The following is a 243,405-nucleotide window of genomic DNA, read 5'->3' on the forward strand; positions in this document are numbered from 1 at the left end:
CCTCCAGTATTGGAATATGAGACAAAAATCTGCTGTTTCTCAAGTGTCTGCTTGAAGTACTGAAAGTCACATACACACCAAGCCAAAAAAAAAAAAAGCTGTTTTCAAAGCAGAAATTACCCTATTTGCAGCCTGGTTCACAAAACGTCTCCTGTCTGAATTGTTAAGTTTGCAATCAGCACACACTGTACTAGGGATAATTTTTTCCTAACAAGGCCGTAGAGAAGATATTAAGATCGTGAGCTCACCCAATCAGAGGCACAGTTCAGGTCAAGCGATTGCAGGTGCCCTATAGCTGTATGCAAAGCCCTTGCCACTTCCAATATGGCCACGATTCCTGATTTGTTTCATTTTACGTTTCAGAATCAGACGGGTGACGTTGACTATTTCCATGTTTTATATAGTCTATGGACAGAACACTAGATACTCCACGTATATCCCTATAATTCATTATTTTTGTACTAAAGAGTTATGGATTTCATATACTGAATAATGTCCAGCAGATTACTTTAAATATGTGTATCTAAAAATTGTACAGCTTATGGACAGGCTTTAGTTGTGATTTCACTGTATGCGTAGATGCTGCAACGGTGATCACATTAAAACATACACTTAAATCTACGGGAACGAGATTGGCTGAAAAGGAGGGAGACATCTGATTGGCTACAGACTTTCCCTGATGGAAAAATGCATTTGTGGACCAAAGCACGTCCGGGAGTCTCAAAAATCCACACACAAATGCAGCAAGGTTCACAAATGACAAATTTTTTTTTTTTTTTTTTTTACATTTGTGAATCCTTCCGTGTGCATTTGTGGATTTGTGAATGGATTTGTCAATACTTTACACATTTGCAAATCTGTTTACACATTTGTGGATTGACTCATACATCTGTGGATCAGCTCATGTATTTGTGGATCTTTTACACAAACGAATTTTGCATTTGTAAATTTTGAGACTGATCTGACTCCATAATAATCAGTCAAAGCTAGGAAACAACACCAAGAAAGTACAGAAACAGTTCATAAAGAGAACAAAAAAAACCTGTACATGTTTGGAAACAAGGTGTAAGGTTTTGTCAGTCTCATGTAGAGCTTAAACTGTCCAACCAAACTGCGTATTTCACCGGAACAATGCCCACAAGTAACAGTGAAAGAGGTTTAACAGAGGTTTAAGTGAAGTTAGTCTGTCATTAAGTCTTTTTCCGCATTTTTGACTGTCCATTACTTTTCCTCTAAACAGACCAAAAGCGACACTGTAATTGTTTTCCAGAAGATTCTGTCTGAAAGTATGAACCATTAATAACCCATTAGAGTTCCTGTGTCTCTCCTCCAGAATGAGTGCAGTCTTTTAGAACAGCGTTTGTCTTTTGATGGTGGCGATAAAAAAACAAAAAGTGGTTGTTTTTTAAGCAAGATAAGCACGGTTTTGTTTTATTTAGCGAGCCTTTATTAACCATGAGGCTACACCCTTGGGTCAGGAGAATTGTTCCAAATGAATAACTGGACGCACCGTCCCACCTCGTATAAGTGGTGTGCACCCACTCATTCTCTTTCTATTCTCCCAGTCAGGAACAGCACTTACCAAATATTTTGATATGACATTTCCCTTCATCCTCATAGTGTTTTGCTAAGTGGCCTAGCACTGGTACTCTTAAAGGGTGCCATGATGTGGCTGTAAATGACGGTGTATTGGTACATGGTAAGTTAGAATTTGACTTGATCATTTTGTCCTGTAGAATAGAATAGAATAGAATAGAATAGAATAGAAAATACTTTATTTATCCCCCAGGGGAAATTCAGGAGTCACAGCAGCAATCAAGAAAACAAAAGTAAGAAAGTGTATAGAAAGTGCAAAAAGGTCCACAAGAAAATAGATGATGGTATCCCGTCCACCACTCTCCAGCCCAGCCAGTCTCCACCTCCACAGGGTCCAGGACTGAGCCTACCCAGCAGTCTGTTCAGTCTGTGTCTCCCGGATCCTGTCTGCTAACACCAGGCGAAGCTCCTCCAATGTGGCACCGGCGTCCAATGTCAGCCACGTCCATGAACAGCACGATGCCACTCTGCCCTCTGGCAGCCCCTCTGCCGCTGGGCTAGCACGGCTAGCTCATCCATCCCACCAAAGACAGATCCCATGTTCCCAACAACGATGGATGGAAGGACAGGTCCACGTCGTTACCTCTCAGCTCACACCCGAGAACCAGCACGTCGTCCTCACCTCCTCCTCCTCACCTCGAGGGAAATCATCAAGCCCTACACTAGTTAGCATTGACATGCTTCAGGCTGCTAACAGCTAATTTCACATGTAAACAATGCAGCCATGGTTACATGTAGGATCTCCAGACAAACACAGGAGAAAAGTAGTAAAAATATCACTGAAGCCTCAGAAAGTTTTGTGTCCATGACCAACAATAATTCATACAAAGTGATGATCCACTCCAAATACAAAGATGACAAAAAAGAGACAAAAAAAATTACAAGAAGGAAAGAAGAGAGAGCTACTGCAACAGGCAGCTACTTGGGCAGCGCCTAGCGTAGTGTAGGCGCCACACTCCATGATACGAGTCTGTTTATACGCGCAATATAGTGACTGTAAGCACAGAAGAATGCAATTTGATAATAGAATTGATGTGAAGGGATTGGTATAAATGTGTAAAGCCATAGTGAACATGGCTGCGGCACATCAAAACATTTCAGATCTGCTTCAACAGCTCTGAATAGACAGCCACATCCTGGCACTGTATCACCTGCTGCCTCAGGTTATTTTGGTAAGTCTGACAGCTCCAGCTGTGGGTCTTCTCAGCAATTAAAGCCCCATGATGATAAAATGGATGAGGCTTGCACTGAGTTCTGAATAGGCTCAGTTCCTGCAGAGCCTGGGGATTTCTCTGTGGAATCCCTGCTGTCACGTGTGGCAGCAGCTGCTGCCGACAAACCATCCCCATCGTCTCCACTAGGAGACTCCTCACTCAATGGCAGACCTGAAAGCTGGAGACAGACCCCTCTGCCGGTGTAACTGGATTTTATAAAGTAATAAAAAGAGCTTAGGGCAAAACAAAGCGGGACTGGTGCTCCCCATGCTTCTCCCAGTGTCCACCACAGTGCCGCAGAGTAGGCCTACATGGTGTGACCAAGGTGGATCCTCTTTTTGCCCTACTGGCTGATGCTCAATCCACATGTGGTGGGTCTGCCACAAAACTAAAAAAAAAGCTGCACCTTTGAGAGTTCGGTCATCAAGACTTATCAGTCCACTGCTGTGCATTCTGTACTGGCCAGCACTTGGTGTACCAGGAAGGGCTGATCCAGGACCTGGTCAGGACTTGGACTCAGGGAGAACAAAAGGGCTCCTAAAAGTGCTTCCCTTTCCTGTCCCAAGCAATAAGGGCAGGCACTGGTTTACAAGAGAGGATCTTTGAAATACCTACTTTCTCATTCCTATAAATCCCAGTCACAGAAAAATCTCCAGGATTGATGGCCTGAGAAAAAAGCCTCCAAATACACAGTTTGTTCTCTGTAGTCCTCAAGAGATTTGAGATTTGACATTCACTTGCCCCAGATAAAGAGGTGGTGGACACTTTGCAAGTGTTGCAGGTCCTTACACTCACCTACAGTATTTAAGTGTGTGGGGAATGTTTTTTGTGTCCCCAAGCTTGCTGTACTTCTTCAGTTATCCTGTCCTTTTAGGAAATACAGGAAGCATCCGACTCAGGAGCCTCTACTGTTTGTCATGAGACTTTTGTCCGGTTTTCAGGTAGTCCACATATATGCTTTCAAGAAAGTAACCCCTCTTGATCTTCCCTCATGATCAATGCAAGATTTGTCTCTTCTGTGGAGGCGCTCCCATCAATTCTCATTGTCGTTTTGCAATCAAATTCAGCTTTCAGGTATCCGATGTCTTATTATTTCATTCCCCTTCAGAGTAGCATCACTATTTCAGCTCTTAATACAGCTCCATTCTTGTCATGTAGGATGTGGGATGGATGGTAGCAGAGGCAGCACATGGAAAAGGCATTTTCATGTTGGCAGCAGTGAATTATCACTCCTGAAGGCTTTAAAAACATTAGATGTTGGCTGGTGGGCTAAAATATTGTTTTTTTTCCTTTATTATTTTGTAGTGGTCTTCTTTTCTGGGTGTTGTAGCAGTGCTTGTTTATCTTTCTGTCAATAATAGAGAGCTTTTTTTAAACATGAGGAGAGGGATAGCGGCGCTCACCAAGAAGAAGCAACAGGCAGTTTCTTAAAGCAACTGGTAAGTCCTACTCACTCCGCCTTTAAACACCTGTGGGATATTGCTTTTCCCTTTTTTATGCTTCACCATGCGTGTCCTACATCTACTGTACCTCTCTGATGTTTCCTCCCCTTACGACCTGTGAACACCATGGTATCTGGATCTGTGTCAGCCACACTCCATCTCTCATTACCCTCTTTGTGGGAGGGGAAGAAAGCTTCTACTATAACACATTATCACCCTCCTCCCCTCTGGCTTTTCTCATTACCTCTCATCTCCTTTCACTTTATGACTTAGTACTTGGGTCTCTTGGTACGTCTGTCCTCCATCGTCCTCTTTCCATTTTCAGTCGTTCTGCTCTAGTCTCATTACAGCTTATTTCTCGTCTCCCGTGGCTGCGGGATGAAAAGAGGAATCAACGCAGGCTTTTCATGAACACTAATTTCTACCTCTGCAAGAGAGCAGCAGCAGCAGTCAAGAGGGGCATTCACTGCACCTGGTGGGGTCGTCTAGGTCACAGCACATACATCTCTGTGGTTGGAAATTATCTTTCTCTGTGTTAAAAATAGGCACATATCTTTTTTTCAATGAATGAGAAGAGTGAAGCTGCTGTGGTAAAAGCTCTCTTTCCCCAACCAGATTATACAGCTTTATTTTCAATGTTGTGAGGAAGCTGAAGGGCTCAGATGTAACCTTTTTTTTTCAGATACTTCTCTGGAGGGCATTTTTGAGGTATGTGTGCTTCCTCTTAAATCAAATTTTCAGGCCTTTTTATACTTTCCACTTCACATCAAGGGGAAAAACTGCCTGTTCTATCAGCCATAACATTATGAACATCTCCCAAATTGTGTAAATCTTCTTAGCTAAGTGTTAGAACAGCCCTGCCTTAGAAAGACATGGACTGTACGTGTGCTCTGGAGGGATATTAAGACATCTGGGATCAAGGTACCATTACAGACAAGTCCTGTAAGTGGTGTAGTGTGGCATTCATGAATTGGTTTTGGTTGACGACCTGCAGATGCTCAGTTGATTAGTTGATTAGGATCGGGGGAGTTTAGAGAGTAGGTAAGCTTGAGCTAGTTGTTGGCTCTCCTTCTCTCATTGCTCGGTGGTCCAGTTTTGATGCCCACGGGTCCGTTGAAGGCACTTTGAGCAGTGAACAGGAGTCACCATGGGCACCCTGGCCAAGTCTGCAGCAATGCTTTTCCGTAAGCAACAAGCTGCGATGCATTGTGTTTTGGTACCTTCAGATCAGAAGCAGCTTAATGTCTTCAGCAATTAGAGCTCCTGTTACTTTTTTTTTGGATCAGTCCACAGTGACCAGCTTTGGTTCTTGTGTGCATCAGTGCAGCTTGGCTGCCCATGACCCTATTACTGCAGGGCTTTTCATTATAACTGCCCCACTAGCTCAGATGCATGACTGACAGACTCCAGGCCAGCTGGTTGCAGGTTCCCCTTGCCTGCTTTGGCCAGTTAAAACACCATCATGTTGCCTGTGAGATCACATCACCTACCTACCCCCCCTTTTTCTTCTTCTTCTTCTTCTTCTTCTTTTTGTGTGTGTCACCAGGGATTTGTCTGAGATTCCTGTTTTGTCATTAATTACAGCTACAGCGTTTCAGAAGCTCCTGTGCATGTGTGTCATGGATGAATGGAGCTGCCACTGACAGGTTCACTCCTGTGGATGTTCTCATACTTACACTTGACATGCTCTCAGATACTGACTATAGTGCACGTTTTTACTCTCAAGCTAGTATGATTTAATGCCAAGACAACTTTTTTGATGCTAAGGCGGATATCATATGGAGGATATCAGAGCCAACATAGAGATAAGGAAAGAACTAAGCAAAAGAGAATTTATACTGGGAATATCCCGCAAGAGCTACAGGTCTGGAGATGTTCTGACCCAGTTGTCCAACCAACGCAATTTTGATAGATAGATAGATAGATAGATAGATAGATAGATAGATAGATAGATAGATAGATAGATAGATAGATTGATAGATAGATAGATAGATAGATAGATAGATAGATAGATAGATAGATAGATAGATAGATAGATAGATGTGCATACATACATACATACATACATACATACATACATACATACAGAGACATTTATTAGTCCCACAGGGGAAATTCCACATCTACAGCAGCAGCAGGACACAAGAGAAGTAACAGTAATTAATTGAAATAAAAATAGAATTAGCATAAATAATTTGGCCAAAATGGCCATCATCAGAGTTTAAGTTAAGTTAAGTTGAGTAAAGTTCAGTTCAGTTCAGTTCAGTTCAGTTCAGTTCAGTTCAGTTACACTCTTGTAACATTATTAAGCCTACTTAAAGGTTAACTCACTATTTGAAGGTTAACTTGCTTTTGGTTTTAGTTGCAGCCTGTGATATGTGACAGATTGTTTACCCCGGGCTCTTTGTCAAGGAGAAAACTGTCCATATGAAACATTTCTTTTTTTTTCCCAAAGTGTACCAAGATATTTATCAGTAAATTCATGTTTGACCTCCACTCTGCATCTCAGTGGAGCACTTGTGCTTTTGTGTTTCACTCTGATATTGAAACAGAAACAGTTTATTTCCAATTATAATGCACAATGAATTCACCACATGCAGAGTCACATACGGTATACAGGTTTTAAGAAAGTGTACACACTAATATTGAAAATAAATAAATAAAATACTGGATAAGATTTTAAACACATTAAAGGTTTGATGATTCAAGAAACTGTGCTGTTATGATTTTGCTGTTTTACAAAGTGGATATTCAAACTCACATGAGGGATCGCACTTTTTCTCATGGAGTGATCACAGCGTCAGCAAGCAGCCTTATTGTTTAAAAGAGAGATCCAGGTGGTCACACTAAAGCCATATTTCACCAAGCAGACCGGTTCGGTTCGTCTCGGTACGCCGCACATTTTGTGGCCTTTCCACTGACTTATCCCGGTACAGATCCCCAAATAACTGAGATGAGCTGTCCCACTTTTTAGGACCCTTTGGTATGGGTGTCGGACTGAACCGATCCGCTCTCGGAAGGTGGAGCTACAACACTGTAGTCCGTTGATTGGTCAAAAGAATCGTCACTTACCCCGCAGCAGCAGCTGCATTTCTCCAGGTGGCACACAGACTTCTCTGAAAGTCACGTCTGTACAACAGTGTGCATAAGACTCCAGGCCAGAAGGTGGCGAGGCAGTCCAACTAAAACAGATCCTCCTCGTAGCACCTTTAATATTAAATCATTAATTTACCTGAAGTAATCCCAAACACCACTCTGAAAAGTAACCTTTGTATCATGTTTGAAAAGTATTCATCCCAGTGTGAGGGCTGAGGAGAGACTGACCTTAAATCAAAGCAACAGGCAGCTGAGGTTTTTAAATTCATGAGGCTGAAGTGCATTTTACTGTCTGACTGATTCATTCTAAAATATTTTTATTTACATAAAAAATGACAAGTGGGACCCTGGTCCAATATGCCAAAGTTTTATCATCAGAGGTTTAACATCTACAGTCTCACTTTGGAAAATGATATTTCTCAGTTCGGAAAAAGATATTTTTCAGTTCAGACTGAAAGACACCACCTGATTGACAGGTGATGATAATCTCCAGGGTTTGGCGGCTCTTCTTTCTTTGTATCATTTCACATCAAGACATGTCTGCACATTCCTGCAGTGATTGAGGAACAAAGCTGCTGCCACAAGATTAGCTACTTCTGGGATCTGGACCTCTTCCTGTTTGCTCCCTGTCAGCCATTTAAAACCTCAGCAAAGAAGAGATAGTAATGGAGAACAGTTAATGGATCGCAGTCTCTGGAATCTCAGCAATGTGGGACAAAATACACACAAATAACACACTCAATTATAACTTTTTCAGGTTTCTTGTAAAAAGTGTTCCATCGTGTCTCTTGGTTTCCTGCAGAAGTCAGGGTAGACTTTCCTTGTCCTGTAATCTGTTTACACTGTGATACTTAATGTTTTTGTACTGTGGAAAAAAAACTTCAGATTGCTGGAGGTTCTGGTTGAAACCTCTCTTGGCTTGCTTTGTTGTGTGATCAGCTGCTGTCTGACATCTGAAACAAACACACTGATGAAACCAAAGTGTGTTACCTTCCCTCAGGGAGAAAACACACCACACACGTCTGTTTAAACATTAATGATTTGGTGAGCAGCTACACTACATTCACTATATTCAATTAGCATTAAAGCCATGGGTGAAGTGTTCTTAATCATGAACAATTGTTTTTAAATAAATGTAGTACTTCAAAAATGCTTTGGAGTTAAACTACTTCAGTTGTTGCCTTCAGAGTGCTATTAATTAAAACAGATAAACACTTTCACTTTTGTCACTTTTCTATAACTAACCAATCAAAATCAAGAAAGGCTGGGACCCTTTTTTTTTTTTTTTTTTTTTTTTCTTTTAAATCAAAATCTTTTTATTGAAATTTTCACAGAACAAAATAATTGCACAGTCCAAAAGTATTAGAGAGAGAGGTAGCACAGAAATACTTAAATCGTGCATTTTACTGTATAACAAAGAAGAAAAACAAAACAAAAACAAACAAACAAACACACACACCCCCCACCCACCCCCCCACCACCACTGCCAGTGAGCCTAATAGAAAAACATTGACATAAGTCTGTCAAGCATACCTGAGTAGATAGATGGAGAACTGCAGATTACATTAAGCAGGGTTAGAAAAGGGAAAGAAAAATTAATAAGTACGCAATCACAAAAATTGCATCAAATGGAATGAAATGTGTTTAAAAAAGGGTCCCACATATCATAAAAGCTTCTTGTTGAGAGTTTAAGAACACACCTGATTCTTTCTAGCTTAAGGCAGGACATCACATCCGCCATCCACTGTGAATGAGTGGGTGGGCCAGGGTCCCTCCACTTCAGTAGGATAGCCCGTCGAGCAAGAAGTAAAGCAAAGGATATTGAGTGACGTCTGTGAGCGGGTAGATGGAGACCTGAATCAATAAAGCCAAATAAAGCAGCCAGGGGGTCAGCCTCCAGGTTGATGTTGATTATCTGAGACAGTGTGTTAAAAACTTCTGTCCAGTATTTATTAATAAGGGGGCAGAGCCAGAACATATGAATGAGGGATGCCTCAGTGTAGTGGCATCTATCACAAAGAGGGCTAACGTCTGGATAGATACGCGACAGTCTGGCCTTGGAGAGATGAGTTCTATGTACAACTTTAAATTGAATAAGGCAATGGCGAGCACAAAGAGAGGTTGAATTTACTAATTTAAGGATTGAAGACCAAGTATCCACCGACAAAGATAAATTTAGATCTTCCTCCCAAGCGTCCTTCAGTTTATTGGTGGAAGTGAGCTTCAAATCCTGCATCTTATCATAGAGAATCGAAATAAGTTTTTTCCTAAAAGGGTTAGAAGATAGGACAGTGTCAAGGAAGTTTTCTTCAGGTAGTCGAAGTAGGTTAGGAGATTGAGAAAGAATAAAATGTCGAACTTGTAAGTATCTGTAAAAATGTGATTTAGGGAGGTCAAATTTTCCACTTAATTTGTCGAATGAAGCCAAGTTGTTGTCAATGAAAAGGTCTTTAAAGCGACCAATCCCCTTTTGGTGCCAAACTTTGAATGTAGGGTCAAAGATAGAGGGCAAAAATGAGTGATTTGGAATTAGAGGGCTGAGGAGAGAGAAGTCAGTCAGGTCAAAATGTTTCCTAAATTGAACCCAAATTCTTATTGAATGTCTGACCACGGGATTCCTAATAGAGTCGGGTGTTAGGAGCGGCAGTTTGGAACCAAGAAGTGAAAGGGTGGAAACGTTGTTGTCTGAATGTGATTCCATGGTCACCCAGTCTGGAGGGTCTGGCCTGCCATGGAAGTAAGACCAGAATGCCAAGCATCTCATATTTGCAGCCCAATAATAATAACAAAAGTTGGGGAGCGCCAAGCCACCATCTGTTTTGTTTTTTTGAAGATGGGCTTTGTTGAGTCGGGGGCGTTTACCACGCCAGATGTAGGAGGATATAAGAGAGTCAAGTTGGTTAAAAAAGGACTTAGGAATAAAGAGCGGGAGAGCCTGAAAAAGATACAAAAATTTGGGTAGAATCATCATTTTAATTGAATTGATGCGCCCAACAAGAGAAGTTGACAGAGGTGACCACTTAGTCAGTGCTTGTTTTACCTGGTTAAGCATTGCCCCCAAATTTTCTTTAAATAGGTGTTTAAAATTACGAGTAATTGTGATCCCCAAATATGAAAATTTGTAACTCTTAATTGTAAAAGGAAAACTGGTGAGAGTAGTTGTTTGTAATTTACTGTTAATTGGAAAAATCTCACTCTTGTCGAGGTTTAATTTATATCCTGAAAGTTGACCAAACCGGTTGAGCAGGGATAAAACCGGGGGTAGAGAAGTAGTCGGATTTGACACAAAAAGTAAAAGGTCATCAGCATAAATCGCAGTCTTGTGTTCCTGTCCGGCTCTAACAATCCCTGAAAAGTTCCCACATTCACGTAAAGCAATAGCGAGGGGTTCAATTGCTAAATCAAAAAGGATGGGGCTGAGGGGGCATCCCTGACGAGTGCCACGGTATAAACTGAATGACTCTGACATGACTCTGAAAGGCTGGGACCCTTGATATCAACTTTGTCAACAACAGTGAAGGACTACGTCTTTAATCCTTAGTGTCCAGGTCTGGATGCTGCTGCCTATGGTAAGTCCGAAGAGCACTCTTGTGGGCATCAAGTCAAGCTTGGCCCACTGAACAGCAGCGACTCTTAACACCAGCCCCTATCAGCTGTCAGCTCAGCTGATAACATCAATGCATCCTTTTTATTTTTACTGATACTGGCTCTGTGCTTCACCTCTGAGAGGTCTCTGCTGCTGCTCTCCCTGCCTTGGCTTTTCACGTATGCACATGAAAGAGAGGAGAGGTGTGCTCTTTCAACCTCAGGCTCTGGGGTTCCACATACGCACATGGAAAGGCGGGGAGCTCCTAGAAAGAAAATCGTTTTGATTAGAGCCGACAAAAAACAGTCAGTTTCAGTTTCTTCTGAGCCCATTGCTCAAAAGAATCCAATTTAAGTATGCTGCTGGCACTTGTCTTCAATGGTTTACTGTTACATTTTGACTCTTTTTCTTCTTTTATCTATCCTTAAAGTCCAATAAGATCAAATTCTTCCTCTGGGCCATGGCAAGACACACAACTGATCAGCTCTGGTTGTAATCTTATTTTGGTTATTTACACAGAGAGACCAAGATAAAGAGCTTTAATCAAATTAAACACTAAACTGTAACAGTGACAGTAAATTAAAATGTAACGATGCCTTCAACTATTGACTTCTAACCAGGTTACTCCCCAGATATGCCTGAAGATGTGGAAATGTGTTAGGATCCAAAACCACATCAGATGTTTTTAAAGTTAAATCTTACAAGCACACACACACACACACACACACACACACACACACACACACACACACACACACACACACACACACACACACACACACACACACACACACACACACATAGAAGAATAGAGAGAGAAAGGGAAAGGCACTTTACATGAGCAAAGAGAAGCCATCTTTATTCCTCATCTTATCTTCATCCCTCAGACTGATACGTCTCTGGACTTCCAGAGACTGAATATCCTTCGTCATCCTCGTCAGTCTACCTACAAATGCGGTGCCTCTGGCCCTGAGCATGTGAACAGCGAGTGTGCTAAGTGTGTTTGTAAAAGTATGAGCTTGATGAATTAGTCTCTTTTTATAATTAGACACACATTTTCATATAAATCAACACAATGGTACACATAAACATTGAGACAGTGTTAAAAAAAGAAGAAGTGGACAATAGGAAAAAAGGAAAAGACCAAACATAGGCCTGAGTTTGACAAAATGTAGAGTGAGCAAATGCTTATGTGAATCAGAATCCTGACACAGCAAGAATCTACCTGGAAGTAATGAGGTCTCTCATCTTATCAGTGTCCTTAAGCAAATTGATATTTAACTCAAAATTTCATTTACAGTCAAGTTTAGGACCCTTTGAGGACTTTCTAACTGATCTTGAAAGAATATCAATCTCAAGTCTCGATAGAGCCCTGTGAGTAGAGTTAAATAAAGCCTGATACTAAACTTTGCTATCAGGTTGACAAAGTTTGCTTGTTGTCACTTTTTAAACAACAGTGCTACATGACTGTTAACGGATGCATTAGCTTGTATCCGGTAAAAAGTTGTCTTGAACAGTGTTGGAAACAAGCTGCAACCTCCAGTCTAAGAATATAAGACAATGCAGAAGCGCTAAAATCTGCTTAAGTGTCCACTTGAGGCTGGCTCCGGAAGTACCAGAAGTCACATACACACCAAGCCAAAAAAAGCTAAGTTTTTGAAGCAGAAATTAACTTATTTACAGCCTGGTTCAAAAAATGTCTCCTGTCTGAATTGCTGACTTTACTATCGGCACACACTGTACGGGGAGTGAATTTTTCTCTAACTCGGCCGTTTACAGGATATTAAGATCCCCAGCTCACCCAATCAGGGCACAGCTCAGGTCACATGACCAACAGGCCCTTGGCACTTCCAATATGGCCGCAATGGCCAATGTGCTTCATTATCCATTTCAGAAAAGGATGGGTGACATTGGGGAGACTACATCCATGTTTTATACAGTCTATGGATGGAAAAAAGATCTAATCGATATTCATTCGCTGTAAAACAAACACGCCTTGGTAAGAGTCACGTCCTCACAACTGTGGGTGTGAGTGCTCATGGGAAATAGATTCTTTGTCCTGGAAAAACACTAGCTTTTCCATGTAGACCACACAGCCCCATCAAGAGTAAAATGGGTAATAAACTCACAATTTGATGGCTGAGGGTAAATTAATGTATTCAAAGCTAAACTGTACATTTTGTAGATCTTTTACCAAGGGGTCTGATCAGGTGTGTACCTTCGGTGCTGCTATCAGCTCATTATTCGCAGCTGATTACAGTCTGCCGGTGTCTCTGGTGTAACATTAGTCCTGACAGCAGCAAGACACTCAGCTCTGACGTCAGTGAAAGACTGACAATGTGATGTGTTCAGGGTTATGAATGAAGAGTGCTGCTGAAGCACAGAGTGCTACATGTTGTCAAGGATTCCTCATGAATGCTTCAGCTGCCAAAAAAAATATTTGTCATTTCTATAATTATATCTTGTCACAATTTTATTTTGCCTCAGGTGCATAAATATTTGTACTAAATTTAAGTCTAATGTGTTGTCATGGAGGGAACCAGGTGTTCTGGGTATTTGTTCCAGCTCATTTTAGGAGCGCACCTTTTTTGGTCCCTCACTAATATCCTCATTAATAGACACAGCCAGCGAGGCATGTGTTTTATGTATGTTTTCTGCGTATCCTTATACGTGATGTGAATTATGTATTTATTGTCTTCTCATCTTTGTTATTCTAAGTTTGATGGTGGACGCTGGTGTAAGCAGAAGACGAAGAAAGCAAATAAAGCCACCTGTATTAACAACCCAGCTTAGTCTAATTTCTGGAGAGAGTGATAGATGCAGTGACGCTGGAGCAGAATAACAATGTGACAGAGATACAGAAACTGTTGAAGAGGAGGAGGGGAGTGTATTACATTCAGTCTGTGCTCTTTTATGGCCTAATGCCTCTTCAGCAGCAAAACCTCTCTCCTCGCCACCCAGCTGGTCCCTAAGTGTGTCTGTCAGCCAACTCTACATGAGCACATAGTGTTCAGGGGGCTTTAAATGCAAAACAGTCAAATGTAAGATGCAAATCCAAAACAGTTAACTGAATGATGCTGAAATGCTCTCTGGAACAAGAACTGACCCAAAACAGTTACTTTGTTCACTTCAGTCACCACCTGTCTCACCACTCAGTTGTGCTTCTGTAAACTGGTTTATAAAATGAGTTGCAAAAACTACTCCACTGCGGAAAACAAGTCTTTTGTTTATTGTGTTTTCTTTTAGAAAACCTATGTGTAAAATGTTTAACATTCATATTTCTCTTCTAAGTGAAAGTAAAATGGTTTGGTTCATAAGGTGTAAAGATTCACCAATAGTAAGTTTTTAATCCCAACACTGAAGATCCAGGTGTATGGTCACACACTGTTAATATACTACTTAATAAAAAATACACTGATCAAAAAAGGAAGGGAACACTAAAATGACACATCCTAGATCTGAATGATTGAAATATTCTTTTGAAATATTCTTTTGAAGTACTTTGTTCTTTACATAGTTAAATGTGCTGACAACAGAATCACGCAAATACTATCAATGGAAATCAAATTTGTTAACCCATGGAGGTCTAGATTTGGAGTCGCACTCAAAATTAAAGTGGAAAAACACACTATAGGCTGATCCAACTTTGATGTAATATCCTTGAAACAAGTCAAAATGAGGCTCAGTAGTGTGTGTGGCCTCCACGAGCCTGTTTGACCTCCCTACAACACCTGGGTGTGCTTCTGATGAGGTGGCGGATGGTCTCCTGAGCAAACTCCTCCCAGACTTGGACTAAAGCATCCGCCAACTCCTGGACAGTCTGTGGTGCAATGTGGCGTTGGTGGAGCGAGACATGATGTCCCAGATGTGCTCAGTTGGATTCAGGTCTGGGGAACAGGCAGGCCAGTCCATAGCATCAATGCCTTTGTCTCGCAGAAACTGCTAACACACTCCAGCCACATGGACTCTAGCATTGTCTTGCATCAGGAGGAACCCAGGGCCAACCACACCAGCATATGGTCTCACAAGGCATCTGAGGATCTCATCTCGGTACCTAATATCAGTCAGGCTACCTCTGGAGAGCACATAGAGGGCTGTGCGGGCCCCCAAAGAAATGCCACCCCACACCATTGCTGACCCACTGGGGTGTCTTGCTAATTGCCTATCATTTTCACCTGTTGTCTTTTCCATTTGCACAACAGCATATGAAATTGACTGTCAATCAGCGTTGCTTCCTAAGTGGACAGTTTGATTTCACAGAAGTGTGATTGACTTAGAGTTACACTGTGTTGTTTAAGTGTTCCCTTCATTGTTTTGAGCAGTGTATATTCTAGTCACATTCCACCTTGAGTAGCTAACTGGGTATCATCAACTAGCTAATAGGCAGAAAAAAACAGTATCCAGCAGGTTTTCAAGGAGTTTAAAGAATCTTCTTTGAAGGTCAGTGCATGTAGACTAAAAATATAGAAAGGAAAACTGTAAAAATGCGCTCATCTGTGTGCTCAGTAAAAAAGAAATTATACCGTACACTGTTTGCAAGAACAATTTCCTCTAAGACCCTTGAGTGAAACCTGTTCAGAGGAGTGTGCTTCAGACTTACAATAACAAAGATGCTTAAAACACAAGCACATGCATATGTACACCTTGAGTGCATGGAGCAACGCACTCTATGTTCTCTGCTGTGCGGACTCTGATGCCACTTGTAAACAGTCGCCTTACAGTGATATAGGTGGGCCAAACCTGTATCTTAAGTCTGGTTTGTATTGGAGTAGTGTGACCATGGGCTGTATTAGGCAGCAGGAGAACAGTGCTGGGTGTAGGGGGGCAATCATGCTTGAATGCGGTTCATATAGCCAGTGTGGCCACGCCCCAAAAAACAAGCAGCTACCTTTATTCAACACTTTTTCCAGCCACAATTTAGCATCATCTATTGTTATCCTGACATCTATGGCCTGGTTTGTTTCTAAAGTGTCTGACGTTATTGTGTTGAGTGGTGAGATGTCTTAGTGACATGATTTATGCAGTAAAATTGAGTCACCAGATACCAAGCAGGTAGCATTTTAATTTAAGCATGGAAGGAATGTTTGATTAATTAAGATTAAAATCAAACAAAATTTGAGTGAAATTACCAGCTTAGAATTTGAACACAGAGTTCAGAATATATAGAGACATTGTTGAATTGAGGTTGTATATATATATATATATATATATATATATATATATATATATATATATGTGTGTGTGTGTGTGTGTGTGTGTGTGTGTGTGTGTGTGTGTGTGTGTGTGTGTGTGTGTGTGTGTTTGTGTGTGTGATTGTGTGTGTGTGTGTGTGTGTCCAAAGATGGGTTGGGCAGTTGGCATATATTCATAAAACGTTATTTCTCTCTAAAGCTCCAGACTATCTCTGAATCTTTCTGAATTTATTCTTGTCCTCACACTTCTCACTTTGTTTTATTGCTGTTCACACTGTGACATCAGTTATACTGTTTTGACAAAACAGAATTCTCTCAATGATAAATCGCACACCCACACACAGACACCTGGAGGCCTTAGAGAAATCTCCGTGATGCGGTGTACAAGCAAACAGAGAGCATCCATAAATAAACCTGCACCCTCTCTGCCGTTTACCTCTTGCTGCAGCAGAGCCAGACTCCTCAGTCTGCCCCAGGGGGCAGATAAAAGAGAAATACTGATTAAGAGGGAGCAGCTGATGGACAGAAGAGAGCAGAGAGACAGGCAGACAGACAGACAGGGGGATGGCCGGAAATTTGCGTTGAAGTCAAGGCCAGTGAAAGGTCAGCTGAGAGAGAAGAGCCGTGCATCCCTAATCGAGCACAGCAAGAGAGCGCCGTCATCTTTCAACCTGCTCACAGTGCAGTCCACATCACCAAATGAGTGATCTTAAATTTATGAGCTTTAATACCATTGTTACATCAAACACTGCTTTATCATCTCCCAGGAGCTGAAAAGTCACACCAGAATATCACACTCTGGAAGTAGTTTTGATACATTTTGTCGTGAGATGGTTTTTAAAAGACAGTTTAAGATTAAATGAGCTTGAAGCTTCATTTTATGTTTTGGATAAAATTAAAGTCAACATCACTTGCCAATCAAAAAAAAAAAAAAAAAGAATCTATATGTAAAGTGAGTACAAAGGTAGACTATGTGATAAGAAATAAAAAGAAAAAAAAAATCCCTCCCTCAGGACAGATAAAAGAGAGTAGATAAGAGATGAAGGAGAAGATGTCCATGTATGACCAAACAGAGAACAGTCTCATGCACACATACATTATTTACAAAAGACAGAATAATAGCTAAAAGCACTGATAGGGAAGACAATTCTGAGCTGGGTTAACTATTTCCCAACAGACGAGCAAAAGAGAAGCTCATTAAGAGCCTCCATCAATGCTCCCTTCACTGCCCTGCCAGGTGGTCTCATACCAGTTCACACATTGATTCTGGTGACCCTGACAGCACACATATGAAACCCTTGTGACACATCATGGTGTGAACGATGCCAAAAGTCTTCACTGGTGATGCCTTATGAAATAGACCAAACAATAAAAAATGGATGCCGTTCTGGGACTGACTCTTAGAAATCCCTCAATGGTGATAATCTATTAGGAGGAGTTCAACAGTTTATAAAAAGTGATTGAAAAACACTGTGGAGGAGAATACCAGCATAAATACTGGGAAACCACTTTACATGTGAAAATGTAAAATGTACTGTTGTGAAAAGAACGCCAAACACCAATGATCCCAAACTACTGAGATAGAGACAGAAAACAAAAGTGCCTGAAGGAGGCTGGAGGCTGGCTTCATTTCTAACTGCATAGATTTTTGAGACTAAAATACACAAAAAAGTTCTTGAAAAATCCAGTGAGGGACAGAATTCTTCCAAAAAACCTCAGATTAAAAATAAAGAAAGGCATCGTTAGCTTGACATTAGCCTCTTACAAGGGCCAGACATTCATCCTGGGAGGGATTGGAGAAACTGCTTAACATCATAACCAGACACTGGGGTGACATCAAAACACAATGTTAGGTAAACATCTGAATGTACTTAATCATATCATCGTATTAGTCTAACATTAGATTAACGCTGAAACATTACGTCATTTTGACGTCTAAATTTTGGGTCAGTTACAGATACAATTGAGTGTTTTAGAGATGTAACTTTAAAAATAAAAACCCACTGTTATGTTAACATTTCAACCCAACATCTGTCTGACATCTGAGTATGACTGTAGACAGAAACTGAAGCCTTTACATAAATGTTGGCTGATGTAAACCTACATTTGAGTTCACTTGAAAATAGCTTAAATTTGGGTAGTAAATGGAAAGACAGGTAGACAAAAAATCTTTACTTTTAATATCCAAAGCTGACTGAACATCCCAGCCTAAAACATTGTTAGCATCAACATTAAACACTTGAAATGAAAACCTAAAGATGGGATGGAATCAACCCAAATATTGGCATGGTGCTGAATGAAATTTTAGGCATATGATATAAGACAGATTAGAAAAGAAGAAAAAGAAACAAAACAAAAAAAAAGATGACAGATTGATGCTGAGACTGATCCAAAACATCAGAAAGATATTAAACCACAGCTAAAAGTAAAAACTGACCTAATAAAAAACAATGTAGGATCAGTGTCATCCAAAAAAAACAGGAAAGACTAATCATTTTAGTTGAATATAACATTAAAAATGATGTGAGACAGCTTGTTGAGGTCAATCAAAATCTTGTCGGGTAGGTATTCATCCAGTAAAGGTGGGACCTTTGTTTATGTCATCTGGTCCACAAGTGTGTATAAGTTGGTAAAAAAAATTTAAATTCCTCAGTAATAGCTCTTAAAATAGTTAAAAATGAAATGACAAATGGCCTGACAAAGAAATCTGGCCTTTGTTGAGTGTTTTTTAGGAAAGAGGAGATATGATCACCCAGCATTGTACTAAAACCATTGATTGATTCAAACTTGTATTAATAAACTCAATCACACATTGCAGAGATAAGACATGCTGCCACTGCTATTGGGTTTGTTTTTATTGATGTGTGTTAGAGACAGTGACAAATATGGGTTGGTATCAAAAATATGCTTTGAACTCTGTACAAAAAAAACATTTCAGATGTTTGTTTAAATGTGTAGTTTCCATTTCTGTTGGTGCCATAGTATACCAATTAAAGAATCAGTCCCAGTAAATTGTCCAATGGTTTTACCACAAAAGCATCCATCCATCCATTTTCTTAACCGCTTATCCTGTTCAGGGTCGTGGGTGGCTGGAGCCTATCCCAGCTGTCATTGGGCGAGAGGCTGGGTACACCCTGGACTGGTCACCAGCCAATCACAGGGCTGACACAGAAACAGAAAACCATTCACACACACACTCACACCTAGGGACAATTTAGAGTGACCGATTAACCTGGTGAGCATGTTTTTTGGACTGTGGGAGGAAGCAGGAGGACCCAGAGAGAACCCACGCATACACGGGGAGAACATGCAAACTCCACACAGAAAGGCCCACCGGCCAAGCTGGGAATCGATCCGGTGACCTTCTTGCTGTGAGGCTGCAGCGCTAACTGTTGCGTCACTGTGCAGCCCACCACAAACACATAAAAAGTATTAAGTAATTCAATTCCCTGGAAATCATCTAAATGTACCAACAAAACAAATTATTTGCTCTGAAATATAACTCCAAAGTATATTTAAAACATTTCTTTTTTAAACTTGATTATATGTGTTTTTGTTGTACTAAGCAAGTCAGTGTAAAACATCAATGTATCTGTCTATTTTTAGGTCAGTTGGTTTAAAATAATTTTACACTTCGTTTTTACAGTGTAGTAGACCACTAAATCTATATTCTTTTTTCTTTTTTTCTTTTTGCAAGATCGGATATTTATGAGTAACACTGGTTATGCCAATTGGCATTTATGAGCTGCAGGTCTTACGCCCATTATCAGATAAGAACATATATGTTCCTGTAGTTTAATGCAATTTTTCTGTTGGAAGTCATTCAGTGTTGTTGTTACACAGCCCATATCTGTTGATTATGGCCCCTGTGTTTGCAGTATGGTGGCCATCTGTTTGTGACGCCTGTAAAGGTTCTCTGTTGCCCAGGTCATGGTCCTCTGATCTGGAAAAGCCTTTTAGATGAGAGGCAGGCAGTGTTCAAAGAGCTACAGCTGAGTTCATCAGCTTGAAGTTAGAGCCTAACGTCTGGTTGGCATCATTTCTCAAACTGAGAAGATTAAACATCTGTCTAATATCAAATGCTTGACTGTGGAGTCCAAGCGTGTTAAAAGAGCAGAATACAACAATCAGGAGCTGCCAGATGGAGGTTACCCAGCAGGCTGCAGCTTGTCAGACACAAAAAATGGCACCAAACAAGCAACTAAAGACTAAACATTCCAATACAGCACCTCTGACTCTGAAATATGCTTTGCAGACGCCACCATCTAAGGAGTCTTTCTCATAGCTTTCAAACCATAAGTCACTTTGTAATATTGTGAATTTTAATCACTCAGAACAATTGGGATGAAGAGCCAGTTTCATCCAGACAAAACCTTAAATGTTCAGCAGACAGCCACTGAAGATTTACAATATTAGAGGACTTCTCTTAACTCCTGGAAGCTTTTTACATAAACCCGGTATGCTAGCAAATTATCAGTCAGCTGAAAAACTGGTCTAAATATTAGCTAGGCTGAAAAAATTACTTTGAGAACTGGAGAAATAGCTCAGATGTATTCCTCAGCATTGATCAGCAGAGGGTCAAACATACAGACCTTGAGGAGGTCGACTGATCCTGGTCTGAAACTCTGATTGATTTATTGGTCCCAGGTAACAACAGGTCATAATGCTGCTGAAGAAACATCAGTCCCTGCTCGATGCTGCAAACTAAAAACAAATCAGTCAATCTGTGGAGCCGCAGAGGTGAGATGTGGTGTGTAGCCATGATATTGACCTCACTGCTGTTTTTATGTGTATTTCAGGATTTCTCTCTGCAGCCAGAGATCAATGAGACAATGTGTTATATGTGATCAGGGCCTGTGAACCATGACTCCCTGTAGTTAGTTTGGAATGAGCTACTGATTTTCATAAATGCTCAGCACAGTGAAAAAAAGCCCGTCATGCTTTTCAGCATCCACAGGTACCTGATCTTCTTCCCTTCTGTAAACAGCCAGCTGGAGCCCAGCATTGATGGCATTGATTTAAAATCCAGTAAAGCTCACTCCATCATTTAGAGCGTATCGTTTGGCTGGTGGCACATTAATCTCGCTTGTTTTTGAAGCCTCTGGGTTTCATTCGGAGTAACAGCTGATTAGATACTCAGAGCACACTTCAAGCTTTATGATGAGGTCTTTTAGAAAATAGATGAATTATTTTATGCTTTTGATTTCACCACATGGTCAGCTTTGTGTGTTCTTCATCATGTTGCTCAGTATTTTTATATTAAAGTTCACATTTTTCTTGTAACCTGTAACCAGCCATTTTCAATTTGAAATGAGATTATCAGCACCAAATTTGTTTACGGGTTAAAGGCTGAAACACAGATTAGATTATCAGTAAAGTGGAGAGTGAGGTTGCGGTTGCTCTGCTTGGTGAGGTTGTGGTTGGTAAATGAGGACCGGAAGGACATAACTCCAAACAACAGCAGTATTAATTCCTCTTTGTAGTTTTGTTCACATGGTTTGAAATAAAAAAAAAATGATTGAAAATCCATTTTCAATTCTTTGTTGCTTCCCCTGAGCTGGGGTCATAACAAGCATCACAAATCTTTCAGGATTAAATCTCAGTGGCAATTTTCTGGTTGGGTTTTTTTTTTTTTTATCTGCCAGGACTTATTGTGCCAGTGTGATGTTTTGGAAACTAACGTGATTGTTGTGCTATTTTTATTTTATTTATTCAAAAAAACTCAGGTAAGTGTCTTTGATCTGTCTAATGACAGGGTCATGTTTAAAGGTAGGATCTGCAGGAATTTCCGTGACTTGTTTGTAAACACAACATTAAAACTGGGCTCCTCCTTGGCTCAGTGCTAGCAGCAATTAGCATGTATTCACTAGCCTAATCTAACCACCTATCATGTTTCTACATGGGATAGACTTAAGATCCATGCACCTGACTTGGTATGTCAGCACAAGCTAATCACAAGTATTTTTACACATACCTGGTTAGCATGAAGCCAACTTCGTCCCATGCTGCTCTCCAAGAGCCCAAAGTTGGTGAAAATTAAGCCAAGCTTCACCTTCACCCTTGACTTTTTATATTTTTTGGAAAATCCTGCAGACTCCACCTTTAACAAAAGAGATAATAAAATAAAATCCATGTCACAGTTGGCAGTTCACTTCTATAGACGAATTAGATTGATATATACTTTTGTGCTTTTCAAAAATAATGGAATTGGACCCAAGAATTAGTAATCAATAAGAACTCAACTCTACCTTCTAAATCTAAATCAATATAAGAATAGCAAATGAAAGCTGCCTTAAATGTAAAAATATTGGAGGGATTGGAAAAAACTTTTACTTCCAAACCCCAGCAAAGAGACAGACATGGTTAAAGAAAAAGTAATTCAGGCTATCCTGCAATCTCTGCTTTCTAACATTCATTCTAAACATTTCTGGATCTGTCTAGGATTTGTGAATCTATGCATTCTTTGATCTAGTAACACATTTTCAAGTTATTTCAAACTATAATAGTTTCCTGCCTGACAGCAGAAATATTTACCATGGAAAGATAAAGGAGTGCTACCTCTCATACTTTGAGCTTTTGTAAAGCTCCAAGCAAATGCAGCAACCAACTATTTCATCATTTCAGTGGAAACCCACACATAATGATGCGCAATGTCTGGACGTATTTCCAAGTTACAGAGTGCACTGTCCTTAAAAATCTAATATAAGAAAGATTTTGATTTGCCTGCAGCCTGAGCAAAGCTGCTAATGAAGGGCACCATAATAGAAATTGAAAACACTCCAGACAATGTAAGGGTCATTCCCAGGGAGTACTCATAAGACATGAAGCTCACTTTACTGATATGGAGAGGAGTTTGGCACAGATACTGAGTGCATGGCATCATCAGTGTCTTCATCACAGTTAACCACTCCTTAAATCAGCTTAATCAGGGTTAAGTTTCTTTGAACCTCATTTCATTAAATTCCACCCTTGCATTCTTGATGCAGCATCTATATCTGGTGGTCTTAAAAATGAGAAGATGAAAAGTTCACAAAATTCACTGAAATTTAGAAATAAGTGTGTTTGACGGTCATGCACTGGAAAACTGGGCTCATGTCCTTGTACTTGCCCTATTACTAAAGAATGTGTGTTCCTGTATTTCACAAGAGGGCTGTGCCACTCCCCACACACACATACACACACACACACACACACACACACACACACACACACACACACACACACACACACACACACACACACACACACACACACACACACACACACACACACACACACACACAGAGGAAAACAATGTCAAAGTCAATGTTAAAGTCAGTGTGAATAACTGAGAATGCAGCCTTAAAAGGTTTATCAAATGTCAACTAAGCAGGAGTTATTACAAGACAAACTATAAACCAGTGGTGGCTGCTAGTTAGTGAAGCAGGGGAAGCTCATTTTTTTCCAGCCTACATCATAAATTTGTTTATTTATAATAACGTAAATTCTATCCTCCGTCCAGGCCCGCCCACTGCCTCATAGACCACAGAGACACTGAGCGACCGATGGGCGGGACAAAGCCCAGCGTTTATCCAATGACCGTCCAGTTTCCACAGTGGAACAACCCACTCTACGCTTCTCCGCTGAAGTCAGAAGACGCCCAGAGTCTGACTGTGTTAAAGAGCTGAGATGCTGCGCGGATGAATGAGAAGTTTGAGCCAGTCACCTGTGATAGGTAGCTGATTCTGAACAAAATATGAAGGAATTCTAGTGAATATTTTGTCAATAAAATGTACACACAGCAGTACATATCACCACTTTTTTGGGGACATTTTAGGGGAAGCTGAGCGTCCCCTGCAGTCTTAGAGCAATTGCCACTGCTACAAACCATATTCATAAGTTAAGAGTCCATCAACCCTATTCCTAAGGTAGGGATCTACCTTTGTAGTCAACTTAAGACTTATTAGAAATACTTTTAGGTTAAACAAGTTATTAGTGATTTTATCATTTATACCATTGTCTCAGCTGGAGCACTACCAGTCACCACAAGGAGGAGCTTTAGCTCCAGTTAGAGGTGATGATCACTATGCCACAATGCTATACTACCCAGATGTAAACAAGGACAGATGATAGATATCACATTTTAATTTTGTTTTTTTTGGAGGGGGGTGTTACCAAAAATCTGGTATTGTTTGTCTGACTTGGGACGTGGTCACACCGGCAAGTGCACGATTCACTTCTCTGCCTTGGCACACTTCAGAGAGGTGGGCTTCAGTACAGCACAAGCACACGCCCTGTCCGCGCTTGAAATCCATGATGTATGATCACCGCGAGCGCACCTCTCAACAATCATTTTAAATAAAGCGGGGGTGTTAGAGGGCTGTGCCAGGCCAAAATGACTTACCATCAGTCAAAAAGTCCCTAAAAGTTGTAGCAGTATTGTCCGTGTCTCATTGTGCTGACCTTGATTAGATCAAGCTTCACGTAAACAGACGCTTTATGATGACGGTTTGAATGAACAGTGTGACTGCACCCTTAAGGAAATGAAATCAAGGGTTCGGCATCTATAAGCTCTGCTACAGCCAGCTTTTCTATGCCTATTTTATTTTTCTTTGTTAATGATTGAGATTATGAAGATTTCTGCTGCTGCTTGTTGAACTAAGATGACTCATTCATTCATTCATTCATTCATTTACTTTAAAGTGCTTGCAAAAATCCTGTGGGATGCTGGGGCTCAAATTGAAAGGAAACATAGGAACACAAGACCTAATTTTAAAAATGTCCCAGAAATGTGGGAACATAGGGCTGACCCCAGCTTCTTTTCATACCTCGCCAATCTTTGACACACTCAGACAACAGGTTTCAAACTTTTATCCTGTGTGAAGGCATGTTTAATAAATTGTGCTTCATTTGGCTCTTTTTCTGCCTTTTGTCTGAACAGAATTTACATTTTTGTTAAAATGTCGGGGCAATGAGTCACTCTGGAAGTACCTTATCATTCTTTTGCTCCTTTCTTGGCTGCTTTCCTTACAGGCTTCTTTTCTGGGTGTCATGTTGAGCGTGGTGCCATCATTGCTGCAATTTTCCCCACTTTGTTTCCTCTCCCAGCTGACTCTGAAATGTTCTCCATTTTCTGTCTTCTGCCAGTTCTGGATGTTTTTATTTTTTCTCACTATGATCATTCCAGTACTTGTTCCTGATTGGAAATGTGACTGGCAGACAAAATGGTTCATTTACATGATTCCAGCTCATCCATTAGGTGAACGGTGCAACGGCCACTTGACCAACTCATCCCCCACATGCATGGATGAATGAAAAGGGAGTCGCTTCGAAAGCACAGTGTTGAAGTAACTAATGACAAAATGCCTGCAGCCTTTGCGTGCAGCCACATTCATGAGGTGATTCCCTGTGGTTTATGATGCAGCTGAAGGTTAGTGGTCTCTAGACTAACAATTTATTACAGCAGGGATTAGATTTTACTCCATGCAAGCTTTCAAACGCTCCAACAGAGACACACTAACACTGTCACACACTGCAGAGGAGTGAAGTCATTTCACAGTGTAGACATTTAAATCGGCAGTAATTGTGTCTTATTTATGTTCAGTGGAGTGCTCTCCTCCCTCAGTCTGCAACACCACATGAATACATCAATCATTAGTTTATGCAAAGGAATAAAATGTTTCTACTTCATCTGCTTTTTCACTTTGCAGTTATTCCTCTGTCCCCCACATTCATGATCATTCGTTGTGTTTTTGACAAACCTTCAGTAAAACCATAGAGATGGCAGTAATAGTCAGTCTGCCTGCAACTTTGGTAAACATAAATCTCACAAAGTGATTGTTCCTGATACAGAAATGAACATCAAAATCAGGTTTCCATTCAAATCAATGACTACGTTTACATGCACACCGTATTCCTATTAAGGTCCACATTCTGGTTAAGGCAATAATGCTCCACAGACTGCTGAGCTACTGGATTATTCCTGTTAACATGTTAATCAACATATTCTGAATTCACCGTAGTAGTAGTTGTAGTGGCAGCATGACAGGATGTCATAGGGGCATTCTCTTGCACACAATGACGTGGACATTTCCACTGAATAGTCCAAGATGCTCGCTTTTGCATTATACTGGGTATTATTCATATCCCTTCTCCATCGAAGTGTGACTAGAACTCTTGTTTTCATCTATCTCTTCAACCACAGTTGTTTCACAGTATTTTAAAAATATCCCAATTGCAGTGCTTCTGCCCATCTATGTAGTCCATGATATTCAACTCTGTCATTATTTTGAATGAGTTTGTCTCCTCCTCACCCCACAAGTGTAAGGTCTTTTGCTTTCTTACCATGTTGAACATCTCAGACCTAAAACCAAAAAGGTAACTCACTCAGGAGCATATACTGGCCAACGTGCTTACCAGTGGTGACTGCTCTAAGACTGCAAGGGAAGCTCAGCTTCCCCTAAAATGTCACTGTGTGTACACTTTATTGGCAAAATATGCGCTAGAATTCCTTCATCTTTTGTTCAGAATCAGCTATCTATCACAGGTAACTGGCTCAACCTCCTTCTCATTAATCCCCCGCAGCATCTCAGCTCTTTAATAAAGTATTTATCCATCCATTTAACACAGTCGGATGCTGAGCGTCTTCTGACTTCGGCGGGGAAGCGTAGAGTGGGTTGTTCCACAGTGGAAACTGGACGGTCATTGGAATAACGCTTGGCTTTGTCCCGCCCATCGGATGCTCAGCGTCTCTGGGGGTCTATGAGACAGTGGGCTGGCCTGGACGCTGGGCTTCTGCATGATGATTGGATGATCTGTCTGAGGCCAAATCCCTTTTTGATTGACAGTGAAATGAGCCAGCCAGCCAGCGATCTTGAAGTATAATCCTCCACCCGAGCATCTTCTGAGTTCTACATTTACTTGTTCTTGACTGATCTGGAGGCTTTATGGATCCCCAGCTAGTTTACTTTTTAAAAAACGACGAGTGTTGAGTTTAAAGATTTTCTCTCTTTTCACCAATAAGCAGCTACAGCTACAGCTGCAGAGCTTCTTCCCCTGTCACTCACTCTTACAGCCTGTCGTAGTCTCACGTTGCAGCTCCAGCTGCTAGCAAGCTGACACGGAGGGTAGAATTTATGTTTAAATAAACAAATTTATGATGTAGGCTGGAAAAAATTAGCTTCCCCTCCTTGACTGACCAGCAGACGCCACTGGCGCTTACATGACCTAATATTCAGGTTGATACATACATATGCCAGGGGTCTTATTCGGGTTATAATAATCAGAAAATAAATGTAATCGGGTTATGACGATTAGAATAAGGTGTTTACATGCCTCCTACGCTATCTGAATATTTTGATTATTCTGATTTTTACAGGAATATAGTGGGCATGTAAATGTAGTCAATGTGTGTGCGCTCCATTGCGGTCCACCTACGTCCCTGCTCAGTCAGGTTGCAGCATATCAATCCTATTTTTCCTGGATGCCGGAGCTGTGACGCATCAATTCCCCAAAGGGCAGATCGAGCGGGACAGGAAGTTGTGCATAAAAACTGCCTGAAAACACCCAGTGACTTTCTTAAATAATACAAACCGTGGCAAATCCAAATTCTATTTAGCTTGAATACAACAACAAACCATCATATTAAGGCCAGGAGTCAGCAGGTTTGAGGTTTTACAGCCCAACATGAATGAAGAGAGGCTTATCAATTGAGTGAGAAGTTACAATTGTGTAACAGTACATTTCCAGTTGCTGCATGTCTGGTCAGTCTCTTCTCTTTCACAGCAGCAAAGCTGATAGGTTTTAGTTCTAGACAATGCACTAACATACACAGGCTCCACTGTGACAAAGATGACTGCAAACCTGCCACCTGTGATGGTTTTAACACAATATTTTGGTATTTTTATACAAAGGTTTAGCCTTGTTTCCTCTACAGTTCATTTTTAAATTATCAACAAATTTTGTTTTTCTATAAACCGTGTAAAAGACTGCAAAGCCAAGAATGTATTTTAATTTTTTTTCCATATTAATCAGCGATAAAATGATGCTGAGGATGTACTCTTGTGTAACACGGCTCTGAATGTCTCATGCATGTATTGCATGAGGGTCCCAGCCTTCCGCATGAAGTCAAAAACTTAAATCTGATTAAATCATTGGACCATCTACTCATAACAAGAAAAACAAAAAACATTTTAGCGCGGATGTGTAGATGTGCAGATGTGCGTGCAATATGAAGATAAAAGTGCCTTTGCCAAAATCTTCTTCATGGGAAATTCCAGTGTTCCGTCTGACACTGAGGGCTGGTGATACCACAGGCCTATACACGCACCGGACTGCAGATGATAAGGTGATGGCAGGAAGGAAAGACTCTTTCCTCATTTCCTTTCCTCTGAGTCAGTCCCTATAATCAATACCTTTAAGTGATGTTTAAAATATGTTTCTCTTCTTTTTACGAGAGACTATTTTTGGATCAAAGCTGTTCCATGACAGTTTTCTTTGCCACCAAGGTTAAAGCTCAGATGTTCACTCTGCTTGTTGATGATAGAGACATTCAGTCTTTAAGGCTAGTAGGTTGCTGCTTAATTCATGTCCTGTGTGGTCAACGTAATTGCAACCCTGAGCTGCTGTGATAACAAACACTGTTAATTTGTGCAGCACAGTCCAAGAGCTGACAGTGCATTAATCTGGAAATTAATCAGCAGGACTTCAGGAGCAAAGCTCATCAACATGATGTTGATAAAATGGCTTTTGAATGGCACATCTCTCTGCTTTTTGCACAACTGAACAACTAGACCAAGATCATTTTTCAGTGGGAAGAATAAATTACTGGTAGTTTGTTAATAATGTATGTCTTCATGCTGCATGCACAGTATGGACTTATGATACTGCTTACACAGTCTTTTGTGGATTAATCAAGTAAGGAGAATTAGCTCATGGGCACACACAGACACAGACACACAGACACACACACACACAAGCTGGGATTTTACAGCGGGAAATGATATCTCACTTCTTGCACATGCAATAATATAAATTAAAAAATAGTAATCAGTGTGAGTAAAACAACCAGGGCTTCAAAGTATCCTGGAGGGAGTTATGATCGGACTTCTATAGAACAATGCGAATGGATTAAGAAACAACAGGAAGCCTACTTTTAAGCTAGTGCTGTGAATAGTTAAATAGTGAAAAACCATGCTAAAACACTAAACTGAGTCCAGTTCAGTGAGAAATATCTGTGTTTACTCACACAGTCTGGCTGCAGTAAAATCCACTTTGCGCTTTGTCTTCTCAATATAGACCCCTGTATCTCCTGCTGAGGGACAGAAGTCTACGCTTTACAACCCTTTTAGGCTTCTTTGCTCGCCTTCAACGGCCATTCAAACAGTTTTGCCCCAGTACTTATTAAGCTGTATTCTTTGTTAGCTTACATCCTCATAATTTTACAGCAGCACATTAGGGAAACTATGAAAGCTTGAAAAAACAGAATTTGTACATTGTTTGGAAATTTTTGAGTGAATAAAGCCGTAAATCTAAGAGAAATCAAACTCAAAATTTCAAAGTTATAAAGTTATAAAATTTTTAGAAAGGACTTTAAAATTTTGAGTTTTTAAAGTCATTTATGTGTGAGAGAACTTCAGGTTAATAGATTGTTCACATGCTGTCCTTTGCCCATTTCACTGCAACATGAACCCTCTTTGTCAGGAGTCCGGAGGGAAAAATCAAAAAGGTGGAGGACCCAAATGCAGATTTAAATAAAACTTTATTTTAATTGAACTCAAAAATCAAACTTAACCAAAAACTCAAACAAAAGAAACAAAACCAAAAAACACAAGGAAACTCACTTGAGGCACAGGAGACACGTGTGGCACGAAGTCACAGCAACCCCACAGCAAACAGCAGACAGCAACAACGACAGCATACAATGAACCCACACAAAGCACACTGAACACAGAGACTACATAGACAGGGTGATTATCCACAGGTGCAGAACAAGACACAGGTGAAACACATGAGGGGCAATCAACCACAAGAGAAACACAAGGAGAACCAAACCAAATACAGAGAAACTCAAGGCAGAGACTAAGTACACTAAAGACACTGAAACACTAGAAATAATCACAAAAAGACATACACATGACAAGAACCGAATCAAAACCACAAGAAGTACTAACTAAAGACAACAAGAGACGAAGACAACAATCCACAAGAATAATTAAGATTAACACAGGTGCCACAGAAACACAGGACAAGAACAGAATTACAAGGAAACACAAGAGGGCAGAAACACAAGAAAACCCAGAAACCAAAAACCCAAACCATGACACTCTTGACAGCCTGATCAAATTGTACTTTCTACTTGGGTTCAGCATTTAGGAGATACTTCTGATTTTAGCCCAGAACCATCACATTATTATACACAACCAGACTTTGAAAAAACATTGCCAGCTATTGAGGCTGTTTAGAAGAAAGCAGCACACTGATCTGGGGGAAGTGATTGCATTTATCCAACAAGAAATTCACCACAGCCGGCAGATACAAGGATATAGATGGTTAGATCTCCAGGCTATTCACATGGGGTATGTTGTACAAAATGACACAGTTTAAAAAATGTATTTACTTGAAAAATTGTAAAATTCTGTTTTTTTTTCATGTTATTTTTTTTTATTTTTTAATTTTTTTTATTTCTTAACTGGCCCTAATACTCTGTTGTATAATTCAAACCCTTCTTTGTATGGTTAAAAGATTTGTTATCTTAGTTACAAATCTAATCTGGTTATTTTGTTACAACTGGAATCACTTAAAGTTGAAGCAGGCCCTAGTTAGGATCAAAAATACATAGACAAAATGTCCCTGACATCACCCATTTGTTTCTGATACAAAGTTTCAAAGTTGACCGTCAACTGAGTCATATTGTAAATGCTGAAATCAAGCTTCAGATTTGATAGTTTTGGTGAGGCGATCCTTCAGCCTCTTTAACAAATTATGCCAAAAGTCACTGCCCCGTCAGGGCTTCGATTGTATGCTGGAAAACTGTGCAAAACACAAATAAGGTAACACACTGGCTTTGAAGCAGTCCTGGAAGTAAATGGTGATCTAGTTCACAGAGAAACTGCAGCTTTGAGAGAATCAAAGTAAACAACAAAATATCTGCAGACAGGATATTTGCCTACGTGATCAGACTGAAGTCCTGGATCAGGATGTCTACTGATGGGTGATATCAGTGTGGTATGAAAGCAAACATGGATTTTATCATGCATCAAAAGCCAGTATAAAAATAATTCACCCTGGAAACCACCACCTGTCTCTGCCTCATTATTCCACCGTTATCACCACGCACCATTATCCACTAAGACACTCATGAGGAGGGATTTAAGCTCTGTGAAATGGTTGCTGTTTCATTACATGTGAAGTTATAGACGTTTAACAAATAGTCTCCATCTATTGAGAGTTTTAACAATATCTTTATCTGACGACACAGCAACAGAAATATGAGAACATACACTGGACTACAATGTCTTCATGTGAATAGCTTCTACTTGATCCATGTTCTGCTTGAGGTAAGTGGCAGCTGTGGTTTTAACTGTAATCCTGTAAAGTGGAAAGGGGGAATGTTTTTGCTGACTGCTGCTTGATCCCTATGAGTGTCTTGCCTTGTTCCTTGTTTCTAAGCTGTTTGAGAAGGCCCCCTGAGAAAATGCTGATCAGATCAGATTCCCATGTTTAATTCTTACGGTACCACTTAATGAAAAGGGGGTGAATTGCAATCAACAGCTGGCATATCTGCTGCTCTGCCAATGAGTACAATCCAGTAAGAAGTGTCTATGCTTTTTTTCTCTCCTGGCTCAGCAGCTGTGGGAGGAGGAGGAGGAGGAGAATTTAGAAAGTGAAGCACTGAAAGCTGTGTTAGTTCTCTGAGGGTGAAAGAAGGAACCGCATCGTGCAGGTGAATGTTACCTGGTCTGAGAGTTCTTTGAACGCGTGCGCAGGAAAAGTTCGGAACACCTGTACAGCGGCAGCAGCAGCAGCAGCCTTCAATCCGACATATATCGACTCTCTGTAACAGTGATCGGCACAATGGAGACCAGTAAAGAAAAACCAGGCCTTCTTGGTTTCCTCTACCTGAGCTTTTTCTGATCTGGATGTTGTTTTGATGCAGCTGAGAAAGGATGAAGTCAATTTTATTGCGCGTTGTTATTTTGTGGGCGATCCTACGGCGGAGCAGCACGCAACCATCTGTACCTGCAACAGGTGAGATAACACATGTACAGTACATACATTAAAACAATACAGGTATGCTGCCTCAAAACATGAGCAGTAAGGACTAAATTCACAAAGCAGAAGCTATCAAGTTGCAATGCCCTTCTTTCTTGGCGACAAACTTTCTAAACCAGATATTCTGAGTGGAGTCTGGGCTGAAAGTTAAAATTTTCTGGGATACCTGTATCAACATGTATGATAATTAACATTTCTGCTCATATGGTTGAAATATTTCTCTTCGCGGGAAAAGAAAAGTTGAATGATGTTCGGTAAGATAAAGCAGCTGGGTGGCACAGGGCTGACGATCAGACTGGTTAAGACAAGTTGTCACACGGACAGTGTTTCCCTGGGGAGCTATTGTGGACATTGCACAACACTGTTTCATTACTTTTAATTCAGGGCACGGGTGTGTCTTTTTTATTGGCAATGTGTTTAACCTAATCAGGATAATAATCTGTAATAAACATAATGACTGTGATGAATTACTGTCAGGCCACACAGTCAGTGGGTAATATTTCTCTTTATTGGATCCCACATGAAGTGGGGCCTTCTGCATAGCTAATGGTACACCTACTTGAATAGCTAACTCAAGTTAAACCCATGATGACTATTAAAATGTGGTATTATAGCCTATAATTCACAGTATGAACAGCCCTCACCACTAAAGTATACTTTAAGCATCAATAATTCATAAAAAGATGAGTAATAGATGTCTTTAAAGCACAACACTAACATTTAATAGTAACTTTTTTTATTGCTCACTCCTCTCACTGCTCCTTTTTTCTTGATTCAAGTTTTAATTGAACTTTTCAAAGGCTTGGTACATGTCAAACTTAACATGTTTTCCATACATGTAATTAACAATTAACTCTGGCAACATTCTTAGCACGTTGAAAAATAAAAAAATAAAAAGGTTGGCAGCAAATACAAAGAAGGTGTATACTATGAACATGTATAGTATCTGCATGTATGCACACCTGTACTACACATGTACCTAACCTGCTTCCACATGCATCATCAAGACATGCTGCTGAGGTATACAGTATTGCAGGATCCCACTTGGGGGAAACAAGAACAAAAAAATAATAAAATTAGAAAAAAGAAATCATTATCTGTCCTTTTGCAGTCACAAAACCTATCCCAAGTCCCCCCGTCATCACTTAATCTACTAAGCATTTTTTCATGGATTGTATTGCACAGAACTGTTTTTCAGTGATGTTGATTTGTAGGCTAACTGTGTTTTTTTGAATGTTTAGAGGCTGAAGCAGGTGCTTGGACATCACATGACATCATCTTGGTTTGACATTAAACTGCATGCTGTACAGTTCTCTAAAGATATGATGTCCTTTAAATGTTAAGATGTATCTGCATTATTTGTTCAGCTCGAGCTTTCCTTTATCAATAACATTTCTTTGAGTTTCAATGTGGCTTTATCAAAAGACTGATCAGCATGAGCACTTCTCTGCTTTGTATCCTCAGTGTGGCAGAGAGAGGCAGGTTGTTTTAATCTGTCAGCGTATCTGGGTTTCAGTGTGCACATACTGTAAAACAATTTCACAGGTTTATAGGATTAGATGGTAAAAGATCAATAGCACTCTTATGTCTATAAGGCACATGAAGGGGTGCAGATGACCTTGCAGTCTATGTTGCACCCCATGAGGATCACATAATAAGCAGGTGGAGTTCAAATTCAGCCCACAATTTATTTCTTGCTTGTTGTTCTCCACTCTTGCCCTGTTTCCTGCTCTATCTACTGTGATCTCTTATCTGAGTAAAGGCATTAAGGTATATGACGCATCAGCCAGCTCCTGTTGAAGCTTCAAAATGAAAACATGGGGTATCACAAACCCTGTTCACAAGGCTTCAATCAAATCAATCAAATTTACCCGTTCTCATTCATATTCCTCAACTGTAAAAATGTCAAATTGATTTTTAAGGTGATGTGGACAGTAACAAGCCTAACCATGCCGGTGTTCTTTTCAGTTTTGCTGTTCTGTCGAAACGTGCTTACATAGCCTGATTCATCATTCAATGATGATCTTTTGTTTTATCCAAATCCTCAGAAAACAAATGGAAGGAGGGCATTGAATCGTCAATAAAATCCATCGCTTAAAACAATGAGAGCAGGTGTGATAGTTTAAGCCTTGGAGCAAAGAAAGACTATTAAAATCAATACGATCAGTAGCAGAAGCAGCTAATTCACATGTATTGTGTATGCTTGCTGCTTTCACCCCCTCATTACTTACTCACTCCATTTTCATTAACAGAGTAAAGTGGCACATTTTAAATTATTACAACATTCTTTAAAACTACAAGAGAAGAAAATCTCTGTGACAACAACTTCTCTTTAATAATGCTCAAAAGTGGTGAACGCATGGAGCCACTCAGCAGCACATCTTGACAAAGGGATAATTTGGAGAGAACACACCTTCTGGCAGTCTTCTTTAAACGCTAAGTGAAACAAATCTAGCGTGAATGTTTTAATCTCGGTAAAGAAGTTTAGCCTTTTTTTCTAACTCAGCAAGAAATCAATAACATGTATTTACAGTAACACAGACCTTCTTTTTTACATGGGTGGCAGCAAAAGATGGTAAAACAGTGAGGCTCAAACAACCTGCTGCTGAGGTTTTCAGGACAATTGAAGCTTTGTTCCCACTGCTGCCTCTGAGAAAAAGAAGGTACTGTTAGGTATTCACAGTTTCCCAAAGTTAATTAAAGAAAACATTTTTTCGCTACTATTAGATGTCCTAAAAAAATATTATGGAATGTGAGGAATTCTTCATTAATTGTGGAGACCTTTGCTTAAAACCAGATCTGGTTAAATAGAAGTTAATGTTCAACCTGTTTCAGAGCATCAGCAGCCTGCATTGAGTTTTAGACCCTGTAGTCTACCAGCTGTCTTTTTTATGACAGTGCATGATGATGGTATGTGAGATAGACTCCACAGGAGGTATTAACATATTTTTCAATCATCTGTACAGCTCTGCGATGTGGCGTACAGACTTGGCTCAGCCTGAAACCACTTACACGACAAATCCCTTCTCAAACACATGCATGTATTCATATGTGCTTTTCATTCAAAGAATACAGAGCTGTAGCAGCTACTCCTCCTCCAAGTCTCCATCACCATCTCCACCATCTCTTCTTGCAGCCAGATTATTGTAGTTTGTCTCATTTTCCTTAGAAGTTTCCCTCTTTTACCACTTTGAGAAACATAAGTAAAGCTTAGTACATGGAGATGTTTTGTATCCATGAAGCGTTTGCTTTTCTCCTGAAATATCTGGCTGAAACATCACCCTCTAAATTTCCTCAGTGCCAAAGATTTTTATTTTCTGCCTCCCATAAAATTGTAATGATTATAAGCCATTGCTGCAATGTGTTCAATAGAGGAGCTGTTAAAACAAAAGACAGATATGTGTGAACAGTATGAGGGTGAAATAAAAAGGGTGATGGAGTGGAAATGCAAATGATGTAGAAGCTATTCAGAACTGCTTCATATAAAGCAGTGAATATATTCATTTCTATTACACGTTTTGGACTAAAATAATACAGGACTGTGGTTTCTAATAGGGTGCAGAATGGTGCTTCAAGGTGAACTCTACTGAATTTTATTTCTTCCACTTTTACCACTTTTGGATGATGAACTGGAGCTTCTGGGAAATGATGGTGAAGATAACAAACCCGCATGCCTGTATTTTAGAGATGTGGTCCCATTCATGCTGGCTGGACTGGTTTTCATCTTTCTTCCCTGCTTTTTGTTGGTAACATTTTCATCCACACTGTGAATTCCACCCAAGTGAACAAATAATATGTGTAGTTAGGATGATACATTACCTGCAGTGGCCAATCCTCTAGAGTCCTCACTATCATAAATCTTTTGCTATGGCTCTGTTTAAAATATTCTCTGTGCAGCATTTTCCTGATCGGTTGTGATACAGTGTGCGCAGTGCACTGCTCAACTGATCAACGTTTTTTAAACAGTAATTTTCCTGTTTAACACCTTTAACTAGTATCTACAACTTTACTGCCATCCATGCTTTCAAATTATCCTTCAACCACTCATTAGTCATTTTTATGGTGTGCAGATGAGGTGATTTTTCATCCTCTTTCCATAATAGTCTTGGATGCATTGTATGAAAATTGCTGTTTGACGTTGACTGAAGCCTTGCCTTGCTTCAGTGCATTAAAAGAAGGGAAAAAAAGCCATGCTAGGATGCTGTCTTTAGCTCTATGTTAACATCAGTCTACATTAAATATATACTTTCACCTGCAGGGAAAAGCCCATGGAGAACAGTCACCTACCTCAGAGTTAATCTATCTTTTTTTGGCACCTTTCTGCTCCTTTAATTGTTTTATTTAGATTATATTCAATTGATCTGCTATAATCTGTATAAACTCATGACGTACACAACAGCTCCCCCAAAGCAAAGCCAAAATGTTTGGAGCAATCTCGGTGACTGGCTGCATCAAAAGTCCAAAGACACAGCTCCTCCATTCAACAGACGACACATGGCTCTAACAAGAAAAGTAGAATATATCATCTATTATCAAAGAGGCTCCTGTTTAGATATTTATGTTCAAAGTCCATCGGATCTTTGCTTTTTTGAGCTGATGCCAGAGCATGAACAGATCAAAAGCCCAAAGTCTTAACTGAAATACAGTCAATGATTTATTCCTCTCATCAGCACCGTTTTCACTTCTGACAGCCCTGAACTCTAGCTATGGCTACAGAGCAGATGTGACAAATGTGGCACATTGTTGATTATAGGGAGTGAGTATTGCGCTGTGCCTCGTGTCTTGGAAAATGAATCTGAGCCATTTTTGCTTGTCATGTAAGGTTTTCATAACATTGTACATTCAACCTAAGTTTGAATGCTTTGATATTTTAATTAAAGGTCGAGCGGTTTGTTAAATGAAAAAAATTGCACACAAGACTGAATTAATTTCCTGGGGGTTTTTTTTCAGCGATTAACTGCTGCGAAGGAGACATTCTCCTCCTGCTGGACTCATCAGGAAGTGTTGCAAACTACGAGTTCTCACGCTTCTTACTGTTTGCTGCTGAACTGCTTCGCCCCTTCTCCCTGGGCCGTGACCATGTCCGAGTGGGTCTGCTGCAGGTGGGCACTAAACCTAACCTGGAGTTTGGCCTGGATGTCCACACCAACCAGGAGAGCCTGCAGAGGGCTCTGCAGAGAGTCATCCAGCTGCAGGGAGACACCAACACAGATGTGGCTCTCAGAGTGGCCCAGCAGCTTCTAAGGAAGGATACCCAGGGTGATGTACCAAAGATCCTGCTGTGGCTGACTGATGGTGCGCAGCCTGGAGATGTGGATGAGTTGATGTCAGCGCTGAAAGAGCAGGGAGTTTATGTGCTGGCTGTTTCGACAGTACATGGCAACTATCAGGTGTTACAGCGTGTGGTCACACCACCTCTGGAGTCTCATCTCTACTCTGTGGACATAGAAAATATTGAAATCATCACAGAGGACCTAAGGGAGGCCATCATCGGTAAGTGTGTGCGTTTGAAATATGAAGCAGAACCATTTATATTCTGACAAAAAGTGATTACACTCAAACATTTAATCTCACCTTGCCTCTTTATCTCTCTCTTTTTTCTTCTCTTGTCTTGTCTGTAGAAATAATTCGTGCAGAGCGACTGCGTGTAGTTAACTTGACTTCCCGTAGTGCAGTGCTTCAATGGCGTCCTGTTCTGAGCTCAGACAGCGGTTACTATGTACTGAATTATAGGTCTGCTTTGGGCACAGACCTGGGGATGAAACACATTCTCTCTGGTGACTCCAGCTGGACAGAGCTCATCAACCTGGAGCCGGAAACCCCATACACAGCCTCTCTCAGCCCAGAGTCCAATCAGAGGCTGTTTAACACACTGTCCGTCAGCTTCACCACACTTCCTGGTGAGATGGAGTTAATTTTGTTTGTACAAATCTTAATAGCCATGATTATTTTTTGCCTCTCCACAATTGAAGAAACATGATTGACAGCAGAAAACAGCAAAAACTGAAGGTAATTATTTCCTCCGCCAAGGAGGTTATGTTTTTGGGAGAGTTTGTCTGTTTGTTTGTCTGTGAACAACATAACTCAAAAACTAACCAACGGATCTTGATGAAATTTTCAGGAGATGTTCAAAATGAGATAAGAAAGAAGTAATTACATTTTAAAGGTGATCTAGATCACCGTCTCGATCCTGGATTTTTTTTAAAGGATTCTTTATTATTGTGCGATAGGGCCGTTTTCACCATATGTGTATACAACTCATATGTGTATGTATTTAACTCCATGATAAATGCTTTGATTGCTTTGCAAAAGACTACAAGACAAGGTCACCATAATTTCTGACAGATGTAAAAGTACAATCTAGATCCTGGCAATATTCTAGATACTAAGATCCAGAATATGAAATATGAACTGGGTCATCATAATTTTCAACACTGTCAGGTAACAAATTGTCGTACAAACCTGCAACTAACACCAAATTGTAGCAGACAGTCTGCTGAAAGGGAGTATAACATTAAAGAGGACGAAAGTGTTGCGTGACAATCAAAATATGCTTGATGGAGGTCTGCGCTCTCTAAGTGCTTTTCTAGTCCTATTAAACAGGAAAAAATCATATTCTCAGCCTGCACCTTAGGCATATCAGCCTCTCCTGCCTTGAACCCTTGTTTCTCTCCCTCTGTGTGTCAGCTCTTGTAAATATAATCATTCTTAGAGCATTCTAAGATGTCATGATAAAAAATATTTTTTTTTAAGTTTCACTCACTGACCTATTATGACAAGTTGTGAGCTGCACTAGATGAGTTTTGATGTAGTGTTTTCTAACAGTACAAAGCTAAAGATGCACAAAACACCAGATTGAGAGCAAGAGAATAAAACCAGTCAGTAACAGAGAGGGACCAAGTGAGCACAGGGAACAAAGCATAAACAGGTGTCAGCTAAAGTAACAAGTAACAGGTAAAGTATACACTGTTTGGGTCAGTGAAAGCTAATAACTGTCTTGTCACACACTGTACAGGGATTGGATTTTTTTCTTTCTTACTCAGCAGTTTAGAAGATATTAGGATTGCATATTTGGCCTATCAGAAGCACAGTTCAGTTGATTAAATGGTGGGTGTCCTATAGCTGTTAGTGAGGAGGCTCCAAGCCCAGCCCATTTCCAGTTTTGCCCCTGTTGATAATTTGCTTCAAAACTACGTTTCAGACTCGGACAGTCTGCGGTTTTGACCAATCAAAATCAAATATCTTACCCAACTAGAAGATCAGTGAGACAGCTGGGTAATAACAAGTGTTGATAAGTGTTAACATATGTTACCAGTGAAGACTGTTGATGAGCTAATGATTGGGATGAAACAGTGGGAGTGAGACAAAGGTTCTTGTCATAATAAGAAATAAACACTTAGTCATAAACATAATCCTTTTGAATATAAAACTAAATGATTCATTGGTCAAATTAATGAACAATTCAAGATAAGCTATCTGTTAATATTAAACTATGAAAATTCTCAGTTTGAACTATTTAAACAAACATTAAATGATGAAAGAATAATCACCGTTAAAAAAAAAAGTTGTGATTCATAGTTTTAAAATTAATGTTGGTCGTCATAGGCAGCTCTGAGTTTTTAGAACCTCTTGGGCAAAATGAGCTTTCTCAGTTGTCGTTGTAGACATTTGAATATCTTTATTTTTTATTCAGCACATATTTAAAAAACTGAGGCCTTGTGGGAAAAGTGTTAATGTTTTTTTTCTCTCAACAAAAACCCATGCCCTCAAGTAGACTGCAACTCTATTTGGTCTGTTTCATGTCTGCACTTTGAAGTTCAAAGCAAATGCATTCTTATTTCATCTCTGAAAAATACATTAACAGTCTCTTCTTGCTCAGATGATACTGCACTGCTATCTGTGAGGGAGACGCAATGCTTTGACCTTAACCTGCTGTTATTAACCTTAATTAGGATTGGATATGAACATCCCTCCGCCGTCTCATGTCCCCTCTCTGCTAATGCTCCCCTCAGATGTTTTAAGCCCGGCAGAGGTCTCCCTGTCAGACTCTGGCCCACATCAGATCCGTGTTAGCTGGGGTCCCCTGCAGCCAGCTCAAGTCCAGAGGTATACAGTTGAATATGGAGCTATTCCAAGTGGATCTGTCCACACCTTGATGTTCAACAGTCAGCAAAACTCCACCTTACTGACCAGTTTAGAGCCAAGCACTGACTACCTGGTAACAGTCAGCGCTCTGCATGCCAGTGGAAAAGAAATAGTCATGTCTGTGAAGGCATGCACCCAAGAGGGTAAGCTTTGAAATGAACGCTTTAGTTTCTGTATCTCTCACTGAGTATGTGTTAGCTGTTCTCCTTTTGAAGAGGATTTTGTTGTCTCTTTCATGAGCATCTGTCCCCAGTTTTATCTCCCTTCATTAAAAGCTGACCTCAACATTTTTTTTAATCATTCATGTGATGCTCGACCAGATCATTTATTTTTTTGCTGTCTTCCAGCAGCAGCTCTACCAGCCTTGGCCGACCTTCAGCTGAGGTCTGTGGATCTTCAGGGGGTGGAGGTGGCCTGGCGGGCTAATCACGAAGGCTTGAAAGGCTTCTGGCTGAGCTGGGAGAGAGAAAAACGCCACAGCATTTACGCAAAGCCCTCAATCTCCTCAGTTTACCTGCCACCTACCTCTCGAGGGATGCACCTCACACACCTCGCCCCGAGCAGCCGGGTGTGTGTCTCTCCTGTCTATAGCTCAGGCAGAGGAGATGGAATATGCTGCAGTGCACACACCCATGCAGGTTGGCTTTGTTTGGTATTACTGTGCATTTTTGTGTCAATTTTTGGAATTATGTTCACACAAAGCAGATTTGGTCCATGGAGGAAGTGTAATTTCCTGTTTCTCTGTCCCTCTTCTCTGATAGATTCCAGACAGTCGGGTTAATATCAAGGAGCCAGAGCAACACATTGACAAAATCATGCATTCCAGAGGATAACTACAGGAAATATTGTCTCTTTGGTTAACATTTCCATCTTTAAATAAAGTGTTTTGAATGAAAAGGCTTTATCATACGCATGCTCTCTATCAGCTCATGACTAAGCAGAATTTTTAGAATAATAATTCATTTTTATCTTCTCTTAATAGAAATTTTATCAACTTTGCAAAAAGTTTCTGCACCATAGCACAAGTTTTTCATTTCAAGTCATCTGTGAGGCAGGGACACACATCCATGAAACACAGGAGCAGCATCATAGACTGTATATAGAGTGGACAGCGTGGCTCCGCCATTTATCATTGTACGGCCTTGAAGCCAAAATACCTCCGTCGCAGCCATTGGCAGCAATTGCAGCCAGAGTCTGCACAGTAGAGACGATGAGGGATTCTGGGAGAATCTAAGTGGAGCCCGTGACAAAAATAATGATTTTTTTTTCTTTCGAGAGTCTAGTCACTTCTTGACTCTACCTCCCGACATATTTGACCAACCCAAAAAAAAAATACACGAGAACAGCAGCTATCAATCATCGTTAAACGTTACGTAAAGCCTCGTTTTTAACCTCGTATAACTAATGAAAATGAAACTTTTCAGAAAAAAGAGGACTTGAATACAAGACAGCTAAATGATTTCTTCAAATCACCACAACAATCAGACGTGAGAAACATTTCTACGAGGAGTATCAATTTTTTAAAGTTTGACCACAGCCCATCTGGAATGACTGGAAAGCCGGATTTTTTAACCTATACTGCAGCCAGCCACCAGGGGGAACAGTTTTTGTGGAGACCTCACTTAGAGCCAAGCAAGCAGACGTCCAATTTTTTTTACTGTCTAAGAGCAGCATTCACAGCTTATGTTTTGACCAACTGTTGACAGTTGTTATTGATTGGTATAAAGCGCATACATCCTTGTTAACTGTGCTGTTAAAGTGTGAAATGTTTATTTGCTTTTAATGACATGCATCTTTTGACTTCCTGTAAAGCACAACCACAGTTTTAAACAAGCATTATATCAGAGGTGTTTTCCTGTATACTGATTTGACCCAATGGTTTGGATACCATTCAACCAACCTGGTTGTCAGTCATATTTTAAGTGTCACTGCTGAGGAGGAACTATAGTTTGTAAATCTAGACCAGAGATACGATTGTAAGCAAGAGAAGCTCCTTCATGTTATTGCTGAGATATTGTTATTTGTACCAAGAGATGAAGCCAGCTCAAGCAGTTAAGTTATTCAAAAACATGGTTGAAAACCCAGGCATTCATACAACACTCTTTCGACTGATTGAAAATAAAAGAAATAGACACAGGCTTAGCTCAGCAGTTAAGGTGCACCCCATGTACAGAGGCGGAACGCACCCTCCCAGCCTCATACACTTGTGCACACCTGTAAAAACCCAATGCTAATTAAGTTTGCTAGGGTTCAGGGTTTGAGCTTTGAAGTGGGCCATGCATTAAGCATGGATCCCTACTTTTCCCCGTCATAAGAACAACAGCCACTAGAGGTCAGCGCCTGACAACATAAATGTCCATGATGAGCTGCTTGACCAGGCAATGAAGGCAAGTTTTTATGAGCAAGAGAAGGCACATTTTGTCAGACCCTTTTTTTTTTTTTTTAATCATTTTTGAAAAAGGCTCCACCATCCAAAAGTTCAGCGTTTCTAACAGGAGGAGTGGTTGATTCTTTTCAACAAGTTAAACGGTACTTTTGTCACCATGAATCATTAGCATTTGCCCGCAAATAGTTTTTTTTAACACATCCAACAGACAAACACCAACATTTACATTCAGTCTGAGTTCTTTATAATCAAAGGTATTGATTGTTGTCACAGCACTCATTCCCCTCAGCTGCATTTTTGTCTATCAAGCATCCAAGTGATATATCTGTTGTGTTGCTGTGTTTACTAGCTAGTTCCTTACTTTGCCCGCCTGCCTGGGGTCACATACTAAAGATCAAGATCAAAATTGCCTTTATTGTCTCAGAAAAGAAAATATGTTGGGCCTTCCGCCTCTGCTGCAACCACGTACAACAGAACCGTGACCATAAGATAAGGATAAAAACAAGACAATAACACACAGTAAAACAGAAAATATAAAAATAGATAAGAACAAGCAAGTGCTGATCTGTGCAAAAACACCGTGCTAACTGGTGCAAATATGCTGATCATCCAAGCTCATCCATAGGTATTAAAGACTTTTTAGATCTGTTCAGTTTGCACCTAGGCACTCTGAACCTTCTGCCCGATGGTGGCAACTCAAACTCACTAAGAACATTGTTACAGACTGATAGAAGTAGTGACTAACTCTAGACTATCACCAAGAAGAGAACAGCTCATGTCCAGTTAGAAACCAGAAGTCAGGTGTCACTGCAGATGTGATGATGATAAGAAGTGACTGAACTTTCTAATCAACTGGAAGGTGTGGCTAGTCTCACCTGAAATTCTCTTATTCCTGCAGCATTCATACAGAATTTATAATAATTAGTTTGAAAAGAAATGAGAACAAACCAGGTCCTCTGGCATGATAACATGAGATCAAAGCATAGAGAAAAGTGTTTGTTCAAGTTTTGTTCACTAATAGCCCAACCACAACAACATACATGTACAAAGAGAAAAAAGGCCTCCCCTTCCCAAAGGATTTTAGCACAAGGATGTTGCAAAGGAAGCAAATTTTACTCAGGGAAGCTGATTAATCTCTTGTGTTTCATTAACATGCATCCCAAGCCCCCAAAGGCCGACAGCTTGGAGCTGCTTTTTGGTTTTCTGAGTGCCTGACAGGGATGTGTATCCAGAACGAAGCACAAAAGCATCTCTGCTGTGGTTTTGACAGGATGACTGAGCTAGGATCACCTTCTTCGGCTGGCTCAGAATTAGGAGTTTTGATCTGACCGAGGAATTGGAGGGTGAAATCTGAATCAAGCATAATGAATGCTTTTTGGTGTTAAATAGCTTCAAGGACAACAGTGTTGAGAAGATGGCTGGACTGAGCCCTCCAGTGGTGGAGAATGAAGACACGGAGCTCGTGGGGATGGGGCTCCGTGTCTCTGTGTCTCCTGCACAAACTGCTTTTTACATCCTCCTGGTGTTGCTGGGCATTGTGGGTAATGCCACAGTGGTCGTGGTTATTGGTAAAAATGTGATAATGGACCGTGGTGGTGGACGCAACTCAGACATCATCATCATCAACATGGCACTGTCCAACCTGCTGGTGTCCGTGATGAGGAACACTCTGCTGGTCATCTCAGACATGGGATTCCAGGTTTGTGAGACATGAAGCAGTTTTTTGTTTTGTGATTTAGTGGGTCACTCTTGTGTGTTTGAAAATATGCTGACACTAGTTTTGACTGGAGTGTTTTTCCTTGGATATCACCGCCTGTTACCACAAACCTACCTGAAATATTAAGGTGAGATGTCTGTTAAAAAACTCCTCTGTCTGGTCACTGTGTCTCTCAGCTCTACTCATCCAAAGAGTGGTGTCAGTTCCTCATGGGTGTTTGGGTGTGGCTGCGATCTGTCAACGTGTGGTCAACACTCTTCCTCAGTGCGTTCCACCTTCAGACATTGAGGCGTGTGGCTCCCACTATAGCGACCCTCCATGGGCACCGTGGTCCTCCGAAGACTCTGTTGCTGAGTCTGGGCCTCATCTGGCTTCTCAACTTATTTTACTCTATTCCTGCTCATATCTTTTCAACTAATGGGAACGAGAACAGCACAGAGGTGAGAAGCTTCAGATGGCATCACATTATTGGGATGAGGCTTTAGTGCAGACTTTTAAACAATGTGGAATTTAAATGATGTTGGTGTAAGTTTACACAGGTGAAGCAAATGTCATGGGTCTCATAAGTGAACATCTTAATAAACACATAAAGCAACAGTCTAAACAGTTGAAAAAATAACACAAGGGAATTAAAATAAAAAAGCTGCTTTGAGAAACTGAAGCACAAAAACTTCAGATTTTATGTGGTAAGTTAAAAAAAAAACACTGGTATCACACACTGAAGCGTTTTAAACAGATGAAATACAGTTTCAATTCAGAAAACTTGTGTGGAGAAAACGAATTATCCTAAAAAAAAGTGCTGAAGATATCGTTTAGCATTAAAAGCAGGAAATGTGTTAAAAGAGGGTTTTTCAGTTTATCGCACAAAGCATTTGAACTCCCCCTCCCTCCTCAACTTTCTCTGTCCTCAGACCTTGATGCTGGTAAGCAGCACAACACGCCCCCTGCTGGGCTGCGTGTGGAACTTCCCCTCCAGCTACAGCGGCCTGGCCTACGCCACCACATCTATGGTGATCCATGAAACTATCCCCATCATCCTAATGGCCTTCACCAACCTGGGCTCCCTCTACACGCTGTACACCCATGGAAGGATGAGGAGTGCAGTGCAAAATGCCCCAGTCATAAAACGAGTGCCTGCTGAGAGACGAGCAGCCAAGGTGAGTCAGTGAAGGAGGTTTTCAGATCTGAGGAGTTCACCCTGTAAACAAGAAGACTGGATCAGACTTTGAGCAGCAGATTTATTTTATGAACCAACTTATTATATAATCAGCAGTTTCATTCATCTGAATATCTAATTTATGTCTACTCACCTGGTTCTTTTAATGTGTTTTTCTCCAGGTGATCCTTGCTCTAATCATGCTCTTTATCGCATCCTGGGGAACGAGTATCATTTCTGTCAACTATTTCAACTACAACCGTGGATCCTCAGCAGAGTTTCTCCTCATCATTGCTCGATTTGCCAACATAATCTTCATTGCCTTGTCACCTGCTGTTTTAGCAGTCGGTCACCGTGGGCTGCGTTCCTTTATCAAGTCAACGCTCTCCCACTGACCGGGCCCTACAGGCCTGCCAGCAAGGACATGTCTTTTCTTTTCTTTGTTTTTAATACTTCAGGGGAGGTTTAAAGATTTTACCTTCAGGTATGATTGTACAATGTTGCTCTCTATGAACTTCTGATTATGCATGAGCTGGTCAAAAGTATTCAGAGCAAGAGGACGGTGAAAACACAATGATAGAATGCTGACATTTTAATTCATTACACAGACAATCCTTAAAGATGGTGACAAGTCCAAACAGTTGTTCCAAATAAAAGGTAGATTTTACAACTGATCTACAAGCCTCTCACAACCAGTTCACAACCAAGTTGAACCAACACATTTGAACATTTTCTATTATATTCAAGTTGGAGATTTTGCTTCTCAGTGTAAAATGAAATGAAATGCTTTGACATAAATTAAAAAAAAAAATTGAAGTAATGACACTTTTGTCTTTCAAAAAGGTGGTTTATAGACTTATATGAGGAACTTGGATCTACTGACAAAACTCTCAGGTAAAAGTAGTTAAGAGGTTCATGTTTTTTGCTCATTGCCCCAAAAAAGGGACACCAGATCATTTTGAAAGTAAGACCAGTAAAAAAACATAAAAAAGATTATAACTGGTCTAAAAATTCTTGGGAAATAGTCAAAGACTCAGAACTCTGATACTCAAGTCAAATTTAATAAGATAAATTTTATTCATTTTATTATTATTATTGTTATTTTTCAATTTTTTTTCTGAAAATGTGGATTTGAAAAAGTAAAACATTCTTTTTCCTAAGTTTCCCACTTAACACTAAAATTTAAATACAAAAAAAAATCAGGATTCTAACGAAATAGTAGAAATTGAACCAAATATAATCATCAGATAAAAGTTAAAATTCTCACTTTTCTTTTTTAGAATTTTGAGTAAAAATAAAAAAGGTCAGAATTCTGATTTGAGAGATCTCTAAGAATGAATTCAGAATTTTGCCTTTTTCTCAGACTTTGGACTCTAGTGTTTTCAGTCTGAGAAAGATGACAGAATTTTGAGAATAAAGACAGAGCTCTGAGAAAAAAAAGTTCTGTCACTGGATTTTCTTTTTAAAATTCTGACTTTGGATAAAAAAAATCTAAGAATAAAGTCAGTATTCTGGGACCCATGTTTTATCTTTGATATTGAAGACCTCCATCTCAGACTTCAGACTTTTATTTCCATGAATATTAAGACACATTAATATCTTAACTTTAGTAAGTTAAGGAAGCTTTGAAGCATCATTCGAAAGCATTTCAGCTCCATGGGAAGCTGTAGGAGCTATGACACTCTGGATGAGAAAAAGCAATTACAACTATTATCTTCTAGTTTCTTCTCAAATGTTTGCTCGAAGTCGAAATTAAATGTTTTAGTTTACACGCATTAAATAGATTGAAAAATACAAAAATGAGACTGTTAGAACTTGACAGTTTTGTCACAGACAGCCCCCCTGAATTCTAACAGAGGATATTTTTGCTTGTATGAGCTTTAACCTTTGTATTTATTTGATAGTTTGGTATAAATGCACTCCTGTTTGGCTGCTGTTACTTCAAAGTTTTCACCTTTTCTTCCACTTTTATCACCTTCTTCTCTTGATGAACAACAGAAATGCTTTGATTTTCTTTACTTTTTGTGGATTTCGCCCTCTTGTCTGTTTCCACATTGTGACATTTAAAAAGTTTAGACCAGCCCAGTATCATGCTCACGATTCTCCTCCTCAGCTTGCTGTGTCCCAGGGCCACCACCATGGGACTGAAACCTACAAACAGTGATGCAGAAAAGTGCGCTACAGTCAGCAGCCCTTCAGCATGGTGTCCCCCATCATGGTTATAGTACGTGACCGCAGCAACCTGCAGCACCCAGCAGACCACGAAGAGTGACACAAGAGACATGATGACATGAGCCGCTTTACGCTCGGTGGCCACATGTTTTTCCAGCTCACCATGAGTCCCCCCTGCCTCTACTCCTGAGGTGACAGCTCGGATGTGTTTTGCCAGAGCATGAAGGGTGGCCAGGTTGGTGCAAACCATCAGCACCAGTGGCAGCACTTCGTTGAAAGCCAGAGAAGTGGAGGCAAAGGCTGAGCCCTGCTGGATGCTGGGAAACTCCCAGACGCAGCCCAGCAGAGGCCTGGTAGTGCAACTGATCACCATCAGCTCCACCGTGGCGTTGCCGTGAACATGAGTACTGTATACAAGAGCTGGAACTGAAAAGGCCAGGTTGGCCCCCCACACCAGCGACAGAACGATCCACACCCGCCGCCTCTCCCTCTGCTGTGCCAGGGGTCCAAAGTTTATCTGCTGTCGCCTAAGGGTGGTGCAGTGAAAGACGCTAAGTGCCAGAGTCACCCAACAGCCCACAGCTCGCCACCACACCCAGAGCAGCATGAAGACTCTGCACCAACCAGGGGACAGAGACACATCCAGGCCCAGGTCTGAGACAAAGATGGGCACGGTGCGGAAGAGAGAGGTCAGCAGGTTGGCCAGTGAGAGATGCACCAAAATGGTGTCAGAGGGAGGAAGTCTACGAGATGGGCTCTCGACAGCTGACTGAAGCACCTGAGGAAAAAAAGCATGTCAGACTTAGACCACAACACCCAAAACATTCAGCTCAGTTCACAAACAAATGGATGCCTCATCTCACCGCATGAATGACCAAGATGTTCCCCAGAATGCCAGAAAAGACCAAGAGCCCAAATAAAAAAGCTTCCACTGTGAGGTCTTCTGACATGGCATCACCTTCTGCATGGCGACATAGTTTGCTTTCTGACCAGCATGTGTGCCATAATGAAACATGGAGGCTTCACATAACCCACTAATGCTGCTCATGGCCCTCAACATTTTATATAGGTGTGCACACTCCAGCTAAAAAAAGGTTTGTCAAGTGGAAGGATTCATCTCTGCTGAGCAGGCTCATGGTCAGTTTAATTCATTATGTTGATGCTTTAAATGCAGAGGTGGGCATTTTCCACATTTTCTTTCCACATCAGCAACAAACTGTGACTGCACAGCTGTCTGCTGACCTGAGCAATCACATCAACAGATGTATGTCCATGTGTATTTTACTCATATTCATATTTATCACAGCCTAAGATTGCTACAGTAACCACGACGACATCAAAGAACCCTGCTAGTCCAAAAGGCATGTTCATTTTTCAGTGCTTGGTAGCAGATCAGTAAGGATTAACAGCACATTATACAGATTTTTACCAATTATCTTCTGTGACCTCTGTGGGACAGGAAGAGCTGATGCTGCATTTCCCCTCCTGTTAGTCAGCCATTCATCTGCTCTCTGGGTACTAATTGTTTACTGGGTTGCCACTCTTGTCCCACCTGGGACATGGCTGCTTCAAGCAATGTCACACAAACACTGCTTAATTAAATGTTTTTTCAAGATGCATTTCCATTCTACTTTCTTTCACCACATCATCAGATTTTAGTGTTTTTCAAGCAATTGCAGTCATTTTGTCTTTATTTCCATTTGCGTGGATTATCCTTTTTTATTATCATTATTTAACCTTCATTAAACCAGATAGAAACCCACTGAGATCTAGATCTCTTTTGCAAGGGTGACCTAGCCAAGAGGTCAGCAATACATAGCACCCCTTGTGGACAAAGATGAAAGTCCTCCATCTTTGCTGAGCATGCATAGCAAAGTCATTTTCTGAAAGCATCATCTCGTCTGCATTTAACAATAGATAGAAAAATATAAAGAAAGACTTTATATCTATCATGTAGTCAACAGAGACTCCTTTAAACCATAGCACTGGGAGCTCACAGAAAGGCATTCCTGTTATCAGGGTCAAAAAAAGATAAGTGTTTCGGAGTTCAGTCATCCAAGTGAATCCTAGCTGTCTGTGATGTTATTGCTGACAGCAGATGAAATAAGAATTATTTGAGTACTTCACCACTCAGAAGTAATCATCGTAGGCACTGACCATCATAGTTCCTGGACCTCTAGGACCTACAACTCTCAAGGCAGAATTTTTCAACCCATTTCATACTAAATGTTTTCCAGAAAAAAAAGTGCATGCAAAGGTTGTTGCCAGTGGGACTGAACAGGTTAAGTTTTCCCCAAACTAAATTCTGTCCTTTGTTTCTGTGGTCAAAAAGTACATAGTTCCTTAAACCACCCCCCTCAACGCAGAATATTCAACACAAACGCTGCTAATGTTGTTACTGGTATTCATGTTTGCTTTTCTGGATCAATATTTCTCAGTGTTCAACAACAAGAAGAAAACTCCTCACAGAGACCTTAACAGCAATACAACAACTTTTCATATCCATATTTCAAGCATAATATTGACCTGATCAATTTGAACTTAATTGGTGCTTCAGTTGGACTCCAAGCCATGGTCATAGAAATATAGTGCAAAACTAATTTTGGAAGCGTTGAGGACAAGTTTCTGTGCATTTAGTGGCTCTGCAGTAAAAAAAAAAAAACCATAGAATGTAGGATGTTTTTTCCTCTATTTCTGGTTTTCCACTTTTACACTGAATATACAGTTGCTTTATCTGCTGTAACCTCTGACAATCAATAAACAAGTTTTACATAACTGTTCATTTTCCTCTGCAAAGGAGATATAGGACACGATCACCTATAAGGTCCATTGGTCTATTTTGTACTAACTGGATGGATCTGAAATAAGGCCAGTATGGCCTAAAGAATAAATATTTTTGTATTCCATTTTTCTAATTTGTGGCAATTAAAAGCTATTAATTACATGTAGATTAATAGAACTTCTTATCATCCGTACACTTTGGACTGTATAGGCCTACTGAAAATAGCGATGATCAAAGCATAAGATCGGTACCTATTCAACAGTTTTATGTGATCGCCTCTTCTTTCTTAAAAATGAGCATTTCTTTTACCGTTCACAGCATAGGCATGCTTGAAGGAACCTATGATCTCACGTGGACTGCGTGGATGTGGGGGACCTGCAGGTGAGCAGCACAGGTGGGACGCAGGTTTGTGATAAGCCCAGGACTCCGGTTGTTGACTGTTATTGACAGACACCTGAAGCTCTGCGTGGGATGATGACTCACAAACCGACTGATGATGACTACAAATATTTTGTGCACGCACCCACGCTCCCATGCACTCCGCGGCGCGCGCTCCCCCACGTGCACTCTCACACAGCGGGCATCAAAGCCTTTACGTCAAGCCAGACAGGAAGAAGAAAGCAAGATCTGATGGCACGATAGCTGGGTCCCCTCGTACCCCACGCAAAAAGTACGTGATTTTTGGAAACGCTTCCGTGTCAACGTCTACGTGGTTACTTTTTCGAGAAATATTCATGAACTTCATCCTGATAGCTTATCCTCGACAAGGTCGTACTCGTATCCCCTGACTGGATGATTCTGATTCTACTTCTTCTTCCCTGTCGCAGATGCATGCCTGCTCCTTTCGCCTATGGATGCGCTTTCCTGTTTCACACGGATTTCGTCTGTGTGCACTGAGGCAGAGCTGATCTTATGGCAGACATCACCCCGCCATGTACCATCGCTCATCTGATCCACTGTGAGAGAGAATAAATCGACGAGAGGAGGTGAGATGAAAACCCAACAATCCCTGCTCGCCTTGTCGGCACTCCTGCTCTGTACATTACACCAGACAGCTGGCTCCAACAGATCTCATCGCAGCAGCTCAACATCATCAGCATCATTATCAACATCATCTCCATCAGAGGTGAGAGGCAGGATTCATTCGGGGGCGCCCCCAAGCTGGTTGAAACAGACTGGCTCCAACTATGGCAATCACAGCCACAAAAGTAGGCCATCACCAAAGCTTAAAGAGGTAACAGGCCAAATGAATAGCTTTTCTTTCAACACCAGCAGAGGCAATGTTACCACTGTGTTATCTGAGAGTTCTGGCAGGCTACCAAGCTGGATCCCAGAGGAAGGGGAGTCACCACTGTGTGCCTATCGAGTGATCGAGGGAGGCATTGGGGGGCAGCTGTGTTTTCGGAACACTCTGTCTTGGTACAAGTGCCATAAAGCAGACTGCAGGACAGTGGTGTCTCATGGGAATCTAGTGGCAAATATTCTCATCAATGGCAGCGTACTGTTACAGTGGGCCCATAGAGCAGAATTGGAGGTAACTGGTCAGGATGCAAAGACAAAAGGGACTGCAGCTGGTCAGAAAAACAGTGTGGATGCTGGGACAGATCTAACAAAAGAGGGAACTGTAAGGTCAAGCTCTGTTTTCAGTGGACGTCGACACAGAAGAGGAGGCTATGAGCTCAGCTGCTGGTGGAACGGAAGTTACACCCAGTTTGAGTGTGCCGGTGTTCATCTTGGATCAGGCTGTAGGGACTTTCTTCTGACTGAGCTGCATGAGAATATTCCCTACCGCATCTGCCTGCGCTCCCTGGCCCGCTCATATCCAGTTTTTAAAGCAGCTCATCAGCAGGACTGTGTGGAGTTCACCCTGCCACCATCCGGGATGCAGGACATTGTGATCGCAATGACAACAGTCGGAGGAGCTATCTGTGTGATGCTGGTCATCATCTGTTTGCTGGTGGCATACATCACAGAAAACATCATGAGCCCCACAACACAGCACACATACTCCTACCGCACTCACTCACGTCACTGAGATTACACTGGGTTCAGGATGAAATAATCTACACTAACGTCCATGATGAGCATATCTAATCTCACAATCACAGCCACTCATGGTTAGTTACTTTTCAGTTAACTGCATAATATAATTTACAGGTCTTGTTATGACTGCACTGAAGCACAATCAACTGTGACTTTGCAAAAAAAACACTTGCCTTGTCAGCCTCTGCGAGGATGCACTGAACCAAAAGTCCTGAAAAACCTACATTTACTGACACACATTAGTTTACTGTGTTCTGTTTTTGTTTTAGGTGGCCTGTGATTGAGTCTGTCAACCAATATGCTGGCAGCATTTAATGAGCAATACAAATACCAGGAAGGCTTTGACTACACCAGATACAGTCGTCTTAGCGACATGTGAAGCCTGTCAAAACATCCAGACAGAAGACAGGTCCTCCATGCCCCAGTTTTCTTGCTGGGACATGGAAAAATAGATCAAAACTGAATTATATTTTCAACATAGCCAAACAATGTTAACTTTTAGTTTTGCTTTGAGGTCTGCAGACAGTATATCTGTACCATGTTGTGAAGAGAAATCCAGTCCAGTGTACAATATGCCAGCCATCTTGAATTCTAATGCCTTCATATCATGCTGAGATAATAAAGTACCATAAGATCATTTGTAATACCTAATAGCTGTCAGTAGTATTCTTTTTGTGTGTGTGAGAGAAATTGTGTGAGACATGTTTTATCTCAAAGACAGGGGAGAAAAAGTTAAAATGGTTCTAGGGCCCCTTAATGAAAGAAACCCTAAAAACACATCCACTTGTTTGTTTTTTTTCTTTTCATTTGTTTCAAGTTTCAAGCTTACTTTAAAACATAAACCCCTGCCAGGTGTCTAATGCAGATCAATTAAAACAGATTCTTTTGACTCAAGCCTGTTACTTAGCTTTAGCTTTTTTTTTTCGAACTTCTGGGATGCCTAAACTTGATCTAATATCCTAAAAGATGCAGTGTGTGATAAAGCTGCAAAGATACTGCCACCCGTTACATATCAAGCAAGCGGTTCCATGAAATGCACCAGTTAAAGGATAAAGAACAAGGGAGGGGCTGTTTTCCAAAAACAGCTCAGTACAGATCTTTTTCATAAAAATCTCTTGAAAAATTGAGAACTTACTTATCCTTCAACACAAGAAGATGCACCTCCTTGAAAATCACTGACACTCAAGCGAACAATGAGCAAACAGGCTAGCTTTTATGTCCAAAATCTGAACAGTAGCCATGGCTAAATATGCCCATATCTATTCACCATGTCTATAAAGCCAAACTTTGAGTGGGGCAGAGTTATTGTCGGTTAAAATGCAGCTTGCTACACAAGTCAAAACCCTTTTGTGTGAACAGGAATTTAATGAGCTACTTCTGATATCAGGGGGACAACATGTGATTAAAGGGAATGGGGAATGAACCAAAAAAGGTCATTGCTGCTGTTTCACACTCTTGAAAAATTACACCCTACACAAACAAGGAGGAATAACAGAAAGGGAAGAGGATTGTGCATTGTTTTACATTTCAGGCACTTATGGCAAGTCGCTTTAACATTTGAAATCTGGACGCGGTATGCAATGCAGATATCTGTAATTCAATTTCACTCAGGCACAAAAAAAAATCAGATACCTGTAAATACATTCTACCTATCCACAACTGTAATTTGAGATATCTACAACTGTCATTTTGACAAGGCTAAATGACATCACTTTTTGCCATTCATGTGTATGGGTTTTATCATTCAAGATATGTACTACGTCATTTCAAAGATCCAAAATATGAATCATGGATACCTGCAAATGAATTTTAGATATCTGTTATCCTAATTCAAGATATCTCTAAAAAAACATTTTGGCTAGACAGAATTAAAATTACAAGTAACTTTAATTCACTTCAATTCAAGATATATACTTTTTTTTTCAGATATCCAAAATAAAATTTTGTATAGGTGAAATGAATTGTAGAAATCTGTAGGCCTAAATAGAATTTTGACTTGTAAAAATGTAAATAGATATCTGAAATAGGAATAAGAGATGGTCATAATTCAATTGTAGATATCTACAATCAAATTATAGATATCTTAAAATAAATTTTGATAACAGATATTTGATATTCGAGATATCTGTACTTAAATTTCGCCTGGTCAAAACTGAATCACAAACATCTCTATTACAGTTTCCCAATTCCAAATTAAAGTACAGATTTCTTGGGATAAAATTTAAACTATCCAAAATATATCTACAACTAGTCAGAAATACGTTGTCGGTATCTACAATGTTAGTTTCGGATATTCAAACTTAGCCTTTAAATGTGAAAACGGCTTGCCATAGGAGCTGAAAGATTTTTTGTTGTTTTGTTTACTTTTATTGTAGAGCAAAGTAAAGTTTCGTGCAAGAGATTATTGTCAACTTGCGTCACGTTACGTCACTGTTTTCCCAGCCTATCGAGTAACAAACTCCTCCCCCAATTGACATCATTAAACAAAGCCATACCCGTCGAGGTTCCGCCATTTTAACTTCCTGCTTCCAGAGAAGAACAAACACCAGCGTAGTTGTTATTGAGGAAAGCTGTAGTTATTTTAAAAGATAGGCGTTTATTTTCTTAACCTTTTTGTTTCTGGTGATAAAATTAAAACCTGTGTTAGTTTTAAGCAGCTGGTGTCGGTTAGTTTCAGCCGGGGAGACGAAATGCCGAGCCACCCGCTGCGTGTAGCGGTTGTGTGCTCGAGCAACCAGAACCGCAGTATGGAAGCGCATAATATCCTCAGGTAATGATGAACCACCTGGATGGGAAGACTATGGAGGACCACGAAGGAATCGTGTGTGCGTCGTCGAGTCGATTTACTTAACCGATTACAGGCCATGCCAACACAGCGACTTGGCCCGTTGGGCCTCACCGTAAAAACAAAGGACTGACTACTCCCGAGTGTAAAACCAGTCGGCAGACTTTGAACGCGGAATTGTGCGTGGTTTCACCCCTGTGTCTGCTCCCAAGCGCAATCTCAGAAGAAGGCTTAAAACAGATTTAGGGTTTAAATACCGGTTAAAGTTAAGGTACTTTCCACTCTACAACTTGACAACGGCGCCCCCTCTTGCGGGGTGAATACCGGAAGGGAATTGCAGCTGTCCAACTTCGCCGTCACCAGCCCCCGCATCCACTCACTTTACCGAAAACTTGTTTCGTCTTACCCCCTTTTTAAAAAATGAGTGTTTTTGAATTGACTGATTCTTTGCCCCCTGTCTCATTTCCTAGTTGTGCGTTTTTTTCCACTGGAAAGCAGTGATCCATATCTTGTAGGAAAAAAAGTACAATGTGACAGCCTGTTTTTGACACCCAAGTCATTTGTATATTTGCGGTTAAACGTCTTTTTCTTTGACAAGTATCTACAAAGTATGCAATGAAATGAGTAATTTACGTTTGATATACCCAGAAAACGGTACAAAAGAAACCTATAAATAGGTCTGGTGTCTGATTTTATGTTGCCGTAACTGCACCTCAGCTAAGATTATCTTCTTATTATATTTTTTAAGTGCATATGGTGGAAAATGGGATGAAAATGCCGATTTAGGCAGTGTAGCTGTATTTATTTAATTATTTTAGTATCTTGGACTGTTGACAGAAACTGTATTTAATTGACTGTCATGTGTTTCATCTTTGCAGTAAACGTGGATTTGATGTGCGCTCATTTGGTACGGGGTCTCATGTGAAGCTACCTGGTCCTGCCCCGGATAAGCCAAATGTGTATGACTTCAAAACAACTTATGTACAGATGTACAACGACTTGGTCCGAAAGGACAAGGAACTGTATCCCCTTCTTACTCTTTTACACAGACACACACATGCTCAAACAGCATACTTGAACACAGATGTGTAAACATGTCCAGGTAAAATGTGCAGACGTTGAGCTGTGGTGGAGCTCATGGAAATGCGAGCTGTACAGCAAGTGGGTAAGCAATAATGGAATAAGTTCATGAAGGTATTTAAAATGTATTGCAGATATATAAATATTTTGTTTTTTATACTGTACAACACACAAGAAAAAAAAACTTTTCCCCATCCGCTATGGAGCAGCAAGTGCCTTTTGGTGAATATAATGTTTAGTTTTGTGCTGAGACCATTAAAATTGAGACTGTAAATGCTTCTGAAAGCCTAGTTTATATTTTTTGATTATCAGTATTCTTCAAGGTCTTCATGTTCCTGTTATTCCTTGCAAGCATAGCTTTCCTGTTTTTTTAACACTTATTCATTTTACATAAAGCAACGAAAGTGCATTAGATTTTTTCTTTAAATTGATTAAATCGCTGTACTCCTCTGGATTTTCAGGAGTGAATGCTGAAACACTGTTTAACAGGAAGTGGGTGTTTAAAGGGAAAAAAAAAACTAACTGCACTGGCAAAGAAAAACAGGCGTCATATGCAGGGAGGAGACAAAAAATAAGCATTTTGTGGAAGATAGTTTGGCTAACAAAATACATCAAGTCCCCAGTCAAGATTCCAATTAAGCAGGAAAAGAAGCTTATCTTCCTGAAATTGTCATCCTGGGATACTCCTTTGTTTCCTTGTTGACCGCAGTGCATTTGAGGAAGTTACAACAATCAGTTTTGATTAATTGTTGATGAGTCACATCCTTATTATTTTTACGCAGCATTATGTCATTTGAGGAATTGACTCCTCAAGAAAAGAAAAATAAGTATACTGTGAAGTTTGAATAGACCTTGGAAGTCCTAGCTGTCTTTGACACTTTGTTTTCGGAAGAATTACAGCATAACTAATTTTGACTGGTGGGTTATAAGAAAAAAAAGTAGAATATTAGTATCACTTCATTCTAAACCTGCCTTATTGTTTATACATGTGTTAATGTTTGTAAATAGTTTATATGAATCAACTGTTTTATAAAGATTAGGCACAGTGTAGAGGTTTACCTGTAAGTTCAGACCTAAATCTCTTCACATCCATTTTTTAAGAGTAGAAAGGTGTGTGCTGCATATTTTGTGGTGCCTGGTGTAATTGTTTATGCAGTCATAACTTAAAAGATCAGAAAATGACTGTTGACATAACAGGCAGTTTTTAAACCAGATAAACACAAACAAAGCTGTCAATGTGAGAAAAGCAGTCATCATGGCTTGTCTTTACAACAAAGATATTTGTTGCTAATTTCACAGTTCACAGTTGAGACCTCTGTTGTTCCTCTAATTTGAGATAGCTCGCCTCAAAATGTCTGTGAGATTACCTTTTTCGATTGGTCAGTGTCATTGATGCCACTAGAGGGTGCTACAGTTTATCTTATGCAAAGACACACTGACCTCATTCATGTGTGTCCCCTAAGGGTAAAACAAATACACAGTCTCATTAAGGCCAATGAAAATCGTTCACCTTTTGGGAAGTGTTTGCTCATCTGTGTTGTTTCTGATAAAATCTGGCTTCAGGATAGTGTGATGGTTGATTCGTTTTCGTACTTCGCAATATTTTGCTCCCTCCTGTTTTGCCTTGACCCCACAACTCTTCAGATACACACAGAACGGCATCCTGCACATGCTGGACCGCAACAAGCGCATCAAATCAAAGCCAGAGCGCTTCCAGAGCTGCAAGGACAAGTTTGACCTGGTCATCACTTGTGAAGAGAGAGTCTACGACCAAGTGCTGGAAGGTAAGAATCCTCATAAGAATTTCTATTGAATGATAGCAAATAATTATTAATTTTATTACTGTCCATTATGAAACATGTTCCTATCACTTTCAATGTCACATTTTTTTCTTTTTTCCATTGTTGTGCCCTAGATCTGAATTCAAGAGAGCAAGAGACGCTGCAGCCAGTGCACGTCATCAATGTAGACATTCAGGACAACCACGAGGAAGCCACGCTGGGCGCCTTCCTTATCTGTGAGCTATGTCAATGTGTAAGTATTTCCTATCAGGGTTTTATAATGGTTTTATAATGGTATCTAGCAGGCACTCTGAGGGGCAGCGTGAAACAATAGGTCTCCTTTGTCATTTGGTGAAGTGTTGGCCAATGAAAATATTGTCATTTATTTACTTGATTTTAAGAACAAATTGTTTTGAACTGTCAAATATGTGTTTGAAAAAAGATGCCCAGGACTGCCATGAAAATACAGCCAGTCTATGAAATAAAAATATGAGTGGTGTGTAGAGGATAATGTTATTTATTGCTAATAAGCAATGCCAGAAGTGTTTAATGCTTCTCTTCTTCCACCTTGCAGATCCAGCACACTGACGACATGGAGAATGAAATTGATGAGCTCCTCCAAGAGTTTGAGGAGAAGAGCAACAGGCCTTTTCTCCACACTGTCTGTTTCTACTGATACACAATAGACATTTGCAATAAACACAGACCCAAATCAAAAGCAATCAAACAATAGCAGAAAGAAACACACACAGATACACACATACACTTTTCAATAATCCAGGACAAGCAAATTGTGTGCTTGCAGAGACACAGACATTCTCACACACAAAGTTTTGGGTCAGGACCTAACAAACAGCTGCTGTCAGACAAATGGTGATGATGGGTTTTTCCTCTGTGCAGAGGACCAACTCGCTGCTCTTGCTCTGCCTTTATTTCTCTGGAACAAGGTCAGGCCAAGCTCCTCTCTCCAGCCCAGTCCAGTGAAATCACTCCTCCATGTCTCCTCAGGGAGAGCCATAGCACCCATACCCCAACAACTTATAAATTCTTATAAATTTTTTCTGATTTTGTTTAGTAAAGCATATTATGGCTGACTTCTTTTTCCTCAGATGATATAAAATTGTAATTCATGAAAGCTTATATGTCAGATTTTTAATCCTGACCTGGAAGAGTCTAAATGTGTTTATTTGGTTTGACAGGGAGAAGAATTAAGTAAATGGAATGCGTTTTCTGTGCTTCTGTGATGTAGTTTAGTTAGACTTAAGTTAAAATGGATGGGCTAACATTGAATAACCAAACTTGGACCACTCTGGGTTCTGAGATTTTCCAATGTGTCCCCCAAATATGTTGATTCTTATTTAAACTTGGATATGCTACTTTCAGGGCATAGTATTTTTTCTTTTGTAAATGTTGGACAAAAAAATTATTGTAATTCTTTGCGAACTGCAAGCTCAGCTCAGAGTGCCTGATATTTCTGTATGTACATATGAATTCACTAAAAGAAAATCATCTTCAAACAGCATGTCTCTGTACTTTATTTGCACTTGGATCCTTGATTGATGTCTGTATCCTGCAAAAGGTTCAATGTGCATATCTCAGTGCACTTGTCAACACCTAGATTGTCATTCACAGTGAGACATCATTAACTGGGGTGTACTCATATTTGCCGTCTGCTGGTATGCTTACTACAGTGGCCTAATAACATTCATGTGTGCATGATAGCGCTGGTGTAAAGTTTTACTTCTTTCAATTATCTTCTTTTTTGTTTTTTGTTTTTTTCCAAATTTCATTTCAATTTTAAATCCAGTCGAGAGCCAGCAGAAAAACAGTTAAAAATGTATAACCTGGATGAGGATAATCCTTAAGTCATTGAGTCTAGCCTTACTTGGCCATTACACCAGAAACATATATTATGTGTCATTGTGTTGTTATATGAAAAAAAACTTTAGTTAACCAAAACTGCCCACAACGAACTACGTGGCTGAATTAGGTGAGTTGCTCAGAAAAAGAGTGCATCATTTTCTAGGTTTTCACATTCATTCTTCCTTAAAATCTTAATTTATATCAACAAATTTGTAAAATGGGCCTACCCCTGACAAAAATTGACACAAAAAAATTTGGTCATTCATTAATTTTACATTTTTTGTGGGGAATAAAAATATTAATATCATTTTTTTTTATCCTTCACAGAAGTTGGCTTTAAACTTAAGATTATACACAAATAATAAAGTTATTGAGTAATTCAATACCGCCCAGGGGTGTTATGTCAGTCCTGTCTCAACACAAAATTGTAGATTAAGAGTGATGCACATGCTTTTACTACTCAGGGGAAGTGACATTATTTTGTTGAGATGTAAGTGACACTGATCTAGGTGAGTTCTGCCTTTGATATATGTGGATTTTAACTCTGTTTTTATGTTTATTTATTTTTAGCTGTTCAGCTATAGCACCAGGCCCTGTCACGCTAAAGTGCTCTTAAAGGACAAAGGATTATCACAAAATCAAATGTGTTTGAAAAGTTCTTTACAATTCCTTTCTTTCATGCTAATTTTGCTATAATGCATAGTGTGTACAGAGTAATGTTTTATAAAAGGGCTGACAGTCAGGTCCTTGATGGACCTGACAGTCAGACAGGTTTATGATGGGGTCCAACAATAATCTGACATTTACTCTTTAATATGTGTTTCAATCATGCTTTTATTAAGATAACGTCATAAAAATAAAATATACTTCTAAATTTTCTTACATCCTTTGTAATCATGAATGTTTTGAACCTTAGCCTTTGATACGTTAAAACTTCTGAGTAGGACAACTGAGTAGCGTTTATTAAAAAGAAGGTTACTGTTACCAAAACACGTTACCATTGGTAACGTAGTTAATTTTGTGTCAAAACTATCCCAATATGAGATTAACAACCGCACTTTTACCTGAGTGCTAGGGTGGTGCTGACAGCCAGGGGGAGAAGTCAGGAAAGATGGATTTTGAAGCCATCCCTCTTTCCTGATAAGCGTTAAAACAGCGTGGTGTAGCTTATTTTACATGCTCACAACGGAAAGGTTTTCACCAGCTACCTGATATTTGGTGAGTCATTAATGCACTACCACCGACAGAGAATGGGCCTAACTGGGCTACTTTATCCACCTTTAAACGAACCTTACGAAGACATACGTGTTTTTTTTTAAACTCTTTTGACTTAATATGTTTTGTTTTCAGATTTTACCATGAATGCCTTCTGTAGCGATATTTACAACTTCGTCTCATCTTTAGTGCTGGGAAAGGACTCCACCTGCACCTGCCAATGCGGGAGGTAAAATGCATAAGGGAACCTTACTGTCAGCAATATTCAACTATTCAATGCACAGTGGTTTTTTGCTCTAGTTCAGTATTTAGAGATCAGGATGGTCACCATTATGGAAGTTGAAGTGGTAGCTAGAAGGGTTTCTGTTTTAGTCCTGGGCCCTGTTACTCCATCTATTTTTTAGCCAGGTCACAATGACATTTTGCATTTGTGGGTTTCCTCATAAGCCCAGAGTGACCACTTTTTCCATCATGGAAGTCATCTGACAGATGATACTCACATTGTTTTTGTTTTTTTGTTTTTGTATTTTTGTACTTAAACATTTCACTGTTTCTCTTGTAGAGATGAAGTATCCCTCGTGGTGCCTTACACTGGGGCTCAGTTCACAGTGAATTCTCATACTAACTGGTCAGGTGGTATATTGGCCCAGCAGGATGCAGATGTATTGTTTGGACTATGCCTTGGCTTCTGCATTTTCTGGTTTCTCCTGTGGCTGGATAAGGCCCGACATTCAGGTAACAATAAACACATACATGACCAAGAGAACAGTAAGAAAGAAGGCAGCTAAAACTGAAAAATTTTTGAGAGGAGCTTTGAAGACAACAAGAGACCATACCCTTAACTTTCAGAAAAAAATAACACGACCCTTTACCTGTAGTTATAAGCAGTTTTTAAGTAAATATACTTGAACAAGTAGTATGATTCACAGTTGAACTTTTTAAGCCTCATATGATACTCTAAGAAGTTCAGAGAAACAATATAGACATTTATAATAATTAAATATCGAGGAATTACAGAGGAATAATACACTTTTTTTGTGAATGAATGCCAAGATGCCTTTTTTCCACTCACAATGATCTCTGTTGGTCTGTATTATAATATGAACCACTTCACTTGACATATCATATAACCTCATCACAACTCAGGATGCACTCAACCCTTCAGGTCAGGTCTTACATGTGTGGTTGGGTTTTTTCCCCTTGCCATTAAAGCTGATTTTTCCCATACAGATGTTATTATATCTCCTGAATCACGTGTTTCACAGACCCATGTGATTTACCCGTCACTCTAACACAGACACACTCACCACTACAGACACAGAATGTCTGTAAGAGCTCTTCATCCGAGTTGTCTTTCTTTCCAGGTTGTGATTTCTATTCGTGGTTGCCCAAATTCACCAGTATTAGGAGCTTTCTAGGGCGTCTGTATCCAAAAACCATGCAGGACTCCAGAGGGGGCACCACCCCAGATGGGGACGAATATTTTCTTGCAAGAGATGTATTTGACCAGTAAAGATTTGAGTTGAATTCAGGTCTCTGTGTGTTATAGAAATACAGCATAACCCCTGAGTCCAAATCTGCTCCACCAGCCAAGTGTGTGTACTTATTATAAAAATTGTACCCCATTTTCAGTTTCTACAGAAACAAATTGCAGTGTCGCTTCAGGTTTTTTGTTCTTCCTCAAAGTTTCCAAGTTGGATATGAGGTCAAAAACAAATGGTCATGCTTCATTTTTTTTATTTTAAAAAGAGAAACAGGATTTTTAAGTATTGCAACAGCTAAGGAGGGTTAGAGAGTGTCTTGAAAAGACAGTAGCTGAAGTTAAACACTTCAAAGGCTACAATGAGTTCTAATAAACACTGATCTGAGGTACAGTTTATGAGCTGTGAGTCATGTTAAAGCTACTACTAACCCTTACAGATAACGTCAAGCCTTAAATTAGCTAAAAACCCACTTTGAGTGTCTGCATCTTGCATCTAAGTTTCTGATGTTGAGACACTAAGACTTTTGCCTCAGAAATGTAAAAAAAAAGTTTTCAGGTGTGAGTTTTCTTAAAAAAACATCCATTTAATCATTCCAGTGGGCACCCCACTGTGTACAACACTTACATACGGTTATTACAGACAGTCTGGTTTCCATGTTTAGAACATTTTATGACCCATACATTATATATTAGAATGATAGAGTCTTAGGTGCTCTGCTTTGAAAAGTTATTCAATTATCCAACAAGCTGGCTTTCATCTTCTGTCACAGACAGTCCAGCAGACTTTGAAACAATGTGACAAACATGTTAGAGGGGCTGTAAACTAATCTTTTTTTTTTCACCTAAACAATCTTTCAATCAAACTGGGGTTCCATCCTTTGGAGGAGAAGATGCAGTTTTGTCTCCCTTTTCCTCTTTAGTAGGAACAGCAGGCTTGTCTAAACTCTCTGCAGCTGTTTCTTCTTTTAAAGCTTCTGTAAGGTCCTTTTCACTGTTTACTTCTCCTGAAGGGTTGACATCTAAAGGAGGAGGAGGTTCACTTTCACCTCCTTCTTTTGTGGTAATCTCCAGTACCGGAGCAATCACCTCCTCAGCCTGGGGTGCCTCACTGAGGGGCAGAGTGAAGCCTATTTTACCCCCACTGGTTGTTGCCCCAGGTGAGGGAGGAGTAAGGCTCCTACCAAGGGCCTCCTCTTCCCCATGCAGCCAGTCCATCTTCTGAAGATGCTGCTTGACGGCATCATCCACCCGAGCATCAATCATCGCCTCTGTCAGAACACCATCTTCTGACGAATATGCTGCCGCCTACAAGAGAACATGGGCCAACACATTCAGTTTCCACAAAAATGAAAATATTTAAGATGATAACCTTGTTGACATCAATTTTGTGAAATTACGATGAACACAAACAGGTAACATACCTGCCAGGCCACACCAAGCTTAGAGATTTCTCGTCCTGACATGCCGTCTGTCCGCTTGGCTATCTCAGAGCACTTTTTACCGTAGTCAAACTGTGCCAGCTTCATTCTTCTGCTCAAAGAAACACAAATGCACACATACAACAGGCAGATTAGAGGAGAAGAAATGCAAAATGGATTCAGACTGAATCTTTGCCTTCCTTAATCTAAGAGTGGTCAAATACAGAATTATCATAGTCCTGGTGAGGCCAGGTTAAACAGTTTAACAGATTTCCAACATCTGTACGTGTCTAACCAGACCAAACTTAATCATTTGTGTAAGTGTGCACCCCTCATATATGTGGTGTCTTGGCTTGATGACCCTTTTAACAGTGTGGGGATTGTACTCACTGCCTCCCTCCAGTGGCCGGTTCCAGGACATATTTGTCAAAGTACAACCGCACCAGCCTCTCTCTCTCCTCAGGGCCCGGCAGAGCAAAATTGACTATTTCATCTATACGGTCGTTAATGGCCCAGTCAAATTGCTCTGGTTGGTTACTGGCTAAGACCATCATGAACCTGCAGGAGCGACACATAAGTAAAGCAGCTGTGAAACGTGCTGGGGAGCAAAATAAGAACAAAGCATGACATGAAAAGTTAAGGTAAGAGTTCTTTACTTGTTGCTCTGTTCTCCAGTGCGATACAAGAATGCGTTCAAAGTAGCTCTGAGGTCTTCACTGATCTTCTCCTGTAAACAATGAGCAAAGGTTTTTTGTTTTGTAAGGCTATACAAAGATAAAAAAAAAAAATAACAAAAACTTCCAAGAATTGTGTAAAGTAAGAACGTATGCAGACTTACAGTGGATCTCTTGCGAAGGAATGCATCAGCTTCATCAACAAACAGCAGAAGTCTGTAACAGGATAAAATAGTTATTTCATGTGTTGATTTTTCATGTGTTGTGGACACTACCATTTTTGTTACATAAAGTAACACACCCGCGTCGACTTGTGTTGGCCCAGTCAAACACTTTGTGCATGGCAGTCACACCATCACGGCCCATGGGTGCCACGTCTCCACCAGTCATGATTGCATAGTCCATCCCAGAATGCACTGCCAGCTTCTACTCGGTAAAACAGGAAAAACTCACAGTTAGGAAAAGTCATCGCTTCTTGTATTTGTTTCATGTAGCCTGCAGCTTTACCTTAGCAAAGAGAGTTTTGCCCGTGCCTGGGGGACCATACATGAGGATGTTTCTGTACAGGCCGTTGTTCTGCCTTGTGTTTCTGGTTGCAATAGCAATGTCTCGCACACGCTCTTCCAGGGTGGGCTATAAAATAGAAAACATGCATTTATACTGACAAAACTTAACCAGGAAAACAGCTTGCATGCATTTGTAAAGACCTCCACTTACACTGAGCACAACTCCCTCGAGGGCATCCTGAGGTTTGCTCTTCAGCCGTTTAACTGTCTGCGTGGTTAAGAGGAGGGACCAGAATGGTTTGATTAGCATAAAGAGATCTGTAGTTAACAGAGCAGAGATAGTTCAGCTGAAACCCAGCTACCTTGATAGGATGCTTTATTGCCTCTCCCACAGTGAATCGGGATGTTTCCCGCACCAGTGACGGCTTCCCGAGCCTGGCCTCAATGTAACGTCCTGCCACTCCTGTTGCATTTCGGGCTGAATAAACTCCCACAGCTAACAGGGTCAGCCCTGCCACCTGGTGAAGTATTACAGCGATTACACTACATTCTGATACAGTGACAAAATATACAAGAAAATTTGAAGAAATGAAAAAGAAAAGATTGGAATTTTTTCACTTATTACGAGTGAATATTACTACTTAAATTCCAAGAATTAAGTCAGAATTATACTTGTATCTTAAAATTTGGATTTTTTTCTGAAAAAAGTTTGACAATGATGTAAAATCTCACTTCAAAGCAAGTGAAATGTGAGATTTTTTTTCTTTCTTCCCCTCTCTACTGGCCTTACCGCCCATATAATTTTATTGGCCCTGTTCTCTCCCATGAAAATCAAATAGCAAAATTCCTTGTAAAACAACATGTTTTAAAAACAGGAAGCAGCATTATACTGAAAAAAAGACAAAAGAAACATGTGTCTTACCGTGGCTGTGACTTTGTCCCAGTCTGACACAAAGGCTCTGAATCCTTCTCCAAACACAGCACCTGCAGTCCTTAAAGCAAACACCAGTCAGTTGTTAAGGTCACTTTTAAGCTTAATTTAGTCACAGAACATACAAAACAGAACAGCAGTGTGATAAATAATGACACAGCTTCATTTGTTTGTGGTACTTATTGATTAACTAAACACACTGACACCTCACTATTCTATCTGCTGTAGTGAGGAATCAGTGAGCTGGTGTCTTACTTTATGGACTCCAGGACCGTCTGTCTGTGTTCTGCAGCCTTCAGACGGATCTGCTCGCGGATTATATCGGCGTTCTCTCTCTCCACACGGGCTCGAGCTTTAGACTCTGCTTCTATACGCAGCAGCTCATTCTTGTGCCTCAGCTCCATCTCATGCTCTATTGTGGCTGTAACAACCAAGGATAAGACAAACACATGAGCAAACATCTTTATCTTCTGTTAGTGATCCTGTCATCAGTGGAACAGAAGTGGAGTTATTACCTTTCCTCATGGCTTCCTGTTTCTGTACAGACTCCTCCTGTCTGCGCAGGTTTTCCTCATTTAAGGCTTGCTGTTGAAAAACATAATGGTCACCATTTGCTGTTCCATCTCATCTTAGGCATTCAGCATCCAATATGTAAAAAATGACTCCACCTGTTGCCGTAGTTGGTCCTCATATCTCTGTCTGGCAAGCTTGTCTTGATACTGGGCTCTCTGTGAGGGGACCAAAAAACTGTCACTCAGTGACTCAAGTCATTCCATGTCACTTTAGCAACATTTTTTTTATTCTCCACATTTAAAACCCCAAAATAAAGAACTCACAGCTTGATGCTGCTTGGTCTCCTCATTCAGTGTTTTCCTCCTCTCTTCTCCCTGGATTCGTATCTGATCACCTTTGAGCTGCTCAAGTGCTGCTTCATACTCCTGTTGCACAAGAAGATGCCAAAAATGACACATCTTTTAAATAATGGTAGTCTAGACACAGATGCTGAGCATACACAGCACACAGAGATGCCAAGTATACCACCTTTGAGTAACATTTACCAGCCAAGAGATCAAATGATCATTATCGTATGGTTTAATCATTATATATTGGTAGTACTGAAGGGATCCTGAAGCAGTCTTACCTTCATTTTGCTCTGATGCTCCATCTGAGTACTTTGCTCCTGCATCCGGGCCAATTCCAGAGCTTCTTTTGCATGCCCTGGGTTGAGGTGAAGAGTATGAATAGCACAAACAAGGAAAAGGAGAAAGAAAAAATATGTCAGCTTCAAACACTAAACTAACAATACAGCATGAAGCCATTGAAATGACATGTATGGTACTTGTCTTGTCTCATTCAACCTCTCATTGTTTGTTTGTTTTTTAAATTTTAGGTGATGAAGACCCGGAATAATAACATAATAAAGCTTAATAGTGAACCATAGCAGATATGCTGAACAGTAGGTAACTGCATGCTGTGACCTGAAATAACCCTTGAACCCTGTCCCACGGGTTTGAATGGAGGTTAGATCAGGACAGTGTCAGTCATGTAGTCAATCAGTATAATCTTAAAGATTAAAATAAACCTATAAGTGAAGTTGCTGGCTGTGAGTGTGGACCTCGTTATTTAAGCTGCTGCATCACTGAGAGACCTCCACCACCATGAACCAGAGAGGAGATGGACGCTGTAGTATCTGTGTGCAGTACTGTCTCAACGTGAATCCTGAGGGATCTTCCCATTGTGCTATCCTGCTCCCTCACACACTTACGGGACTTGTCGAGCTCCTTGGCCGCCTGAGCAGCCCGCTCCAGCCCGGTGGGATCGAAGTTGCTCCATTTGTCCTTGGGTTTATCTCCACCGCCGCTGGAGCCTCCGGCGGGCGGCGGAGGAGGTGGAGGCTGAACCGGGAGACCGGGAGGCACTTCGGGTTGCCCCTTGTTCAGGCCGAACAGCCACGACATTTCAAAAAGAATAAATAAAGTTCAGTTTTGCCGGTTCTGTGTGGCTCAAGAGGCTGCAGCTGCTACTGAACTGTCATTTCACTTCCTCCACACGCGTGTCATGCCGTAATCTACTGCGCATGTGCAATAGAAAAGTCGAACAACAGCATTGTTGATTTGTTGGTAGTAAGTATTCATTCTCCCCATTGGCTACTCGACACTGCGCTTCAATAGAGGTCATTCTCGCAGTCCCACCCAAAATTGATACGGCAGCCCAGAGGGTCATGAAAGAGATGGAATTCACTAGGAAGGGCATGAATGTCTTGAGGTTGCATCAGACCATTCCTGGTTGTCAAAGTCATTTGCCATTGACATTGCTGTCATTCGTTTCACGTCTTGTTGTTAAATAATGTATTCACAAACTACAGGGCACTGACACAAAAAATAACAAATCTTGAGCAGCTAAGTTTTTCAATGTGATCTGACTTATCTGTTTCTTTGTTTGCAGTGAGCTGTCTGTTTAATGTTTTAATTTTGCTCTGTTAGCAACTTCTATTTGTTGTTGTTATTTTCTTTACATTATTTTTTAAATCATTTTTTGTTATTATTGTTATTATTTCCCAGTATTCTTTTTGTCAGTGTCAAGCACATCGAGCTAACCTTTAACAAATTTAAAATAAAATGGCTATTTAAATTATACAGGCATGGAGCATATTCAGAGAAAACATGATGGCAGCACAGTTATTATCACCATTATTATCTTAAACATTATCATTGAAGTAGTGGGAGTATTAGTAGTGATATTGAATTTATTTTCAGCTTTATGAGCCAGGACCTTTTTTGGGATAATGTTTTAAAATACTCTCAAGTTTCTTTGAACTTAAGTTTTTCATGATTTCAATAGCCTTCATGTCAAATTAAAGCTTCTTATAAATGCACAGAATTTACTTTTATGTACCTCACACAGAAGATCATCGTCTTTCTCTCTGATAAAGCCTTAATGGACATGCTGATGAAGATCCAGCACTACCATTCTGAGAATGACTAATGTGGCCACAGACGAAAATGTCCTTTTAGACCATGATAAGTCAAAAGAAAAGGTTATTCTTTTGAGACATTTGTAATTTGTTGTATAATTTCATGTTCCGAAGCATTCAAAATGCGCAAGTGAGACCACAAGACTGTTGAGATGTGTAGTAATTAAAGGCTCCTAATTACTATTCTTTGACATTAGATACTGATGTTCTGCATTATTGTAATAAAGTCTATATTGTGCATTACTGTGGTTATGAAATCGCAAAGAAAAAAAAAATAAGAAAGCAAAAAAAGCCTTGTGAAAGTGTCTATGCATAATGACATATCAGTGAAAGTCATACCATAAATTATAAATGTTTTTTTTAGAAGCTGACAGCGTTACATGTATCAAAATGTTTAATGAAATAAACATTCAAAGGAAAAACACAACAATTGTTCAAATATATATACAGAGACAAAATCATTACATGATGAAGGTTGAGGTTCCTCTCCTTACATACATTTACAAAAATGCAGTCTCAATCCAACTCCCTCAAACATGCCTGCTGGATTCTGCGGGAGGTGACTGAGGAGAACTGATAACAAATGAAAAAACACAATAGTCTGTAATCAGGAGGGCATATGTGGATTATGTTGTTGTCGGATTGAAATCAAAAGAAACTGCAGAAGCATCCATAAGCAAGATGAATGTGATACCCCTTCATTCCTCAGGCACAGTACTCTGTTTGAATTCCTCCCCCCAACAGTAAAAACACAAACTGCCTTTACAAAAGCCAGTTAAGGTGTGGGGCAAAATTATGCAAATGTGGAGCAAAGGAAGTGAGTGATTGTCACTGACACCTTTAGGAACATTTCCACAATCCAAGACCGATGCCCTCAACATCACAAAAAAAATTGAAAATATGCTGCTGTTTAAGTTCCTTTACTGTAGCAGAACAACACGAGATAAGACACCAGGAGGCTCTTTGCCATCACCCAACGCTGCACGGAACCCCTCCTGTTGCCGAGCTCGTGCCAGCTTTGCAAGGGACAGGAATGACCGTGGTTCTGTGATGGCGAGATCGCAGATAACACGCCGGTTGAGCTGAACGCTGCTCTGCATGGAGGAAAGGAGAAAAAGTATGTCAAACAGATGAAGTGAACATTTCCTGCAATAAGCACAGAGAGTGAGTGTACCTCTTGAAAACTAACCTTAGTGAGGTTGTGCATGAGCGCGGGATACTTCATGCCATGCTCTCGTGATGCTGCTGCAATACGTGTCATCCACAGCTAAAACAATAAGAGCACACACTGAATATAATACATGATGCCAAGTTCCACATATGCAGGGAGTCGCTTTGCTATCATAACAGACATTTCCTCTGTCTCTCTGATCAAAGATTTGATTGAAAGCAAAAGTTAATGGTAAACATATTGTTTTAGTGACTAATATTTTTTATGATCTGGGAACTCATATTTATTTCTAATATCTGACACAGATAATCATAGGAATTTATGGAAATGACCTCAGCAGTAAGTGATTAATTCATTGTGGGTCAATCAAGTTTGAAGCACTTTAGGATTTAGAAGCTGCAAATTATGGGTTAGTGCAAATAACCCATACAAGCTTAAGATAAATGAAACCCTCATAGTATGTCTCAAACATTTTTGGTTTGGTGTGATTTTATCATTCTTAGTACACCCTGCTCTTTGATTTTATTTCAGCTTAATTATTGTACAGCAGCCATATGGTTGGAAGTGTATAATCAATTCTTCAGTTCAGTATTAATGACCCCTTCCTTGATCACAAACGATGACATATTTGTGTCTCACCGATCTCATGTTCCGTTTCTTGAGCTTTCGGCTTTTGGTTGCGTACACGAAAGCTCTTCTGACTGCCCGCACAGCCAGACTGTAACACCGGTTCTTTCTGCCTCTGAAGTGCTGCAAGAGGAACAGACAGGACAGATAACTTTAACAGTGTGGCCATTACTGCAGTTAGAGTAAGATTATGATGATGGAGCATGTCCTCGCAAAGTGTATGTCAATAGAAAAAAAGACAAAAGAAAACAACTACCAAGCATGCTACATTGTTACAAATATTAAATCATAGCCTATTCTCTTCCAGGTAATAGTCGTGACCATTTACCCGTGCATGTTTGAGAACTTCTTGGACTTTCCAGTATCTGTCAGGTCCACGACTTCGAATCCAACAAGACAGCGACAGGAACACCATACCTACTTCCTGGCAAATTACTGCAAAAGCGGTGTCGTTCGTAACAGACTCTCAAAACTGATATAAGTGACCTTAAGCCGGCTCCACCTGTACAGATTTACTGTCATGCGAGCTCAACACCACACGCTTTACCTCAACGGACAGAAGCGCATGGGATTCGTTCGATTTGAACACTTGCGTATCTCGTGTCGACCTCTCTCTTGTTCCGCCTTGGCTCGATGCAATAAATAGGCCAATTAACGTTCGGTGTCATGACAGATACATTAACATATAAGCTCAGATTATTCTAAATGAAGAATTTAGGGGGTGTAATTAGGTAAATCAAACATAATAACTCCCTTTTGCGAGCGCACTATCAGAGCCGGCAGACAACGTCCAACAAAACGTTCGCCTTCAAGCAGAGCTGTGACGCAGTTACTGTGGTGGATGCTGGGATAGCAAGCGGTGGAGGTCAGAGATACTCCAAAATGTCGGTTGCTGGGCTGACGTCCTTGAGCCGTTGTGGTGTTTCGGCTTTCCGCTCGTCCGCTGGACCGGTGGTACGTTAACAGGCATTAGAAATGGTAGAGCATTTGATCCGGCAGTATATGTCGGTCAAAGTTTCTGTCAGGTTGTTTGACTCATAACAGTAGAACAACACAGCATACTGCTGTTTGACAGTGGAGGGCTACGTCTATACTCTGAAGTCCCTAAAACGTAGTGCCGCTACCAGCTAGCCATATAACATTTAAACAGTTTGCATTATTTGACAAACACTTGATCCAGACGTGAACGTATTGTTGAATGTTTGTTGAATCCAAAATGTGGGTGGGGAAAACACAAATTTAACTCAATGTGGCACTAAAGGGTGTTCGAAAATTGTAAACATTGCTCTATTATTAGAGCTTAACATGGTAATGCGATACTATTTATTGTTTTACAAGTCAAAACAACCCGGCAAAATGATGACTTGGTTATGCGAACATTTGCAAAAGTCAATCCGTGTTCATATAAATTATGACACCGCAATTATCCGCTGGGGTCATTTGAGGTATGCGATGCAATGCTTCTTCTCAATCTGCCCTGATTTACCTAACACAGAACCTTTAGGGTTGCTGTTGGAGCACTGATTTGTGGTCTATAATTTAATAATTAGAATAAATAATGTCAGAAAATTCAGTGATATACAGAAGGATAATACTTAAGTTATTAAGATGATCAAAGTAAGGAAAAATAAACTGATTAGGCATTTCCTCTTATGATTTCAAAGTGATCTCAAAAGCATTATGTTTACTTGATTATGTCTAATACGTCTATTGATTGGGACATAAAGACTTGGGAATAAAATTTGATTATTGCATCAAAGAATTAAAAAAATGTGTCCTCATGTCTCTCCCAACAGTTGGTGCGGTATGCCCAAACATCAGCAGCTCCCGCAGCACAACCAAGAATAAAGAAGTTCCAAGTGTACAGATGGGACCCAGACACTCCAGGGGACAAACCCCGCATGCAGACCTACGAGATTGACCTCAATACGTAGGTGTCACTGCTTTCTCCTCTCCTTTGTGGTATGGGCCAGTCTTAGGTTTTGTCATTTATGATAGAACAGCTCAAGGAGAGATGAGGGATTATGAGGGAAGAGAGTGGGTCTTGTATATTGGATGCCTGTCCCAACTGAGCTACACCTGTACTCTGCAGTGCCACTTTTTAAATGGCAGACAGGTTGAGTTTAAAATAAATTAAAAAAAACTATATTTTATTTATATCTTCACATTCTTGACTCACCAGCATATTTTATTTGTTTTTTCATAGGTGTGGCCCAATGGTTCTTGATGCCCTGATCAAGATTAAAAATGAAATGGACTCCACTCTGACCTTCCGCCGCTCCTGCAGAGAAGGTCAGTAATATAAAAGGTGGCTTTTGATACTGGAACAGGTCTGTATTCTGACAAAGTTCCTTTTTCTAACCATTTTTTTTCAATAATTAAAGGTTGAAAATCCAAACTCTGTGAACTTAGTGGGGTTATGCTTGAAATTTCTGCTGGCCCAGCTACATTTTCAATACAGTATGATATTGGTTTTCTCCTAAGAAGTAAAATGAAACATCAGCTTTGTTGAATGAAGAGGAAAAAACAATGTGGTTTTTATATAAGTTCATATTGAGTCCAAAAAAGAAAGATTAAGCTACACAGTTGGTATTGAGTACATTCTTGACATGCTTTTTGTCTATTCTGAGCCTGTATTTTCTCTCATACAGGTATTTGTGGGTCCTGCGCAATGAACATCAACGGAGGGAACACACTTGCATGCCTCAACAAGATCGACACCAACATTAGCAAGCCAACTAAGATTTACCCTCTGCCACATATGTATGTTGTCAAGGACCTTGTACCTGTGAGTGAATATTCATCACACTCTCCTCTCCCGTCTCCAGATATTTACATGTTAAACATGGATGTCTAAAGCTGCGTTTCCACCAAGCAGTCCGAGTCGGTTCAGTACGGTTTGGGACGGTTTGGGACAGTTAAGTCTGATCCCGTTTGCGTTTCCACAGCAAACTGTGCCCTCTCGTGGTGGGCGTCGTGTAAGCCGGATGCAGAAAGCCACAGCTGGTAAACAATAGCGTGACACCGTAGCAGCTTACCCCGCTATGAAATCCAACAAAGAAGAAAACGCGACACAGTAAACAAAGAGCACAGATGGAAGACATGCAGCATTTCGTCCTCTCTGTGATTTTCATGTAACTCTCTCTTACAAAGTGCAATCAAGCTTCGTTTCAGAGAAGTCTGTGTGCTGCCAGGAGAAATGCAGCCGCTGTCGGGGTAAGTGACGATTCTTTTGACCAATCAGCCGTCTGCAGTGTGTTGCTCCACCTCCCGAGAGCGGATCGGTTCAGTCTGGCACCCATACTAAAGGGTCCCAAAAAAGTGGGACAGCTAGTCTCGGTTTTTAGGGATCCGTCCCGGACTGCTTGGTGGAAACGCGGCTTAACATGCCTCCATGACGTGCCCCCTTGTTATTGTTTTTGCAAAACCCTCAAAGCACCAAGTGTATAGTCCGTGGTTGTTGCAGTTATATCTACTGGAAATATGTTTATGTTATCTTTTTCTAATATATTCTGACTTGATCCAACTTTATTTATAGGACATGAGTAACTTCTATGCCCAGTACAAGTCTATTGAACCTTACCTGAAGAAGAAGGATGAATCAAATGAGGGAAAGGAGCAATACCTGCAGACTGTGGAGGACAGACAAAAACTGGTAAATCACCGCCTTTATTTTCTAACACTGGAGTTTTCCAACACCCAAAGTCTCACAGTCTCCCTTCTTCCTGTGTAGGATGGACTTTATGAATGCATCCTGTGTGCGTGCTGTAGCACGAGCTGTCCGAGCTACTGGTGGAATGGAGACAAATACCTGGGGCCTGCTGTGCTGATGCAGGTGTGTAGGGGGACATCATCATGAAGGAATCACAGATTAAATCTGCACAAAAACAATAGTTTATTGGACAATTTCTGTTTACTCTCAGGCATACCGCTGGATGATTGACTCAAGAGACGAATTCACAGAGGAACGTCTGTCCAAGCTGCAAGATCCTTTCTCACTCTACCGCTGCCACACTATCATGAACTGCACCAAGACCTGTCCCAAGGTAACATCTGTAGCCACACAAACACCAAAGTGTCTTTATTTTCTAACATTTCATAACAGTTGTCACAATTTTTTCCTTACCCGTTTCTTAGGGTCTGAACCCAGGCAAAGCAATAGCTGAGATCAAGAAGATGATGGCCACTTATAAGGAGAAGAAGGCCGCTGCCATCTGAATCCCTGTTGTCCTTTCGTACAACTTTCCCTCCATGATAAATTATATATTGATTAAATATTGCTTATTGTGGTCTGAAGGGCCAGTACACCTTACAGCTCCACCACTGACACACAAGTCAACTGTGACTTTAATATGTGTGTGGTTGGAGTATGTGGTGTTACACAAACGCACATGTAAAGTATGAATGCAGGAGAGTGTGTGTCTGAGTCTTACATGTACCATAGCAGAGATATTTATCTCCAGATCTACTTCATGTATGTTTGTGCACTACAGGAGACATGATGCTGCACATTACAGTAAAAACAAGGTGTTCACTTGTGTTAAGATTTCTGTTAACTTGTTGCTTTTCAAAGCAGCAGCTGAGTCATGGACATAGTGTATATTTTTCCTCAGATCTTTCAACAAACCAACTGCAGAATTTGTTTCGGTGCAAATTAAAGAGTTGAAATGCCAGCCACTGTCTTCATGGGTACTTGTTTGTGTCATGTTGATTTTATTTCACACTTGCTTTCAAATAGACCTATACTAGCAATATTTTAAATGTCCTCTAGATGTCAGTAGTGTGCAGAGCCTGATCTGGAAACAATTTAAACTGGGTGAAGTTTCAGCACTGTCAAAGTTAATTTTACAGCTTAAAGATTACAGTAGTAAGACTTAACATTTTCACATGCCATCAATTTGAACGCATCAACATAATAGCCTATGTCTTTTTTTAATGCCTGGTTAGAGTTATAGAAGACATAGTTGATAAAATTGTGTATGAATAAGTCAGAACCTGTGAATGAGCGTCTGTCTTACATGTTTTACATTGAGTCTTTGTTGGAGTAGCAGCTTTAATAGAACAATTGTAAAGAGCTTTATGGAATGAGATTGGAAAAAATATGAATTGTAAATGACAAAACTAAGTTGACCAATAATGATTCTGAAGTGGCAAAAGAATCATAAACAATACCAAAATTTACATTTTACTGTGCATTAATTTGAAGTTTGCTGCATACGGACTTGGTAATTGCCAAATATGAAGCCACAAAATGAAAAGCATAAAAGTAAAATAAATTGAAGATACAAGTTACATATCCAAAAGGCAACTGTCATGAGGTGTAGATTGCTAAATGTTTGGCACTCAGTGTAAAAATAACTGAATTAATCAGAGAAAATCTATTTAATATCACAGAATGGTTGAAGCAACCACCTGCCACTGAGTGTTGGTTAGTTCTTTCATGTTTCAGGGTCACACAGGCTTTGACTGTAAAGGGGTGTTCTCGTGGCGGGTCGGAGCTGGGGCCAGGGGCTGGCTGGGACTGGATGGGGAGGAGACTACAGATGTGGGGTGGTACAATGTGGCGTTGTGAGGTCCTACAGCACTCAGAGGACGCATGAAAGCTGAGCATAGTCGGAGCAAGCTGAGTCAAAGTTAGGTAAGAAACCTGTGTCTTTATCATACATTTTTACGTTCCTAGTTCCTGCATGTGTTTACTTAATGTATGTGTAAGTTGAGGAGGGTTAGTATTTGTGCCGACAACTGAGAGAAAAACAACCAGGGGATGTGTGGTGATTGAGCACAGATTGCATGCTGCATTGTCCATGTTTCTGATCCTTAAAAACATCTCAAAAGTTCATAAGTTTGCTAAATGTAGACTAAATAGTTGGAAATCATTTTCTTGCATGTTAATGGCTGTTGAGAGCTGACATGTGGTCTTGTGTTTTCACTGGGGAAAAGAAGGAGGGACCTCATAGCTCAGCCAGCAGTAATGACACTACAATGGGGAGAGGGTGCCAAGAGGAAAAACCACACACACACACACACACACACACACACACACACACACACACACACACACACACACACACACACACCACACACACACACACACACACACACACACACACAGTCCTTGCTTCCAGAGACTGGGGGTCGATGAGGGCACATGGAAAGATAGTGTTAAATCATTTATGTACTTGTCACAGCTGCATAAAAACAAAAAGCAAAAAAATAGATTTTACAGCAGCAGCAGTACATCTCTTCTTGTTGTCCTCAGAAACTCCTACGTGTGTGTGTGTGTGTGTGTGTGTGTGTGTGTGTGTGTGTGTGTGTGTGTGTGTGTGTGTGTGTGTGTGTGTGTGTGTGTGTGTGTGTGTTTTGGGGGGTGGCTGGGGCGAGATGGGGTCTCTTGCTGGGAAGGGAAGGACTCGATTGGGTAGAGGGGGGCTAATCGCTCCCAGATGTGTGCTGTGAAAACATATGGTTTCCGATAGCCACTGTGATGCAAGAAAGAATGTGTGTGTTTGTGCATTTGTTTGAATGCTCATATGTGAGTGTTGTGCAGGTACAAAACTTTAAGACACACAGTTGCACACTCAGAATTGCACACATCTACAGAGTTATTGATGCACACGCAATACTTGTGTGAATTTAGCTTAAATCACAGTTTCATACAGTAAAGTCTCACACACACACACTCAAACCTTCTTGGCAAAAGTCATTAAACGCTTCAGAAGAGTTTCGACTTGAGCATGATTTGGAGCATGTCCCACAGAGGACCTCATAAATGTCCCCAGTTTACCCAGAGAGTCCTCTGTTGCAGAGCATTTGATTTGAGTAAAGTCCTCTGTTTGATAGGAATGTAAGTTTACACACACACACACAGCTCCACAGTGTAGGATGTGAAAAAAGCCCAAATTAACTGCTCCATGTTGAGTGTTTGAAGAAGCCTGCAGTGTAGTTGTGGTGGAGGAGGAGCATTCATATTTTCCATGAAGTAGAAAAGTAGTTCATGCAGTGTGACAGGAAGATAATGTACGGGATTTTACTGCAAGAAGCAGTGGTCTGCTCCGCTCATCAGCTAAATCTTGACGCTGTCGGTGGTCACATTTTATGTCTACATGTCATGTCAACCTGAGAGGCTCTTTAGCTCCGTGGAGTGAAGAAGAAAGAAAACGGGTGAAAGAGGGGGAGGGGGTGGGGTGTGAGGAAATGACCAGTGCAGGCGACAGAAGGGAAATGAAGGATGTGAAGACAGACAGACAGAGGGAGGGAGGGACGAAGAAAACTTCAGAGAAGAGAGGTGGGGTCCAGGGGTCTTCTGTTTCCTTTCCTGGAATGCAGCCGCAAGACTGTCTGCTGTCTGCGTGGAAAAGTAGGAAAACAGCTTTTAGGGCGACAGACATGCCACATTCTTGCTGTCAAAAGCCCCCCTCGCCCTGCCCCCGCCTCTTCTTCCTTTTGCCCTGGCTGTTTTGGGGCCAGTGGGAGGGATAAAGGGGGAGACAAGGGGGCAGAGATGGGAGAGCAGTAGGGGGGCAGGAGGGGTGACAGAGGGCAGGAGCAGAAAGAGGAGAAGAGAGTTCAGGAGAGCAAAAGGAACATCCAGCACTAAGCTCTTTATTCTCCTAACGCTGCTCTGTTTTTACAGTTAATGCTCTCTTTGTCCCCCCTTCAGTGTTCCAGTAAGTCTACCTCCCATCGTGACCATGAGAGTCCTCCTACTAATCTGCATGCCAGGTAAACCCACCCTATTCCTTTATGAGAGGGACTCACAAAAGCTTTTCTAACAACATTGAAGTCATAATAAGTAACAACCTCACCTTAAAGCCCCTGTGAGGTTTTGTTCCAAATGTTTTTGGAAAAAAGCACACAGCCCCATCTGTAAGATTTGTATTTTCACAGGTTTGTATTGTGCCAGATGAGGAAATCATAGCATGTTGCAAAAAAGAAGCTTTGTTTGCTACAGTTATTGATGAGTTTTAAAGAGACAGCTGGATGATATTCTTTTAGCAAGAAAGCACTACTTTTGCATATAAAGGATGAGATCAGCCAAGAGGTAAAAATGTACTGCTTTGACAACAGGGGCGCCAGCATCCCCGCAAACCAGAACTCCCCCGTTGAAGCTTCAACATGTTTCTAATCAATAAGTTAATAAAAAAATAATTGCTAACCTTTCATGCTTCTTTCAAAAACACATTTTGAAAAAAAAATCTTCAATGTTCTGAAATGTTTTTAGTTCTGCTGCTTGCCCAGCCCCAGTACCAGGAACCGTTCCCTTTGGGTGAGTTCATCAAGAGAATAATGACCCAGATTTTATGTCTACATCTGTGTCCGATCACTCTTCTTATGTGTCATCTAGCCTCCAGTCGTTCTCTCACCTCTGATTATTTACCACCTGCAAAGTGATTGTGATTGTGGTGTGAAAACACTTAAAACACTTTGCATGTTGATATTTTTAGACATCTTGTACATGAAGTCATGAATTGTATTCTCCTCCTCGGCTTATTTGTTCAGTTAATGCATGCAGGTGGTTCATTTTATATGAGATCTGGCTTTTGTGGGCATCTTTCTGACTGTAATTGGTTTTACAGTGTTGATCTCATGACTCATTTCTCTCTCTTTATCTTTTTATGGCTTCTCAGAGGACTATGGGCCTGATTATTTTCCAGGTAAAATATTTTCAAGTTGACATAATGTTGTTGTCCTTGTTTGTGTTTTTAATAAGTTGTGTGGGTTTTTTTTGACTCTCTTCTTTGAGTCCAGAGTCTGAAAACCCAGAATCTCTGCCTGGAACCTACCAGCAGCAGGTTCGACTTCAGCCAGTGGTGCGTCCGGAAAAAACAGGTGATCGGTGCCAGCTGATCAGCACTTAATCTGAGTTTTATGCTCTATGAGATTGTTTTGTATCGTGTAGAAGTAATTTACGAATCATTTCTTGGTATTGATTTCAGATGGAGAGACAGAGCCGACTGAGCCTGGCCCTCTTGGTGAGAACAGGTGGAGATTGCACGGATTGAACAGTTGTTAAGTTGGAGAGTAAAATGTATTTTGCTGTGTGTTTGATTCCCAGATTGCAGAGAGGAGCAGTATCCATGCACCAGACTCTACTCTGTTCACCAGCCATGCAAGCAGTGCCTGAACAGCCTGTGTTTCTACAGGTAGGCACTGGGTGACTTGGAATGCACTCCACATGTGTTGTGGGCAACTTGGACAAACAGTGGCGCTAACAGAAATGATCATAGGATATTTTTTGTTCTTAGGGCTAGTATGTTTTTGTGGCAATCTGTGGGGGAGGCTAATTCATTGTTCAGTTGTCCTGCAAACTTAGAGTAAGAGTTAAGGAACCTGACACTCCTTGTTTTGAATCCTTCTCATCATGAAATAAAGCTTAAATACACAGAAAGTTCCTAGAGAAAATGAAGCAAGCTAGCTACATGAACAAACTTTAAACAAAACTGGTTCCTCACTTTTTTCACCTCTTTCTTTTCACTTGCACTGAGCAAACTGTTCACTTTTCAAGCTAGCATAGTTAACGACGTCAGTCTTAGCTAGCAAGACATTAACATTAGCTCAAGAGCTGATTATTTTTCACATTGCTTCGAGAAATGTTTTTGAAAATTTTAGCTTTTGTGGTTGTATGGGCATTGCTTGATTGATTCCAGTGCTGAGTCCCTGAAAAGCAAGCTACCAACTTGCTGGTTACCAACCGTGCTAGTTAACGCACTCGTTCATTTTAGATTTTCAATTTTAAGCAGCAGATGATTGTATATTTGATAAATTTACATTTCTAGCAGCAGGGCAATGGACATGGGATTGACACTGAACAGAAATGAACCATTGTACCTGCTTTTAGATATATATGCTTCATGTGCAGAACAGTGCAACAGGTGGCTTCACTGATGTGTTATTAGAGCTCTGTGGTGCAAAGTTATGAGCTGTAACTACTTTTAGCAACCGGGAACACGGATCAGTTCCTTGTTGATTTGGTTGTTTTTAGTGGTATAATTGAGTTGTTGTATGCCATGAAGATCCTTATTCATTTCTCTGTTGGTAAAGAACCCCAAAAACCTTTGAATTCAGTGCCCTGGCCTCACTTGCAACGTTTCCATTTTAAAAAAAATTTTAGCTTGCGACGGGTCTACGTCATCAACAAGGAGATCTGTGTGAGGACTGTGTGTGCACATGAAGAACTGCTGCGAGGTGAGTTCAGTTTACTCTGTGTTTGATGTCTTTTTGTGGTTTTATGTTGGGACCTGTAATTTGAATTCCTGTTTGTGTTGGTGTGTTTAGCGGACCTGTGTCGTGACCAGTTCTCTCGTTGTGGTGTGGCAGCGCTGAGTGGTCAGTGCGCATCTCTAGGAGGGAGCTGCGCACAGAGCTGTGGTGGCTGTTGATTGAGTTCAGAGATCAGGGACACAACCTGCCCAGATACTGCCGCTCCCCTTCAACTCATTCATGTCCTCCTTCTTCCTGACTTTGATCTCTTACTCCTCCTGCAATATTTCTGTGCCAAAAGCACTTCTGTATTTGTATTTTTGTCCCTTGAATCTTTGTCTTTGTCCTATGTGTACGCCTGCTCAGTAGATCCTGTGTGTATAGCTCAATATAATCCAAAGAACATTGATGATTGTATAAATCACTGGTGCTATAAAATCTTCACACTGGTGCTATTACAGATGCACATAAAATGTCTTATTTTCCTTTTTTTTGGCATATTGCACCGTATTATTCTCATGCTTTGTGTGTGTGTTTTTTTTTAATGATGCGTTACTGTAGTTGTGTTGAAAAGCAGTTATGATTAAGGTCTCATCAGGCAAACTTTGTCAATACCCAGCAGCCAAAAAGATCATGAGTTGTGTGAGAAACAGGTGGTGAATGACCTCAGTTTTTGTACTACTGCTACCTGGATCTGTGCTTCACAATCAACCAGCACTCTTAGAGAAACATACCCAGAGTGAAAACATGTGCTTTGAAAAGGCATCCCTGACACACAACCTCTGTACTACTGCTTTGTAAAACTGTCATTATAAAGACTGAGAAAAAAAATAAACTTTTTTTTAACTACAGCTGTTCAGTGTGTGATTCATTGCTGTAACATAACCGTGGCTGCTGCTCAGTGTGGTGAAAGGTATCCATGAAGGACATAAGTTATGGTGCACACAGGGAGTTTAATCTTCTGCAAACATGTGGCTTCCATGTGTTTTGTCCATACAAGTCATCTTGCTGTTATTAATTGTCAGTCTGTCAGTTTGTATCACAAATATAAAGTATATACATGCCTAGGAATAACAACTATCAAAAGACATACTAAAATGTATATGCATACCATTACACTTCAGTGCTTGTATGCCACAAAAAACAGTGCAGCTCCTTCATTGTACTCAGTCTAGTGTTTGCTAGCACCAACAGACAGAGAAGACCTTCTTTCCTCTTCTAGTGTCATCAAAAGTTAGAACAAGGTTCAGACAAATTAAAGCCAAACTACACTATCAGCAGGTTTTTGTTCCTGCCTGTGTCCAGGTTCTGTCTTCATGGGAAATCCCGTGGTTATTAGGGTCCTCGCACTAAGGTACAGGACTTTTAGCAAGCTAGTTTGGGTTTGTTCTTGAGTGCGAGCAGAAAGTCTGAGGAGATGTTGGGCAAGGATCAAGTGCAGCTGGCTGCCAGTAATCAACAGGCAGCTAAGTACAGCTGCTGAATCACATCATCCAGCTTTTCTGCCTTGACTCTAAGGTACCGGGTGAGAATTTCTTAATTTTACAAAACATCAATTAAATGCCTTTAGGATAACTGTGGGGTCCATTTCAAAACAGTAAACCACATCTGACACAGCAGAGTTATGAGTATGGATGGTTAGGAATGTTTCTATTAGTAAATATTGCTTTCAGACATTCACAATAAGAGGTTTTCCCTGGATAAGACGTGCATTTAGTGCTGGTGCTCCTAGTTGCAACTTGCTTCTCAGTTGTTTCCTGTTGACAGCAACGTGGACGGAAGAGAAGGTTGCCTCCGTTTTATCTCTTGTTGCAGCTGCTCCTTCAGCGTGGACACCTGCACTCATACATGGAGGAAACCAAAGCAGAGTTTGATAGTTCAATAATTTGATTAGGTGTTTAAATCCATGCATCAAATGGGTAAATAGCAAAATGAGCATCCAAATTAATCTGCTTTAGCTTTCCCACTACTTTTTTCAACCCAGCTTCTCCTTTTGTTTGTGTCTTTTACTTCCGTCAGATGTGTTGTTGTTGGTGCCTGCTCTGTTCTTTACCTGGGGGAGGGAGGAGGGGGTTGTCTTTGCTGTTGCTCTCCGTTCTTTGGCTTATCATGTATGCAGCAGATCAAAGAGAGTGCAGATGTACTCTCCCCACGTTAAGCTTTGGTATTTCACATGGGCGTGTGGAAGGGCAGGGAGCTTCATGAACTGGGCCATTCCCCAAAACTTAAGTTAACTGGTGTAAATAATCTATTCTTCTGATGATAGTCCAACTTAATTTAACTTACTGAATATGGTAGAGCAAATATATATAGCTCACTAAATCAATCCACATTGAAAAAAATCAGTGTCTATTTGACTTTAAAAAGCATATAGGAAAATTTGGTTTTGTGTCTACTTTGGTGCCGCCCTGTGGAAAAACTGGTACATTTGCCCTTTTTGATGATCTTGTCCTGTGCATTCAGACAGTGTTCCTGACAGAAATTTTTAACAGCAGTTACATCACACATTATCAAAAAAAGTTGCTTAGGCAGATTATTTCCGAATCCCTGCCAGGCATTTTCAGGCATTGAAATTAAATAAAACTAATCAAACTTGTGTTTGATGGCTTCTTTTGCTTTGCCTTGTCATATAAAGACATCAGTTTCGGTCTCTTTAGTAGCCAGCTGAAAACTCCTTGAGGAGCTTTATGGATGCAGACTTTTGTATTATTTTTATATGGTAAAGATATCTCCTTGAAATCTCTACTTGATTTCTCTGCAGTTTTAAATATTTAAAAATCTTCACATGCAACTCAAACAAGCTTATTTATTGTAGCAAACATTAAAAAATACACTGTTAACCAAAGGAAAAACTTTTGCTGAACCTTCACAACCCTCTGTATATACCTGTTCCTCCAGGCCTTTGACCCTATGTCGGTGAGCACGCTCTCTGGTGCCCAGTGTTCGCTCCATGTCCCTGTAGCTGCTCCTCAGTCTCTCTGACTCCCGCTGGGCCTCATCGCGCTGCTTCACCAAACTCTCACAAAGACTGTGGGACTGCTCCATGTCAGCCAGCTGAGTCTGCTCAACACACACAAACACACACACACGCAAATGAGGCATGTTTGGGAAGTCAGCCCAAAAGTTAAAGATTTGTCGGAAGCAGACTGCTGAAGACTGAACAGCTCTGTTGGAGGCCTCGTGGTTCTCTGAATGAAGACAGTTTTGAGCTCATCCTCAGAATATCAGAGTATCTATTGATAAACAGTTGAGCTGTTATGATGAACTGTTGTCTCAGATCTAAAACATTAACAAAAATCAAAGCTTTAACTGACATATACAAAAAAAAAAAAAGGTTTTTCACATTCCACACTGACAAACATCCAACCAAATGGTCGTCATTACAACATTTACAGACAAGTTAAGATCACAAAGCTGTTGTTGTTTACATTAATGACACGGCTAACAGCTGTGGTTTTTATAGGTCTGGAGAAGGCCCTCTGACAAATGGTTGATGGCCCTTGGAGGAGAAACCACCAGCATGCCAATAGGTTCCCCTTTTCTGGGTCAGTCCACACATTGTGCACATTGTTGAGACGTGGTAACTAAAGTTAGAGTGGTCAGAGTTACTGCTTTAGTAGATGAACTCTTCTTGAGCTCAGAGATGTTTTTTTGTAGTGAGTATAGCTGAGCAGTGGGAGGTCAGAAATGTCTGAAATAAACAACCTTAATGACTCCTTCAGAATTCTCATAAAACTCACCGTAATTTTGTGTGTTGATGTTTACTGCATTTCTGTGGTTTATACAAAAATACGGATGATGAGGATTAAGTTTCCCCAAAGTTATGCAAATGGTTTTTGGTTAAGTTTTTGGCCTTACGGTGTCATCGATGGTGAGATTTCAGAGAGGGGCTGTCACATGAATGTTGAGTGATGAACTGTGGCAGAGAAACATCTGAATGCTGATTTCAGGGTTTTTTCATGCACAAAAACCAAGTCTTGAAATGCATTACTTTAAATTCAACACTAAGGTGCAACAAGCTGAAGAAAATGTCGGGGGCTTGTATCTGAGTCACACTCTCTGTCTAACAAAACCCAAAATTACTCAAGGTTGAACATACACAGCTGTAACTAGAAAATAATTTCAGCGCTTTAGAATCCAAAACTACAGATTTCCCTCATGATCTGAGTCCACAGCATCACTTTAATGCAGCCCATGATCACATACTATATACTGAAGGTGTTACAGAGGAGTAACTATTTCACCTTTTACTGGCTACATGAAAAAGCCAGTCTAACAGGATGGACTTTCCAGCTAAGGTGTGAGGCAGCTTAAAAAACGAATTTTGTGTTTTCAGCATTCATTCTTCTGATAGTGTCATCAGCTTCTAGGGGCTCTATCTTTTTCTTTGGCTTGAAAAACATATTTAAAAGGTTCTTTGTTTCCTGATGAAAGTCTGGATGAAGTTGGATCAGCTGCTGCTTCTCACCTGCAGCATCAGTATCTGTTGCTGTGCTTCCTGCAGCTCCTGCTCGGTGGTGTTCAGGGAGCGATCCAGGCGGCTTTTTTCTGCAGACAGCCTCATGCTGCCCTCTTCAGTCTTCAGCTTCTGTCGTTCAACCTAAAGACAGATGTCACAATGGAAAGATGACTACCAGGAAAGTCAAATGTGAAAACCTGGTGATGATATTGAAGCACAGTGTGACGGACATTCAAGGAGTTTGTTTAAGTAGATTGTGAGCTTCGGGTGATTTCAACAAACTAACAGGTTTTTTTTGTGTTGATGAGAACATGAAACCCTTCAAAATGTTTCCTACATGCAGCATGTTGAACACTATGAAAACGGGGGAGTACAAGCTCAGATATGGAAAGTGGATTATTCTCATTTGTCAAAGTTTTGCCAGAAAAATATCCACACAGCTCATGAACTTCAGATTCACAAACGTCTCTTTGTGAGAAAACGACTGGACCATCCAAGTTTCACATTAAAGTGCACGGGACACAGTGCTGACCTTATCCAGTGTATTCCTCAGTGCATTCTTGTCCTTTTCCAGTCTCACTGCCTGTCTTTCTGCATCTTTCTTCTCCGCCTCCAGCATGGCAACAGCTCGTTGCAGCCCACGCAGTCGCTCCTCCACAGCAGTCCGCTCCGTCTGAGCAGACTGAGCACTGCGCTGAGCCTCTGTGAGACTTGCCGAGCGCTGACGCAGGGCCTGACAGCAGGAAGGCAGAGAGAAACAGTGATGTGACTGTAGAGACTTTTTAAATATGTCACATGTAAACCAGCAGAGATGCTGACCCCTCTCACCTCCTGACAATTGTGTAGCTCAGTCTCTAGCTCTTCTCTTCTCAGCTCACTCTGGCTCAGCTCACTCTGCAGTCTCTCCACCTGCTCAGTGAGAGAGGTGATGTTCCTCCTCCCCTCCGTAGCAGAAGACCGAGCCTCTTCACTTTTTTCCTTTCAGGCAAAGAGTAAAAACCACATCATTGTCCGTTCTAAAAACAGCCGCCACAGTTTTTGTCCCTCTGTGCCACTCACCTGTAGAAGCCGCTTGTCCTGTTCAGCCACACTCAGTGTCTTCTGCAGAGCAGCCAGACGACTCTGGGTGCAGCTGTGAGAAGCCGATGCTTCCTGGAGGCTCTTCTTCAGGGAAGTCGTCTTCTCTTTGAGGGAATTTTCCCCTTCCTGAGCTTTGAGCAGAGCCTGACTTAGCCTCTCCACCTCTCTCTGCAGCAGAGACACACGAGCGTCTCCTTCTGCCACCTGCAGTTAATCCAAATCAAATTAATGTGTAATCCAATCAGCAGACCAATAAAGAGAAAAAGGTATGTTCTTCATTTCCTGGAAGGTTTGTGTTTTTGTCTGCGAAATACATCAGGTCATATAATTCCTTTACAAAAGACCACTGTAGACCTTTACCTCGCCTTGTGTGAGCATAACCAGTCTCAAAATGAGTTGATTTTCATAGTTTCTGTCTCCTTCCAGGCATCCATGTATTACTGGATCCTTAACTTCTCTTCTGTACCATCTCAATGTTTTACTGCTGTTTTTTTAAGTCTGTGACCAAGAACTGGATAAACTGCCATGAACTCTGGCACTATCGTCCAGTAAAATAGCTTTATTTGCCCTAAGTTGTACAGCCACAATTTTAAGACTGGTATGTATTCATTACATACAAAGTAATCATATTTTAATGCATAAGATCCCTTAAAAATGCTACAATTAAACTAACTAATGCAACTAACATGCAGGTCAGTTAGTGACAAATAAAATCACCTCATTTACTAAAATGTTCTTCATTTAAATAAAAAGTGTTGCTTAAGCTCTTCCTGATATAAACATATGATACACACCTGATCACAATGTTAAGACTGGCTGAAAAACTGCACAAATTTACATTTTACACTGTTGGATCTTAAAAAGTTTTTAAGTGGGTTTTTCAACAGGACAACACTGCAGTTCATAATGCGTCTTCCAATGGCATGACCTCACTCTCTTGGACCATCCTGCGTGTTGATCTAAACCACATTGAGAGCATTTGGGGATGGATGGCGAGGAAAGTTCACAAAAATGGACACCAGTTGAGACAGTGTATGCTCTCAATGAAGCCAGCTTCAACACTTGGAGCAACATTCCCACTAGCGTCTAGAGACGGGTACTGAATGAGGTACTTTTATAGGTACCTACCAAATTCTGTCAGAAGTATTGGGTACATGTAAAACCAAAAGGCACCATGTTCCGGTACCTAAATGCATCTTTGTGACTGTGAGGAAGTGGAAGAGTATGATTTTCCATGCTGGACATAAACACAGCATTGCAGGGTAATATATTGAAGAATAAATATGTTAAAAAAATGTTTATTTCATCACAAAAAAATGATATTTGAAATGACATAAACACAAAAAAGTACAGAAAAGAGTAACTTTGAGTACCAGTACCAATTGCCAGGTACCAGGCATCACTACTGTATCACATCAAATGTGAAACGTACCCATTCCTACTAGTGTCCTGGCAACACTTGCATCAAGTATGCTGAAAATCATGTAATCAACAAGAACGGTGGAGCTACTCATTACTGAGTCCTTTTTTAAATTTTTATTTCTGTTTTCGGGGTTTTCAGGGTTTTCACCTTTTGTAACTTTTGATCTGCTGATGAAAAGCCTGTTTAGGTTAAATTTTTGTCTGCAGTAAATTCCTTACTCATTTTTCCCTCTCACTCACATTTCTTCTTTGTGCATTTTGAAATTTAACGGAGTACCTTTTTTACCATCCAACAGAGCAAAATGTAAAAATTTGCAGTTTTTCAACTGGTCTTGAGATTTTGATCAGGAGCATTACTGTGTTTCCTGCCGTACCTTTTTCAGCAGAGAGTCATGGCGCTCCTGGGAGGTCTGGCTCTCAGCCTCCCTGTCTCCAAGACTCAGTTTGAGCCTCTGCAGCTCCCCCTCCAGGCTGCGCCTTCCCAGCTCCACCCTGGTGGCCCGGGCTTCAGCTGCCTCCAGTGCCTCCCGCAGACGCTTCCTCTCCGCCTCCAGACGCATCTCTGCAGCACGTTGTTTATTTAACTGCTCCTGCAGAGACGGAGGAACAAAAAAAATCATGTTTAAAAGTTTAGAGAGCAGAAATTTTTGTTTTTGTGAAGAAAAACTCTACATTTGAGATTGCTGCAGAGGCATGCAGTCCAACACCGGTGACACAGCTCCAACAAGACCCAGATTTTTATTTATTAAACCACAGCAGTGCCTCTATTGTTGCCCATAAGGTGAATTATATACACAATAAAAGTGACATATGGAGAGCTGACATGAGACACCGCAGGACCCTTAACACTCAGTGTTTGGCATCTGTTGTTATTACATCCTGTGACAGCTCATGACTCCAGATAATGCTCCGTCATTGTGTGCTGCCATATGGTGATCATGGCAGATCGCTGATCACTGCTGTGAAAGTCACAACACAAACACAGGCTGTGTGTCAGTATGTATGAGAAAAAACTCTGTGTGTGTGTGTATACCTGTGTGTGTTTTTTATCCATCTCAGCGGTCTGCAGCGCCCGCTCTAAATCCTTCACCCTGTCCGTGAGAGTTCTCCTCTCTCTGTCTCCTCTCCTCACCGCCTCCTCCTGCTGCTGGAGCAGAATCAGGGTGGTGTTCAGACGCTCGTCCAGCCCACGCTTCCCTACAGTCACAACCATGAGAAAAAAAAATTATGCTTCAAATACTTAAGTGTATCTGACACTACACAGAAACTTCACTTAAATAACATACCTTCTTGGTTTTCCAGTAAGGCGTTTTGAAGCTGAGCCAGGCGACTCTGAGCAGAGTCTTGATCCTCTGACAGCTCCTCAAGCTCCCTCTGCAAGCCCCCCAGCTGCCGTCGAGCATCATCCTTCATAATCAGCAATAAGAAAAGACTTCAGCGGTGTGCACACAACAGACCCCTGAACTACAACAAATATCCACTTTGTGTTGTCTTTGTCTTTACCCGATCCCTCTGCGCCTCACGCAGCTCCTGCAGGAAGTCCCTCAGGTCATTGCGCAGTGTGTCAGGGTCCAGCTCTGGCTGGGGGAGAGGCAGCGGTGTGTCTCCTCTCTCAGGAGACACTGAGCCCAGAGTGATGTCAGGGGTGCTCACTCTTAACTCTGGAGAGAGAAGGAGTGATGCCATGAGAAAGAAAAAAGGTGGTTGATAAAGGTTTAGCTCAACTCAGCTATTGTTTAGAGCAGTGCGCAATTGTTTCACCTGCAATATATTTTTGTAAGCTTATACAAAGAACAAAATGTTGCTTTTAACATTGTGAAGTAAAGATCTTTGGTTTAATTCTTATCCTTGTAGTTTTGAAGGTCATCAAGATGCATTTAACTCTCTACTTCTTTGTGGCTGAGTATTTCTTCCTCACCTTTTGGGGGTGACAGTGAGTTGCGTAGAGGTGAGATGCTCTGGTGGCGTGAAACAGTGAATGGTGATGCAGTGCTCCCTCCAGGGCTCCTCCCCCGGGCTCCTCTCCCCCCTGCTCCGATGCCCAGCGTTCGCGTCAGCGCAGACTGAATGCTGCCAAGGCGAAACTCCAGGTCCCTCCTCCCGGCTTCAGACCGGGTGAGCTCAGCCTCCGTAGCAGCCAGGCGGCCCTGAGCCTCGCTCAGCTGCAGGCTGGACTGAGCCACTGAGTCCTGAGCCGCCTGAGTGCGCAGGGCCAGATTCTTAGCCTCATCCTGCAGCTTCTTCTCACAGCCGCGCGCCTCCTGCAGCTGAGCGCTCAGTTCTTTTTCACAGCAACGCCAGCCCAACTCAGACTCCTCAAGCCGCTTCACTGCCATGGAGAGCTAGAGAAGAGTTAAAAATTGTGATGCAGTGACAGAGTACAAGTAAAATCAGATGAGTTTTTTCATTTTTAGACACTGTTATTCAAGCTTACCTCTCTCTTGAGGGATTCTCGAGCTGTTTCAGCCTCGTTTAACTTTTGTTTGAGATTGATTAAATCTTTCCCTCTCTCCTCCTCCTTCTGCTCCTCCAGAGTCAGGCGAGCCAGCAGTTCTGCAGCTTCCAGCTCTTTCTGATCCTTCTCTCCATCCAGAACCTTCAGCTGCAGCCAGGAAACACCAAACACAGTCACCACGGAGCAAATACTAAATGTGAAGTCTGGACCAAAAACAAAATTACTTTCTTTCCAAACAGCACAGAAGTGTGGAGGACTGACCTGTCTGCGGAGTTCCTGGAGTTCACGTCGAGCCTCAAGTCTTGACCTCTCGACTTCCCTCAAGCAGCTTCGCAGCTCCATTGTCTCCTTCTGTGCAGACGAGAAATTTTCCTCCAACACAACCAGCCTCTGCTCCTTCTCCTCACAGTGTCGTTTCAAACTGAAAACACACGCGGGCCGTGAAAACACACAACAAAACTTAATGAACAGATTTCTTCCCATTTGTTGAGATGTTTACCTGATTCTCTCTGACTCTGCACTTCGCAGACTGTCTCTCAGCTGGCTGTTTGATTGGTTGAAAGCATCTCTCTCTTTGGTGATGTCACCCAAGCTGCGTCTCAGGTCCACCCCTTCTCTCCTGAACTTCTCTGCTGCCTCCTGACCTTGGTTCAGACGTCTTTCCATGTCCAGCGCATCTCGCTTAAGTTGGTCTCGAATTTCCTCATTAGCAGAGAGAGAAGCTCTGCATTGGTCCAGCTTCAGGGCCAAACGAGGGTGGTACAAGGTCATGCAAACAAACAGAACACAAACATTGTAAATACTCACCCACAAGCAATGTCTGCTTTCAATTTGCTGGTTTAAAGATCGTTTCAACATATTTTTTCACAAGGTGGGAGGGTCATGTTATTTTGGGGCCAGTAATAAATGTGCAGAACTAGGAACTCATTTGTTTCTTTTAAGCATGAATCCTTTTTTTCAAAGACACAAGGATTGTTCATAAATCTTAATCTCTGACACTTTCAGTATTTTCAGTTTTTGTACCTCAAACAATTCAAATGAAATGTGTGTTCAGAGTAACAACAGATGAGTATATGACTTTACTACATATATGCTGAGGTAATTCTGGACATACTTTTTCAAACAAGTGCAGTCTCAGTAGTGATTAATGCTCTCTGATGAGCTCATCATTATTTACCTCTTTTAGAGCGACATCAGCTCGTGACTGAAGATCAACACAGCTCTGCTGAGAAGTCTGAAGTTCACGCTCATGTACAGAAGCTGCATCCTCCAGCTGAGAGCGGAGCTCCTGTAACTCGCTGGTTAGAGAATCGACTTGGATCTAAAGAAGAGAAAATAAATCCATCTGTATAATCAGCCTTAAAATCAACCTATCTATGATGCATTAGAGGAGAATCAGAAGAAGAAGAAGTCAGACAGAGGGTGCCATCACCTGCTCCTGCTCTTTGCAATGTGCTGCTTCTCTTAACGTCCGTTCAGCCTCCAGGACTGCAGCTGATAGTTCAGCCTGCAGAGACGACACTCTGTCACTCAACACTGCTTTCTCTGCCTCCCTCAGAGAGAGGGCCTGTGAGGAGAGGAGAAGTCTGGGTTATAAAGAGTCAGATCCAACAAGAGATAATCAGAGCTGAGCCACACTTCTTGTTTTTTCTTAGGTCTGATAATTTACAGTTTATCATCCTTTGGTAAAATCAAAATAAATAAGCATTGGGCCATTTTCTAAAACAAAATAAGTTTCTATTTAACAAAACCTTCCCCAGAATCTTGACCTGTTGCTTTTCGGTCTCAGCCTGCAGAAGACTCTGATCTCTGTCATGCTGGAGGCTCCGTAGTTCATCCTGCAGGTCCTCTCTTTCTCTCTCCGCTCTGTGAAGCTGGTCCTCCGCCTCCTGCCTGAGCTTCTTCAGAGTTGCCTCATGCTCCATCAGCAGACTGCGCTGCAAGGCATCCTGTGAAGAGACGGAGCAGCTTACAGCACAGTGTCAAGAGACTTCACTGAGAAAAGAGAATCAGCTGTAACGGACTCTGAACCACTGCGTCTACCTTTTCTGAGACCAGCCTCTCAACCTCCTCCTGATGTTCGGAGATGGCCTTGCGTACAGCCTGCTGGGCCTCCAGCTGTGCAGCATTTAGACTCTGAGCCAGAGCCTGTTTCTCCCTCTCACCCTGGGCCAAGAGACTCTCCTCATCTGAACGAACTCGCCGCAGTTCAGCTGGAAATCCCATCCAGGAAAACATCAACACGAGAGAAACATTGATCAGACTTTAGGTCCTTATTCTGTCAAGTTAATATCTTTGCCATGATGATCTTCAATTGAGTCTGCAGATGTTTCTTCGCTCTGCTTTTTCAACATCCTCTCTACAAATCCTGCTCTTCCTACTTTACTTTTATGTTTTTCTTTACAAACTTCTTTTTTTAACCTCACATTTTATTGATGATTACTTAAAGTGTATGTTTTTTTTTTTTTTATCACCTGCTGAAGTTTCACAGCGGACTCTCAGATTCTGGTTTTCTATCTCCAGCTGCTCTCTGCGAGACTCCACCTGAATGAGCTGCTGCTGCACCTCAAACAAGCTGGTCTCCAAGGACTCCCTCTCTGACCTGCAGGAGCACAAACACAACTTATACACACACACACACACACACTCATGGAAAAAGGTAAGTTTCGCTGAGAAGGCACACTACATACCTAAAGGCTGCGAGCTCCTCTGACAGGGCAGTGTTCTCTCTTTCTGACGCCGTCAGCTGGACCACCAGCGCTGCTTTGTCTCGAGCCAGTTCTGCACGACTGCGGCCAGCTTCCTCCAAGGCCACCTCGCTCCGCTGGCCCTCTCCCCGGGCAACATTCAACTCTGATCCCAGAGCAGACACCTCGGCACAAAGCTGTCAATAGAAGCAAAGAGAACAGCCTTAGTGAAAAAAAAACTGAAGTCAAAATAGAAAAAACATGATGACCTCACAGAGCCCGTCATGTACCTGTGTGACTTGCTCCTGCATCTTCATTCTGTCGGCCCTAAGACTCAGCAGCTCTTCCTCCATCCCAGTCCTGCTCTGCTCAGAGTCCTGCAGTGTGTTGTGCAATGAGATGCGGGTTGAGTCCAGCTCCAGACGTTCCTGCTCCAAACGAACCAGCTCGTCCCTGATGGTCAACTTCTCCTGCTCTGCTTCTCGTCTTTGGATTTGCAGAAGGGCCTTCTCCTCCTCCAACTTGGACATTTTAAAGAGTTAAAAATCCAAAGTAATAAGACCTTCATGCATTTTATTAGGATAAATGACATATTTGCTTACATTTTGTGACATATAATGACATATTATTATGTCATACTGTGATGTTGGTCTTCTTATGAATATCTATAGCTGCATTTCCATTACACCTTCTCACAAAATAAAAGTGATTTTTCTGAAGTTTCGATTAAGTATAATTGTGCCTTGCTGGTGTTTCCATTATGACTTCAATTGTGCACAACTTGAGTAAAGTAAAACATAATGTCCATCTGGACGCTGCACTCATGATGATGCCGATTCATGGACACTAATGTTTTTATTCACTGGTCAGACTGTTGGCAGTGATCACACCAACTGAAAACAAACAGGAACAAAACACTGAAAGAAAATCATCATCACCAGCTCGTCTGCTGCTTCTTTCCAAATTAAAACACTGTTGTATACACATCTATTTGTGTTCCTTTAAAAAACACATTGTCTCATATTTTATTAAAAACTGTAATATCTAAATGTTGTTTGGCTGTATAGCATTAAAGTAGGTATTCACTGAGTTTTGCAGCTCAAACGAGGTGAAAGCATTTGAGATGTGGAGTGCTGTTGAAGAGGACAGTTGTGCTAATTTGCTGATTTTAACCCTTTACCTGGTGGATGTAGGTGTTCAGATCTGCTTTGTCTTGGACCAGGCCTTCATTCAAGCTCCCCATCTTAGCCAAAGAGTCCCTGAGCGCTGCATCCTCAGAGTGCAGCTTGTTCAGCAACAGGGAGAGCTCTGCGTTACTGCTTTCAGCCTGCAAGGAAAGTTATAATTGTATAAAATTCTGATAAAAACACTTCAGGAAAAGGTTACGAGGTGGTTTTCTTACTCGGGATAGAGCTTCAGAGAGTTGGGCTTTCTCTGTCTCCAGCAGCTGCCTCTCCACCTCCCCCTGCTGGTGAGTCTCTTTCACTGCAGACAGCTCTCCACGCTGAGCTGAGGCTCGGCTCTCACTCTGATCCCACTGCTTCTGTCTGTAAAACAACAAATGTGGGTAAATAATTATGAAGTAATGGCAACTAATGAGCGTGTTATTCACCTTCTAGTTAGAATTACTGCTGTGTGGGACCTTGCAGTGTCTTAATGAGGTATAATGGAGCTAACGTTAATGCCATTAAACCTATTGAGTTTATAAGCACATACAAGCAGTGCTGCTAATTGTGTAATCTCTGTTTTCTTCTTTTACTTCCTCAGTAACTCATTAAGTTTAAATGATATAATATGAAATCAATTATTAACCTTTTTAATTCTCCACTCATTTATGTTTATTTAAAATTTATCATTTTAACTTAGCTACTCTTTGGACCTATACCTGTGTACTTTTTTTTTGCTTGCTCCAGCCTTCTTGTCCTTTTATCAATGGGACTTTTGCTGATTTAGTTTAGCAAATGTCTGCATGATTTTTTTTTGTTCTGCCCCTTTGTTTTGTTCTTTTTTTTCTTCTCCTTGCTGAAAACATGTATAATTTTTGTACTGAATAAAACATAAAATTAAAAAATGATAACCTCAGAGTCCAAAGAAGTCCACAAAAGCCTCAATTTGTCATCTTTGCCAAAACCTGGTCAGCTGTCTGTCTGAGCCATGGTATAAAATTGTCATTGTGTGAGGGTGTCATCTCTTCTACAGTGCTTTGGATAACAGGTTTATGTGCGATCCGTTCACCGGTGTCTGGGGTCATGTCAGTTAAGGAGGTCATGTGCACTGAGTGTCTGCTGCACAAAGACTGTGAGGATTATCATCCACATCACGTTCACTTAATCACCATCAATTAGATTACTTACATCCTATGAGTCTCTGCCTTGGCCCGGTCTCTCTCCTGAATGGCTGCTTCCTTCTCCTCCCTCTCGTGATCTCGCTCTCGCTGTGTGAACGCCACGGTCAGCTGAAGCTTCTCACAGTCCATCTGAAGGGCCCGACAGCTGCTCTGAGCAGCCTGCGCACCCTTCTCCAAGCTTGCCTTTTCACTGAAATGATAAAAATCTTTTAACTACATACATAAAAGCATTCAGAGATTTGAACCAGCGTGTAAAAGTAGATAAATCGGTGTGTGAACCTGGCCAGTGTGTCTCTCTCCAGCTTCAGGCGTTCCTTCTCTCTCTGTATGGTCTCCCTCTCCCTCTGAGCTGCGTCCCTTTCCCTCTGCAGAGCTTGGTTTCGCTGTTCTGCGTCTTTTCTGGTAGATTCAGTCTCTGAAAGCTGCTTACGCAACTGTTGCACTGAAGACTGGTTGGAGAGCAGACGGCTACGAATGTCCTGCAATCATAAGTGGCGTCACATCAAAACAAGTCAAAATAAATATTTCCTAAAAAACAAAATTTTAGGAAATATTTCATCACTATGCATGTATGAATATGTTAGAGACATTTCAAGATGTCTATGTAACTCCTAACCCTGCACAGGTTAGAACAAAGTCAGGGCATAGAGCACAATGACTAATATTATGTTTCTCTTTAGCTCATGTATCATTTCCTTTTCTCTCTTTTATTTTTCAAGGGGTGTAAGCTTGAATATCTGATTTGCACGCCTCTTCCACATAAACTGGCATGTTTTCCAGAAATTTCCAGCTTCACTGATAAATGTCTTGAAAAAACAGCACAGTTTAACTGCTTGCAAACATTGTTCACAGTGGAGAGTGACTGCATGAACCGTGTGTTAGCTTCTCTTCCTTCAGAGAGCATAAAAGATGATGTGTCACCTGCAGCTGGACCGTCTTGTTTGCGACTGCAGAGCGCAGGGCAGACAGCACCGCTTCAGATATAGGAGCCAGGGAGGAAGAGGGTCGAGTTGGGGAGCTGGACCTGCGAGGAGAGGGGGAGCGGCAAGAGGCGGGGCCGCGGATCAATGACAGTAGAGCCGAACCGGAGTTGTCCTGGTCCGCCTCTGATGATGAATCTCCATCTGAGCAAACAGTCTGGAGGGGACAATTAGAGTGAGGCACACATGTCTAAAAAGAGGTCAACTTGAGGGCATATTTAGGCAGCTTTACCTGAGCAATGTCCCGCAGAGTGTCACACAGTGTCTCAGTATGAGCCCTGAGTACATGCATGTCAGACTCATTATTGCCTTTCTGCTCCTGGAAGACAAGAGGCAAAAAAAGAATCTCAATCTTCAGGTAAAGAGAAAAAAACATCCCAAACAATGAAATAGCTAAATATGGGTCTTTAATTTTTTTGTCTGTGTTTTGTGGAAAAAAGCGTAATGAAAACAACAAAAAACATCACAGCATTTTCTATCTTCTTATATTTCTGAGTATTCTGCTCTGTCTTTGGCTCCATCCTTGAAATTACGAGTTTTTTTTCCTAACAGAGTAAAGAAGTTTTCTTCAACAGGTAAACACTGCAATTTCAACTAAAGGTAATGAACAGAAGTAAATAGTGTATTCTTAAACAACTACTTTTCATGGCAGACTAATTTAAATTTGAAATTAAAAAGGCACTCAGAGAGCGCAGACCTCAGCCAAGCATACTGTGATTGTCACGCAACACTTTAGTCCTACTTTAATGTTATACTCCCTTTCAGCAGAAAGATAATGTACAATAATTTGTTACCTGACAGTGTTGAAAATTATGATGACCCAGTACATATTTCATACTCCAGATCTTAGTATCCAGAATATTGCCAGGATCCAGATCACACTTTTACATCTGTCAGAAATTATCCTGACCTTTTCTTGTATTGTTTTGCAAGATAATACGACCATTTACCGTGGGGTTATATACACATATAGCGAAAATGGCCCTATCCCACAATGGTAAAGAATCCTTTGGGAAAATCCTGGATCCAGCTGGTGATCTGGATCACCTCCAAAATAATTTAATCACTTGTTCCTTATCTTCCTTATCTATTTTAAACATTTCCTGAAAATTTCATCAAGATCCGTTTCTTACTTTTTGAGGTATGTTGTTCACACACAATCTCTTCCAAAAACACAACCTCCTTGGCTAGGGTGACAATAGAGTATATACACAACAGGATGGACAACATATAAAGGGAAAACAAATGAAAATGTTAATTGTGTTTTTAATCATCACATTAAATAGAAAATCACCTCCAGCTTCCTCATCAGCACCATAATTTCTTGGTCTCTCTCTTCAATCTTGCCCTTTAGTCTTTCCCCCTCCCGAACTGAATCTGACAACCTGAAAGTAGACCATAAAAAAGTTATTAAAAAGCCATCAGAAAGATGTTACTTTGTTAATAATAAAAAACCAAATCTAGTGAATCACAGTTGCCGACCTGACGTTCAGCTCACTTCTCTCTGAGTCGGTCCTGGTCTGGAAACTCATCATCTCTGACACTCGGTCTCTCAGCTGCTCCTCTAGCTGAACCCGCAGAGCTTTCTCCCTCTCCAGAGCCAAAGTTGCTCCACCCTCCCAGCTGCTCAGTGAGGCCGCCACATCCGCACATGACACCTGAGCAGTGTGTGACGCCCGGGACAGTTCATTACGCATATCTGACAAGTCCCTGTAGATCAAAAGGAGATCGACGTATCAGACACTATCAAACATGAGATTCATATCACAGCTCATGAATCACAAATGCTCCAAAGCACAACTGAACAGACCTTTCAGTGGCAGTCTTTAGTTCACAGATATGCCTCCGAAACCCAACCACCTGTCGCCACAGCGTCAGCAGCCGGCTGTGCTCTCTGCTAAAATAACTGTGGAAGGACTGAGAAAGAGGCAAATACAAAATGAAGTGATTGAGCATCACATTTTACTTTTTAACGTGTCTACCTGATTTGTAAACATTCATTTACTACCTCCTCTTCTCGCCTCCAATCTGATTCCTTTTGTTCCAGCTCCTCTCTGGCTTTGGTCCAATCAGCAGTGAGCCTGCGGATGTCATGGCTGAGAGCCTCATTGGCCAAACCGGCCTGCTCCAACTGCTCCCTCAACATGGCATTCACAGCAGAGAGACTGCTACTTCTGAGGACACAAGTGAGAGAAAGAAACACAAGAATATTTGAGTTGGTGATCGCACACACCACACCAGCTATATGTGCCTGTTCTTAATCATCAGTCACCTCTGTTGCTCTTCCTCCAAACGGATTAAAGCATCCTCCAGGTTGCTGCACGTTTCATCTTGATTGCTCCCGTTTGATGTTTCACTCTGGAGAAGATTTTATAGTAAAATTATTATTTGTGTAAGGTTAATATCCACGCAGATCAAAATCAGCAGCTCTTACTCTTGGCCTGTGTTTCTCCAGTTCTGAAGACTTATCCTGCAGCATCTGCTCCAGATCCCCACACCTTTTTTTGTATTGAAGCACCTGAGGGAGCAGAAAACTTTTACAAACATGTAACAGCCAGATGACATCATAAAAGCAAAAGACAGCTGTACCTTGGCCTGTAACTTCTGGACAAGCTGTGCCTGCCTCTGTTGACCCTCCTGGTATGCTGTGAGTTTACGCTTGTAGGCCGCCTGCTCCTCGTCCAAGCGTCGCCGTAAATCAACGTTCTGCTGTGCCAGGCTACGGGACTCAGGTGAATCATGGTCTCCGTCACCTGTTTCAAAACGCAGTGCCTGCTCCAGCTGTGGGTTTCATTAAAAGTAAAAGGCAGGGGGTGAGGTTTAATTTAACTGAAACATCTTGCACAGATGGCCGCACGTCAGCAAAGCTTCGCCATGCTGTGAAATTATCCTGACATGCACAGTACAATCGCCTTGGTGTTTGAGCTTAAACATCCATTTCTAAGCTTCGAAACTTATGTCAAGAGTTGGCAGATTTCTATTTCATTTTGCAAAATTTCCACTTGAACTTTTGCCCAAATGCGAGAGTTCAACATAAAGAGCACTATCAGGATATTTTGTTTATGTTGGCTTAAAAACCAAATACATTTTAAAAATGACTTTTTGACTTGACTGACTGATACTCAATTGGCATGGTTGCATACAAAGGCTGATAAGTTGTGACCCTCTGTTTTAAACTCTTAATCTCAAGATAGTATAGATGTTGTAAATGTCTAGCACTCATGATAAGTATGTTTTGTGCTTACAACAGATGTCTGTTAATTCTTGATGTTGTATTCAGGATCTGTGTTTGATCACACTCATCTCATTGTGACGACTAAATTATTTCAGCTTGCTAAATAGTTTCTTAAGACTTTCTATACAGAACACAATCCAGGTTGCTATAACACTGTAGAAAGCACAAGGACACACAGCATGCATGTTTAATACCCTCCAGGACATTTTATTGATTATTTGTTGACTTAAATTAGTAGATTTGTTTATCTTCAGGGCACCATCCATCTGACTTGTTTCTTAATTTGGATGCAGGCCTAAGTGTTTTTCTTAAATAATCTTCACTCCAAAATAAAACATGATGCCCACCCACCGCTACACCTCCTCTTGTCACTACTGAAGCCCCTGTTTACAGTCACCCAGGGTGACAGACGCCATGGCAACATTCCACTTCAGTTCATTCCTACCCCCATCACCTGGGAGACGACAAATCTCAGACAAAGAGAAAATACTGAAATGGGGAAAACACAGCATTTCTCTTTAAGTTTAACCTTGAGGTTTCTGGAAGTTTTGCAGCTTCGCATTGCAAGGTAACTGACAGGTCAAGAAACCACGGTCCTGGATGTTATTCAGCCTCTTATTTAGAATCACCCTCTTTTAATTGAATCCAATTTGAAACTAACTCTTCCTCTTACCCCACATCACAATCAGCTGTCGCTGGGTCTTGTCCCAGTGCCTTTACCTACTTACCCTCTCACTAATTGCACCGTATTTGATGGCAAGCTCATCTCGGTCCGCTCGGCTGTGTGCCAACAGGTCCTCCAGCCTCGCCAGCTCTCCCTGCAGCACCCGGTTCTCCTCCTGGATGGACATGACCGAGGACATGGCTCCAGCTGCTCAGAGGAAGGATGCCATGGAGGTGAAGACATAGGTTAATGCATTCATTTTGATATGACAGAAAGAGCAAATTTATTGAACTTACTGCTGTCGTTGAGATTCTTTGTGACTATCTCTCGGACTCTTGCTGGTAGACATGTAGGGGGTGCATCTGGTGAGGGGCCCCTGACGGTCAACCTCTTTTCCTCAGATAAAACACTCTCCTCCAGCCTCTGGGGAATAAAACACGGACATCAGGTGCATTACCTTCAATGTATTTAAGAGAGAACAAAAGAAAAATGGCAGCCAAAAAAATGAGTATGGGTCCAAAAACACGTGATTTCACCCATGCTTTAACACATTTATTATGATGAAATGTTTCAAATGTGCAACACAGCTCCAGGTGTTGCAGCAGTCACAATGGATGAAAATACACTACACCAAAACAAAGCTGTAAAAGTGCACATACAATAACTCACAAACCAGAAACTTGTATTTTTTTCGCAAAACGGTAGGTTTCAAATGTTCAGCACACGGATGGAGCACGGCCCGGTGTGCCTCACCTGTATCACTGATTCCAGCTTGTTGGAGTCGGCGTCTGAGTTTTCTGCGCTCATCGCGACGGCGGCAGATATTTAAAACCTCCAGTGAATTGGATTAACTCCGATGAGACGCGACGCTTCCAGACACTGAAATGTTGTATTTTCCCAAGAGGACTCAAAGTCACACTCAAACAACCTGACGGAGCTTCCCGAGTCTTGCTTTTTCAGTCCTCAAAGTTCAGTCGCAGGGGAGCGGAGTGAAGCGGTCCGGTCGCCTCCTCCTCCTCCGGCGCACGCAGGGAGAGATTTGAGGACGGCAGGATTAGCAGGTTTAAGATGCACACCCCTCCACCGCCTCCTCCTCCTCCATGTCCACCTACGCTACTCCACTCTCACTGCTCTCACTCGAAAACCCCCTCTAAGCTACTGCTATTCAACTGTACAACAAAGAGGAGCCGAAATAAAAGTTATACACCCCTACATTTAGATAGGGGAAAACATTTCAACATCACTTTCATGTAGCATGTGAAGACGGAATTCATCTGTTTTGAAAATAAAATTTGGGTGTTGAATAAATGTTTAGGTCATTTAAACAGTCTTACTTTTACATATTTTGTATGTCTGTTAGTTAAACACAGCAAAAACAATTCAGTTCTCCAGCAAATAAACCAAAACTCTTAGCTGCTTGTAGGCCTACGCTTATCCCCAAAACAAACGTTAGCTTCACCTGCAGGGCTGAGGGGTTATCAGCTAGCAGGCCCAGAAAGAAAACTGAGAAGGAGCTCTACCCTGGTTCTTAGTCAAATTTGGTTAAAAGACAGTTATACATTAAATTGAGGCAATTATAGACTATCCCCATTTGTTTTGAAGCCTTGCAGCTGCCATATTGGACAAGTGGACTCAACCTAACTTTTGGTCACCCTAGCATGAGAAAATTTAATTTCAATTTTTGTTCTATTAATTTTAATTTAATTTAAACTTTTGGTCACCCTAGCATTAGAAAATGTAATTTTCATGTTTGCTTCAGCATTGACTTGAAATTTTGAAGCCATGCAGTAACCTCTAGTCCTAAAATATGAAGCCAATGAAGAGTCTGAAGAATGGAAATCAAGCTTGCTCTTCAGGATTTTGATTTTCTGCCTCCCCTCTCTGTGGTATAAAAACCTACATTTTGTACGCTACAGTCTGAGATAGTCTATGGAACAGTCTGCTCAGCACTACTTGTTTGGATTGTCATAGTAACTGAGTGCCTCACTGTGTTAATGCCAGCCCCCCACTCAGGCCTTGACACACACATTCCTGCTGTTTGCATATGTGAGACCCCCAAATAACTCAACATACTCACTGTCAATTAATCTTAAAAGAACAACTACTTTTCTTTATGATTTGAAATATAATAGTTTGGACAAACACAAGTATGGATCAAAAAAAAAAAAGGACAGTAGAAAATACAACCGCACAGCAGAAAACTGTAGTGAGAACTAAGCAGCAAGACTGATAAGAAATACATCATATACATATGACCACAAGCATATACACATATCTTTCCCACTTTGAGTAGCACTGACCTAGCCTGTAGTAAAAAGAAGCCTCATAAACATGCTGCCACTTTAAGCGTTGCCACTCAGAGATGATCTGTGAGTTGACAACAAGTAACCCTCACCCCTAAATGAGCTGGACCCACTGTGTATGTCAACTGTGCCTCCAAGGGTGGATTTGTATCTGAAAGACAAAGTTGAACTTCTTTGTCTTGAATGAGGGACAGCATTGTGTGCCTCTTTTGCAAGCATGCATCCAGTCTCATCACCTTACTGAAAATAGAGCTGTGGAGTCCTGAACTGATAAAATTCCACTCTTTCAAACAGTAATGTGTGGTTTTTTGATCTTGAGTTGAGACAGTTTGCTTCTTACACGCCAAAAGGTGGAATCATTTATGTTCAGAGTGTAAACATTGTATTGGACACTGTAATGGAATGGCCATTATCTCCTTATCATTGTTTTACTTCCCTTTTACTTAAATACTCAGGCAACAAGTGTTTCTTCCTGTTACTGGAACCTGAAGAGTTAAAAAAAACAATAACAAACTTGAACCAATGAAGTTTTTAACCTGAAGCCAGCTTTGACCCCCAGTCAAGATGTAATACGAAAAAAACAGCTAATATGAAGGTAGCCAGCCGATTACAATCAGAGATGGCAAGTAACGAAGTACAAATACTTCATTACTGTGCTTAAGTACTTTCTTTTTCTTACATTTCCCTAAAAGGCTTGTTACTTTATATATAAAGCCTGGGTCTATATATTTTTTGTCTTTTGGCGTCGCAACATCAGTGTCGGAGCAGGTCTGCCTTCGCCCACACGTTACACCACTAACGTTTGAGCAGCTGCTCAAAATGGACAAAAGTGAGGGTCCCACACAGTCACAGGTGCAGCACCCAAAGCCTTATTTGAAAAGAGCTTTTTGAGTTTGTTGGTGCTAAAAACAATTCCTGGAGTATGCGTTGCATCCCGTGCAAACCAAAACTCCAGGGAGTATTGGCGTTCAAGAACAGTCCATCAAGTACATTAGGACACTAGGCAGGTAGTGTTTGTTCAAACAATAACATGGCTTAAAGAAGATTCCATATAAATTATTAAATTATTAAATTATTAAATTATTAAATTATTAAATTATCCAGTCAGTGAATCGTGCAAAAGGAATACCTATTACTTTTTAAAGTACTTTTGTGTACATTTCAGAGTCTGTACTTTTTACTTTTTACTCGAGTAGACATTTGGATCAGAACTTTATACTTTTAATCAAGCTGTTTTTTTCACATTGGTATTTTACTTCAACTCAAGGAATCAAGGTACTTTTGCCATCTCTGATTACAATCCATATTAAGAAAAAAAAAACGACATTTGAATTCAGGAGAAAATGATAAGGAGGGGAATCTGCAAGATTCAAAAACAGAATGTTTTTATTTTCAAAAATCTGTGGCGCCCCCTCCTGGCACATTGGTCTGAATACTGCAGCTTCAATATATGTGAACTCAATATCTGATGTAATACATTTTTAACCTGTTGATCTCTCATTTACACTGTTGAAGCACACGGAAGACACCTCAGACATGTAACTTTCCATCCATCCTCTAATATTCACAACCCGTGATGAAGCCTCGGAATAACTACTTAATTTTGACTTTTGGTATATCCCATCAGCAGTCTTTATACTTTCTCAAATTTACACAAAACCATAGACATGCAAAAAGTAATTTCGACTTACGTGTACATCCTAAAGATCCTCTTGATTTTTTAACTGATTTTAGTGAAAGAGCATCCAAAAGACACGCCCAACTTTTCAAAAGTCTGTCTGGAGTTGGAGGCGGGAGGAGAATGAAGAGGGGGAGGAGGAGGAAGGAGGTTGTATGGTTGTATATAAACTGTCCAGCATCCGATAATATTGGCTTGTTTCACAAAAGCAGTACAGACTGTCACACACAAACGCGTGGTGTTAAACACAGCCGAGCCTAGGATATAAAACGCTAAATATCTCGGTGTTTACCTTGTATTGTTGTAGGACGCAGTACTTCCCTGTCTGATTTGTGGCCTCACCTCGACACATTAACTGATGAGAGTTAGCCCTGCTCCATTCCTCCATTCCTCAGCAGGTTTTAGGATCACAGACGCGGAGATAAGCACCATCCTCAGCAGCAGTTAGCGGAAACATAGCACCAGCTACTTGCGTGCAGAGGTGCTTTCCCTGAAATCTCCTCCATGCTTTTTCCGGGGAGGGACTTCCAGTTCATCTGCAGCAGCTTCAGACTGAGGGCTGTTTACATGGTGATCTGCTCCAAGATGACCGCGCACACTTCAGTCGTGCTACAAGAGCCTTTGGTGTTAATATTCTTGTGGTGTATTTTTTTTTTTTTTTTTTTTTTACGTAGAAACCAAGAGTCCCACATAAAGAATTCTATATATTTGTAATAAAGCGAAAAATAGTTTATTGTATTTCTCTCAGAATTCTTACATTTATGCCTATGAAAAGGTAAGCTTTAAATTTGAGCTTATTTCTGTCAAAATTGAAAATCTGACGTTCTATCATTCTGTCTTTATAAACTAAGTAAAAAATCTTGAAGTTTGATTTTTTTTTTAAGCATTTTAAAAATATCTGTTTTTTTACAGTGGCGAAGTTTGAAACAAAGAAAAAACATTGTAGCACAACAAAATACAGGGAAACTCAAACACCAAAGAGAAAAAAAATAAAACTTCTCTGTCTTTAAGAAAAATGAAACCTACTTCCTTCCTTTTCTTCTGGTTTAAAAGACAGAGAGGGTTGTCCAATCAGCAATTATCCCTGTCAGAGCAGGTACCTATCTTAATCACCTTCTCTTTTGTGGTTGCGTTGTCTCTTTTGGGTTACTACATAAACAAGTACAGTTGAGCATTTGAACTTTGAGGTCAATAAATTAGATGCACCTGGATTGGAACTGCTTTGAAAATAGCTTGGCTTTAAATGTGATGGAATAGAAAGAATTCTGTTTCCACAGCTTAAATGCCACTTCAATTAAAATTTTAATATTGGGACATTTGAAGAACTTCTCCCTCGAAAGCCTGACCCATTACAATGAGCTGAGATAAGTGAGATGTTTTTTTAAAAATAAAATCCCCCCGAAAATTGCATCATTATGCTTCCATTTTCTTTGTATCACATTTAACAAATTGAATTATGTTGACTTTTATTTTATTTTTTTTACTAAAGATTGTAGCAAAAATGCTTTGCTTTGATGCAGAAAATATATTTCTTTTTTTCAAAGAAGTTACAATTTAGAAGTTATTCTTATTGGAACTTCTTGTAAATTAATCATTTTCCGAAAAAAAAAAAAAAAAGTATATTTCATGAAAGCAACTGTTTAATGAAAGGGCCAAAACACAGTTTGGCTACCTGTAGCAGTATGGTAATCCGCAAGGGGGTAGAATACATTTTTGAATTATTTTTCGAACAGGTTTTTAAGGAAACAATTTATCATGTCAGCACGATAGAGGTCTTAGAAACTCAAGAATCAAATGTGACATGTTCAGTAACACAGGGTTCAAGCCACAGACAGTATTTCTTGAATGAGCTCCAGATTTAGCATCATGTCAAGCTACTGTTGGAAACAGGAACCATTCTTTTTATAATACTGCTCATTATATTTAAGAAGAGCATTTAACATTTTTAACTTACACAACATCACAACTGTGATGCAGCGGTACAGCTGACCCACTCTGCAATCTCAATTTTGGATAAGTTAACTAAAAAAAAAACAACACAAGCCCATGAAATAAGTTTATTTACAAAAAGACATACAATTTTACAATTCATATCTTATTTTTTTCCAGAAAGGCACTTGATCAAAATACTCAATATTCACTAGCAACAAAAATTATGGAAAATTAAATTTGGTAAAAGGCACGTTTAAAAAGCAACAACACACTAGGCAGGGACAAATGGAGAGCAAACACAAACAGACAAATGAAAAAAAAAAAAAACTGTGAATCACTGACAAAATGGAAATCAGGACTTTCCCCCAGTAATTAAAATCAAAAGTCTCTGGATTATTAGATGATGGCATATAGAATTTTAACATACAACCAATCGAATCTCAATAGAAATTTGAAAGATCTCCTAAAAGGATGACTAAAATAGAGAAGACAACACACATTCTGGATTATAGCTAGATAAAACATGGATACTTCAATAGGTAAACGTTTGAATTTGATGAATTGAGTGTTGCTGGTGTGAAGGCATAACTGAGAACATGAGGCAGTAAAGTCAAGCCCCACTGGTTGCATAGCATAGTGTAGAGCATAGTGTAGAGAAAGATGATTGTAAAAAAATGAACATTTTACAGTTTGATCCTTCAGAGTCTGTTGGTCAGCGGGCTACTCGAGTACTTGATCAGTGTCTTTTAGAACAGGTGCAGAGAATGAGCCGGTCACATTTTCTAACAGTTCCTCTCTTAGTTTCTTCCCCCCTTGATGGACCTGTCCATGGAATGTATGCAACCTGAGTGTGTGCATGTGTTCTCATAACTCAACTAAACTGCACCCATCCTGATTTGGCCGTGTCTTTACTGGAGCTGTGGAGGAGGAGAGGGATGATGGTGATGATGACAGTAATGGCAGTGGGGAAGAATTTATAATAAAAATACAATATATAACTGATGGAAATGACAAGGTGAATAACTAAAAAAAAGAATGATGTGTCAATTCTTAATAACTTACTTGGAACCTGCAGATGTGAAATCCCCCCATAAGTCAGAGCTGGGCTGCGCAGCAGGAACTGGGGATCCAAAGTCTAAAAGAGGGGCTGGATTTGGAAGAACTCAATTATTAAAGGCAAAGTGAATTCTTCTTAAATCATGGAAACCATTTTAAAATTATTATGAAACATCAAAGTGCAATGATTACCAGGGTTAGACTGCGCAGCTGGAACTGTTTGTTGTCCAACAGGAGGTAGGAGGACCCCTCCAGCCTTCGCACCTGGTGGCGGTGGGAGCAAACCCCCACCCATGGGCCGTGGTTTTGCACCTCCTGCATCCTTCTTTTTGATATTCTAGTTTCCAACACAGTTATTGCAGTTTTTTCAATACTTTACAGTAAATTAAAATTGAATACTAAAGTAATATATTTTAAGGTGTTAAGTTGTTGGACAAAATGATCCCCACAGTGAAGACATGGTCTTTTTCTAGTGTGCCGCTTTGACCAGAGGGAGCAAAGTCAAGAGAAGCAAAAATTTCCCACAGGAGCTGAAATAATTGCTTTCTTTCTCTAATGTTAAGTCTGAATACTCACCCCAATGCTTATCTTGATGGTCTGCCCCTCTTTGAAACTGAGGTCTAGCTTGGGTGCTTGACTCTGACTAGCTTCTTGTTTTGCTAGCTCACCTTCTTGCTTCACCCACCTTGAAAAAACGTGTCAAAAGTATTTTAATATTAACAGAAATGTTTTGAACACTCAGCAAGGATCATTGTAGCAGCAAGATACAGCTGAGAGATTATTTCATGCAAAAATATTCAACACGTAAAACCAGTTTTTTTTTATAGGTAAAATGAAAAAACAAAAATCAGAAGATTTCAAAGATGAAGGCTAATTCAGAAGAATACTTACTTAAAATGGTCTTGTAAAGCTACATTGAAGTCAAATGAGTCTCCACGATCAGTAAAACCCAGACCAATGAAAGCATGGCGTCCTTAACAAAAACACATTGGGGAACTTTTTTTGAATACATTAAAAGTTTAAAAACATTAAAAGTTAACTTTCCTACACTGCAACAGGCTTGTTTACATTAAAAAGACAATAAAATAGAATAGTAATGAAATGTTACTGCAATTGAATGAGAAAAAAAATTGACAGATGGAGATATTTGACAAGACCTGCAAAATTTGGGGTAAAAATAATGTCACATTAAAGACAAAACAAACACTTTCAGGGAACACCAACTTTTTTGCTGTAGAAAATTGTACCACCTCTTAACTTAGAAACAAAGTTGGAAAGAGAAAATAAGACTGATGAAAGTGACTTACCATTGCCATCTTCTATCCGGATCACAAAATATCGGCTTGAGTCTGTGACCGCTTCAACAACACTGCCTGGATACTGTTCAACTGGAGCTTGTGCAAACAACTCTCCTGCACATGGCAAATTGTCAACAGTTAGTTAAAGCATTGCCATGACCACACTACTATTTGCTGTGATAGAGATGGGCGGTATATCTTGCAAACCCTCACAGGGCTTTTTTTAAAGTGATGTCCATAATGACAAACTCAAACCAGTCATAGTGACCAGGTGTTTTTACCTGTGTTTCTGTCCTCTAACTTAATGAAGGCCATTTTGCCTTTAGCAGTAATTTTCATTCTACCACTCCAAGCAGGCTCATCCAGCTTCCAGTCAGCAGCTCTAGAAAGACAGGAAACGTGATTATGTAAGGGGTTTTTTCAGCTCATCACACACTGAGAAATGTCACTGTTTTAACATAGGCAGCTGTAGCTTTTCAAGGCATGAGGAAGTGAAATTTAACATTTTCAGGAAGACATAATGAGACCTGGGTGAACACAGAGATCTGTTTTGTTCTGAAATGTTCTTAATCCTTTTAAGGACAGCAAAAGCAATGACGACAGTCAGAGTCTTACTTTTTTTTTAAAAAAAACTCTATGAGATTAAGAGTAGACTAGATTGTTGTTCAACTAAACTCCTATGATCCTTGTATACTAGGAGTACATACTGATTTAGCCAAAATTTAGTAGGTATTATGGGAACAAAAGCAAAATCTGCAGTATTGCAAAATACCCTGATACCCTAATGATTAGGAAAAAATCAGCATGCAACAGACCGCTCTACTTCACATACTATTTCCCAAAATGAACTGTGCTAATGTTGTTCTTCTTTTTTCCATTTGTAGCATGTGACAATCAGTTTTCTCTGTTTCCATTACCACTACAATACCACAAAGCTACCATTTAATGCTGTTACATTTGCAATGCAGTAATGTGACAAACACGCTGGTGAAACATGTCATTCCTAGTCATAACAGAGTTGTTACCCATCACACAGGTGACTGTTTCTATAACAGTTATTAAAGTCCTTATAAACTACTTATTAACTTTTTTTTTTAATTCAAGTTGATGCTAAGGAGTTGGTTTTGTCACCAGTTTGGCCACACTTTACTACCACTTTCCAAAACTGAAAACCAGTGATGCTATAAAACGGATCAAACAAAATAGTCGTGATACATACTACCTTCAAAATAAGTATGTCATGTTCAGTACATCCTACACTCTAAATTCTTAAGTAATATATAGCAGATGGTATAGCCATTATTCCATCTTTGGTATGGTCATGTGCTTCCAATTTGAAGTCAAGATGTACACAGTTTGACAGTAAGCCTAAAGTAACACAACTGCCTTGCTAATAGGGGTTAAAAACCATACAAATGTTAAAAAAAAAAAAAAAAAATTATTTTTTTTAAATGAATTCACGAAGTGGGCAACAGCAAATAGCAAAAACACATTACTAATTATGTTTGAGTGAAAAAATGAAAATGAAGTTAGTGTATAAAGTCATTTAGCACCAAGAACACATTGTATGCCCTCTGTATTAAAAACAAATATAAAGTCAAATCAACAAGTTGAGCACTTTCTGAGATATTGTTGTCCTTAGGCAGATCTTCAGGTTCATTTTCTAACTCAAAAACTTTTTTTCTGGTGTGTAAAACTATACATGAAGGCAGCATGTGCCCCAAGTGGGCCACCCTGCTCAAAAAAATGGGGACACGCCCCTGCATTTGATGAACGCTTACCCCACAGCCTGCGACCCTTCACCATTTGCAAGAAATACAGAAACACCCATCCAAAACTCCTGCGGGCTAATTTTGAGTGCGAAGAATGTTTGTGTTGTCCTCCACTAAAGGTACTCAGTGTCACAAGGTGTTAGACGTAGGTTAGGAAATGTTTGTGGACGAAGTCATAACGACGGTGTCCTGTTTCTGATAGAGGATAAAGTTACAGCGGCAGAGTGGTGTCCCAAAATAATGCCACCGTCAGTATTAACGTACTTAGCCGTACACTGTGTATCCACAAGTTCATGTCTCACTAACCGACGTTGATTTCTGACTCTATGTTCTGCCATCGTCGACACAGAGATAAATAATTGCCTACTTTACTAAGTGTGTGTTCACCGATGGGCGCAACTCAGATAAATAGTCCTGCAAAGTGACACTTGTCTCTCACAGAGTGAGACTTTCAAGTTTCTCCTCTCTGAACACATCTTACCGATATCCACGGTTACTCGCCCGCGGTGGGATCCGATAAACATGGACCTCAGGTTTCACACAGAGCATCGACTCATAACTGTTGTCTTCTGCCATTTTGTCAAGTTTCACTAAACTATCCAAACAACTTCCGACTTCAATGTACACCTCGGCTGGAGTTGAGTTGAACGGGTGAACCTCGTCGAGCCAATCCAAATAACCCGCAGTGCTTCATTCAAACAGCGCCGCGTCTGGTTTGGATGGTCTTACGAGACTGACAACTTCAATAAAGTTTTTTTAGTAAGGTAACTGAGTGGGGGAAACGGAACACAACCCTCAAATAAGTGTGAGGGTTGTCATCATGTGCACATTTGCCCCTGAAATATAGCCTTAAAATTGGGGAAACAGCTATGAAACTGTGACATTTTCGATTGGAGAATGGAGCAGACATATAAATGACTGAGAGAAAACAAATAAACTCCAAACAAGCATGCATTTGATTTGAGTGTTGAGTACTGCCACCTAACAGTTACACAAATGCCTCAGTGTACCAAAAGTTGAAAAAAGCTACAAGTTAATGCTGCAAAGCCAGTATTATAGTGGAGGTTAGCACTTTCAGCCCACAGTGAAAAGGTTCTGGGCCTTCACTGTGTGGAGCTAGAGTGGTCTGGTTTACAACCACTGAAGGTGGAGGCAGGTGGAAAATTAGGCAAACGTGTAAAACCCACAAAGGGGCAAAAGTAATTAAGCAAAGGAGGGGGCAAAGGAAGAGTTGTTCAAAACTGCAGCCTCCCAACAAGCAGGTTCTGGATTCAAATTCAGGCATTGGGATGTTATTTGTGGAAATGGATGTTCTGGATTCTACCAGCAGCCTCTTGAGTTGCCCTCTGAATAACCATTATTCATGAGGGAGTTTTTTTTTTTAAACAAAAAAACACGTTAAGTGGTTATTGCTGTTTTTTCTGGTGTGTATGGAGACCTGATGAAGGAAGCTGGGAGAGTAAAGTTGGAGTAAGCAGGAGATAAAAACAGGAAGGGTTCAAAGATTGAACTCTTTCCATCACTAACTATATAGAGGGTTAAAACTATAATTATAACATTGAAAAAGATGCATGTTTCATTTTACTTTCCTGTCTAAAAAGTAGGTTGTACAGAAAATAAAACAAACATCCCCCAGTCCTCATTTGAAGTGAGTTTATTAAAGGGTATTCAAATGTCGTTTGAGTTCTTCAAGTTTCAATATAACACTGACATCAAAAACTGGACAGATTGGTGTAAAAGACTTTAGTTGGTATTTTGCTGAATGATCACAAAAGAATAAGATGGCCTTATGCTTTCAGTTTTTCATTTAAAATTTTAACAAATATTTTATTTCAAGAGTTGAACACAATCCCTGGGAACAACTTGTGATAGCCATGAATCCTAAACGCTGCAAATCCAGATGTGATCCATGAATGTCATCCAACAGTGTGCAACGTCTTATACACCCAAATACACTGAGATGTTAAAGTTAACATGGAAAATGTCTATACTTTAGGAAAAACATGTAACTTCACTGAAACAGTGCACTTATCATAGTCAGGTTGAAATATGTGATACAAATGCAGCAGTTTGAGTTGCATTGATGAGTTGTTTGCAATGGAAAAGCTAATTGTTTCATTTACTTTTTACGGTTTTACTTCTACAGAGCTCAAGTATCAGCGATCAGACGATGCTGGAAATGAATCTTACAAACTGTGCCTCATAAAACCTTGCTGTCACAACAGCAGACCTGCATACTTACGAAGCGTTTCTTTGTACTACCATAAAACCAGTGCCTCCCTCAATGACATGAGATGAGATTCATTCCATGAAGTTATCAACTAATCACAAGATTAATGCACACTACACATTAAGTTCATGTATGAAACCATGAATCAATTGTTATTTAAGGCATAGAAGTGTTAAAATTTTTAGAAATTGTATAAGTTCATTAACTGTGAACCTGGAAGAAACTATCAGTACTGGTAGCTGATCAGTGTCTTAATTTCATTGTTGCAAACAAGTTTATAATAGTGTAAAAGTCACTGTTTTGAAAGGAACGTCACAGGAAAGACATTTAACAGAAGTGGACAGGAGAATTTAGCTTCCCTGTAAAAAGGACACAAATCAAGAGATTATATTTTTTCAATACTTGGTCATTTCGTAGTTTTCATCGCCAATTTCCCTGACACGATGACTTTACTGAATAAATCAGTTGTCATGTGGCTGAATCCTCCTCATTGCTGGGCATGGAAAAGTTATTCTTGATTTATTTGGAACCATTTAATTACTCTATTAGTCAACTGACTGAAGAAGTTACTCATACTCTTCTTTTTCTATAACCAATGCAGCGAAGTCATTTTTCCCGTTTAGAAACAGGCACACACATATTTCTGAACTTCAGATTTTCATTTCTGGTCAGGGTTGGACCTTTTCCAAATTGCTAAAATATTTCATATAACACTACCTAAAAGCTATGCAGGCTACATCATATAATCTCTGGTTCACTACAAGTCTTGACTTGAATACAGAAAAAAAAATCAAAAACATGAGAGAAAAGAACACTGTAAACTTTAAAACAAAATAATTTGAAACACAAAAACAGCAGAAGTATTTAGGCAATACAAAAAATCATAGTCAAGGAAGTAAATTTCTTATTGCTCGAATAAACTTTTGTGACATTCTCTTCTTGCTCTCTGCAATCTTTGGCCTCAGGCTGCGTGCCCACCGGGCATGTTTCATAGCAGGAAGCGCTGGTCTGTTCCTCTACCATTGCTTTGCAGCTACAGTGTTGAAACACACTTTGAAGAACAGTCTTGTTTTACACAAGGGGTGGATCAGTTAGACCCCCAGACAGCATGCATTCAAGGTGCTGAATGCATAGCGCCTTCCTGTCACGCACTAAGTTTCCACTGGACTGACAATCTATAGCCAACTTCCCGGTGGACGCCCAGCCGTGATCCCCTGTCCATCAGTGGAAAGGCCCGCTCATTAAGTTAGCTGTGTCTGGGGAAACCCCACAGATTTATAAGCTCCATTCAGAATCACACCTGACACCCTGGCACCTGGCCGGCCAATCATACTTGAAATCACAGGGCACCTCATGGTACATCAAAGTATCACAGTGTGAAGGGATATGAGGCCAAAGCCTGTTCACAGTGTGGAACAGCCAGAGTTTCAGATCTTGATCTCTGCCAGCCCCTTGAACGATTCCGCAAGAGAAAAAGACTGGGTAAAAGGCAAAGACCATGTCAGTGAGTAGAGTAGAGAGAGGGTGAAAGAGTTTGTATCAGTCCATGCTACGTTTTCATTTGTCTGTCCAATAGTTTTGTCACCCCCAACTCTACTCTTCATTCCACACACATCCCTTTAAATTCCTCTCACTTCAGGTAGCTCCTGTTTATCTGCCGAGTCGGAAGCCTGTGGTGCCATCTGGACCGGTAGGCTGGCGGATCACATGATTGTTTGGACGAACTTGTTCCGAAGGTTGCTGCCCACTCATCCTCACTGGCCTATAGAGCAAAATATTAAACAAGATTAGATATCAAAACCATTCGCTTTGGGGTCTTCTGTAGTTTGAGAAACAGTGCAAATTGAAATTTGAACTCCCAGTTAGTAAAGCCATACCTGTCCTGGCTTGAATTGTCCTGAGGGGTTTCATCTGAAGAGGCACTACCCAAAATCCTTCGCCGAGCTTCTGCATACTCTGCCTCACGTTGGGCCAGAGATTTCATCTGCTGAGATGGTCGATTTGAGGATCCAGGGTTTCCTGCAATACCATTATTTGAGGGACGTTTCAAAATTCTAATTTGTGGTGGGGGTGCTGCAGGCAGGGAGTCATCCTGGATTACAATAGCAGTCCGAACAGGTGAGCCAGCTGAACCAGAGTTTGTTTTCCTGTTACAGGACAAAAATGAAAGGTAAAAAATTCTAGTAATCAATGTATTTATTAATACAATGAATATCAAACTGATAATGTTTGTTGCTTACTTTGCCTCCTGATTTATTTTCAGCTTTGCCTCCAGTCTTCTCTCTATTTCCTGGAGGAAAAAATACACAATTTTACATTTTTTCTGATGTCCAGCAGGTCCATTTGTCATTTTCAGTAACCTGAAAAACAAGGTACAGCCTTCCAAGCCATTTACACTGCTACTGACTTATAATGCTGGGGTCTGGAACCACTATGTTGCTCTCCTCTCCTCAGTTCCTCTCATTTCGACACATTTATGTTCCAGCAATACAAGTTATTAATTCAGTAATCAAGTACAGTAATGTATATATTGACTTAATCCCAAAATAAGAAATTACGAACAAAAAACATTTTGGCAATTTGTTTTTTTCCCTCAAGCGTTTGGCCTTTTCATTGTTTGTGTTCAAAAGGGCTTTTCTGGTACAGTGATTTCTTACATGCATGTATGTTGGATGTATTCTAATACTGTAATTGAAATTCTTCCATCAACTATAAAGTATGAGTTCTACTTATCTTAAGAACACCTGATTTCAGTGTTATCTTAATTAGAATTAAAGGGGAGAAGAATAAAATTCAAATTTAGCATTTCCTTAAGAGTTATAGCATCATGTATGTGTGTCACATGCATATGAGGTGTATATCCATTTAAATATTATTTAATGATGCGGACAGTGACAGCACTTACTTCTGCTGACAGATTATTTTACCATATTGTTCAGAATCTAGGAGCATCTGCAAAATATATTTGTTTTCAGTGCACAAACATTTTGTTTGAAATCCACACACCACGTTTTATTGTATTGTAAGGATTCACCCTAATGTAGCTTGTTTCCGCAATGGGCGGATCTAATCAATGGGGGATAAAGTAGGATGGAGTCCACTTTGGGAAGAATTAGTCTTCGTTGCTGTTTAACCCTTAGGTTTCCCACGTGTATGCTTAAAGAAATGCATCAAGCATAAAGACTCAATGATACTCTCGAAAATGACAGGAAGCCATAGATGGTCTATTTTCCTTCCCCAACGCCGAGGCCTGTAAGGCTCAATCAGGAAGACAGACTTCTGAATAAATAAATAACATGGCTATATATTTGAGAGACGGACCCATTCACAGTGCCGCCGAGTTTCGTGTGCTGTTATATATTTTACAAAGTTTAGCAAGTTTACGACCTTATTTGTAATGGTGCGACGGTGGTGTTTTCTTACCCCGCTGTCCGCTGCCTCTTCCCAGCTCTCAGCAACCTCATCATCCTCCATGTTTAACAGAACTGCTGGCTGGTTACCTCTTTAGCACCACTCGATTGTTATTTCCCCATCCACGCGGGGATTTCGGACGGTGGGGCTGGGCTCAAACACAGCTACGGTTATCCTTGTGTTTCGCCTGGCTGTGTTAAGATGAAGGCAGAACGCACAAATCTGGGAAACGCTGCCCTGGCCGTGTGTTGGCCAGCTAACTCAATGCTGTACTTGTGAGGGCAGACTCCTCGGCAGCTGCGTGCTACTTGAAATTCGGCCACACGTCCTCTTCACTTGACCAGCTGCTGGCTACGAGGTTGCGTCCAAAAAGGCTACCTCGCAAAAAGAGATATACAAAATTGTTTGGATTGCTTTAATTCGCGCCTGGCTATGTTTCCCTTTGGCTGTCTGTCAAGTTTAACCGTTTAGTTTCCTTGCGTTAGACGGCAAAGGAAATGACGTTAGACTCACGTTAGGGTAAGTGACGTTAGTGTAAGTGACGTTGACATGCTAACGTTAGCCAATAGCTTCCAAGCGCAAAAAAACAATTAAAAGTCAAAATAGACCACTTAAAATTTAGATTTTGTAAAGGCTTAAGACTATAATTTTTTCCCGCTGATAAGAAGTAATACATTTGAACCAAAGTGGTGCTGCCGGTTTGTCGTTTGGGGATTTACAGGTTGTTTTTGTTTAGCATGATGTTGAAAGCATTTGGTGCGTTCAAGTGTATTTCGAAGATCCGTCAACACAGCCTCGTTGCATATTAAGCTGTACATGATACTGACACAATATATTCAGATACTTCAACTGTAAGGAAATGATTACAACGCGTTTTTACGAACTGCTACCATTACTTTGTGGAGCTAAACTACAGTGTCTTAAATGCAGCATTAAAACACGTTACTTACTGAGACTTTTACGAGAGATTACTGTGCATTTTGTAAAAACTGTGAAACTACTGATGATATATGTTTCCATTGTCTATACACAAATGCCCTCTGGCAAATTGGCATGATTGACAGTACTCAAAGGTTTCTCACTTAAGGGAATTTTCACAAAAGGACACCACATATGGATTTGTTATCCACACCAAGACAAACAGTTCTCTGGTAAACATCATTCTCATCTTAAAATTAAAATTCGATTTATTAACTTAGAAACATGAAATAAACTCTAAAGTTTTGTATCTTTTTTTGATGAGTTCATAATGTATTATTAAGGCATTAAAGTCACGAAAAAGAAAAGGCAACAATACCTCTTGGCACAAAACTGTACTAACACTAAAGGGATTTTTGTGAACTGCTGGTCTATTTTCATTATTATTATTTGTGCTGACTTTTGACCAACTTTGATTTTCTGTTCTGCAAATTGACTTGAATGCATTCAATACGACATGTGCCTTAGTTTTATGTATCTATCTAAGATCTCAATGCTACATTGGTTGTATTTGCAACTTTGTTAATAAAAAGATTCTAACAAAAAAGATTCATCAGCAAACATAAATTCTTTTATTTAATTCTTTTTTTATCATTATTATTGTTATTTTGTTTTTAATAATAATAATAATAATAATAATAATAATAATAATAATAATAATAATAATAATGAGAAGAAGAAGAAGAAGAAGAAGAAACATTTTTTAGAGATCAATACAACGTTGGTGAATTTTGTTTATACATCAGAGTGTTTATGAGACACTGAATAAACAGCCTTATTAAGTCAGTCAAGAAAATTACCTTTTATTGGTAAAATCAGTAATTTTTGTTGGGGTGATGTAAATCAATTGCTACTCTGAATGATTGCATAATTACTTTTGCCCATTAAAAAACAGTATTCTGGCACTGTGCAAAATGTGAAACAGACTTTGCTTACTGAGACTGTGACTAGAACAAGCTTTTTCTATTCAAAAATTATCAATAATATCTTTTTTTCCTACTTTATTAAGTCTTTTTATTAATCACCTTCTACTTTGGTCTGTCTGTAATGTGATGTAACAATCCATCCATTTTCTATTTGCTGGATGTTTGTTTTTTTCTCTGTTAGCTTACAAACAACACAATGCCCATTGAGCTTATGTATATGAGCTCCATGTGCATAACCAAAAAGCTTGGTTAAAAGGGGTCCATAAGCTTAACCGAAAGGGTGGGTTAGGAACTATAGTTCCTTTTTACCTGATATCTTCTAAACTTAACCACGTTTTCTGATTCTTTTCTTCTATTTCTCTGAACAGAGAAATATACACTGTGTGTGTACAGCCAGTGTAAGTTGGTGGAGATTGTTGGGTTTGAAATGAATTTAATGGTCTGGATTTGTCTTTCAGACTGGTGTCCTTTGAAAGATAGTGGGTGCCGTTTTTTCAGTTGTAGTTTTATTTTAGTGAGGAGAGTTTATACAGACCTCACTCTAACTTCAGAAGGTACAGCAACAGCTATTTATATTTTACCTTATTTGAAGATGGTTTTTCTAAGATTAAGCACAATTGGTGGTATTTATAGTTTTATTTTGCTTTGTTCCAAAGTTGTTGCATGGGGTAATTCTAATTTTACCTCCAATAGCTGCTGGGGGGCGCAGTGTTTGGTACACAGGACCCAGCCCTGGTACCACAGTCAGCGGCTGCTACAGCGTCGCTGTGCTGCGGAGGACGCTGTTCACAGAGCGAAGATGGCGACTGTTTGGAGGCTGCAGAGATACCTCCGGAGCTGATACCGGAGCAGAGGAGACATACATACTATCCATAAAAACCACGTCCAAATAACGGTATTGCAAGTACTGAAAGTGTTAATGAGTGAAATAGCATCAAGTTGTGTGGAAAGGTATCTGACCATTGATGAGCTAGCGCCAGTTAATTACTGCACACAGCCTGTGCTCAAGCTAGTGTTAGCGAAGATTATCAGCAGCAGACAAGAATGGAGATGTCAGCTAGCTTTTAATGGGATGTAACATTAGCTGGGAATGTTATTTGTAGATAATGCCGTGACTTATAGATACACTAGCCGTGAAGAGATTTCCGTCTTTGTGAAGCGGGGGGTTTTGAAACACTCTGGTTATGTGCCGCTAGCTGAAGGCTCATTGATGCTAGCTAATGCTAGCTGGGATGCCTGTGATCAGTTATATAGTTAGCCGGTGCTAGCCTCTATTCATCGAAGAACAGACGTTACATGTGGAAACTCGTTACCATCAGTCGTCAGTTTGTCAGGTAGATAGCTGTGTGTGTGACACATGCCGTCCATCTCTTTGCCGTGTGGCGTAAATCTTCTTTCCTGATCATTTTCTATCGTAGTGCTTTAGCACCAGGAGCTGACTAGCATTGGCAGTCCGGCATTTCATTTATATCATATGGCTAATGACAAATCAGGAACGTGGTATATAGAGGGGCCAACACCTCAGTCAGAAGAAAGGGCACCACCCGTTACAGACAGTGGATGTCACAGTTTAAAGTGGTCAGCGTTGTAAAGTATAATTCTGTTGTAACTGCAGCTTTCTAGCGTCATTGAGTTTCCTTAACGGGACAAGCTACCCTCGCCCTGTTAAAGGCTATTGTATTTGTTATTTGTCCAGTCAGAAAATGTAGGTCAGACGTGAAATAGATGAGTCTACCGGTGATCATGGCTAATTTTAGCACTCGCCTAATTATAGCTAAAGGTAGACATACCCCTGAACATCATTAACAACAGATCATTTATTAATAGAACATCATGTCTCAACAGACAATGTCCCATCCTGACAATGAAGATGGATGCTTTGTTGCCATGGATACAGAGGACGACAGTGCAGAGCCTGCTGGGATAACAGAGGAAGTAGATGCGAAGATGGGGTCCTGCCTACAAGAAGGGAATATGGACAGTGGTGCCAAAGGTGAAGGGAGAACGATGGTGGAGTTGCCGGAGGAAGTTCTCGAATACATTCTCTCCTTCCTCTCACCTTACCAGGAGCACAAAACTGCTGCGCTTGTTTGTAAGCAATGGTATCGCCTGATCAAAGGTATGGCTCTTTACTACACAATTTTATGAAAGCCTTTAAAGATAAACAATTCACACAGAGCTCTGTCACTTGTATGCTATGAGCAGAATGGTGAAATAGTATTGCACACTTGAAAGAAGAGTTTTACAAAGTTACACTGGTTCATTGGAATTGATTTCCTCTGAAGTTTTTCTGTGTTACAGTTGTTTACTTTTATATTGCCCAAACTAGGTGTTGCCTATCAGTGCTACCATGGTTTCTTGAGAGCTGTGCAGGAGGGAAATATCCAGTGGGAAAGTCGAACATACCCATATCCAGGAACACCCATCACTCAGCGCTTCTCACACAGTCAGTATATGTTGCTTCAGTCGTATCAGTATGTGTCTGTTGTGTCAAAATGTTTAAATTTAGTTTTAGCTGAGTATCAGACTTTGAGTCCAGTGTGCAGCAGATAAGGGTAGTGATTCACAAAGAGTGCAACATTCCACTTTTAATCCATTTCATTGTCTGATGTATTTTAACCACACTTATAAATAGATTCAGTCCAGGACACAAAACAATGCTGTGAAATTTCAAGATGTGGTGTCAGCTTATCTCCGCCTTTATAACTTGAAAAGACAGACAATGTTAGAAAAATATAGAGGTCTAAAGAAAAGGTTATATCGTTATGGTCTGATATTATTGTTGTTCTTGATTATGAAACAATGACTGTGTATGAAAAACATAACTTAAAACTGAAATTTACAGTCTAAGTTGTGGTTAATGTCTTCTTTTGTTGTTTTTGCAGGTGCATGTTATTATGACTCAAACCAGTCTATGTATGTGTTTGGGGGCTGCACTCAGAGTAGCTGCAATGCTGCCTTCAATGATCTCTGGAGACTTGACCTCAACAGCAAGGAGTGGATCCGCCCTTTGGCCTCAGGTACAGATTATCAGTTAAAGGCAAAGAGGAAACTTTTTATTGACATCTAGCTAAAAAGTAACTTTATGAGGCTTTTGTAACCATGGGAGGGTGAAATAAGTTAATTTATACAACAGTCAGATGCTGAGCACACAGTGTCTCACAGGTTGGTTATATAAAAACATACCTGTTGGACTTATGAAATGAAGCTGTAGTGAAATGGTTTGTTAAGTAAGCTTGCCTTTCACCACTGTTAGCTTTTGGTTACTGGGGAACACAGTTTTTGTTGAGTTAGGCTTGACAGCTGTTTTTAACTCATTTTTGGGTGTGGAATCAAAACTGATCTCAGTGTTTCTCCATCACTAGGGGTGTACCATATCATACTGTCTACGATAATACCGGTATAATGTTTTTTGACAATATGAATTTGTCTGACACAGGAGCATAAAGCCCTGTTTCCACCAAGCGGTTCATTTCAGTTTGCCTTGGCACCATGCATTGTACGGCGTTTCCACTGATTCATCTCAATTATCCTGGGACAAATCCTAGAATAGCTGGGACGAGCCGTTCCACTTTTTGGGACCCTTCCGTAGGGGTTCCAGACTGATCCTGGAAGGTGGAACTACAACACTGCAGTCTGTTGAATGGTTAAAAGAATCGTCGCTTACCGTGCAATGGCTGTATTTCTCCTCGCAGCATACAGTGTTCTCTAAAACAAAACTTGATTGCGCTTTGTAACAAAGAGCCACATATCAGTCACAAAGAAAAATAAATGCTGGATGTTTCCCATAGTTGCTCTTTGTTTACTATGCCATATTTTTCTTCTTCATTGGATTTATTACACTGTGTTGCGCTGCTTTGGCGTCAGGCTATTATTTAACTGATGGTAGGCTTACACACAGCCTACCAAGAGGGGGCATGGTCGGCTGTGGAAACTTAAATAGGACCAGGCTTAACAGACCCAACCTGTACCAAACCGTACTGATCTAAACTAGACTGCTTGATGGAAACGGGGCTTAACTGTCTGACAGAAAAAAGACAGAAGAAAGCTAAACAGGAGAGTGATACAGCCTGGGCTAAAGGCTAAAAGAGCTCAGCTGTTTGGGATAATGTCCATTCCAACCCACATGCAGCAGTTATTCTGTAGTGGTTTGTTCAAACATGAGTCTATCAATAAAATGAAGAGTGAGGTTACATTAGTTCTGCTTGGTAGATAGCTGACAGGACATAACCAGGATTCACTAACATTACACATTACAGACATGTCTTAGAGCACTGGGCTGCCAGCTGGGCTAAATATAGATAGCTACTAAACTACACACATACTGACAGTGTTTACTTGTTGACATGTTAGCCTACAGTGGTGCTGATAGTGCTGCATACAGCCAGCTTTGATGAGGTTTGCTTGTTGTCATGTTTGAAACCAAAGCGCTACATAACTGTCCTGATAAATACCTTACCTCAGCGGATGTATCTGGTAAAAAGTTGTCTCGAAGAAAGAAAAAATGTATCGATCTGGTCTCCATTTAATTCCAAAACAAACACACACTTCACTAAATTTTTTTTACAACAGTGTGTGTGACACTCCATGCCAGAAGGTGGCAAGGCAGTCCAATTAAAACAGATCCTACTCATAGCCTCTTTAATGTTGACAAAAATAGATCTTGATGATTTGCATTTAACCGAAACCTTGTATTTAATTCAAAACAGTGCAAAGACAACATATTAAAGGTTGATACTTAAAATATTTTTACAAGATGTGTTAGGGGATGATATTACATCATTAAGTTGTAAAGCGTGTCTATAGTCCATTCAAGAAGATTGTTGTATCAGCATATTTTGTCAGTTGGGGTTTTGTGCTTATACACTGATGCACATTGATGTTATTGTTTAGGGGTGGCACACAATCTGATGCAGATCATATGCTCATCAAAGAGAGATGTCTATCACCAGTGCTTAGAGCATGGTTGTTAATGCCCAGTAAAGCATATGTTCATGTTTTTCCTCATAAATTTAATGAATTCTGTTAAATTCACTGTGACGCCACTATTGTAGCAGTGGTGCCACAAACCAAAACAACCCTATTTTCTGTTAAAAAGAAAACAATCAAACTAATACCTGGGCTATGAATTATTATGCACAACTTATTAATCTATTATTTTATGAATTCTTGATCATCGTGACACAGTTTGTGTATCGTTTTTTCTTCCCCAGGCTCTTATCCATCTCCTAAAGCTGGAGCAACTCTCGTAATGCACAAAGATTTGTTGGTGCTGTTTGGGGGATGGACTCGCCCCAGCCCATATCCACTGCACCAACCAGAAAGGTTTTTTGATGAAATCCACACTTACTCTCCTTCAAAGAACTGGTGAGGGATGTTTTTTAGCATTAGACTGTAGTTTGTGATGGTGTGACACATAGGGAAGCTTTTCTTTACTGTTTTTGTGTTGAATGATTTTCTCTAATATTGTTTTAAGGTGGAATTGTATAGTTACCACACATGGACCTCCTCCTATGGCTGGGCACTCTTCCTCTGTGATTGGAAACACCATGGTGGTGTTTGGGGGATCACTAGGAGCACGACAAATGTAAGAAAACATGACCCTCCCTCCCAAAAAACAAATCAAACCTTTGCACATTGAATGTACAACAAAGATAACAGTTCATGTCATATATACACAACAATATGTATGGATTAAAACAGGAGGAAACATTCTTTAAATCATAAATGTGTGTGAAGCAAAAGTTTCACAACATGTGTTGTGCAATTATTTGACAAATCTAACACTCACAGGTCAAAAGCCTCTCATAACAGTGATTGCTACAGATGCCACCACTTTAAATTTTAACACAATTTAGATTTGGATTTTAGTCTCTGTTAACTAGTATTTTAGTGAATACCATCAATAGTCTCCCCAGTTTAACATGTTTCATGTCAAATCTGGTGGCACCTGACAGGAGTAATGAAGTCTGGGTTCTGGATCTGGAGCAGTGGTCCTGGTCAAAACCACCCATATCAGGCCCGTCACCTCACCCACGTGGAGGCCAGTCACAGGTGAGAACACTTCATCATTCAAGCTGGAAAAAAGCATTCAGTCCATCTCCTTCATTTCATGGAAATGGTTGAATATTTCAACAGGTCCAAACAAGCAGAATGATCAATCAGTCATTTCAAAAGTGTTGGTACTCCACAACTTGATACTGGAAGCCTAAAAACTTGTTTTTTTTTTTAAAACGTGCCTTTTTATGTATTTTCTGTCAGATTGTGATTGATGACAAGACGTTGCTGATCTTGGGGGGCTGTGGTGGACCTAATGCAGTAAGCTCTCTGTGGTTTTATTATTCTACAGAACTTAATTCAAACATGAATCTAGCCAAATATTCTATTCGACCATTCAGGTTACCCTGTTATTTTGTTTTTCATAGCTTCTAAAAGATGCCTGGCTCCTCCACATGGACTCACCGCCCTGGAGGTGGCAGCAGCTGCAGGTTGAAAATGAGGACCACGGAGCCCCAGAGCTGTGGTGTCACCCTGCTTGCAGAGTAAGTGTTGGCTCATTCAGCATGTCTTTGTGTGTACTTATAAAGTTGATGTCTAATTTCCTTTCTTTTGTCTTTCATGTCAAGGTGGGTCAGTGCGTGGTGGTTTTTTCCCAGGCTCCATCTGGCCGTGCACCCCTCAGCCCAAGTCTTAACTCTCGGCCCTCTCCCATAAGTGCCACGCCCGCCCCTCTGGGCCCTGAACCGCCTTCCTTGCGCTCCCAGTCTCCTGTCCGGAGTGGGGCTGCCGGTGTCGTCCTGGGAGCTGTTGAAGAGGCCCCGTGCGTCAATGGACGGTGGGGCACACTGAGACCTCGACCCTCAGCCAGAGGAAGTGCCAGAGATGGAAGCCCATCTTCATCTCAGCAGCAATCTCCCTCTCAAGGCCCCGATAGCCCCCCTCTTCCTCCACTTCCTCCATTATTGAACGGATCATCCCCTTCTCCCAGGACCAGCCCAGCCCAGGCTGCGTCTCCTCCCTCCCGTCCTCACCTGCCTGCCCCCACAGACTATGGTTGGGAGTCCCCCCCATCTGCTGCTCACCACTCCGAGGTGCCCAGCACCAATGGCCTGCATACTCCTCCTTCAGGCTCTCCTTGTACTCCTCCAGGAGGAGTGTCCCCAGCTGCCCTGCGACGAGGTCTGGAGGCAGTGAAAAACAAATCTTCCTCATCATTACCATCTTCATCTTCATCATCTTCTCTTCAGACACAGGGGGCTTCTCATGGAGGAGGAGCAGGTCCTCCTGTCACCCCCCCGTCATCCTCCAGCCCTCCACAGGCTGCAGGAGCTGATGGACATGCTATACCACCTATTGCACGGCGTCTTGGCCATCACCCGCCTCAGAGCCTGAACGTGGGGAAACCTCTGTACCAGTCTCTCAACTGCAAGCCCATGCAGATGTACGTGCTGGATGTGTCCCGGGCCAAATCTGCAGGGGTGGTTTCCTGGAGAGTTTATGGGAATGGGACCCCTGCTGCGGTTACAGGGCCCCCAGAGACCAGCCTTCACACAGTGGTACAGGGCCGGGGAGAGCTTATCATTTTTGGGGGCCTCATGGACAAAAAACAGAATGTGAAGTATTACCCAAAAACCAACGCCTTGTACTTTGTTCGTGCTAAGAGGTAATGCAGCACCAGGCAGGACTGAGAAGACGGATGCTCCACCCTGTGACCTCACAAGGGATTTGACACACAAGGCCTTTTTCCCGTACAGAGGATTATGGGAAAAGAACATAATCAATGTTAGATGTTTCACTTCAGAAATTCACTATTCTCCCTTCTGCCTACTGCAAGCTTTCAAAATGAAACACTTTAACTACACTTTGATAAAAAAAAACATTTAGTTGAATGAGAATCTGAATGTTTGTGTGTGTGTGGGTGCGTGTGTGTGTGTGTGTGTGTGTGTGTGTGTGTGTGTGTGTGTGTGTGTGTGTGTGTGTGTGTGTGTGTGTGTGCCTGCGTGTGTTAATGACTGCAGTGGTTAAAGAGAACAGTTTTCTTGTTCTTCCACAAAAAATGATCAACTAAACAAGACCTCTGTTTTTCTGTGTCTCTCCCCTCTGAACTTTTGAGAGAGGGGAACCCCCAAGAGCAGACCTAGTAACTGGATCAGTTAAAGACTACCTTGCTTTTTGTATCACTCTTTAAGCCTGCAATGTTTACATTGATACTAGTGTGAGTGTGTGTGTATGTGTTCTCGTCATGTGTGCACGGTGGTGGTTCAAGGTTGTTGACTAATGTGTGTCGGGGGGCCAAGGTGGGTGAGAGATGTGGCACTGTACTATAAAACATAGTTGAACAATAAAGGCCTCCATGTCTCCTCTAGCACAGTCTCTGAGTGCTTTATGTTTGTTTCACATACTGGAGCTTATGGTTGTATCCCCGTTTACTCAAGCTGCTGAAAATGACAATGACTTCTGGATGTCTGGAATTCTGTATTTTTGACTAACCACGAGGTTTTAGTCTGAACTCAAAGCCCACCTCAGAGGTCAATCACAGCCAAAGGGCCATTGTTATACGCCATCCAGCTTCCATAGTTAAATGAACCATTTGTAGCACTATTAAGTGAATAAATAACTAAAAGAAGATAAAGGTTATGATAACGACAATACAAGCTTTTCTTATATTTTATTTTTCCTATATAGCCTATCCTCTTTACTTCAGAAGAAATAGAATCAGCTGATGTTTATTTGGCTCATAACATTGAAGAGCAGAAAAGTACACATGCATCATTGGGTAATGAGAGACGACTCAGGGACAGGGGATGTTTTCTGTCATTGGCCATTGACAATAACAAAAATAAATCTCACAATACCTAGTTACTGATTTTCCTTATGAAATTTGTTTATGCAATACTATATAACTTGAATGGTTAATAGTCATAATGTCTGTGGAAGTGCAGGCCCTTGAGCATTTTCCAAAAATCTAATTTGGTGTTTAAACACAAAAGTTTAGACACTTCTGATTTAATGACTGTGTTGTGTACATGGATTGTTAGTGAAAAGTTTGTTTTAAGACTTTTGTTTGTTCATAAGTCCCTTTATTTTATGTTTTAAAACCACAGTACACCCACATTCCAACCCTGGTTAAGTAATGTGAAAAAAGTACGCTTTTCACAAGCTTACAAGTTGATCTAAGGAGCATCAATCCCATCTGTAATATAGTACAAATTTCAGAATTCAGAATGAACAGCTTGAAGTGAGGGTCGGCACATGACTAGGGTTATCAGGTGGACTCCTCTGTTCACTGATGTAACATCAAGCCATCAAAAATATTAGTGGATGAATCATATCACATCAGTGTAACACAATCCAACTGGAGCCACTTTCCCTTTTCTGAGTAACTGGAATGTTTAGTGGATTCTAAGTTAAATATGTCAGACTTATAGATTTAGGGGTATTTACATTCTGGAATGTATGATTAAAGCTGATTAAATGGTACAACTGTGTTTAACTACTTGAGTGTGTATTACAGGCTACCCTGCCATTCCCATAAGAAGTCTCTATGACCCTCAATGACTCTATTGATTTAAACTTTACCAGCTAAAGAACAGAATCTGTGGTCAGATTGTCTCCGTCTCAAATAAAAAAGATGACTCTGCAATTTTTATTTTTACACCTTTCCTGACGAAAACACTGACAGATCAGAGACAGATATTATGAAGTACCTGTGATAGAGCGCCCTCTTGTGGCTTTTTTGTCGAAAATGAGAGATATCGGTGAGTCTGTGATCTAAGAAGCTTCATGTTGTTCTAATTCATCTTTTTTTAAATTCATGACTTATTCCCACGGAATTTTCTCAATAATTATTTATTTGCTGAAAGTATTTTAAGGCTCAAACGGTCTTTAAACGTTCGTGCTTGTGAAGAAATAAAGACGATTACCTTGGGCAAATAAAACAGAATGGGTTTTCGCGTTGGTTTTGCGTCAAAGATTATCGGTGTTACACTAAACGTACTGACCTGGTTTTTAAACCCTTGCTGTCAATTTTGATTCTCGCTCTCATGTCCCCCTCAGAAACTCCTCCCCCCTCTTTGACCAACCATAACCTTTAACCCAGAGAACTCCCATTGGACCACAGCGGGGGTAGTTTAGAGACGAGCCTCGTGATTGGTGCAGACTGTGGGATATGGTGATGTGGCAGAAGCACTGAAATCTTATTGGCTGTGACTGAAACAGGGGGCGGAGTCTTGTACAATGAATGTGCTGAGGACGCGTGTTTACAATGATGGGGGGAGAGAGGAAGAATGGAGCTGAACAGGAGGACCACACGACACCAGGAGTTCTCTGTAGGGCAAAACAATGAAAGAGACATTTTTTAAATTTGAAGAAAAGCACACGAGAGAAGTTTCTAAAAGGTTATGTTTCAGTCTGGTTCTTCTTTATTTGTTTCTATAACTGAAAATTTGTTTGAATGAATCTCAATTGGGTGGTTAGGATCTGGTTCATGTCAGGTCATCTTGTACGTTAGATTGTCTGTTCTGTCAGATGTATGATTTAAAATTAAACAACAATAGAAGAAGCTGCTCTGTATTTGTGTCCATGAATTTAAACAGGTTGCATGTTAGGATGGTCAAACAGAGAGGAATGTTTCCTGACTGTTTTTTTAAACATGTGACATGCAATTAGCTATTACCTGAATGTTTTAATATCAGGACTCTTTTCAGCCTTTCTCCTGACAGAATACCTGCACCCTTATTTATGACAAAGCATGATTACAAATGCCTTTTCACTCATGTATTTTCTTTTTCAGATGGTGCCTTCCCTGGAAAGACTTTCTATAAGAGAAGCTAACATGAACCTCTGAGGGACACTGGAAAGCCACATTGGAGTGTAGTACCTCAAGAAAAAAGATATTAAATAAGTTATCAGTACATTAGCTGATTTGTTACTTCACTGTTTTGTTCCAAGAACAATATACTACCTGTTCCCCAAACAACCCAGAAGAGTTATCACAAGGAGAACACACTGTGAAGATCACCTCTTAAGAATGACCACTGCTCGGCTGCTGGAAACACCAGAAGAGTCTGTTTTTGGAGCCCAGTCTTCCCACAGGATGGCTTCCACTGTGTCGACGGTCCCCCGTGGTGTCTACGGCCCCTCGATGCCCCCTCCGGCTGTTTGGCCTCCTCTAGACTTTGCCCTGGGTGCTCTGGCCTGCTGTGCTGCCTGTGTGTTCACCAACCCTCTGGAGGTAGTGAAGACCCGTCTGCAGCTGCAAGGAGAGTTGCGTGCTCGGGGATCCTACCAGAGACACTACAGGGGAGTCCTGCAGGCCCTTTGGGTGGTGGGCCGCACAGACGGGCTCAGGGGCCTGCAGAAGGGGCTCTCAGTGGGGCTGATGTACCAGGGTGTGATGAACGGCATGAGGCTAGGCTCCTACTCCTACTGTGAAGCTCTGGGGGTCACCTCGTTACATGGAGGGAGTCTGTTGTCTGGTGCAGTGGCTGGGGCGCTTGGTGCGTTCATCGCTTCTCCTGCCTACCTGGTAAGTTTTGTTTACTGTTGGTGCACATAGATAAATAAGGGTCAGCCATCAAAATTTAAGGTTACTTTTTGCTTTTACAGTCCTCCTGAAAAGTATTCTCCTGTTACAACATCTCTTTAGAGATTGCATGTTTGGGAGTTATGAGGAGATCATTAGAAGGTTCATTTTTTTATATTCTCTGAATGAGTTATGTAAAAAGTTTTTAAGAAGAAACTTACAACAATACTTACTGAGGAAAAAACAAGAATCAGATACAACTTTGAAAACAATCTGTTATTGGCCTCCTTTCTCAACGTGGCACTGCGTTTAATTGGTCCTCATATCTCAGTCTACAGGTTTGAGGAGATTTAAGATTAAAACTGTATGTGTTCAAACAATCCATATGAAGGTAAACTGTTATTCTGTCCAGGCAGAGTTCTTGCTTCTTGTAATCATATCATCTAGTCTTCATCCGATAAGGTGTCAGCTATTGAGTTATTCTTTATTATTATGGTCTGTAGTCAGTCCAGCAGGGCATCAAGTAAAGAGAAATTTGAATCCCCCATGCACAATAAGAGCAATCTTTGGACCGGGTTGCACTCATGTGTGTTGAAAGAAACCACACTGTATTAGTCAACAGCCACACAGACAAGAGCTCATAGACAAGTCAGCTTCTGGCGAAAGACGACACATGCAATTTTCTCTAAGCCCAACATCACATGTATTATGCAAAAGGTTTCAGCAGAACACTATTTCTGCAAACACACCATGATGTTTGATTGTTTAAGGTCATCACGTATCTCTTTTCTCAGACTGTGTTTGCTCTTGGTGGGTGTTTTTTTAAATCATGATGAAAAGCCTGAATCAGTCACCCTAACCTGAAGTTTTACTCCACAGCAACATAACACAAACAGTGTGTCAGCTCTTTAAACAGATCTGCTGGAAGGACTTTAGTAGAGTAAGATTACATAATTATTTATACACTACAAAGCTTACGCAACTCTGCAGCAAGAGATGTTCAGAGTTCACTTACATCAGTCCTACTGGACAAACTTTAGGCAGTGCATCAGGAAAGTCCTGCAGCAGCTGATCATGTCACTTTCACCACAGCACAGTACATATGTTTATCTGTGTTTTGTTGGTGCTTGGAGAACCCAATGTTAAATACTGGGTGCAAAATTTGCCTTTATTCTCAGAGGCATGTCTAGACTTTTTTAATTGGGGTGGCTATTTGAAGTACCAGCTAAAGACAATGGGATATGTTTAACCAGCCAGTTACAACGAAGCACAAATTGCTTGTTTTAAAATAAGGCGGTCAAGGCAGTAAGCCAATCAGACTTTAGGATTTGGGGATGGCACCTGGGGGCGGCATACCGCCCTCTGGATACATCCCTGCTTTTTCTCAAAGTTTTAAGTTCAGTCAAAGCTTATATGTGATGTTAGTCTTCTGAGGTATATATTTCATATTATGTGCATGTTTTCTTGAGTTCTTCTGTTTAATGAAAGTTCATCTCTTAGCAGTTTTTTTTTTCTGCTGAGCTTTGGTACAACAGTAGACACACAGAGAATAAATTCTGCACTTGATTTTTACATTACAAATAATGTATAAATGAATTCTAACACAGAAACCACTGTCAAAACCAGAACAATACAGGAGTAAAGTAAGGGAACCATTTCTTTAATGGACACACAGTCTTCTGAGTGTTTTCTAAAGATAGACTTGGAAAAATGTGAATCTATGCTCTAATAATAATAATAATTTCTGATCACTGATGGCTGTTGACCAAAAGTTTTGTGCTGCTGCCCAGGATCTCAGCCTGTCAAATAAAGCCTTTTTCTTGCCTCTGCTTTTAAGAGCTTACTCAAATTGGATTGATTTGGAGTGTCTTTTTAAAAACAGAATAAATTTACTTTCATTTATGAAACAGAATAAGCAGGTTCTTTGTTTTTATTCACATGTATTTCTATTGGGGAAATATAAACCCTACAAAGTCTCAGTGTTTGTCCTGAATGCAAACAGTGACATGAAAACACAGCAGCTCAATTTCAAAGGCGCCTTAAATGTCCTCGGTCTATTTTGATCAAGTAGGCAGGCCTGTGAGTCAAAGTGACATTGGATGTTTGTGTGTATGTGTGTGTGTTAGAGAGCAAGAGAGAATGTACACAAACCTGGTTTGTGTGAGGTCACACCTAATCTGATCACATGTTTTCTTAAAGACGATGGGATAAAAACATTATGAACTGACTCAACTGTATCCTGCTCGTGTAGATGAGCATCATATCTTTTATGTCTTTCCAAAAGTGCTTTAGATTTAATGTGCACTAGTAAAACAGAAGCCATCTTTTTTTGTTTGTTTTTTTTTCTCCACTGTTTTAATTTTTTGAACTCCTCTCATATTTCACTATCCTCTTATTTCACTGCATCATGTACAAATGACCTCTGCATGTCCCATCTTAAATACCATGGGCTATTTTGTTGTTTTTCCTCTCAGCTGTCAATCAATAGGTTGAAAATAATATGATCTCTCGCACTGTTATGGAAAGACAGTATTCAATTGCATATTTGTACAGATCTAGGTCACTAAATTTATCCTGCGTGCTGCCTCCACCTTCACCCTGTTCCTAGAAATATACAAGGTGCAGAGACTGTAAATGCAGGGTCCTGTGGCTCCTCACTTTATGTGTTGGCAGAGTGTGTGGGATGGATGAAGGTTGTTTTATTGACACTATGTGTGAGATCTAGAGGCATCTTACACATGCTATGTTATGCAACTGTTGGACCGTTTAGGTTTTGTTGAATCACTGTGCAAATTTGTAAAAGAGGCTCATGGCGCAGCTGGGGTTACGTGACTTCTGGCAGGTAACCTTGAGCAGAGTGACATTTCTAATTTTCTGCTTTGAGAGAAATGTTTTGTTCAATGTTTACGTCATAGGTGAAGACTCATCTGCAGGCTCAGAGTGTGGAAGCCATCGCAGTGGGCCACCAGCACAACCACCTGGTAAGAAAGACAAAGTATATCCCATGGACACATCATTAATTACTTTAACTGTAATATATCCAGCTGTGTTCAGGGGCTTCAGTTGAATAAGTTATACCACAATGTAAAAATGTTTAGATGAATAACAGAGTGTAAAAAGTAGGCCTATGAGAGTTTCAACAGAAAAATGTACATAGAAATGACCCTCCACCCTGGGTTATGAATTGAGATCCTAGTAGTGTTGTTCTTGTTAATATTACTGATATATGAAAATGGATATAGTAAATTTAAGTATCATTTTGATGTTAAAAGAGGCATGGGTGGAGCAAACTAGAATGACCGTACTTTTAGGTAGTTTAACTATAACATTATGTCATGTTCTATAGAAATATTTTACTTTATATTTTTGACTTCTTCTGCCTGACCAAATGTTCCCTCAGCTCAGTTTAAGTGTGTTAAACTGTGCTCCACTAACAGCTGCCTCACCTCTGTTGGTTTTCTTGAACCTGTAAAGCAGGACATCCTATTGTGATTATAATTAGTGCGCACACAGTTGGGACATGCCATCCATAGCACAGTTCCACCCAAACTACACCTGAAAACGAGCCTGTGGCTTAAAAACTGTGTCGCTTTTAGGTGAAAAATAGATTTGAGCACAAGTCAGAAACACTTCCCTATCAAATGCAGAAAAGTAGAAGTAGTTAAGGTTGTACTTGATAAAAATACAGTACAGCACAGTTATCGTTTTTTCTTGAAATGTAGTTGAGTGATTTTAGTGCAGGTCTACCTTTGCTTTTAGCGGGATTTAACATTTGTGATAAAGCTAATTAGGGTTAATTTATTAATTGCACAGATCAATCCATATCCATACATGGTGCACAATACTTTGAGACTTTTTGCTACGCTTACAGCATTACTTTTACAAGGAGGACACACAGCTGCATTTATGTGGATGAGCGTCATTGGATTCTTTAACCCTCTACTACCAACACATTCTTCCTTTTTATCTTCCATCTCAGGGGGTGTCTGATGCCTTTGCTACCATCTATAGAAGAGAAGGTGTGATTGGTCTCTGGAGGGGTGTGAACGGGGCCGTGCCTCGAGTCATGGTGGGATCAGCTGCCCAGCTGGCAACCTTCACCTCGGCCAAGGACTGGGTGTCACATACCCAGGTAGGCGTGCTAAACAGCTGATAGTTTTACAGCACACGGAGGAGTTGCAGTTCTTTCGTCAGCAGAATATCAAGCCTCTGTGTATTATCTTTGTCTCTCTTTCCTATCAGTGGTTTAGTCCAAACAGCTGGCTCACAGCACTGATAGCTGCCATGGTTAGTGGTGTTGCTGTGGCGATAACCATGACACCATTTGATGTCATAAGCACACGTCTGTACAACCAGCCGGTGGATGAGTCTCATCGGGTCAGTTCCCTAAAATTTAATCTTGCTCTTAGCACAAAAGACTCCTTTGACACCTGGTCTGTTTTAACTTCTTTTTGTTGCCTTTCAGGGACGTCTGTATCAGGGATTTTCAGATTGTCTACTGAAGGTGTGCAAAGCTGAAGGCTTCCTAGGGTTGTACAAAGGAATGGGTCCTGTCTTCCTACGCTTGGCCCCACACACTGTCCTCAGCATGCTGTTCTGGGATGTGATGAGACAACAAACAGTGAAGAACAACCAGAGCCAGGAAAGGAGCTAAGGAGCTAAAACAGCCTACTGTTTTTGATCATGTGAAGAGGACTCAAACATGGATATCAAAGTGGTCCATCAGAAAATAAAAGACTGAGTATTAAGTATGATGGGCATTTTGGACAATGCTCTTGATTGTTTCCTTTCCAAGAAGATCCAAAAAGATTTGTAGGAGTCTCATTTCTGGTATGATGGTCAATGTGATAGCATATTAGCTTAGCTAGTTTTACTTGAAACAGGGAAATTATTCTTGCAGCTTTAACCCAAAGGTAACAAGAAAAGCTTAAAACACCAATAAAGTCAACTAGCTCATAATACCTGGCACATCTGATACTTACCACATCGACTGTGTTAAAAAAATGTTCATGGACTGACTGAGACTGTCTTTGCTCAGCTGTTCGTTTCAGCTGTAACAATGTTTAACATTGTCACACATTTAATATTTGTGTCAATATTTTGTTTTTGTAAAGCCGAACTAGCTGTTCTTTATTCCACGTATTACAGTAAGCTATTTTGAGTTAAGCTAGGCCAAAAGCTTACCACTAAAGCTTTATGTTAAGCATAAAGCCATGATAGAAGTATGCTATTGGTTTTCTTAACAGTTCGCCTGAAGTTCAGCTAGAGTATTTACCTAAATGTCCCACTCTTCTTTAAAGTGGCGCTACAGTCTGCAGAGAGATGGCCGATAAACTTTGAAGTACTTGAAGATCGACACAAGCTGTGGAGACTCTTACAAACATTTCAGGGGTTTCAATCAAAGTTTTAAAACACTTTGTTGATGAACTCTCTGATGCCACCTTCATACCTCAAATGATTGTGTACAAGCTTGAAAGTCTCAAGGGAAGAAGCTAAAATATGGGAATATTGGCTTGTTTTCAATGGACTGAAGATGACCAGAGGGTATATGCTCTCTGTATTGACCTGTGAGTCAATGTGGCTGCTGACTTTTGATTTTTCAGGTTGATTCATAACATATGTTGCCTTATCTGTTATATGTAAGGAAGGACTTCTGAAAAAAAAATGCCTTTATTAACTAACAAGAAATACAGGTACTGTAAGCACAGAATGTCATTTGATGTGAAGTTTTTATGTACAGCGATTTAACTTGTGAGTACTTTGAGCCTTTAAAAGCACCAAGAAATAATAATAAAGACTTTTTGTATGAAATAAAAAAAACACATTTTGTTTTAGTCTGTTTTTGAAATCATGTAAGACTAATTTTAAGTGTGTTTGGGTTTTTGGCCTAGTTTACAGTTTCTGATAGCTCAGTTAATCTAATCAAAGTTTTGAGATTACTTTCATCTGGAAATGAAGAAACTCACTGAAATCACCCGTGACCCTTGAACCCAGACATGAAGTCAACACAGACCTGATCAGCAGAACGTGATGAGGCAAAGTGAAGATTTGGGGTTGGAGCACTTCTTTGAGTTCACGTATCACAATAAGGGAAAACATGTTTTTCCCATTCTCCTGGATCCTGGGATTATCTGACTGGACACCTTTCAGTTTAAACCCCATTGACAGCTTTTTTCAGGGTGAGTGAAATATTTTCACAACTTCTGTGTGAAGTAGTTTCTTGTACTCACCCCCCTGTTCTCACATATCTGTGTTTGTCATGTAGGCCTTGTTGGTGCATCTGCAGTTTCTGTGGTCTGCAGTTTAATGAGAGTTTACTATTTCATTCAAACATGCAGGTAAGTTTCATACACAAAGAGTAAAGGAAATATTCAGATTCTGTTGCAACAGCATTTATTTTTCTAATTTCTTTCTTTACAGTGACTCTGAGACCGATACTGAAACTGAAGGCGAACAAAGGTCACCCTCTCCGAACAGAAATGTACACAGATCCTGGAGATCAGCGCTTCAGTTTTGGTCTCTGGCCGTTCTCCTGTCTCTGGTTGGCTCAAGGGTTTCCTCTCTGATAGTTCTGGAGTTTTCTCTCAGGGCTGTTTCTGCATGGGCATCGGCAGGACTGGTGAGATTATTCAACACACAAAGCTGAAAACACTCAGTGAGGCTACTTTTGCCTTCATTTGGCAACATGTCATACATAAACACAACAGTGATGATAATGATGATGATGCACTCTCCTGTATCTATGTAAACTCAGGATGCCAATGGCAGAGGTCCAGACCTGATCCTGCTCCAGAGCCAGTTTTCCCTTGGCTGTGGTCTGTCCTGCACTATGTTCTTCCTCCATCAGGGGGCTCCACACAGCTCCCTCAGCCTGTTCCTGGCAGCTGCTCTGAGCTGGGCACTGGCAAGCTACAGCCAGAGCATGTGGATTCATGTGGCCACACTCTACCCACTCCACAGCACCAAGCGCTACTGTGGGAAGTGCATCAGTCTGCTGTCCTCTGCACACAGCTTGCTTGCTTCACTACAAAAAGTAGTCATCTTATTCTTCGTTCTGGCCAATGTGGCCTCCATTGCTACGGTTTATGACCAGTTCCTGTCCCAGAAAGATGCTCTGAAGTTTTGGACGCCGCTAACACTCTGTTACACCATGCTGGTGGTCTATATTCAAGGTGATTGTGAGAAAAAAAAAACATTGGTCAGTGACATTTCAAGCTTCAGGAGTTTTCAGATCTATTTTTGACTATGTCACTTTAATTTTACAACAAATAGGAATAGAGATGCAAATTAGCCATGTCACAGTGGACAATAAATGAAAGAACATGCATTTGAGGCTTTACCAGGACTAGGTGTGTTTGGACAGGATGGGGTAAGAAGGGAAGGGAGTCCCTTGTAGACAGCTTAGGATTTCAACCAGGAACCCTCTTGCTGTCAAACAACATCTCAAATCTACAAACACGCACAAGCTGGGAACAAATTCTTTTTAAAGGGGAAGAAAACACTTAATAAAGAAACTATCTGATTCCAAAAATACAGCCAATGGCCACATGTAACATCTCTCTTTTATTTTCATGTTGCACAGAGGACCAAAGTCGGCACACAATACAAGAGGCTCTGCTTCAAACAGTGGTGCTGCGACTGGGTGCCATACTGGTGCTCATGCTGACTGTCGGAGACTGGAGTGACATCCTCCATGTCCTCATCACTTTCTTGGGTGAAGCTGTCTGTCTGCTGCCGTCCCAGGACCTGCTACAAGCTATAATAAAGGTCTGTCATTTCTTCACGTTGCCTTCATCATCACTTTTTATTAATATTTAGAGATGTTGAAGTCATGGATGTCCATTAATTTCTTTGATCATTTTAAGGAAGAAGAGGACACACAGGAGAGCAGATATGTACAGAGCTCCAGTCACAGAACCAGAGACGGCAGCGGGAACACACTGAACGAGAGCTAATGATGCTTCAGAAATTAAAATTCAACCTGTAAATTTATCCTTCAAATTGTAAGATGTGTGTGTTCTCTATAATAAAACAAAAGGATTATTGGTGCTTGATGTTATTGCCTTTCATGTCAAACAGAGGGGAGGAACTGCAGCAGCTGCTGCTGTGTTGCCAGTGTTTACTGTAAAACTATGGAGCTTAAGTCAAATTGAGTTTATGAGGTTACCTTTTCATAAATGTGGCAGTACTTCACAAAATAGAAGAAATTATATCACAGAGTTTGCTAAACCACATCATGGCAGGTGAGACAAAACATCAAAGGTCAAATGATGTAGTAGACAGGTTTGTAACACATCAGACCTCCACAAAGAGCAGATAGAAGGTGGTGAAAATACGCCTGAATATATTTTACACAGGGATGGAGACAATCTAATGAGGCTTGAAGGAGCACAAATTTAAATTTAAAAAATGTAATAAAACCCCAAATTTAATAACTGACCCAAAATGTAATTTAAAAAAAGTAATAAAGCCTGAAATGTGATAACTGGTCGATTGTGTATCAACAGTGCTGAGTCTGAATTGAAATAAAAAATGTAATAAATACCCAAATCTAAAAGGTTCTTACATTTTGGGCTAGAAGTTATTACATTTTGGGTTTTATTACATTTTTTAATTACATTTCAGGTCTTTTTTGCGCTTAAGGCTCTAAAAAGGCTGTAATAAAACTATGTTTACACATAAATTCTCACTATGAGCTATACCACTCAGCTTGGCAGACAGTTGTATGGAGTATCATATATTAAGTGTGTATAATTAAAAGCAATAATAAAAAAAAACTCATGGAGGCACAAGGGTCTAATTAAACAACCATCTGATGAATAACAGAAAATGAAAGATCAGCATTTTTAGGCTTTGGTCCTTTGCATAGAGGAAGATTCGGGATAGCTCAGATTCTCTTGCTTCTTTTTAAATTTTTATTTTTTATTTCATTTTTATTCATCACCATTTTCCTTAAGAGAAACTTCACTCAGTCAAATGATCAGGAATAAAACTATTTCATGTCTATTTGATTTTTTCTCCTCGAAGGAATGTTTCAATCTCTGTGTATCTTTATCAAACATGAGTCAACAATAACTCTTTCATTGTTTCTCTCCAGTATGTTTTATCACTCTTCCTCCTGTTGTTTCTTCCTCTTCCTCTTCCTTCATTTCCCTCCATTCTCCTTCCATTGTGGCCTCTGTGGCCCTGATAGTCAAAAACTTGGGGTAAAAATATGCATTTCTGTGTGGTGCTGGTAAAGTCAAATGGAAAATCGTGCTGTAGCAACAGTAAAGAGGTTCAGAGAGTTTAATGAGGGTTTTGGCTGAGTTTTGGAGGGGGCGGAGCTTGAAGATCTGGGGATTGTGTCATCAGTAGGCATGCTCCCTCCTGCAGCCGTGACATCACTGCAGCATTCCTTTCCTCAGAGCTGGAACAACAGAGACCCCCATCACTCTCCTCATCCCCGTCTCCTGTTCCCCCCCTTTCACTCTCTTTCTCACATTCCTGACTCACTTTTTCACCCTGATCTACATTGATCAGCAAAGTTTTGTGCAACTTTTTAGGCCCCTTCTTCCATTTTTGGCTTTTTAGAGCAAAGTAGACCTCAGAAACTTTGGCTGCAGAAAACTTACCACAACATTTGCTGATTGTCGGATTTGATAGTGCTAAGTTAGACTCACTCTGGGGGAGAGCAGTAAAAACACAACAAAGCAGCTTTTTCATAGCTCAAACAGACATCACTCACTGCCCCCCTCCTCCTCTCCTCTCCCAATAAACCAATATCTCCTCTTGCACAAAGCTTTGATTCATCGCACTGTAACGCTGCTCCTTTGCTGTTGCTTTAGGAGACTCTGATGAAGTCCACCACATATTATGAGACATCCCTGTGGCACAAATCAAAGCCATGCCATGTGACACTGATAATGAGTAAAGGCCAGTGTGATCTAATGTAGTTTGGGGGGAAGGAAAGAGGGAAAGAGGAGAAGAATAAGAAAGAAGAGTCACAGATGGAGGCAGAGAAAATAAAACTGATGGATCAAAAAAAAAAAAAAAAAAAGCTGCTCAGGAGAGTGAAGAGATAAAGACTCGGAGGAAAAAGCATGTACTGTCACATCCTGCTGACATGTTCAAAGATAAGTTGGTTGTTTGCCTTCTCTCCAGGACAAAAACCTCAATAGACTTTATGATACTGTAAGTGACATTTGAACAAAGTCTAACTGTGTGTTTGGTTTGATTGCCCAACAGTTGATTTTGTTTCTTTGGTGTGTTTGTGCACACATGCCTGTATGAATGTATACCTGTGCGCCTGCCAAGTTTACATAGTAGATGAATGTGTCATGTTTTTTTACTGCTCTTTGCCCAAGATTAAATGTTCACCTTTTACGGTTGGGAGGGAGGTGGTATTGTCATTCAGCCAGAAAGAGAGGAGGAGGAGGAGGGGTCGACAGCGAGTGAGCCGGGGAGAGAGGGAGGGAGGTAGAGAAGGAAAAGGAGTGGCTTTCTGCTGATAGTCTCCCTCTCACTCTATTGCCGGAGTAAAACCTTGTCTCTGTGGCAGCTCACAGGAGGGACACAAACCAGACGTTTTGGAGACACAGAACAGGGAAGGAGAGAAGAAAAGTTTCTCACAGGTATGTAATGGCAGCTTACAGACAGAACGAGTGGGTTTAAAGGAAACAGATGATTGAGATTTGTTCTTTCTTTTTCCAAAACCAATCATTATGGATAATGAAAGCAGTGAGTGTGTGAATTTACCTCTCTGAAGAGAGAGTTAACACACCCACAAAGTTGGCTATGAGGGCGTTTACTCCTAGATAAAACATTTTTGAGATCATAGGGATAAGATGTTGTGACTTGTTCTGTTGGTTTTTTTCATCTGCTTCCAAAGATTCAAGTTTGTGTGAGGTCGATGATGTTTCTCTGTGTCATATTGTTCCTCTCAAATAGGGTTACGAAACATTAAATCGTGTCCTTAATCTCAGGTCTGGATAAATGTTCTGTCCTCCTGTCAGGCTTTAGGTGGTGTGATACAGTCATGGCATCAGCAGCTCTGCCAAAAAGGATGGTGTCCTCTGTCTTCATCACCCTGGTGACTCCTCAGCGAGCCACTTTGACACAGCAAAAGCCTGTACTCCAGGCCCACAGCAGCCCGGCAAGAGAGAAGCAGCAAACAGCTGTTCGAGTCAGCCCGAGTGACAGCATCACTGACACCAGACAGAAGAAAGACTCGATATCTGAGTCAAACGGCAGTGCAGACAGCAGAGGCCAGGCCCATGCTGCGGCCTCGGCCCGGGTCTCAGGCCCAGCACCTGCCCAACATGGATCCAACAGAGAGAAGCTGCTAGAAGGCAGCAGAGAGGATGCAGGTACTGGGAACAAAAAAATACCCAATAATTGATGTTGAAAAATTCACTGTGAATATCACAACTTTACTCAAAACTTAAACCTACATGTATCTGATTCTATCAGGGCCAGCTACACTGACATGCTCCTCCACGGCTCTGTTTTAAAAGACTGTGTTTCAATTATATGTGAAGAAGTAGAGGTTCTTCTCTGGCTTTTCCGAGATACAGTTCACTATGATTTTTTTTTAAAAGGAGGAAGTCCTGCATTTGTGGAGAGACTGTTATAGGTTTTGCCAACAAAGTTTTTTTTTTTTTTTTTTAACAAAATTCTGAGTCGGTGTGGATTTGGGCGACACAGTGAGCTTGTGTCAAGAAAAAAAATATGGAGAAAAAAATCAATACAAAACTGAAATCTAAGCAAGTGTTTATTTCTAGTTTTAGTCAAATTTGTCTTGTTATTCTTAATGTATTGCATTGCATTCACTGACCAGTCCAGAAAAAGGCTTTATGAAGATATTAAAGAAAAAAAACACATAAATTGTTTTAAAGGAGTTTTAAGATCTGTCAACGGTTTAGAACAATTTGCTTGTCAAGTTTCTCAAAATAAAATCAATGACTTAAAACAAGAAACTTAACAAGTACATTTTCTTACCCATAGACATATTTTTTCACTCTCAACAAGCAACTCAGGTGTCGTTTTCACCTTGTATAAGACATTTTTTGACCTGTTAGGTGAATATGGTACATATTAGGTCTAAAACAAGATAAATTTTTTACAGAAAAAAGAAAAACACTAACTTTAATTTCAGTTTTTGCAGTGTATATCTTCACCTCTGTGATGAGCATCAAGTGGTGTTATCAACTATTTAAGCCAATGCTACATAAATTGCATTGCTGGTAATGCACATGTAACTTTTGTAAAGGAGAATGTGTGTTATGAACAGATCCTGCAGCATAAGTTTCAATATATTTTGAACTATACAATTAAGTTAATAAATTTTGATAAATAATCTGTCGACTGTATGGCTGACAGTTTGACAGGAGGGCAATACTTGCTCATTGGAGTTGTGTTCAGATTCTGTGTTTCACTCTTACACTTGCTTGATCCTTGAAATATTGTCCTATCAGGTTGGAAAAACAAAAGTATTACCAGTACATTTGACCAAATTTGACTACCTCTCATGGGCTAAGCCAGAAGTCACATGAGCTATAATTTTTCACATATTTGTTAAACATTCAATTTTGCATGTTTTTTTTTTTCTTTTTGAGTCACTAATTAAGTGAAATTATCTCACCATACAGATATCTTCCCCCCTCCTCCTCCTCCTGCTGCTGCCACCACTGCTGATGCTACTCTTACTTCATCCTTGGGAACGCCATCCTCTGAAGAATCAGCTCTTCCACCATTACGCCCTGCTCAATCACCTCTCTCCCAACATCTCACCCCAGACCAGCCACAGTCACCTAAAAACAAAGTGGTATGCACTATAAAACTTTACTGTTAAAAATGATCCTTATTTCTGTTACGAGACCTTCCTCAAAATGGATCATCATTGTTCCCCAGAGCGGTGGATTTTAACAACTTTTACAGATACAGCATGCTGTTTTGTTGAGGATTGAAGAGATTCTTCTGCAAAGAACATCATAGAGGGAAAAACTCTGTCCTTAAAATATGGATAAATGATCAACGCTCTTCAACTTTTTCCCTTGGAAATACAGCACTTGTTGATGTCTGTTGAAGTCTTTGTGAGGAAACATCTACTACGGCCTCAGATCTGTAGAAACCATCAAAGAGCTCAGCAGGAAGTGAGGCTGAGTTACACCAGGAGGTTTGATCAATCCAAGGTTTTGAGCATCTTGACTTATAGCAGAAATCAGAGATGTATTCTGTTTAAAAGAGGCAAAAATTTCACTAAATGCAAATGATTGGGTTTTAGAGCAGTACTCAGGCTCCTATGGGTCTACTTTACTGATAGCTGAAATCCAGTGACAATAAAAGTTAACTGGACATGGCCTCAGATATTGAAGCATTTTAAGAGTTTGAGGCAGGGGTCCATAATTTCAATCATATAATTAATAAATAAAAGGTCATGATTACACTTTTTGTCAGTAAAAATACTTCACTTACAATTAGAGTTGTATTTAAATCTTAAGTCTTTTTAAAATGTGTATGTTAGAAGTGTAACTCAGTTCTGATTGTGCTGAATAATCCGCATGTGCTTGTTACCTTACAGCCACTCTTTTCCCTTGTCTTTATATTGACATGAACTCCATGCTTTATCTTTTAGGTAGAAACAAGCACACCATCTAGTGGGTTGAAAAAAGATGAACAATCCCAGAGGAGCCCCAAGAGTAACCAAGACATGAGCAGGGAAAGTAAAGGTAACATGATCTCAATGCATACATTAACTTCTCAGACTTTGAGCTTCTTCACTTTGACAAAATACACATTATGGTCACCTGCTCTGACATTTTGTGCTTGTGTACAACTCAGAGGTGTGTGGCTTCTGTCGGAAACCTGTGGCTCTGTCTGAGCCTGCAGTAGAGGCTTTAAACAGAACGTATCACGAGGGCTGCTTCCAGTGTAGATCCTGTCACAGTGCTCTGGCAGGGAAACATTACTACAACAAGGCAGGAATCCCCCTCTGTGAAAACTGCTACCAGGTAGGAACAAGACAGCCTCCACCACAGGTTATGAGCAAAATGCAAAAAAGCTGATAAAATGTATTCATTTTGTTTATTTATTAAGGGTCAAAATAAACAACTGAAAACAACCACCCAATGCAAGTGTCATAGTTTTTGATAGTGATGCTTATTTGCAACTCCTGTCCCTGTAGGGCTCTCAAATGTCTGCTCTCCCACAGCTGACTTATTTTTTTCAAAAATAAAATGATGCATTGGTCTGCTCAGAAGGAGGGAAAAGAATATCCAGAAACATTCCTTTTTATATGGCCAGCATTAGCACACTCGGTATTGGTTTGTGGAAATATGAGACGAAGCGTACCGAGACCTGCTGAGTCCTGCCAAATCAAATCGCAGTCCAGTAGCAATCACATTACCTGAATGTGTCTATCGAGCTATACTCAGTCCATTGTGGGTCTGACCAAGCTGTTAATGTGCATCTTTATATTCCGATGTTGTGCTGACTAAACTCATGGCCTGATTTCTTGAGCTGCATGTGAAAATGGCTGAATGTCCATAGTAAACTTACGCAGATTTTCAAATGGCTATGTATTCATATTTTTCTAGAGATCTCTGAACCTATCTATGAACTGCTCAAAATGGTACATAAAAATAGCACGAGGGAACCAGAGAGACAGTATAAAGCCTGTAAAAAAAGCACAATATCCACTATGTATTTTTTTGGTTTTGTTTCAGTTCTTGTTTTTCCCTGTTTTACTCAGCAATGTTTGAAACATGTTTTCACACTAACTACTTCTATAATTTTTGTAAAGTTGTTTTAAAAAAAAAAACAGAAGAAGAAAATGAACAAAATTTTTATTTAATTAATCTTGCATATCTTTCTCATAGGCCAGTCTGGAGCTTTGCTGGGCCTGTGGAGAGTCTATCACGGACCATGTAATCAGGGCTCTGGAGCGAGTGTATCATCTCTCCTGTTTCACCTGTGCAACCTGTAAACAGAAAATTGGAGAGCAGCCGTTTGCTCAGGGGGAAGTTGGAGAGGTTTATTGCCTCCCAGACTATTACAGGTAAATCCAACCCGCTATCCAATCGCTACAGAGATTTTATGTAAAAGGTTTCATACAGTCAAAAGTATACGTTTAAGAAAAAATTGTGATTGAATTTCATGTAAAGCTTAATTAAGCTTCCTTAGTTAACATTTTTTTCCTTTGTCAATTCAGAAAGTATGCTCCAAAGTGCAATGCCTGCAACCAGCTAATCATTCCAAAAGAAGATGGTACTGACAGCTATAACATTGAATGTCTGGGACACTCTTACCATGAAAACTGCTACAGATGTGAGGTAAGTGTTCAGAAAGCAAACGGTCTAATATGCAAACACACACACTCTTTTTGTAAGTACATATTCACAAGTCTTGTATGCTACGTGCAGGTCTGTGTCATCCAGCTCTCTCCTGAGCCCAATGAGCATGGCTGCTTTCCCCTGGAGGGGAAGATGCTCTGTAAAAGCTGTCATCTGAACCTGGTCTCAGGGCAGCACTAACACTGGCGTCTGTGCATGGGGTAAACTGCCACAAAGGGAAAAGTGCCACAAATAAGACAGGAGAATGTGCACAGGACTCTTATCTTGTAGCAGAAAAGTGAAATATGGCTACATTTTGCAAATTATCACTCTTTCTTAAGATCTTCTTATCCTTTTTATCATTTTGCACTCAATCAACACTACCAAATGTACCCCACGCATTTATGTAACATGAATGTACATCAAAGATGTTTTTTAATGTGTTAAATTTCAATCTGTTTCATTATATCTTTAACCATAAAACATCTTGGTACAAAAGATGTATAAAGGCTAATGAATAGATTTTATCTCATGGTATGATTCAATTATTACACCACAACCAGGTGTTGAGATGTAAAAAAATATCATTTCATTCTTAGTTTGTAACTCGTATATCACATTGAACTGATATGGTGTAGCCTACTACATTTGCTTTTTGGCTGCAGAGGTAAATTTAACCAATACAACCTGATTACCAAACTGCAAATAATTTCTGTTGCTAAGCCCAATAAGCTTGGTAAACACATCATCTGTGTGGAAATATTTAGCATCAAAGTTGAAAATCTACACATTGTAACAGGACAAATAAACAATCTCAAGCCTTCATGTTGCACCGTACAGTGGTTTCTCTCGATGTCTGACAATGCAGAGATGTTACTATGTCGTTTGCTTTCACATTACCCTTAATTCTCTGTCCTTGTTGAACTTATCTATTAGTCATATTTCTCTGACATGTCTGTGAAACATTTGTTGATATATTCAAAACATTTTATTAAAATTTCTGTATCTTTTCCCATGTTTATGTTGCAAATTCAAATATTAACTGAGATAAATTACTGAGGGTGCTTTCTGATTAATTTTTCCCTAATTAAGCCACCTTTACACTGCATATTTTATTCGTCTTTATATTCATCCTGTTATCACCCCCCTCATAGGAAATATTCTGCAAGGCTTACACAGTCTCCCGTTACAATCCAAAAGGCCTCATCTTTAAGTGAAGAGAAAAATCTGCTCAGTGCAAGGTTAACATTGTAATAAGGCAGAATTTGTCACACTTTTAATGCTGCATTATATTGCTAAGAAATAAAAAAATTATATGAAGTTTCAGATTTTTCAAACTCAATGGCCTATAGTAATGGAATAATTTTTCCACTGTGAGATAGAATTACAGCTTAACAGAAAATGAAGTGGCAGGTTTCAAAACAATATGTAAATTCAAATTAAACCTGTAAATAGCAACATTTTACTTTCTTGAGTAAGATATCAGCATTTTGCATGAGATTTTTTATGGGACATTTGTATGTAATGTTAAATTTGAAGTATTCTCAGGGTACACTTGGACATCATATTTTGCAGGAAGCATCATAGAGACAATATTGCTCAAACCAATTAGCAGGGTCATTACTTTCAATTTAAATTTGTGTTAAAACTTATTATTGTAAGTACTACATGAATTTTGGACTAACAGCCGAAGCTGTTGATACTGAAGTTACACAGTTTGACAAAAGTGGTTCTAAATGTTACTGAGACATTCATAATAAGACCACACAATGTCCTACTGTATTGCCATTGTATATTTTAAAACCAGCAAGCCATGGAGTTGAAAAAAAATGCACCTTTTATCTTTTAAATAGATTTTTTTAATCTAAGTCCTACATTTTTGAACTTACACAACTACCTGAAAAGTGAAGGGAAAAAAGCAGCCCTGCTTTCCCATGAAACCCATGAAAATGTTGACTGGGATTTTAACTATGCATCCATTAACTACGAAAGAGGACAAGGGTCACTGGGTTTTTTGTTATCACTAGAAAGTGAGGCTATTAAAACAGAAACAAACTGACGTTTAAATTCAGATTTTAAAGTCTAAATTCTGTATTTAATCCGCGGAGCACTCCCAAGCAGATAAACCTTGTGGAAATGCGCTTGATGTAATCACGTGCTCACTGTTGCGTATGCTCTTTCGTTCACGCGCGGTACACCAAACAGTGGCCGCGCAGCTCGCACCCAAAACAACCAGGAGCAAGGCTCCAGCGCGTTCACGTGTTGAGACCGAGGACGCAGCAGCTAAAGCTAAACGGGCACCAGGCTACCAGGCCCAGATTATTCACGGAATCCGCCGTCGTTCATTTTGTTCAGGCGGATCTCCGACCGGCAGGGATTAGAAACGTGCGAGATCATATGTGTGTGAAGGGGGGAAGAAAGGCGCAATATGGTTCGGGAAACCAGACACCTTTGGGTGGGAAATTTACCTGAACATGTTCGAGAAGAGAAAATTGTGGAGCATTTTAAAAGGTAGGTTTCGCAAGAGTGATCTCTGTTGGCGAAGCAGCGCGCGCTGTGTGCAGCAGTACGGTTAGCTTGGGCAGCCTGGGACTAATGCTATGAAGCTAACATTAGCATTTATTTAAGTTTTCCAAACGAATAGCTTTTATGTTTACTGCATATGCGTGGATGCTTTACAGTCACGTTTGTTGAACCGAAATAGCAGTAATAGAACAACTTTAATGAAAGTGTTAAGGTGTTTAATATATTAGGCTAACTTTTGTTAATGCCAGAAGGTACGTAAGCTAGCTACGTCTGCTAGCCACCGAGCTACCACCCAACCAACCAACCATTTTGTGGGAAGTCAAGACGTTTACATGATCAGTACAAGCCAAAAGGCAGCTAACGCTAGCCAGACAGCAGTCTTGAAAGCATCAGTAACACCGGATAATCTGTGTTATTTAAACTCAACATAAAGCACGTTTTGATATTTCTCCGTTCAGCATGTGTTCTGTAGATTAAATAAAACACAGAGAAGGTAAAAACCTACGAACGAGCGGTGAGACCACCGGACTGATAATAGCAAGTTGTTGAGGTGCTTGACGTCGGAAGCCATCTCTTTCCTCACAGTTGGCTCGAGAACCTTGTGAAGCTGTTTTAAGTGCTCCTCGTGGTTCCTTGCCAAGCAAATTACGGACATGGTTTTGGTTCAACTAATAAACAAATGGTTGAATCTACATTGCTCGACCAACATACGCTGATATGCCTTCCCGTATTCATGGAAGTCGGGTGCTGTTAGGTAAAGATATCATTAACCTCACAGGGTACCCTTCTGCAACAAACAAACCGTTAAACCCAGTCGCTGTGACTTAATTGATAAGTTTTTGATTTAGCAACAGCTGTGGGTGCATTTTATTGACTCTACATTAGTATCAGTAATGTGTCAAATCCCAGAGGGATGCTGGGGTAATATACAACGGGTACTTACTATAATGTTCACTCCTGTGTGGTAGATAAAAAAGAAACATGCTCTTAAACTTAATCCAAAAACTTGAAAAAAAAAAAAAACCAAGTCATTATTGCTCGATCATAGAATTAGTATGTTGCTATCTTCCTTCCTTATGACAATATGCCATGGTAGATCTTCTCTGTCCCTACTCTGAGCTGATATACACATGTTATTTTTCTTGTTTTTATTGTTTCCATGCAGGTATGGACGCGTGGAAAGCGTTAAAGTCCTGCGGAAGCGAGGGTCAGAAGGTGGCGTTGCAGCCTTTGTGGATTTTGTGGATATCAAAAGCGCACAGAAGGCTCACAATGCCGTCAACAAGATGGGAGATAGGGACCTCCGGACAGACTACAATGAACCTGGGTCAGTGCCTAGTGCTGTTCGGGGCCTTGAAGACAGCTCCCCCTCTAGCAGTCGAGACGTTACAGGATTCTCAAGGGGCACAGTTGGTCCGGTGTTTGGCCCACCTGTGTCCCTTCACACCAGGGAGGGACGTTATGAACGGAGAATAGATGGGTAAGTGGACACGGCCTCCCCTTGAAATCCAGGGGAATCTAAGTATTGGATAAATGTAAAGCCTAAACACATAGTTGGATTACATGTGAGGGATAGATCCCTTTAGGGGGTTACACAAAGGTAATTAGGGATTCTTCCACTTTTCATCATGTTTGACTCGCCTTTCCCATGGGATCTATGTAAATTAACTTCACATTATCATTTGGTAAGGTAACTAAAATTCAAGGTTTGACATCTGGTTTGGATTTAACCTCTGCAAGGAATATCCCGGTGAGTTTTGGATATATTACATTTTGTGAGGAATTACCTTGAAATTTTTTTTCAAAATAAACACTTTTTTTTTTCAAAAACCTGGGATCTAACTTTGCTTTTTGCACGGACTCGCTTAAAACTGGAAGTTTATCCCTGTGAAGAAGGATGTACTTTTCCTTGAAGAATCTCATAAGGTTGTAAGCCCTCACTCCAAGGATTCCTCCACCCAGTTGTCTTTTTTTTTTCCTGTCTTGGCAACAGCTGATTGGACTACTGTAACCACTTTTTTGTTGGTGGATACTCCTGATCTGGATTTAAGTTTTGCACAAGTAGATGGAGAAGCTCCTTTTTTTTTGTATATCACAAGAAAGACTTCTGTAGGCTGTATCTGTCTCAGGCTACCTGATTCATTTCAGGAAATTTAGCAGAAATCATGAAAACTTTTTGTCTCCGACATGGAAGCTGTACCAAGAAGACTTCCAAGATCACTGAGGTTGGATAACCATTAATGTTTGTGGAGCTACCCTTGTATTGGATTGGTGGCCATGAAGACACAGGGAGACCACAGAGTTGGGATGTATCTGCCTGGATGTACGCGATACCCATTTGCCATCCTGGATGTAAGCATGTGAACCCTAGTATGGATAGGTGTAGCTGCCATTAATTTGGATTACGTGAGTTTGGATGTAGCGGTTACAGGCCTCAGTCAGGAAAGAAGCTACATACATGTTCAAGAGCTGAAGATCACTTTTTTAGAGTGACTTGACGTTTTGCCATGTAGTGATGCAGCCTCCAAGCTTGCACATCTGATGAAGACCCTTAGACTGTGGAATTATGTCAAGAACTTGTGAGGATTTTATTTTCTGGGGTGAATGTGTCTGTGAGTCAACAAGCTAGTGTAATGCCAGACCACTTGAGAGCAACCAGTGGAATAAATCTTTGAATTTTTTTTTTTGTTCATACAAACCCCAACTTTTGAAAAGTATCCCTTCTCGTCTCTGCAAGACAAGACTGCTCACAATGGATGTTTATTCTCCTCTGGCACCGACTTACAGTGTAGTCAAACTGGATTGTGCTGAAATTCCCTGAAATCAATCACTTTTTTTTTTAAACCATATTTATTTAGAGAGGTCTTATGTTCCTATTTTCAACCACATGTCCTGAAATCCATTAAAAGGTCCATCTCTGTGATTATTTGTTTTTTTTTTCCTTTTTTTCCTCATCCAGTGAAGAGAATTAGTAGCATAACCGTGGATTATACATCAACAATCTTCTGGCCTGGTTGCTCCACAGTATTTGAAGAAAATGCACAGTGCGTGAACTGTGCAAGAGAACCGTTTTTTTTCTGAAATAGGTCAATTGATTTTTTTTCTCCCTTGGTTTTTCATTGGGGCTCTCACATTTTGACCAACTAAATTTTATTTGGATTAGTTTCGGTAACTTCTTTTCCCAAAAGGTTGGTATTTTTTTGCCCTCTACATATTTTACTCATCTAACCTTCCTTCGTGCCTTGTCTGATATAAGATTTTACCTTGCTGTTATGAAAATATGAATTTGCTGAGAAGACAAAAATAGCTATGAAGTGCACACACGCACACACACACCTATTTATTAGAACATTTTTATTTCATTTTACATTATTCTGATCCACATGGAATTATAAATTCAGTATCACCCATATTCTTGATATGGATAATGCGTTGTTGCATAATTAAGAGAAATTATAATATTTTTTTCTTTTTCCTGCTGGCAGTAGTTCATGAGCAGTAAAACTCTTGTTTGGACAACAAGTGCTCAGAGTTCTTGTTTCTTATTGTAAATGAGTAATTTAGAATTCCATCAACGCAAAGCTATAAATGTCTATGAGCACATCTTTAGAACAACATTTAAAGTTGTTGTGACTAAAAATCTGGGATGACTTTGTTTAAGAATCAGGAGTTAAAAATTGAGGGCAAGAAACTGCAGTTGATACAACCCTTTTTTCCTTTGAATAATGTTTGAATAATGTAAGGCTACTCTGGAGATTGGAGGAACACCACTGAATTTCATCCATATCTCACCCATATAAAGACTTATATGAAAAAAAAAGGAATTGTATTTTTGTTAAATTTTAAACGTATCCCCTGCACCTTTAACTGTAAACACCTCCAAAAGCAATGTTTCAGTGACAACGTGCAACTTTTGTTTTAATACTCTTTACCTTTTCAGCAACAAGTAATTCTTTAATACATTTCATTGGGGGCTCACCTCAACAGTGGATCCAAAAGTAGAGGCCAGTGCACAGTTCCCATGGGTCCAAATCAAAAATTGATGGATGCAGCCTTCAAAATTTAACTTGGCCAAGAATGTTAGGACATCTATTTTAAAGATACTCGCAGTGCTTCTAACATCATTTTTTTAGGTACTTGAACTGACTTCACATTTAACCTGGCCCTCTCACAACAGTGCCACTGCTAAACTGCTGTTTATCTTTCAGTTTTGGGCATCATAATGCAAAAATGGATGTAAAAGTCAATAGTTTTCCTGATTTTTGTTTTGAATCATAGTAACTCTCTCCCCTTTCTACCCTGTTCTTCTTCCACAGTAGCTCAGAGAGCCGTGACCGTGCATATGAACACAGCCCTTATGGACACCATGACCGCAGCGGCACCTTTGACAGGCAGCGTCACTATAATGCAGATTATTACAGAGACCGTTCTATGTTTGCAGCTGCTGGCCCAGGAAGCAGTGCTATTGCTGGAAGCTTTGAGCCATCTGATCCACATTTTGACTCTAGAATAAGAGACCCCTTTAGTCTGACTAGCTCTTCAAGACGTGACTTATACAGAGATGATAGAGGCAGACGTGTTGACAGGACCTATCACCACCGTCGAAGCCGATCATCTCATTCCTCACAGTCAAGGCACCCTTCCCCACAACGGACCACAGGACAAACCTCTAAAACTCCGCATTCCCCGAAAAGAGCGCCTTTGTCCCCTGGGAGAGGCCCACGATCTGGATCCCGCAGCAGGTCTTCAAGCTCGGACTCTGTCAGCAGCACCAGCAGCACAGGAAGCGGCAGGTGTGACATTTGTGTGATTAAGATCTTAAGTCTTCCTGTGTCATGTGCTTTGTCAGTGGAAAAACGTAACTTCCAATGATGAGTGTCTCCTGTTATTTTTTTCTCCTTGTAATAACAGTGATTCAAACAGCAGTTCAAGTGATGGGTCTAGGGCGCGGTCGGTTCAGTCCTCAGCTACACATGCACCTCCTCAGTCTATGGTGCTCGATTCAGATGAGCCACGCAGAAGTTTTGGAATTAAAGTTCAAAACCTACCAGTACGCTCCACGGGTGAGTTTATACACGGCTTACAACAGTTTAGTAAAATTTTGCAAGAGCTATGATATATTATGGAATATCAGTGCTCCCAGCATCATGACAAAGCCATATTTAAGTTGCACATGGGGCTAGTAGTCTTAATTTTACCATTCAAGGATACTTTAACCCACCAAGCTTTCTCTCGGTATGAGAGCCTTTTACTGGTTTAATATTGTTTTGATTATAGAATGATGAGGTGTAAAAAACAATGGGGGAAATGATTATTAATGATTATGGGAATGGAGAGATCAGTTAAGAGTCATTATTCACTCACATTATTCCCTGAGCCATTCTTTATTCCTGGTTATTTTATTTTAGTCACATCTGCTAAGTTATGCTTGTTGGCAGCTATTTTGGATTTCATCCCACTGGTATGCAGATCACTGGCTACTTATATTTTAGCCGAAATAAATCTGCAAGTTTGCAAATTTTCTGCAAGAAAAGTCAGGTTTAAATACAAACCCTGAGACATCACTATCAGAGCCTGAGTATTTCTTAAAACAGTCCAAATCGTTTGTTGCTAATTCAAGAATCCCCCATCCCCCCATTTTATGGCAAGCACTAAATGAAAACTGGAGAGTAGAACAACACTATTGAAAACACTGCTGCTTAATCAACAGCATTATTGGGAAATTTGCAACTAGAAATTGTAAGGTGAGGTTAAAAATAAATCTCTTTGTATCATTTTTAAAGAAGAGCACTGACCTCAGCTTGTTTTCTGCAGACACAAGCTTGAAAGATGGACTTTTCCATGAATTCAAGAAACATGGCAAAGTGACTTCAGTGCAGATCCACGGGGCATCAGAAGACCGCTACGGTTTGGTCTTTTTTAGACAGCAAGAAGACCAAGAGAAAGCTCTCAGCGTTTCCAAAGGAAAGCTGTTCTTTGGCATGCTTATCGAAGTCACAGCCTGGAATGGTCCTGGTAAGTGAAGACAAATATACAGAACAGCTCTGCGATTAAAACCTGATTTAAACATATCGAAGCTACATATGGTAAATAAAACTGAATAGGAGTAGACAATATGCGCTTCACAAATTAACAAGAATGACATTAACATGAAACAAACCTTTCCTTCTTTCAGAAACAGAGAGTGAAAACGAATTCAGGCCCTTGGACGGACGGATAGATGAATTTCATCCCAAGGCCACAAGGACGCTGTTCATAGGCAACCTTGAGAAGACCACCAGTTACCAACAACTGCTTGATATTTTTCAACGCTTTGGAGAAATTGTGGTATGATGCCATTTTTGCACTTTGCTATTAATTGCTTCAACTTGCATGTGGTTGCTTGTTATTCCTTGAATGTATCTTATTGTTTTCTTTCTTTACCTTAAGGACATTGATATCAAGAAAGTAAATGGAGTTCCACAGTATGCCTTTGTGCAGTACTCCGATATTGCCAGTGTTTGCAAGGCCATTAAAAAGATGGATGGAGAGTATCTTGGGAGCAACAGACTCAAGGTAGTGTTTACACTGAGCAGCAGTGACATTTTTGGCCCAAGAGGGTTAGTGATCTCAAGTATTCTGTGTATATAATTTAAATGTTGCTGTTCTCCTTTTAGCTTGGATTTGGGAAGAGTATGCCCACAACATGTGTTTGGCTGGACGGTTTGGCAACCAGTATCACAGAACAATACCTCACGCGGCATTTCTGCCGCTATGGACATGTTGTCAAGGTAAGTTAGTCATTGTAAATGATACGCAGCCTTACATTTTGATGCACAGTATTTTTCATTTGAGATTTACTTTTTGTTCCCTTCTTAGGTTGTGTTTGATAGATTGAAAGGGATGGCCTTAATCTTGTACAACAACACAGACTTTGCTCAGGCGGCTGTAAGGGAGACCAAAGGTTGGAAGATTGGTGGCAATAAAATTAAGGTAGGTGATGACTTCTATTGGTTAGCTCTGTGAAAACGTCATTTTATATGTAAATACTTAAGTATGTTTTTTTTTTCCTTTTTTGAAAGGTGGACTTTGCAAGCCAAGAGAGTCAGATGGCATTCTACAGATCTATGCAGGCATCTGGCCAAGACATTCGAGACTTTTATGAAATTCCTCCTGAGCGACGGTAAATTTCCTATTTTGTAAATTTCATTCAGTCGATAACTCCCACAGCAAAACATCTTTTTAGAACATCTCATATTTGTCAGTCAATGGAATTTTTAACTGCATTTTTTTCTCACAAAAGTATTGAACAGTGATGAATAGGTTAATTTAGGTAAATATTTGGGTGATAGAATTAAGTTTTTTCTTTCCATACTTTCAATTTACTCTACAGAGAAGAACGCAGACCTCCATACCACGAGTTCACAGCAGAAAGGGCATACTATGAGAATATTCGAACCCCAGGGCTCTATCCAGAGGAGGCCAGAAGAGAATATGCAGCTCGCAGCAGAGAACGATTTCCTGAACTTGAACACTACCAGGGAGATCACTTTGACCCACGTTACCATGAGGACCCAAGAGACTACAGGGACTTCAGGGACCCTTTTGAGCAAGACATTCGGAAATATACTTATATTCAAAGGGAGCGAGAAAGAGAGCGTGAACGTTTTGAGGCTGACCGGAGCAGATGGAGCCCATCACATCCAAGGCGACCAATTACTCCAACGGTGTCACCTTCGCCATCTGAGCGTGCACCCAGAGACTCAGAACGACGAGTTTACAGTCAGTCCTCTGAGCGAAGTGGTAGCGTGAGCTCAATGTCACCACCTCACTTTGACAAATCAGACAAGACCCTGTTGGATCATGCTGGATCAAAGAGTGAGAAGACAGAGAAAAATACTCAACCAGATCGTGTGGCAGGGACTGAGAAAACTAAACATGCAAAAAGAAAACAGAAGGGTGAAAAAGCAGAAAAGAATAAATCAAGAAAAGCAAAAGGGCAATCTCCGTCCAACCCGTTGCCTGAAACTGAGCCAGAGACTGGTTTTGAGGGAGGATCTGGAAGAGGAAGGGTACCTGACCAGGATGCTCCTGAGAGGCAGAAATCTAAGGGGGATAGTGACAGTGGAAATTCATTGTCAGCTGCTCACCATGAGCCAGTCAAAAGTGAAAGATCTGAAGCGAGTAAAGGTGAGAATTCTGACTTGGATGGGAAAAATCGCCTGAAGAAACACCTGAAGTCTGAAGCTGGCCATGATGGGAAAGATTCATCAGTTGATTCAGAGCGTCTTGCTGCTAGGAAAAGACGATTTGCTGACTCTTGTGGAAGGACTGTTCGTCAAAAGAGAGGCAGGCATGAGGAGGAAGATGGTGTGCAGGCCTCCGAGTTCAGTGCCAGTGCCACTTATTTGAAAGAGTTAGACACTGAAAAGCACAAAGATTCACAACGCAGAGACTCAAGACTTAAACCTGAAAAAAGTGTCACACAGAAGGATGGTCAAGATGACCCAAGAGGACAAAGAGAGAAATCGGAAAGTTCTTTGGATCCTCTGGAGTCAAAACGTCATCCAGGACACGCTTCATCCAGAAGGTTTTCACATGAGGGAATTGCAGAGCAAAGCAATTCAAGAGAAGAAGAGCCCCTCCCTGCCTTCAAGTTTACACAAAATGCTGACAGTGAAAAAAGTGCTAAAACAAAGGAAGACCATGTCGACATTGATCTCTCTCAGAGTTACCGTAAGCAAATGGAGCAAAATAGACGGATGCATCAGCAGCAGCAGCAGCGTGAGTCTGACAAACCTGAAAAACCAGGAAGTCCCCAAGGCAGTGAAACAGAGGACTTGGAACATCGCAGTCTTGTGCATGAAGTTGGTAAACCACCCGAGGATGTCACAGATAATTTCCCATCCCACAAACTTAAGAAACTTGACCAGTTTGAAACTGACCCTGGGATAAAGAGAGAGCGTGTCTACAGGAGTTCTAGACAAAAAAGCGAAGATCCTGACTGGAACAGCACTTCCTCTCCAGGACACCATCACTTCTCTCACCATGCAGATGAGGACTATGTGGATCATTCTCAAAAAGAGTTGAGTAGAAATGAGGATAAAATTCATGCGGATCTGGAGCTGTTGGTCAAAAGGACACATAATACCCAGGTCAACAAACTAAACACTCCATTACTTAATATGGAAGAAGAGCAACAAAAGAGATGGGAGGGCCGAGTGAAACATGACTTGTTACCTGACCTAAACTTTTCCAGAAGTCTTGGTAAAAATATTCATAACCGCAAGCGTTTGGAATTTGGCATTTGGCATGACTTGGAGCCTGGGGAAGTCAGATCTGATCCTGAGGAGGAAAGAGAAAACAAATCCCACTCCCCTTTGCCCTCAACATCTATGCCTTTTCCTGATAGGCAAAGGGTTGACAGGTTTTCAGATCCAAAACTTGCACACCTGGAGAGGAACAAGTTCTATTCTTTTGCACTTGACCAGAACATCACACCTGATACTAAGGCTCTTCTTGAACGTGCAAAATCTCTGTCATCTTCCAGAGAGGATAACTGGTCCTTTTTGGATTATGATTCTCATTTTGCAAGTTTTCGCAATAGAAAAGACACTGAGAAAGTAGAATCAACACCCAGACCTACACCCTCCTGGTACATGAAAAAGAAAAAGATTCGTAGTGGGTCTGAAGATAAACTTGATGACAGGAAGGAAGAGCCAAAGCCAGAGGAACATGAACGCAGGGAACTTTTTGCCTCCCGCTTCCTACACAGTGCTGTCTTTGAGCTGGATTCCAGACGACTTCAACATTTAGAGCGCAAGTATGAAGAACCTGAGCATTTGCAAACCCAACAACCTAATCAGCAAGGGGTAGGAGACGGTGAACTCGACTCAGGCCCAGTTGTCCTCTTCCATAGCCGGTTTTTGGAACTCACCCGACTACAACAGAAGAATAAAACACCACAGCTGCAAGAGCCGAAAGGAGACTTGATATCCACAGATGAGAAAGTGGAAAAACCATCTGTTCCAGAGCAAGAAGCTTTGCAGTCCCCTGAAAGAACAGAAACAGTAATTGAACCAGAAATTAAACCCATCAGCCCTGTTGAAGAGCTAATTTCCGAACCCCATCTTACACCTACACCTGTCACACAATCTGTGGTCAAAGACTTTCCTTCACTAGAACAGAAAAGTGTTGTCACAGATCACCCCCCTGAAACGTATGTGCCTTCATCCTTTATAAAGGAAGAAGTAAAAGACATGGAACATGTTGAACCAGTGCAACATCAGCCAACTGAGACTTTGTCTGATTCTGAGCCTGCACAACCAGCAGCAGCAGAACCCAAGCATTCAGGAGAAGGATGTAAGCTTTCATCCTCAGAAGAGAAATTGGATATCGCATCCGAGGATGTAAAATCTCCCAGTACAGAAAAACCTAACCAGCATGATTCTCATGAATTAATTGGCAGTTCAGAAGCAGAACTAGATCCTGAAATAACACAGCCAGAGGAAGTGCCAGAAGCCACTAGCCCTAAACCACCTAGTCTTTCAGAAGAAGTGGATGTTGTCAAGAAAGAGTCCCCTTCGACTTTTAAAGCAGAAGAAGAGTCTGAGGGAGAAAAGAAACTTCAAGTTGGTAAAGGGCAGGTGCAAGTTGATAACATCACAAATGATGAGCCAATCTTGCAACAGAAAGACCAGAATAAATCAAAAGACATGAAAAGTAAAAAGTCCAAGCAATCCCCAGCTCGAGTTTCTCCAGTTCCTGTTGTTTCTGCCTCTAGCTCTGAAAAACAAGCAACACGCAAAAGTGAGCGCATTGACAAAGAGAAGCTGAAACGTGGCTCATCCCCAAGAGCTGAGGCAAAGTTCACAAGCAAGTCTCCCATTCATAGCTCGGATCCTGATATATCAGAGTCGAGCATATCCACAGGCAGAACAAGAACAAGGCGTAATGTTAAATCAGTCTATGCCACCCCAGTTGAAGATGACACACCAGCTCGCACTGGAAAGGACATGGCAGAGTTGCCACGCTCTGCACGGAAGCGGGGATCAGATAAAGATGCAACACAACTTCAAAGCGTGGAACAGGATCCCCCAGTTCCAACTCCTGCAACTAAACGAGGCCGTCCTCCAAAGAACCGCAAACAAACAGAGGAGATTTCAGCAACTAAAGTGGAAAAATCTAAAATGGACAATAAGGACACTGATTCAAATGAATCAGAAAGCTGTGAAAGAATTTCAAGAGTGTCGAAAGGGAAAACGTCCCCTCTTGCCACAAAGGGTCAGTTGAATCAGATGTCCACAGTCCCAGGTTCTGGCTCAGCTAAAAAAGTTGAAAAATCTGAAGTTGTTGAGGATGTTGATCAGGAAATGGATTTTATGGATGAAGACTCTTTGGCCTTACAAGATCCATCAAGTTTATCTAAAGAAGATCCATTGACAAAAGTTGACCAAAAGAAAGACGACAAACTAGGACTGAGTAGAGACAAAGATCTTCCTGAAAAGGCTTGCGGGGGTAAGTCAAATGGAAAAGAGACAGACCTACGAGTCTTGGAAGAAAAAGCAAATTTGGAAAAAGACAAAAATGTGAGAGGAAAGACAAAGTTGAGTAGGACTCCCAAGTCTCCTGTCCTAAAGAACCTCAAAATCAGACTTAATGTCACAGAGGTGAAAGATCTCCTTCAGCTAGGGGAAGATGAGCCAGGTAATCCAGAGGATGCTTTGAAAAAATTAAGAACTGGTGACCATAGTGATCATGTTTCTAGTTGCTCAAATGCCAATGGAGGTGGCTCCAACAGTGAAGAAAAAGGAAATCCCACCCTTGAACTAAAAGAACCAATGGAAACATCAAAGAGCCTGATTTTGCAGGAGCGAGAATTGGAGCAGGCTGTGGAGAACATAGCTAAACTCACAGAGCCAGCCTTCCCAACAGAGCCACCAACGCCTCCTGTCTCACATACAGAAGTAAAAAGTGACCCAGAGGAAGAAAAGCCCTCTAATCCTGCGAGTGAGACGGAGCTCATGGCTGCTATTGACTCAATTACTGCAGAGGAATCAACTGTATCCATAGCCCAAGCACCCACACTAAGTGCAGATGTTGGTTCAGAACCTGAGATGCAAGACTTCATTCATGCTACCAAGGAAGATGAATCTGAAACTACACTCTCTAAACAGGAAGAGCCAGTACTCCCTACCACACCCAAAAGGGTTTCCAAGGGAAGACCTAAAACACCTAAACGCCTAAAAGGTCAAAAGCAGTTAAAGAAAGATATAAAAGAAGGACTTTCAAGTGAGGAATTGCCATCTCCTACTGAAGATAACACAGCTGTTTGCGTAAAAGTTGTCCCTGAAGCAGCTCCATCATCAGCAACTGCTGCTGTAATTACCCCAACTACCTGGAAGCCGGAGTCTGAGCCACCAGCTCTCAAGACTACACATGTGGATCCAGGTTTAGAGCCATCTTGTGAGGAACAGAACCCAAATCTTAAATCAGTCAATCCTCATTCCAATAGTCCTATATGCCTGAAGTCCTCGCAGGTTCCACCAGAATGCATCGCCCCCTCTTTATCTCCACTTGCTAACCGGCCAAATATCAGACCCATTCAAACAAGTAGAACTTCTGTTTCCCCTCCTGATTGGCGGCAGCAGTCTAAAGAAATTGGACTCTCTTCTTCACCTGTTATGCCATTGGCATCTAAGGAAAACCAGCCTTTGCAACCGGAGTCTGAAAACATGGATATTGTTCATGGTACAAGTGATTTGAGACAAATTCTGATGAAGCACAAAAATATTTCCCTTACAAGCAGTGGTTCTATCCCAAGTAATCTGTCAACTCTGCAAGAGCACAACCTCTCTGAAAGTAATACCCCATCAGCTGTTGTGCCAAATAAGCCACTGCCTGAAAGAATGCCAGCTCATCCAGTTCCACCAGTTGTTCGACCTCCAGCTTCACTACCATCTCCTGAAACTAAATCTGTGATCTCCGTCATTGCATCCACTGCAACCTCTGTCATCAGTCGTGTTTGCAACCCTCCTGAGCCTGAGGACAAATTAAACTTGAGCATTGCGAATCCTTGTGTGGACAAGCAAACCTATAGGCCCAGCAAGGATGACACTGGATCATATCATGTTGGTGATGAGGGTGGAAGTGCTGCACGCTTCATTGTAGACAGCCAAAGTCTTGGCACTGGCTCTTGCCCTGGTCTGAGAGTTAACACATCTGAAGGAGTTGTAGTATTGAGCCACTCGGGCCAAAAAACAGAAGGACCACAGAGGATTAGTGCAAAAATAAGCCAAATTCCCCAAGCTACAGCAGGAGACATGGAGTCTCAGCAGTTGGTTACCATGCCCCAACTTAAACAGGAACTGTATGGTCATGCTCATTCTGGACTACACAAGGGGCCTTCAACACAGGCAGATCATGGACATCTCGGAAAGACCCAGTCAACTTTGTCCTCTATTAAACAAGAAGGTGGTGTATATGAAAAGATGGAGTCTAGTTACCAAGCGGGACCTCAGGGAGTCGTCAAGCGTGTCACACAGGGGAACCAACAAGTAATGAATTATCATCAAGAGTACATGCCAATGAAGCATCAAAAGAAAATGGACACCACTGATCATCACGGTACAGACGGTACCAAACCACCTTGGACTTCTGCTATAAGTCCTGCTATAAGCCCCCATTTGCCCTCTCCACCTGGTAACCATGTGGGTTTCGTTACGGCAGGTGAAAGAGCTCCTTCCCATATTGGTGGAGTCAAACAGGAACCACGATCTCCTCGCAAGTCAGGCCACCCACACTCACCGTTCACTAAAGTACCTTCACCCATTGGCTCCTCATCACCAAAGGGTATACCAGTGATGTTACCCACTGGTCATCCTGCAATGCAACAGTTTATTACTGGTGTACATCATCCAGAGCAGTCTGTCATTATGCCACCTCACAGTGTGCCTGGAGGCCTGGGTCGGATGTCTCCTCATCGTGTCACACAGTCCATACCGGTGGGGCACCTTGTCCAAGGAGATGTTCGAGTTAACACGCCACCACTCTCTGTGATGAGTTATGGGATGCATAGTGACTCTCTTGCCTCACCCTGGTCTGGTTCTATGCAGACCCGGCCTACATCACCCCAGGCTGTAGGCAGGGACAAAGTCCTCAAGGTAAACCCTGGGTCGTTGAGGAGTCATGAGGGAGAACCAGAAGAAGCCAGACGCTATCACCAGGCTCCAGGGAGGCAACCTGGCGCACAGCTAAAACCAGAGACATTGCAGCCAGATCCTCGTGGACCTTTGCGGACAAATGTCCAGTTGGAGACGTATATTGCACAAAGGGATATGCGTGTGCTCCTGCATCAACAGGGAGAGCGCCTGGCAACAGACCCTCATTCTGGACACATTCAAGAGAACCCTCCTCCAACTTCAGCACCTTCCAACATACCTTTATCCTTGTCTCCAAGGGCTCATGTTTTATCGTTAGGTGTTGCTGAAAAGGATATGGCAAAGCCTTTGGAGGCAAAGAGGCCACACTCTCCTCTTGCAAAAGATGGAATGATGGGAATCAGACAATCTGCGCAAGCGATTGCATCTCCCCAGAGAGTTCAGCTGATAACCCCTGGACCTAGTGGCTCATTTTCAGAGTACTCCTCCATGTACTCCAATCCAAGAGGCATTCATTCCCAAATACCAGAGACGTCTCCTGCTGGAATCAACCAGCCACCTCTGAGTGTCACACCAACTTTGGTAAGTTTGCTGAGCTTGATGCTCCAGTGTTTCAGATAAACCTTCCTAAATCTATTGTCACCTGAAACTACAGACCTGCAATAAGTTCTTTCATATTTCATGAAGTTACAATGTGCATTTTTTTTTCTAAAGTCATGTTACAGACACTGTTTTCATTAAACTAGGAGGTTTTATACATCTCTATTCTGCAGTCTTATTCTGGCCTTTATTATGTTTGGCAGGGCACACATTGAACTGGTTGAGTGAGTGTGTATGCTAAGTTTGTTAGTCATTACAAAAACTGCTAATGACACATTGCTGTTTTTTTTCTGAAATCCTTAGGGTGCAGACCTCCAGGCCAAACCAGATGGCAAGATGACTCAGCCTGTTAATATGGTGCAGTTGCTCACGGTAATGCACAACAGTTAAAACTGGTTAGGGTTTTGTGTCTGAACAAGAGCTGGCTTTGTCTAACACATTTATCTTTGTTTTGTCTCATATTAAACCAGAAATACCCTATTGTGTGGCAAGGCCTGCTGGCACTGAAGAACGACACAGCTGCAGTCCAGTTGCATTTTGTCTGTGGCAACAAAGCTTTGGCTCATCGATCACTTCCCCTGCAAGAAGGAGGCGCATTGCTTAGGATTGTCCAGCGAATGAGACTAGAGGCTTCACAGCTGGAGAGTGTTGCCCGAAGAATGACCGTATGTATCTCTTTTTCACAATGTGCTTTTATTGTGTCTTTTGTGGAGTGGAAGATGAAAATAATATGCCATATTTACCCTACCCAGGGAGACAGTGATTTCTGTCTTCTCCTTGCGCTGCCATGTGGACGAGATCAAGACGATGTCCTGAACCAAACTCAAGCTCTTAAGGCAGCTTTCATCAACTACCTGCAGACAAAATTGGCTGCTGGTATCATCAATATACCCAATCCAGGTTCCAATCAAGTGAGTTAATTAACTGGTTATACTACCTATTAAACAAACATCTGATATCTAATACGTGAACTCTTTGTTGATTGTTTTTTTGTTTTTTTTCCCAGCCTGCCTATGTGCTCCAGATTTTCCCACCATGTGAATTTTCAGAGAGCCACCTCTCCCAGCTCGCCCCTGACCTTCTGAACAGGATCTCCAGCATCTCACCTCACCTCATGATTGTCATCACCTCTGTGTAACCCTCACTGCTGGGAGCTGCCCCATTAGATGGATGTTCTCACCAATGAGCCTCAGGAAACCAGAGGAATATGGAAATAATTTTATTTTTTCTCAGACACAGTGGGAATGTGTGGGATGTACCCTATCAACATTTTTTTTCCTTTTTTTCCATCAGTCTTTTTTCTTTTGTCTGGTCATTTTGTCCTTCTCAAAAAAAAACTCAGGGATGGACCAAACCAGAATCCAGTCTTATTTGACCATTTCTCTGCTGTATTTCTATTTATTGGAATTTAATTTTAATGTTCAGAGAAGCTCTAAAAAAAAATCAGGATGTTCAATGAACAAGATTGAGTGACTATTCGGGTGGCCTTTTTTTTCATCAGTCTTTTATTGATTGTTATGTTCTTTTCTCCACAACAGAGGATCACTGAAGCTGTTGTCACAAAGGCATTTCAACATGTAATTTTAAATATGTACAGACTTCCTCGCCCGGGCTTTCTTTAGAGGAAGAATGAACTTGTAAACTATGGAGACCCTGTAGAGGACCACGTTCGCTTAACAGCTCCTTCAATTCCACCAGCTCTGCTCGTTTCTCACACTACTGAAGCAGTTACATCTCCGGCCACTTGCCTCTGCATTGTACAAGCTACAGTATGGTTTGGGAGCTTTTGAATACAGGACTTTGTAAATATTTTAAATATTTAAACTTTGACCATGGAGCTTGGACAACTTGACACAGACTTGAACTCTGGGACATACCAGTGCACAGAGTGTGGGAAATTGGACTGACAGCCTTGATTTTTGGGTGTAAATACTTGTAACACAAGAAGGTTGGCAAACTCTGCTGTGGAGTCTGCTGATGGCACTTCATATTTTGTAACTCAAATAAAACAAACTCCAGAAAACTTGAATATTTAAGATATTGTTTATTTTCTTGTTCATTTATAGAAAGAATCTTCATCTTTAGTTAAATGCACATGCTGTCTTATTTTTAAATAGTCATACACTAAGAACAAGGTTACACTTTCATATCCTATACTACCAGTTTTGGGGTTAAATTGGAAATCTGATTTTTCCATTGCTTTGTATTGTTTACAGCTAAAAATTCCATATTTTCATCACACAAGTGTTTTGTAAAAACCTTATGTCAATTTGTATTAGCTGCTGTCTCTTTAAGGTTCCCTGCTTCACAAACCCCCTTCCCTCTGATTTGCCAGCCCCCTGATGGCCTGTTTGAGGCAGACCTTAGTGTTTGAGGCCTGCCCCCTCCAACGTGTTATCAACCAGTCAGATCCTTATGTGATGACCTCGTTATTCCAACAAGTCTCATGAAAATCTCCTGTTTTTATCTAGAACTGACCGTTTTAATCAGTTAACAGACAGGTTCAGGTATTTCTTCATCATATGAATATGTGGTGGTTTAAAATTTGCACACATTTAGTGTGGACATCCAGCATTGCTACTTAATACCAATGTGTCTAATATAGAAAAGCATAATATCCCCTCTTCAGTTGAAATAAAACAGAGGGGAGACACCAGTGTTACATACTGCCACTATGCTTGACTGAAATAATACTTCATTTCATAAAATATTCCTCCTAGTGTTTCAAATCTACACTAGAGCCGAAGAGTGCCACCAGCTGGTCTTCATACTGGGAAATGTTCCTCTTCATGATGTCCATACAGGGTCCCAGCAAACGTTCAAACGCCTGGATGTCAATAACTGAAAGAAATTAATTCCAGGTTAATTATTTTTCCAGTCCTTGTATAAACTGTGCACAGATGTAGACCATGCTGTCCATTAACAAATGCACAGCTGACACTCCTCCAAAATTTAGTTTGCCTTAAATCAGGCTTAAGTTTTCAGTTAAGCTTTGTTTTAGAGTACTAATATGATGTCAAACAGTGTTAAGAAAAGAAAAATGTGTATGAAATGCTTTTCATTTGCAGAGGTCAGTGAATATCATTAAAAGGGAAAATATATTTGTCTGATCTACTGCTGTAAAAAGCTCTGAAATCCTTTGCAGACTTCAGATCAGGACTTCCCTCCTCAGCTGCTCAGTGCTGTCTAATACTTGGTCCAAATTCTTCTTGTGTGCATAGAAGATCTTAGAGTTTTTGGGTGTAACTACTCATTCACACCGTCTCTCACCTACATATTGTTTTCCTGAACATTTATGTTGGCTGCTTGCTCCATCTAATCCACAGACCACATGAATGTAAGATGTTCAGGAGAAATACTGACCCAGTTTTTAGCATATAGCCACAGAAACATAAGAATTGGTGAGTGTGGTGATGTCTTTCCCCTTCACTAAGTTATCTTTTGCACAGTACAGATCTATTTCTTTGCTTGTGGTTGATAAATATGACTAGTGTGTAAAAGTTTAGGAAGGATTGTCAACGCTGAATTTGTGAGTGGGGCCCCTGGTCACTGAGCTCTAAGGGTCCGGTTTTTGATGGGATGTTTATGTCAGCTGAGAGGTTTTTGGTTTTTTTTGACTGTGTGTGTAAGAGATATAATCTTTACATGCTACCATTTTAAACTGTGTATGACACAACACATTCCCAAAATACTGAAAAGTCCCTATACAGGCTAACCTGTGAATGATACTTATTTTAACCTAATCTCAGTTTTTGAATGACTGCACACTGCAAAGATATTGTACAACATATTTTCTTTATGTTTATCCTGTTAAAGCCTTTCTTTGAAAATGTTAAAGGGGTAAAACCATACTGTTAATTAAGCACAATGTGGTGCTCAAAAACAATGAAAAAAAACCCAATTGGAGTGCGTGAGGCTAAAATCTTTCCTCTTTCTGTTTTACAATTTAATTATTTTGACATAATTGACTGTGCGTCAAACACTGAAAATTTACGTCAGTGTTAAGTAAGATACAGTTATGGAAATTGATTGAATCTTTCAGAAGGGGGAATGGAAAAAACAACAACTTTTTATTCAAATCCTGAGAGGAAAAAAAAAAAGTTAAACACTAATCTTTGAGTTCTAAGGATTAAATTTAAACTTTCATTTTCTGACTTTTTCCTAGAATCTGCACAATCAGGATTCTGAGATTTTATTTTTAAATTCACTTCTACAAAAGTCACAGACCAACACTGGTGACGTACCCAACAATTTGGTTTCCCCCACGGCGTAAACTGATGCTGCTCGAGGTTTGTTGGTGACCAGCGCCAGTTCCCCAAAATACTGTCCACGGGAGCAACGGGCCACCTCCACCTCAGTGTTATCTTGCTGACCTGCCTTTGTCTGCAAAACACAAACATATAAACCTCTGAGTCGAGCAGTCTTCAGTGAGTCAAGAAACTTAAAAAAAAGTTTTTAAAAAATGCATATTGAATAAAAGATTAAAGATACATTACAGGTAGTGAGATGCTTACTTTGCTTTTTATCATTATCTTCACCTGTCCTGATTCCACTATGTAGAAACAGTCAGCTGCGTCCCCCTGCAGGCACAGAAAACAGCATAAGCATCTCTTTACAGAATAAGGCTTCTAAAGTCCAACAAAAAAACAGCCAAAGACATACAAACAAACAAAAAAACAACTCCATACCTGCGCTATTATCTGCTCTCCATCCTTGAACACTCGAGCCCCCAAAACATCCACAATCTTCATTCTTTCTGAGAGCTGGTGAAATGAAATATATAATGTGGTGACAAACAGTTTCACTGCTGAAATACAAGACAACAAAACTTTCATCAGTTTTCATTTATTTTGTTTGTGAAGAGTTTGATATTTATAGACCCAAACCTCTAGAGACTTCAGCAGAGGAACACACTCAATGAAGGCCTCATACGTCCGCCTCTTCTTTGCGTTATTTTTAACAATGAGTCTGTGAAATGTGGCTCGATCCTGAAAAATGTCAAAACAATATTTAAATGTTTTACATCAAATTTAGATTAAATGTATTTTCAGCAACAGTTTAGACTTGGTGCTTTGTTTGAGAGTGTATGCTGCTGTAAAAACCTCATGATCAGAAAGGTTTATAGAACTCACCAGCCCCCACAGAGCGCCCTCCTGTGTTGCAACAATGGTAGCAGCCCGTGGTGTGTTGTACATGAGAGCCAGCTCCCCAAAGCTTCCCTTATTGTCATACTTACCAACACACACATTCACTCCATCCTTCTCCACCAAAATATCATACACACCCCTGGAATGGAAAGTAGTCAGGCGCAGACATTAACCAAAAATCATCACCTAACTGTGACTTAATGAACATGACGTTTTCCGCCTCTCACTTCTCTATGACATAGAAATTATCTCCATCATCTCCCTGGTCAATGATGTGCTCCTGAGGTTTGACCAACACTTCAAACATGCCGTCCAACACCTCAGAGAACTGCTCCTGGAGGACGGCAGAGAAGACAGGTTTCAAGAGCCAGAAAAACTCACAGGGGTTTGCTTCAAAAGAGGATTAGGGGCGGGACAAAGGAGGTGAAAATGTTTCAAGATGAAATCCTAATGTACAAACTTATCTTCTTTTATGATATTTCAGTATTTCTATGGACTAATTTATTTTAAGTACTTTCCTATGAAATAACACCAAACTCCCGTAACATCACAGTGTATTTCCATTTTACCCTGTGCATTAAGACTTAATCTGATTTAAATCTGTTACATTAAGACTTTATTCTGACTTTAATCTCAAAACATTTGGACTTTTAAGAGTACTCTCATATAATACAGCTTCATTCTAACTTAAATCATAAGGATTAAGACCTTATCTTGACATTTATCTAAAAAAAAAATCAAACTTTATTTTGTCTTCAATCTCGTAACATAGTGACTCTATTTTAGCTTAAATTTTGTAACATTATAACTTTATTTGGACTTTAAACTTAAAACATTATGACTTTATTTCAACGAAAGTCTCAAAGATTTAGACGTTATTCGGACATAAACCTCATACTTTGTTTCAATTTAAATCATGCACAATTAATCCTCTAACATAATGACTTTGTTAGTCTTAACATTTGACTTAAATCTTAAACTTATAAATTTAAACTTTATATTAACTCTAATCTCTTACAGTAAGGCTTTATTCTTGTAATTCAGACTCTATCTTGAGTTCAATCTTTTATTTTTAGACTTTATATCAACTTTTTAAAAAATCTCTGATTATAACATTCCTGTATTTTAACTTAAATAGTGAATATTGGGACTTGATTTTGATTTGACTTTGATATTGTGGAACAAAACTTTATTCTGACCCTTATCTTTTATGGAGAGATTGTTCTTCTTACTTTAACCTTATAGATAAGACTTAAGTTTCACTTTATTTTATAAACTACCTCTATTTGTTTTGGTTTTTGACTGTTGTCTTAACACATTACACATGAATACAAAAATATTTGGATAAGACATATTTTGGAAAAAAAGAAGAAGCTACGAAAACTTCTTATCACTTCTAAATAGTGCATTCAACAAAGTTGATGTGGAGTGAAAGGACAAAGAAAAGAAAAGGAAAAAAGGACCAATAGTTTAGTGCCGTACCGGCTCCAGTGTTTTGAACAGTAAAATGTCTTTGCAGGCATCCTGAAGTCTGCGGCGCTGCACGTCTGTTTTTGGATGGACGACCCGAGGTTCTGAGTCGTCGTCCTCATCATCATCAGGGTTGTATGCCTCAGCACAAACTGCAGCAAGATGCTCGAGTTCAACACTGTGCAGCCTATACAGTCAATATGATATGTGGGTTACACAGAAAGCTCTACTTACTGACCTGAAACTCTGCGGTTATATTTGCCTGTTGTTGATTCTGCGGGTAGAAAAAGAAACGTTTTTAAAATGTAAGTTTAACCTATCATCCCTCATTGTTTGACTTTATTATATTTAAAGGTAAATTTCCTAAATTCATCAGTGAATGATCTGTATTATAGTAAGATTTGGTCCGTGTTTGTTTTTGCACACTTTCCTGCTCCTCATACACAGGACAGTTTGCCTGGATGTAGCTTTTAGTTTAACTTCTAGATTTCTGTTTTTCCATTTTATGTGTGTTGCTGTAAAATCTATGAACAGTTATATCTTTCATTTGGAGAAGGGCAAAAATAACATGAGACTACTCACTAACAGAGTCCTCCTCTTCCTCCTCCTCATCCTTATTCAACTTGGCTTCAAAGGACACTCCCTTCCGTGTAGGTTTGAAGCTGCGTTTTTTGGCCTTTTGTTCATTTTTTTGATTCTCAAGAATTTTTGTAAAATGCTGCACGGCAAATTCAGCCAAGTTTGGCGGCCTGCGACGAAGAACCTCCACGGTGTACCCCTGCAGCAACTCCTTCAAGCCAGCTGGTATCTCCACAGCATTCATCACTAAAGGTCAGAGGTCACAGATTCAGTTTTGACACAAATACAAGTTTGGAAACAAAAATCTCAGCTGAAGTCAGTCTTAAGCTTTTTAAAAATACATCTGTGTGCACTCTCATCTCAGGAACCGTGATTCCTCGTCCTCGTTTCCACACTCTCTCCAACAGTCAGCTGCTCATTGATCTCTGTGTTTAGCTCAGCCTGCTGGAAAGTATTGATCAGGACTTTTTACATCACATGTAATTAAGGGCTGTCTGATGGATTTTACATCAGGGCTTCATGTCCTGAGAGAGTGAGAGAGAAAGAAAGAGAGCAAAAGAAAGACATAGAGGGAGAAAATGAAAAGATGTTAGAAAAAAACATTAAATTAGGAAAATGATTTCCCTGTTCTGTTATTTGTTTTCATACAATGAAAAATGTTATCCATCTGTTTTATTTACCACTTTTCCTTTGCTGCCTATTCCAGCTGTCACTGGGCACAAGCCTCGATGCACCCTGGACAGGCTGCCAGCCAATCACAGAGAGGCATCAGTTAATACCTACAGGCAATCTGAAGTGACCAATCAGCCCAATGAGTATTTGCATATAGGAACATGCAAACTCTACACAGATAGGCACCCGCCTGAATGTGGAACAAAACCAGAAACCCTTCCTGTGAAAAAGCACTATCCACTGTACTAGTGTGTTTTGTGTTTTTTTGATATTGGTAATTAAATCTATGGCTGCACAGTGGTTCAGTGGTTAGCGCTGCTGCCTTACAACAAGGTCACCAGTTCAAATCCCGGTTCAGACAAGGTGGACCTTTCTGTGTGGAGTCTGTATGTTCTCCTTGTGCATGCAGGGTTCTCTCCGGGCGCTCCGGCTTCCTCCCACAATCCAAAAACATGCTCATCAGGTTCAATGGTAACAAGAAAGATTGTCTTTCTGCGTGTGTCAGCCTTGTGACTGACTGGCCACCAGATCAGTGTGTACCCTGCCTCTCGCCTGAAGACAGCTGGGATAGGCTCCAGCCACCTGCAACCATGAACAGATCAAGCAGTAGAAAATGGATTCGTAGTTTGAGATTTTTGTATCTCATCTGTTTATGCCAGTGTGTTTCATGCCAAGCTATTAACAGTGTTAAACAGAGCCAGTATTTCTGCTGACTTGCTAATTAAGGGTCCAGTAGTCCACTCCAGGGTTTAAGTGTGTAGAGAGAGTGCAGAGGGATGCTTGGAGAGCCTCAGCTCTGATATAAAAAAAAGTCAAATACCGTAAGAAGCTTCTATATACAGTAAGTGAAAATGAAAGTTTTTCTGTAGTAGGCAATTCCATTTTAAAGTGTTAATTCCCACCGGTGGGAAAGCCTTAGAATGTGAATCTTATTGATCATCTGCTGACTGCTTCTCTACTCCTGGCAATATGGAAATGTTTTCATTTTAAAATCCCTAATTATCAGTATCATAAACTTAACTTAGACTTGTACATATACAATACCAGACAGGCAACGAATGGTCAGTTTTCATTACCAAAAGCAAGTACTAATTTTCTAAAATATATTGTAAAATACAGAGCAATGAAGGCATGGAATTCCCTACCACTTTGAACAAATTAACTTGTAAATGTATTTTTATAAACAAAATTTAAAAAACCACATTGGCTCATCATATTCGTAGGACAATAGGCACATAGTGGTTGTGTCTTTCTTTGGTGTTTTGTGGATTACATCCATTTATTTTATTTTTGAAAGACGTTATAAAATTTCAATTTGTGTGTTGTATGTTTTTATTTCTCTTTCCAAATGTGACTGATTGTATAGACTGTGTTGCATTCTTATTAATTTAGGTGTATACATTATATGCTTGTAAATATGCTTGTTTTTAGCCTGGACCCCAGGAAGACTAGCTGTGCTCCAGGGTACAGCTAATGGGGACCCTAATTAAATAAACAAATTCACTCAAATGATTATACTGTTCTTCTTTCTGTGATGTCTTTTCTCTTGTGTAACTCTAAACTGTATTTTCATGTATCTTTTATGCTGTTGCTAAAATTAGCTATTGTTTTTATACAAAGACATAAATGTTCATAATCTTTCATTTTTTCATATAAATGTTCAGAAAAAAAAGAGAAAATGAAAGTAGGAAAAGGCTTCAAAAAGAGAAAACTCTATTTTGTAAATATTGATTCTTCTTTTTATTTCTATACATGCTGATATTCACATACTGTCCATTCAATCTCATGATGAGTTCTCTCACAATTTCACATTTAAACAAACAGAAAGAAGGCGTACTTATTATTTGTGGCCACAGAGTGGAATGTGACCTTACAGACAGTCTGAAAGGTGTGTATTGCTGACAGATTTAACACACACACAGTACAAAAAATGCACCTTTTTCCTGATATGTGTACCTGCTCACAGATAACAAAGGTAAGGCACAACATGTTCAGAGCACTCCTTCAAAGTAATACAACAGAAAAGATTTAAAACAATAAGAAAACATGTAAAACAAAGTGGAGTGAGAACATTCGACTGTCTGTTTGTGTATCTGTGTGTGTGCGCACGTGTGTAGTTATCGCTCTGAATCTTCAACCGGTTTAACATCTTCCCGGGCTCTACGACGCACTCTAGAGGATAATCAAGTATATTTTTGGAAAATTGTTAAAATGTCTCAGTGTCGTATGATTCTTTGTGTTTGTGTGTGTATCTGTGTGTGCATCTGTGTGTGTACTGCTTATAACTGTATAGTGTTAAACAGTCCTGTTCCAGGTTTTATTCGTTAAATCATGAGTAGCCTTCATCACAGGTCCGGTGCTAGCCAGTTCAGGAACTTCATGGCACACTCAAATCCTAGGAAACAGGCCTGAAAAAACAATGACACAAAGATAAACAGGGTTGAGTTTGTGTCTAAAAGTGATGTGATTAATCATGTTTGTTATTTGTTGAGCAAAATATGATATGAATCATTTTACCTTAGCTGACAAAGACTACCTGTGCCCTTATCCACCTCTTTTTTGTTCTGAATCATGTATTTTTTATTCACTTTTTATTTTAACATTCTTTTTGGATTTATCTGAACAGAAACTGTAGAATTTTCAATTATGAATGCTTTCTCGTTTTGTTTATAATTTTCTGTTTCTTTTTCTTCTAAGAACTGATTCTTCCCCTTTTATAAACAGCTTTTTGGTGTTTCTGTGTTTTTCCACAACTAGAAGGGAGAGATTAAAACAAATACAATTTAAAATCTAAAAGCCAAGAATCTTACTTTTTGTATCTGCTGCTGGCTGCTTATACAATAATTTTCTTAAACATCAAAATTTTCATTTGTGTTTATGTTGTTAAATTAGAATAACAGGTTGAAGTAAAACATGTTCAATATAATGAGGACGGCATACTGATGCTTCTCTGTATGAGCTGTAACAGACTTAATAATTGTATAATAAGCTATAAGAGGCTGGTTTGAGTGAATTGAAATTATTTTTTCTTTTGGATTAATAATTCTGATTTTGAAGTCAGAATCTCAAAGAAATAAAGTCTGAGTGGTCTTTATTTATTTGTCTAACCTCATTAAAATAAAGAGGCAGAAACATTTATTTTGTACCCTAGAGTTCAAAAACATTCTGGGTGTCTGTGATTCAGTGCATTGTTTGTCGTACTTTGAGTCTCCATCTTTAACATTTAAAACTTTTTTTAAAACTCTCTCACGACAGCACAGTGTAATGACTGAACTGTGCTTTAAAGTATGATGAACCAAACTAAGTCCTTATCCTGGGGCTTTTCAAAGTGCAAACAGCCTGATGTCAGATATACCATTCAGCCCCCCACAAAGTCAAAGATAAGCCAAAGTGCACTCACTGCATTAGCAGGGAAGGCTCGAAGCATGACAGCATTGAAGCCTTTATACAGAGAGCCCACACCCTCCTCTCTGACCAGCTCCCGCAGAACGTCCCGGAAACCATTTGGATATTTCCCCTCTGGAGCTGAGGGAAAACACATCAAAAAATAAGTCAATACACATTTTTCAATCAGACACATATGCTTTCAACACAAAAAAAGTTTCACTTATACTATGACAGAAAGTAAAAGTTTTTTCTAATAAAAGTGCAAAATAGATGAGTCTTAGATATGTTGCTGTTTTTTTATATCATCAGACTTGTTAAAATCTACACATAAAAGTATGTGGATATTGAAGAAGCTTATAAACATTAAAAAAAAACTTTGCAGGCGTTTTATTTTTCTATGTAAAACAAATCTTTTGATACCTAACAGAAATTATTTGAAAACTCTGGACAAAACAACTGACGCTTAGCTAGAAGAGAATAACACTCAAAAAGTTTCAATCTCAATGCAAATTAAATAAACAAAAAATCCTGATCCAGACATAGAGTACACTTGTGATTGTGTCAAAAAAAAGAGCTTTAAAAATGTTTAAACCAGAGACTGACCTGTCTGGAAGCGAGACTTGAGCACATCAGGTGGAATTGCAACTGCCCAGTTGAAGATACCAGCCATCCCTCCTGCAAACAGCACGCTGGGAATACTGAGCTCGTTGTGGCTTCAGGGAAAAGAAAAACGGTTTAGCTGCTAAACTCAACTCAAACTAACTTTATCACAGAGGGCTGTAAATACTGTGAGCTAAAAACAAACACTCACCTTTTTCCTGGAGGGGTGAGGAGGTTCTTCAACCACTCGTATGACGTAAAGTACATCCCACTGGCTGGAACATCTTAGACATGAAACAAATATCAGACATACATTACTAAAAAACAAGTTTGTTGTTAAAAAAACACTAAAGTTCCTCCGTCAGGAAGCACGAGTTAGACCAGAGGATGCACACAATAATTTTTTCTTTTTAATCTTTTTAAACTTAACCCCAAACAGATGCTTACTCAAGTGATTCCATTTTCCATTTGGAGTGAAAAAATAAATCAAACAAAATTGATTTGAATAAATAAAAATGATCTACCCATTTTTTTTCATATAATCAGAATATTGATTTTTTTCTTTCATCTCTCACAGCAAAACATGTTAATTTCTACAGTTTGTTTTTCCTCAGGTTGTGTCAGTTTGTGTCTTAGTCAGTGACACTAAATACAAAAGTAAACATAGACAGAACTCATTTGTCTACACTTCTCGTCATAATTTCAACAGTTTTCATCCTCTTCCATCCTCTATTTTCTCACACTTAGTTTAATATATGTGGCACCTGCTGACTCACCTCTCATGAGCGTTAGAGCAGTGCCTTTGTAGATTCCTCTGATCCCAGACTGCTTGTACAGCTGTTTAACACAGTCCATGGGTCCTGCATACTTCACCTGCCCTGATGTTGCTTGAGTCTGTGACAACAGGACACAAGCAAAATCTTCAGTCACCACTTCAAAGAAAACCTCTCCAAAACATGAAGTAATGACACATCTATAAAAGCAGAAGCATGCCCAATCACCACATCTATAAGAACACATAAACTCTGACCTGTAGAAGGCATTTGATTCGCTCTCCGGGAGCCATGATGGCTGTTGTGAAAACTCCGGACAACATCCCGGCAGCAAACAGCTGTGGATACCTGTAGGAGATGGTGTTATGATAAGTTTACTACCCAGAGAGAGTTAGAAATGATCACAGAATCATCACTTCTAAAAAGCTTCACCTACGTCAGGATATCATCAGGAGATTTTTGTTGAAGCTTTTTGCCCAGACCAAATCCAAAGAAACAGACAGCAAACATGGGAGTGACTCCAATGATGGGGGCAGCCATGCCTTTATAGAGACCTTTAACACCCTGTGAGGAACACATCAGACAAACACATTTAGGCAATATTATGTCAAACCTTTGCAAGAGATAAGGGCAGTTTGTGTCCTAACCTCTTTGGCTATGGTCTTTTTAAAACAATCAATGGTCCCATTGTAGATAAGGCTCTCTCCTGGTTTGGGTTTGGGCTGAGTCTGTAAACGCACCTAAGCAAAGAAAAAGAGATGCTCTTAGTTTTTACATCACCTGGAAAATAAATATAAAATAATTACAGCAGTGTTTATATCACTACAAACCCCAATCTTAGCCCCAATAAATGAGTTTTGCTACCAACTCTAATACAGACAGTGATTCATAAATATGTAAAGAGTAAATACTGGGTGTATGTTTGCATGGTAACCACATCAGAGCTAGTTTAACTTCTTTTCTGCTGGAGGCAACTGGCAAGTGTTTGCTGACAGTTATTTCTGTAACAAGAAGTCATGTTGTTTACAATTTATTACTCAGCTCCCAAGTGTCCACAAAAGTACTAATGCAGCCTGCAACAATGATTAACTCATATCCAAGTGGAAAACTTTAATGAAGTCAAGGCATAGTCACAAGATGATGACAAAGGTTGTTTGATGAGCACTTCAAATTTACAATAACTGCTTTATAAAAAGTTTATCTCAGGCTTAATTCAATGAATACTGACGTAACTGCTATAGGTTTCATGAAGTACCAGGTGAGGTCTAGCAGTACAGGAAGTCATTCTACCTGCGGTGAGCTGAGTCATATAACACTCACTGAGTGTGTATGTGGGTCAAAGGGCTGCAGCAGGCTGAGCTCTCACACTGAGCTTACTACACCAACATGAACATTCCCATTAACCTTACAGCAGATTGGTAATAGCGCCTATTTCACTTTGACATATGTGTGTAACAACTGGCTCCATTGGCCGCAGTGTCATTGGATGCACTGTTTCCTAACGTAGCACACAACGTGTAAAAGAAGCACAAGAAGCGCAGTTATCACTTTAATCGTGTCGAGTGGATGTCCCGCGAAGACCAGGCAAACCCCTCCAAAGCCACCGGCGAAGAAGTTCTTCAGCGGGCTGATCGGCTGCGGTTGTTTGGACATTTTTACTTTCCGCTCTGCAGGAAGTACAAGCACAAACCGTACCGCTTGAATGCATCGGTGAGCGAAGATAAACTCACCCACTCACTGAGACAAAAAAACAATAACAACACAATGGATGAGATCTCACCTGGTCGACAGTGGCTGTGAAGTGTGTGTGTGCTGCTGTCTCTGCTCCCTGATGGACCTTTCACCCACTTCTCAACCCGGACCTGTTAGACCGCTGCACAGCTCTACACTGGTACGCCTTCGTTTAGTGCTCGGAGAGGAACTCCGCACTTGTTTGGCAGTTTGAGTTAATTCACAAAATCAGAGACCACAAAATTAATGATTGACTCATGACACAAATATTAGATATTATTAGATATTCGGTTTTGTTTCGTTGGATTTGACTTTTAAACTTCCAAAAGCTTAATTTTGTGTTTGTCCACAGCACTGTTAACTTATTTTAAGAGTTTGCCAAAATATTTATTCCAAAGATTAAAGATAGTTATGTGCCAGTAAATGAAAGTAAGGTAAGTCGTTATGATGAGATATATTCCCAGACCTCAACAACTTTCTAAGCCGACCATCAATTGTAAGATGTTTGCTACCACTGCCCCGAATTAACAGAAAATATTCCACTTTAAAAGCACTTTTATGTTTCTATATAACTATTAATTTAATCAATTAATGTTAAAATGTAATGTGGTTGTATGCTTTTTTTTATTATTGATTTCTGACTTCTCAAAGATTCAAATTTACTGGCTCAAATTTGGATTAAACAAACAAACAAACAAAACATAAAATCAATTTGGAAATTCCTAACTTCTGTTCAAACTGGAAAAAAATCTCTGGAAAACAAAGGGTCAGAGTCAAAGCACTTCACGATACTGGGTGGTTTTCTCATTTTTTATGACAGGTGGTCGAATAAATGCTACATCCCACCCGTTATTACAACAAAATTCTAAGAATAAAAATCAAAGAAAAGTAGTAAAAAAAAAGGTAAAGGGAAATAAACACCACAGGGATACCTATAAGAAAGGAAAAGAGTGATAACAGATAAAAAAAAACCAGAAGATTTTTGATGGAAAAATCAAGACAGGACCATAACTCATGAGTTTTCTTTTATGTCTAACCTCAGGAAAAAAGATACACAGGTGTCTGCTTATCACACTTCAGATGTTTAATTCTGGTTTGAGTTAAACTGAACTTCTATCCTTTTAGTTGTGTCCAAACTGTAGCAATCTAACCTAAAATTCAGAAATATCTGAAACAAGGTTTCCTTGTTAATGAAACATAAAGATTTTCCAAAACACCATTTTGAACATTGCCACTGTTAAAATATATCTTTATTAGTCGTCTCATTTTGTTACACAGTTGCAGCACTTTTGCAGACAATGTTAATAATGGTAAGAAGAGACACTCACCCCCTCACACTGCTGTAAACAGACACACAAATGAACAGTTAGGCATTTTCTAAATACCCACAACACTTCTCCTGGGTTGTGTCTACCTTCTCAGAAACAAGTTTTCCAGGGAAGTCATGCCAAAGAAAGAGAAGCTAGAATGAAAAAAGGAAAATTACTAGATACTGGAGAAACAAGGAATTGTTTATACTAGTGTTAAGTACTGAGCATTAAAACCACAAGACAAAAGAAATACTCTGTACTTCCCGTCCCTTGATTTTCAAAAACAGGATGTAATGAGCAAAAACACTAGGAAATTAATTGTTTGAATAGTTGGGGCAGAACACTTTCACCTCCAGAAACCTATGACTGGAATCGGCCCAGCTGAAAAATACTCATTATATTACAGCCAGAGTGTAAGCTTCTATAAAGCCTTAGTGCAACACAGTAAGATTTGAACATGAATGCAGCATACGGACAAATAATCCTACAGACATCATTCTGGAAAAAGTCAGAGTTGAGATGCTTGAGGAGCATTGCATATGCAGAGCGATCATCTTGAAGTTTTTGGAAAGCAGTAAAGAGACAGAAGTGCCAGATTCGGAAAACTGTAGTCACAGAAGCGTTTTGATGTGTAGCAGCCATTACACAGCTAACTGCTTGGTAATGATAACACAGGTCAGAATGTGCTTTTATTACTCTATTTCACTTGAATTAAATTCTAACTATACTGCATGTTGTGAAACGTGGGAAGGGAAAGTCTGTCTTTAAAAGCATTTAACCTATTAAGAAAATAATGCTGTCAGTAACACACAGTAGTTTGGTCCCATTTACAGGGAAGCATATCGAGGGTGGAAGATCTCTCACAACGTTTCAACCAATGGCACTACTAAAAGTAACATTACTTCCAACCTGCTTTTAAACATCAAAATATTTATTTTTTTTCTTCTAAAAATAAGATTTGCCGAAGGTAATCTCAAACAGAAAGGGTTAAGTCTTGGTATAATTGCTGTTACTTAAACTCAAAATACTGTGAGTACATAAAGTTACCTCAAGTATGAATGTTAAAGTTGTTATTGCTAAGAACTCACTGTAGCAGTTTTAGGGGTTGACAGATATTTTGGCTATTTTTAATCATCAATACTGAAAAAACCTTGTAGGTTTGAACATTTGTCGTGCTTTCTCCCCTTGAAGGAAACAAACTTCCTACAGCAAAAAAAATCCAGCCCCAGACTGATAGTCCAAAAAAGAATTGGCAAAACTGGCACAGAAACAGGGTATCCAGCTCCTCCTCTTCAAGCTTTAGTGTACCTCCCTGCAGCAGACAGGAGCAGACTACAGTGTGTGTGAGTCTGATACTGATATGGTTAGTCCTGGTTCTCACTGATCTGTGGAAACTCCTTGTAGATCTGTTGTACGATTAGCTTATCCATCTGCTTTGCTGTGGCACAACCTTCCTCCTCTCCTGGATCTTCTTCCTCCCTTAGGATCCGCTGCAGTGCCCCCTGCAGGTCAGACAGGCGGTGTTGATGCTCAAGGTAGTCCGTTGAACGAATAATGGAGTGCATGAGGGAGAGGTACTCCATACGCAGCTTCATGGGGAGATCAAGACAGATAGCTTTCAGACAAGGGAACAAACAGCTTGCATATGATTGAAGGAGATTTAAGGAAACAGAAACATCCAACATATTTAGTCAGCAACTCTTTTCCTCTGATGTTAAGCTCAGGGAAGGACACAGGGAGGCTACCTGTGCTGCTGTGTTCCAGGGTTTTAACACAGTGTATCTGCTATCCCTGACATGACAAAAGAAGGAGGTGAAACTGTAGTTATCGCTCAGTAAAAAAATAAAAACATTTTTTTATAACCAATTGCTTAGTTTTTGTCAACAGTGTACTTTGTGCTGATGTTAGCAGTCAAGCACTTCCTTAAAGGGCAACTCTGGTTTTTTGACATCTGGACCTTATTTATAGGTGTGTGCATGCTCATATACTCACTCAGACAAACATTGTGCAGCTCGGAGTCCTTCAGAAGTTATTTAGATCCAACCGATTTTAGCCGCACTTAGCGGGGGCCATGGCAAGGGAACTTCAGCGCAGGACATAATCTCTGCAAAATCGCTCATTTCGGCTATATTTTTTCATCCATCACTATCCATCGTTATCACAAACACACTCCTCTTCTGTTGCCATAGGCGAACACTGTCCACAAGCGCACCACCAGTTCGCATTGAGTCGTGGACGTGCTCCTGTTTGTAGTTCTTGAGCCAGCTCTTCGTCTCTCTCCCTCTGCATCCTTCTTTCATGGAGCTCCTCGTCCGTGTACTCAGGCTCAAACCGGTAAGGACAACCGTCAAACTCGAAGTCATAGACTGAAGACGGTAGACGAGCTGACTTTATGATAACACTGGTGATGGATGGAAAAATTTAACAGAAATGAGCGATTCTGCAGAGATTATGTCCCGCGCTGAAGCTCCCTTGCTGTGGCCCCCGCTAAGTGCGGCTAAAATCGGTTGGATCTAAATAACTTCTGAAGGACTCCGAGTTGCACGATGTTTGTCTGAGTGAGTACATGAGCATACACACACCTATAAATAAGGTCCAGGTGTCAAAAAACCTGAGTTGTCCTTTAATATTAAATTGGATAAGAAGTACTTAAGTTTGTTGTTTCTCCATAGTAAATTTATGCTAGCTGGGAATTTAGCAAACTGACTAGCATGGACAAAAGTTGGCAAGTCATTTGCTTCAAGACAACACAAGGAAAGCTAGGAATTTAAATAAAATCACACCAACTTTATTCATATATCACTTTAGACACAACACAGTTAATTCAAAGTGCTTGACAGGAAAAAAATAAGGGAAGCTAACATTAAAGCCACAGAGTACTTTAACTAGTTGTTAACGCTAGTTACGCTAACAAAAAATTAGAGCGAGCATAATTTCGCTGGGAATTACTTTAACTGTTTGTTTCTTCTTGCGTGACAGCTAGGGATTTAATAGTCTTCTACTATGAAGAGTAAAACTGCAAACAGACAATATTAGCTAATTAATTTCTTGAGATGGGTACTAATAACGTGTTCCTGTTAAGATTTGGGTGGTCTGCACCCCATGAGGTTTGCCCATGAGCGGGTGGCCCGGGTTTGAATCCAGCCTGTGACCTGTTTTCCCCCTTATTATTCCCCATTCTCACCCTGTTTCCTACTCTGTCCCCTGTCGCATCTTCTCTACTAAGCCTGAGTTTCTTCTCAAAAGCAAGCAGCTGGAGGAAAATCTTGCAGGGTTTATTTAGTTCATTCACTTTCTTTGGAAGCCATGAGAAGGTTGGTATCAAAATGCATAAAAACCAAGCAACAACGTCCGGTCTAAGAATATGAGACAGGGCAGAAGTGCTTAAATCTGCTAATTCTCGAGTGTCTGCTTAAGGCTGGCTCCATAAGTACCAGAAGTCACATACACACCAAGTCAAAAAAAGCCATTTTCAAGGCAGAAATTAACCAATTTACAGCCTGGTTCAAAAAACGTCTACTGTCTGAATCGCTAGCTTTACTATTGGCTTACACTGTATGGGGGGTGAATTTTTTTCTAACTCAGCCATTCAGATAATATCAGCGCCCGAGCTCGTCCAATCAGAGACACAGCTCAGGTCACATGACCGACAGGTGCCCTACAGCTGTATGTAAAGCCCTTGCCACTACAAATATGGCCGCAATAGCCGAAGTGCTTCATTTTCCATTTCGGAAACATTTGGGTGACGTCAAGGAGACTATGTCCATGTTTTATACAGTCTATGATAAAAACATTTACATTTCACTACTTCAATAATTTTGGTAGATTTGTTTCCAAGTCTCACCTTATCTCCAGGTGAAAGGTCAGATATTTGCCGAACTGCAATATCAATCATCACCATCATGTCAGTGCTGTAGAAGATGTCAGCCGTCTCTGTGCTGGCAAAAACATCCTGCAGAAACTTGAGCACAGAGTGCGGTGCAGGTGGAGTGTGTTTGAACATACACACAGGGTCATCTGGAAGAGGACAAAAAGTCAGAAATTATATATGAAGTACAGACGCAAAATCAGAGACGTGCTGATCGTTGGTATTTTACCTCCTCTGTTTAGAAGCAGCAGCACTTTCTCTGACAGGATCTTGACATTTTTCTTCTTCAGCTCCTGCATGATCACATTACTACTGGGTGCTGCAGACAGGAGGGAGAACAAAAAGTATCTACAATAAGATGGTAAAAGCTCTTTTTAGGTCAGCTGCGCAACATGAGGGTGCTGGCACAAGTTGAAATGACTGAGCAGCCATTGTTTTTTTTACTTGTACTGTGGGTTCTTGCTATGACTAATCAAATCAACTGCTTTGAAATGTTGCAAGGTGGCTTTTCGTACCTGTGTGGTGCAGGTTAAAGGATAGCAGAAGGTTCAGGAAGATGTCAGGCAGCTGCTCAGTGGGATCAGAGGGAAGCCCGTCCTCCACCACGCCCAGCAAAAACTGAACAAAGTCTGCATTCAAGTGTTCTAAAAGCAAGAAGGGACAGGATTACGCCTTAATAAAGCACACATGATCCATTAAATCCACCCTTTATGCATGCATTTCAACTTTTTAGATTAGCCTAAACTGGGGAATATGACAGAAGTAAATTAACGTGGAGCCAAACACAAGTCCTTCTTTTACTGTTTTAGAATATTCATCATTGTTTATCTGAAATCCTTGTTTTTCTTTTCAGAGGTAAAAACATACACACGAGCTAATGAGAAACTAATCATTTGAAATCATTCATACCATAGTGATGATATGGCACCTGTTCACCCATCGAGAAGATCATTGTAAGTACCAAAGCAGTGTAGCACATTTTCTGATGTTCTGGGGAAAGTAAAAACAGGCAAGAAACCAGAGTCAACTTGAGTAATCAAATGATGTGGGGCTTTGGGAGAGTTAAATGGAGAAGAAACTGTGAAAATAAAAAACTGCACCTTGTGTGTCAGTCTGAAGGTCCCTGGCCAGCTCCATGGGGAGGATGGAGTTGAGGAAGGTGGAGATAAGAGCAGCATCCAGGCTGCACATGGCTCCAAACACTTTGAGCAACAGCAGTCGTAAAGACACACGATGCTCCTGCAGATTCACATGATTACAAACAAGAGCAAACGCTGACTGACTGCTCACAAAGCACAAAAAACGTCACCAAGATAAAGGTCAGATTAATGAACTTAAGTTTCAAAATGATGCCAAGTCCTTTAGGAGGCAGTCAGTAAAGTTTCCCTGAGCAGACATTATTTTGAGATTAAAAGTTGTTAAAGTTTTATGTCTTTAATTTGTCTTACCATCTGATAATATGAAACCAGAGACAGCACGTTTTCTGAGTGGTTCGCCTTGCACATCCTCTTACACACCTCTGGATCAGCATCAGTCTGAGGGGGATAAAAAAACAGCTCTCACCTGGAATCAATGTGACAGTAACATTATAACTGTGTTAGTTTATCATCTGTTGTGGTCCCTGAACCCACCACAGGATTATGGAGCTCATTAACAACTCATCCGGACATCAAAGCCTTGGTCTGAGTTCTGGTCCAGGACAAAGTGCCAACAAAGAACATTTGGCAGCCGGAACAGTTCCAGTGGTTTAGGACTGGCAGATCCAGTCCTGAACCACACTGTTGGATTTGTAAAGTCGTCTGAGCCGCTCTGATCCTATCAAACATGTCTGGAATTTACAGCACGACATCTGGATGAGTCCCGTGGGGGACATCACAGACTGATCCCAAATGAAACAGCTCATACTAAAATGATGTCAGCTCTCTATGGAAACTGTCTTTCCTGGCAAAAATGAATCTATTACATCACTGTAAAGATATAATATGTTAACGTTCACTAATAAGCACCAGAGTGTGTACACCAGGTTTGTTTAAAACTTAATACCTTCACTATTAGACACTTTGAAATTTGTGTTTTGAAAAGGACTTTATGAATGACAAAAATCATCAACTGTTGCAGCAGAAAGAGGTCAGTTGCTCGGTGCGTCGTACCAGTATCTTTAGCAGCTCTTCCAGGTAGCATGCAATGAGAGCATGGTCTTCATGAAGCGCCCAGCTTCGCTGCTGGGAATCATCTCTGTGACGGGCGAGGTCACTGAAGATTACATCCAGCCTCTGTTCATCATGACAAACTTGACCCTGAGGCAGAGCTGCGCTCAAATCCTAGAGGGACATAAAACACTGTGACACCAGTTTCTGCAAATACCTGTACCTAGCAACAATTTAAACTATTAGATCAGAACTCATCCTCATGTAAGCACATTTTATATTTTTCCTTTCCAAATACTTACATCAAAGATAGATAAAATATTGAACAAGGCTTTAAGTCTTGATATTTGCATTAATTAAAGCAAGATGCTGTCAGCTAAACATTGAAATATTGGTAGCTATAAAGTAATAGGACCAACATATTGCCAGAAAGTTGTATAGTAAACAGTACTAACACAACAAGAGAATACAATAACAACAGCATTCATTTATTTAGAGATGCATCTCTGGGATAAGATAAGTCTGACTGAAATGTTTCAGATAGAGGCTTTCAATGAGCCTCCTTCACTGTTGCCATGCAACAAAGTTGTGTTTGTCTTTTAAAGTAACAATTTTGCCCATTGAGTAGATTCACCAACTGGTGATGTCTAGATTTGAGCAAATCTTGTTCTGATATCACTGAATCTCATGACTTTTGAATAAAACTGTTCAGAGCAGTCTGTGGTTTAATCCTGGAAATACTTCCAACACATGCTGACCTCGCAGTTTGAAACTTTGCCCATGTTTGTCTCTGGCGTATATTTCAAGTACTGATCCAACTCTTAAATGAAGTTACCAAATAAAGTTGCTATGTTGAATCTGAAAAGAACCCCAGATTCATTTTTTCCTTCCTCTATTTTGCTGTTTTAGCTGCTGATTGCTGAACTTTTTTCAGCTTTTCATTGTCAGGAAGTTAGCATATGTTAAATATATTTGGACTTCCTCCCCTAAAGTACAAAAAATACAGGCAGCTCTCATTTTGAGCATCAAATGATCATAAATATGAGCTAGAAGGGTTAACTTGTTAAAATCTGAATTTCAAGTGTGTTTTTTTCTAAAGGCTATGAACTACAACACCTTTTCAGATTTTAGAGAGTGGTTTATTGTTGCAGTTTGTAACTTTATTAATTAATTTTAAAGGATGATGCCAGTGCGTTTTCTCTGCATTCAGTGTCTATGCCAGTTGTGTGGTTCATTTTCAATCTTCTGTTGAGATAATGGGCATAAAAACAGCTTCTTTAATATGAAATCTGAGTCAGTTATAGCTCTCCCTGTAGTTTGGTTGACCTCTCTGTGCACTTTCTTTAACAAGGTTTAGTGTCATATGGACCAGACAGACTTTTTTATCACACTTAGCACAGGTGTCACCATATAAATAGAGGATGCAGCCAGAAGCTTTCAGCAACTCCTGTTTTGGACTTACATAACTCTACACACTGTCAACAACCTTATACCAGAAAGAAAAAGAAAAGAGTCTGTCAGGAGAGCAGCACTTTACTTCCAACCAACAGTGAGTGATACTGTGAGAACTGTCCTCTCTGGGAAATGTCAGCTAAATGCAGACCAAGCTGTAACTCTAAACTACACCAGTATTTTCCTTTAAGCTGGCAGGACTCCAGGAAGCTGAATCCACATAATGTAAAGTAAACATGTCTGACCTTGCTTTCCACTAGAGAGAGGAGGACCTGCTCCAGAGCGGAGGAGGCCTGGGGTAAAGCTGTCTGCAGGTGGCCCACCACCACGCCCACAGCAACCCGCGACAGCTCGTAGCTCAAGCCTGTGTTCTTCCGTACCAGCTCGATCAGCTCGGCCCCGATGGTCATGGGAACTGGCTCAGAGGTAGTGGGGCTGCCAGGAGGGCTTTCAGCAACAGAAGGGGGGGCAACAGGCCATTCACCCTCGGGCTGGTCCTCCACAGCGGGCTGTGAAGGAGGAGGGGTTGCGGAAGCTCGAGGCGGCTGTGGAGCCGGGCTCTTCTTCGCAGGAGCCGGCTGAGGAGGGGAGTCAGAGGAGGACACATCTAGAGATGGCGCAGGGGGCTTCACACGAGATGGCACAGGAGGAGGTGGGGTGCTGGACACACTGGGCAGACTAACATCTGAGGAGACCAGAGAGTGGGAGGAGCCAGACTCTATAGTGGTGGTGCTGATAGAGAGGGAGGGAACAGGAGACGGAGGGAGAGAGGACACTCTGGAGGGGACCTCTGGCTCTTCTAGGAGGGTGAGCGGGAGAGAGACAGAGCTCCAGTTACAGAGAGGAGAGAGATCAGGAGTGACCTGACTAAGAATAGAGTGTTTATGAAGAAGAAGTTTTTGAACAAAGCTGCAGCATACAGCATCAAAAACACCTTACTATGCATTTGTTAATAACGCACACACACTGCTACTCTCACCTGCACGTCTATTGTTACGCTGTTTCTCAGGAGGAGGAGGTGTGACAGGGGCCACACGTCGAGGTTGAGGAGGCACCTGTAGGGGGAGGCAGAAGAGGTTTTAATTAAACATGTACAGCTTGAAGTGCTGGACTATGAATAGTGTGTTTTCATACATCCAACACCAGTCTCCACCTCAATTGAATTCTTTTCATTTTTTGTTTCATCCATAACTGTAAATTAAAATTGATGTACACAATACATCAATGTGAAATGATCCATAATTTGAAAGCGTGGGAAGTGGAACTCATTGTTGGAACTCATTGTTGTCTTTAGATAACTTGAAATAAGACACTTCTCTTTACCGGTCAAGTGAATGTGACACATATTAAGCCTAAATATACACTTTTTTTTAAACTGAAAATAAGACAAAACATGAGATCTTTGCTGTGAAACCTTTAAGAGTAATCGGATGCAACAAAATGTTTATGGATGAACTGAACAACAGATTTCAGTTTTTTTTACTGTTTGTTGTTCAAACACAAGGTCATAACACAGTAAAATGCAAGGCAGCTGAAACAACAGAATAGCAGTAGAAAAAAAAAGCAAATACTGGGTTTCATTTAAAATTTAAAATCTAGAAAATATTAATATCCTGTTCTCTGTGTTACCTGATAAAAGCCCTGTTCTCCCTGCATGTTGTCCATGCTTCCAGACAGTGGCACGCTCCCCTGTCGTCCATAGTTTTGGTTAAGGCCGTTGGGCGGAGGAGTCTGACTAAGAGATATTTCACTGTTGGAGGATGGGATGCCTTGTTTGTGACTTAATGAAGAGGAACTTCGCCGTGCAAGAGTCTCTTTTCTATGATGGATCAACTTTCTGCAAAGGACAGAGAGAAGGACCGCATAATTAAAACAGTATGTTATTTAGAATGTGTAATCATTTAGTTTTGTACTCACTGGAGAACGTCCCTCTGTTCCAGATTGTATTTGCCTCCATTTTTTAAGGCCACGTTATGGATTCCCTCGATGGCTCTGTCTATAGACTGCAGCACCTCATCCTGCTCTGGAGCCTGGCAGAGGAACACAGAAATGGAAAAAGACAACATGGACTGATTAAATATTCATTGAAATAATTATTAAACTTTAAACAAAACAGATCTGCCGCTCGGGGACGTGTGTGACTCCAGGCAGGATCAAACTAGGGCAGTTAATGAACAAGAAAAGGCTTTTTAAGCAGTGGGGCCTCACATTCAGGTTCATTAAACCTTCCCAGCCAATGACTTTACGAACAGGAGAGAGCCTCCTCTCCTGCTGCTGTGTGTGAGCCTGTGATTTCACTGAATACATGCTCTGACTAGTTCACTGTAAAGCCTGAGTCCTAAGAAATCCTCATGGTGGAGCACATATGGGTGTGACTGAAAAACCAATCCAAGTGGAAGGAAGTAGCTACAAATTTAACACACAGGAGAATACTTTAGATAAGCTTTTGATAATAAACAGAGTCACAAGAGCACAACATATTAGTTTGATTATAAACACTGGCTTATGTCTTGTTGATTCCGTCCCTGACTCTATCCTGTCTCATTTCTTATCACTGTCAGATCCATCCTTTCCTGTCCCATCTCCTCTCTGTCGCAGTGAGCAGCTGCAGTGCAGAAGGCCAAGTCCCTCATGATGCAAACCTCGAGAATTATTTATGTTTCTCTTCAGAAAACGTACACTTTGTCTCTGCCATCGGCCAGAAGCCAGCTTTAACACGAACTGCCCTGCTGCACATCTACTAAAGAAGGAACACAGGACCTGTCTGTGACGATACCATCAACCTTCATACGGCTTCACCAGATTTCACTTCACCTCGAGGTGAGACTTGGTCACAGCTTGTATTCATTGAGACAAAAGAGTGTGATATCTGCGGGTTCAGATAAGGTTTTCACCTGTATTTTTTCGATGTAGGAGGACGGGATGTAACCGGTTTCCCCCGAGCTGCAGCGGGACCCGAGCCACCAGTGTTTGTTGCTCCTCTCCAGGATTAGGAAGCTTTCTCCGGCCGCGAAGTGAAGCGAGTTGGGCTCCGCGGATCGGAAAGCGTAGAGTGACCGGTACATACTTTATCAGCACGTTAACACGCTGAAACGAGGCGGAAGAAGTAAAACTCAGACGTCCGAAGAGTAATATTCCCCGTGTGAAAATACTGACAGTGGTGAAAGTGATTTGGATAGATTATGATGGCATGGCCCCGGTGGATCGCTGCTGTGTATTTACAATGCAGCTCAGACCCGATCATCTGACCTGTTACAGTTGCCACTGAACACCACAAGGGGCGCTGTTACAGCATGGACACGCCCACCAGACATAATAATCCATTGCAGAGCTGCAAGTTCATCGTTCAGTCTTACTCTAAATTACTAGAAAGAAGTTCTTTTGAAAAAAGATATAGTTCGGTATGGATTTATGGGATGTATTTCAGGTTTTAATTATTGTCTGTAATACTTTATGACATAAAACTCCATTGCATCAGCTTTATCTGTATCAATCCCTGTGTACTCCCTGTCTGTTGTGATTATTGTTGCTCACACTGCTTGTGGATATATTTCTTGCATGGAGCACACATGTAGGCGTAATGAAAATAAATACCCTAAAAAATATTTCAGATTTCCAAGTAGGCTAATACAAGGATCAACGGCATTGATATATTGTCATAAACACTTAATAATATACTCTTGATGCCATCCATCATATGAATTATGCCACTCATAAGGGTATGTCAATTGCTCATCAAAATTAAAAAGGAAAAATGTACATGAAACCAAACTTAAAAAATGAATAAATAAATGGTGTAAGAAATGTTATTTTCCCCTACTTAATAACCTATAATCTTTATTTCACTCATAATCAATTAGAATTTAAAACAGCTATAGGTCTTTGGGCTTTGTAATCAAACTTTTTTTTAAAAAAAAACAACATTTATTGCATTTTATTATCTCGGCTACGGATTATATAGTTAGGACCGGTTGAGACAGACAGTCTGTCTTAACCGCATATGCTCCTTTTTATCATTATGGAACCAGACGGGCTCTGGTTTAACCATAACGCGTTAGAAAACTGTTCGATGTTGCATTACACAACACCGGAAAACAGCGGCTGGTGTAACACTGAATTGTGTCCCCCTGTCTGCAGCCGGTTGAAGTGCGTTTTTAGTAAACATGGCGAACGCAGTTTGTGGCAGATTTCTCCTTCAAAGATCTGCTCAGGGGTTTATCTTTTCCAGGACAGTACCTGCTCTCTCAACGTAAGACTGTTTGTTATGTAAAGGTGTGAGTTTAGATTTAAGGTCATTGTTGTGGATTGAGTAACTGTCAGATGAGGAGCCTTTGAATCTTCAACATAAATGTCATACTTTTTTTTTTTTCATTATTTTAAGTACCAGGTCGATAGCGTTTTTGACCCTGTATTACCTCTTGAAACAGGAGGACAGCTCTTCTATGTGAAAGTACTGTAGGTCATTTAATGTTATGGTGCGATTCCTACGTTTGTGTTAACTCAGGGGTCCACAGGTTCTCCAGGACTCAGGCAGTGGGGAAGTTGTGCTTGCTGATTTACTTTTCTACTACACCTTCTGTAACGTTTTTTTATGTTATATACATTAAAAATACGTATATTGTCCCTTTAAGAGAAAAGCGTTTGACTTGTTTGTCCTCCAAACATTATCTCTGGCTCCATCTGGTGGAGACAATAATGGCTTGACAAGATTTGACTAGGGTCAAGCTTGAAAGTGTGATTTCAGTCAGGAAAGTCTGACGACAGCAGGTTGGAAAATATTTCCTGCACAAACAGGACAAAAGCTTTTAGCTCTCAGCCCTGTCAGTCAAACAGCAACAGGCACTTGGACTGAAAACTGGATCACATAGTGGATATTCCTTGGTGCTGTTTCACATTAATGAAAGTCATGGAAAAGGCAATGCGTATCTTATTTGTACGTATGTATGTGAGATCAATCATTTTTGTGTCCCTTATATAGTCTTGGTTCTAACTGTTACATTTCCTTTGTTCTAGCCCGTTTCTGACTCGTGCACATCGACTGGGTCCCAGTGATGATGAAATGTACCAGCGGACCACAGTGTCTGTGATGCAGAAGGAGCCGGGCAGCGGCTTCATGATCCACAGCTACAGTACTCACGGATTCAACATCGATGGTAACAGAGTATTCGGCCCCTGTGCTGTGCTGCCTCCGGCCATCCTACAGTGGAATGTGAGATCAAAACCCCAACTATCTAAACAACTTGTAGTTTGTTTTCATATTGAATGCTCTGCATTAAAATTAAACAACTGTCTGCACAGGTCACATTTATTTATGTGTCTGTCTTTCCCTCTCTGTCTCTCTTATTCTCCAGGTTGGCAGTCATAAAGACATTACAGAAGAAAGTGTTTCTCTTTTTCACATGCTTGAACCAAAAATAGGTAAAAAACAAAATCACAACAACAAAAAGAAAAATAGATACACCTACTGTTCTTCAGTAAAAGGACCTCAGTAGGTGGGAAAAAATTGCTTATGTTAATCATTTGTCTTTTTCTCTTTTTGTATCTGCAGAGATTCTGGTGTTGGGGACAGGTGCACGTGTTGAACGAATTGACCCCTCAGTCCTCGCACTACTCAAGAAGAAAGGCATTGCCGTGGAGGTGCAGGACACGGTAAAAAGCACCTTGTGTGTCAGATAGTAAAATGCATTTTACTGCCTAGATTTACCCTAAAATGTTTGTTCTTTGGTTCTGCCGATTTACAGCCAAACGCATGTGCAACCTTCAACTTCTTGTGCAGTGAGCGAAGAGTAACAGCTGCAGGTCTGATACCTCCGCCAGTCAGCACGGCGCTTGAAGTGACACAGGAATAAGAGCCGAGAAGTTATCAACTAGGTCTGATTTCTGCAGATGGAGGATTGAGGTTCCTGAATGACCTAAGGCCTGGGGGATAGTTGTTCGTCCTCTGCAAAGAACTGACAAGAGAAAACCAAGTCGAAGTTAGTTCTTCAATATTAAAAAAGATTAGTTGGCAGCTTCTATTCTTTGAGACTGAAGTGTTAAAAATGTCATTCTGACCCACTGAGCAGAAAGCTGGCTCTGGTTGGAGAAGTGGACCACAGTGTCATGAACTGGTGATATTGGTTGGTATGTGTCACCATGTCAGGCAGCTTGTGAGTTTAAGTTTGTATGAGTGGACTCAGAGTGGTCGGATTAATGTTGTTAAGGAGACCTATTTAGAAGAATAAGACTGTAAAAAGTGTATGTGTATAGAAATACTTTCAATGAGTGTAAAATATGTATTAAAAGCTTTAAGGCAACAACTTACAAAAGTGTCAGCTTTCTTGTGTTATGTGCCTCTAATGTATGACACCTGTACCTGTTATTTTTTTCTTGGAATACACATTAGATAGACTGATCAGTATAAGGATTTCTTTGTGTAGATTTGTGTCCCAGCCCTTTGCCCGAGGTGTTGCAGCTGACTGTCCTTCATGTGGTTAATCCTCTTTATTCCATAATTCTGTCTGTCAGCTCCCAGCAGTGCTGCCACCAACAAGCTGTCTGTGTGCAGCACATGGCGTAATTCACGGCTTTGTCTTTCTCGTTCATAAGCCCTCATAGATGATAGACACCACAAATCCTCTGCACATCATCTCTAATCATCTGCCTCCTGCATAAGTCTGAACGTTCAAATCCTGTTGTTCCCACACTGAGCGTTGCAGGACTGATCACTGCTGCTGCAGATGACTGTGGTATTGTCTGGTTTTTAAAGGATCTGAAAGCATCTTTGAGCATCTAAGAAATCACCCCCCAAATAAAATATACATTTGTGGTATGTTTTTCGAATGTTATTTTCAGTGCCTTGTTGCAGTAAGATGGGGTTGGTGTCATGCTGATGAAACAGTCGCCTTTAATTTTTTTCCAAGTCAAATATTCCCACTTAGTTTCTGCTGTGGTGCTGACTGTTGCGATGTAAAGTCCGTCTGAGGCCACACCGTGAGCGTAGGACACCACAGATATGTAAATGTCTGCAGGAACAAAATTGAAGTTATTTTTTAGAAATCACTTTGATCAGAAAGAATCACCGCAAAAAACTGAAATCTTACCAAGTATTTTTGTCTAATTTCAGTGAAAATGTCTTTTTTAGAATTAATATGAGACATATTGACTTGACCAGTCAAGAAAAATGTCTCATGTCAAGTTATTTAAAGACAAAAATGAGGTCAGAATTGCTTGTAACAAGCAAAAAGATCTGCCAGTGGGGTAAGAGAAATGTGCTTGTCGAGATTAAAATAATGTCTTAATACAAGCACATTTTTCTTACCCCATCGGCAGATTTTTGTTCACTTGTTACAAGAAATTCGGACCTCATTGTTGTCTTTAGATAACTTGAAATAAGACACTTCTCTTTAACGGTCAAGTGAATGTGACACATATTAAGCCTAAATATACACTTTTTTTAAACTGAAAATAAGACAAAACATGAGATTTTTCACTAGGAAACACTACTGTTACATATTCAGATGTAAGATGTTATGTTTATCCACAGGGGGCGTCAAAATGGACCAACAGAAAACTTCTTGTTGTAGCTTTAAAGAAACATTGAAAATAATTAGGCCTGTTACATCTATTTAAATTAGTAATGGACAATGATGTAACTTGTTTTCAGTTCTCATCTAACAGAAGTTGAAAGAGTCTATATATGAAGTGTATATGAATCACCCCTATAGATTCTATAGGCATGTTGTGAAACATAGTAAGGGGCGCGGCAGGAAATGATCTGCAATACTGCATACAAATGAGTTCTAAATACCAGTGCTGACACTAACAAGCTGTCATGTCCTCTTTTTAATTTATTACTGTTAATTGTCAAAGAACAAGACATTTATAAAACAGAACAGGGCTGAATTGTTGTCCATACATTAGGGATGGGAATTGATAGGATTTTGTCAATACCGATGCCCTTATCGATTCTGCTTATTAATCTGATTCTTTATCGATTCCCTTATCAATTCCTGTTGGGAATTTTCTTGGTAGAAAAAGTACCTTTACAGGTTTTCTGTGTCAACAACATTCAATTGAGTAAGTGAATAAAATGTAATTGGTCCCTGAGTCTGGATATTTCTGAACATAATTACACAGAAACAGGTAAAAAAAAAAATGCACACAATGTGACGCTGATGTACTGTGTTGTAATATATTAATAATTCAAGTAGGCCATCTAGTGTCCCACAGTGTTCAAAGCAATGGTTGAAGTTGTTTGGAAGCTTTACGTTATGAAGTCAGCCATGAGCCTTTTAATTGCCTGTTAGCTTTTGACATTTGAAATTCTCAGTATTTTTTCAAAGAGTTGATGTGATATGTTTCTGTGATGAAAGTTGAAATTCTATTCTGAAGCTGAAGTTATACTGATGTATGCTAACTGCTAGCATATCAATGCAGTTTCCCATATAAGTTAGCATCAAGCTTGAGCTATTTTGTTACTTCGGTAAATAAGGAGAGTTATATCATTTAGAATGTACTGAATATGAATCTCCTGAGAGAGAGTAATGTGCATTTTTTATGAAGTCAGTTCTTCAGTAAAACTTCAAGCTGAAAATCCTGAATCAGTATTTTCTTGGGAAACGTTATCTAACTGCTAAGCTAAGATGGCTGCAGCTAGTTGACGTAAGGCCCGGTGGCCCCTGCACAATGTAAAGAATTGATAAGGGAATCGTTAAGCACAAAGGCTTACGATATTGATGGATTGAAACATTTCTTATCAATTCTCAACAGGAAACAGTTTTTGATTCCCATCCCTCCTGTACTTTATAGAAGACTAAACAAATAATCCCTCTCCCACAACTGGGTAATAAACATTTGCTACTTGGTTGAACCACCTGTTTGGATTAAATATAACATTTTATATAGGTATGATGAATAAAATTTGACATAACTGCATCAACACTAAATGGACGAGCGTAGTTAATTAAATTCCACTTACCTAATGGTGATCATTATTGGCTATGTGCTATATCACACAATGATTTACAGACAGTCGCCTCAAAAAGAATGGTACAGCATGTATAAAGACCAACAAACAGCCATCTCATTTCACAAACTTTCTCAAAACAAAAGAAATTGAAAGATCTGAATGAATAATAAAAGCTGGAGACTTATAAAAGCTGCCCAATGCTTACATATTACACTCACCTTTCACTTCAAGTTACGAACCATCTTCTGCTCTATGACTATGTAAACCTCCAAGTTTACATGCTTCTATATATTGTTTTTGCCCTGTTTTTCAGCCTATATAAACACATTACTTTTTAAATTTATGTCCATTTAAAGCCTCCACAACAATGGCCTCCTAGCTGTTGAAAAATTTGATCCTAATGTTGGAAGTCTTCCTCAGTCTTCATCAGAAGTGTGAGATTGGTGTCTCTGTGACTGTCCACAGCAAAGCTCTGCCCCTGTGATCCGATGGTACATATCTTTGATGTCCTCATATTCAGACACAAAGTGGTTTGTTGCATCGAATGACTTCGACACAAAAATCTTAAAAAGACAGAGAAATTTAATTTATCACAATTAAACTTTTTTCTTCACCTTTTAAAGAACTTCTTCTCAAGGAATTGTCTCATTACCTGACTTGATTTTCCATCTTCATTGGGAACTAACTGGTGGCTGACTGAAACAAACCTAGATTTAAGGTGTTCATGGGAGATGGCTTCAGTTATTTGAATATCAACAGGCTGTATGATTAAAAGTTTTAACGTGTGACTCACTTTTGGATGATGGGCTCCAGAAGTTCCAGTGCTGGCTGGATTTCTTTCTCTGGGTTAGCAGTTTCTGCGGTGGTGCTTACTGTTGCGATGTAAAGCCCATCTGAGGCCACACCGTGAGCATAGGACACCACAGATATGTAAATGTCTGCAGGAACAAAATAGAGGTTATTTTTTAGAAATCACTTTGATCAAAAACAATCTTTGCAGCACAAAAGCAGGGACAAACTGACTGAATACCAGATTTCCTGTTGAGCTGTGTTTGAGGGATGATGATTTGACAGGAGTTTGCCTCGTGGGTGTTTTTGACTGGATGATTTAATAAACAGATGACTCTTATCACACGGCCTGCTTTCCTCACTCTGCTAGGGACATAGCTGGGGTCGCAGACAAGCTGTTTACACTGGAACAGCTGATCCAGATCCAGAGGGACAAAAAGAGTCAAAATTATCAAGGGCACAACTCTGCAGCTGGTTCATTTGTGGCCAAATCCCTGCAAGGACTTCTCCCCTTTCCCTCTACGATGATAGCACTTGCCTTGCCCTCAGATTTCACAGCTTCCACTTTGCCCCCGTCCAGCACGATCTCATCCACATGTCTGTTCATCAGAAAAGTTCCACCATATTCTGCACTCAGTCTGGAACACACAGAGTCAGTAAGGAGCCACAAACTTGACCCTACACAACAGTATCAAGTATTACAGCATGATTTTACATCTTGATCTGTTTTTGTTTTTAATAAAATTAACATTGATCAAACAAGGAAAACTTTCTGACTGTACTCAAGAGAAAAACTCAGTAATTATTCTGTCACCTGGCAAATCCCTGTGGCAGTTCTCCGAGACCGTATACAGGGTAGAGGTAGGGACTTGTGTTATGGCTGGACTCTGAGTACAACCTGATTCGTCTGATGGTTTCCAAATACGGCTGATCCAGATAACTACAGAAGACAGTAAATCAGACCAGGAAGGCTTAAAACTTTCATAAAAACTTGGTGTTAATTTTGTTTGACAAACCTCTCATTGCTGTGTAAAGCGATGGCATGGCCAGTGAACTCTTGAACGTTCAGTCCCAGGTCGAAGTGGCAGAACAGATCTCGAGTGGTGGTTTCGTAAGGATCCATGGCATGGTAGCTCCGAGGGTCTCTCATGTTAAAGTTTTGGGCAAAATGCAGCAGCTTTCTGAATCGTCTCTTGTCAAACATGCCTATCAGGTCTGAAAGATAAAAATGTCTCAGTGAAAATTATTAAACAGATTATAACAGAGCTGTAAATAAGCATGTGATGATGTTTGTTCTGCACCTGAAGCGTGGACTTCTTCCTCTGTCCCGGGAACTCTGTGGACTTTTCCTGCTTTATAAACATAGCTGCCTTCAACGACCTTAAAGTCCAGGTATCTTGTCACCCCAGTTTGCACCAAGATTCTCACAAGATCACCTAATGCAAACACAGCAGAGGGTTGAAACACACTTGTTCACTAAAATAAAGCAACAAAAACTGTTCAGAGAGTACAAAAAAAAAAGAAAAATGGGTCTCACCATTTGCAAGAAAAAACTTTGGGATGAGGTCAACATTCCACTCTTTTCCATGTCCCAGTGACGTGGCAGGAGCATGAACCCCAAACATCTTAAACAGCTGTTGATGTTGAAATATGAAACAGTGAAAACCACAGCTCTAAATAAGCAATGTATCGGCAGCTGTTCCTGTGTGTTTCATGTGTGTGTGTGATAATGAACCTGGTCCAGGGGAGAAATGGATGCACCCTCTCCTCCATAGTAAGGGTTCTTGTCGATGTGAAGAACAGTTTTCCCACTTTTGGACAATAAAGTGGACAGGACGCAAGCCTGATGCAGGGAAGGGATAACAGTGACGTGCAGGACAACAGTTACAACTTTGCAGGAGTTGATCATTGGTAGCATAATGATTTCCATGTTTTAAGTTATTTAAAAACAAATATGTGACCATTTCACTCAGCAAAGAAACTCCTACATATGTAATAATTTAAAACAAACAAAACAAAAACTTTTCAAAGTGATTACAGGTGAGGTATCAGTCAAAGCATTGGTCCTCTTTTTAATGACATGTTATATTTACACAGTATGTTTGTAACTTTCCCCTGTTGACCTTATTTCAATGATTAATGAGAAAGATATCTCCTCCTACCTTAAGTCCAGTCCCAAGCACAATAACATCGTACTCCTGCATCCTGCCACTCTCTCTGCACCTGTATGTGTGTGTGTGTGTGTGTGTGTGTGTGTGTGTGTGTCTTTGTGTGTAGTGTGTGTTGGCGCGTGTGTGTCAGCATGGCCATATGTATTAACAGAGAGACATGGTTGATAAGTGACAGTAATTGCTCTGTGTTCCCCTTTTCAATAATCCTCTTAAGACTTGCATATGTATGCTTATCTGTGTCTGTGTGTGTGTGTGTGTGTGTGTGTGTGTGTGTGTGTACAAGAAAAGTGAGAGAGATAGTCTTTGATAGATCTAGGTTTTGTATCCATGTTTTGGTTTTGTTTTTTGTTTTTTTGAGCGGTGGGGTTTCCCTGTCCCTCTTGATCAGGGTATAAAATGAGCAGGATATAACCAGCAGTGGATAAAGTATCCAAAAGCAGATACATGGACTCAAGAATTGAAAGCAAAAGTGAACATACATAGACTTGGCTAAATAGCTCCCTTTGACAAATGTGTCAAAATTTAATACATTTCTTTTAATGATCGGCCTCTGCTGATCTCTAGTGGTGCAATCTGGCTGTTGCATCAGCACATTAACAGCTATTTTAAAGTGTTAGTAGAGAAAATACATCAAAGATCACATGAACCCTAAAAAACACTGAAATCTATTGATACTCATGAGAAACAACTAGAGAGGTACCAGATGAAAATCAATGGTAAAGTGATGGTGGAGCAATAGCTACAGTCTAGTGTTATGTACAATCCCAGTTCCACAAGAGCTGGGATGCTGAGTAAAATGTTTTGAGGAACAGAATCCTGTAATAGCTCAAACTATTATTACTTAAACATGGCTGAAAGAAAATGTTTAATTTAAAAAAATCGCTGTAAAAACAGGTTAAACAGGTTAACTGACACCATGAATAGGAATGAAAAGGGGATATGGATGACTGCAGTCCTTGGTACCACAGCTTTTACTGCATTAAAGATATCATCACTGCAGTACAAAGTACTGTATGAATATGATCCAGAAACCCAGGTGCCCTCTCTGGACCTGAGTCTATGTAAGATGGACCAAGGCAAAGTGGAAAAATGTTCTGTGGCAGATCAAAATTTAACATAACTTTTGCAAACCATTGTTTTTGCAGCAATCTCAGCTCTTAACAGAAAAGGGAGCACCAGGGTTAATGGTGATATTGGGATGCAACCCTGCTCACAGACAGGAAGGAGCCATTGAAGCTATACAATATATTCATGGTTTTGAACAGCAAATGCTTCCTTTTAAAGGACGACCTTTCACAATACAGCAAGATGATGCCAACCTACACTTTACACATATTATAGCAACATGACTCTGTTGAATAATAAGGGTGCTAAACAGGCTTGCATTTAGTGCTGACTTGACACCTCTTAAGAACATCTGATGAATCATGACACAGAAATTACAACAAAGCAAACCCTAGGCTGTTAGGGGCACCTGAAACCTCACATGAGGCAAGAATGGAACAACATTCAACTTCCACATCCGAAGACAGATCTCTTTGGGCTCCCTAACAATTGCAGAAGAGATGATGAAACAAAATATAAAGGATGAAACATGAAGGAAACAGATACAACATCAAAAACATTGTTTAGGATACAACATTTATTATTATTATTATTATTATTATTATTATTATTATTATTATTATTATTATTATTATTGGTAGTAGTAGTAGTAGTGGTAGTAGTAGTAGAAGTAGTAGTAGTGGTAGTAGTAGTAGAAGTAGTAGGAGAAGTAGTAGTAGTAGTAGTATTTTGATGTATTTGTGTATTAATTAATCTATTTATTTATTTATTTATCTAGTAGAGAGGATTATACTATTTGGGGTTAAGCTATCTAGTTTGTTGATATACTTTAAAAGTAGCTGTGTCAGCTGTGTTTTATTGACTATATAAATATATATATATATATATATATATATATATATATATATATATATATATATATATATATATATATATATATATATATATATATATGTCTTCTCAGCAAGTAACAGAACAGTAGCTGTGAAGCTACATAAATTTGTTTTCGGTGAGCTCAAAATTTCTACATTAGAAAAGTCCGACACGTGAAATGATAATAATCATAGCAATAATAATGATAACAATAATAGTATTTATATAAATTAAGTGCTTACAGGAAGGGACTTTTAAAATCCAGTCAGACTAGAATAATCTTGTATTAAAAACTCTATATCCCAGCATGCCTTGTGATTAGACTTCCGTGTCGGTTAGTCATTTCAGATTGGCTTGTTAAATATACCGGGTCACTGAGGGAACATGAGTGTAATATAGTCTGTACCGTCTTTGCTCAGACTCCGCCCAACCAGGATGAGTTTCGGTGTACGCTGGTGAACAGACGGGAAGTTTAGCATCTTTGAACTTCCTGTCGTTGACATCTTCAAGACTTCCAACATCACTGCTTGGCTGTGGACAGAACAGGACTTGAAACGATGTCTTCAGCACCGACAGTAAGGGTTTTTTTTTACTGTAAGATTTACAAAAAGGGTTTCGAGATTCAGTAGCGGATATCACTACCGCATCCACTAAGGCAACGGCTTTGTTAGTCTTTAGAGTTTATCCATATTTCAAACAGAGAGTTAGTTGAACTTAACCAAACTAAAAGTTAAAACTCTGTGACAAATTTTCTCCACACTCGTTCGTTGATTATTTTTAGATACCCTAGAGTTTGCGTACAGGTCACTTGCATGTCTATTTCTTAAAACCTGTCAGTGTTGTGAGGGAGTAACTTGTAGCAGAGAACAAAAAGAGGTGTGACAGGGGTGCACGCCCAGCGCTCTGTCTACAGAAACACATTCATGCTCTCAAACTTAGGTCAGCTGAGCACTGTCAGAAAAGCCTCATTGTAGTAAATGGTTCTGTTTATTTTAATGTGTCCATGATACTGCTTGGCTGCAGTGCCAGACTTTCCCATCGATCTGCAGGGGCGATTTTAGGATCTGACTTTTAGGGGCGCTAGTCCCCAGAGAGAAAGTGGTATGAAGAGTTTCTTGTAAGTGTTTAAGAGTAACAAAATACTACTAAATAATTTGTGTTTTACATGTCATCATATTGAAAATTTGTAAGCTGGTATAAGCTGTTTTCAGATATTAAACCTGTACAGGCACTTTTATCATTGTTGGTATGATTTTTTTTCTCTTGAGGAAGACGAACAACCCAGATTTATCAGAGAGTGTATAGGGTTGCATTAAGCTTTACCCCAAGAGTCCACAGTAGCTATGCTGTCTGTTCCAGTTTTCAGATAAAGACTTAAACCAACACAGGCGAGTGTCAGTCAAGTCCAACCCTGGATTCCTGGAGCGACTCAGTGAAACTGCAGGAGGGACCGTGTTAGGCATCGGACTGTTTTTCCTCTCAATTTATGTTCTCTTCACTAATGAGGTAAGAAAACATTATTCATCTGAAAACAGCTACAGTCATGTGCTAAAACATTAAAGTAATCTTGTTGTGTCAATGTTTAATGTTTTAGGGACGAGCTCTGCAAACTGCATCCTCTCTGGATGAGGGTCTCTCTCAGGTCGTGTCATTGGACTCTTTCTCCGGCTTTGACCCCCAGAACAACAACCGTTTAGTTCATCTGTCTGCAAAGCTCCGCACCTTACAGGTACACATCATGATTGCTGTGTTTCTTTTTGTTGTGTGTTATTCTAAGCTTTTTCTACAATCAAAAGTTGAACCGAGCAAACAAATGAGACCAAGCACAACATAATGATATTCTACTGCTAACATGTACATCTGATTCATTCAGAGATGCTTTTTTTCTACTTTAAAGCTATCATCAGTTAGATATTATTTATAAAATCTTTTTTGTCAACCACAGGGGAGATTTTTGGTTTCATTTTATCTTTGATTATTTAAAAGCTTGACAGAAAAAAGTTCCCTTTTAAACATTCTTATGTATGGCATCAATGCATTTTATTACAGTAGTAAAGAAAAGCAGAAGGAAGCAATCTGTGATTTCAGAGTACATGTACAAGAAGTATTCAAGTTATGTATTTACTGTCTGAATTATCATGGTTGATCTTTTTTCGCTTTTTTCTGGTGAATCTGGTTGAATGAAAAAAAAAGAAAAAAAAAATAGAAAAAAGGACCGAAGTCTTGGATCAGTACAAAGTTAAAGCTCTTATAATGTCAGTCATTAATCTTTTGTTTCTTGTAGCCCCTCCATGACCCAAACTACAGAGTGGTGCTGCAGGCAGTGAAGCTGAAGAGGGAGGTGGAGATGTATCAGTGGGTGGAGTACCGGGACAGCAAGTGAGTCTGTTGTCATGCTCATCAGTCAGTCAACATTCAGGGTGGAGTCAGGTGTAAAAATGTGGACTGAGTATTTTTTTTAGCTCAGGGTGAGTTTTGATACAATGTGATTATTTCAGGGATTACCAGGAGAATGGAGAGACCAAGACTGAAACAACATACACCTACAGTGAGTAGATTATTTATATGATGTGACCACCACTTTGGGAATTATTGTTATAGTATCAAAAAGGTGCAATTTTTGAAAAATCTAAATGTCCCTGTCCTGGGGAAAAAGAGATGTAGGTGCTTTGACCTGTTAGCGTGAAGTTTTTGACCTGGTTTGAAGGCCTGTTTGTGATTCCTCTTTTTCAGACACTGAGTGGAAAGCAGAGCTGATCAACAGTCGTAACTTTGACAAAGAAATAGGTCACCAGAACCCAAGGTACTGTGATACCTCTTAGGGATGTCTTTACTCAATGAATACATTTCTGTGATCAAGTTTCTGACATTGACTTTGGATCTCAGTGCCATGGCGGTAGAGAGTGTCACAGTGGTGGCTCCTGAGGTCAGAGTTGGACCTTTCATTCTGTCTAAAGGTATCTGAACATGAAGACAGACAAACAGGAGTTACATGCTTACTGTTTAAAAACTATCATACATTTTTTGTTTTGACAGTTTACTCATAGTCATGAGTTGTCTGCTTGCTCCTTTACAGGCTTAGTGGAGCAGGTAAACAACTTCCAGACACTGAGTCTGAGAGACTTTCCCGTCTCTAATTTGGATCCTTTTCTCAGCATCCATGAGGATTATTTCTATCATACCCAGAACCCACGCAGGCCAGAGGTGAACACTTTGATGATCACTTTTTACAAATACATCCACATCTGCCTTCTGGTCATGTGTTTTATACCGGTGATGTTACTGAATGGGATTTATTTTTACCATAAAGGTCGGGGACGTGCGTGTGAGCTTTTCTTTTGCTGGACTGAGCGGTGAGACTTCTTACCTCGGCCCTGCTCAAACTGTGAGTTGTGAAACTGTTGAAAATATCATCTTAAGTTGTAATGAGAGGATGAATCAGAATCTTTCATCATGACCGTTTTTTTTCCAGTGCTGAAAGAGTCATGTGACGATTTACTTTAGACACAAAAACAAGACATAATTAGTTTGGATAACTGTCAAAGCAATACGGTTATTTGATTGAAATTACTGAAACGTGAACCACACACATCAGAGAAATTGGGTTATTTCACTGTTGATGTTATAAATCAAAAAGATAGATTTACGGTTTCTCACTTTTGCACTTCTTTTATGCAATGGTTAACTAAAAAACAACTAAAGTTTCAGCAAAGACAAAAGCTAAGATACTAATTCAAGGCAGCTTAATTTATAGTATTGAAATTCTATTCTAGAAATGTTGAAATTATGGCTGTTGTGCTGTTTTTTTATTCATCTTCTAATATTGCCTCCACAAATGTAATTCTTTCTAATATGTGATAGACCTCACCTCATAATTATGTTTGTGATGCCAACATTTATATCAGCAATTGTTGTCGACTTCTTACAAATGATCTTACAATGACCTGCTTTTCTGATTCATTTTCATGCTGCAAATTTATTTACTAAATACTTAGGCTTCATTCAACCATGAGTACTACTGAAACTTAAATTTTGAAATAATATTTATTTTATTTATAAAATATTATATTTTATTTTCATTTTTCAGGTCAGTGTTGTGGCCATGCAGAGGGGAGAGCAGCTGTTACCTTTCAAAGCCAAGTCAGGAGACACTCTGGAGATCCTGTACCTGGAGGATCTCTCTGCAGAGGTCAGTGTGGATTGCACTTCTTTTTTATTCATTTAATTTTAGCTCAGCAGTTACTTTCTGACAGTTTTCCTTTGTTTTGAGGCAAAGTCATAAGTAATATCCACATGTGTGTAGTTACTTTCCTCTTGGTCCTTGCTTCTTGGAGTTGATGCAGTTGTTTTTTATCTGTAGGAGGTTTTTGCAAAAGAACACCAGCACAACCGTTTGAAGACATGGGGACTCAGGGCTGCAGGCTGGGCCCTCATGTTCCTGAGCATACAGCTGACCATGCGTATCATCTACACTTTAGGTAAAAAAAACACAAACTCATGTCGAGTGTCCATGTTGTTCATGGATTTCTCCCCCCTGAATCTCTCACATGTTTTGTATGTTGTTGTGTCCTGGCAGTGGACTGGGTTCCTCTTCTCAGAGATCTGGTCTCTGTGGGCCTGAAGATTTTTGCTTTGTGCATCTCCTGCTCTCTGTCTCTACTCACCATCGGGGCCGGCTGGCTTTTTTATCGTCCTCTGATGGCTGCAGCTCTGGGAGCACTTGCTCTGCTCCCAGTGTTTCTCGCCCGTTCAGGACTTGCATCCAAGAAGAACAAATGACTGGAGAGGTGAGGGATATCAGGGACGTCAGTAAGTTGTGTGCAGTATATGCCTTTATAGCGTGGGACTTGCTTTGTTTAGGTAGAAAAACATATTTTTGTACTGAATGTGTTCTTGTTAAAAAGGAACGAAAGAAGTTTTACATTTTTGTTGTTTTTTGTCTGTCATCCATAACACCAGTTTATCACCTCCAGTTTATTTATGGCTACACTTTCTTTTTTTGTGCACTGTTGATATTAATTCACCAGACTCAGGTGGAGGCTGTTTTTTGTTGTCTTTATTTGTTGTCCTCAATGTTATCTGATATGGCTTGAAGCTCACCTATACTCTCTGTTTGTATTTGATATTCTGTTGCATGAGTGTAGAATGATTTCTCATCCAGAAATTTTGTTTCTCACTTGAGTAATGTACAGATAACCCTTTCTCACACCATGTCAAAAGATCTTAAACAAGACTTATTGACCTTTCTATAATACTTAGTAGCTAGTTTTAGGTACATCCTTCAAATATAAAACAGTCTGGTTAAAAAAGTAGAAGTGAATTCTCCTGTATCTCGTTTGGCAGGCTGACATGTGATTCGATTGAACTGTTTTAAATTACACTGAGACAATTCTAGTATTTCAGAAGGATGGTAACAGGGAAAAATGCATTCAACAAGGATTCATTTATAACCATCAAGTCATATGGTATTGCAGGACACCTCGATCAGACTGGACAGGTTGTTGTTACCCAGCAAGCTGACAAGTGAACAGTATGTTCAGTATGTTCAAATTATGTTCAATAGGTCACCTTCTAAGATCACGTCCTCTCTATCTGTGTCACTTGAAGAAACATTTTATTTTTTCAAAAACATGACAAAGCACTTTGTGTGGACAACAAAGAGTACGTTAGCATTTACCAAAGACGTGAATTTTTGTTGTATTGTTCTTATGTGTAATCATAAAGCAATGTATGCAAAATAAAGCACTTATGTGTGTATCAACACAACACCAAAATAACTCCTGGTTCATGGCACCAACCAGAACTGAAGTGAAAGAAGAAAGACAGATAGGTTTGTTTGGTATTCGCTCATTAACGAGTCAACAGTGACATACGCAAAAATGTTAGCAATACGGAAGCAATGAAGTCTGCCAGTAAGTGAGTACTAGTAGGCTATTTTTTGGATTAGCTTATATAGGGGATATTTGTAAAGAATGATTAAGTGTTGACATCTTATTGTAATCAGATTAATTCAACAATTGCAATAGCACTGTTCAGCTTTTATCCTAACTACATGACCTACAAACCAGCTGAAAGTTGAGACTGTGGAATTGTTGACAGAAAATAATACGCAGTGCAGCGTGAGCATTACACCAATAATATTTGATCCTTAGAAAGTCTTGCCCGAACCTTGCTTTAATTTTTTTCCATACCAGAACAAAGGACACTGGATTGAGTGTTTGTTTTCATCAAGAAACTTACACAAGTTATCAAGATTCTTACAAAGTAATTTATTACACAAAACACTAAGTTTCCATTTGCGTTTAACAAAATGACTTTCCAGTCTCATATTGTGCATGTGATCAGGATGCACCTTTGTTTTGTATATGTGAAGCACACAAACCAAATTGGACTCCATGTGTGCATCTGTTTGTTGAAATAATTCAAAGGACTATGGGTCACAGTGTGCAGGTTCTTCACCCTGGTTGCTGTGGAACATTCCTCAGATTAGCAGGCAGGGCTTAAGCACTTCACTGTAGTTGGCAGGTGCGACACAACGGGTCCCCTGGCTGAAACCTTTGATTACATGGTTCATGTTGATAAAGGAGCTTTCATTATGGCAAATTTACTCATTTTTTTTAAAGTACAAAAAAGCATTTTCCATAACCTCAAAACTGAATACTGACAGAACCTGACTACTTTTGCTTAAGACAACAAAAAGTAAAAGCGTTACACCTTTAGTAAAAACTGGGGAGAACAGTCTTTTTGTGTAGGTGTGTTTGGGGGCTGGTTTGACCTAATGCTCCTTCTCCCCCTGTGGAGGAAGCAGTCCCTGTGCCCCCGTTTACAATACGACACATTTACTGCTCTTCTTGCCCCGCTTGGCCTGTAGTGCAGCTCTGGTGGCCATCTCGAACACTTCCCTCACGCCCTCCTTTGTTTTTGCAGAGCACTCCATGTATCCAAAGGCACAGATCCTGTTGGCCATGTCCCGCCCATCCTCAGGTTTCACAGGGTCCTGAAAGAAATGCAGAGACATGTTTGGTGAATCAAGCATTTCTGACTATTTATGTTCTTGTAACCGTCTTAAATGTCTACCTGCTTCATTTTGGCAAGCTCCCTGCGGGTGTGCTCATCGTTGCGCAGGTCCTTTTTATTTCCCACCAGTATAATGGGAACATTGGGACAGAAGTGTTTCACCTCAGGGGTCCACTTCTCAGGGATGTTTTCTAGATTTGGTGAAAAAAAAAAAAAAAGATGGTCGCACAGGGTACAGAGAAAATGTAGCCGACACCAACCATGTGTATTTTTTTCACCTCCATATGACGCAATCGACGCGGGTGCACCCTCAGATCACCCACTCCTCACAATACAGAAATTTTGAAGCTCATATTAGAAATGCTGAACTAAACCTAGCTTTGTTTTAGTTAAGATGAGGTAAAAAGGCGCAGACAGCCACAGTGTGCTCAAATCAGCCGTTCCCTTACATGGGCAAAACTCATAACTTTAATAACTTCCAAATTAACGAGCTAAGAAAACATTCACCCTCTTTAGTATATACCAATAAAGACATGAGCGATTCAGACCCAAGCTTCTTTCTAGACCAGGTCCTAAACATGTTCAGTTTTCAGTAAAAATTTGCTCACTGAAATTGATGTGTATGTAGTTTTCAAGGTTTCTGCAGCCAGTCTCAAGCAGACTCTCCAAGATCTGCAGTTTTCAAGGTTTCTGCATGGGCTTCATATTTTCAGACCAGACGTTGCTGCTGTGTCACTTGTTTGCACTCTGTTGTGACATATCACTGGTTTAATGTTGACCCTCTCCTTTTTCTCATTAAAAGCTTTTTTTGCTGCACTGCTGCACTTCAGGATCTCCATTCTATGTGTACGTCATGTTTGTTTTGAGGTTTGACCTACCAAACTCCAGGTCTAGATTTATTCAATTATTAATGATTCAGCCAGTTGAACTGTATGTATTTATAAATTTTATTTTATTTGATGATGAAGCCTGATGCTGCCAAAACACAGCTCTGAGTCTCATCCTCACATTGAGTAATACAGGCTGTTTATTAATTCTGGTAACAGATTAGATATCACTGGTATAAGCAAATTCCCCAAACCGAGGCACCAGCAGCAAGACTTAAAAAGCTCGGTTTACTTTTAGATAGCTAATTCAAACTGAATATTGCCTGTGCTGCCTTTACACTTAACACTTTACACTTATTTGTATAATCTATGGAGGCATTTATTTTTTAATTTTGCTGGAGGAAAGTGTAGTGAAATCATTAAGCATTAAAGCTCTCTGTTTCAACTTACCTAGACTGTCAGGGCTGTCAATGGAAAAGCACATGAGAATGACATCAGTATCTGGATAGGAAAGTGGGCGCAATCTGTCATAGTCTTCTTGACCAGCTGTATCCCAGAGCGCCAACTCGACCTACCACAAGAGAAAAACAAATAAATTACCATCATACTTTTACATCTACAATTTTAGAAAACAATTGGACGTTGCCTAAAATGATGATAAAAACAGTTTGGTGGATTGATTGCATTCAAAAACTTCACTTCATTAGTTTAACTGCAAATACAACATACCAAATCATGAAGTATATTTTTTACAGTTATTTTGTGAAAAATATATATGTCTATTAAACATGATTTAATGCATGCAGAGCAAGGACTAGCATGGTCTTGCTAAAATGTACACGGTCTTCCTTCGAAAATGCACAACGGCCTCTACAAGCGTAGAGTCGACTCAGTATAGCCAGGCTTAACTCCCCAGAGCCACATGGTTCAAAAGGTGAAGCATATGCCAAACACATGAGAATCTGTTATGGTGTTATTGAACGAAGCACTACTGATACCACCTCATTCAATAACTGTATTGTGTGTACTGAAAGTGGCTGCCGGACTTTTTTTGCTTTCTAGTTCAAAATATTTCCACTCTGCCATAATGTTAGCAATGGGGTAACTTGTGCTAAATGACTCGTGCTTTTAGGCTCTGCTGCGACTTGTGTTTATTTTATAAAAACTGTCATACATGAGACAGGTAAGATTGTTGGAGATCATGGCATCCTTATTTGAAAAAAACCAAACCTGTTACTAGTCAACATTTTACCCAGCAGCCTAACTTTATTGGTACTGTGGTTGTGCATGAGACAACCCCCTACACAAATGTTAAAGTGAAACCCTTGCAAATTCAATTATGGACAACTATAAAAATGCAATAGTTTTGCTCTAAAAATAGTATCGGCAGAACAGTGCAGTGCGTTTCCTATCAAATCAGTCTTCCATTGAGAAAAAGCTGATGGAAATTAGTTTGGATATCTTTTTTTTTCCTTTTGTGTGAATATTTCTGAAGTTAAAACAGTGTGTGTATGACGCTGACACTCAGATATAAGACAGAAAAAAGCTTGCATCTCGTAGAACTGTGATTTCTGACACTTTTAGGGTAGACATTCATCAATATGACTCAAACTTCATTTATCTGACTTTCAAAAATAGAATCACCCTCTTATGACTTACGTGAGCTTTGGCTTTGTGATGACTGCTATGTGTACCTATACAAGCTTCCAAGCCCTCAATGATAGCAAATAAATACTTTTTTCTATTACTTAGAAGATAGGGATATTTACAGAGTGTACCATTGATGGTGATGTTATCAAAAGCCAGCTTTAATTTCGCGTTTTAAAGTTCAGTTCTAAAATGAGCAGGACATTAAGTTGTTCATACCTGTTTGCTATCAACTTCAATGTCGGCAACGTAGTTCTCAAACACTGTTGGCACATAGACCTCTGGAAACTGGTCCTTACTGAACACGATGAGCAGACAGGTCTTCCCACAAGCTCCATCTCCCACTATGACCAGCTTTTTCCTGATCGCTGCCATAGCTGTTAGGGGGAAGAGGCAAAACAGCAAAGGTTTAAACTTAACGACATTTTATCTCAAACAGCAGGAAAATTGAATGTTTCATTTCACGTATTATGCAACCGGCACAACGGCGCCCGTTAAAAAAACGATAAGTAGCTATTAACCTTCAGCTGTGTTGACACAACGCCAAACCCCGACAGAAACCCACACCCGAGGCTAAATATTTAGTCTCATACAGACACGAAGACTGTTGGCAGTCGGACATTCAACAGGACAGTGAAGTTTAACTTTTGTAGCAACACAGCGATGGCTTAAAAAGTTAGGAGTCCACGCCTCAAATGTCTGCTCCAGTTGAAGACAAATTCAGATGAGGAACCCTGAGCGTGATACATTTCCGCTTCGATGTGACCCATCCTGGAGTTTAACCATAAGAAGTCATTCCGTGTACTGTTTGCCATTGTTTAAACAGTCCACAAACCGGCAATAAACATAAAATAATCTGCAGATAAAATTAGCATGTACTGTGGAATAAGTGCATTGTAGGCTGACCTAGATTTTGTGAGCAGGGAGGTTCTGTTTACAAAAGACTTGACGCTAGCTAACTGCCGCTAGCTAGCTAGCAGCCGTTAGCGGGGGTGTTATGCCGACATATGCAGCTTAGTTGAAACATGCGACCACAGTGAATTGATAGCATAGGCCTGTGGTCAGTTATGATCCCAGTATAAAAATCACTCAGCACTAAAAAAAAATACCCACCACCCATTTTACTGGCGGACGGAGGTGAACCTATTTCGATACTTAGAAATGTTAAAAATCAGGAAGAGCGTAGCTAAGTAGACTGATGTCAACTTTTGAATACTATTCAATTACAATGACAAATATAGTTCTATACTATTATCCTATGAAACCACCACTCTTTCCATTCGCACGGTAAGAGTACAAACGACATTTTTTTCTGTGTCATATTAAAACATCCTTCATTAAAGACTTCAGGAGAAACGTATCAAATTCATTACAGAAGTTGTGGATGCTGTGACAAGCGCCCAGGATTGTGACTTTGCGCATGCGCATATGTGCTTTGTAGCACATCTCGTAAGGTAACACGAATCGATAGAACACCGGATATGTGGCTAGAGCTTTAAGTTCATTACTTTACGTTTTTTAAATGTTGGTATGTGTTCAGAAGCAAAATTTTAAACGAGGTGTGTCAAATACAAAGCAGTCGTTGTCGTTTTTATAGTCACTCCCTCAAAATTAAAAGTTTCCTTGAGTCACAAACCGGTAACATGACTAGCTGGCTAGCTGATTACCCATCATTAGCTTAGCATAACGGAAGTCAATGCAACTAGAGTGGTCCGTTAGCTAGCAGGCTAGTGTAAGCAGTATATCGGAAGAAATTACCGGCTACCAAATAAGAAATGCTAGGTTATGGCAAATAAAATATAGTGACAATAAATAATAACTCAATTTCGGCGGAAAGAAACGCATGCTTACCCAAAGATTGGTCTAGAGTCAATCCAAATGACTTCCAAGTATTGCTTTGTTGGCCTCCGTCGCTGCTCCCTGACTGCGCCGCTGCTGCTGGGGGATTAACAGGAGAGAAGTGAGGGGGTGGGGAGAGGATAACAATACTCTATTATACAAACATCAAAATTAAACATTTAAAAGCAACACAGTTTTTTTTAACTTTATCATTAATTCTACTGTGCAGAAATAATACAGTAGTTATTTTCTTATCACTTAAAACATGGTTATTTTTTAATGATAATGCTTGCGTTGTCCCTCTTGCATTCAGTACAGTGAAAATTTGGATGAGCTCTGACATGAAAATGAAAATGACAAAATATTAGTAGTATGTTCTTAATAATCCTGCAGTTTTGAGGTACCACTATGAGCAGCTTTGAGCGGTTGAGAGAAAAACACAACAGCACTCATGACTTCTTTTCCTCTCTACATTTTGTATTGTATACCCCTATAGGTTTTTTGTTTTGTCACTGATTCTTTGTGTATTTTACCAAAGTCTAAACAACTTAATTTATATAGAAATACACAAATTTTAAGAGAACAACCTGCTATGTTGAACACGAAAGGTGTCATTTGGGATATTACACTATGACAGTGACACAGAAGTATGCCACAATTGAATCAGCTGAACAGAATTCAGCTGTTATCAAACTGTCATTTAAACCTGCTCATTTCTTACCCTTAAACATAAAAGATGTTATTTAATGGTTGGTCTAATTAAAGTGGTACCACAGAATTTTTAATTTCTGTGGGTATGCTCAAGTATTTAAAGTTTTATCATGGCTGATATTGAACAGTGACTAGGTCTTTCATAAATTTCACACCAAAAACTGACAAACCAGTTGTCATCCTGTAGACTTTAGGGTTTGTGGTGTCTCTTTATGAATAGATCCATAAGTACAGTTGTTTGTTAGTACTTCTACTCCTTAAGGCACTGGAAAGGAAATAATACCTCTACCAGAGTATATTTGTTCATTTGGTTTAACTATCCAAACTTAGAGTTTATAAGAGATATTAAAGTTATACATATGGTTTTAGTGAGTTTAAACTTTCTAAAGTCCAATATTGGATTTAGTTTGTTCAAAACAACAATAAATCTGCATGGAAGAGTTCAAAATCTTTAGCTCAGTTTTAGGACTGAAATTTTTGTTTAGAAGTCTTAACAGATAGAGAAAGCGGCTGTTCCTGGATATTTATACTTATTTGATGACATTCAAACACTGACAACTGACAGTTAGGAGCAGAGGCAGACAGGCAGAGATAGTCTGTTCTCAGTTGGTGCAACAGTGTATTAATAAGTGCAGCTCTTACTGTAATCCTGATAAGAGGCTTTCTCAGCACTTCTCAGTTGCAACTCGTGGAAACCAACCCAGGCGTGTTTCCATGAAAACAGTGTCACGTTTATGTTAGAGTTTATCAGGAAAAAGGAAAAACGTTTCTTGATAAGAACAAGACAAGTTCTTAAAAAAATCACGAGAATAAGACATGGTTGTAAATAGAAGTTCAAGTAAATAACTTTCAGCAGTTCAAACATCATAGATTCTTTAAAGGATGCTGCAAATAAAAATCATCAAAATACACAGTGTGCCCAGCTTTTATTATATCTATTACATCATATCTCTGTCAGGCCTTTTGATGTGAATGACATTTAATGAGCCTGGCCTTAGTCCTTGTAAAAAATATGCCATATCAGTGTATACTAAACTATTCAAACATTTAGCATGACTATGGTTAACTTTAGCAATGTACAACAAACCCCAGACATCAAAGAAGGGAATCATCACAGTGACACCCTGTGGGCAACAAAAAACCCATGACCCCTGTGGCTTCAAGCTGTGATGAAAAAAATAATAAATACACAGCTATGTCAGGAAAGCAACAACACCAAGAAAATGAAATAAAAAAAAAAGATTGATTGTTTACTGAATTTATATGTAGGCTATAAACATGGCTATATTTAACAAGGCAAGGAAAAACTGAAGTTCTTAGGCAAAAGAAATCCAAGCAATTTCCAATGTTATTTTTCCTGGAAGGACAAGAAAAATAGTAGCTGCTTTTCAAGTGATTAATAAATGAGAATTTTTTGGCTCTTTTCTGGAAAATACCTGGACTTAAACATACAAAAAGTTATACAACTCTCTCTCAAAGTGACCTGAGAGCAAAAACTGTACTCAAGTTGAAAAATCAATTTAAACAATCTTCTAGAGCAGTTGTGCTGTAGCAAGACTGAGTTTTCTCACACAAAGGTTTATTGACCTTAAAGCTTTTCAATGTTCTCTCGATAGTGGTGTCAGGAAGCCTGTGTTCCTGGAGTGTAACTCTGACCCATGTGCTGGTCTCTGCATTCTGTCTTAGAGGGACACAGACCCTCATATGTGAAACGGGTAGTTCTGCAGGTAGTGCAGCAGAGGCTTCGGGAGTGGCAGCAGGTTGGTGGAGTCTGTTGTGTGTCTGTGGATGGTGAGGCGTGTCAGGTGCTGCAGAGAGGGGAAGGAGTCTGGTCTATGCAGAGGGTGCTTCAGTTTCAGAGGTACCCCACTGTCTTTAGCTGTGTGTTTGTCAGGTTCAGGCTTTGTTTCAGAGTAGATGTCTTTAGAAGCATCACTCTGCGATGTGTGGCCTGAGCCCGTGTAGTGCTGTATGAGGCTGACCACATCTGGGAAGGACTGCAGCTGAGGCAGGCTAGGGGAAATGGAGTCAAGCCAGAAGGAGCCCCTGCTGTACTCAATGCGAACACTTGTGGGTCCACAGCGGGTTTGCACCGACAGGGCCAGCATGTACCGAGGATGACTGCTGTCCCGCATCAGAAACGTGCCCTCAGGCTCCTTCAAGAGAGCCTTTCGAGCTTCACTTGCTGAGATGTTACCCCAGTACCATCCTGAAATCAGAAAGATAGTTCGTATTAAAGTTCTGATATTTAATGTTACATCAGTTCACTTCTGGTTTGAGTTGCCAAGAAACCGACAAAAGCAACAGAAATACTTCGAATACACCCTGAAATGAAAAACAGGGTTTGCAGGAAGTGTAAATAAACCAGATTCAGTACTATTACAATGTAAATAATATATTTTACTCCTGATTTTTTTTCTTTCTTATACCACCCCTTATTGGTAGTCAAAACACCAAGTTATGTAAAACAACTTGCATGTCCATTCTGTGAATATCATTCTTATCAATCTTTAATTAATTAAAATTTTAAACAGACAACGCCATGAAAATAACATATTCTTGCAGTGTTCGACTATTACTGAGTACTCAATAATAACTCTGGTACTGGGTCTCTGCAGCTTTTGAATCAAGAAAACTGATTTGATGTTTGACACTGAAGTAGAATACTTAAACCCTTTCCCCAATACATCCTTTAAACATCATGCTCAGAGCAAATTTTCAGCAGTGAGAGTGCTGCAGTACCTGAGGTCTGTAGATAGTGGAAGTTGGTGGTGATGCAGTGCAGGTCTTGTGCAGAGTCCCTGAGTGGAGGAGAGGGGTTTGGGCAGCATGAACCTCCTCCTTGCTCCTCATGATGGAAAATGGTCAATGCCCGGGCAACCATTTCAATTTGACAGCAGCCCTGTTAAAGTTTAAATAAATAAATAAATACATACATACATACATACACATACATACATACATACATAAGGACTATTTTACACGTTAGTTATCAAATGGATGTTTTTTTAATCTCTTTTGTTCTTCATACTGTTACAGAGACATTAGGGCTACATTATTACATCTCTTCATACAGTTAAATGTTTGGTATAAAATCTCAATCATGAAATCATCTTCCTTCTTAGCTGACAATGACTAAACTAACCGAAAACGACATTTTGGTAACCAATTATTAAAAAAAAAATACTGAAAGAAGTCGGGGGAAAAGATATCATAGAGCTAGAGAGCCAAGAAATTGAAATTTCTGTAAAGAAAAACAAACCATTCGTCCAACAGCGAATCAGGTATCTGAATGAACAAAACAGAACGAAAAGACCCACCTCAAATCATAGGGAATAAAGACTGTGACCAGTCTGAGGAAAAGTCCAGCGCAGTAAGCAAGCTCCCAGTTACAGCCGAATAGTATCGAATAATTGTGACAGTGAAAACATTTCTCCTAACTATGAGTCAAAGTGAGAGAAACCAGGGCAGATAGGCACTATCCGTGTTTGCTGCCGGTGGTGTACTGAGAGTGAGGCGGAGCGCGAGCTCTTTAATCGGTAAACTGAGGCGCAGAAAACAGCTCAGTTCACTGACGGAGCTTCCAGGAATCCGTTTCCCAGAAAGGTTTTATGTTACAGCGCCCGCAGTGACAGACACGCTGTTGCCTCCATCCTCACAGAGCGCCGTCTATTCAAACTGTTAGTACACAAACACTTCCTGTACCGATTTCACAATAAAAGGTCATGTGGTTACTCAGCTGTGGATTCAAGAGAAATTTTTATACAGCAAAGTACACTTTTTGTCCCTTTTACCCTCCCTAAATTTAACTCTCTAAGTCTCAAATAAAGCAACTTAAATTATTGTGGGCCGGTGAATTAATAAAACTGACACTAAACTTCTCACTGTTAAGTCAAAATCTCCTAGCTTTATTCATAAAAAATGCAGAACACATGATAAAAATGATTAACACTGAGCACATTAAACAGGGATGGCATGCCCTCCTTGAAATCTGATGAGCAGCCCCAAAAGTCACTACTATTATTGGCTATTTGAAAGGGTATGTGAGTGCTATCAGTTTCACAATACCGTGAGAACAAAATGACTATACTGTTACCATGAAACAGGACAAACAGTTCATACCATGTGTGCCCATCAGCCTTTGCCCTCTAGTTTCTGCCTCAGATCTTGTGCGGCAAAATAAAAAAAAGGTTAATACTTGCATCAACTGATTATAGAGAAGTGCTGGAGAACTGAGCGAGAGCTTAAAAGATCCACGTGAATACATAACCAAAGGCCTAGGGCCATTTTTCTGTGCATGACAGTGAAAGATTGGGGAGGTTAGGAAAAACAACAAAAAATTACCCAACACACGAAGGGATATAAAGAGTATGATAGGTCTGTAAAGTTTTAAACTTTTTAATGTGTTAGTCTGTGCACATTTCATACTTGCACTGAGGTTATACACATTTACTGTTATTCAAACTGTCTGTACATTTATATATATATATATATATATATATATATATATATATATATATATATATATATATATATATATATATATATATATATATATATACACACTTTTGTTTGCACTTTATACCATAATTCCGTACATTTCCCTGTCATTGGATGAATCATACATATTTACTGTTATTCAAACTGTCTGTACATTTTTTAAAGGTAAATTTATATCATTTTCTATCTTTATATATATATATATAGGTCTGTAAAGTTTTAAACTTTTTAATGTGTCAGTCTGTGCACATTTCATACTTGCACTGAGGTTATACACATTTACTGTTATTCAAACTGTCTGTACAGTTATATATATATATAAATATATATATATATATATATATATATATATATATATATATATAACTGTACAGACAGTTTGAATAACAGTAAATGTGTATAACCTCATATATATATATATATATATATATATATATATATATATATATATATATATATATATATATATATATATATATATATATATATATATATATATATATATATATATATATATATATATATATATATATATATATATATATATTTTTTTTTTTGTTTGCACTTTATACCATAATTCCGTACATTTCCCTGTCATTGGACGAATCAAATGATCACATTTTCTTATTTTTTTTTATCATTTAAATTGAAAATGTGAAATTTGATTCAAAATTCCCTTCTCAGCCGTAGTTTTCAAGCTTTTATTCTGAAGGGAGGGTATTTCCGGTACTGTTTCATTTACGTGAGCTGCCTTCTTGTATTTGACGGCGGTGGTCCATGAAGTGCCGAATTTTCGCCCTAAAGAAGCACAATGTTAACATTGCCTATATTTTTCGTCCCTTTTTAGCTTTAAGGTTTTATTTACGCTAGCACATTTTTTTCAGGAAACGTGTACAGTTTACAATTCGTTTAAAGTTGAGACCTGCTCACATGTTTTTCTCCTCTTTCTCTATGTCGTGGTCAAAGCAACAGAAAGCGATGATGTTTTCTTTTATGCTGAAGACAAATCACCTATTCAGTACAAGAGGTTGTTGTCTTAGAAATTTATTGAACTGGGTCATGCTAAAAGTCAGTATTTCCCCACAAGTCAAAGTTCATCATCATCAACCAACCCGCAGATTCCATGTAAAAGATAATAACCGTTCGAAACCCGCAAGTAAGCTTTGAACCGTGTTTCCAAGAAAGCGTGGTCACATCAGCTGTGCGCAATGCGAGCAGCAGAGCGGCACGGCTGAGGGCTTCTGAGTATAGACGCTTCCTGGAAAACACACACAACAAAGTGACCTCCACTGCTGAGCCCTGATCCCTGCTGCTGCTGGTGCGGCCTCCATGACTGCAGGATCACGCACATATTATGAGAGGTAAAAGGAGGAATGGAGACACAAACACGAGCAAAATACAGAAAACATTTTATTGTTGAACCTAGTAAAACAACGACCTTCAGCTGAGTGTTAGTCAACCTCGTCAGATGACTGGTGAAGGTAACTTCACAGATAATGAGCTTTCAAGTAGTGAAAATTGAACTGTGGGAAAAGTGTAGGCTGCCCATGCCAGGAAATATAAATGAAAATCCACCATAAAGCAAAGATGTCACTGATATTTTCCCATAAAAAGTGAGAAAACCGAAGACAAAAATGTAAAGAATGACAGAACTAGTGAATCTGGTTAATATAATACGTGAGCTGGTTGTCTGGCAACCTAACAGTGTTAGGGACACTAAGGTAAGCATGCTGCTCCTAAAACCCTCTCCTTATCAATTAAGTATACTTCAAATTTTATCATGAATGGGTGAAAAAGAAAAATATCAGCAGAAAGACAAGAAAATGATAGTCATATTCAAAATATAAAACAATATTTGTCATTTCTTCTGTATTCCAGAAATTTTACATGTTTGTTTGTTACAGTAAGCATGCACCATGCACCTTGCTACCAAAATTCACTGCAGACACTCTGCCAGTGGTGACAATACTGAAATAGACAGTTTTGAACAAATTAAATACATGATTTAAAAAAAAAATTTGATTGGACAGGAAAGAGACAGGAAATGAGGGGGGAAGTAAGCAGGAGAGGAACTATCTGAAGGTCAATACTGATGGATTGAGGTGTGCAGCCTCTGCACATGGTGGGCCTCTACCAATTTAGATAAACTAGCATCTTAAAGATATTGAAGGAGCTCAACCACTGTTTCCACTTTGAAAAGTGCATGAGATAAACTAAGCTAATCTGCCGACTGGCTTCAGCTTTGTGTTTCATACGCAGGCATGACAGTAGAGTCAACATTTTTCTACTACCCTTGTCAAAACTTTTCTTTTTCAATTTATTTACAAAACTTTATGGTGCTGCACTGATTTGTATTTAATGAATTTTACATATTATTTTACAAACCACATCTAAGTATCATCCAGTTTAAAAAGCAGTTTCTGAATAAAGACAAGATGTGCTTTTTCACAAGTGAAAATGTTCAGATATTTCACCATGACAAAATGAATATGAATCCTGCTTGATGGTGGATTTGTTTTCCCAGTTTTTAGAGAGAAATGTCTGCAACTACAACAAAAAATGAGCAGAAGTTTAAGAGTCAAATAAGAAAACATTTCATAGATTTGGTGTTGGTTCCCTTGTGTGTCTCGTGTATGAATTTCTAGCATTTAACTTTCTTCCCCGTTCTCTCCTGCACCCTTGATGAGACGTTTGTTGCCCCTCTTTCCTCCTGGTCCGCGGGGTTTGGTGAAGGCCTGCTTCAAGGTGTGCTCCATTGGGTGGACCTCCTCGTACAAGAAGTCTTCTGTCAGGCCATCGCCACTGTCAATCTCCATCTGCACACGTATGCACACACAGCTCAGTTTCAGCTATCAACAATCCCAATAACCCTCAACCAGAGGTCATGAGGTCATGGTGATTACCCTTATGTTGTTGTTTTATTCATCTCTTACCTTTTTGGTAACATCAAGCTGGTAGTCTCTCTCTACCTCATCCAGTAGCCTGTTCTTACAGCTGGAGTACAGCATCCGCTCCTTGATACTGCAGGTGTACCCAGGCATTGAATAGATGAACACTAAAAGAGATATGAAGTCGTTAGTTATAATGCTGATACTTGACAGCATCCGGTAAATATATGTTTGTTCTGGTAAAGGTCTTCTTCATTGGCCCATAATCACTCTCACATTTTCTAAACCAGTGTTTCTCAACCTTTTCACCCCCAGAGTTATGTAGGTGTTAGCCATCACTGTCAGGAACAAACATGCTCACAGTCTGAGAGCAGTATAGATGTATTTTAAAAACCACTACTCCATCAGAATTAATGAGTCTTTCTTTTTAAATCCCTAATCACCCGGTGACCCCCTTTGGAGTTGCAACACTAAAGAAAAGCACATTTGTTGAGAACTAGTCAGAAGGATTGACTGCTGTCTACTGTCTAATACTGTCTCTTTAAGGCTTCACCTAGCATCCCAGAACTGAGCATTCTAGAAGCCTCCTCCACTTTTGCAAGTGTATAAAGCTGTGTTTCACTTTTCAAAGGACAAATTTGACAAATTTCCTATTCAAGGAAATTTACCAACTGGTGATGTCACAATTTGAACATATCTTGTAATGATCTCCTTGAACTCTCATTTGAGGAGCAGCCTGCTGTCTCACCCTGGCATTACATCAGCATATGTTTGCCTCACAATTTGAAATTTTGTCAATGTTTAGGATTTTTAACTAACTACTTGTTATCTATATTTGTTGTCCGTTTAGGGCGGACAGACATGTTTCTACACATGACTTACGCCTTATTTCATCTGGAGCTCTTTTAAACTTAGAAAACAGAATGACTGAAGTGCACATAGATTGAGTACTGACCCAGTGCCTCCTGCCGCTGACCCTGGTGGGAATGTTTGAAAATGAAGAAGTGATATCTCGGTGAGTCTGTGGGGATCCTGTAGGGCAGCTCATGGGTCTCTGTAGGCTTGGTGTGAACCAACTCAATGGTCTCTTTCTCTACGTCCAGCCTCTGGGATACCACAAACACATATGAGCTCTATTAGGAGGTCATGCACAGCCAATGTTTACTGACAAACACCGATTCGAAGATTGTTTCTGCAGTAGTTGTGAATGTCTGGAGAAATAAGCTTCCCAAGCTCACCAGCTGTATGTAGTTGATGCGCCTCTGCTTCAGTTGCTGCAGGGCTTGTTTGGCCTCTTCTTGGAGTGGGAATGCAAGACCTTGAAGAGTCTGTGCCCGTTTGTCGAGGCCAAACTCCATTGTAACCTGCAGGATGAAAAAGTCTTTTTGAATTAATTTGGGATATGTCCTGAAGTATGAACTGAAAGCTAGAGCAAATAAGTCAAACAGATTGAAGAGACTGAAGGTAACTAACCCTCGCTCTTGCTGTTGGGGTACCAACTCGTCTGCGTTCATCCTGGAATAAAAAGTGAAAGTTTGAATCAGCCAACATCTTTTCCTTTTCCGAACACAAAACTGGGTAAATTTTTGTGGAAAAAGAAAATCCATCTACCCATACAACTTTATCCTGCAGTGAAGTAGCAGCATATAGGATGAGAACACAGTAACTAACCCTTAAAGCCTGTAATTCAGATCATATTTATCTAGTTTTTATGGTTAAAACTTCACCTCTGTGACCCGGATTCGTTGTAATTCTTGCTCGGCTGTTGTGAGTGGAGCCGGGGAGGAGCAGGAGGACATATGCCGCAGATACCCCTGGAAACACACATCATCCTGCAGACACACACACACACACACACACACACACACACACACACACACACACACACACACACACACACACACACACACACACACACACACAGGGAGGTGCTCTAACACCAGCACCTCAAGATCCACTCACGTGACCATACCTGAGGGATTCACTGACCTCGACTGTGCCAAACATTTCATCCTTTATGTGACCTCCTCCGAACTCTTTCTTCAGTGTAGCACGAGTGGCAGCATACACCATCTTCTGCCTCACCTAATGTGTGTGTTTGGGGGGGTACATAGGGTTAACACTGATCATAGTTGTTATGGTTCTAGATAAACTAAACTGAATAACATCTGTCTCATAGTTTTGGGATTATAGGCTGCACTGAACAGTTTTATCACACCTGAACTAGTCTTGGTTATGGTATCTCCAGCTTTGACTAAGTCTAATGTTGACAGGTATAGAAGAGGGTAAAGGCCCCCCTTATCTCCACCCCTCGGCTTCAAGTTGGGCTCACCCAAAGTTTGGTTGAGTCAGCAGATACGATATGACGACTATTACTGATAGGCTTCACAACTTGGTTTTATAGATCAGTGGGTGATGCCACAGAGACTCTGTCCATGTTGTAAGAACAACAACCACCTCAGAAGATGTTAGCAAGTCACTCCCTAGTAAGTTATAAGTAGATAACTGTTTTGTTTTGTTTTGTTTTGTTTTGTTCTGTTCGCCTTACAAACAGAAGCTCAAAAATAACAAGCAGCTCAGGAAAATCTTGCATGGGGGATTAAAACTAAGAGAAGAGAAAATTCTCTTAGGAGAAAATTTGTTATAATAATATATGATGAAATATTTTTGGTTATGAAACTTTAAGTGGCAGATTTTTATTCAACAAAGAAACATTATTTGAAAGTTATTACATCAGTTCTATTCAGTGACCATCTGTGACTAGAGCTAGTGTCCTGAATCAAATCCATGCTGTACCGTAATATCTGCTCTTCCTTTGACGACTGCTGTTGTCAAAAAGTACACTTTTTCTTTTCGGTATAAATGATGAAACTTTTAAATTTTACTATTTCAGAACAGACTCTTACCAGTACTCAACTCTGATTGATTTACATAAAAAGTAGCATAAAACTTTTCCTTTTGCTCTGGGTTTTTTACACAAAAGTTTCATATGATGAAGTTGTTCCTCTTTGTATTTTAAAAACTGATCGAACATACAGTTTGCTTTGGTTTGCTGATATAATATGACTGAATTTAAAAGATTTGTTAGCTTAGTTATGTCAGAACATACAGGTGATTGGTCAGGTGACCAGGCGATAAAAATCCACTGGTATCCCTGAGCATTCTGGGAGTCTAGGCGGTAGAGGATGTAGCACGGTTCCTGAGGTGTGAGCAGAGGAAGCAGGTAGTGATTGTAATCCTTGTCCCAGCTCTGTTCTGGCTCTCTGTATGAGTCTAACACCAACTCCTCTGTAGAAAATAAAAAAAAAGTGCATCAGCAAAATTATCTTTCTGTTTCGAGCAAATCAACCTGTGTCTGTTCTTTTTGAAAACTAGAATCCTCTCGTGTCTACCATTTCTGATGACAATCTTCATGATTCTGATGGCACCTCCCCTCGCTCGAGCCAGGAACTCCTTCAGGTCAGCTGTAGCTGAAGTAACCGGATATAACACAGACAGGTCAGAACTGAGGATGGGGGGTGAGAGGGAGGGAGACAGGGTAAGTAAGAACCTGAGACTCTTCTTCAGGGACAAAATTTGATCCGCTGCCAGATCGTCACGCCATGACTTGAACTTGCACAGACTGATGACTTATATACAAAAAAATATGAAGCGACAGGGAGAAATCAGCTTCAAGTATCCTCTGCTTTAAACTCAGGGATGATTATCTGCTACTGAAAACTATGTATTTATTGCAACCCTTCCTCCTCTCCCTCCATGGTTACCAAACACAGTATCTCATTAATGATGTAAGATCAGGTGAGAAAGGTGAGAGAGGTGCGCTTCTGCCAACGAGTCCTCCCTATGCTCCGGTTACAAAATGCCATAACACACAAATATACATCACTATTAAACAAACCATAAGTAAGTGTAGCATTAAATGACACAAATATTGGTACCATGATACAGAGCTGGTGCTTTAATAGAGAATTCATGCAAAGACAGATCTATGGCCTTTGAAGGCCTCATTTTTTGATATCCACAACAGATTTTTCAATTTAGTGATATAAAAGAGATTTAATCTTTTCTTAAAAGTACACTTTTTTATAAAATCAGATGTTTATCAAAGAGGTTTCAGGCTGTTCTGTAGATGATCATCTTGAAAGAGAAAGGGAAATGTTAAACAGGCACACCTAAACCTGAAGAACTGGCCCAACATATCACAAATAATCTGCTTGAAGAAAGTTCAGAACCTGCATTAATAAGACTAACTTACCGTTGATTCCAGTTTGGTGTGACATCTTCTCCTCTCGCAGTAGAAGAAGCAGGTCCAGGTGTCTATGTCCTCGCTCGTCTTGCTCAGCAGGTAGGCTGTCTCTACACTGATGGCAGACAGATGGACCCACGCACACCACTGACATAAACGCCTGGAGGGTGACTTGGGAGATTCCTACCACTTGAAACACAATCTGCGGAACTGTGGCTGATGAGTAATAACGTGCCTGTCAGTGGATATGCCACCCTGACCACTGATCTAAAACTCTCTGCGTATCGATGACGGCCACTTTAAAAAAACAGTCTCTGTGGGGGAGACTGTTCTGAGTCACAGACTGTCCTGACCTGTCCACTGCTCTGCTGGATGTGAGTACAGGTCCACCAGTCATGACATCAGCGGTTAGTGCAGTGTTTTCAGATGCTGTCACATGTATTGACATTTTATCGCTCATTCGTTCACACAGGGGCTGATCAGCTCAGCAATGTGCTCAAATTCCAGGCACAGAAATGTGACACCAAGCCAGAATCTGACCGCCTCATTTCAGCATTGTTTAATGGATCGAGAATGGGAGAGTTCATGTGTTTATGATCAATATCTTTTGTGTTATCTTTAAGAGTAATCAAAAAGGTAAAAAAATAAGGTTTGCCACAACAACTTTTAATCCAAACAATCTGTTTACATTAAGAGGACTCCCAAACAGAGAGCATTCCTGAACAAAAAAGATAGCTGGAACAGGAAGGAGCGTGCAGGGGGAAAGGAATTTATTTTGAAAGAAAAAAATAAATAAAACAATTCTGAATTCTAAAATATCAGGTTGTATTTCTCATCCTCATCCTCTCATCCATTCTCCCTCCTACACTTACCTGATCCACACACACAAACACAGACAGCTAGGTGAGAGAAAGATAAGTGTGTACCTGTGAGGTTACCTGTGATGGGATCATCCATTATTCACTATGTGGTGAGTACACAACCCAAGCATCTATACATTATTCAACACAACCCCTACCCCCTCTTTTCTACCTCAGGAAAACACAAGTTATATGAACAGAAAAATCACCCATTCATCAAACGGATGTCCACTGCCTGAGCTTCTTTCACTCCTGCATGTGTGTTCAGAGTTTGCTAAGTGAGTGAGCATGTGTGTGTATTTAGTGGGATCATTAAGGATGGGGGCATTGTTAGGACACACATCAATACACTGAGCCAACTATTATGCACGATTAATTTGTTGAAACCTCAATTGTTGTTTCAGTAGCTGCTGGAATGTTTGAACTGCTTGATCACTGCTTGTTTCAGAAATTGAGCAAGGCACCAAACACTGAGCTGCACGGGGAGCTTTCTATGCGCTGTTCGTATATGTGGCCTGTGTGTGTTCTGCACGTTTGAAATCAGAGTGTGAAATTACATTTACATTACATTTAGGAATTCTGGGACACGGTGTGATAACCCTGTGGGGCAATGCAGTATATTACTGATGTCATCTTTGGAAGGTCTGTGTTACATGATTTTGAAGTTTTTCACACCTTGTTTTTTTCATTTCATTTCATTAATTTGGTCTAATATGGTTTAATTTTTAAATTATTTTTTAACCTTTGACAGGCATTTGATGTCTGTTTTCTGTATTTCTTTTATGCCACAATTAATGATTCACACTCCTGACTCATCTGTTCCATCACTCATTCTGTTTCATAGCATTTATCAATCCTGACCTCTTGATTTGAATCTTGTTCTATCTTTTTTTATTCAATCCTTTTAATCATGACCATAACTTTTTGTATATAAGACTACTATTTATATAGCCTGACTGGTGGTTGTAGATTCTGAAGTCCCACAAATTAAGAGGTTTTTGACTTTGGTTGGATAAAATAAGCTTACAGGTATCTTGTATCACATATTTTTTCACCTTTCTTTAGCATTTAGTGGCCAAGTTGTCTTCATCAGCCAATAGTTGGAGCCTTTGTATTATATTTCAATAGCAGTAAGAATAAAGTGAGAAAAACCTTGTTTTTATGTAAAAAAATGTTTAATATAAAGAGTTTGAACAATTAAAATATTATTTAAAAAAAAAAACATAAAACAAAATTGACCTGCTAAATTTAAACAGGAGGTAGGTAGGATTCTGAAGAACTGTTGCTAAGTTAAAAGTAGAATAAAAACGGTTGAAAATAACTATACAAAATGCCCCTGCTCCATTGTTTTAAAAAAAGGACCCAATTCAACAACATCCCTTCAAAGGTCATCAAGACACGGGAGCCAGAATTTCTGTAACAGGAAGAAAATGAGAAATTAAAAATGACACAGATCTGTTCCTAAAAGATGATGTGATGATTCTGATCTCACCATGTGAGTGCAGGCACTGGCAAACGTCATGTATCTGGGGTTAAACTGCAGAGTGTTGATGGCTCCTGGATGTTTCCCGTCCAGCACGGCCACCTTCATCCCGCTCTCAGTGCTCCAAACATGGACTCTCCCATCCTCTGAGCCTGCAAAGCAAGACACATTTAACAGTATTCACCACAACAGGCATCAAAGATATAAAAATAAGGGGGGTTGATGCTTACCGATCATAACAAACTGTGAATCTGGAGTGAAGCAGGCCTCCAGGGGGATGCCTTTACTGTTGTTGTAGCCCTTGGACAGTAAACATGTGATTTAATTGAACTTAAAGACAAAGGTAGTCCGTGGTTTTGTGGCAAACTTACAGAAAAAGTGTGCAGCACAGATCCGTTGAAGGCGTTCAGGATACGAATAATTCCTCCATTTGTGGAGATGAGAATCTGTTTCCCATCATTGCTGAACTTCAGCCCTGTCCATTCGCAGACACGATTAAACCTTGTCTCAAAGGATGCAAAGGGACCCTATCCACAGAATAGTTAGTTATTCTAAGCAGAGCAAGGAAGGGATAACACCACAAAGACAAGAACCACACATTCCTGGATTTCCATTTTACCTTGTCAAACGCACGGAGGTCGTAGAGTTTAATGGCCTGTGACTCCACCCCGGCAGCAAATATCAGACCATCAGGGTCGAAAGAACACACAGGTTTCCCCAGAGGGTTAGTCAGACCCTGAAACAGAAACAAACGAAAAAATAATTAAAATAAAATACAAACATATTCAAGGCAGCATTACTAATACCTGCTGTTTCCATCAAATCCTTTCATATTAATATGCCTCATGCCATTGATCTTTACTTCTTTTGAGTTGCCTCAGATTTTTGTATTTTAGTTATTTTCTGGTTCAGATGGGTTCAGATCCACATTGCACAATGCAGCACTGGTCACTAAAGCAGGTCTGGGGACATCCAGTGGCCAAAGGATAGAGAAGCTTTGGGAGCTTTAGCTTTGGCATGTGTGCAAGAATCTTGGTAATCCAAAGCTCTAACAACCACTGTAGTAACACATTTGAGAAACCACTATTAGCGAGATGCAGAACTTACATTTGCCAGGTTGGTTCATATTACTCACTTGACAATTTGGGGAGCGTAGGTCCCAGATTCTGATCGTCTTATCTAATGAGCCAGATATAAATGTATCATCTACAGGTGACATGGAGAGAGCAATAACCCTGAAAAAAAAAACAATCAGAAAAATAATTATCATTTCTCAGAAATTACACAACACAAATTCCATCTGGTATGATGTTGGGCTCACTTTAATTGTTAAAGTTAAATTAAAACAACCCTGTAGGAACAAAAACATGTACTGAATCTATAAATTTATCGCCAGCTTCTAATGTAGCAAACACCAGTACAGTCTTGTGTTGTTTTACTTGTCTCATATCGTGTCCCTCTGCTGACACTGGCAAATTTACATTTTACTCACCTTGCAGTGTGACCTGGAAAATACCTGATGAACTTGTTGTCAGTCAGAGACAAGTATCTGATGGTATCTAAAAGACATTAACACGTTATATTTTCCAATGCATCCCATTTGTGATGATCTGTGCAACACTTAACTGTAAGAGATGAGTTATTACCATCCAGTTTGTTGGAGCTGTAGACGACAGTCTGTGTGTCTCCATGTGTGTAGCGGATCAGGTCCACTCCGTACTTCTTGCTGTAAAGGGTCCTCTTTGGTCTGAGACATGACAGAAAAATTAAAGACATAAATGTAATCCAGCTTTGCTGAAGACTCAGAGTTGATTAAAATTTGACTGTAAATGTGATAATAACGTACTTTCCCTCCCGGATGTCATACAACACGATGCAGTCGTCGTCGCTGCTTGATACAGCGTGTTCACCATTTGGGCTGAAATCCACACAATTGACTTTTTGTGAATTTTCTCCATAAGTCCTGGCAACCCTGTAACTTCTTAGCACGCTGTCTGTTATCTTCATGTCTACAGGTCAGAGGCGATTTTTTCTTCATTAAAGTATACTTGTTAAAACCGTAACACAACATGAGTCGTCTAACACTTTTTTTCTGGGCCCTATGCATGAGACGTGTTTAGAACATTGGAGCAGCAAATGTAAAATTTCAGTCACATAAAAAACATTAAAACCTTAGAAACGCAAGCCAGTAGCAATACAGAGTTGAAACAACAACACATTTGGTTTATATCTCACTACGGACCAGGCGGGCGGTGTTTAACAAACACTATAACTCACAGGGCTCTGTCACAGGGGTTTAACAGACCGGTAAGTGACGGAACAAGAAACGAAGACTTCAACACTTAGAGACGGGAAATGACGACATACCAAGTCAGGACTACTTCACACGAAAGTCCTTTATGCCTTTATTTTAATTTTGTAAAAACTTTATTAGAAATGTACCAAACAAACCATGGACACGTATTGACAAATAGAAAATAGTAAAGATAATTAGCTATGTCACAGCAGACATCGTCATATTTACGTTTTAAATATTAAGTAAAATGTTTATTATATGATAAAAATAGTTTTTGAGCAGACTATTTCCAGTCATTCATGGACATCAATTTAGAATTATTTCACAAGTTGGCTACAAGTTTAAAAGGTGAACAAGGAATCCCTTGGAAAGATAAACAGAGTTCATAATTTGGGTGAAATGTTTGGTACAGTTTACTTTATTTCTTAAAACCATTTTTGTGAAATATCATTCTTGTTCTGCCTGGAAATGATATTTTTGTCTGGGATTGACAGTCCTTAAATGGACTGGTAGTTGTGATCCTAGACTTTGGTGTGTCATCTTATGTTCTGTTAGGAATACTGATTGTCAGGGAGATGTCGACTCTGTGGGTTTGAAATTATGATCGCAACAGAATTTTCTATAATTCAGGAGATTGGTGTCAGTATCCATCAAATCACTTATAAACCATAAATTCCTTACAAACCACCCTGCGTAAGATAAAGATTTGATCTCCCTTTTTCTAATATACCAAACACTTTAAGGTCAGACCCAAGCATAGTTTTGACCCAATTTCCACATTTTATTCAGTTTTTAATTTCAAGAGTCCAATAGGCTCTTGTTTACTGAGATTCCAACACGGATAACCATTATTTGTTATAAAAGTCTAGATTCTAAATCAGTTCTTTTACTCTGAAAGGAGTGACTCGGAAGTTATTAAACGCATGTGTCCTGGTCCTGATATTGTGGGGTTTGGTGTTTCTCCGTAGTAATGTGAAAGTACTGTACTCAGTCTACCATGAACAACTGCACGAGAACAGCGAGTAGGGAATGGAGAGTTATACAGAACATAGTCTTCGGACAACGGGACACCTGCCGCCCATGTCAGGCAGCAGCACGATTCCTCAGCCGGGGTCAGGCCACCGCGGCGAAACCCGCTTCAGGTACCCACACTGAAGAGAAACCTCGACTGCGAGCAATTGACCTAGCCCGGAAGGTCCAGCAGGAGAAGGCGAAGCCATCCCAGATCGAGCCTCCGATGTCTGCTCAGCAGAGAATAGTGACAGACCTGAAGCGTTTCAGTTTACAGCTACAAAACGTTCATCCCAACGTGCTGGCCAAACACCTCCACAGGAGTGTGCTGTACAAGGATAAAGATGTGGTCATCATCAACAAACCCTACGGTGTCCCTGTCAGAGGTAAAGCAACAAGAGTTTAAAAACAAGTCTAAAACGTCTGTCTTTCTTTCTTTCTTTCTTTCTTTCTTTCTTTCTTTCTTTCTTTCTTTCTTTCTTCAGAGCTGTACGATGGGTCAATTCATAAGTTAGAATCAGAATTGTTGACCAATAACTCTGTTCTTGTTGAATAGCTTTTTGGGTTTCTGGGAGTTCATAAAGTAAAATCAGCAATTTATTTGATTCATAAATTGAGTACCTTCCTCATTATCTTTAGTAAGATGGTTTTTTTTGCTCCCGATCCGTTTCTGATTTTTTTTAATTTGGATTATCTGCCGATCCCGATATTTCCCGATCCGATTTTTCAGCAATGCATTAAGAAAAAAAGAAAAGAAAAAAAACCTCATACAAGTTGCCCTTTGAGTTTTTTTATGTGATTTAAATGAAGGTATCATTCTAGCCAACATGGATATAGCTTTTTTCTCCACTTAGTGCAGCATTGGATCAACAAAATAAAAACAAAGCTTCTCAGTGGTGCACCACAAGATTACCTTGTATGTGTGTGACAATAAGATTGCAATTTGTTGTTTGCAATTTTGTTGTACTTCTTATAATGACAAATTAAGTTCTATTCTAAAATGCATGATGATGTGCTATTATACACATTTTAATTAAAAACAAGAACTAAGGCCCCAGGCTTTTTCCGATTCCCTCTCCCCCTATCTCCGATCATTAAAAAATGCCCCGATCAGCCCCGATGCCGATCACATGATCGGATCGGGACATCCCTAAAAAATAGTGTTCCTTTTATGTACTGAGACACATACTAATGTCTCAAATGTCTCTTACATACGTGTACTTTAAATTACATTAGATAAGAACTTAAAAGGATAAATGCATAAAGGCAGCACATTTTTATGTCGAAATTGTTTCTACCAACAATTACCAATTAAAAAAGATGCAGTTTGGAGGCTCTTAGAAAAAAAATAAAGTTTCGTGTATTTGAAAGATTGTTTAGACAATTCTGAAATTTTAAATACTAGGACAGAAATTGAACAGATTAATGGATAATTTGTTACATGTTAACTTAAGGATTAACAATTTCTTATTGTGTTCCAAATACTCTTTGCTATGGCCAAAATGATGATTAGCCAGCATGAGTCTGCTGAAGTCTTGTGGAGACAGTTGATGATTATTACATTAATTGTACTTCTGCAGTATCAGTGTTACTGTGTATTTTCTATAAAATCGTGTCATAAAAGTTATTTTTCTCTCTCAGAGGACCCTAAAGTCACATCCATCACCACTGTGCTTCCTGTTCTCTCCAAAATGATGGATGGGATGAAGGTCAAATCTGATTCTCAGCTGTTCCCATGTCTGGGACTGGAGAAGGAAACACCAGGGGCTCTTCTGCTGGCCAGGAGCGAAGAAGTCTTGGAGCACTTACTGAACCTCCACAGAAACAATCAAATTCAGAGAAAGTACTGGTGAGACACAGGAGAGTGGAGAAAAGATTAAAAAAGGTCTGAATGTGGTGTATTTGTTGAGTCACTAAATATTGCCTTTAACATGAAGACACTTGACATGATCTTCTTCAGGGTTATAACAGTTGGTGTTCCTGTGCCATCTGAAGGATTGATTGACATCCCTGTCATTGAGAGGGCAGTCACAGGCTCTCAGCCACACTACAAGGTGCCTCTTCTTCTATGGATTTGATTCTTTATGGAAGTAGATGTTAATAAATGAACTGGGAGGTCCTTGCACACTGTAGTAATCTAATTTAATTTTGTTTCCTTCTTTCTATTTCTTTCAGATGGCTTTGAGTCCTCTTTTCAAAATGAATGATGCAGGGGATGGTGTCACTAAAGTCCGTGGCCACAGGCAAGCTCACCCTGCAGTGACCAAGTACAGAGTCATTGACAGCAGGAATGGTTGTAGCCTTGTGGAGCTTCAGCCTTTAACAGGTAAGACGACTGTTAGTAATACAGGAAACCCCTGCTACCAAATATAAGTTATAAAATATATAAGTTTCCTCCTATTTGCTGATTTTTTTTTGTGCACAGGAGCAAAGCACCAGATGAGGGTTCACATGGCATATGCTCTGACATGCCCCTTTCTTGGTGACCACAAATATTCCCACTGGAGCAAACTGGCACCTCAGGTAAGATTTCGGAAGTTTCACAAGTCCAGATCTTGAAATTATGGGTGGATAAATAATGCAGAAGTGCTTACATCATAAAACAGGTAGTACTAAGTACTAAGCTTACTTTACTTTTTGTAGCTTCTCTCTCATGCTACATCTTGTAAAACAGTTGTTTAGGATAGATTTGCCTTTTTTTCCATTGAGTGCCTTTTTCTGCCATAAAACTATTTTCCTTTTGGTGCACAGAAATTACCTGAACGTGTGCTGGGAAAGCTCGGACTGGAGCAGAGCAAGATCAGGTACCTTCCTCTTCATGTCCTTGCAAGAGAGGTGAGACTGCCAGGAACCAGCCAAGATGAGATCAGCGTGTCCTGTCCCCTACCCAAATACTTCACTCAAACATTAAACAGACTGCAGTTAACGCTCCCAGACAAAACAGACTAAATAACACACGCCTGGCTTTTGTTCAACCCTTTTTAAATAGGCCTGGGATTCAAATGCAGGCATCCGTGACAGACTATTTCATACCTGTTCAATGGAGGGGGATTTTATGCCTATCTGGGTATTTAAGGGTGTGTTAAGTTGTTCAAAATACAAATAATGTTTAGGAAATTATTTGCCAACAATTTATTTATGTAATAGAAAAAATAAAAATAAAAAAAGAACTGTCTCAAATTTCTTTTGTGAACAGCTGTATTTTCACTACAGGAACCTTTGGAGGAACTTTGTGTTTCTGCCTAGATTCCACTGTCATCACTCATAGAACTCACAAGGAACTATTTTGGAGCGTGGTACATTTTTGCTGTGGTGATTCTGCACCAAATACAAATATATGCTGAAATTAAATTGTGTAATTTTTTTTTATCCAGCCTACAGCAACACCCTCTGCACTATCTGTATGTGCCTACAGCTCTGGAACTTCAGTGTGTTTAATAACTGAAAATATTTGATTTATCCGCTACACACACTTTTGGTCGCCTTCCACTAAGTCCAATCAGGAGTTGCCCACAATGTTGTGAAATTTTTTGATACCCCTGACATTTTAATGGAGCAGCAAGCAGACACTTCAACAGATTTTTGTTTCTGTAAAGCACAGGTCAGGAAAAATACTGCTGTTATTCTTCCAAATTTAGATGTCATTCATGGGAGACCACATGGCTTTGTATGGTTTCCTCATGGCAACTGCTGCTGTTAAAGCATGTGTCATCATAGTAGCATTTCTAGTGATGACACAGTGCTTTGATAGAAGAATTAATACTGTGTCAGCTAAAGATGTTTTCATCTGCATGTCCTGTTTAATAACGGACGATACACACATACAGAAATAGGTTGGCAAAAAATCCTCAGTGGGGGTTTCAATCACTAGCTTAGACCTGAGAGAAACGTTTCCAATGTCCTGAATCACTACATTATAGCACTTGACCTTGTGAATATCTGGAGGTTCAAACTCACGCAAAGATCCACAAGCATAAATTATGATGTCATTTTTGAAAACAGGCACAAATTCTTCAGCTTTGAACATATCAATACATGATCCAAAATGCAGTTGGTATACAAAAACAGTTTGAAGCAGAGGTCCCCTGTAACTGTCCAGTGGGGCGTAATGTAGCATAGAGGGGCTTTGAAGAGAAGTAAGATGGTTAATGGTCTGTGAGGTTAAGTAGTGAGGGCTATACATCCTCATATCATATTGATAAGACTGACTTTCACAGGAAAAAAAATACAGTCCAGCAGAAGAAAAAGTTCTCCTTACATGCCTATTCAAGGTTACAGAGGCAACGGCTTAAAAGTAGTTGAACAAAGAACAGTCCATCCCATCAGCTGGAAACAGAAAATGTGAGGGAGAAAAAAAAACTTTGACATAAAACAGATGATTGTTTCAGGTGTGGTTCCATGTGATAGATGTTCATTGAGGTTAATAGAGACAGGGTGGATACTGCATGGCCAGCAGTCAGTGACCAAAGAGCTAGTTCCCATGAAGTCCACATATTTCATTGACCTGCATTGATGATCTCTTGGATTTCTCGTACCACAATGATGCGGGCCAGCATGTGCTCCACTTGCTGGCTGCTGAGAGGCTGAGATGAGTACCACATGGGGCTGTTAGGTGCGACTACAGGCTCTGGAGTCATGTAGTATGCATCATTTCGGCCCTTAACGCTCTGAGGGCTGGAGAACACAAGAAAAGTCAGATATTAAAAGCTGGGCGACACAAAAGTAAACCAAACATTCAAAGCTTCCCCTGATGACTGGCTGTGGTGTGTTATGTGTGTAGTTTAAAAGTCCTGCCTCCTCAACATTAACAAATGAAACATGATTCATGGGTCTGTTGACCAATGGGGCTCCTGCTGCTCTGTATTACCAGATCAGCAAAGTATAGACAAAACAGCAGGATTAGAGGGAACACACACTAAAACAAAGGTCCAATAACTTTCCATAATGGCACAGACTCTGGCTACAAAATAAAATCAGCAGCCTAGGATGCCAGTGACCACATTTTTGCTCCACTTTTGTGTAATGGGATTAGAGCTGAAAGATACATCGTTGTTGCATCTATACCCAGATCTGAACAAGCACAATATTGATATCGCAGAATCAATTTTATAAACAATGTGGAGTTTTGTCAGTGTTTGCATTTTGTCCATATTCGTTCAGCCCTAAATGAGCCGCTGCATCACTTACCATTTGAAGAGATAAAAGTCGTACAGTTTGATGGGGCAGCGGAGAGGATTCTCAGGGTCTTCAGCTTGCTCTTCAAACATTTCATCAGGTCCTGGAAAAGATGTCACACATCTCAGTAATGTCTATCAATTTTTAAAGAGACCACATCAAAACTGAGTTGAAGTGTGGAGTACCTTTCTGTCCTGGGCCATGTGCACCCTGTACTTTGAGAAGGCGGATACTGGTGGCTTTGTCCTTGGTGTTTGTAGGGTTCTTCCTTGTGTGTCGCAGGACCTTCGAGAAAGCTACTTTCATGTGCTGTTCAGGTGTGATCAGGTGGAAATGCCTGGGATAGAGACACATTTTAAAAACAGTGTTTAATCTCCAACATAGTTTGCTGCTTTTTTTTTTTTTAACTCAAAATGACTGATTTAGGTCAGGGAGTGGGTTACTCACTTAGTGTTGAAGTACATTAGAGTTGTGAGCAATGTGGCAGGTGAGTGTGCACCAAGCTGTTTACACTCCCACAGCATCTCTTCAGTCACATGACTTGGAATGACATAACCTAAAAAGGAAAAACTTTAATATTTGTCTCTGTAAAAGAATTTAAAAAACAAAGTTAAGGTTGAACTTCTGCTTACCTAAAGGATGGACACTTGGCTTCCAACCATCCAGGATTGAGTGTAAACACCCACCAAAACGTGTGTAATATTGGTCAGAGAAAATGTCATCCACACGGCCATTTTCAAAGAGATACTACAACAGACAAAGTACGTGTTAATTAAAAAATTAAAAGTTTTTTAGAAGGATACACAAAGTATTAATGAGCACACTAACCTTCTGTATACACAAGAAAATATAATATAGAACATCAGAAGCAAACTCCTCTTCTTCCGATCCTCGAGCCTCTTGAGTCATCAGGGAAAGAGCCAGGTTTAGCTCAGCCACAGCACTTGACACCAAGTCCTCCTGAAAACGTAGCGGCTGGCGGCCTGGAACCAGACACAGAGGGATTAAAAAAGTTTTATGAGTGCTACAGAGTTTACTTGTTCCTCGATTTTAAGTGAAAGACAAGTTAGACAACAAGCAAATCAGATACAACAAAACAAACCTGTTTTTTTTTTTCAAGAGGTTTGTGATGCGTTTCCTGAATGTCTAATGTAAATAACTCTTCAAATGATTAAAAGCTGACTTACGGCCAATGGGTGCAAGCTTTGTCTTTTCCTGCTTGCTCAGCTCCACATTTTTTCGCTTCGCCCAAAGGCGCCACACCTCCAGGCCTTCCTCTGGCTTCAGGCAGACAGGAACCAGAATCTCTGTGGGTGGTTCAGCATTGGCCTCTGTTTCAATGTGACCCTGCGAAACGCAGATATAAAAATTTCTGTAGTCATATTATGGGAAAAAGCCGTAAAGATGGTGGGGCAATTTTTACGTCACGTGATGTTGATTCATCTGCTTATAATCAAAAGGCTTACATAACAACATTTAACTTGTAGATTTCAGGTATTATTAGCACTTTTTGGTTTTTGGGAAACATGACTTAGTTATTTCATGCTAATAAGCACCGAGCACATACAAAGCACAAGAGACATTGTGTTCAGCCTTCTCGTTTTAGTTCTAGGGCAAAAAGTGTTCAAACCTGCAGATGGAGCTGCTGCTCTTGTCCCTCTTCTCCTTGGCCTTGCTGTTGACTTGGGTCCCATATGTGTACAGACTGTGCCGTGTTGTAAGTCCCACCAACAGTCTGCACTGCTACAGGGATGTGAATGTTCCCGTTCATGAACTGCGCTGGGAATAAGGTCTGCACTATTTCTTCCTGTGTTCCAGCGATGGCCGAGTGCCCCTCTGCAGACCGTGATGAAGAACCAGAGGACACTTTGTCCTTACCATTAGTGGTGGCGACTTGTACAGTATTATAGGTCTCTTGTGGTATAGCAATGTGAGTTACACCTTGCTGCTGTGGAGTAGAGTACACAGGAATAGTCCAGGTTTCACCTGTGGGACCTGTGATAGTTCCTGTAGTGCTGTACAACTGAGCGCTGTCGACAGTGAGCAAATCTGGTCGTAGGGATACATAGCTCTGCGGCTGACCCTGAGGGATGGCCAGAACTGTAGCAACCTGCTGGCCCTGTGGTACAGCATATGACACAGCCACAGGGACATCCACCTTGCGCTTCTTGGCAGGTTGAAGAACTGTTGAGACAGCAGCAGTCCTCCTCTCTGCCTCACGGGGAGACTCCTGCTGCTGTGAAGGAGACATGGCCTCTATGGTTTGGATCTGGATCTGTTGGCCCCCTTGTAGCTGAATTTGTTGGCCGTCCTGTAGTTGAATTTGCTGGCCTCCTTGTAAGTGAATCTGCTGACCATCCTGTAGTGTGATGTGCTGGCCATCCTGTAATTGAATCTGTTGGCCAGCCTGAATTTGGATTTGCTGGCCCCCTGGCAACTGAATATGCTGGATTTGTTGGCCACTTGACAGCTGGATTTGTTGACCTCCAGCTACAGCTGCAACCAGTTGTGCCTGAAGCTGTAGAATACAGTCAACAAAATCACAAGGCTGCAATAACGTGAATACTTAATTGTTTTCAGAGACTATGCTGCATCAAAAAATGTCTACCTGCTGCTGCTGCTCCTCTGTGAGCTCTCCCTGCTGGACAAGATGGGCTGCTTGGATTCCCTGCAGGTCCTGTTGAGATGGGGAAGCCACCTGAAGCACTTGACCCTGTTGTTCCTGTATCTGCACCTGCCACAGAGAAAAGAGTAAAAAATAAAGACTAAGCAACAGAACTAATGTTACAGTGTATCTGAAGCTGCTTGGTCTCCTCATCGCTTGTGAACTGTGTTACAACCCAGTCCTTTAGAGGAATTCTGGTAGGAGTTTGACAGGCACAAGTTCAGTGGTAGAAAGAGGATCAGGACTGATTCTGCTCCCTTACAACTGGTAATGTACGAGGGGGCTAGTAGTTAAAGAAACTCTATATAGTACATAAATGTAGAATGGAAAAGTTACTGGCAGTTATTTTGGTGATGAACTGACACCTGGATGGTGAGCAATGGGTCTGATTCTGACTCATTCGTCTTGAGTAATATGAAAATATGCGATAGTAAGACAGTGACTTATCCACTCACCTGAACTTGAAGCTGCTGTTCAGACTCCTGATGCACTGACAGATGAGGGGAAATCTCTGCTGAGGTGACTTGTACCTGCAATAAAACATATGCACTCATTAATTACTGCATAATAAGGTGTATAGCAAATATTAATCAACACTAACAGCTCTAACAAAAACATGAAACTACAATTACCGGACAAGCCAGCTCTAACAAGGAGCCTGCCACCTCAGTGCTGTCCGTGTAGATACAGTTGGTACCCTGCTGCTGGTACACCATGGCTGTGGTGGTGGTTGTGGTGGTGGTGGAGGCCGCCCCTCCCTGCTGGCTGAACTCCTGCAGCACCTCTGGGCCCTTGGAGAGAGACTCCAGGAACTCCTTCATCCTGTGCTGAGGCACAGTGCGTGCCTTCTGTCGCACATATTCATCAAAGGAGACCACCCCACTCTCCTGCTCATTCATCGTCAATAGACCTGTAAACACAAAGAGACGCTTTTAAACATTTGGTAATATTTAGTTCGAAACAGCTGACAGCTACAACTATGTCCACCAAAATCACAAAAACCTCAAATGCTATCCCACCAGTTTACCCTTGCTACTGCGATTATTTCAGTAGAAAAAAACTAAGACGCATAACGATGGATCCCTGCTTGGAAGACAACAGAATAAAAGCGGACAAAGTGCATTTTGTTTTGTAGCACGGTGACTGAGTCGGCGCTTCAGTTTAGAAAGCAGTGTTTTGTAATTCGTTGCAAAGTACATTGTTACATTTTGAATGAAATGCTTGGTAAAACAATGTGACAGTCTATCAAATGTACCGACTTCAACATTTTTGCCTACTTCCTTATGTTAGAGTCTACGCTATAGCTTCTGGTTAGCATACCAGCTTCAGAGTGTTAGCATGTTGTCACAGACCATATGGACAGTTAGCTGGCTCGTAAACTTGTTTAACATTTTTATATAGTCCACTTCTACCTATAAACCTATATATATATAGTTACAATAACATTTGCTGCATTTTCTCGAAGATTCGATCACAAACATCAAAACTCTCCATTGCAACATGACATCAAGCTAGCTAATCGTTATGCTAACGTTAGCTAGATAGCTAGCTAGCTTGGTGTCTTGCTGGATCCTGTCATGCTACCTTAAATAAAACGAAATCCTCTCCTTTCCGCCAAGGCACGGTGTTTAAAACTAAAAAGCCGATAAACGTCTAACAGCTACCAGCAGAACGCCATTAACTCTACTACATAGTGCGCGCAGCAGTGTTAACCCGCAAACAATACTGTGATTAGACTGCGATAAAATGTTAACAGCAGCGGGCGGGCGAGGTCTGACGTCTGCTTATTTCAGGGTGAGATCCAAGCAGGCTCTTCGTTGTAGAACGAGTTTCCCTACTCCAGCAAAACACAGATCGATTCAATCAAACTGAATCCCGAGCGGGCTCATCACTATAGGCTGTACTACACAGCTACATACAGAAATCTCCCACTGTGTTTATCCAGTGAGATATGAAATGACGGAAGTACAGGCCACGAGAGCAGCGCGATTCCTCTGCAGACTGCTGGTCTGTGAGGCATCGGCCTGCCGCCGCGTTCTCTTAACAAGAGATCGCATCCTGAGACCCAAACCAGATTTATGAATCCATAAAGCTGCGATAGAAACTGCAATTGCATTTTGATAAGGCGTGCACTGCCATGTCTTTGAACGTCAAGTATATCAAACAATGCCATGATGTTTTAATTAAATGTAAGCTAAAATGAACACTTTGTTGTAAATAAACATCATTGAACAAATATAAACATCTATTACATGTAATTTTATTGGAAATAAAAAGCAGGAAATTGACAAAAAGTTTAACTGTGCCCTCTTTTATATGTTGTTGGGCAGAAGGGTATGAAACCATTTAAGTGATACTATTAAATTAAGTGCGTCTGATTCACTTCAGTATCCTCCTTCTTGCTGTTAATTGACATTTATACTTTTTTTTTTTTTTTTTGAGAAATACTACCCTATACCATAGACATTTTTCGGAAAGCTATAACATTTACATTACTTGTCACATTCCCCCTCTGTAGCAAGCACATGACTTGTCAAATGGGTTGTTGATGGTAAAACTTTGATATTTCCGAAGTGAAACGGCACTAAAAAGCCTCACGGCATGTTTGGTTGATGCCTGGATAACATTGAACGGATGTACCTTTAACATTTCCTAACTTCCCCAGTCTGCCTTAAAGAGCCAGGCATGTGCTACTGAGAGCCTCCCCCTGCTCTCCCCACAACAAACTGCCTCTTGCCCTTCTTAAGGTGGACCAGCATGGATGTGCTGTGTGAATAGGCCGTGTCCTTTTGTACTGGATAGGAAACAGTTAATTCCCACACTCAGTGCACGCTTTCTGGCACTGCAAGGGCTCTGGGGTGGGGGGTTTGGTTGTATAATTACTAATATATTCTTTTATTTTCTATTAAATAAATATTTTGAAATGCTAATAGAATAATAAAATAAATAAATAAATAAAAAATAAAATAAAATACAGAATAAAAAAAACTTAATCATTTTAACATTTAGCATGCATGTTCCACCCATAAGTCACAGGATCTTTTGACCTGCCAGTATGCAAATTTCTACAGTAATGTGTCTGTTTTTTAGCACATGCAATAAACGTTCTTATCTTGCTGGCTTCCCATTGTGACTTCATGTGACTTGGTGCCACCATAAGAATCTTAATGTAATCCTTTAGTGAAGGGATTTACCTTGACACAACAGATGTAAAAAGATGCAGGTGAGGTCTGTTGGCTTGCATTATTGAAGAAACATTTAAATCTAATAAAGCCCTTTCAATGTAATTAGGCACAGAAGATAGCTTGCATGGTCCCCATTCAGGCGTTTTTAATCAGCTGTTGGAAGTTTGGTAATGAAGTTGTTTTTGCAGGTGGCAGTAGAGCAGGGGAGTGCCAAGTCACCAGCCGGTGGGGTAATAGGCATGAGACATATGCTTAAGGCTGGATGACTGTAAACATGCCCCTAAATCCAATGTGTGCTCTTACAGTAATGCTCTGTGCACAACATCAGAAATCAGATGACACGCGTTTTACGGCAAGCAACAATGTAGAGCTGCCCGAGATGCACTGAGAGAAGGCAAAGCAATAAAAAGGATTACCAGGTACATCTGCATTATCTGGTTTGATTGATGATTGAATTGTTTTTGGTTTGAGTCATAGAGGTAGTAGCATTAGTCTGAGAATACTGTTTGAGTGATGTTTGGAGACTGTTTTTTGCAGTAGTTTGACACATTGCTGCACCCTTAACTGCAAGTGAAACTTTTTTTAATGTTTTCATATTCCCACTTGCGAATATACATTTTTCCAGACTACAATTTATGTAAAATTAGTTTAAAGCTAATGTCAGACTGAAAAAAAATATATATAGAAGAAATAGCATCACTATGTCATCTTGGTTTTCTTGAGTTGTTTTTTGGATTAAGTCACCTCTGGAAGTTATTTTGAGATGATGTTAATATGCATCAAATTTGTGCTTTTTGCCTTTCAAAAATAACGCTAATATTAATTAATGCTCCTTTTTCACTATCATATTTTATAATTTGAGCGGCAGCTTTGCATTTGTGACCTTGTAGTTACTCACATCAGACTAATTCATTAGATACTTTCATTATTATGCTGCAGTGTTGTATTTTTGGCGGGACAGCCGATCATCCACAGACGGTTGGAAGTGGCTCACTAGATTACACATGGGAATTACCCTTCTTTATAGGATTTGCGCACAAGATTAATTATCTGGGAATCTGTTTGACTCTTTATCTCAAAAGTCTTTCTACTATCAGTTCGTTCACAATCATCAGGATTGTATTTTAACCCTTCTTCTTCTGTGTTGTTTTACAGGTCTTGGGAATTCCTTTGTCAAAATGAGGCATCCATCTTTGCTCCTGATTACTTTAGCAATATCCCTTTCGTCACTCGGAAGCATCACTGAAACTTCACATTCACTGGACAGGTCAGATAATGCCAAAGTGACTCAAAGCACAGATAGAGTCAACACTGACCTGGACACAGTGAGTGACTCCATGGAAGGCAGTGGACATACTAGTGATGGTACAGCACTGATGCTCATCAGTCAAGTTGTCATTCCAGAGGAGTCTGACCAAGCCAGCAATGACAGCCCCTCAGGACCAGGAATTACTTTAACTAGATCACCAGCTCTTTTTCGTCACCACTCAGGGGATGCTGACCCCAAGGCTGACAGGGCTAATGCTTCAGTTACAGGATATGTTCACACCAGAGAGCATATTATCTCAGGAGGAGCTCACTTTGGAGGCAACCTATTAACAGCTGAAGAAGAAGTGAGAAAGAGTCAGTCATCTAAAGTTCACAAGGACTTTTTGAATGGTAAGTCAACATTTTACGGCAGATTAAAGTCAAGACTTGTAGTATGTCTTTGCTCCCGAAGATATCTTGTTCCCATGCTAGGTTCATTAGAATAACATGTTTTAAATTCTCTCCATTAGACAATCTGCTATCTTGAAAATTAAGTTTTCTCTACCTCTTTCTGTTTCTTATCTGCAGCTTTAAACAGCCCTCAGCATCCACTTCAAAACAACATGTTTACATCCCTAACCAAGCAGGACTTTTCAGGACCTGGTGTTTCCTGTGCACTTGGTCCTTGTGTTGTTTTCACCAACTTAAATGGTACCAATCTGCTCTGGGATGACATGAGACGCACACTGGCATTTGCATGGGAGCTGCACGTCTTTGGATCAGCAAGCCTTTTCATATTGATTGCAGGAATAGCAGTTATGGGAACAGCTGGTGCATGCACTCGCCCCCGTCCCTTTTGTGACGCACTTGTCCTTGCGAATAGTCTTCTGATTCTGAGTGGGACTCTGCGTGGTGTCCTTCTTCTTCTCGATCCTTATGGTACCCGTCAAGTCTTGTCTCGTGCTACTCTGGCAGCGTTGCATAATGTTCCTCTTCAGCTCTTTTTGTGGGCACAAGTTTCCCTAGCCCTGGTCACACTCAGAGGGCTGAATCTAATGCTTTTCCCACTTAAGCTGCAGCACCCATGGGTGGTTGGTGTGTTGGCTGTATCAATATGCACCTCATTATTTCTTGCAGACCTTTTTGCTCCATCATTTTCCCCTGCTCTACCTCTTTTACTACAAACCCTCTCCCTCTGCTGGGGACTTCCATTCTGCATTGTAATTCTTGTTAAATCATTCTCTCATCTACATCCTTTCATCAGGTCCTCTGTCCCACAGTGGATTCCTTCACAGAGGATTGAGAGGCGAGCAAAGCGAGTAACAGCAGTGTGCGCTATACTTGGCGTTTTCTGCTGCAGCCTTCAGATGCATAGTCTCCTTTGGCTGTATGGGCTTTTGGGGAACTGGAGGCGCTTTGGCTGGGGTTGGTGGCTTGGTCAGTTTTGGGCAAGAATACTGGAGGTGTCCTGGGGGTTTTCTTTGCTTGTCCTGGGATCCTGGATATTCTGGACGCCCTCTATGGTTCAATCAAGGGGCGAGCCTGGGCAGAGTAGAAGCGAGATTCCCAAAATGGTGGACAAGAACAGCTTGTGGGGTCGATTATTTGCCCGGATACATAAAGGACCATTAAAAAGTACTGAGAGAACCTGGGAAGACCTCATGCCAAGCAACTGGGCAAAGTATAACCTGTCAAGAACAGGTTTTAACAAAAATACAATGTGTCCATATTATGATCCTCCATCAACCATTACACCAGAATACAAGCCAGACAGCATCTATGACTCTCAGGCAGCACTATTGTGGCAAAAACAAGAGAGTGAGCGAGATTGCATTCTTTCACTTATAGAGTTTGACAACAGCCCTCCATCTCCTGATAACCTTAGGCACATCAAAGATAATACCCCACATCATACACAACTTGTAGACGGAGGTCTTTTCACAGCTTCACCCCCATCTTGGATTGAACATGTGGGACGAGAAAGCCCTGGGGCCAGAGATGGAGATGGTGGTACACCAGTGTTCTCTTCAGGCCCTGTTGAATATCCCTGGACCATGGGCCCAGACTGTAAAGAACTGGAACAGTCATCCTCTTCTACTAGATATTGTAACAGTGGCCTGAGGTCTCAAGCTCCTGCACAATGGGAAGAAGAAGAAACATACCCTCAAGACTGGTCTGATGATGATGTGACTGACCTTTGAGCTGTCTACTTATTTACTCCTGTCATCCATCTTTCTCAATGCAGTCACAAAACAGACATTTTACAGCCACACTGCTGTGTTCAATGTTTTATAGAAGCTCTGACAAAATGTAAGGTTTCCAATT

The 243,405-nt window shown here is 40.3% G+C and overlaps 27 protein-coding genes across 35 annotated transcripts; 13 read left to right on the plus strand and 14 right to left on the minus strand.

Moving 5' to 3' along the window:
• Positions 1–31,914: 31,914 nt before the first annotated feature.
• Positions 31,915–41,406, plus strand: LOC141795482 (von Willebrand factor A domain-containing protein 1-like). Its single transcript, XM_074676383.1, has 6 exons — positions 31,915–32,353; positions 37,328–37,870; positions 37,999–38,277; positions 40,390–40,665; positions 40,870–41,160; positions 41,284–41,406. Exons 1-6 carry the CDS (start codon positions 32,272–32,274, stop codon positions 41,301–41,303), a joined length of 1,491 nt encoding a protein of 496 aa, XP_074532484.1. The 5' UTR covers positions 31,915–32,271; the 3' UTR covers positions 41,304–41,406.
• Positions 41,407–44,322: 2,916 nt separating this feature from the next.
• On the plus strand, positions 44,323–46,642 carry LOC141789358 (olfactory receptor class A-like protein 4). The gene is made up of 4 exons (XM_074668747.1): positions 44,323–44,607; positions 44,802–45,065; positions 45,537–45,782; positions 45,964–46,642. The coding sequence occupies exons 1-4, from the start codon at positions 44,323–44,325 to the stop codon at positions 46,174–46,176; spliced, it is 1,008 nt and encodes a 335-aa protein (XP_074524848.1). The 3' UTR covers positions 46,177–46,642.
• A 669-nt stretch (positions 46,643–47,311) lies between these two features.
• Positions 47,312–49,056, minus strand: ora4 (olfactory receptor class A related 4). The gene is made up of 2 exons (XM_074676257.1): positions 48,817–49,056; positions 47,312–48,731 (listed from the first exon to the last, which is right to left on the minus strand). Exons 1-2 carry the CDS (start codon positions 48,901–48,903, stop codon positions 47,718–47,720), a joined length of 1,101 nt encoding a protein of 366 aa, XP_074532358.1. The 5' UTR covers positions 48,904–49,056; the 3' UTR covers positions 47,312–47,717.
• Positions 49,057–55,268: 6,212 nt separating this feature from the next.
• ssu72 (SSU72 homolog, RNA polymerase II CTD phosphatase) lies at positions 55,269–59,938 on the plus strand. The gene is made up of 5 exons (XM_074680651.1): positions 55,269–55,548; positions 56,442–56,585; positions 58,288–58,427; positions 58,559–58,677; positions 58,999–59,938. Exons 1-5 carry the CDS (start codon positions 55,469–55,471, stop codon positions 59,098–59,100), a joined length of 585 nt encoding a protein of 194 aa, XP_074536752.1. The 5' UTR covers positions 55,269–55,468; the 3' UTR covers positions 59,101–59,938.
• Positions 59,939–63,273: 3,335 nt separating this feature from the next.
• On the minus strand, positions 63,274–68,620 carry atad3 (ATPase family AAA domain containing 3). Its single transcript, XM_074687487.1, has 16 exons — positions 68,280–68,620; positions 67,656–67,732; positions 67,351–67,452; positions 67,183–67,242; positions 67,030–67,099; positions 66,770–66,935; positions 66,506–66,575; positions 65,946–66,101; positions 65,795–65,851; positions 65,585–65,710; positions 65,379–65,503; positions 65,242–65,293; positions 65,060–65,130; positions 64,794–64,961; positions 64,407–64,515; positions 63,274–64,290 (listed from the first exon to the last, which is right to left on the minus strand). Exons 1-16 carry the CDS (start codon positions 68,470–68,472, stop codon positions 63,844–63,846), a joined length of 2,049 nt encoding a protein of 682 aa, XP_074543588.1. The 5' UTR covers positions 68,473–68,620; the 3' UTR covers positions 63,274–63,843.
• A 1,266-nt stretch (positions 68,621–69,886) lies between these two features.
• On the minus strand, positions 69,887–72,064 carry mrpl20 (mitochondrial ribosomal protein L20). Its single transcript, XM_074678264.1, has 4 exons — positions 71,615–72,064; positions 71,299–71,409; positions 70,678–70,755; positions 69,887–70,582 (listed from the first exon to the last, which is right to left on the minus strand). Exons 1-4 carry the CDS (start codon positions 71,699–71,701, stop codon positions 70,409–70,411), a joined length of 450 nt encoding a protein of 149 aa, XP_074534365.1. The 5' UTR covers positions 71,702–72,064; the 3' UTR covers positions 69,887–70,408.
• Positions 72,065–72,116: 52 nt separating this feature from the next.
• On the plus strand, positions 72,117–75,983 carry sdhb (succinate dehydrogenase complex, subunit B, iron sulfur (Ip)). Its single transcript, XM_074678251.1, has 8 exons — positions 72,117–72,240; positions 73,083–73,216; positions 73,493–73,578; positions 73,938–74,074; positions 74,825–74,941; positions 75,020–75,121; positions 75,210–75,332; positions 75,424–75,983. Exons 1-8 carry the CDS (start codon positions 72,169–72,171, stop codon positions 75,502–75,504), a joined length of 852 nt encoding a protein of 283 aa, XP_074534352.1. The 5' UTR covers positions 72,117–72,168; the 3' UTR covers positions 75,505–75,983.
• Positions 75,984–76,838: 855 nt separating this feature from the next.
• On the plus strand, positions 76,839–82,303 carry mfap2 (microfibril associated protein 2). The gene is made up of 9 exons (XM_074692446.1): positions 76,839–76,924; positions 78,947–79,008; positions 79,508–79,552; positions 79,914–79,940; positions 80,035–80,115; positions 80,223–80,258; positions 80,342–80,429; positions 81,398–81,471; positions 81,562–82,303. Exons 2-9 carry the CDS (start codon positions 78,978–78,980, stop codon positions 81,663–81,665), a joined length of 486 nt encoding a protein of 161 aa, XP_074548547.1. The 5' UTR covers positions 76,839–76,924; positions 78,947–78,977; the 3' UTR covers positions 81,666–82,303.
• Positions 82,304–82,409: 106 nt separating this feature from the next.
• Positions 82,410–105,374, minus strand: crocc (ciliary rootlet coiled-coil, rootletin). Of its 4 annotated transcripts, none has more exons than XM_074692251.1 (38): positions 105,089–105,374; positions 101,112–101,238; positions 100,880–101,022; positions 99,506–99,697; positions 99,351–99,434; positions 99,189–99,274; positions 98,925–99,090; positions 98,727–98,833; positions 98,399–98,626; positions 98,211–98,301; positions 97,149–97,235; positions 96,858–97,073; positions 96,216–96,415; positions 95,944–96,126; positions 94,992–95,136; positions 94,770–94,916; positions 93,880–94,110; positions 93,593–93,786; positions 93,377–93,504; positions 92,946–93,115; positions 92,672–92,851; positions 92,335–92,469; positions 92,080–92,223; positions 91,402–91,640; positions 91,164–91,323; positions 90,882–91,049; positions 90,720–90,789; positions 90,366–90,602; positions 89,951–90,108; positions 89,734–89,854; positions 89,481–89,644; positions 88,822–89,037; positions 87,005–87,229; positions 86,774–86,923; positions 86,478–86,678; positions 85,955–86,086; positions 84,373–84,546; positions 82,410–83,322 (listed from the first exon to the last, which is right to left on the minus strand). In XM_074692251.1, the coding sequence occupies exons 1-38, from the start codon at positions 105,182–105,184 to the stop codon at positions 83,233–83,235; spliced, it is 5,985 nt and encodes a 1,994-aa protein (XP_074548352.1). In that variant the 5' UTR covers positions 105,185–105,374; the 3' UTR covers positions 82,410–83,232. The 4 variants fall into 4 exon arrangements, with proteins under 4 accessions (XP_074548352.1, XP_074548271.1, XP_074548433.1 ...); XM_074692170.1 differs by adding an exon at positions 101,569–101,984 and having other exon boundaries at positions 90,366–90,789; positions 104,810–105,374; XM_074692332.1 differs by having other exon boundaries at positions 90,366–90,789; positions 105,139–105,374.
• A 1,480-nt stretch (positions 105,375–106,854) lies between these two features.
• Positions 106,855–111,512, minus strand: necap2 (NECAP endocytosis associated 2). Its single transcript, XM_074673205.1, has 8 exons — positions 111,336–111,512; positions 109,364–109,464; positions 109,092–109,196; positions 108,676–108,757; positions 108,361–108,469; positions 107,977–108,121; positions 107,791–107,875; positions 106,855–107,645 (listed from the first exon to the last, which is right to left on the minus strand). Exons 1-8 carry the CDS (start codon positions 111,428–111,430, stop codon positions 107,600–107,602), a joined length of 768 nt encoding a protein of 255 aa, XP_074529306.1. The 5' UTR covers positions 111,431–111,512; the 3' UTR covers positions 106,855–107,599.
• A 996-nt stretch (positions 111,513–112,508) lies between these two features.
• LOC141789919 (SUZ RNA-binding domain-containing-like) lies at positions 112,509–117,013 on the minus strand. The gene is made up of 4 exons (XM_074669475.1): positions 116,508–117,013; positions 115,325–115,374; positions 114,962–115,231; positions 112,509–114,846 (listed from the first exon to the last, which is right to left on the minus strand). The coding sequence occupies exons 1-4, from the start codon at positions 116,556–116,558 to the stop codon at positions 114,735–114,737; spliced, it is 483 nt and encodes a 160-aa protein (XP_074525576.1). The 5' UTR covers positions 116,559–117,013; the 3' UTR covers positions 112,509–114,734.
• A 2,084-nt stretch (positions 117,014–119,097) lies between these two features.
• fbxo42 (F-box protein 42) lies at positions 119,098–126,756 on the plus strand. Of its 2 annotated transcripts, none has more exons than XM_074669451.1 (10): positions 119,098–119,294; positions 120,245–120,518; positions 120,729–120,845; positions 121,285–121,419; positions 123,613–123,766; positions 123,876–123,986; positions 124,357–124,453; positions 124,661–124,717; positions 124,825–124,941; positions 125,026–126,756. In XM_074669451.1, the coding sequence occupies exons 2-10, from the start codon at positions 120,248–120,250 to the stop codon at positions 126,064–126,066; spliced, it is 2,100 nt and encodes a 699-aa protein (XP_074525552.1). In that variant the 5' UTR covers positions 119,098–119,294; positions 120,245–120,247; the 3' UTR covers positions 126,067–126,756. The 2 variants fall into 2 exon arrangements, with proteins under 2 accessions (XP_074525552.1, XP_074525563.1); XM_074669462.1 differs by lacking the exon at positions 119,098–119,294 and adding an exon at positions 119,418–119,733.
• Positions 126,757–128,614: 1,858 nt separating this feature from the next.
• On the plus strand, positions 128,615–135,697 carry slc25a34 (solute carrier family 25 member 34). Its single transcript, XM_074671969.1, has 6 exons — positions 128,615–128,796; positions 129,192–129,926; positions 132,839–132,904; positions 133,903–134,055; positions 134,166–134,300; positions 134,389–135,697. Exons 2-6 carry the CDS (start codon positions 129,429–129,431, stop codon positions 134,575–134,577), a joined length of 1,041 nt encoding a protein of 346 aa, XP_074528070.1. The 5' UTR covers positions 128,615–128,796; positions 129,192–129,428; the 3' UTR covers positions 134,578–135,697.
• A 326-nt stretch (positions 135,698–136,023) lies between these two features.
• Positions 136,024–137,878, plus strand: LOC141789367 (transmembrane protein 82-like). Its single transcript, XM_074668759.1, has 6 exons — positions 136,024–136,102; positions 136,189–136,261; positions 136,344–136,542; positions 136,678–137,095; positions 137,506–137,690; positions 137,789–137,878. The coding sequence occupies exons 2-6, from the start codon at positions 136,230–136,232 to the stop codon at positions 137,876–137,878; spliced, it is 924 nt and encodes a 307-aa protein (XP_074524860.1). The 5' UTR covers positions 136,024–136,102; positions 136,189–136,229.
• A 2,555-nt stretch (positions 137,879–140,433) lies between these two features.
• Positions 140,434–145,627, plus strand: fblim1 (filamin binding LIM protein 1). Its single transcript, XM_074676492.1, has 8 exons — positions 140,434–140,536; positions 140,918–141,271; positions 142,553–142,728; positions 143,539–143,632; positions 143,745–143,914; positions 144,782–144,960; positions 145,114–145,234; positions 145,325–145,627. The coding sequence occupies exons 2-8, from the start codon at positions 140,941–140,943 to the stop codon at positions 145,433–145,435; spliced, it is 1,182 nt and encodes a 393-aa protein (XP_074532593.1). The 5' UTR covers positions 140,434–140,536; positions 140,918–140,940; the 3' UTR covers positions 145,436–145,627.
• Positions 145,628–147,436: 1,809 nt separating this feature from the next.
• On the plus strand, positions 147,437–164,549 carry LOC141792369 (msx2-interacting protein). 3 transcript variants are annotated; one of them, XM_074673200.1, is made up of 15 exons: positions 147,437–147,745; positions 148,926–149,240; positions 152,077–152,553; positions 152,672–152,823; positions 153,575–153,775; positions 153,936–154,087; positions 154,190–154,315; positions 154,417–154,530; positions 154,619–154,732; positions 154,822–154,922; positions 155,133–162,480; positions 162,802–162,870; positions 162,969–163,163; positions 163,251–163,409; positions 163,505–164,549. In XM_074673200.1, the coding sequence occupies exons 1-15, from the start codon at positions 147,663–147,665 to the stop codon at positions 163,634–163,636; spliced, it is 9,738 nt and encodes a 3,245-aa protein (XP_074529301.1). In that variant the 5' UTR covers positions 147,437–147,662; the 3' UTR covers positions 163,637–164,549. The 3 variants fall into 3 exon arrangements, with proteins under 3 accessions (XP_074529301.1, XP_074529303.1, XP_074529304.1); XM_074673202.1 differs by having other exon boundaries at positions 152,080–152,553; XM_074673203.1 differs by lacking the exons at positions 147,437–147,745; positions 148,926–149,240 and adding an exon at positions 149,327–150,948.
• Positions 164,550–164,644: 95 nt separating this feature from the next.
• prkar2ab (protein kinase, cAMP-dependent, regulatory, type II, alpha, B) lies at positions 164,645–177,048 on the minus strand. Its single transcript, XM_074673204.1, has 17 exons — positions 176,907–177,048; positions 176,675–176,793; positions 175,774–175,866; positions 175,563–175,690; positions 175,384–175,474; positions 175,130–175,247; positions 174,563–174,637; positions 169,698–169,934; positions 169,354–169,389; positions 169,128–169,267; positions 167,873–167,979; positions 167,631–167,784; positions 167,385–167,486; positions 167,187–167,261; positions 167,013–167,078; positions 166,743–166,881; positions 164,645–165,339 (listed from the first exon to the last, which is right to left on the minus strand). The coding sequence occupies exons 2-17, from the start codon at positions 176,777–176,779 to the stop codon at positions 165,215–165,217; spliced, it is 1,791 nt and encodes a 596-aa protein (XP_074529305.1). The 5' UTR covers positions 176,780–176,793; positions 176,907–177,048; the 3' UTR covers positions 164,645–165,214.
• A 1,022-nt stretch (positions 177,049–178,070) lies between these two features.
• Positions 178,071–188,884, minus strand: nckipsd (NCK interacting protein with SH3 domain). The gene is made up of 13 exons (XM_074677433.1): positions 188,529–188,884; positions 187,552–187,664; positions 187,264–187,471; positions 186,614–186,689; positions 185,880–186,433; positions 184,186–184,356; positions 183,484–183,570; positions 183,136–183,274; positions 182,945–183,025; positions 182,551–182,679; positions 182,265–182,354; positions 182,012–182,184; positions 178,071–179,756 (listed from the first exon to the last, which is right to left on the minus strand). Exons 1-13 carry the CDS (start codon positions 188,697–188,699, stop codon positions 179,532–179,534), a joined length of 2,217 nt encoding a protein of 738 aa, XP_074533534.1. The 5' UTR covers positions 188,700–188,884; the 3' UTR covers positions 178,071–179,531.
• Positions 188,885–189,781: 897 nt separating this feature from the next.
• ndufaf3 (NADH:ubiquinone oxidoreductase complex assembly factor) lies at positions 189,782–191,995 on the plus strand. Its single transcript, XM_074674977.1, has 5 exons — positions 189,782–189,883; positions 190,648–190,843; positions 190,986–191,052; positions 191,183–191,283; positions 191,376–191,995. The coding sequence occupies exons 1-5, from the start codon at positions 189,798–189,800 to the stop codon at positions 191,481–191,483; spliced, it is 558 nt and encodes a 185-aa protein (XP_074531078.1). The 5' UTR covers positions 189,782–189,797; the 3' UTR covers positions 191,484–191,995.
• A 3,005-nt stretch (positions 191,996–195,000) lies between these two features.
• On the minus strand, positions 195,001–197,577 carry LOC141793478 (rab GDP dissociation inhibitor alpha). The gene is made up of 11 exons (XM_074674223.1): positions 197,536–197,577; positions 197,109–197,216; positions 196,911–197,007; positions 196,675–196,809; positions 196,390–196,588; positions 196,188–196,313; positions 195,912–196,011; positions 195,615–195,786; positions 195,378–195,522; positions 195,237–195,291; positions 195,001–195,147 (listed from the first exon to the last, which is right to left on the minus strand). Exons 1-11 carry the CDS (start codon positions 197,575–197,577, stop codon positions 195,001–195,003), a joined length of 1,326 nt encoding a protein of 441 aa, XP_074530324.1.
• A 2,359-nt stretch (positions 197,578–199,936) lies between these two features.
• Positions 199,937–205,646, plus strand: tmem43 (transmembrane protein 43). The gene is made up of 12 exons (XM_074663228.1): positions 199,937–200,057; positions 200,842–200,988; positions 201,077–201,211; positions 201,767–201,861; positions 201,981–202,030; positions 202,216–202,285; positions 202,369–202,439; positions 202,559–202,686; positions 202,793–202,867; positions 203,570–203,671; positions 203,843–203,960; positions 204,059–205,646. Exons 1-12 carry the CDS (start codon positions 200,040–200,042, stop codon positions 204,259–204,261), a joined length of 1,212 nt encoding a protein of 403 aa, XP_074519329.1. The 5' UTR covers positions 199,937–200,039; the 3' UTR covers positions 204,262–205,646.
• An 81-nt stretch (positions 205,647–205,727) lies between these two features.
• On the minus strand, positions 205,728–210,933 carry LOC141785152 (transforming protein RhoA). Its single transcript, XM_074663346.1, has 5 exons — positions 210,825–210,933; positions 209,193–209,350; positions 207,777–207,897; positions 206,560–206,690; positions 205,728–206,479 (listed from the first exon to the last, which is right to left on the minus strand). Exons 2-5 carry the CDS (start codon positions 209,346–209,348, stop codon positions 206,306–206,308), a joined length of 582 nt encoding a protein of 193 aa, XP_074519447.1. The 5' UTR covers positions 209,349–209,350; positions 210,825–210,933; the 3' UTR covers positions 205,728–206,305.
• A 1,415-nt stretch (positions 210,934–212,348) lies between these two features.
• On the minus strand, positions 212,349–215,166 carry LOC141793924 (cytokine-inducible SH2-containing protein-like). Its single transcript, XM_074674801.1, has 3 exons — positions 214,844–215,166; positions 214,266–214,425; positions 212,349–213,732 (listed from the first exon to the last, which is right to left on the minus strand). Exons 2-3 carry the CDS (start codon positions 214,405–214,407, stop codon positions 213,224–213,226), a joined length of 651 nt encoding a protein of 216 aa, XP_074530902.1. The 5' UTR covers positions 214,408–214,425; positions 214,844–215,166; the 3' UTR covers positions 212,349–213,223.
• A 2,282-nt stretch (positions 215,167–217,448) lies between these two features.
• twf2b (twinfilin actin-binding protein 2b) lies at positions 217,449–223,705 on the minus strand. Its single transcript, XM_074680001.1, has 11 exons — positions 223,167–223,705; positions 222,304–222,381; positions 222,021–222,199; positions 220,901–220,996; positions 220,639–220,743; positions 220,523–220,537; positions 220,385–220,426; positions 220,150–220,275; positions 219,867–220,017; positions 218,957–219,078; positions 217,449–218,839 (listed from the first exon to the last, which is right to left on the minus strand). The coding sequence occupies exons 1-11, from the start codon at positions 223,309–223,311 to the stop codon at positions 218,672–218,674; spliced, it is 1,227 nt and encodes a 408-aa protein (XP_074536102.1). The 5' UTR covers positions 223,312–223,705; the 3' UTR covers positions 217,449–218,671.
• A 1,493-nt stretch (positions 223,706–225,198) lies between these two features.
• LOC141798186 (WD repeat-containing protein 82-like) lies at positions 225,199–227,726 on the minus strand. Its single transcript, XM_074680012.1, has 9 exons — positions 227,347–227,726; positions 227,147–227,247; positions 226,993–227,059; positions 226,636–226,735; positions 226,120–226,236; positions 225,872–226,027; positions 225,731–225,800; positions 225,510–225,652; positions 225,199–225,431 (listed from the first exon to the last, which is right to left on the minus strand). The coding sequence occupies exons 1-9, from the start codon at positions 227,505–227,507 to the stop codon at positions 225,399–225,401; spliced, it is 948 nt and encodes a 315-aa protein (XP_074536113.1). The 5' UTR covers positions 227,508–227,726; the 3' UTR covers positions 225,199–225,398.
• A 980-nt stretch (positions 227,727–228,706) lies between these two features.
• rpusd4 (RNA pseudouridine synthase D4) lies at positions 228,707–231,991 on the plus strand. Its single transcript, XM_074671482.1, has 6 exons — positions 228,707–229,193; positions 230,449–230,656; positions 230,768–230,861; positions 230,983–231,133; positions 231,233–231,330; positions 231,559–231,991. The coding sequence occupies exons 1-6, from the start codon at positions 228,794–228,796 to the stop codon at positions 231,754–231,756; spliced, it is 1,149 nt and encodes a 382-aa protein (XP_074527583.1). The 5' UTR covers positions 228,707–228,793; the 3' UTR covers positions 231,757–231,991.
• A 73-nt stretch (positions 231,992–232,064) lies between these two features.
• On the minus strand, positions 232,065–238,697 carry qrich1 (glutamine-rich 1). Of its 3 annotated transcripts, none has more exons than XM_074671462.1 (12): positions 238,567–238,697; positions 237,280–237,557; positions 237,103–237,177; positions 236,591–236,716; positions 235,613–236,500; positions 235,170–235,329; positions 234,811–234,965; positions 234,615–234,729; positions 234,430–234,538; positions 234,168–234,319; positions 233,995–234,085; positions 232,065–233,481 (listed from the first exon to the last, which is right to left on the minus strand). In XM_074671462.1, exons 2-12 carry the CDS (start codon positions 237,544–237,546, stop codon positions 233,304–233,306), a joined length of 2,316 nt encoding a protein of 771 aa, XP_074527563.1. In that variant the 5' UTR covers positions 237,547–237,557; positions 238,567–238,697; the 3' UTR covers positions 232,065–233,303. The 3 variants fall into 3 exon arrangements, with proteins under 3 accessions (XP_074527563.1, XP_074527555.1, XP_074527571.1); XM_074671454.1 differs by having other exon boundaries at positions 238,232–238,670; XM_074671470.1 differs by having other exon boundaries at positions 238,617–238,661.
• Between the last annotated feature and the right edge of the window lie 4,708 nt (positions 238,698–243,405).

The sequence above is a fragment of the Halichoeres trimaculatus genome, unplaced genomic scaffold (assembly GCF_033239565.1).
Source record: "Halichoeres trimaculatus isolate MK-OKI-2021-1 unplaced genomic scaffold, fHalTri1.1 fHalTri1_scaffold_1, whole genome shotgun sequence".
In the NCBI taxonomy this organism is placed as follows: Eukaryota; Metazoa; Chordata; class Actinopteri; order Labriformes; family Labridae; genus Halichoeres; species Halichoeres trimaculatus.

Excerpts from the sequence above, each read along its gene's own strand:
- necap2 (XM_074673205.1), bottom strand. The coding sequence starts at position 111,430 with ATGGCAGAAGACAACAGTTATGAGTCGATGCTCTGTGTGAAACCTGAG. Across the intron at positions 109,197-109,363 it reads GTTAGAGGACAGAAACACAG|GAGAGTTGTTTGCACAAGCT; the intron begins GTAAAAACACCT and ends TGCCATGTGCAG. Across the intron at positions 107,646-107,790 it reads TTCACATCTGCAGGTTCCAA|CTCCAGTAAAGACACGGCCA; the intron begins GTAAGTTATTAA and ends CCTCCTCCACAG.
- slc25a34 (XM_074671969.1), top strand. The coding sequence starts at position 129,429 with ATGACCACTGCTCGGCTGCTGGAAACACCAGAAGAGTCTGTTTTTGGA. Across the intron at positions 129,927-132,838 it reads TCGCTTCTCCTGCCTACCTG|GTGAAGACTCATCTGCAGGC; the intron begins GTAAGTTTTGTT and ends TTTACGTCATAG. Across the intron at positions 132,905-133,902 it reads GCCACCAGCACAACCACCTG|GGGGTGTCTGATGCCTTTGC; the intron begins GTAAGAAAGACA and ends CTTCCATCTCAG.
- LOC141789919 (XM_074669475.1), bottom strand. The coding sequence starts at position 116,558 with ATGGAGGATGATGAGGTTGCTGAGAGCTGGGAAGAGGCAGCGGACAGC. Across the intron at positions 115,232-115,324 it reads AAAATAAATCAGGAGGCAAA|GAAAACAAACTCTGGTTCAG; the intron begins GTAAGCAACAAA and ends GTCCTGTAACAG. Across the intron at positions 114,847-114,961 it reads GACAATTCAAGCCAGGACAG|GCCAGTGAGGATGAGTGGGC; the intron begins GTATGGCTTTAC and ends TTTGCTCTATAG.
- sdhb (XM_074678251.1), top strand. The coding sequence starts at position 72,169 with ATGTCGGTTGCTGGGCTGACGTCCTTGAGCCGTTGTGGTGTTTCGGCT. Across the intron at positions 74,075-74,824 it reads TTGTCAAGGACCTTGTACCT|GACATGAGTAACTTCTATGC; the intron begins GTGAGTGAATAT and ends CTTTATTTATAG. Across the intron at positions 74,942-75,019 it reads TGGAGGACAGACAAAAACTG|GATGGACTTTATGAATGCAT; the intron begins GTAAATCACCGC and ends CTTCCTGTGTAG.
- LOC141785152 (XM_074663346.1), bottom strand. The coding sequence starts at position 209,348 with ATGGCAGCGATCAGGAAAAAGCTGGTCATAGTGGGAGATGGAGCTTGT. Across the intron at positions 206,691-207,776 it reads TGACAGCCCTGACAGTCTAG|AAAACATCCCTGAGAAGTGG; the intron begins GTAAGTTGAAAC and ends CACCAAATCTAG. Across the intron at positions 206,480-206,559 it reads AGCTTGCCAAAATGAAGCAG|GACCCTGTGAAACCTGAGGA; the intron begins GTAGACATTTAA and ends CATTTCTTTCAG.
- mfap2 (XM_074692446.1), top strand. The coding sequence starts at position 78,978 with ATGAGAGTCCTCCTACTAATCTGCATGCCAG. Across the intron at positions 79,553-79,913 it reads CCAGGAACCGTTCCCTTTGG|AGGACTATGGGCCTGATTAT; the intron begins GTGAGTTCATCA and ends ATGGCTTCTCAG. Across the intron at positions 81,472-81,561 it reads ACATGAAGAACTGCTGCGAG|CGGACCTGTGTCGTGACCAG; the intron begins GTGAGTTCAGTT and ends TGGTGTGTTTAG.
- nckipsd (XM_074677433.1), bottom strand. The coding sequence starts at position 188,699 with ATGTACCGGTCACTCTACGCTTTCCGATCCGCGGAGCCCAACTCGCTT. Across the intron at positions 187,665-188,528 it reads CCTACATCGAAAAAATACAG|GCTCCAGAGCAGGATGAGGT; the intron begins GTGAAAACCTTA and ends TTCCTCTGCCAG. Across the intron at positions 186,690-187,263 it reads GAGAACAGGGCTTTTATCAG|GTGCCTCCTCAACCTCGACG; the intron begins GTAACACAGAGA and ends CTCCCCCTACAG.
- LOC141793478 (XM_074674223.1), bottom strand. The coding sequence starts at position 197,577 with ATGCAGGAGTACGATGTTATTGTGCTTGGGACTGGACTTAAG. Across the intron at positions 197,008-197,108 it reads CCATTTCTCCCCTGGACCAG|CTGTTTAAGATGTTTGGGGT; the intron begins GTTCATTATCAC and ends CAACATCAACAG. Across the intron at positions 196,810-196,910 it reads AAAGTTTTTTCTTGCAAATG|GTGATCTTGTGAGAATCTTG; the intron begins GTGAGACCCATT and ends TGTTTGCATTAG.
- crocc (XM_074692089.1), bottom strand. The coding sequence starts at position 105,184 with ATGGAGGAATGGAGCAGGGCTAACTCTCATCAGTTAATGTGTCGAGGT. Across the intron at positions 101,023-101,111 it reads AAAGAATCTCAACGACAGCA|CTGGAGCCATGTCCTCGGTC; the intron begins GTAAGTTCAATA and ends TCCTCTGAGCAG. Across the intron at positions 99,091-99,188 it reads TTGGAGGAAGAGCAACAGAG|AAGTAGCAGTCTCTCTGCTG; the intron begins GTGACTGATGAT and ends TTGTGTCCTCAG.
- fbxo42 (XM_074669451.1), top strand. The coding sequence starts at position 120,248 with ATGTCCCATCCTGACAATGAAGATGGATGCTTTGTTGCCATGGATACA. Across the intron at positions 120,519-120,728 it reads ATGGTATCGCCTGATCAAAG|GTGTTGCCTATCAGTGCTAC; the intron begins GTATGGCTCTTT and ends TGCCCAAACTAG. Across the intron at positions 121,420-123,612 it reads GATCCGCCCTTTGGCCTCAG|GCTCTTATCCATCTCCTAAA; the intron begins GTACAGATTATC and ends TTTCTTCCCCAG.
- LOC141798186 (XM_074680012.1), bottom strand. The coding sequence starts at position 227,507 with ATGAAGATAACAGACAGCGTGCTAAGAAGTTACAGGGTTGCCAGGACT. Across the intron at positions 227,060-227,146 it reads CAGCTCCAACAAACTGGATG|ATACCATCAGATACTTGTCT; the intron begins GTAATAACTCAT and ends AATGTCTTTTAG. Across the intron at positions 225,653-225,730 it reads TTCACAGTTTGTTATGATCG|GCTCAGAGGATGGGAGAGTC; the intron begins GTAAGCATCAAC and ends CTTGCTTTGCAG.
- LOC141789367 (XM_074668759.1), top strand. The coding sequence starts at position 136,230 with ATGAGAGTTTACTATTTCATTCAAACATGCAG. Across the intron at positions 137,096-137,505 it reads GCTGGTGGTCTATATTCAAG|AGGACCAAAGTCGGCACACA; the intron begins GTGATTGTGAGA and ends CATGTTGCACAG. Across the intron at positions 137,691-137,788 it reads TGCTACAAGCTATAATAAAG|GAAGAAGAGGACACACAGGA; the intron begins GTCTGTCATTTC and ends GATCATTTTAAG.
- LOC141789358 (XM_074668747.1), top strand. The coding sequence starts at position 44,323 with ATGGCTGGACTGAGCCCTCCAGTGGTGGAGAATGAAGACACGGAGCTC. Across the intron at positions 45,066-45,536 it reads GGAACGAGAACAGCACAGAG|ACCTTGATGCTGGTAAGCAG; the intron begins GTGAGAAGCTTC and ends CTCTGTCCTCAG. Across the intron at positions 45,783-45,963 it reads CTGAGAGACGAGCAGCCAAG|GTGATCCTTGCTCTAATCAT; the intron begins GTGAGTCAGTGA and ends GTTTTTCTCCAG.
- LOC141793924 (XM_074674801.1), bottom strand. The coding sequence starts at position 214,407 with ATGGTTGCCCGGGCATTGACCATTTTCCATCATGAGGAGCAAGGAGGA. Across the intron at positions 213,733-214,265 it reads CCACTATCTACAGACCTCAG|GATGGTACTGGGGTAACATC; the intron begins GTACTGCAGCAC and ends TTCTGATTTCAG.
- fblim1 (XM_074676492.1), top strand. The coding sequence starts at position 140,941 with ATGGCATCAGCAGCTCTGCCAAAAAGGATGGTGTCCTCTGTCTTCATC. Across the intron at positions 143,915-144,781 it reads TCTGTGAAAACTGCTACCAG|GCCAGTCTGGAGCTTTGCTG; the intron begins GTAGGAACAAGA and ends TCTTTCTCATAG. Across the intron at positions 145,235-145,324 it reads AAAACTGCTACAGATGTGAG|GTCTGTGTCATCCAGCTCTC; the intron begins GTAAGTGTTCAG and ends TGCTACGTGCAG.
- ssu72 (XM_074680651.1), top strand. The coding sequence starts at position 55,469 with ATGCCGAGCCACCCGCTGCGTGTAGCGGTTGTGTGCTCGAGCAACCAG. Across the intron at positions 55,549-56,441 it reads GAAGCGCATAATATCCTCAG|TAAACGTGGATTTGATGTGC; the intron begins GTAATGATGAAC and ends TCATCTTTGCAG. Across the intron at positions 58,428-58,558 it reads CTACGACCAAGTGCTGGAAG|ATCTGAATTCAAGAGAGCAA; the intron begins GTAAGAATCCTC and ends GTTGTGCCCTAG.
- atad3 (XM_074687487.1), bottom strand. The coding sequence starts at position 68,472 with ATGTCGTGGCTGTTCGGCCTGAACAAGGGGCAACCCGAAGTGCCTCCC. Across the intron at positions 64,516-64,793 it reads CCGGCCACTGGAGGGAGGCA|AAGAATGAAGCTGGCACAGT; the intron begins GTGAGTACAATC and ends TTCTTTGAGCAG. Across the intron at positions 64,291-64,406 it reads AGCTTGGTGTGGCCTGGCAG|GCGGCAGCATATTCGTCAGA; the intron begins GTATGTTACCTG and ends GTTCTCTTGTAG.
- qrich1 (XM_074671462.1), bottom strand. The coding sequence starts at position 237,546 with ATGAATGAGCAGGAGAGTGGGGTGGTCTCCTTTGATGAATATGTGCGA. Across the intron at positions 236,501-236,590 it reads CAGAGGAGCAGCAGCAGCAG|CTTCAGGCACAACTGGTTGC; the intron begins GTAGACATTTTT and ends TGTATTCTACAG. Across the intron at positions 234,086-234,167 it reads ACATGGCCCAGGACAGAAAG|GACCTGATGAAATGTTTGAA; the intron begins GTACTCCACACT and ends CATCTTTTCCAG.
- tmem43 (XM_074663228.1), top strand. Across the intron at positions 202,868-203,569 it reads ACCTCGGCCCTGCTCAAACT|GTCAGTGTTGTGGCCATGCA; the intron begins GTGAGTTGTGAA and ends TTCATTTTTCAG. Across the intron at positions 203,961-204,058 it reads GCGTATCATCTACACTTTAG|TGGACTGGGTTCCTCTTCTC; the intron begins GTAAAAAAAACA and ends GTGTCCTGGCAG.
- ndufaf3 (XM_074674977.1), top strand. The coding sequence starts at position 189,798 with ATGGCGAACGCAGTTTGTGGCAGATTTCTCCTTCAAAGATCTGCTCAG. Across the intron at positions 189,884-190,647 it reads ACAGTACCTGCTCTCTCAAC|CCCGTTTCTGACTCGTGCAC; the intron begins GTAAGACTGTTT and ends CCTTTGTTCTAG. Across the intron at positions 191,053-191,182 it reads CATGCTTGAACCAAAAATAG|AGATTCTGGTGTTGGGGACA; the intron begins GTAAAAAACAAA and ends TTGTATCTGCAG.
- rpusd4 (XM_074671482.1), top strand. The coding sequence starts at position 228,794 with ATGAACAACTGCACGAGAACAGCGAGTAGGGAATGGAGAGTTATACAG. Across the intron at positions 229,194-230,448 it reads CTACGGTGTCCCTGTCAGAG|AGGACCCTAAAGTCACATCC; the intron begins GTAAAGCAACAA and ends TTTCTCTCTCAG. Across the intron at positions 230,657-230,767 it reads CAAATTCAGAGAAAGTACTG|GGTTATAACAGTTGGTGTTC; the intron begins GTGAGACACAGG and ends GATCTTCTTCAG.
- mrpl20 (XM_074678264.1), bottom strand. The coding sequence starts at position 71,701 with ATGGTGTTCCTGTCGCTGTCTTGTTGGATTCGAAGTCGTGGACCTGAC. Across the intron at positions 71,410-71,614 it reads AAGTTCTCAAACATGCACGG|CACTTCAGAGGCAGAAAGAA; the intron begins GTAAATGGTCAC and ends TTCCTCTTGCAG. Across the intron at positions 70,583-70,677 it reads TCATGCACAACCTCACTAAG|AGCAGCGTTCAGCTCAACCG; the intron begins GTTAGTTTTCAA and ends TCCTCCATGCAG.
- LOC141795482 (XM_074676383.1), top strand. The coding sequence starts at position 32,272 with ATGAAGTCAATTTTATTGCGCGTTGTTATTTTGTGGGCGATCCTACGG. Across the intron at positions 32,354-37,327 it reads ACCATCTGTACCTGCAACAG|CGATTAACTGCTGCGAAGGA; the intron begins GTGAGATAACAC and ends GTTTTTTTTCAG. Across the intron at positions 38,278-40,389 it reads CAGCTTCACCACACTTCCTG|ATGTTTTAAGCCCGGCAGAG; the intron begins GTGAGATGGAGT and ends TGCTCCCCTCAG.
- ora4 (XM_074676257.1), bottom strand. The coding sequence starts at position 48,903 with ATGTCAGAAGACCTCACAGTGGAAGCTTTTTTATTTGGGCTCTTGGTC. Across the intron at positions 48,732-48,816 it reads ACATCTTGGTCATTCATGCG|GTGCTTCAGTCAGCTGTCGA; the intron begins GTGAGATGAGGC and ends TTTTTTCCTCAG.
- prkar2ab (XM_074673204.1), bottom strand. The coding sequence starts at position 176,779 with ATGTCCAAACAACCGCAGCCGATCAGCCCGCTGAAGAACTTCTTCGCC. Across the intron at positions 167,785-167,872 it reads AATTTCTATGTCATAGAGAA|GGGTGTGTATGATATTTTGG; the intron begins GTGAGAGGCGGA and ends TTTCCATTCCAG. Across the intron at positions 166,882-167,012 it reads AGATAATGATAAAAAGCAAA|ACAAAGGCAGGTCAGCAAGA; the intron begins GTAAGCATCTCA and ends TGTGTTTTGCAG.
- LOC141792369 (XM_074673200.1), top strand. The coding sequence starts at position 147,663 with ATGGTTCGGGAAACCAGACACCTTTGGGTGGGAAATTTACCTGAACAT. Across the intron at positions 154,088-154,189 it reads AACGCTTTGGAGAAATTGTG|GACATTGATATCAAGAAAGT; the intron begins GTATGATGCCAT and ends CTTTACCTTAAG. Across the intron at positions 154,531-154,618 it reads GCTATGGACATGTTGTCAAG|GTTGTGTTTGATAGATTGAA; the intron begins GTAAGTTAGTCA and ends TTCCCTTCTTAG.
- twf2b (XM_074680001.1), bottom strand. The coding sequence starts at position 223,311 with ATGTCAGTGGTGTGCGTGGGTCCATCTGTCTGCCATCAGTGTAGAGAC. Across the intron at positions 219,079-219,866 it reads TCAGCGGCAGGAGGCACTGG|TGTTCATCTATTCAATGCCT; the intron begins GTCAGTACTCAA and ends TATCTCTTTTAG. Across the intron at positions 218,840-218,956 it reads AGCTTGATGTTACCAAAAAG|ATGGAGATTGACAGTGGCGA; the intron begins GTAAGAGATGAA and ends ATACGTGTGCAG.